The following is a 288,358-nucleotide window of genomic DNA, read 5'->3' on the forward strand; positions in this document are numbered from 1 at the left end:
GTTTTGTGCTTTAAGGGTGTTTATTTAAGTGCTCAATATTGGAGGGGGTAGCAAAATGGTGAGGGTTGATGGTGGAGGAATGTCCATGGCAGAGTCCAGTCTATTAGTCTCACAGGTGCATTGCCCTAATGGGCATAGGAAGTGGAGCTGGGGCAGTTTAAGGATGGACAGGGTGACAAAGTGGGACAGTAGGATGACAAATCACGGTGTTCTCATTTCTTGGCGGGGGTCTTGGCATCGTTCTCTGTCTTTGTCCTGGATCTCAGGGACCATTTGCAAGGTGGTTCTCCCTCTGCAGGGGGTGGGGTGCTGGTGTGGTGGTCCTGTGGCTAGCACCGGCGGAGGTGTTGGGCAGTTCAACGTCCATGCTAGTGTCAGGGGCCCCTTGTAGTGCCACAGTGTCCCTCCTGGTGTTGAGTATTTCCTTCAGAACCCCTAAGATGGTGCCCAGGGTGGAATTGAGGGCTCTGAGTTCCTCCCTGAAGCCCGAATACTGTTCCTCCTGCAGGCGCTGGGTCTCCTGAAACTTGGCCAGTACTGTTGCCATTGTCTCCTGGGAGTGATGGTAGGCTCCCATAATGTTGGAGAGGGCCTCGTGGTGAGTGGGTTCCCTGGGCCTGTCCGCCCCCTGTTGCACAGCAGCCCTCCCAGTTCCCCTGTGTTCTTGTGCCTCCGTCCCCTGTACCGTGTGCCCACTACCACTGCCCCCAGATCCCTGTTGTTGTTGGGGTGGTGGGTTATCCTGGGTTCCCTGTAGTGGTGAACACACTGCTGATTGATGTGTCCTGGGGACGGAGGTATGGGCCCGTTGGGTGGGTGCTGTGCTGGTGTTTCCAGAGGGGGGAAGCTGTGTGGTGGCCTGTGGCTGGGTGAGGGGAACCGACTGTCCAGAGGTCCCATATGGGCCGGGCTGGTCATCTAGATCCAGTAGGACAGAGGTGCTGTCATCACTGTGGGCCTCTTCTGTTGGTGGTGTGGACATGTGTGGACCCTCCTCTCCAGTGACGTTGGGTAGGGGTCCTGCAGGGGTATAAAAGGATGTTTATCACATCTGTGTGTGCCATGGTGTGCAATGGGTGGGTGACCGTGTACCCCAGTGCTTGCATTCCTGTGTGGGACCTTGTGTGATGGTGGTTTAGGGGGGTGTATGGGTATGTGCAGTGGGCATGCTTTAGTGATGGGTGTCCATGCTTTGTTGTTGCATGCAGGGCTTGGTGTTAGGATGTGTGGTTTGTGATGTTGGGACATTTGTGAGGAGTTAGAGTGATGGGGGTGAGGGTGAGGGTGAGGGTGGGGGTATGTGCTGGCATGCAGGTAGGGTGGGGGATGTAATAGTTAAGATTTGACTTACCAGAGTCCATTCCTCCACCTACTCCTGCGAGGCCCTCAGGTTGCTGAATCACCAAGACCTGCTCCTCCCATGTTGTTAGTTGTGGGGAAGGAGGTGGAGGTCCGCCACCAGTCCGCTGAACCGCCAGGTGGTGTCTTGAGACAACAGAACGCACCTTCCCCCGTAGGTCGTTCCACCTCTTCCTGCTGTCCTCCCGATTTCTTGGGTGCTGTCCCACTGCGTTGACCCTGTCCACTATTCTTCGCCATAGCTCCATCTTCCTAGCTATGGAGGTGTGCTGCACCTGTGCTCCGAATAGCTGTGGCTCTAACCGGACGATTTCCTCCACCATGACCCTGAGCTCCTCCTCCGAAAACCTGGGGTGTCTTTGCCGTGCCATGGGGTGGTGTAGGTGATGTGTGGGGTGGTGTGTGGGGTGATAAGTGTGCTGATATGTAGTGGTGTGTAGTGTGAGGTGCGTAGAAGTTATGTGGGTGATGGTATTGTGTGCCTGTTGATGCTAGTATTGTTGATGGTGGTGTATCTCTCTGGTCTTCTCTCAGTAATTGTTGTCATAGGGGTTTGTGGGTGATGTGGGGGTGTGTTTTATATTGTATTGGGTGTGTGGGAGTGGTGTGTGTATGTGTATCAGGTGTGTGTATTTCGAATTGTCCAATGTGGTAGTGTTTTGTAAGAGTGTGTGTATTTTGAGCGCAGCGGTGTGTACCGCCAATGGAATACCGCGGTTGAAAGACCGCCGCGCGGATTCATGTGTCGTGATAGTGTAGGCATATTTCTGTTGGCGTGACGGTGGAGGATTTGTTTTCGCCAGTTTATCACTGACCCTTGGTGTAGGTGTCAGAATTTTGGCGGATTCCGTGCTGTGGGTCATAATAGCTGTGGCAGATTTCCGCTGCCGCTGCGGTGTTTTGGTGGTCTTCTGCACGGCGGTAAGTGGCTTTTACCGCCAATGTTGTAATGACCCCCTTACTGATTTCGTCCAAAACAAGGGACGAGTGCAAGTATGATACGATTGCCCTGTTGAACCATTTAGGAAAGAATGGTCATAAGGTGTGTCCACTTAACTTGCAGTACTGTCAAAAAGTAGTGAAGTATTTGGGTCACCAGACTGAGAAGGGTTCAAGAAAGATATCCAGAGAAAGGATTACAACCATATTGCAGATAAATCCCCCGACTATGCAGAGAGATGTCAGAATGTTTTTGGGAATGGTGGGTTATTGTCGCCAATGGATTCCAAATTTCTCAGTCATTTCAAGACCATTGCAGAAGCTGACTCATGAGGAAGTCACTGATCCCATAGTGTAAGACCCAGATGAAATTAAAGCATTCACTGAATTGAGAGAGTCTGTGCAGGGCTTCAGCGTTGGGTTTGCCTGACTACACAAAACGTTTCACATTGTTTTGCCATGAGCGTGATGTATGTTCTTTGTCTGTCTTGACCTTGGTCCATGGAGGTGTAAACCGCCCAATAGCACATTTTTCAGCTACTTTGGACCCAGTTGCAGCAGCCTTACCAGGTTGTTTGCACGTAGTTCCAGCAGTTGGTTAGAGCATACACAGTTTGAGGGCATTGTGATGGGACATCCTCTGACTGTAATGGCCCCTCACTCTATTGAGATTCTGCTTACAAGGACGAAAACCCAATATTTGACTGGTGCAAAGTTGACTAGATATGAAACGAGTATTCTGGGGTCACCAAATGTGTCATTGAAAAGATGTACAGCGCTGAACCCGGCAACCTTACTTTCGAGTGAAAATGCTGAAATTGAAAAAGAGGAAGATGCTGAGCATGATTGTCTTGAAGTAACTGATTTGTGCACAAAACTGAGACCTGACATTAGAGATACCCGATTGGAAGAAAAAGACCAAATTATCTTTGTTGATGGTTGTTGTCTGAGAGACAATACAGGGACACTGAGAACAGGATATGCTGCGTGCACAATTACTGGTACCTTGGAAGCTTTTTGGCTTTGAGGAGTATAATCTGCCCAGGTTGTGGAACTGGTAGCCCTTACTAGAGTGTGCCATGTTTCTGCTCAGCTGAAAGTTACAATCTATGCGGATAGCCAGTATGGATTTGGAATAGTCCATGATTTTGGCCACTTGTGGTCACAGAGTGGTTTCCTGACCTCTTCTGGTTCACCAGTGAGAAATGGTGAGAGAATTAAAGAATTGTTACATGCTATTTAAATGCCTGAAAAGATTGCTGTGGTAAAATACAGTGCACATCTGAAGTCGCGGGACTATATATCATTGTGAAATGGATATGCGGATCAAGTCGCAAGGTTTTGCGCATTGAACTGTATATCATTCAAGGACAAGTGGGAACTGTTACCTGAAGAAGACGAAACTTGTACAAGCTATGCATTGAAAATAATTGACACTTTGGAATTATTAAAAGTGGTGCAGAATAGTGTTGACAGGGAGGAAAAACGTTCATGGAGCAAAATGAAATGTGTGCAAAAACAAGATGAATTGAGGGTTTCAGAAGAGGGTCAATTAGTTTTGCCAAATAGCCTGTTGTCTCAGATGGCGAGGTATTATCATGGTCAAGCACATATTGGGAGTGATGCAATGATTCATTTGTTCAAACATGATGGGTTTAACTCAAAGTTTAGACAAGTTGCTGAAGCAGTTTGCCATCAATGTGTCATTTGCCAACAGTTAAACGCAGGGAAAGGGACAGTTGTTAATTTGAGCCACATTGGAAGAGTGGGAGGTCCATTCAGCAGAATGCAGATGGATTTTATTGAGATGCATGAGTGTGGAGGTCTCACAGTAGCAAAACTACTGCTTAGGGAATTGATACCATGTTTTGGGTTTCCAATCTCTTTATAATCAGATAGGGGAAGTCACTTCAACAATGAAGTAATTAAATTACTGTGTGCAGCATTGAACATTGAGCAGAAGTTGCATTGTAGTTACCGCCCTGAAGCATCAGGACTAGTGGAACAGATGAATGGTACATTGAAGTAAAGAGTTGCAAAGATGTGTGTGTCCACAAATTTGAAATGGCCTGACGCATTGCCTTTAGTATTGATGTCAATGAGAAACACACCTGACAGGAAGACAGGATTGTCGCCGCATGATATCCTCATGGGCAGAGCAATGAGGTTACCAGTGGTGCCAGCAAATGCACTTGTCAACAATACAAATGATATGGTGTTGGTTTACTGCAAAGGTCTGGCTGATGTGGAAGCCAAAACCCTGCCACCAATCCATGACCCAGGACACAACCTGAGAGCTGGGGAATGGGTTGTGGTCCGAAAGCACATGAGAAAGACGTGTTTGGAGCCTTGTTGGCAGGGACCTTATCAGGTAGTTTTGACAACTACCACAGCTGTGAAGTGTGCTGGAATTCCAAACTGGATTCATGCAAGTCGTACAAAGAAAGTATCATGTCCACTGGATCATGAAGAAGCGTTGTTGAGAGTACCAACAACAGTGAGAGGAATCTCAGGGCCAGAAGGATAACAAAGGGTAACTGAGACCGGATCTGAGGCTGTTAAGGACGGTGCAGTCACTCCTGTGAGAAACGAGGGAGGAGACCTCCAGGAGGGCAACGGAGAGCCTATCTCAGTTGAGGCAGCAGGAGAGCCTAGTCAGAGGAGGGCTTTCCCAGAAGCAGACGATCTTGAGAGACAAACAGAGCAATTGCCAGACCCAAAAGGGGAGGTGTTGAGGTGGATCAAAGTCAGTGTGATCTGACTCCTCCTGAACCGGTTGCAGGTCCGTCAAGAGAAAACACCACAGAACAAGGAGAAGGTTCAAGTTCGACTCTGAAGAGAACACTGACAACGGGTCCACTAAAAGGAGATAAGTGGCCAGAATCACTGGTGGAGAAAGGGAAAGAAGTGGTTTTTGAACCAATAATCGATGAAGAAGTAGATACTAAAAGAAGAGAAGATCTAAGTGAAGGAGAGCTGAATTGTGATCGAAAATTGAAAAGAAAGAAAATAGCAAATCGAAGAATTTGTGTCTTTTTGTTTTGATAGAGAAGTTATGGGTCAGTATTTTGGCACTTGAAGGAAGCTAATGAACTGAACTGTTGAAACAATCTGAGAGAACTTTTTGAGAAGGAAACGGTTGAAAGTAACCAGAAGAGACTTTGATAACCTGATTTGACTTTTGAAACCTGATTTTGACAAAGCTGCTAACCTATTTTGAAAAGAGATCCTGGAAATGAAACTGAACTGCTGAAAGAAGAGTTGTCTATTTTAGATTTTTTTTTCTTTTTGCTGCAAGTTTTTCTAAGTTTCTTCTTCTTTCTGATTCTTTACAGATCATAAATAACATTAGTCAGCAGGGTAGAGATGCTAGGCGCTGTAAATATATGAGCATTGGTTTGGCGATTATGTGTGGGATATTGTTTGTGGTGTTGATTGTGGGTATGTCTGTTCTTGATTAGAGAGAAGCCAACCATACTTCTGCTTTTGAGACAACTACTGCACTAATGGCATTAGAGAAGTGTAGGTTCAATGAGAAATATTTGCATGAGGATACTAATGCACAGGGAGAACTTTCTTCTAATGTTTTCTATCGCTTATTGAGTGAGTATGTTGAGACAATGGATGCGAAGGATTGTTTTGTGTGTACGCAGATTCCTTCATCAGTCGAGGAAGGAGTCACCTATCATAGTCTGCCTTTAGCCTACGGGATAAGTTGTAGTTTGTTACTAACAAGATTTTATAACCAGGAGTACATCCAGTACTTTTATTCTAATTATGATGTAGTGTTTTTGTTTGTTCCTATAATTAGGTATTGGAGTAGAGTAGCTAAGGATAATGACATAGTAATAGTTAGAGGGTTCTTTGAACCTACCTTGACGTTTGGAACAGCTTATGCACATAGAAATAACTTGACATGCTTGCTTACACCTTTAGAGAAGAGCTTCTTAGATCACACTGATGACAGGAGAAAGCATTAAAAGAGAAATTAGAAAAAGGCTTAGAGAAAAGGACTTACAAGAATGTTTATGCTTATAGTGCAATTAAAAGGCACGGGAAATTAGTTTTAGATGCTCAACACATTGGGGAAACTTTGTATATATAGGCCTAAATTGTGCACTGACACTTTATTTGTAGGAACGAGTGAATGTAGGCATGTGTTTTTGTTTCAGAGTAAATGGACGTTTATGTTGAACGGACAGGACCCTGCAATTCCAGGGATTTACTACATCTGTGGTCTTAATGCTTATTACCATCTTCCAAGAGGATGGTATGGGATATGTCATTTGGGGATAGTTTTCCCAAAGATTTATCAAATGGAGGATTTGAAGAAATTTCCAAAAGTGACTGAATTACATCATGAGAGACGGAGGAGGGAGTCCTCTTCTGCTATAGTGGGAGATATATTTGGAGCAGTGATTCCTTCAGTGGGGGTCATTCTGAATTCAATAAAGATTCAAAAGTTGTCTAATATTGTGGATAACATGCTGACCAATTTTTCAGCAGCTATACTCCTTATAGATACTGAATTATCTGCTGATAGTCTTGCTTTCGACATTCTTTTAGTGAAGGATGGTGGAGTCTGTAGAATGATTAATTCTAGGCATTGTTGTTCGTATATATCAGATAACAGTAAAGAGATAAGAGACTTACTTACTAATCTGACTAATGCAAGTGCGTATTTGAAAGAATTGAAAGAACCAGGTGTTTGGGAAAAGGTTGCCAAAGGGTTTGCTGCAGTGGGAAATTGTCTCAGCAGCATTTGGAATGGGATTTGGTTGAAAATATTACAGGGAATATTAATTGTTGTGGTTTGTTTAATTGGAATATGGGGATTGTGCAAATTATGCAAAAGAATTAAAATGAAAAGGTCAAAGAATAATTAGAGGAGGGAAGAAAAGAAAAGGGAAAAAGTTTATAGGGAAAAGTCTAGGGGGAAACAAAAGTATGAGAGGATTGAATTGACAGAATTTTATCTGGTGCAAACTTTTTGTGGGTAATAGTTAGTGTGATGACATATTTAGTCATCAGAGGAGGGACTGCTAGCGCAGCTGTTTTAATAAAAATTATTAATGAGTGTTTATGTATTTTGAATTATAAGTTTGTGTAGAAAATAAAATAACGTAGAAAAATAATGCACACATTTGAAATTGTGATCACGAAGAATGGCATTAATGTTAACGAAATGTACTAATCAATGATTAAATATTATGTAATGCTAAATATATGTTAGATTAATGCAGTAATATGTCATACTAAGGGCTATGCAGAAAGCTTTAGAGTGTCTTGGCCTATTTGCCAGGCCTCATGTAAAAGCTGTATTTCTTAGCGTTTAATAAAATAGCTGACCAAGAAAGTTAAACTGTGAATTTCTATTGTATTGTTTAAATGTACTCATAACAGAAGCTTCTCGTGTGAACCAACTGCTAGGAGATGATGTTCCTGCTGACGCCCACCGTGGCGGACTATAAGATTAAGGGGAAGGGGAAGAGAAACATGGCAGAAAGTGAAGCTACTGATGTGAGTATGTTTTTTGCTTACGACTGCCAAGGTGAAAATGAACCTTAAGCCCTCGCATATGAAAAGACCTGCACATCCTGGAGTACACTCGGGAGCACAACATCAGAGCACATTGTAAATGCGATTTCAAAACATAATGAAGGAAGTTGAAAATCATGACATCCCCATGCACTTTATACAGCCTTAAACCTCTTTTTGCACAAAGATCTTATTGAGCAAGAATCCTTCAGATGGTATCTGTTGGAAAGTGGATTGTTGGTAAGGATAGGTAAGTGCCTACACTTAGCAATAGGCCACTAACCCCCATTAGGTCCAGATAGATCTAAATAAATTAATCCCAGCTGAACCCTTGGTTGCTTGGCAATGAGCAATTAGGATTAATTTAACCAAGTGTGCAGGTAGTGCAGTCCTTCAAAGTGCAGTGTCCAGGTGCAGGTCAGGGGTCCAGCAGGGCAGTCCTTCTTCTTCTTTGTCGTGTTCCTTGTAGGCATCTGAGGTAGGGTGCAGCTCTGCCAGTTTTATCCTTGCTTCTGGGGGTGGAATTCAAGGGCAGAGGGCTCTGTCCAATCACGTGCAAGCTACCACTTTGCTGAGAGACCACTTCCTGGGAAGTGTAGTAACTTCCTCAAAAAATCCAAGATGGCAAAAATTTAGTCTCAGAGGTTAGGTCTGGCTGAGGCCACCCACTGCTGTGTCTAAATTTCCCTTAACACACCCCCTTTCAGCCCCCTCCTAATCTAATCAGGGGCACCTGGCTGTCTGGTTTTGCAGGAAATGGTAGAGGTTCAATTGCTGGCCCAAATGTCCTTCCCTCTTTTGAAGTACAGTTTGGCTGCTCTCCCCAATCCTGTTTCACCATCTGCTGAGGCAGTTCTCCCCCAGGCATTCTGTTTGTGTTCAGACCAGGCCACTTTACACCTCATCAAGGAAGCTTGGCCAGGATGCCAGAGGCTGTCCAATCAGGGAAGGGCACTACAGAGCTGAAACTGGTAACTTTTAAAAAGAGTTCTAAACCCCTCTCTAGGTCCACGTTCTATTACATTCAACAGTGGTAAGTTGTTGGATTTATTATGAATTTTAATTTGATACTAGACATGCCATATTTTGCTCCTTCCTGTGGAAAATAAGATTTTGGACCTGATTAGGACCTTGGCGGAGGGGATTACTCCGTCCCAAAGGTGACCGATATCCCGCCTGCCAGATTACATGGCGGACGGCATATCCGTCACGTTTAGGACGGAGTAATTCCCTCCACCAAGGTCGTAATCAACCCCTTTATTATTTTAAAATAAAGTCTCTCATGTTAGCCCATGGAGCACATTCATTACAATGAAGGGAAACAAATGTAGCTATTTTTCCCTCACTACAGCTTATAAAACATATTTTATAAGGTACCTGCTTACAGTTACACTGCACACATCCAGGGGGCACCTAGGGCACACATTAGGGGTGATTTATATGTAAAAATAAGGTAGCTTAATACATTGGAAGTACTTTTAATTCCAAAGTCGAATTTGGGGTTAACTTTAACTTAAACACAGTCAGCAAGGCAGGCCTGCCTTTAAAATGACACTGAGCACCACAGTAGTGCACCTATGAATGCAATACCTATGCTGGTGTCCCTAAACCTACATGCCCTACCATATGCTAGCGACTTAAAGGTAGGTTGACACAGCCAATTATAATTAGCCTAAGTTGCATATCCATTTTAATCAGAGTACAGGCCCTGGGGCTGTTTAGCCATGCCCAGGGCACCATCAGAGTCAGAAAAACACCAGCATAAGTGAAAAATGGGGGCAAAACGTTAGGGGCTTCTGCAATCAGCTCAGTTTTTCCACAGTATCCTACAATTTAATGAGGTGCTGATTGATCAGGTAACCCCAGCATGGGACAGACTTCAATACAATCCAGGGGTCTTCGGTGGGCCTCAAAAAAATACAGATCAGCTCTCTATGAGCTACCTTACCTTTTCTCTCATGTCAGCGTAAAGGCTTTGTGGTTTAGACTTGCTCTGCTACCCCAAAGGATGGCACCATTCCCTCTGTAGCCTTCAATATGAAATCTAAAGACTTGGGGCCATATTTATACTTTTTGACGCACAACTACGCCAACTCAGTTGTGCAGCAAATATTTTACCGCCGGCTAACGCCATTCCAATGCGCCATGTGGGCGCCTTATTTATGGAATGACGTTAGCCGGTGCTGCGGACTGGTCTGAGTCAAAATAAATGACTCACACCAGGCAGCGCTGGCGTATTGGAAAATGGGGGTTGTGCGTCAAAAAATGGTGCAAGTCAGGTCTGAGGCAAAAATCAGGCCTCAAACCGGACTTGCGCCATTTGTTTTGACGCGCAACCCCCATTGACATGACTCCTGCATGACTTAGCAAAGACAGGAGTCATGCCGCCTTGCCCAATGGCCATGCCCAGGGGACTTATGTCCCCTGGGCATGGTCATTGGGCATAGTGGCATGTAGGCCCAAAATAGGCCCCCCTATGCCACTTAAAAAAAAATAGTTAAAAAATACTTACCTGAATTTACCTTTACTTCCCTGGGATGAGTCCCCCCATCCATGGGTGTCTTCCAGGGGTGGGCGAGGGTGACAGGGGGTGTCCCTGGGGGCAGGGGAGGGCACCTCTGTGCTCCTTCCAAGCCCACAGATCCTTTAACCCCTGCCCTGATACAGCCTGTTGTGCGCCGTTTTTTAAGGCCCACCCCCTCCTGTGCGTCAAAATGATGCTGGGATATAAATAAAGCGCACGGGCCTTAAAGTCTTTTTTTGGAAGGCAACGCTTACCTTGCATATCATTAACGAAAGACAGTTTACCCCTTCCAAAAAATGACACACATGGTTGGAATTTTGACGTCCGCGGGGTCGGGCGTCAAAGTATAAATATGGGGCAGGGTTAGCGCCGAATGTGCGTCAAAATATTTGACGCACATTCGGCGCAAACAGAGTATAAATATGCCCCTTGATCTTCTTGGCTGACAAATATTTGCTTTTGGTAGTTCTGCCCTCATATTGGCTTTACTTTGTCTCCATGTCTTTATTTTTTTCCCAAAGCATGGACCAAGTACTTTTTCTTGGGTAGTGTTCTTCCACGCTGCTTGTGCTTGGTATTTTGTTCCCCATGCCACTGTATCTTGCTTTTAGCTGCTTTTATGCTCTTTTGGGTATCCTTTTTTTCTTGGGCTCTCTGCTCCCCTCGCTCATTTTGTGCTTTCCATGTTTTTCAAAACCTCACGTTTCAGTAAGCTGCTTTTCAACAGCCAGTCTTGTCCGAACTGCAAAACAACACAACAACAGAATTAATTACATTTCATAAAAATTACACGTTGCAACATTGACTAAGAGTGCATTTGTTTATGACTAGTCTTCTTTTTAGTCACATTCTGTGTAGTGCCGTCTTCCTTCCCCATTTGAAAGTATCAACATAAGGTATGTTTTTAAATTGTACTGACTAGTCATATTGGTGCTTGCCTGAATGTATGCGTATGCGTATGCGTGGTGTTAGAAGTTTATAGGTTGCACATCTCCGTACCATACGCATACCATTATAGACTATACAATAACAGGCCATGACATATCACACCCATACCATATTATATAATAACAGACCATGACATACCATATTATACAATACCAAAACCTACAATAACATACCATACTATATCATGCTGTGCAGTAACACGCCAAACCATACCAAATAATACAATGACAGTCTGCATCATATTGTTCCATATTATACCATACCATACAATAACACCCTCACATCTTTTTACCAATGCCCACCCCTCAACACTCGTCATCCTCACCACTCTTTACGTCTACCCACCTCTCATCCCTCAAGTTACTCTCTCTTCCCTTTACCCCTAACTAACCCTCAATACTCAGGCCAGCTTCACCTCCTTTAACCTCTGCAAACCCTGGGCCCTCAAATCACCCTCATCTTCCCTTACTTCTACCCACCCGTGAACTCTCAAGTTACCCTCACCTCCCTTTACCTCTACCCACCCCTGAAGCACTCAAGTCACCCTCACCTTACTTTACCTCTACCACTCCAAGCCCTCGCGTTACCCCCTCCCCACCTTAGCTCGAGCCACCACTGAACCCTCATGCCACCCTCACCCCCCTCTTTACCTCTACCAACCCCTAGGCCTTCAAGTCACTGTCATCGCCCCTTACCTCTACTCACCCTTGAACACTCTAGTCACCCTCCTCTCCCTTTACCCCTACCGATCCCTGAGCTCTCAAGACACCCTCACCTCCCTTTAAATCTACCCAACCTTAAACCCTCAAGCCAAACTCACCTTCCCTTACCTCAACTCACCCCTGAGTCCCCAAGTCCCCCTCGCTTCACCTCACCTTACCTCTACCCACCACTGTTCCATTGAGTCACCCTCACCTCTCTTTACCTCTAACTGCTGCGGAGTCTACAAGCCTCAAGTCACCCTAACAGCCATTTAGTTCTTCCCACCACTGAGCCCTCGAGTCACTCTTACCTCCCTTTACCTTTGCCCACCCCTGATCCCTCAAGCCACCCTCACCTTGCTTTACCTCTACCAACTCGAGTCCTAAAGTTACTGTCACCTTCCTTTACCCATACCCACCGAGCCCTCAACTCAACATCACCTACCTATACCTCTACCCATCCCTGAACCCTCAAGACACCCTCACCTCTCTTTACCTCCATCCTTCCCTTAAACCGTAAGTGATCCTCACCTACCTTTGCCTCCACTCACCCCTATGTCCTCACATCACCCTCACTTTTCTTTACCTCTACCCACTCCTGTTCGCTCAAGTCACCCTCAACTCCCTTTACCTCTTGCCAACCCTGAGCCCTCAAGCCTCAAATCACCCTTACCTCCCTTTACCTATGCTTACCCCTGAACCTCCAAGTCACCCTCACCTCCCGTTACCCCTACCCACTCCTAAGCCCTGATATCACCATATCTTCCATTTAACTCTACCCACCCCTGAATCCCCAAGTCAAACTCACCTCGCTTTACCTCTACCTACCCCTGAGCCCTCAAGACACCCTCACCTCCCTTTACTTCTACTCACCCCTCAAGTCACCCTCACTTTCCTTTACATCTACTCACCACTCAAACCTCAAGTCACCCTCACCTCCTTTTCTCTTTACCAACACCTGAACTGTGAATTCACCCTTACTTCCCTTTACCTCTACCCATCCCTAAATGTTAAAATTGTAAATACTTACTGGTGTGGTAAAGTACTGCGTGGTAAAGGTCCTGTGTGGTGAAGTCTGGGAGGTAAAGGGTGTTTCCACTCAGGTAGGACACAAATGTTAGGGGTCACTGTTGATTGTTTTATACCCTTCAGTATGTTTGACGGCCACCTTTGCCTCTTTGATAGTTAGCCTTCTCCCTCCGTCCCCCACACACTCTGTGCTTTCAGTCTTGCCTGAGGCAGCACATGCACTGTCACTTCTGGGACATTTTATTTATTTACGGGACTTAGGGGCATATTTATACTCCGTCTGCGCCGATTGTGCGTCAAAAGTTTTGATGCACAATCAGCGCAAACGTTGCCCCATATTTAAACTTTGACGCCCGAGCCCGCGGACGACAAAATTCCGCCGTGTGCGTCATTTTTTGGATGTGGCAACCCGCCTTGCGTTAATTATATGCAAGGTAGGCGTTCCCGTCCAAAAAATGGCCTAAAGGGCAGTGCGTCGTATTTATGCTTTCGGGCAAAAATTACGCACGGCCGGGAGGCGGAGCCAGAAAATGACGCACAGCCTGATTTGTGTCAAAAATTAACGCCTGGGTCAGGGCAGGCGTTAAAATGGGGCAAACACACCTGTATTTAATCAGCACACAGAACAAACAGCAGAGCAGCAGAGCAGCAGAGCAGCAACAGGGAGCCATGGAGGTGATACTAATCCAGCGTGCACGCAGACGCAGAGCCCAGCAGCAACAACAGCAGGTACAACAACACCAGCAGGGACCCCAAAGGCAGCGCAGAAGGCAGGAGAGGATATTCTGCCCAAGAACCACCCTTCAGGGCCTCAGGGAACACAACATCATCCAGAGGTACCGGTTGAACTGGCAGGCCATTCAGCAGCTGCTGCGAAACATTGAACAGCAGTTGGCCCCCACTTTGGTGACATCCCGCACCATCCCAACAGAAACAATGCTGCTTGCCGTATTTCATATGCTAGCAAGTGGCTCTTTCCAAACAACTGGTGCCCTGGTTGGCGGAATATCACAACCATCATTCTCCGCCTTTTTGCCCAAAGTACTGGATGCCATCATTCGACTGTCACCCCGTCACATCTGCTTCCCTAACACACTGCAGAAGCAGCAGGAAACAAAACAGGGGTTCTACCTCATCAGTGGCTTCCCACACGTCTTTGGCGCAATCGACTGCACACATGTACGCCTTGTGCCACCTTCTGCAACTGAACACCTCTACCGCAACAGGAAGCACACACATTCCATCAACGTGCAGGCCATAGTCGATCACCAGGGATTGATCACCAACATAGTGGCTAAATATCCTGGGAGTGTACATGACTCATACATCTTCCGTCACTGCACCATCAATGAACAGTTCCAGGATGGACGGTATGGCAATGGACAACTTGTTGGTAAGTACAAAAACCTACTGATATACACACTGCACAGCAACCCTCTAGGACACACAACACATAGACCACAACAGCAACATGTGAACAGGAACACACTGAGGTCGTGACATCGCTAGCCATGTTTCTTAAGTCACCATTGAACCTGTCACACATCGGAAAATACTGTACACCCTAATGTTAAGTCGTCAATGAGTGAGGTTGCCTAAATATCACCTTGCAAATTGTAAGTGTCCCAATAACCTTTACATTAATCCATTACATAAGTCTAAAGGTATGGGATGCCCAGGGTACATTGATATGAACGTGTTCACCCCCAGTGAAGACACACGGACACCTGTATGACAAGTCACAATGCTAGGGAGGGCACACTGTACTGCAAATCCCAAAACATACTGCTGACAAAGGGTTAGCAGACAAATACTCGTTCAGCCAAGGAAACAACACAATGCAGATGGTACATCCTACAAGCATAGGATGCCACATTAGTACACAAAAGAGTCACAAACAACACAAGACAACTACTGCCATGAAAGGTCTTTTCAATAGTGATAGCTACATCAACATGATCCCAATCATTTTCTCTTGCAGCTGATCAGGGGTATGGCATTCAGCCATGGATCATGACACCATTTGGCAACCCAAGTACTGCTGCAGAGCGTGCCTACAACGACGCCCATAGGAGGACACGCAGCATTGTCGAGCAGACCTTTGGCATCCTCAAGTCAAGGTTCCGCTGCCTCGACATCACTGGCGGTAGCCTCCTATATTCCCTGGAGATGGTCTGTAGGATCATCCTCACATGTGCAATATTGCACAACATTTGTATCAAAAGAAACATTCCCCTCCTGGAACCAGAGCCACACATGCCTGAAGAGGAGGAAGAGGAGCATGCTGGCAACAGGAGGGGGAACTACAGAACACGGCCGCTGGTCTACGCAGGCGGCAACAGATTGTAAATAATTTCTTTTGAATATGATCACCTTCACCACTTTAGTTAACGAATTTAAATAAACACCTATTCTAATCACCATATCATGGTCTGGCTATTCCTTTTTGCACACCTTCATCTCTACTTATCAGAATAAGAGTGTTGCCTCATGGAGCATTGCTGAGATACTGAGTAGGACACGGAACATCCCAGAGCTAATGTGATGCCTAACATACAATGGTCACATACACACACACTCTTAATGACATATATCATGTACATATCTCCTTTGAAGGCCAATAGCAGAGGACCACAACTATTTCACACATACATGTTGAAATCAAGGTCCAGCGCAGCATATGGCACACAACTAAGACACCATCACTCAATAAGGGGAAAACAAGCCTCATACATGAGGCAGTCAATGTGCTTTGGCATCAGTAACAGGAATGCCTGACCAGACCCTTGACAGCAGTAAGTCCAACTGCATCCAATCTTTGCAAGGACTATCTGTGACTGAGTTCCCTAGAAGCAGAACATAGACAGCACAAGTGCCACACATATGACAAGCATTGCGCACATGACATTCCATGTACATGTCAGCCCATTTCCTAACACCTGACACACCCATGCACCTGGTCACAACCCACCTGTCGGAAGAGGTCCCTGGAATACTAAGATGTGTACGCTGATATTACCTCCTCTACACACACAGACCAACATTAGCAAACCAGTGTGCTACACCCTTTCCTATGGTATGCCATTGTCATAGAACATCTGACTGCAAGGACGTCAGGTCAATTTATACACTGTCTTCTAGTTTCAAAGCCCTGTTAGCACATGTAGATTGCCCCTTGTGAAAATGTCTGTTGGCCCTTAGAATGCAAGTCTCACCTACAGGACTGGTGATAAACAGATGCAGCCCACACCTGTGATCAACTCCATGCACACCACCCATTTAAAAAAGCACTGCCCCTGATGATGCCTGGAACAGCATAGGAGTTGCCATTATGTCAAATACACCGTCAAGCATTGATACTAATTAAGCTGTGTAACACAGCCCTTGGGTTCATTTGTCACCTTCAAAAACACAGGACGTACACAGTTTGACATGTCAACTGTCTAGTTTGTCCTCCAAACAGTCTCAGTCAGACCACTGATTACGTAACTTGTCAAGTAACTGGATCCTGAATCACCTTGCATTCTGTCAGCCTGACTGGCAACTGTCTGTGCGTCACACTAAAGTATCCCTGTGTCTACATATGTACCACACTTGCGTTAGCAAACCTCTCATTCATTAGGGGGCATTGGGCATGGGCTTCTTCCATGCATACCCAAATACATTGTATAGCATCATCTGCCTTTTAACTGTACCATTTGAGTTACATCCTCTTGGAAAAGTAAAATTCATGGCCCATCCCTTGTCTGGGTTGCATTTATGCATGAATGACAAAGTGTGACAGTGTCCCAGGGCCGTAGGCAGGGATTGGGTTTCAGCACAACCAGCAACCTCTGATAATGTCCATGAATAATACACAAATGTCAGGACCATGACAGTTCACACACAGAATCACAGTGCGCACAACATAGTGATGGGCCGTGTTTGGTGAATACCTGCAAGAATAATCAGAATAGAGGCTATGATGTTCCCAGATGCAGTGGGAAGTGCAGAGGCCAACCTGTTTACAAATGTTGTAATGACACCTGCCGGAATATGACACCTGAGACATTATCTCACTCAGCACACCAAGGTTGCCCTGTTGACTGTCTCATTACACGTCTTGAGTGACAGGGTGGGACCATCCACATGTTGGTTCACATGTCCACATCTAGTTTACTCACATTGATCAACCAAGGATACTCACTAGATACAGGAATAGCTGCCACTGACTCATGATGAGTCCTGGACCGAACTGTGACAAATTACACCCCAAAAAATATACAGGATCATCATTGGACCATACACATGAACAAGACACCTATGTGCAATTGATCACTGGAAATAAGTGGACATGTGCTGTCTTGTATGCTGGTCCACCACAGCCACTTGATAGTTGGGGCTCACTTCTATGGCCTCAACTGTGGTGTCATCATACATTTGAGATTCACCCTTGTCTGTCTGTGCAAACAACATGGTACCCACTTCCTCAATGCATGTGTATGACTCACTGTGGGATTCTCCAAGTAGTGCCTAGGAAGCTCTTACCAATACTCTAGGACATAGGATGTAGAAAATGTGGACCATTGACATGAACAAGCATCTGCCATCCATCTGGTGCATGCTATGTCACATGTGGTGTCTACGTGACCCTAAAACTTGGAAGTACACTTTACGGGTGTTGTTACATGTATGACTAACACATGCCCTCGCTCATTTCCAATATGACTTGCATCTAAGGATTGGACACATGGACGTCACATTCATACAACCATATGTACAATTATGCTTCATGTGATACACACACACTTGGTCAACCAACACATTAGTTGCCAAAGCACACAATTTGAGGCAAATGCCTTTAAGTATTGTACATATGTGCGTCACATTGCTATCCTCTCCTTATGCCAAAAATGCCCAATTTGTGCAACACATATATGTAGGCCACACTTATGACCATCTATTGCGTCAGCCAACTGTAAAAATACTGTGAAGGGAGTAGTGGATCATGTTCCGCTGCAGTATGATGTCACACATGTGAACATACACCATCAACACCATAGTGTCTTCAATTAGCCAATCTCTGATGTGTCCCAAATGTAAAATAACCAAAAAACAAGTAAAAATGCCCCAAACCAGTTAATGACCTGTAATTTTGACGTCCCTAGCGTTGTGCGTAATTTTTTGACAACCAAAACTGTATTTGCGTCATTTTTTTTGACGCACAGGAGTGAAATTTAGCCCGCATCCAGATATTTGTACAGTCCATGTATCATTATGTGGATGCGGGTTAATATTCACGTCTGTGCGTCAAAAAAAATGATGCAAATACAGTTTTGTGAAACAAAAAATGACGCATAACGCGAAAAAGGCGGGACTTTTCATACAGGAAGTGATGTAATAGTATATCCGGTTTACAGATCATGTACAGTGGGTGTACTTTCACTTTCACTTTGCAGTCTATGATCCTTCTAGACTGTGTGGCTGTGTAGAGAGTGTTGTCCTGAGATTTTGTGCTGTTTTTGTCCTGTGTGCTATCTATATTGTCAATTTGTGAAATAAATATTGTTGGTGTATACTGTACTACTGTGTTTTGTCTACATTTGTCCATTTATCTTGTGTTTTTCTTGTTTGTGGGTGTCTGTTGTGGGTAGTGTTAGTTTGGGGATAGTTGGGCTCATTTGGGGGGTCATTCCGACACCGGCGGTCAAGGACCGCCGGGGCCGGGGATGCGGGAGCACCGCCAACAGGCTGGCGGTGCCCTACAGGGCATTCTGACCGCGGCGGTTTGGCCGCGGTCAGACAAGGAAAACCGGCGGTCTCCCGCCGGTTTTCCGCTGCCCTGGGAATCCCCCATGGCGGCGCAGCTTGCTGCGCCGCCATGGGGGATTCCGACCCCCTCACCGCCATCCTGTTCCTGGCAGCTCCGACCGCCAGGAACAGGATGGCGGTGAGGGGTGTCGTGGGGCCCATGGGGGCCCCTGCAGTGCCCATGCCATTGGCATGGGCACTGCAGGGGCCCCCATAAGAGGGCACCACTTTGTATTTCAGTGTCTGCTTTGCAGACACTGAAATACGCGACGGGTGCCACTGCACCCGTCGCACATACCCACTCCGCCGGCTCCATTCGGAGCCGGCTTCCTCGTGGGGAGGGGTTTCCCGCTGGGCTGGCGGGCGGCCCTCTGGCGGTCGCCCGCCAGCCCAGCGGGAAAGCCAGAATGGCCTCCGCGGTCTTTCAGAATGAGCCCCTTAGTGTTTAGGTTTACTTTTTTTCTGTCTTTGTACCCCTACTTTCCCCCTTTTCCCCTTTCTATTTATTTTACCCCTATTCCATTTCACTTATAAGTATGTCTGGTAGGCCACGTCTTGGCAGGATGGTGGAAGAGGTGTTGGGGGGGGTTCATCTGGCTTGTGACGCATTTCTTGCCGCTCATGATCCAGGCAGGGGCAGGGTGATACAGGGGTATCCGACAGAGGCGCACAGAATCCGGTGGGGAAAGGTGCTGCATCACCTGCAGCGTGTGTATGCCAGCCAGAGAAGTGACCACTAGCTGAAGCACCGGTGGGCTGACCTCATCACCAGGGAGCAGGATCTCTTGGACCACCTGGAAATCATGATTGGTGGCACTGTTGGTGAGTACGAATCATGTTAATGTGCATGTTTAAATGCTCTGTTGTGACATCAGGGGATTAGTACAATGTCTGCCAGCTAACTTGCTGACTGTGTGTAATGCTGGGGAAATATAAGGGGATCATTGATGCACTATGGCAAGGATCACAATTGCTAGCTGTCAGGTAGCACGTGCTCAGCAAACTTACAGGTTACTTTTCCATGAAGGAAATTGGTGCGGCCTTTTTGTCAGAACAGCTAACAAAATATGAGCCAATCATGTCTATACAGGGTACTATTGACAGAGAAGTACAGATGTACCAACATTTAGGCCAACTATGTTGACGCAATTGCTAGACTGACTTTAGAATCACTACATGATGCTGAAAATGAGTGCTGCCTTCACGTCAATTGATAATAGCAAAGTGGCTCAGACATATGTCTCATGTGAGTCTGGTGAGTGTGGAAGGAAAGCGTTCACAGAAGTACTATGAATGTGTGGGATTATTGTGTTCCTTGATCTTTTTGGATACACGTCAGTTCTTGATTTGAAAACATAGTGAAAAGGTGTAAGGTGCCCTCAGGTAACATCTTAAGATGTTTGTTGGAATTAGTTGAGCCACAATCAAAATATGGATGACAGTCCAGGTATATGCACATGGCCTCACATCTCCATGGTTGGTGCAAATCACCATAGCTGGGCCACATCAATTGACTATACTGTAACAACAGGATGGCTTACAGAAGTCCCTGCCCCTCTCTCTGTACATTGGGCCTATGTGCAATAAATGTGTCATGGCCACAAGGCATGTTTGACTGGTAATGCAGTCCTCAAGTAACCAGGCTTTGGATGTCTCTCTTGGATGCACATGATGAGACGATTACATTCCATATTTTTTAGTGTTCACCAATTATGGGGCATGTTTGCAACCACATGATAGTTAGGGCCAATGTATGTGTGCAGATATGTGTGTAACTGTCACAGGAGACCCATGCTATGTACAAGTTGGCTGTGATATATCAGATGCAGTACCATCATGTCTGAATGGCTGCCATTTCCTTATTCAGCCTACACATTGTAAATGTTTATGAAATTGTTGCACTGTGCACAGATTTTGAGCACATTACTTCCTTCCATACCTTACAGGTGGACCGGCACCCTACACTGTGGGAGAGGTGGCGTCATTTGAGGACTCCGACCACTCCAGTAAGTGTTGATATGTCTGTTATGTGTTGTGTTTGCTGGTTATGGACTCGTGTGAGTTGGACGCATAGCAAGGTGTGATGCATTGGGCAAGCTTTTCTCTTTTTCCATGAGTGGGAATGCAGTTCTCACATGTTTTGAGTTTGCCAATGCGTATCCAATGGTATCATGTAAGGATTGTAGGACATCCCTGTAGGCCCCACTGTGAGTACAGGGGTTAGTCATGTGTATGACACTTGTATCACAAAGAGTCGCAATGGAAGTCAGCCCCAATTTAGTCAGCCTGTCAGACCCACATTCTCTAAGATTGGTACAGCAAATAGCTTTCCAATAGACATCTGCTTCCCTATTTACCTGCGTTATTTTGAAACAGTAGGTAGAACCTCCTAGCAGCATGTACTTCCACATGTAACAAGTCTGTGGAACCTGAGTGCAATGGCCTAGGTGTGCATGCAATTCATGATCATGGGTGTTCTAGCAACTCTGTGTCTGATGTAAGTCAGGCCTCACTGGAAGTATATGTTGTGTACCAAGTTCTGCATTTCCTGACATGTCTGACCCTATGAGTGCTCTAGGGTTTGCTGACTCCTAATTGTAGATAGACCTTACCTGTGGTGTGTCTGGTGTGTCTGTAGAGACAAACATGTGTGGAGTTTCCTATACATTCCTCGGTGTACATGTTGTTGGCAAATTATAGTTATGTATCCACGGCCATGGGTTTGTGAATGGGGTACCTAGTACTGATGCTATGAGTATGTTACACATACATGTGAATAAGTGACGGTTTGGTTGCATACTAGTATACACACACTCAGGTTTGGCACTTGGTACTATACTGGCAAGTCCAGTTACAACTTGCAGACCATGTGGCTTTAGTTTTTCTTTCCGTACACTGACATTTGTAGCCCAGGTCTTGGCGGAGGATATGCAGCATGATTCTTAGATGATAACTGGCAGAACTCAGATTGCAAATCAAAGCCAGTTATTACCCATCTTGTAGGTTATGGGTGTGCTTTGTGTGATGTGACCTTTGTAGTCTGGCCTGCCATATACTTCCTCTGTGATATGAGCTGTTACAAGTACAGTAGATGTAATGTCTGATTAACTTGCTGTGCCATTTCACACAATGCAATTACTAATGTATAACATCTGCATTTGTCTTCACAGCTGCTAACATGACTCCAGACCAGGTCCGTGAATTTCAGCGCCATGCGATATCAGCACATCCTGCTGGTGGAGTCGGGGTTCCGGAGGATGGCCCGGCGATATCGCCATGAACGGGCCTCCGGGGCATGGAGAGCCTTCCCACAGGGTGGGCCTGCTTTGCCCACCACAGCCACCACCAGCACAACCACCAATACGAGCCAGGTGGCCCCACCCACAGCTGTCACTGTTGGTCCAACATCTTCTGGACTTCCTGGCCCCAGCATTGCCACCGGTGCAGAACAGCCCACTAGGCCTGGCACCACACCCACACAGACCTCCTCCACCGGTACCCAGACTGCCACTGCTCCATCTGTTGACCCTGCAGCCTTCAACCGAATGGAACATAAGAAGGCCAAAGTGCTGCGCAAGTTGAGCCACCTGAGCTGGGACGTACGGCACATTAACTGGTGGGTTAAGTCCATTAAGAGGACCCTCCGGAGGGCCAACCTCTAGACACTTTTTTGATGGACATGATTCCCTTCCCTCCCTCCTCTTTCCTTGTTCTTATAGTTAGTGGGCTTAGGGGGCTTAGTGTTAGGTTAGTATAGGCTGTTAGTTTAGTTAGTGTTAGTGGGTGGGGGGTCCTCATTCTTTATATTTTTACTTATTAAGTGTGTGGGTTGGGGGCTATGTTGGGGTTCTTGTGTGTTAAAAAAAAAAATTAAAAAAAAATAATAATAATATATATATATATATATTTGGATAGGATAGTATAGTATGTGTTTAGGTTAGTATGGGGGGTGGGGGGTAGATGTTTAGAACGTTTCGTTACATGTGATAAGTAAGTGTAGCTTAGGTTAGTTAGGGACAGTTGTGGGTAATGAGTAGTCAGGGTAGATTAGGGTAGGTAAGATTTTTCCCTCAGTTTCATCATCTGTGATTAGCATTTAATAAATATTTGGTTACCCCTTAGTAGTATGTGTTGAATGGTACTTGATTGTGGGTTTGGATTCAGTGTACATCAATTTGGTATTATAACATCTGTGTCCTATGCTACAAACAAATCCCAACTGAGCTGTACGATTGGCAGCCAGCCCAGAGCTACCTTGCAAAGTGTCGACCCTTTGTTGCAACCACCAATCACAGTTAATATGGATCCCAATGTGTTTCTGTTGATAAGTGTGTTTTCAAAGTCACTAACAGTGCTTTCAGACTTGATATTGGGGAAACAGTTTTACGTCTGACTGCAGTGTGATGATCATGCACACCCTTATAAGATGAGTTTTCATTGGCAATCTTGTATTCTTGTCTTCATGACCCTCATACATCATTTGTGACACAGTTCGGCATGATTACCAATTTGTATGTTAACTCAGACACCTTCATTTGTGCAGTTTTTTTAGTGTGTACTTAGATTAGTGTGGCATGTTTATTGTGTTATTTTTGCATGTTTACAACATTTTGCGGCCACTATTTGATGACTTAGTTATCCCCTGAGGAAGCATTCTTCTGTCCAACACAGCATGGTGGTGTATGGTTTCTCACTTCATCCGATTTGTCCCTCAGGAAGGGCAGGGTATGATGCAATCATGGGCACTGTGCAGAATTCTCTGACTACATATTATCAGGACAGTTGTATTGACAAGCTACGCAATTTGACAGTAGGCACATTTCAGTTATCTACTTCACAGTTGATTTGTCACATTACCCAGAGGCAGATTTGTTGTGTAAGTGCTATTTATTGAAACGTGCTGTAGTGCTATCTGTACATTGTCCATGATTGTGAGTCCATTATAGTGACATTTTAAATTGGGATCCAACACAAGGGGTTATGGAAATGCTTTTGACATGCTGGGGTTGATGTTTCAGACAGTGCAGAGGGATAGGATTTGGCAATGAGTAGGAGAGAGACAATCACTGGGCTGGGAGACAAGATATACAGTGGTTTGCAGAACAGTGCTCGAGTAAAGTTGTTGCAAGACTGGCAAGTTACAATGCACAGGACCTTGGTAAATGTGGGCCATGTGGCAGGGACTAGTGCTTCCGGGTCATTTTCCTTTTGAATGTGATCTGTTCCATGTCTTCTTCTTCTAATGTGTGTGTTGCCTGCTTTGTCCTTGTTGTTGTTGGTTGTGAAGAGGCAACACACACCTCAGTGTTAGAAGACGTGGAGTCAGACATCCCGGTCGCTGCTCCCTGTGAAGGTCTTAAGGGCAGTACTGCAGCAAGGAGGGTCTGCTGGTTTTTGAGAATAGCAGCCACATCACGATGGTAGGCAGCCAGTTCGGCCCTGAGGGAGTCATGATTGCATTTGTGCATGCAGTGGAAGGTTTGGGGTGCGAGGTGTTGTGGCAACTCCCTTACTGCAGTGGTGAATTCCTTGACAGTTTCTTGTAGTCCTTGCAGTATGGATGTTAGGGCTTGCATAGCTGCTGCCTGATCTGCAGATGACATCATGCACAAACGCATCCCCTCAAGGCTGGCTGCCATAGTTTGCATCCCCACCAGCACCTCCTTGGCCAGCTCCCGCTGTACTCCAACTACAGTTCTCTCAAAGCTGGTGCCAGTGTCATCTGAGTCCTCAGCTGTATTGGAGCTGGCAGGTCTTACAATTGGGGTGGTGGGTGGATCCTCTGCGATGGCTGCTTGTTCTGTGCTCCTCCTTGTGACTGAAGGTGGGGTCTGGAGGGTGTCAAGGACCTTTTGGATAGTCTCCTGGGGAATGTTTATCGGCTTGTCATCCATGTCATCTGGGAAATCTGGGACAGGCATATCGGCAGGAGATCCATCTTCCTCTGCAATGAAACAGGGTACAATTAGTGCGTCTGTGTTGTGGCAATTTTGATGTGACGTGCCTGCCTTTTGATGAATTCACTTTGTGATCTTGTTTTGTGTTAATTTCTCCAGTCCTTCAGATGGGCATTCTTCCAGGCCTATGGACCTCCTGTGTGTCAAATGTATGTTATTGAGTTATCAGACTTGTCAGCCTCATTGCCTCTAGGTGTTGGTTTATGCCAAATAGTGAATTGCCACCTTCTTTTCCTACTCGACCCTCCGTGTACATCCATTCTCATGGTGAGACCTTTCACTACCTGTGGGTGTTCTGATGGCCCTGGCAGCACACTTAACAATCTGGACCTGCCCCAATCTCTGATCTTTCACATCCACTTAAATGTAATTGACACGTGGCATATCCTATGCATGGCAATGTTATGATCCGATATGGATGTTGACATTGGTAATGTGTCCTGCTGATGTTGGGGAATGTGTGTTACATTGGATTGCCCTGATAATCGTATCAGTGTCCTATTTCCTCCTCTGACTGTGCAGGTGTATTTCAGTGACCAGTTCCATGTGTCCCCCCCTGAATGCTGTTGTCTGAGCAGTATGACATTTTGGATGTTGCATTGTTACCCAGGCACAGGATGGACCCTGACATATGCAGCATGGGTGTGTCCTTAGTGCTGTGTAGCTCCTATTGATGTTTACATTGGCTGATGTTTGCGACAACTATGGGCATTGACATTTGAGAGTACTGGGGCCTTTGTCTTGTTTCTGGGGATTGTTGCAGTTGTCATCCTCACCCCCTAATTTAGGTGTGTATGATCCATGGGGAGGTTACTGCCATTGGCTACTTGAGCTGCACACCGAGCAGAGGTGGTAGTGGCACCTGTTGTCGCAGTTACATTCCAGTTGTCGGTATGGCTAGAGGTTGTTAATAGGGCCCTAGTTAATGTAGGGGATATGTTGGCTGACTTGTGCCGGGATGTCAGTTTGACGTAGTGGCCTTCCCTCCTTGCGTGGCTTTCCCTTTGCTCCATCTTTGGCATGACAGCATGCCCCCATGGGACTGTTGTTGGTGTTGTGAAATGGTGTGCCCCAGGTCTTCTCAGAACAGGCCATGCCCCCCTGCTGTGCCCCTTTACCCATGCCACTCCATGTATTAGATGACTTCCATGCATTTAGTGGTCGGTATCCCCCCCTGCTCACAGTTGACATTAGTGCATTTTAATTCCTCACGCGACTTACCCTGCATGTACATTGTCTCCTGGCAGTCTGCGCTGTCCTGTCCTTGAATCCCTGTGACGATCTCCTCAGGGATGATGCCTGCGACCATCTCCTCCATGTGGTCCAGGGCCTCCTGGTGTGCTGGACTCCCCCCTCCAGTCTGCAGTGCTGCCTTCCTGTTCCTGGCCATCTCTTCCTTGGTCCTGCGCTTGCAGTCATGCCAGCGTTTCTTGCATTCGATAACTGTTCTGCGTACTTCTGCCACACTGTTAATCTTGTCGACAATTTGTTGCCATATAGCCTCTCTCCTACTGATTGGCAACTTTGATGTGACAAACAGTTGGTGCTGGTGTTCCGTCACCTCTTTAACCAGAATTTCCTGCTCCTGTGCACTAAAGCGACACTTTCTTTTCTTCTTAAAAGTGCCCTGGTTCTTGTGTGGGACATCCTGGCTGGTTCCTGGTCTGCTGTCATCTTCCTGGGGTCTGTAGTGGCATCTGGGATCCATTTTGGCTCTCCTCTGGTGAAATGGCTGTGTTTGCTGTTTTTTTTTACGCTATTGCATTAAAAAAAACGGCGCATATCCGGTTTGCGGTGTTGTAAATCGACCCACAGTCATTTCCGCCACGTTAACGTCGTTTTCCTTTACGACTTGGCCCCGCGGTGTGCTTCAAAAATAATGACTCCCACCTGTTGCCGCCGACAGGCCAAAATGGCGTTAGCCGGCGGTAATATTTTTGACGCAAAACTGCGCCGGCGCAGTTTTGTGTCAAAAAGTATAAATATTGGCCTTAGAGTCCGCACATTGCTTACCATTGGTTGGCTTCATCATCACTCTCATTTCCTTGCTTTTCTTTGGTCAGCAAGCACCAGATTCCCTTCCTCTTTGTGTATTTGTCCATACCCAGAAGCATGGCCCAAGGACAGCTTCTATTGCCCAGTGACTTTACATTGCTTGCTGCTTTCAGAGGATTTTTTCCCATTTACTTGCACTCTCTTCTTCACTCCCTCCTCCTGCTCTGTTTATTGCCAAGTCCACCCCTACCCCTCTCTCTTTGTTGCTTACCCCCTTCTGTCCCTCCTGAAATCAATTCCCAAAGTCAGTCAATAGGTGTCAAAAGGCTAGAAAGTTGCAAATGGCTCTGAGCTCCCTGCTGTGCATGGCCTTTTGGTTCTGTCTTCATGCAGGGCCTAACCGACGACCTTCAGCTCAGACGTAAGATAATTAAATATTTTTTGTGAAGGCAGAGAGTAATCCCATACTTATAAAACGGATAACTGTCCCTCACAGTTAGCAAATGCCACGCCATATTGCTTTTTGTCTAACCTTCATCCATGCAGCACAGCAGCCGCCCAGCTGTACAACATGGCTAAAAGAAATTGACAATATCTCAGAGGTGAAACCTATTTACTTTGCCAGTGCTTGCTTTGCTAGTTGATTCACTAATGGGGGATACTTTTAATTTAGTGCCCAGTACTATTTCCTGTCCCATTCCAACCCTGAGTAGAGACATCAGCTGAGTGCTAGTTGCCAAGATGTTGCATCCATTTCTTTTTCCAGGTACTTCAAAATCCACATTCCTCTTTGAGTGGTGTCAGGGAATTTAGACCATTCGACAATTTGTGTTTTTTCAGCCAGTTCACAAAGCAGTTGTACAACTCTGTCGTGCGTTTGGTACGCTACTCCGTGGGTTCCTAAATATGGAATACTGCCTTGATCTACCTTTCCTTGATAATCAGTTTCTGACCCCCTGCCACTCCTATTACTGCTGTACATTTTACAGCTAAGCTCAGTTGAGGAGCCATCCTGTCCTGTGTTTCAAGTGTGCTCATCTCATCTATCTCCTCAAAGCAATCACTTTGAACGTTCCTGCGCCAAGCTATCCTTCCTACAAGTCAAGTAGATCTAACCCTATGCTCCCAGATGGGGCTTGTGATAGGGTTCTAGCTCTTGGGACGGTTTTACACAATACTAATGTAGGTTTGACTCCGTTGTCTGTCCGGTATATTGACAGAATGGTACTTGCTGGCACAAGGGCATGTTGTTTAACCCACAAATTTTTTCATTCTGGTTCCTTTTAAATCTCTGGTAGTTTCCTACTAAAAACTTCATCAAGTATTGCTTTATCAGTCCATTACATCTCCCTGAGCTTCCTGTTGCTTTTGTATAATAATTAATGAGTAACACCCATCCAGGGGCGTAGATATCACTTGTGCAGTTGGAGCAATGGCACCGGGGGTAAGAGAGGGAGGGGGGCCCACTGTACTGGCGAATTCTCTGACTTACTCCAACTCAAACAGGATGAGGCATGATGCTGTGCATTGCCCCTGAGTCTCTCCCCTCTGAAAATAAACACTTGCTCGTGAACTTTTCAATTGTCTTGGTCTTTTCACATTTCAAACAGGCCAATAAAATAGTGAGATTTTTCTAGCTTTCTCTACAACCACATAGTTAAAGTACGAGGTCAGCGCAAACTATGAAAGCCTCCCTACAATGAATGCTGCAACAAAATATGCGCATTTCATTGTTGTTGAGACAGTGGGTAAAAAAGTATTGGTTCCAGCATAACATGAACACTGCCCATTCATCCCGGCGTACAGCATTCTGAATAAAGGCTGCAGAAAGGATTTCTTGGGTTGGCGTTTCAATAAACTGGGCATCACTTCAGAACTCCTACATGAGCATTCCCAGCCCAAAATCCGGTTAAAGAAGTAACCCAGAGGATTTCTGCCTGCGTCAATTGCTTTTTGTGCTGTCAAAGTTATTGATGGAGGACCCTCAGAGGGGTGTACAAGTGCCAGGTGCATGCACCTGCTGCTCGCATCCGTAGCAGACATGTGACCCCGCCTAGTATAAGGAGACGCTCCCCTAAAAACGTTCACTGTGCTGGTGTTGAAAGAACACTTGGCCTTCAGCTAGCGCTACATCTGAAGGCTGGTGCCCTAATGGAAGGGCTCAAATTTGAAGTTCGGGGAAATATACAGACCTTATTCATACCAACTTTGGCCTTAGGTGTGACTAACCTGAGGGGGAAACTCTTTATCACCTTTTCGAAGCGTCAGAGCTCGCGCGATTTTCGTTGGTGGGTGCCCGCCGTTTATTCAGTTCTCTTTTAATCTTGACATTCTGGCATTCGTGGTTTTGATACTCTCACTGTAAATGCAAGACTATTATCCCGAACGTAGCTGACTGAGATACTTGCACATCATATGGTACAACTTGAGTTCTCTGATGATTTCTAGTGAGCTTTTCATGAGAGCACAACTAGCAAGGGGGTAGTGAGGATTCAGGGGTAGTAGGTGGGGAAGGCCGCCTGATAATCTGGAACTCTTACACTACAGTCTAATTGTGTCACAGCCTTCCTTCTCAAAGATGACAATTGTACTCAGAGAATAACTGGAAGATGATAATGTTTTATGAGTTTGTTGGCGTTTTTTTTAATGAGAAATGTGTATGTGCTTAAACGTGTGAGTTGTTTGCAATTGAAAAGAAAAAGCTATAACGTGAAGAACTGTTTTTGTGGCCTACTATTAACTAGGATTCAAACACGCCTCAGTTAAATTTTTGTAAATACGGTTGCTGAATTTGTGATATTTCTTGTGTATTTATATTTCTCAATGACCCCACACACAGCAAAATTAGCATTTTTATTTTGTATGACATTGTTTTCAAAGCCTTCAGATACTTGTTAGACTTGGCCTTTTCTGCAGGGTCATTCCCAAACCTTTTGCCTTCACCTTCCTGTTTTTTAACCAGTGTTTGTTGGCTTTTAGGCCTCTGTAGACATTACTACTGCTAACTAGTGCTAACATCCTTGTGCTCTCTCCCTTAAACATGGTGAAATTGGCTTAAATCCAATTGGCACATTTAATGTATTTGTGAGTCCGTAGTAAAGTGGTTCTGCATGGACCCAGGACCTGTAAGTTAAAAGCTACTGGTTGGCCTGTAGCATCCATTGTTCCAACCACTTAAGTAGCCTATAGCCTTTTAAACGTGGCTCAGGCCTGCCATTGCAGCCTGCATGTGCAGTTTTATACTGCCACTTCAACTGGGAAAAGTAAACATTTTGCAAGGCTGAATCCTACTTTTTTAAGACATATGTCACTCCTAGGGTAGTCCGTAAAACAACCCATAGGGCAGTATGCAGTGTATTTCAAGAGTTGGGCATGTACTTATACGTCTTACATGTCGTGGTAGTGAAAAACTGACAAATTAATTTTTCACTACTGTGAGCCCAACCTCTCTCATGGGGTAACACTGGGTTACCTTATTAGATTTAATGAATGCAAACTTTCAATTGGGATCAGGTAGGAAAGTCAAGTTTGGTCTCCAAAGAATTGTAATTGAAAATGTTCTTTACTGGTGAAGTTGGATTTTAAGTCTCATTTCTGGAAATGCCACTTTTAGAAAGTTGCAATTTTCCTGTCCTACCCATTTGGTGCCTGTAGCTGTATCCTGGGTCACATGACTAGGTGTAGCTAGCAGTTGGTCTTTGTGTATTACTCCCAGACACTGAGACAAAAGGGAAGTAGGAATTGGCAGGATGGGCCATCTCTGACTTGATTGGGGGAGGGGCGGTCACCTACCACACTTACACATCACAGAAGCTCTGCCTCAGCACACTCACAAAGGATTTCCCATTAGCCTTTCGTGTCCAGAGACAGGCTGGGGCCAAGGCAGGGAGGAAAGAAATTCCAGACACTTTTGTAGGGGGAGGACTCTGGAAGCTTCTCCTATGTCAAAGTGGGCACCAGGACCCTAAGTCACAAATCTTCAGTACATGTCTGTACCTGTGGAAGACTCAGAAGAAGCGCTACTGTGCTGCTCTGCTACTCAGCTGCCCTGCTACTCTGCTGCACTGCGCTTGCATTTTGAACCCAGAACCTCAGGAGTGACTCCAAGGACTAATTGGCTTGCCTCTTGTTCAGATCCTCAGGGACAGAAAAGGCTTCAACCACCCTGAACCTGACACCTGGATTTCTGCCTGTTGTGAGTCTTGCCCCCAAGTGGTGTCACCTCAGTTCTGGACCTTTGGAAGTGGGCCTGAAAGTGCCGTGCCATCCTAGCTGTGATCCAGCAGAAGTGACACAGTGCGAAGCATCACTTTGCAGCTTTGCATCGGAACCACTTCTGTGGATTGTATGACCGAACAATGTAAGGCGTTACCACACATGCCTTTAAAATGGGACCATTACCATTACCATGCATATGCCTTTACCACGCAAATGTTACAGCGGATATACCTTTACCATGTATGCCTTTCCAACAAAAATGGAAGTATTTCACAGGTAAGTATAAAGTCTTTATATATAAATATATGTATATATATATATATATATGTGTGTGTGTGTATATATATATATATATATGTATATATATATATATATATATATATACACATCTGTACATATGTATCTCTTTATATTTATATATGTGTATGAGGTTACATTGCCATAAAGATATATAAAAAAATGAAGTAAAAAAACGAAATAACATTAGAGCGCTGTTCCTGACATTGATGTTGCTGCACAGCTAAGAGCATGAAAGATAATATCGTTTTGGACATATAATACCACTTCTTGCCTGAGTTTTCACATGTTTTTACAATACTGATCAGTGGGCAAGGTGACAACTACGCCATTTGTACAATAGCTGTGGACAGTTGATGTTGTGGTGTGGAGTGGGCTTAATGACTATTTTATAAATTGGTTCTTTTTTTGCCCACATTCGGACAGTTGTTGAATTGAATATCTGTGATTTTCACAAAAATGGCTTCCTCTTTTGAGGCTTGAAGAAAAGAAAAATCTAGCAAACTCTTTTTTACCAAAAATATGTGTGATGGTGATGCATGACAGGCGGTATCTACTACAGGATATGCATTAAAATTGCAATTGTTATATGACACGCTGGAAAAGCTAATGAAGAAGGAACTTTCCAAATGGTGGGAGATTGAGTCACTGCAGCAATATATCAAAAAAGTACACAGGGGCCTACGAATGTATACAATTCTGACATATGAAGATCCTGATCCGGAATTATTGGAAGAACGGGCGGAAAAATCTAAAATCAGCCCCCTTAATATGATGAAAATATAAATTCAATATGCTAAAAAAGATAGAGATACAATTCTGGAAGAGATTGACAAAACTACTACAGAGATCCTGACATTGATCTCACAGGTTAGTTTTGATGAAGCAAAGGAAAATCTGGATAAAAAGCTTTCTAAATTCGAAGAAGAAATCACTTTAAAGAAACAGAGAAAATTCATCCGGGATTTTAAAGACTATCAATCGGGCAGAATGTGAAATTTCCACCACAAATATGATTATATGTACTCAGAGGATTATAAGGAACCAACACCACCGGTTATGGGTGGATCTTCTGATCAAAATCTGAGAATGTCTGAAGAAATTGATGTGTCGGATGGCAATTTATCAGATATGTTGGATACCCCCCTTGGGAAAACTATGGATACAGATAAAAATATTGATAGATCACATTTTTTAAAACAGTTTCGTCTATTGAATTAAGGCAGGACAGAACAAAGAAAAGAGTTTTTCCAACCAAGGGGCAGAGGACGAGGACAGAGAGGCAGAGGAAGAGGAACCGTGCAGCGCAGATACAAAGAAGGAAAAGAAAGTACCATAACAACAGGAATGAGAACGAAAACACGGAAGACACCTCAATGACTGTAGTAAATCTATCCAGTAGAATTTTGACCAAAGAGGAGAAAGGTCTCCTAGCTTTAGGTCTGTCTTTCTGCCCAACTAATAACTTTGATTATGTTCAAACTAGGATAGATCTCTTTCACTTTGTAAGGAAATTAAAACTCAAAAAGTGGTATAAAACTAAAGTAAGAGGAAAATCCGGTGCAATTGAAACGGTTAAAGCAAGTAAACAGTGCATTTCAGATATTGAATTATTGCATACACTATCTATTTTGGATAATGACACAATAGCACATGCTGATCCATTTGTGAATCTGGAAATGATGGGAGTAGAAACAGATATCTCATGTCCTAGTCCTTTTAAACTGAAATCCAAATTTTTACCAGCTGTACATAGTGAATCTATTGAAGTGTTTGAAAAGGATGTGATAAGTCAATTTAAGAAAATTAGATATGGATCTAAAAATAAGAAATATGACAATCTCTCTATTTGACAAAAATTGGCTCTTTAGAATTTAAAGAAGGATACGAGTATTGTTATTCGTAAATCAGACAAAGGGGGCAATGTGGTTGTCCTAAAAAAAAGCCAACATATGTGTGACGGATGACGACAGTTAAATGATTGAGATTGCTTTATTATTGCTAATCAGGTTGAGCTTTAAGCATCCATCTCGCGTTATCATGAGCTATTGGCAGAATGGAAAGAGAAAGGTCTACTGGAATGGGATGAGTACCAGTTTTTGAAATGTGATCAACCTAATACTCCAGTCCTTTACCTCTTACCTAAATTACATAAGGATAAACAGAATCCTCCAGGTAGACCTATCGTGTCTGCGACAGAATCACTACTTGAAGATACCTCTAGATATATTGATTATTATCTTAGACCATTTGTGGAAAGTTTACCTTCTTATGTGAAGGATACAACGAAATTTTTAAAAATGATGGATAGTCTGCGATGGGAGGATGATTTCATACTCTTGACATTGGATGTTACAAGTCTATATACATGCATACAACATGAATTAGGTCTAACGGCGGTTAGACATTACATGAGTGCAAGATCTGTTTCATATTTAAGGCACACTGAAATGATCTATGATATGATCTGGTACTGCCTTACCAACAATTGTTTTCTATTTGATGATCAAATCTATAAGCAAGTACAAGGGACAGCTATGGGAACATGCTTCGCTCCCAGTTATGCAAATCTTTTCATGGGCTGGTGGGATGAACAGCTGTCCAACACTATAACAGATTATGAGGAAAAAGTTGTGTTGTGGTGTCGTTATATAGACAATATTTTTATCATCTGGAAAGGTGATGAAAATTCGGCAATGAACTTTGTGACAGCTTCAAATGATAATAAATACAATTTGAAATTAAATGAACAGCACAGTAGGACATCTATCCAGTTTCTGGATGTAGAAGTAAGTATAGAAAATGACCTGGTGAATACAAAACTATACAGAAAGATAACAGCAGGAAACATTCTGCTAAATGCTGAAAGTGCCCATCCTCCAAATTTGATCAAAAGCATTCCATATGGAGAACTCATGAGGGCTAGGTGTATATATGTAGCACATGGGATAAATACCAGCAAGAGTGCACAACTATGTGCACAAGATTCAAGGAGAGACGATACAGCAATAATATAATCTTGCAGGCTGTTAAGAAAGTGGAAGGCTGTTCTAGGTCAGAGATATTGTATCAGGGACAAAAATGTATTACACATGATGAGAAAATCAGATTCATTACAACTTATTCAAACCAGGCACACAATCTTAGACATGCACTTACCAGAAGTTGGCACATTTTACAAACAGATCCAGATTTGGCAGAGTGTGTGTGCAATGCCCCTAGGGTTACTTCCCGTAGAGGGAGATCATTATGGGATAATCTTAGTTATAATATGGTGGTCAGTTCCAATAATTTGGAAAATGACAGATCTAAAGTGATGGGATTTTATTGTTGCCAACAACGTAAAGCATGCAAATATAGCAAGGATTGTAAAAGAGTTGAATTAGGAAATGGACAAAAAGATTATGAAATTAAGGGACACTTTAATTGCAACACTGATTTTTGTGTGTACTGTTTGAGATGTCCATGTGATAAGATATTCGTGGGAAGCACAATACACAAAGCAAAAAAGAGAGTGTTGGAACATGTAAGAGCCATTCAAAATTTTGATCGTAATTATCCTGTAGCACGGCACTTCCATGAGGCACACCAAGGGAATGAAAAATTGCTCAGCTATTTGGTATGTGATCAAATAAAAGTGAACCCACGTGAGGGAGATAGACAAAAAATGTTACGTACTCTAGAATCAAAGTATATTATTAACTTTATGACTCTCTCTCCAATGGGTTTAAATTCAAGTGAGGAGATGAGCATACATCTGGGAAGGTAGAAAGGTACACAATATGATGGAATAATGAAATATTGCTAGTCGAGCTTCTATTTGTTTTGATCTTTTTGAATTTTTACAACCTTAATGTGGGGTTTATATGGGGTGGTGTATAATGAACTATTTAAACATAGACTTTAGGTGGTGGGTGCTTAATTATAATGAGATAAGAGATTGATAATTCAACAATAAAGCAGTCAGACTCATTGGAACTTCAATACATTTATAATGGAATAATCAATAAGAGAATTATGAGAAATAATTATAATTACGTATGAAATGTTTATTGATTAATTACAAATTAATGGTATAAGATGAATTTAGCATGATTCTGTCTCTAGTATGATAATTTACCTTTGGATATTTGTAGGACTGTCTTTTTCTGCATTGGGATATTCAGCAGTCTAAGATGACGCCCACCGTTTTAGTAATTTGTTTGTATTGTTGTTTTAAGTCCTATTTCTATGTTTGTTTCACTTTTGTTATTTATGCAGCTTGAATTGAAACTCCCTCATCCGTGAACAAGGCTACGGCTGAAACGCGTTGGGAGGAGCCAACTTGTAATATATCTAAAATATATATTTTTTCAACTTTCCGAAGGTGTTCTGACCCTTTCTTTGAAATTGGACAAGGAAATCTTGGGTTTATATATATATATATATATATATATATATATATATATATATATATATATATATGTATAAAACACCTTGTGGAAGTTGCCAGTAGGTAGTTATACTTAGGACCATGCTTCCAGAGAAAAAGTGTTTTTTAACATCTTTGTCACCGTCTGATGAATCGTCACAACATTTTTCAAAGAAAGTGGCCGGGTGATTCTTGTTGTGCACAATAAGTTTTAGGGTGATTCGTCAAGCGGGGGCCACAAAAAAGGGGGCTACAAAAATGTTACATTTCCCATGTTAATTCCCATAGGAACTGTCAACACATCTACAGCCCGAACCACTGGATGGAATTACACCAAATTTGGCAGAAAGCTAGCTGCCTTTTTGTTATTTGGTGTAAATCCGTTCAGTAGTTTAGGAGATATTTAAGGGAAAACAAATTTGTATATCTCTAAAATTTTTGAATTTTTGTGAATACGTGTGCGAAAAGAAGCGTTGCAATAGGCTGACCGCAACCTAACTAGAATGTTGCGCCTCCATTTTACTTCACAGGACATGGTCCCCAGGGGTGAAAATTTTAATTGACAGTGGCATAAGGGAACAGGGTGAAGGTAGCCTGACCCCAGGGGTGTTATATAGGTGTGTTTTACGGGAAAATTAGGTTTGTTATACCTTTGCCTCATGGGCACGGTATTTGTGAAAATTAATGAATTTTCAGGAATTTCCCCGATTTATGTGCAAAAGATTTTCAATTATGGAAAAATTTGAAAGAAAACCCACAGACTCATTCATACACTAATTCATTCACTCATACATGCACTGAGGCTCATGCGCCCACTCACACACCCACTCAGACACTCATGCACCCACTCAGACCCACTCATAGACTCACACACCCACTTTCTGACCCACTCAGACAGTCACACACCCACTCACACATCCACTGACAGAGACAGGCCCAACCTGCGCTGTGCACAGCCAAAGGCCTTGCACAGGGTTTGGTGGTTATAAGAGCTTGGCTGCAAGGCCTTGCTGCAAGGCCAGGCCTAGCGACCAACCCCCACCTTGTATGGTTGAGACAGGGGTTGGAATAACGTATAGTAATTTATATTATTTTACGATAAAAAAACATAGAAATTCACTGAAAAAAACAAAGGTTACAGAGACGTTGTAGTTAGGTTCTGAATTTACCCATACAAAACCATAGAAATTATTCTGCAGTTATTGTTAGAGTTCTTTCAACTTGAGCCCTAAGGTAACTATAACGCCTTCGCCATGAACAGCTAATTACTCCACATATTGTGTCATTGATGAGATCTTGTATGACATCTTTGATATCACTGCAACGTTTGAAATAACATGATTGATAAGAAAACTGTGCATGGCAAGGGTGCAAGTTATAGTTACCTTAGGGCGAGAGTTATAGTTAATTGAACACTACCTGCTGAATTTCTTTGGTTTTGTACAAGTAAATTAAGAACCTAAGTATATTGCCACTGCAACCTTTGTTTTTTTCAGTGAATATAGATATATACACACACACACATCCATATATATATTCACGTAAACCATATTACCCAGTTTTTATGCTCTGCTGTTTTTATTTATTTATTTTTCTAAACCTTTTAGTGGTATTGTTTTTATCAGCCACTGTTCTGCAAAAGCATCATTATCAGTGCTACGGATGACATATTTTGCATTATACTCTTTCCTGAGAATCACAAGAAGGGAATGCTAGGAACACAGAATAATATTTTGTATTGCCGGCCCCAAGACTGAGTAAACAGTCCAACGTTTAGGTATATACCCACATCAGGCTTCTGTGCATGAACATAACTATGTCCCCTATAAAAACATCTTGTGCAACAAAGGGCATTAAAGGGGGTTCCAGTCAGAATTTCTATCTATGCTGCATGCTGGATTTCAGTAGACCTCAGCCTTTGTGTCTCCAAGGATCCTGCTCTGGAGAATAGTGGCCTGACACTGTACCAAGTTAACTGGGGTGGGGTGTGCTTCTCATGGACACTGTATGGACAGATTTGGCTTACATTGTCATGTTTTCACTTAGGGGCTAGAGATTAGCCTTTTAGTTAAGAATTGTATATTCATGTTATTACAAATATGTTAATATGTTGGGGTTGTTTATATTCACATATTCACGCCACCTTCTTCCATCGTAAGATCACCGACCTACACGACAGCTTCGGACACCAGACCCAGCCGACCACCACAGAACCCACAACCCCAGCCATCACCCTCAACGCCTGGACCCACATCAATACAGAAGAGACCAAAGCCACCATGAACTCCATCCACTCCGGTGCCCCCTCGGACCCCTGCCCACACTTCATCTTCAACAAAGCCGACGACATCATCGCCCTGCACCTCCAGACCATCATCAACAGGTCCTTTTCGTCTGCTACCTTCCCCGAGAGCTGGAAACACGCTGAAGTCAACGCCCTACTGAAGAAACCTACGGCGGACCCAAGCGACCTGAAGAACTTCCGCCCCATCTCGCTCCTCCCCTTCCCTGCCAAAGTCATAGAGAAGACCGTCAACAAGCAGCTTACCAACTTCCTTGAAGACAAAAACCTTCTCGACCCCTCTCAGTCCGGATTCCGAGCCAACCACAGCACAGAAACCGCCCTCATCTCAGTCACAGACGACATCAGAACCCTGATGGACAACGGAGAAACAGTCGCCCTCATCCTCTTCGACCTCTCGGCTGCCTTCGACACCGTCTGACACCGCACCCTAATAACCCGCCTCCGCTCCACCGGGATCCAAGGACAGGCCCTAGACTGGATCACCTCCTTCCTCTCCAACCGCTCCCAAAGAGTCTACCTCCCACCTTTCTGCTCAGACCCCACCGAGATCATCTGCGGCGTCCCACAAGGCTCCTTGCTCAGCCCGACTCTCTTCAATGTCTACATGAGCCCCCTCGCCGACATCGTACGCAAACACAGCATCATCATCACCTCCTACGCCGACGACACTCAGCTGATACTTTCCCTCACCAAGGACCCCACCAGCACCAAGACCAACCTGCAAGATGGAATGAAAGACGTCGTAGACTGGATGAAACTCAGCCGTCTGAAACTGAAATCAGACAAAACGGAAGTCCTCATCCTTGGAAACACCCCGACCGCCTGGGACGACTCCTGGTGGCCCACGGCCCTTGGCACCGCACCGACCCCCTCAGACCAAGCACGCAACCTCGGTTTCATCCTGGACCCACTTCTCACCATGACCAAACAAGTCAACGCCGTATCATCCTCCTGCTTCCTCACCCTCTGCATGCTCCGAAAGATCTTCCATTGGATCCCCGCCAACACCAGAAAGACCGTGACCCACGCCCTCGTCACAAGCCGCCTGGACTACGGCAACACCCTATACGCCGGAACCACTGCTAAACTCCAGAAACGTCTGCAACGAATTCAAAACGCCTCCGCCCGCCTCATCCTCAACATACCCCGCAACAGCCACATCTCCGCCCACTTGAGACACCTGCACTGGCTTCCCGTCAGCAAAAGGATCACCTTCCGACTCCTCACCCACGCACACAAAGCCCTCCACAACAAGGGACCCGAATGCCTCAACCGCCGCCTCAGCTTCTACACTCCCACCCATCTTCTTCGCTCCACCAGCCTTGCTCTTGCCGCCGTCCCTCACATCCGCCGCTCCACGGCGGGTGGGAGGTCCTTCTCCTACCTGGCGGCCAAGACTTGGAACTCCCTCCCCACCATCCTCAGGACCACCCAGGACCACCCAGGACCACTCCGCATTCCGGAGACTACTCAAGACCTGGCTTTTCGAGCAGCAGTAACCCCTTCCCCCTAGCGCCTTGAGACCCGCACGGGTGAGTAGCGCGCTTTATAAATGTTTATGATTTGATTTGATTTGATCTCTGATTTTCACAATTCTAATTTTGTTATTCTTCATTATCCTAATCATTGAAGCACATACATTTTATCATAGATTGCAGTCCTTTCAAAAAATGTATTGAAAACTGTCCTGCATTTCTTTTCTTGCCTATGTCTGTGTAAGAGACTTGCATGTGGTGAGAAAAGTGTAAGAATTGTTTCCACCATGATTTCCCTGAGAGGGATTTTCAGAGTCTATGCAATGTTGCCACAAATCACCACTACCAGTTGGGTTTTGGCGAGGTAATGCTAGTGAACCAGAAGGGTTGGACTGACAGCTGTCATTTGGTGTTGGAGTTACTCAGTTGCCTTCAATGCAGAGGTGCTGCCGTCCCAAATCCAGCAGTCTCGTTACTTTGCAAGAATCCATATGACATTAGGTTTTGAGTTTACTTGTAGAAAACCTTAGAAATGTACAAGTTATTTTAATTAACTATAATTTGTGCCCTAAGGTAACTATAACTCGCGCCCGACTTGCACAGTTTTTTAAATAATACTTTTACAACAAATGTTGCAATGATATTATCAATGATGTTATAAAACATTTCATGAGTGCTGCAATATCTAGAGTAATTAGCAGTGCATGCGAGGGTACACGTTATAGTGACCTTAGGGCATGAGTTATAGTTACTTGAAATAACTCTAACTATAACCGGTGAATTTCTAAGGTTTTGTACAAGTAAATTGAGAACCTAACTATAACGTCCCTGTAACCTTTGTTATTTTTAAGTGATTTTGTATGTTTTTTTAAATCTATTTCCTAACTATAATGTCCCTGTAACCTTTATTTTTTTCAGTGAATTTCAATGTTTTTTTAACGTAAAGTAATTTTCATTACTATACGTTAATCCAACCACTGCCACGCTGTCAAAGTTCCCACCAAGTCACAGCAAACAGCTATGCACCCTGGGACATATCAGGAGCTGACCTGGGGGGGTGGGACCATTTGTGGCTTCACGAGGTGGGCCCTCCTCCAACGTTCAATTTACTTTGGACAGGTGCTGGTCCTCGGGCCGGGGGTCCACAATGGGACCCAGGGAAGTGGTGGTGCTATGGGCTGGGGTGGGGGGGCTCTTGCCCCCCCACATATTATACAATGTAAGCCCTGGAGAGGTGGTGGTACCCAGGGCTGTTGGGGGCTAAATGCCCCCCACAAAAACTTCTTATTTAGCCCCAGGGAGGTGGCGGTCCCTGGGGCTACTAGAAGCCTTAGGAAGTGGGCCCTGTGCACCCCCTCCTTTATTAAAGCCCCCAAAATCCCTGGGAACTGGCCCTCCTGAGTGCTACTCAAAAGAAAAGGGTGGGATACCGCCCTTTTTAAAAGAAACTTCAGAAAAATCTGCGGACCTAGATCCACAAATTTTTCATAAATTAAACAAAAAAAGCTTTTTAGCCCTACCAGAGTACCTCAGTAAACCCCGCACCATAGCTAAGGGATCAAGGTGCCCCTACCCTGGCCCCCTTTTCACTTTTTTTCTGGGACTCAGCTGAAGCCGGGCGCCAAGATAGCTGCCAACACTTCCTGGTCAAAGTGTTAGTAGCCAATTCGCTATCAGCACGGGGACAGTCGGATCCACGGAGGATATGCGTCCCTAGCTATGTATATTTATTAAACTCTGATTTCTCCAAAACTACTTATCAACCCAAATCCTACATTCAACCACTCCAAAACTCTAAAAACACCCTTGCCACCCAAATACCATTACCCACCCTGAACCCTAAAAATACTCTTGCTACCAAATGCCCCTAACCACACTAAACCCTGTAATTACCATTGCCATCCAAATACCCTTACCCCACCCTAAACCCTTAAAATATCCTTGCCACCCAAATACCCTTACCAACCCTAAAACTACCCTTATCGCCCAAATACCCTTACCCACCCTAAAATTACCTTTGTCACCCAAATACCCTTACCCACCCTAAACCCCAAAAATACCCTTGCCATCCAAATTCCCCTCCCTGTCCTCAACCCTACAATCACCCTTGCCACCCAATTACCCCTACCCAACCTAAACCCTAACATTACCCTTGCCACCAAAATACTCCTAAGCACCCTGAACCCTAAAATTAGCCTTCCCAACCAAATACCCTTACTCACCCTATAACCCTAAAAACACCCTTGACACCCAAGTTCCCTTACCTTATATATATATATATATATATATATATATATATATATATATATATATATATATATATATATATACAGTTACCTGCAAACAGCTTACATTTACATTGCAAAGGCATGTGTGGTAAAAGTATGTGTGTGATAAAAACTTGTCGATAAAGACATGCCTGATGACACTGGGCATTTGTTGATGAACCTTACCATTTACAAACATGTTTTAACGTTTCAATGACTGAGAACTCCCAAGTCACCTTTTCAAAATATTTTTAAACTCATCCAGGTGCATCAGTGTCACCAGCCCAAGCTACTTTAAAAATCACCATCTGGCACAATTGTTTTTAAAAAGGACTGTATATTTGAAAGTCTTCAATTTGCAACAACTTTTTGGGGCGTTTCCCACTGGATCTCCTACCCCAGGCCATTATACCTACCTGTAAAAATTTCTATAAAATATTTCATGTTACTTTGAGGTTTTGGCCCAAAACTTCACCATTTGTCAGTTTCTTCAGCAAAAGGTTTCGTCGGGGGAAATCTCTCATCCACACTCAGATGTGGTCTTTAAAACTTACCAAATTGTAAGCATTATTTCTAGCCTAGGGTGTTAAAAAGCTTAATTTGAAAATATCCCCTACCTCTTTTCAGTACTTGTGGCACAACTGGCGGCTATTCCCCAAATGGTCAAGTAAAGAGGGGTAAAACTGCTGTCAAAGTTTCAGCACTGTCATGCTATTGGCACTGATCTTTCCTCCAGTGGTAGTGCGGTGGGTGCAGTTAGTTTCAAGCAAGATTGAGAACTAGCAGGGTTTGCTGTGATTTGGAACATTGACCAGTACAGGGCCCAATTCCCAGCTTGCATTAGGGCCCTTGGCAACCTTGCTACACCACTGACTGTATTCCACGTTCTTGTGCCCACTTCTGTTCTGCTGCACCCGAACTGTTGTCCTTAGATCTGTCTGTACCTCATCTGGAGTTCCATGTCTAGGTAGTCTATCCTTCACAGAGAAGTCCTTTGATCAGTACTCTTGCAAGGCATTCTCTGCGTCAAGGCAGAATAGGTGTCTACTGTAGTCACCACACTACTACAGTCACCACACGTGTGCTGTGTCTCGCCTTTCTCATGGGACCAAAATAGCCCTTCTGCCACACTGTAGTTGTAGCATTTCCACTTTTGATGTTCCTACACTGTTTCTTCTTCTCAATTGCTTATCTTGTTGCAGGTTGGGCATTCCTTAGCTTCAAGCTTCACTTGTTCTATGGACACTGATATTTGTCTTTGTTGTGCCCATGCATATGATACTTACTCCAGAAAATCACCAGAGGTCACATGAACCCAGTTTGCAAGGTCATTTCTGTGGGTGTTTGCTTATGTTCCTTTCGTTAGGGGATTTGGCCTATCATTTTGTGCAGGGATTTTTTTTATTGTAGCAGGACCAAGTATAATTTGCAAACTGCAGATCCCTGGCTACAGTGACATGATAGACAATGGACTGAAATGGAATCCTGAGTGATTGTAACAGGGTTTCGTAGACATTCTACCCATTGCCCTTGTCTTTCATCAAGATGGTCTTAGTGCAATAGGCATGTGAGGTGGGTGTCATGCATTACTGTGCCACAGTAATCAATTTGCCTTTCACTAATAACTTCAAAATAGGCTAAAAATGGTGTGTGTTAAGGTTTAATGGAGGCCTGCCCTGGCAATTCAGGTAGGGCTTTTCCTATTGATTTTTTTATGTCTGGTCTCTGTCTGAAGTGGACCATCGTGCAAAAATAGTGACCTGAAATGCAGCACTAAGGGGCATATTTATACTTGTTTTGCACCTAATTTGCGTAATTTCTTTTTATGGAAATTCGGTGCAAAACTAACTCCATATTTATACTTTGGTGCTAGACTTGTCTAGTGCCAAATTTATGGAGATAAAGTAATTTTTTGGATGTGGAAACCTACTTTGCGTCAATGAGATGCAAAGTAGGCGTTCCTGTGCAAAAAATGACACTATGGTTTTAGCGCCATATTTATCCCCGTGCTAAAATCCTGCACGGGAGGGAAGAGGGGTCAAAAATGTTTTAATGCCTGGGTCAGGGTAGGCGTTAGGGGACCGGTGGGTCTATTTCAATGGTGGAACACCATGGAATAAGCCTACAGGTGCCCTCCCAGGCCCCAGGGACACCCCCACCCACGGCAGAGGGACAGCGCGGATGGGGGACCCCATCCCAGGTAAGTATTTTTTTTCTTTTTAAAAGTGCAATTGGAGGCCCCGAAATGGGCCCACTACACGGCACTGGGTGCAATGGCCATGCCCAAGGGACCCTGGTCCCCTGTGCTGGCCACTGGGGTGGTAGGCATGACTCCTGTCTTTTCCAAGTCAGGAGTCATGTGGTATCGATGGTTTTGCATCAGAAAATGACTCTAGGCAGGTTAGAGTCATTTTTTTTTTACTTTAACCTGCCTAACGTCATTTTTTGGTGCAAACCCTCCTTCTTCCATACCGCCGGCCCCGCCCGAATAACGTTTATCCTACCCTTTGCACCGGCTTGCACCATTCCATAAATATGGTGCCTGGCTGGTGCACAAACATGGTGCAAGACGGTGCTAAAGGTTTTGGTGCAAAACTGCCTCAGTGCAGTTTTGCACCAAAAAGTATAAATGAGGGCCTGAGTGGCTGAGATTTTTGCACGTATTTCACTCATAACTTTTGTGTTTCAAACCCTCGCTGTCAGTGCCACTGCAATCGATGGGAGCACAGCATAGCTGTGTTTTGACATAATTAAAAAAAAAAAAAAAAGGGTGAAATCTTTTTCGTTAATCATCCCCGCCAAGTGCACATTCAAGTTCTGTAGGGAAGTGGGTCCCAACCTTTTGACATCTGTGGACTCCCACTTTATCAATACTGGAACCCAGAGACACACCACTGAATCATTATTGGAATCTCGGGACCCCCTACTGAGTCATTACTAAAAGCTGGGTCCCTAATCTGTTAATATTATTTAATTTTCTAAGCAGTCGCAGACCCCCTGAGGAGGCTTCGAGGACCCCCTGGGGTCCCCGGACCACAGGTTGGGAACCACTGCTGTAGGGCATATTGGAAAATGCGTCCCATGAAAGATTCATGACAGACCCACAGTACATACACAGTCTTGTCCGAAAAACAAGTGCACTTGTAGGTTCTGCCTAATTACTGGCATAGACCCTAACCTTGTGGCTCTTCGTGGATCTGTGCAGTGCCAGACCCTGTGGCTGTTTGTGGATCTATGCAATGCCAGGATGACGCTTAACAAGTTGATTCAAAAAGGTTACAATAAAGAATTTCAGGTTTTCTTGCTACTTTACTGAGGTTGTTATACGGTAGAAAAAACACTGCAGTGAACGAAACAGGCTTAAAAAATGCATCTACTTCTTACCGCATAAAACAGCCGTGTTTTCATTGGGCGGACCGTCTTCCTACCACAGACATTCCAGAAACAGTACTCCCATTCGCCCCAATCCATTTAAAGTTGTGCTTTGTGAAGGACAGGGGAACGCAAAAAGTGCCTACTCTCACGAATGCCATTCCCTTGGTCGGTGGCCCTTCCACACCCCGACCGCCTGGGACGACTCCTGGTGGCCCACGGCCCTTGGCACCGCACCGACCCCCTCAGACCAAGCACGCAACCTCGGTTTCATCCTGGACCCACTTCTCACCATGACCAAACAAGTCAACGCCGTATCATCCTCCTGCTTCCTCACCCTCTGCATGCTCCGAAAGATCTTCCATTGGATCCCCGCCAACACCAGAAAGACCGTGACACACGCCCTCATCACAAGCCGCCTGGACTACGGCAACACCCTATACGCCGGAACCACTGCTAAACTCCAGAAACGTCTGCAACGAATTCAAAACGCCTCCGCCCGCCTCATCCTCAACATACCCCGCAACAGCCACATCTCCGCCCACTTGAGACACCTGCACTGGCTTCCCGTCAGCAAAAGGATCACCTTCCGACTCCTCACCCACGCACACAAAGCCCTCCACAACAAGGGACCCGAATGCCTCAACCGCCGCCTCAGCTTCTACACTCCCACCCATCTTCTTCGCTCCACCAGCCTTGCTCTTGCCGCCGTCCCTCACATCCGCCGCTCCACGGCGGGTGGGAGGTCCTCTCCTACCTGGCGGCCAAGACTTGGAACTCCCTCCCCACCATCCTCAGGACCACCCAGGACCACCCAGGACCACTCCGCATTCCGGAGACTACTCAAGACCTGGCTTTTCGAGCAGCAGTAACCCCTTCCCCCTAGCGCCTTGAGACCCGCACGGGTGAGTAGCGCGCTTTATAAATGTTTATGATTTGATTTGATTTGATCTCTGATTTTCACAATTCTAATTTTGTTATTCTTCATTATCCTAATCATTGAAGCACATACATTTTATCATAGATTGCAGTCCTTTCAAAAAATGTATTGAAAACTGTCCTGCATTTCTTTTCTTGCCTATGTCTGTGTAAGAGACTTGCATGTGGTGAGAAAAGTGTAACAATTGTTTCCACCATGATTTCCCTGAGAGGGATTTTCAGAGTCTATGCAAGGTTGCCACAAATCACCACTACCAGTTGGGTTTTGGCGAGGTAATGCTAGTGAACCAGAAGGGTTGGACTGACAGCTGTCATTTGGTGTTGAAGTTACTCAGTTGCCTTCAATGCAGAGGTGCTGCCGTCCCAAATCCAGCAGTCTCGTTACTTTGCAAGAATCCAAATGACATTAGGTTTTGAGTTTACTTGTAGAAAACCTTAGAAATGTACAAGTTATTTTAATTAACTATAATTTGGGCCCTAAGGTAACTATAACTCGCGCCCGACTTGCACAGTTTTTTAAATAATACTTTTACAACAAATGTTGCAATGATATTATCAATGATGTTATAAAACATTTCATGAGTGCTGCAATATCTAGAGTAATTAGCAGTGCATGCGAGGGTACACGTTATAGTGACCTTAGGGCATGAGTTATAGTTACTTGAAATAACTCTAACTATAACCGGTGAATTTCTAAGGTTTTGTACAAGTAAATTGAGAACCTAACTATAACGTCCCTGTAACCTTTGTTATTTTTAAGTGATTTTGTATGTTTTTTTAATTCTATTTCCTAACTATAATGTCCCTGTAACCTTTATTTTTTTCAGTGAATTTCAATGTTTTTTTAACGTAAAGTAATTTTCATTACTATACGTTAATCCAACCACTGCCACGCTGTCAAAGTTCCCACCAAGTCACAGCAAACAGCTATGCACCCTGGGACATATCAGGAGCTGACCTGGGGGGGTGGGACCATTTGTGGCTTCACGAGGTGGGCCCTCCTCCAACGTTCAATTTACTTTGGACAGGTGCTGGTCCTCGGGCCGGGGGTCCACAATGGGACCCAGGGAAGTGGTGGTGCTATGGGCTGGGGTGGGGGGGCTCTTGCCCCCCCACATATTATACAATGTAAGCCCTGGAGAGGTGGTGGTACCCAGGGCTGTTGGGGGCTAAATGCCCCCCACAAAAACTTCTTATTTAGCCCCAGGGAGGTGGCGGTCCCTGGGGCTACTAGAAGCCTTAGGAAGTGGGCCCTGTGCACCCCCTCCTTTATTAAAGCCCCCAAAATCCCTGGGAACTGGCCCTCCTGAGTGCTACTCAAAAGAAAAGGGTGGGAAACCGCCCTTTTTAAAAGAAACTTCAGAAAAATCTGCGGACCTAGATCCACAAATTTTTCATAAATTAAACAAAAAAAGCTTTTTAGCCCTACCAGAGTACCTCAGTAAACCCCGCACCATAGCTAAGGGATCAAGGTGCCCCTACCCTGGCCCCCTTTTCACTTTTTTTCTGGGACTCAGCTGAAGCCAGGCGCCAAGATAGCTGCCAACACTTCCTGGTCAAAGTGTTAGTAGCCAATTCGCTATCAGCACGGGGACAGTCGGATCCACGGAGGATATGCGTCCCTAGCTATGTATATTTATTAAACTCTGATTTCTCCAAAACTACTTATCAACCCAAATCCTACATTCAACCACTCCAAAACTCTAAAAACACCCTTGCCACCCAAATACCATTACCCACCCTGAACCCTAAAAATACTCTTGCTACCAAATGCCCCTAACCACACTAAACCCTGTAATTACCATTGCCATCCAAATACCCTTACCCCACCCTAAACCCTTAAAATATCCTTGCCACCCAAATACCCTTACCAACCCTAAAACTACCCTTATCGCCCAAATACCCTTACCCACCCTAAAATTACCTTTGTCACCCAAATACCCTTACCCACCCTAAACCCCAAAAATACCCTTGCCATCCAAATTCCCCTCCCTGTCCTCAACCCTACAATCACCCTTGCCACCCAATTACCCCTACCCAACCTAAACCCTAACATTACCCTTGCCACCAAAATACTCCTAAGCACCCTGAACCCTAAAATTAGCCTTCCCAACCAAATACCCTTACTCACCCTATAACCCTAAAAACACCCTTGACACCCAAGTTCCCTTACCTTATATATATATATATATATATATATATATATATAAATATATATATATATATATATATATATATATATATACAGTTACCTGCAAACAGCTTACATTTACATTGCAAAGGCATGTGTGGTAAAAGTATGTGTGTGATAAAAACTTGTCGATAAAGACATGCCTGATGACACTGGGCATTTGTTGATGAACCTTACCATTTACAAACATGTTTTAACGTTTCAATGACTGAGAACTCCCAAGTCACCTTTTCAAAATATTTTTAAACTCATCCAGGTGCATCAGTGTCACCAGCCCAAGCTACTTTAAAAATCACCATCTGGCACAATTGTTTTTAAAAAGGACTGTATATTTGAAAGTCTTCAATTTGCAACAACTTTTTGGGGCGTTTCCCACTGGATCTCCTACCCCAGGCCATTATACCTACCTGTAAAAATTTCTATAAAATATTTCATGTTACTTTGAGGTTTTGGCCCAATGTACTTAAAACTTCACCATTTGTCAGTTTCTTCAGCAAAAGGTTTCGTCGGGGGAAATCTCTCATCCACACTCAGATGTGGTCTTTAAAACTTACCAAATTGTAAGCATTATTTCTAGCCTAGGGTGTTAAAAAGCTTAATTTGAAAATATCCCCTACCTCTTTTCAGTACTTGTGGCACAACTGGCGGCTATTCCCCAAATGGTCAAGTAAAGAGGGGTAAAACTGCTGTCAAAGTTTCAGCACTGTCATGCTATTGGCACTGATCTTTCCTCCAGTGGTAGTGCGGTGGGTGCAGTTAGTTTCAAGCAAGATTGAGAACTAGCAGGGTTTGCTGTGATTTGGAACATTGACCAGTACAGGGACCCAATTCCCAGCTTGCATTAGGGCCCTTGGCAACCTTGCTACACCACTGACTGTATTCCACGTTCTTGTGCCCACTTCTGTTCTGCTGCACCCGAACTGTTGTCCTTAGATCTGTCTGTACCTCATCTGGAGTTCCATGTCTAGGTAGTCTATCCTTCACAGAGAAGTCCTTTGATCAGTACTCTTGCAAGGCATTCTCTGCGTCAAGGCAGAATAGGTGTCTACTGTAGTCACCACACTACTACAGTCACCACACGTGTGCTGTGTCTCGCCTTTCTCATGGGACCAAAATAGCCCTTCTGCCACACTGTAGTTGTAGCATTTCCACTTTTGATGTTCCTACACTGTTTCTTCTTCTCAATTGCTTATCTTGTTGCAGGTTGGGCATTCCTTAGCTTCAAGCTTCACTTGTTCTATGGACACTGATATTTGTCTTTGTTGTGCCCATGCATATGATACTTACTCCAGAAAATCACCAGAGGTCACATGAACCCAGTTTGCAAGGTCATTTCTGTGGGTGTTTGCTTATGTTCCTTTCGTTAGGGGATTTGGCCTATCATTTTGTGCAGGGATTTTTTTTATTGTAGCAGGACCAAGTATAATTTGCAAACTGCAGATCCCTGGCTACAGTGACATGATAGACAATGGACTGAAATGGAATCCTGAGTGATTGTAACAGGGTTTCGTAGACATTCTACCCATTGCCCTTGTCTTTCATCAAGATGGTCTTAGTGCAATAGGCATGTGAGGTGGGTGTCATGCATTACTGTGCCACAGTAATCAATTTGCCTTTCACTAATAACTTCAAAATAGGCTAAAAATGGTGTGTGTTAAGGTTTAATGGAGGCCTGCCCTGGCAATTCAGGTAGGGCTTTTCCTATTGATTTTTTTATGTCTGGTCTCTGTCTGAAGTGGACCATCGTGCAAAAATAGTGACCTGAAATGCAGCACTAAGGGGCATATTTATACTTGTTTTGCACCTAATTTGCGTAATTTCTTTTTATGGAAATTCGGTGCAAAACTAACTCCATATTTATACTTTGGTGCTAGACTTGTCTAGTGCCAAATTTATGGAGATAAAGTAATTTTTTGGATGTGGAAACCTACTTTGCGTCAATGAGATGCAAAGTAGGCGTTCCTGTGCAAAAAATGACACTATGGTTTTAGCGCCATATTTATCCCCGTGCTAAAATCCTGCACGGGAGGGAAGAGGGGTCAAAAATGTTTTAATGCCTGGGTCAGGGTAGGCGTTAGGGGACCTGTGGGTCTATTTCAATGGTGGAACACCATGGAATAAGCCTACAGGTGCCCTCCCCAGGCCCCAGGGACACCCCCACCCACGGCAGAGGGACAGCGCGGATGGGGGACCCCATCCCAGGTAAGTATTTTTTTCTTTTTAAAAGTGCAATTGGAGGCCCCGAAATGGGCCCACTACACGGCACTGGGTGCAATGGCCATGCCCAAGGGACCCTGGTCCCCTGTGCTGGCCACTGGGGTGGTAGGCATGACTCCTGTCTTTTCCAAGTCAGGAGTCATGTGGTATCGATGGTTTTGCATCAGAAAATGACTCTAGGCAGGTTAGAGTCATTTTTTTTTTACTCTAACCTGCCTAACGTCATTTTTTGGTGCAAACCCTCCTTCTTCCATACCGCCGGCCCCGCCCGAATAACGTTTATCCTACCCTTTGCACCGGCTTGCACCATTCCATAAATATGGTGCCTGGCTGGTGCACAAAAATGGTGCAAGACGGTGCTAAAGGTTTTGGTGCAAAACTGCCTCAGTGCAGTTTTGCACCAAAAAGTATAAATGAGGGCCTGAGTGGCTGAGATTTTTGCACGTATTTCACTCATAACTTTTGTGTTTCAAACCCTCGCTGTCAGTGCCACTGCAATCGATGGGAGCACAGCATAGCTGTGTTTTGACATAATAAAAAAAAAAAAAAAAATTGTGAAATCTTTTTCGTTAATCATCCCCGCCAAGTGCACATTCAAGTTCTGTAGGGAAGTGGGTCCCAACCTTTTGACATCTGTGGACCCCCACTTTATCAATACTGGAACCCAGAGACACACCACTGAATCATTATTGGAATCTCGGGACCCCCTACTGAGTCATTACTAAAAGCTGGGTCCCTAATCTGTTAATATTATTTAATTTTCTAAGCAGTCGCAGACCCCCTGAGGAGGCTTCGAGGACCCCCTGGGGTCCCCGGACCACAGGTTGGGAACCACTGCTGTAGGGCATATTGGAAAATGCGTCCCATGAAAGATTCATGACAGACCCACAGTACATACACAGTCTTGTCCGAAAAACAAGTGCACTTGTAGGTTCTGCCTAATTACTGGCATAGACCCTAACCTTGTGGCTCTTCGTGGATCTGTGCAGTGCCAGACCCTGTGGCTGTTTGTGGATCTATGCAATGCCAGGATGACGCTTAACAAGTTGATTCAAAAAGGTTACAATAAAGAATTTCAGGTTTTCTTGCTACTTTACTGAGGTTGTTATACGGTAGAAAAAACACTGCAGTGAACGAAACAGGCTTAAAAAATGCATCTACTTCTTACCGCATAAAACAGCCGTGTTTTCATTGGGCGGACCGTCTTCCTACCACAGACATTCCAGAAACAGTACTCCCATTCGCCCCAATCCATTTAAAGTTGTGCTTTGTGAAGGACAGGGGAACGCAAAAAGTGCCTACTCTCACGAATGCCATTCCCTTGGTCGGTGGCCCTTCCACACCCCGACCGCCTGGGACGACTCCTGGTGGCCCACGGCCCTTGGCACCGCACCGACCCCCTCAGACCAAGCACGCAACCTCGGTTTCATCCTGGACCCACTTCTCACCATGACCAAACAAGTCAACGCCGTATCATCCTCCTGCTTCCTCACCCTCTGCATGCTCCGAAAGATCTTCCATTGGATCCCCGCCAACACCAGAAAGACCGTGACACACGCCCTCATCACAAGCCGCCTGGACTACGGCAACACCCTATACGCCGGAACCACTGCTAAACTCCAGAAACGTCTGCAACGAATTCAAAACGCCTCCGCCCGCCTCATCCTCAACATACCCCGCAACAGCCACATCTCCGCCCACTTGAGACACCTGCACTGGCTTCCCGTCAGCAAAAGGATCACCTTCCGACTCCTCACCCACGCACACAAAGCCCTCCACAACAAGGGACCCGAATGCCTCAACCGCCGCCTCAGCTTCTACACTCCCACCCATCTTCTTCGCTCCACCAGCCTTGCTCTTGCCGCCGTCCCTCACATCCGCCGCTCCACGGCGGGTGGGAGGTCCTTCTCCTACCTGGCGGCCAAGACTTGGAACTCCCTCCCCACCATCCTCAGGACCACCCAGGACCACCCAGGACCACTCCGCATTCCGGAGACTACTCAAGACCTGGCTTTTCGAGCAGCAGTAACCCCTTCCCCCTAGCGCCTTGAGACCCGCACGGGTGAGTAGCGCGCTTTATAAATGTTTATGATTTGATTTGATTTGATCTCTGATTTTCACAATTCTAATTTTGTTATTCTTCATTATCCTAATCATTGAAGCACATACATTTTATCATAGATTGCAGTCCTTTCAAAAAATGTATTGAAAACTGTCCTGCATTTCTTTTCTTGCCTATGTCTGTGTAAGAGACTTGCATGTGGTGAGAAAAGTGTAAGAATTGTTTCCACCATGATTTCCCTGAGAGGGATTTTCAGAGTCTATGCAAGGTTGCCACAAATCACCACTACCAGTTGGGTTTTGGCGAGGTAATGCTAGTGAACCAGAAGGGTTGGACTGACAGCTGTCATTTGGTGTTGGAGTTACTCAGTTGCCTTCAATGCAGAGGTGCTGCCGTCCCAAATCCAGCAGTCTCGTTACTTTGCAAGAATCCATATGACATTAGGTTTTGAGTTTACTTGTAGAAAACCTTAGAAATGTACAAGTTATTTTAATTAACTATAATTTGTGCCCTAAGGTAACTATAACTCGCGCCCGACTTGCACAGTTTTTTAAATAATACTTTTACAACAAATGTTGCAATGATATTATCAATGATGTAATAAAACATTTCATGAGTGCTGCAATATCTAGAGTAATTAGCAGTGCATGCGAGGGTACACGTTATAGTGACCTTAGGGCATGAGTTATAGTTACTTGAAATAACTCTAACTATAACCGGTGAATTTCTAAGGTTTTGTACAAGTAAATTGAGAACCTAACTATAACGTCCCTGTAACCTTTGTTATTTTTAAGTGATTTTGTATGTTTTTTTAATTCTATTTCCTAACTATAATGTCCCTGTAACCTTTATTTTTTTCAGTGAATTTCAATGTTTTTTTAACGTAAAGTAATTTTCATTACTATACGTTAATCCAACCACTGCCACGCTGTCAAAGTTCCCACCAAGTCACAGCAAACAGCTATGCACCCTGGGACATATCAGGAGCTGACCTGGGGGGGTGGGACCATTTGTGGCTTCATGAGGTGGGCCCTCCTCCAACGTTCAATTTACTTTGGACAGGTGCTGGTCCTCGGGCCGGGGGTCCACAATGGGACCCAGGGAAGTGGTGGTGCTATGGGCTGGGGTGGGGGGGCTCTTGCCCCCCCACATATTATACAATGTAAGCCCTGGAGAGGTGGTGGTACGCAGGGCTGTTGGGGGCTAAATGCCCCCCACAAAAACTTCTTATTTAGCCCCAGGGAGGTGGCGGTCCCTGGGGCTACTAGAAGCCTTAGGAAGTGGGCCCTGTGCACCCCCTCCTTTATTAAAGCCCCCAAAATCCCTGGGAACTGGCCCTCCTGAGTGCTACTCAAAAGAAAAGGGTGGGAAACCGCCCTTTTTAAAAGAAACTTCAGAAAAATCTGCGGACCTAGATCCACAAATTTTTCATAAATTAAACAAAAAAAGCTTTTTAGCCCTACCAGAGTACCTCAGTAAACCCCGCACCATAGCTAAGGGATCAAGGTGCCCCTACCCTGGCCCTCTTTTCACTTTTTTTCTGGGACTCAGCTGAAGCCGGGCGCCAAGATAGCTGCCAACACTTCCTGGTCAAAGTGTTAGTAGCCAATTCGCTATCAGCACGGGGACAGTCGGATCCACGGAGGATATGCGTCTCTAGCTATGTATATTTATTAAACTCTGATTTCTCCAAAACTACTTATCAACCCAAATCCTACATTCAACCACTCCAAAACTCTAAAAACACCCTTGCCACCCAAATACCATTACCCACCCTGAACCCTAAAAATACTCTTGCTACCAAATGCCCCTAACCACACTAAACCCTGTAATTACCATTGCCATCCAAATACCCTTACCCCACCCTAAACCCTTAAAATATCCTTGCCACCCAAATACTCTTACCAACCCTAAAACTACCCTTATCGCCCAAATACCCTTACCCACCCTAAAATTACCTTTGTCACCCAAATACCCTTACCCACCCTAAACCCCAAAAATACCCTTGCCATCCAAATTCCCCTCCCTGTCCTCAACCCTACAATCACCCTTGCCACCCAATTACCCCTACCCAACCTAAACCCTAACATTACCCTTGCCACCAAAATACTCCTAAGCACCCTGAACCCTAAAATTAGCCTTCCCAACCAAATACCCTTACTCACCCTATAACCCTAAAAACACCCTTGACACCCAAGTTCCCTTACCTTATATATATATATATATGTATATATATATATATATACAGTTACCTGCAAACAGCTTACATTTACATAGCAAAGGCATGTGTGGTAAAAGTATGTGTGTGATAAAAACTTGTCGATAAAGACATTCCTGATGACACTGGGCATTTGTTGATGAACCTTACCATTTACAAACATGTTTTAACGTTTCAATGACTGAGAACTCCCAAGTCACCTTTTCAAAATATTTTTAAACTCATCCAGGTGCATCAGTGTCACCAGCCCAAGCTACTTTAAAAATCACCATCTGGCACAATTGTTTTTAAAAAGGACTGTATATTTGAAAGTCTTCAATTTGCAACAACTTTTTGGGGCGTTTCCCACTGGATCTCCTACCCCAGGCCATTATACCTACCTGTAAAAATTTCTATAAAATATTTCATGTTACTTTGAGGTTTTGGCCCAATGTACTTAAAACTTCACCATTTGTCAGTTTCTTCAGCAAAAGGTTTCGTCGGGGGAAATCTCTCATCCACACTCAGATGTGGTCTTTAAAACTTACCAAATTGTAAGCATTATTTCTAGCCTAGGGTGTTAAAAAGCTTAATTTGAAAATATCCCCTACCTCTTTTCAGTACTTGTGGCACAACTGGCGGCTATTCCCCAAATGGTCAAGTAAAGAGGGGTAAAACTGCTGTCAAAGTTTCAGCACTGTCATGCTATTGGCACTGATCTTTCCTCCAGTGGTAGTGCGGTGGGTGCAGTTAGTTTCAAGCAAGATTGAGAATAGCAGGGTTTGCTGTGATTTGGAACATTGACCAGTACAGGGACCCAATTCCCAGCTTGCATTAGGGCCCTTGGCAACCTTGCTACACCACTGACTGTATTCCACGTTCTTGTGCCCACTTCTGTTCTGCTGCACCCGAACTGTTGTCCTTAGATCTGTCTGTACCTCATCTGGAGTTCCATGTCTAGGTAGTCTATCCTTCACAGAGAAGTCCTTTGATCAGTACTCTTGCAAGGCATTCTCTGCGTCAAGGCAGAATAGGTGTCTACTGTAGTCACCACACTACTACAGTCACCACACGTGTGCTGTGTTTCGCCTTTCTCATGGGACCAAAATAGCCCTTCTGCCACACTGTAGTTGTAGCATTTCCACTTTTGATGTTCCTACACTGTTTCTTCTTCTCAATTGCTTATCTTGTTGCAGGTTGGGCATTCCTTAGCTTCAAGCTTCACTTGTTCTATGGACACTGATATTTGTCTTTGTTGTGCCCATGCATATGATACTTACTCCAGAAAATCACCAGAGGTCACATGAACCCAGTTTGCAAGGTCATTTCTGTGGGTGTTTGCTTATGTTCCTTTCGTTAGGGGATTTGGCCTATCATTTTGTGCAGGGATTTTTTTTATTGTAGCAGGACCAAGTATAATTTGCAAACTGCAGATCCCTGGCTACAGTGACATGATAGACAATGGACTGAAATGGAATCCTGAGTGATTGTAACAGGGTTTCGTAGACATTCTACCCATTGCCCTTGTCTTTCATCAAGATGGTCTTAGTGCAATAGGCATGTGAGGTGGGTGTCATGCATTACTGTGCCACAGTAATCAATTTGCCTTTCACTAATAACTTCAAAATAGGCTAAAAATGGTGTGTGTTAAGGTTTAATGGAGGCCTGCCCTGGCAATTCAGGTAGGGCTTTTCCTATTGATTTTTTTATGTCTGGTCTCTGTCTGAAGTGGACCATCGTGCAAAAATAGTGACCTGAAATGCAGCACTAAGGGGCATATTTATACTTGTTTTGCACCTAATTTGCGTAATTTCTTTTTATGGAAATTCGGTGCAAAACTAACTCCATATTTATACTTTGGTGCTAGACTTGTCTAGTGCCAAATTTATGGAGATAAAGTAATTTTTTGGATGTGGAAACCTACTTTGCGTCAATGAGATGCAAAGTAGGCGTTCCTGTGCAAAAAATGACACTATGGTTTTAGCGCCATATTTATCCCCGTGCTAAAATCCTGCACGGGAGGGAAGAGGGGTCAAAAATGTTTTAATGCCTGGGTCAGGGTAGGCGTTAGGGGACCTGTGGGTCTATTTCAATGGTGGAACACCATGGAATAAGCCTACAGGTGCCCTCCCCAGGCCCCAGGGACACCCACACCCACGGCAGAGGGACAGCGCGGATGGGGGACCCCATCCCAGGTAAGTATTTTTTTTCTTTTTAAAAGTGCAATTGGAGGCCCCGAAATGGGCCCACTACACGGCACTGGGTGCAATGGCCATGCCCAAGGGACCCTGGTCCCCTGTGCTGGCCACTGGGGTGGTAGGCATGACTCCTGTCTTTTCCAATCAGGAGTCATGTGGTATCGATGGTTTTGCATCAGAAAATGACTCTAGGCAGGTTAGAGTCATTTTTTTTTTACTCTAACCTGCCTAACGTCATTTTTTGGTGCAAACCCTCCTTCTTCCATACCGCCGGCCCCGCCCGAATAACGTTTATCCTACCCTTTGCACCGGCTTGCACCATTCCATAAATATGGTGCCTGGCTGGTGCACAAAAATGGTGCAAGACGGTGCTAAACGTTTTGGTGCAAAACTGCCTCAGTGCAGTTTTGCACCAAAAAGTATAAATGAGGGCCTGAGTGGCTGAGATTTTTGCACGTATTTCACTCATAACTTTTGTGTTTCAAACCCTCGCTGTCAGTGCCACTGCAATCGATGGGAGCACAGCATAGCTGTGTTTTGACATAATTAAAAAAAAAAAAAAAATGGTGAAATCTTTTTCGTTAATCATCCCCGCCAAGTGCACATTCAAGTTCTGTAGGGAAGTGGGTCCCAACCTTTTGACATCTGTGGACCCCCACTTTATCAATACTGGAACCCAGAGACACACCACTGAATCATTATTGGAATCTCGGGACCCCCTACTGAGTCATTACTAAAAGCTGGGTCCCTAATCTGTTAATATTATTTAATTTTCTAAGCAGTCGCAGACCCCCTGAGGAGGCTTCGAGGACCCCCTGGGGTCCCCGGACCACAGGTTGGGAACCACTGCTGTAGGGCATATTGGAAAATGCGTCCCATGAAAGATTCATGACAGACCCACAGTACATACACAGTCTTGTCCGAAAAACAAGTGCACTTGTAGGTTCTGCCTAATTACTGGCATAGACCCTAACCTTGTGGCTCTTCGTGGATCTGTGCAGTGCCAGACCCTGTGGCTGTTTGTGGATCTATTCAATGCCAGGATGACGCTTAACAAGTTGATTCAAAAAGGTTACAATAAAGAATTTCAGGTTTTCTTGCTACTTTACTGAGGTTGTTATACGGTAGAAAAAACACTGCAGTGAACGAAACAGGCTTAAAAAATGCATCTACTTCTTACCGCATAAAACAGCCGTGTTTTCATTGGGCGGACCGTCTTCCTACCACAGACATTCCAGAAACAGTACTCCCATTCGCCCCAATCCATTTAAAGTTGTGCTTTGTGAAGGACAGGGGAACGCAAAAAGTGCCTACTCTCACGAATGCCATTCCCTTGGTCCGGCGGCCCTTCCACTCAAAGGCCCTCTGTCACCTCGGAGTGATGTGAAGGGACTGTACAGTGCGGGCCACGGTCTATTTGTTTTTACACGTTATGAACTTAAGTTTGAGTATGGTGTGCTTTGGAGGGTGTGAGGCGGGAGTCGGCAGACAGGGAGAGCTCTGTCAACCTGTAAAAAGGACAAGGAATTTTTCTCAACGAAGGCATGCTTTTCAGGGGAAGCCAGGGCCACCCCGTGAACAAGCATGTCCTATTTTAACAGGAAGCACTTAATCTTCTCCCACCTTACCACTCGTGTGCCTAAGGCTAGTCTGAAGAGGGAGGGGTAATTTTGGGAGAGGAGGAAAAGAAGGGCGAGAAGAGGCTTTTTATGGAAAGCTACAGAGCCTAGGGTTAATGAATGGGACCAAAAGTAACACACAGTAGATTACTCGGAAGGTGCTGCATGGAATCATGCCAGCTTCTGTTTAAAGTGTGTTTACCTCTGCTTTGACTAAAGTTGCTCTGCTAGGCAACTTTTGTCTTTTACATTCTTGAGAGGCCTCTTTGCATTGCTTTTCTTTCTCACTTACCACAAGAAACATGGGGTTAATTAAGCTCTTCTGTCAGCTTCCTATAATGAAATATTGCACTGAAACGTGCACATCTTTATAGCTGATGATTTAATATAGCATTCAATATGTCTAATCAATGTCTTGTTGGTATGGACAGCCTACTGTGATACGTACAGTTTGGACCTGTTTTTTTTAGCTATTAGTGGATGTTCTACATCACAATCATGTCCATTTAGGCGCCAGAACTATTTACAAGAATTACCTATGGTGCTTCATAAGTACATGTGGGGGCTACATTAAAATGTTGAGAAAATCAAACATTAAGCAGTGCCTGTTATTCTCCGTTGGCTAGAAAACGATTTACCACCCTCTGCATTGGCGTATCGTAGTGCTATGTACTCTGGCTAATAACTTCTTGTTTTGTTGTCACCTCGTTCGCTTCTGGCAGTCTGTGTCACATGCTCTAGTTTTAGGTCAGGCACAATGTACCAGAAGCATTTTGAAGGAGCTGACCTGCATTAGAATGTGGGCCTGATTTAGAGTTTGGTTGATGACTTACTCCTTCACAAACGTGACAATATCCTTTCTGCCTTAATACAAGTGCATCCTAAGGAACTTTTGATAAGGAGGACAGGATATCCATCATGTTGTGACGTAATACCCATCCGCCAACCTCTGAATCAGGCCCTGTGCAAACATCAGTCTGGTGCCTTTTCACTGCAAGGACAAGTATACTTTGTCATTTATGCAGAGCAAGTGTAGGTCAATTCTAACAGATGAAGTTTAATTTAATTTTGTGTAGGGACATTCCAGTGACATATTCTAATGGACACTCCTACATGATTCATGCAGTGGGGTAACACACAATGATAGGGCTGCCATGCAGACTGTGATGAAAGGTCCTGAGCCTCCCACACTTTAAAGATATTCATTGACTTTGAGCTGAAACGTGCCCCCCGGAAGAATTGGGGGCCTCCTTAAGGGTTGAGGCGCCCCTGCGCTGCTGGGGCTACAGGGGCCTGCATTACGACCCTAGATTTGTGATAGGAACTTTCTTCTCAGTCACCAAACTGGATCCCAATTTTTTTTTAGCAAAATCAGGTCATCAGTGCCAGGTAGCCTTTTTTTGATTTTGGTCCAGGATCCGAGCAGCCCCACAGGCGCAGGTCTAGCCTAGATTCATCACATTGTTTTCTAAGACTTATAACTGGAAGTAGTCCCTTTTTTGTTAGGGCACATATTGAAGGCTTGGCAAGGCGGGTGATGAGTGGGGAGTAGACACCTACCCAGCCTTGTCACCGTCCATCTCAGTGTACAAATTCCAGTGGGAAAAGAACTGGGAGTGACGAAACATGCAAAAAACATGAAACACAATTCAGATGAACAATCAGATGTATATCAGCCCCCATAGCGTACACAGTGAGCAATCCTGACCACTACAGTGGAGCTTGGGGGTTCTTCCCTCAAGACAATATGGAAAAAATGGCAAAACAGCACATTCTACAACACCTTTTTAATTATATATTTAATTGGATTAGTTTACGAAGCATAGTAAATGATGAACTTATGGTGCACCAGGAGACAGCAATCTTTATCAGGCCTCTCATCTCTCCATAGCCTCTGTCTCACATGTATTTTGTTTTATAGTGCCTCTCTTACTGGTGTTGGAGCACTTTACATCACACACACATACAGAGACAATGAGACAATGAATCATACGTGTGCAAATCAGTGTATAGAAAACGTTACATAAGACAAAGGGGACTACAAGGTGTACGATTGATGTCATCAATACTGGTAGGCATTTTTGAAAAGTGCTTGGTTTGGTGAAGCATAAACTCGGGATTCAGAAGCAACATAGCAGTTAGGGTTGACTTTATTTCTACCCAGCCAAACCCTTTTTATCAAAATTAGGATAAATAAAGACTTGGAAAAACATAACTTTCTAAACTCTGTACGATGCAGTTTGCATGCAGCTCTATGATGGCAGTTCATAGCTCACTGTGCTAGATTATGACTGTAACTTCTGAATCGCACAGTAACAAAAAGATCTCTGTGGCAAAAGCAGTATCCCACAGAGTTATGCACATAAAATATTTTTCTATGATCCTGATACTACAGGTTCTTTGCAGCAAGCTTATTAACCCTCTGTGTTAGATGGGTCAAAACTGCCACTAGACAAAACTTGATCGCTTGCCAGCAGGTACATTAATCACCAGAGTTATCTTGGCACTTTTATTGTTGCCTGAAAACTGTTGGATACACAAGGAACTCTGCAGTGCTTTTACAACTGATGTACTGCAACAAAACCACCCCCCAGTAACAAAATCAGTCCCCCGGTAACAATAGTGCTCCCCCACCCTTCCAGCCTCCTGAGGAAAAGCTTGATGCCCGGTACGGCTAGTCTGGCCTTGCTTGTGCCTGAATCAGGGCTATCACTCTCTTTTGGGTTTGGCATTACTGAAGTTGTTCCCCTTGAATTCTGTATCTTTCATTGTGGTCTTTATTGTGATCCATTAGAGTGCCTTTAGGTTGAGTTATCAGCATTTAGTAAATCGCTAGTTTCCCAGTTGTCTGTCTTCATCCTTTGCCGACGATATCTAGTGGTTCATTTGTCTGTGCAGGAATTCTGACTCCAGCATAACTTTAGACTCTGAAAGGCCTCCAATGCCTTAAATCTAACCAAAATAATTACCTTTTGTTGCAAAGGTAGAACATGCCCCCCCTTCTGCATTCCCACGGTTTTTGGTCAAGCCCTAAATCCTAAAGTCATAGTGAAAAACCTAGGCTATTTATTTGATACCTATATATGTCTCTAGTTCTTTAAATCAGTGGTCAGAAAATGCCTTCTGCAACTGAAAAACATGAAATCAGTTTTTTTCCCTACTCCCGGTTGTTAACACAGCAGTATTGGTAGGAGCTTCAATAAATTCATGTATGTCTGACTAAACATCTATAGCTACTTCAGAACGTGGCAGTTAAGGCAGTCTTCAGCCTGAGAACGCGAGAGCCAGTGCCTGCCTGAGGAAAATCTTCCCGTGGCAGCATGGACTTGTTTCAGAATTGGCTGCATGTCTCATGGACTCAGCCCCAGTGTGTACCTCTGCTAAATTCTAACTATCCGTGATAGTCAGAGACCTTCACAATACTAATCAAAACTTGTTGACAGTCACAAGATTTAGGCTTTTTTCACAGAGTGGCTGCTCCATTTCCGTCCAGTTCCTCGGTCCTGAACAGTCTACTGACGGATCTAAGACAAACTGCCTTACGTACTTCATTCAACCAGTGGCAGCAGACCATAAGGGGGTAAGGAGCGCTATAAAAGTGTGGCCAGTGTGAGTCACTTTTGATTTAATTTCTCCAAATTCTAATTATCTTACTCCTAGCCATAATTTGTGACCATATTTATTGAAATGTGTTACTTCCTTGTTGATATTGTAGAATAATTTACGCATTCGTGATTTCGGTTTCTAAATTGATCATTCCACTGAAATATCTGCTTCTTAAATTAAAAAGGCACTTGGAGTTGAATCGTGCCACAAAGGATAAGGAGACAATTCTATATCAAGGGCCATAATGTACAACCAATGAGGGCAACTTTGAATGTTATCTCTGGAGCAAATGGTTTGGCAGGATCGTTATCTTATCAGTTTTAATATTGGTACATCTCGAGTCTTTACTAAATGTTCTAAAATTATATTGTGCCATATTAAATGGCCATAAATATTATCACCAACATTGGAAGATGAAAGTAAAGACAAGAATCGCCCCTTAACGGACATTGCTGTTTCTTCACTAAACTTCCCATAATTCTAACGCAGAGGTTCTTTTGTGATCTAGGCAATCCACTGCATTATCTCATCTTGAATAATGGTTATTGAAGAGTTACTCTAGCCAAACTACGCCTTCAGGTCATGCTTAGGGTATAGGAACCCTAGTTTCAAGCATTATTATGTGGCAGCCTAGGTGCAGGGGCTTTGCTGTTGGCTCACCAGCCTATCACTCCAAATGAGCTGTGGGCAGGGGCCTCCTTATCTTGGGTTTGAATGGGTGTGGGGTTTTCTGCACCTTTAGCATGCTGCCGTAGGTTGTTACATGTGTGCCTACATATGCCCTACAGGCAATCCACTATGTCCCAGCCATTACCCTCCTCGGCCCCGCTAATGCCAGGATTCTTCACCATTACAGACCTGAAGCACTTTACCACTATTGGCGACATGTTCCTTGACGTCAGTCTTCTATCCTTTAATCTATTAAGGGAACATTTCACCAAATGCGAGGGTCAGTTCCTCATGCATTGCACCCTCCCCCAGGTTTTACAATCAAACTGACACATCACAGCAACTGAGCCAGAAACACACTCCCTGGTCCAATCCCTAAACACTATGGGCAACTTCACCACTGCAATTGCCTCTTGTCTCTATTTTTCAGCAGACACCACTGATTTCAGACACATGATTGGTTAATACCCCTCTCTAGTGGGTTTTGATCATGCCTACTGGACATATTGCCGTCCCTCACCAGTAAGACCGTATGCACAACTAGAAAGCCTGTCCTGTGAGCATGTATAAAAGATCCAGACTTGTAAGCTTGTCAGTTTAGCTTTGCTCCTTGCCAAGTGAGCAGTCTCAATGCGATGGAAAGCTATGGTCCCTCCCATACTCGAACCATTGCGCCAGTGCACAATCAAATAGACAGAGGCTGAAGGTAAGGCTCTGAATAGAGAAGAAGCCAGGGGCCATGGCGGGCGATTTGGATATCATATTAGGGGAACTGAAAGGAAATCCCAAAGATGATACTTTGCCCCTGTAAACCCCAACCCCGAACCTGTACCACCTTTTCAGTGACATACCCCACTGTTCATAAGTAGCAAGATCCTCTTCCTCATGTCACCTCGCCCTGACACCCTCTAGGCCATGGAGACACCTCATCACCTAGCGCTGCTATTATCTCTGCTGATCTCACTATCCCAGCCAAGTTCCACCCAAGGGCCCCTCTTTCCCTTTCCCTTCAAAGCCGTTCTTTCACAATTTCTTATTTTCTACCAGTTTGTTACTGCAGCACTGGCCAGAGGATCTCGACAGTAATAACCCACCTCTTCGAATACTAGGGTTATTCAGCTTTGCAGTACCTTAGTAAACCAACTCCTCATTGGATTTGTTTGCATCAACGTTCCACTCGCTCTCATCCTGGTCTTTCTCTGCATTTGTGCTATTTCTGTTATGAATGGTAATAATGTAAAAATTCCAGTAAATATGGTTTAACAAATGACTGTCTAAGTACTATGTTTTAAGTACCCTAGTATTGGCAATTATTTATACCATTCCCTTTTTATATATTAGTGCAGTAAGGTGACTGCACTATGGCATATGGTGATTTACCACAAGAAACATGAGGTTAACTTATGAAATATTGCACTGAAACGTGCAGATCTTCATAGCTCATAGCCTAATTTAGTTATAGATAAGTCCAATCAATTTCATTTCCCCAGGGGCATTTTGCAGGATGGTTTTATCAAAGTAGGTGCTCCTAGACTCTGTACCTTTTCTGCTTTATCAAATGACATTTTTTCCTTCAGCTTTCAGCTTTGAATTGCCTCACAAGCTCTACTCCTCAGCACCAACATCCTCATAATAACATCACAGGTGCTTCAGCACAGGCTGGATCCAGAATCTTCTTCATAACAACAAACTCAGAGATATCTGTCACACAGACATAAATAAATAATAAACTCAGAGGCACATAGCTCATGCTTGACAAACAGCCCAATGCTGCAGAGAAGGCTGCTCAGACTAAATAACACCTATGGCCAACCCTCAGTTTATTGCAACCATTATATCGCACAATAATAATATCCCATCCACTATATTGACATGACACTGATGTAGTCAATACTTTAGTGCTGTCCCTCATGTCAATGAAGTCATCAATGCGTGACAATATATGCATTGCGTTAAGCAAAGTACTAATAGTTTGAATGTAGAAAGATGCACCTAGAAGTCATTTTATATGTGCATTTGTTTAAACTAATGTTAGAAACCTTGGTGTTATTGATAATAAATTAAATGTTCGAAAGATTTAATTGATATTATGTTATAATATAGACCTTAGACTAACAGGATGCATTGAAATGATACTGAATTTCAAATGAATAATGATTTAAATACGTGTGCAAAAATAGAGAAATACAGTTCAGCGTTATACTGATTGAAATGTATTAACAGAGTCTTTTCCTTTAAAATGACTGCAACATGAATATTAATGAAGCTTTATTGAAGTCGAGTTTATATGTTTGCATATGAAAATGTGTTTATTAGAATGTATTGATTAAACGTATTGTTTAACTCACTTGCATTAGCCTAAATAAGGCCTGTTGGGCCTGTATTTTGTGACTGTGCAGGAAATGTTGATTCATTTTCATATTGTAAACTTTCTTTCAGACTTCGTTCCCGCAAGAAAAATAGCTTTGGTAATAGACCCTAATGTTTTAGACGGATAGAGAAGTGAAATAGTGTCTTTGAATGTAAAACATCCTGAACTGTGGAGTGACATTATGTACAATTGTTTCAATCATGTGTGAAGCTACATGGATGGATGAGATTCCCAACATAGACCTCGAAAGATGTACTGATTTTGCTACCTAGAGTCATGTCATAGATTGCTATTGGATGATGCCCCTTCAACGTAATGTGGACTGTCTCTCAGAGCAAATCAGATTGCTGGATGGACTTTAATATGTCATTGATCAGTCGGACTGTGGTTAGATTCTCCCTTTGCCAGAAGATTTGGATTTGGAGAAAGCAAAACCCCTAAAGAGAAGTTACAGATTGGAATTTAGCACAAAGGACACAGTAAACTTGAGGTCTCCTGGAATGAAAACACACAATAAAGAATTTATTACAGACATTCAGAAATGGGGAACTATAGATAAGTGGAAAGGCATATGGGCAAAGAAATGAGATAAGAAGAAAGCAAAGCCAAATGTGCCTCTGGCCGGAGCAAATCAAGCTGAGAACAATGTAAAAATATTATCCATGAGAGAAATACCCGATGGAGGGTATGTTCATGGATCTTGGAGTATGAGTGATCTTTTGTCATTCACAAATGATTACCCGAGATTGAGAGAGAAGCCAGTGGAGTGGTACAAGCTGACAGAAAGATTTGTGAAACTTTTGAAATGCCTGTGGGAAGATTTTGTTTTTACCCTGTTTTTGTTGGTGTTAGGACTCTGTGCACTTTACTGCTGCTGAACAGTGCTAAAGAGCATGTGCTCTCTTTCTTAAACATGGTAACATTGGCTCCTACCCAATTGGCATATTTAATGTACTGTACATCCTTAGTAGAGTGCACTGTAGGTGCCCAGGGCCTGTAAATTAAATGCTACTAGTGGGCCTGCAACATTGACTGTGCCACTCACATAAGTAGCTCCTTAACCATATCTTAGGCCTACCATTTCAAGGCCTGTGTGTGCAATTTCACTGCCACCTCAACTTGGCATTTAAAGCTACTTGCCAAGCCTTAACCTCCCCTTTTACATATAAGTCACCCCCATGGTAGACCTAGGTAACACATAGGGCAGGGTGCTATGTAAGTAAAAGCCAGGACATGTACTTATGTGTTTTACATGTCCTGGCAGTGAAAAACTCACAAATTTGTTTCTCACTACTGTGAGGCCTGCTCCTCTCATAGTCTAGCATTAGAACTGCCCTTATGTGCTTGTAAGTGGTAGATTCTGATCTGAAAGGAGTAGCCCTGTCATGTTTAGTATGGCCAGAATGGTAATAGAAAATCCTGCTTACTAGTGAAGTTGAATTTAATGTTACTATTTTAGAAATGCCACTTTTAGAAAATGGGCATTTCTCTGCAATTACTGCCATCTGTGCCTTACAGGCTGTCTCCAATCCACGTCTGGTCTGTGCTGGCTGACAGCTCCCCTAGTGCATTATACCCAGACAGCCATAGACATAGGACACTCAGTGATATCTGCATTCATCTGCATACTGAATGGATCTTCCTCGGCAGGAAGGATGGAGGGGCTCTCTCTTACACTTCAAAGGCCAGTGACCTGCCCTCACACAAAGGACTGATACCCCCCCACACAAGGATCCTGGCAGACAGGGCTGGGTTGGAAGGCGGAACTTGTACACTTCAAAATCACTCTTTGACGTTTCCCCCACTTCGAAGGCGTTTTGGGGTCTGTGATCCTCCAAACTTAGACACTTCTGGAGCTACGCCTGGCCTTTGTCAGAGGAACTTCCTGGCAGCCCAGCTTGTTGCCCTGCTGCCTCATGACCCCTGACTCTGCTGGAAGGACTCTGCCTTCTCCACAAGTGTTCTCCAGGGGCTTGGATTGAACTTGCCTCCTGTTCTGAAGTCACAGGGCCTCAAATACTTCACCAAAGAGAAGAAAATCCCTGTGCATCAGAAAATCGGTGCAACGCCTGCAGCAATTGACACAGTGCCTACATTGCAGATGAAAAATCACTGCACTGCCTGCCAGATTGACGCAGCACCTACCCCTTCTTACCAGCGTGTCATGGATTTTCAACACATCATTCCTGGCCATTGTAATATCACTGCATCGCAGCGTGTAATCAAGGAAGCGCTCTTGGAAAGCGACTCATCCCCTTTCAGCATGGAAAGAAATGACGCATCATCTGTGCTGCACTGGAAAATCCTACACAGCACCTTATTGTTTTACCCATCCCCTCCTCTGCGACCCTGTGCAATGGTATTTTTGGTGCATCACTGATTCTTAAGAATTGAGGCTCATTTAAATCGTAAAAAGTGATATCTTGACTTGTGCATATTGGATTTTTGTCATTTTGGTCTTTTTTCATTCAGGTAAATATTTTCCTACACTGGTGTGGAGTACGTTTTGTGGTGTTTTCACTGTGTTACTGTAAGAGTTATTACACCAATACTTAACACATTGCCTTCTACGTTAAGCCTGCCTGCTCTATGCCAAGCTACCAGAGGGTGGGCACAGGATACTTTAGATTGTGTTGTGACTTACCCTGACTAGGATTGTGGTCCCTACTTGGACAAGGGTGTATAACTCTGCCAACTAGAGACACAATTTCTAACAGCTTGACATTGTGGTTCTGACTGATTTGTGGCCTGAATGAAAATTGAATGTTGATTGGCATTATTGTGATCCTCAAAGAGATCCAGTTACGGATGCACCATCTGAAGAGGTGATGAAAAAGTATTACGGGGTGACTGAATTTCTGTAAACAAAGTGTCCCTGAAACATACTGATTGGCATAAAATTGACAGGACAGCTCAGGAGTCAGAGCAGTCAATTCATGCTTACTATGAAGGACTGCTGCAAGCTTTTAAACAACGTAGTGGCACAGAAACCATAGAAGCTAATGATATGGGTAATTTTGTGTTCAGGTTTGTGAAGGATTGAAGCCAGACATTAGAGAGATGATTTAGCAGCACCTGATTTGTTGACCGAATAAACTGATTGATGAGATCCTGCTACAACGCCTAGTATTGTAGTGCCGAATTGGAATTGAAGCAGAAAAAGTTAAAGGAGAAGGTAATGGTGATGCAACTGAAGGCGGCACAGAACGTTAGTCAGAGCCCGCAGATGATGGTGAACACTGTGGGATGCAAGGAGTGCCACAGCATGTTCAGCCTAGAGGTAGAGGACATGGTGTTCATGTGGATACCACATTGGAGGTGTGGTTGATGTTCAGGCTTTGAAGAGAAGGAATCTGTGTCATGCTTGTGGAAATTAGGGTCAGTGGTGACAGGAGTGTCCCTTTAATAATGTGTATAATCAAGTGCAGAATACTGGAGTTGCTCATGCACCCCTGAGGGACCTGAATGATGAAGAATTTGCAGAAGTTCTTCAAGCAGACATCTCAGATGATGAAGATTGCATGCTAGCTGCATCCTTAGAAGTAAATCAGGGTGGTCCCTATACAAATGCCAATGTTATGGGACATGATTTATCATTCTTTGTTGACACTGGAGTTACACGTTCCACTGTCAGAACAGCAGAAGTGCTAAATTTGCACCATTCAGGAAAAATAATTCAGGTTGTAGGAGTCGCAAATAAGTAGCAAACAAACCCTGTACAAGAACCCTGTGAAAATAGGTTCATAAGAAGATGAGCACCAATTTGTGTTTTGCGATTCAAGTCCTCTAAGTTTACTGGATGCGACCTACTGTGTGAGCTAAACTGTTCTATTGGTTGCACACCCCGAGGAATTTAAATTCAGACAAATGAAGAAGATGTGTCCTGTAAAACTGTGAAGCACTATCCGGGTGTCATATTGTACCCAATGCTCACATGTAATGATTTGCCAGAAGAGTTAAAACACACAGTGACACCTGAGGTTGGGGATTTTTCAGGAAAATGAATAGGACTCATTAAATGAGTTGAGCCTATTAAAATAACAGTGAAACCAAATGACGGTATCCAAAAACACCCGTGTACAACATGACACCTAAGAGAATTCCTGGAATCACTCCCCTGATTAATAGTTTAATTGAACAAAGTATCTTGAAAGAGATTTGGGGGAGTCCATGTAGCTCACCCATTTTAGGGCTGAGGAAACTCAATAGAAAGTACAGTATAGTTCAAGGCCTGATAATATTGAATGACATTGCCATTCCATGTTGTCCTGGTGTACCAAATCCTGCATGATTTAACTTCCAATTTCCTGTGAAACAGATTGATTTATCGTAATTGATTTATGACAGGCATTCTTTTCTGTACCCCTGCATGAGGAAAGTCAATTCCTCTTCATGTTCAAATTCTGCAGTTGTGTTTTGGCATGGTGCCAAACTCCTCAAGGGTATATGGAGTCTCCATCCATTTTCAACCAGATCTTGAAAAAGATTCCAGAGTCCCTTAAGATGCTCAATTACTCAGTCTTAATCCAGTTAATAGAAGACCTCCTTGTTGCATCAAACACCCAAGACACATGCAGGAGAGACACAATAACTCTCTTGAATCATTTAGGAGAAAAAGGACATAAGGTTTCCCCAGCAAAATTACAGTATTACAACACAGAAGTCCTGATTTGGGTCACCACATTGAGAAAGGTGTGCTGAAGGTGTCACATGAAAGAATCTCAGCAATCATGCAAATGAATCCCCTGGCCACATAGAAAGAAGTTTGAATGTTTCTGGGAATGGTTGGCTACTGTTGCCAGTGGATTTTAAATGTTTATCTTTTGGCCAAGACTTTGAAGCAGCTGATACACAAGGATGTGTCAGATCCAGTATCATTGGATGACAACTGCATGTGTGTCTTCACAGAGCTGAGAAAAGACTATGCTGAGCCCCAGCTCTGAGAATGCCTGATTATAACAAATGTTTTTCTTTGTTTTGCTGTGAGAGGGATGGATGTGCTCCCTCAGTTTTGACACAGCTGCATGGAAATGCAAAAAGCCTCTGGCTAATTTTATTGCCACTCTTGATCCTGTGGCTTCAGCGGTGCCTAGTTGTTTAAAGGCAGTTGCTGCCGTGTGCGTCAGCATAGAACAGTGCAAAGGCGTTGTTATGTGGCATTCCCTGAATGTTTTTATTCCCCATTCAGTGGAAATTCTGTTAATCTGTACAAAGACCAACACTTAACAAGTGCACGTTTGAGCCTCTATGAGAAAGTTATACTTGCATCTCCAAATGTTAATCTAAAACGTTGTACCGTTCTGATTCCTGACACGTTGTTGCCAAATCCTGTTAAAAATGATGATGACAGAGAGGATGAGGTTGAGCATGACTGTCTGGATCTGACTGAATTGTGCACCAAACCAAGACCTGACATTCAAGATCTCCCCTTAAATGAAAATGACTATGTCATGTTTGTTGATGGCTCCTGTTTAAGAGCTAAAGATGGTACCCCAAGAGCTAGTTATGCAGTTTGCACGGTCTCTGGTGTGATAGAAGCCATCTGGCTTCAAGGAGTCTTTTCTGATCAAGCCAAATTGGTCGCTCTTACCAGAGCATGATGTGTGTCCGAACAGCTCAAAGTGACCATCTTCATGGATAGCCAGTATGGTTTTGGCATTGTTCATGATTTTGGATAGTTATGGTCCTAGAGAGGTTTTTTTACCTACCATGGATCCTCTTTGCGGAACGGTGATAAGATTTACAATCTTTTGAATGCATTACAGCTCCCTGCAAAAATTGCCGTTGTTAAGTGTGTAGCACATAGAAAATCTACTGCGTATGTAACCGTAGGAAATTCATATGCTGATGAGGTGGCGAGATATTGCACCCTTAGTTGCACCTCCTTTAACGGTGAATGGGGCAACAAAACAATAGATGAGATGTCAAAGTTTATTGTTAACTGCTATTGATACTTGGGAAGAGGTTACAAGATTGCAGGAAGAGGTGACTGAGGAAAAACAGCAGAGTTAGGTTAGCACAGGATGTGTTAAAAGAAATAAGGATGATGGTTGGGTTTCAAGTGATGAAAGAGCAGTGTTGCCAAATAACTTATTTCCCTACGGCTAGTTAATATCATGGCAAAACCAAAATAAAATGATAGACATAGGCCCATATTTATACTTTTTGCACCGCATTTGCGTAGTTTTTTTAATGCAAAATTGGCACAAACTTACAAAATACAATTGTATTTTGTAAGTTTGCGCCGATTTTGTGTCAAAAAATTACGCAAATGCGGCGCAAACAAAGTATAAATATGGGCCATAGTGTTTAAACTTTTACGTAAATCAGTCCTGACCCTGCTCCCATGAGAACAGTCCAGCCCAAACTGCCAAGTCAGATCAGTGATTATTAGTGATTGTGAGCTGTGCCTCTATTAGAGACATTTGAACTTTTAATAGAGCAAATTTTCTAGAAGATCAAGATGATGAACTTTCTAGAAGATTAAGGAACTTTGTGAATAATTTGCAGTTTAAAGAGAGTATGTTTGATTGTCCCTTTGCTCACAAATAAAAAGGACTGAAAAGAGACAGTGATTCTTAAAAGCCACTTTGTATTTTTTATTTTTCATTTTTATTTTTGAATTTAGATTTTTTGGTCTAAAATTAGCGAACGCATGGAGTTGAATCACATAAGAGGTAGTAAATGCAAATACATATGTATATGTTTAATAGTAGTGACAGTAAGCATGATAAAATTAATGCCCATTGGATTAAATTTGCCCATATTAAGTGACTCAGAGAAGTTTACCCACAGGTGCCTCAAACTTAGCTATTCTCATTGCACATCAGGACTCCCTAGATAAAGATGAAAAATATTTACACACTGATGTTTCTAGAGCTGATGTATCCCAAATACGTATTACAAACTACTCAATGAGTACGTTAACACTGCGGAAGCTAAAGACTGTTACGTTTGCACGCAGTTGCATTCCTCAGTAAGTGAAGGAATCAAATATCATAGTTTGCCCCTAACCTATGGAATTTCCTATAGTCTGTTACTAAACTTGTTGTATCGGCAGGAGTAGTATTAATACTTCAATTCAAATTATGACCTAGTGTTTACAATTGTCCCCATCATGAAACATTTGTGTAACATTGTAAAGAAGAAAAACATTGACACAGTGGAGGTTTATTTGAATCTACATTGACATTTGGTACAGTTTATGCCCACACAAGTAATTTGACCTCCATTCTTAGCCCAGTAGAGAAGGAGTTTATTGGACAAGTTGAGGAGAGGAGAAGGCTAAAATAGACAAGGGAATAGTTTTACGCAATTGGGGAAAATAATTAATCTCACACCATAGCTGGAAATCAAAGGTTCCTGGCCTTAGATTGGCAGCATGTAAGGACATTATATGAATATAGACCTAGATCAAAGACTGACACACTTTTTGTAGGGAACTAGTGAATGTAGACATGTTTTTGTTCAACTGTGTTTGAATTTTCATGCTGAATGGACAAGATCCTGCCATACCAGATTTCTATTTCATATGTGGGAAAATGCCTCTTACAAGCTGTTGAAAGTTTTTCCAAAGATTTATCATGTGGACCATTTTAACGATCTAGTCTGGGATGAGAAATCAAACACCAGATTCAAAAGAGGAGCTAGTGCTTCAGGAATTGTGGGAGTTATTTTGGTACCATAATTCCACCAGCTGGTGTGATCTTGAATGATATCAAGACTAGAAAGTTGTCAACAATACTAAATAAGTTATCTACAGACACTGCAGATGCCATATTATTAATGGACACAGAAATGGTTGCTGTGAGATCAATGGTTTTGCAAAATCACCTTGTGTTAGAAATACTCCTTGCAAAAGAAGGCGGAATTTGTACAATGTTGCACCTACAAATCTGACAATAGTAACGAGATAAGAAAATACATTGCAAACATGACTCACTTGAAACAGGACCTGAAAGAGTTAGCAGTGACAAGTGCATGGGAAGCAATAGGTAGCATTTTCTTCAGCCTTTTGAAGGTGGTTTGGAAACCTAGGGTGAGGATTTGTGGGAACCATCTTGAGGCCCCTACTGATAATAGCTTTGTATGCCCTAGTTGCAGTTGATCTGCACAAATTGATCAAGAAGCTAAAGAAGAGAGCAAAGAATAGACAGAGAAAGGAGGAGCTTGAAATGTAGGCTAGGAGAAGTGCTATTATAACCTTAAGTGGTTAGAGGACTACAGAAGACCTTGCCTCAATAAGGCTCTGAAACTTCAAGCTGTTTCATTAAAATGAGACTTATAGTATTTTGTGATGGCTTGATTCACCATCAAAGGGGGGACTGATGTAGTCCATAATTTAGTGCTGTCCCTCATGTCAAGAAAGTCATCAATACATGACAATATAAGCATTATGTTAACCAAAGTACTAATCCTTTGAATGTAAACAGTCATTTTAAATGTGCATTGGTTTAGACTGATGTTTGAAATCCTGGTGATATTGGTGAAAAAATAATTGTTTGAAATATTTAATTGATATTATGGTATAATTAAGATCTTAGACTAACAGGATGCATTGAAACAATACTGAATTTCTAATGAATATGTGTGCAAAAATAGAGAAATGCAGTTCTGCCTTATACTGATTGAAATGTATTAACAGAGTCTTTTTGTTTAAAATGACTGTAACATGAATACTAATAAAGCCTTATTTAAGTTGAATTCATATGTTTGCATTTTAATTGTGTTTATCAGAATGTATTAATTAAATGTATTGTTTTAACTCACTTGCATTAGCCTAAGTGAGGACAGCTAGGCCTGTATTTTGTGACTGTGCAGGAAATTCTGATTCATGATTCATGAACATGAACTTTCTTTCAGACTTCGTTCCCATGAGAAGACTAGCTTTGGTAATAGACCCTATTGGTTTAGACAGAGAGAGGAGTGAAACAGTGTCCTTGAGTGTAGAACACCCTGAACTGTTGACTGACATTATATACAATTGTTTCAATCCTGTGTGGAGCTACATGGATGGATGAGGTTCCTATCACAGACCTGGGAAGATGTGCCGATGATGCAGCCTAGAGTTGTGTGATCGATTGCCAATGGATGATGCCCCTTCAGCGTAATGTAAACTGTCTGTCAGAGTGAATTTGATTGGCGCATGAACTTTAATATGTCTTTGATCAGTTGGACTTGGTCAGATTCTCCCTTGGTCAGAAGATTTCCATATGTCCCTTCACCAAATGCCTTGTTGATTAAGAGCCCTGCATGCTGAGCCCGTTGGGGAGGTATCTTCCTCCCTGTTTTACCCCTTTTATAAGCCTCTTAGACTTAGAGGTTTTCTCCCTAACCCCTGCGGAAGACTATTGATTGAGCTTCTGACATGCTGAGGCTTTCCCTTTTCACCTGTCTTCTGCCCACCTTAGTTAGCACCCTGTTGCCTTAGATTACGTTTTTCCAAATTCGTTTGCCCTTTTTGTCCTTTTTGTCTTTTTCTCGTATGTGTTCTGCCCCTCACATGCTATTTCTTAATTTGGCCAATGGTAGGGTTTCCCCTATGCTTGGCTAAATTATAACTCCGCTAATTTGAAATTGACCGATGCTGGTCAAACCATAGCAACACTTGAATTCTGTATATGAAATATTTGTATTAATGTTCTGTACTCGTCTTATTAAATGCTTCGTTTTATAAATGTTAGTTCGCCTGAACTTATTTTGTCGCCTTGGGCAACTTTTGATGATCCTGTATCTTTACAATTTTGTCTTGAGAGTTGTCTACATGGCTTTGAGCTTGTAATAAATCCATTAACTTTATTTCTGACTGGAGTTTTTGTTATATGTCCAAATTGGTAATACTGTTTAACTGACTTGGTTTGCATTGAAATTGAGTAGTATGGTTCTACTACATCCTGTTCCAGGATCCAAAGATCCGTCCAACTGAAGTTGAGCATTGATTCCTGAGAAGGTTGAAAATGCTCCAGCAACCCTTACATTGCAAGTCAGGAACAGTAGGATAATGTAATAAATAGTTAATAGGAGTAGGTAGTAGAGGAGGTAAACACATTGATAATATATTTACTTCCTATGGCAGTTACTCCCTTGCTAACACTCATTACAGGGGTTTTAAATGCGAATAACATTTACTTTGAGAAAAAATCTGTGAAATTCTTTGTGCATATTAAACCCTCTTCCACTCCTTCCTTCTCCTCGCCTGTGTTTCCTAAATCTATAGAGGTCTTGGCTAATGTAAGCAGATTTCATGAAAGAGTATATGTAAAGTCTTGAATAATATTTGGTATGGCTCTCTTGGGGATCGCTATGCTTTTTAATTCTTCAATGATATAAGGTCTGTGGCTAGTGGGACATTGATTTATGCCATTAAGCCTTCTGTAGGTCAAGGCCTATCTCATGACAAGCTCAGGCTAACCCAGGTGCGCTTAGTTTAAAATAAAATAGAGGACTAATTCTTCTGGAGTTTTCAATTGCATTCTACCTCCGTTTTGCAATCTGTAGCAAAAACATCCGAAGGGATTGTGGCTAGACTCTATTAAGAGTCCATTAACCTTATTGATACACATCAAGTAGGGGTTTCTACAAACCACAACATTGAGTTGTTCCTCATGGTAGACATTTGCACTATGAGACGGGACTGATGTCAGAAGTGTCAGTGCCCTAATCCTTTTTGACATATTGGCTGCATTTTACACCATTGATCGAGCTATGCTTCCTGGGTCTCTGCAGACTGCCAGGATAGTTGGCTCATCCCTGCCGTGGGTTGGACGATCCTTAACTAACTGCAATAAAGGTGGTCTATTTGATCCCTTCTCTTCGTATCCTATAGCCTTTATTTTGCAGTGATCCTCAGTGCTGGTACTGGTTCCTCGTCTTTTTAACAGCTACAATGATGCTTCATAGAGACTTGGCCACTCTTGCAACCGTTTTCTTCTGCATGTACGCCAATAATCTAGCTGCATGGTTCTGTGTTATAGACTTCAGCCTTTCAAAATAGTCTGAGGTGACTTTTAGGGTAGATGATTGACACTGGTTCAGATTAAACACAAATATGGCACAACTATGCTGATGAATAAGAATTATTCTCCTGGAGTGAAACATTTTTGGTCAAACAAAATGGTATTCTGTCACTGCACAGCTCCACCGGTTCAAAACATGGGAAAACTCTTTGTTTCGAAAGGGCTTTGGCCACTCAAGCATGTGTGGTGTGTTCTGCCTGCCCTTTTCAGTTGTGGTACCGCCACAAAGTGATGGCTTTCCTCGACGAGGAAGGGAAAACGCTGGTTATTGTAGGGTCCCTCTGTTCTCTAGAACAAAGTCGAGCCACACCAGATCTTCCTATTACTTCACTCAGTTTAATAGTGGCTGAAATGATGACGTGTATGCATCTACCCAGGTCTAGATTACACATTGCAAAGAACAACAAAGTGCATAAAGGACAAACGCGGAAGATGGGCCATAGTCCTTTTGCAAAAAAATTATAAAAAAGTGCATCACTGAATCAATGGGCCACATAATTCATTCTTTGTACTATCGTTTCAGATGTGGCTACACCCGTTGGCAGTCTGTATCAACAAGTACTCCTTTGTGCATATACATGGACAAAATGGGATGCAATTTAATTAGAATATAAACACAACACCGCACATTTTCGTTATCACACGGCCACATCACATATTCAGAAGAGACATGGTAAAAAGACATGCTTGTGCTTTGTTCAAAATCCTTTGTTTACAATTTACTATTTGTTAATCAGTCATTGCTTGAGTAGCGGAGTACCTTCTGATTACACACGTTTTACAAGAGGAAATGTTTCTACTGTATAGTTCACATCACCTAGTAGCCCATAATGTGCTTAGTGATAGTGCTCTCTTGATGGAGAGTCTGGGAGGTATGATACTTAACAGCATCAAGGGTCAAGTACTACGACTGTCATCCTATCTCACCTAATTACATTTGATACATCTAAACAATTACAACTGCTTGTCTAATCAAATAAATAATTCAAACGCTGCTATGCCGTCTTGAATGTACGTGGCAGTCGACTCTCTTCTCATGGGAACCTATTCTTTGTTCCTGTGGTCACGCATTATACAATCACTGTGGTAGGGCGGAAGACCACTCAAATAAATTCCTTTACACACGCTGGTGGTGTGTATTTATTTACCACAAAAACCTGTGTATGGCATCATAACCCTGTGAGAAGTAAGAAAGTATCTTGTCATTTACAATATCAAGAGTGTTATCCACAGTATGAAATGTAGCTCTACACAAACCAGCCAATGGCTGAATAATGAGCAGCAGGAGCCATTTTTTGTAAGACATAAGTTAAGGGTGAGGCAAAAATCACATTCACCCACGAGGTAAATGGAAATCAGATATGTCACTGTCAGCAGCTCTTGACCCACTCACATAAAACTAAAATAATACACAGCACCAAGGTATAGAAATAATATTGGTACTTGTGTTGATATTACACCAACCTAAATTATTAGTACATTGTTAAAACATAAATACACGAGCCTAATCATCACCAGTCTTCAACAACTTTTCAACAACTTCTCCTTCCAGGGCATGAGATTTAGGGGCTGAGGGAACCACCACCAGTGTAAGGGCATCTCTCTGCGCCCTGGAAGCAAGGGAAGGTACTCTCCCCGGCAGCTCATTCCAGAGGTTGTTAAAATTTTCCTTTGAGCTCTTGCTGTTGGAGGTAGCGTTGTGTCTAAAAATGGGCACACGACTTCAAATTACAAATAATTGATTTAACATGTGCACTATATTTGGGTCACAACATTTCTTCGGAGGAGAGATATCAGCCAGCTAATCGTAAACTGTTTTTTTTTTATTTGGCTGATTCTGCTTATAAAGATGGGGCTTTTTCACCAGATTTGAAAATAACACCATGTATTAAACTTCTGATTTCATCATGGCAACTTTGACTTTGCTACTCTATAGGAACAGGCACCCACAAGTGAAAATATTGTATAGGAAATGTATGGGTGCCTCAGCTATCAGGATGGCTTGTGGCAGGACAAGAATGTTTGCCTGAGAATTCTATGAGCTACTCTAGCTCACTTATATCATTATATTATTCATGTTAGCATGGGTAGTATGATTATTGCTGCTAATACTCACTGGTTCACTTGCTATTTTTCTTCTATGACCAACAGTATTGTGACTCCTGTGCATCTCGATAAGCATATAGTAAACGTAAGTATATTAAAACAACCCGAGCAGCTCACCTCGTTTCCTGGAGCCTGGTTGAGCGTGGCCCATTTGACTCCATTCAGATATCCCATTGATGTTCCTGCCAGTTAGTACTGGAGAGGGTTTATATGTTTTCAGGCTGTCCATTCATGTCATCAATAGAGCAACTGTGCACAACTTAGCAGCTTGCAGGCACAAGAGCTCCCCACCTTCCCATCTGAGTCTCGACACAACTAGTAATCAGGTGTCTGGGTCTACATGACACTACACCAAAATAAATTGCTGCTGCAGTCCATGTGGCCCATAGCAAAGTATGCTCATCAGTAACAAAGCTGCAAATTAGAGAGGACTGCTCTCCTGTGTTCACACATCACATTGCAAGTGGACCAGAAGACTGGGAGAAGACAGCTAGCCAGCTGAAGAGCTCCTCTTTCTGCAAATGCACAACAGAGAATGAACAAGAATAGAGCCACTCATACTGCCCATAGCTACAGCATGACACCCAGTTAGTGGAAAGTGTCCCAGCTATCTCATTCTTTGATCGGCCTGGCTGGCACTTTTTGCAACAAGTCAGTATGGTTGGTTCAAAGTGTGATTATGACAGCAGTAACGGGTGGATGGTGGCTGGGAAAACTCAGCAGAATGATGCCCGCACCAGTGCTAGAGTTGGACAACTGGTCTAAAAGGATGATGCCTTTCTGCATGTATTGGACTATTACAAGCAGGATTTAAATCTTTCTTCTTACTAGCTGTAATGCTGTGTGCCCATTGACTAAAATTAGGTGAACCTACAATTCTAGGGCCATATATATGAAAACTGGTGCTTGCGAATCGCAAATAGCGATTTTTAAGAAATCACTATTTCTGAGTCGCAATTGGCCATGTAACAATGTTGCGATTCGGAAATAGCGATTTCTTAAAAATCGCTATTTGTGATTTGCGAGGCCCATTTACTGAATCGCAATTTGCATTTTCGCAAATTGCGATTTTTTTGCGATTCAGTAAAAAATCGCAAATTGCGAGAAAGTTCGAGAAAGCACACCTGGAGGAGCCTGATGACATCACCAGCAGGAATTGAGTCGTCCCAGGCAGTTTCAGGTGCCACACCCAAACCAGCATCCTGAGAGAGAGCAGCCCAGCCACACAGAGCAGCACTCAGAAGGAGCAAGAACCCCTGAGCAAGGATGGATACCCCAGGCCAAGCACAGGAGAAGGGTGAAAGGAAGCGCAGGCTGAAATTCAGCGAGCAGGAGCTTGAGGTACTAACTGAGGAGGTGGTGAGGAGCCATGACCGCCTGTTTGGAAAAAGCTCACTCCAGGTGCCTGAGAGTGAGAAGAGGAGACTATGGTTGGACATACAGTCCAAAATCTGCGCAATTGGAGTGGCATAGAGCTCCATTGAAGAGATAAAAAAAAAGGTGGTATGAACTGCGGTCCCGTGCAAAGGAGAGGGTGGCAAGGAGACTTGCGGAGGCCAGGGGCACAGGAGGCGGTCCACCCACAGAGGCACCATCAACACCGTTGGAGGACCTAGTGGAGTCCACACTCCTCCCTGAAGCTGTGACTGGGGTCACAGAGATCGACACCTCCGGCACACCAAGTACCAGCCAAGGTAAGTGCAATATTGTTTTGTAACCCTATATGTGCATGCACAAAAGCCCCTTAGGAATTAGCACGTAATGTGAAACAGTGTGAGAAGTAGTCCAGTCCACATCTTAGAAGCAGCACTGCAATGCATTATAGTAGTGGCAGTCCACAACCCAGAACTGAAAGTAGCACAACAATGTATTTAAGTAGAGTGACACCCAGAGGAACACAACACACACAACACCGTGTAGAGAAGTACCTGTACCTTTATTGCCGTTGTCTGACCGAAAATGTAACATACATAACTGACATGCTGCATATTGTTGTTGCAGGTGGGCCAGGCCCAGCAGCCACAGCATCTGCACGGGTAGGCGAGACAGACACCCATCTGGCCTCAGATTCTAACACCAGTGGGTCCCTCAACATAGCGACTGTCCGACGCAGGCCCAGGGCACTGCCAGAGCTCAGGACGACTCCGATGAGCAGGCATCACAGGACACCAGGGACCTTACAAGTGCTGACTGTGAACTCTGCCAGGAGCTGCGCCATGAGAGGGTGAGCCAGCGCAGACAGGAGCGCAGATTCCGTACCATGTTTGGCAGCTTCTGTCGTTCCTCTAACAGGATGGTAAATTCTACAGCACTGATTGCCCATCGTGCAGTGGCTGCGCAAGTGGAGGCAGCACACAGCAGCAGGGACGTTGTCAATGGACTTGTGCAGATCACAAATATGATCGAACACATTATGGGACCAAGATCAGCCACTCCGAGTGAGCTAGCACTGGGGGACACTGAGGACAGTTCCAGCCTCAGCAGTGTTGCCGTACCAGCAGCAGACGGCGCAGTGCCAGGCACAGCACTGCCACTGAGGGTGACATTAGAGGTGCCAGTGACGTAACTGGGCACCCGAGTGGTGTGCATGGGCGCAAAAAATGACTCTAGCTGCCATTGGACTGCTGCTGACACTATGAAGTAATAGTGCATAACTCTGGTTCTTCATTGGTTTGCGTTTCTCACATTACCTGTTTCTTGTTATTACTCACACGTACATTACCTGACTTAAGGTAATAAATGTATTTCACTACAGGTACAGTTGTCAGAGGATTTGTGTCATTAATACTCACGTCTGAAATGGTTGTGTGTGATGTCGGCACGCCTTTGCCTTCCCTCTGCTGCACTGGTCCTGTCTGCTGGCTATAGAGGTGGTATGGGATCGTCATCCTCATCTGATTCAGATTCACATATTTCTACAGGTATGCCCCTTATGGTAGCTATATTGCGCAGGATTGCACAAGTAGCCACTATTCTACATCTTGTGTCTGGACTGGACTGTAGTGCCCCTCCACTTTTGTGGAGGCACCGGAAGCAACTCTTCAGCAGTCCAAATGTGCGCTCCACCACGTTGCGGGTTACCCTGTGTGCTGCATTGTATCTCCGTTCAGCTGGTATTGTAGGATTGAGGTAGGGTGTCATCATGTAGATGCGCACTGCGTAAGCACTGTCTCCTGGAAGGGACAGAGGGTGTGATGAGTAACTGAGCCATCTGACATTGGTACGCCATCAATGCGCCAGTGTACAGCGGGACATTACCAAGTAGATATCCTTCACCAAACTCCCCAGCTAGCAGTCTTGTGTGAATCCCGCTGTGGCGAAAGATGTAAGAATCATGTGTGCTCCCTGGGTACCTGGCCACGAGATCAGTAATGATGTAGGAGGCATTGCATATCACCTGTATATTCATGGAATGTTGGTATTTCCTGTTGCGGTACACATACTCTGTGGCTGATGGTGGACAGATTGCCACATGTGTGCCATCTATGGCACCTAGGACGTGGGGGAACTGTGCTATCTGGTAAAACTCTATTTTTGTCTGCTGTAATTCCTGTGGGGTGTGAGGGAATCTGATGTACTGCTGTAGTTTGCTCAGCATGGCGTTGATGAATGCATTGAAAAATCTGGAGGGGGTACTCTGTGAGACCCGTCCAGCTGCTGCTATGACCCCTTGATAGCTCCCTGAGGCGAGTAGGTGGAGGGAGCATAATACCTGCACATGGGTGGGTATGCTGTGAGTCCTTAGTGTTATGCGCTGCAGTATGGGTTGTAGCTCAGCTATCAGATCAAGTATCCTGGCTCAGTTCAAAGTATACCTCTCATATATTTCCTCCTCTGCCAGGTCAAAAAGTGTAATACGCACTCTGAAAATGCACTCCTATCTCCTCCTCCCTCTCCTCAAACATGCCAAGATCCTCATCCTCCTTGCCATGACGTAGAGTGCAGCCACTGTTGAAAAAAGTTTGAGGCATTCTGGGCCTCTTTATATAGGTTGCACCTGGTTACCACCTGGTTTCAGTTCATGGTATTTTGCATGTGCAAAATGCCATTCTGCAAAAAATCGCAATTTGCGATTTTTTGATGCATCTCTTTGCAACTTGGATTTTGCGAACCGCAATTTGTGCCTCTCAATTTCCTACTGGAAATACCGAATCGCAAACTGTGACTCGCAAAACCAGGTCGCAATGCAAAAAATCGCAAATTTTGCGATTTTTATTTTTGGTCTGCGAATGCCTTTCATGCATCGCAGACCATGTTTTTGCACTCGCAAACGGACGATTTTTGCGATTCGCATGTTTGCGAGTGCAAAAATATTTCATACATCTGGCCCCTAGTCCCTTTTGAAAGCGGAGATACATCTGTAAAGGTATTTTATTTCTGATTGTAACAACTTAACGACGTCTCTTACCATGGACGATCTGAATTTGTCCTCCCTCACCAAAATGTACATCCTCGTGATGTTCACCTGTCTGCCACTGCTGATGAAATGGTTTGTGACATTGAAAGATTTTGTGGGACTCTGCCATTGGACCATAACTGTGGGTCAGCGAAAGTACCTGCTTTCGATTTCTTTTTTCACCTAAGTTGACTTAAAAATAACTTTTTTCCTTCTGGAGTATTGTTTACCCAAAGTAGCGTGAGTAAATAAGCTAAAGCTATTATGTTTGTGGCAACCAAGCACACATCAAGGTACCTAAAAATCTATCTGTTTCCTGTTTTCTCTGCTACCTACCAGCCATTAGATAGTTGTTTACATCCTTTTCTTGCCATACCTCCTTCTGGCGTCTATCTCTATCTGCACCTCTCACACTTCACCTCCTGCCCTTTCTCTTCACTTTCTCTTTCTGTATACTTTGTTTTGTCACCTCCACTTCCCCAGCCCCTCTCTTACACACACATATACAGAAATGGTAATTATCATTGACAATTATACGGCTATTGCTTTGTGCTCTCAGCAGAGATGCCAAGAATTGGATAAGTGTAACACCGTCATGACCACTGAGAACCACCGCGAAAAACACGCTCTACCTTCAGACTTGTCTCTAGAGCTGTGAATCCGGCACTGTCTTGAACACCCACTAACAACCTGAAGTCACGCAGTTGACAGAATGCGCTATGAAGAGCCATAGGCAGGGCTAGAGTAAGCAACAGGGAAGGACCTAAGTACGTGGCAGGGATCACTAAAATATGTGTCAAGAGAAAACAAATTATGTGGCGTAATGTGGCACATTCTGAAACAGTAAGGTTTCAGTATTTTGCATTTTTACTTATGGAGACACTGTATGATCCAAGGTGAACACCCAAATACAGCTATTAGTTGACAGAAGGCCTGCCACTGCGCTGGAACATGTGTTAAATAGTCTTTAGTAACTTTTGATCTGTTTGAGCTAGAGTCAAAATATTTTGGTTAAAATCTGCAAATTATGCAGGAGATGATAAACTATGTGAAAAGTGTGAGGAATTATTAATTATGGAAAAGCGGCCGCAGAATCACTTAACTGTAGTGGCCCGGGTTGACTGAAAAACGTAACTACAGAATTGCACCTGGAAAAAGGAATTAAGTTTTTTATACAACTAAAATGTGAGAAAAGTAATAAGTCTACATCAGTGGTCTAGGCGAATAAGTATTCTTGTATGTCGAGCAAGAGATCAGTGATTTGAAACGTCCGACCTCTCTTCCGTGTGGGTTTATGTATCAGCCTGGTCTTGTGGTCCAACCGGGACTAAGAAGGAAGTAAGGACACAGTTCGATCACACCACCTGGCGTGTCCACTAATCAACTGGCCCAGCAGGGAGGAGAGGTGACAAAGATCCACCTGGTCTCTGCATTTGGTCTCTGGAGAGGTTGCTCACCCATCCCCACCCCCACCGCTACCCATGCTCAGTGTTCCCACCTGTTGGTAGGGGGAAGGAAACAAACCATGAGCAGTAAATTTTTCCCCCAGGAGGACCCATTAACCCCTGACCCGTCCCTTTAGTTTAAGCCCTCAGGACAGACCTTATACTGCAACAGGCCTGAGGCAGACGAACAGAACTTTGGTGAAGAACCACAGTGCAAAACTGCATAAAAGTTCACCACCACACTGCACAAAAAAATGGCCAACAATTTGCCCCTTCCTGCACAAACAAAATCATCCCCACAATGCAGCAACCCCCTTGCACCATGGCACATGGCAGCAATTTGTGCTCCAGCGCAGGGGGAGAGGACAGAAATGCACTGTATCTTGTAGATTCAGTGCGTTTTTGCCATTTCCCAGTGGTGCAGGGTGGCACAGCAAGGCACTTGTTGGCCCGCCCTGCATCACGGGCCATGTAAATTATTCCCTTTGTATTCTTTAGTACTGCCATTCAAAGCAGATTCTGAAGGGGTGGCCCCATTTGTAGGGAATCTTAGGTCACCGTAGAAATGTTGTCACTGTTTGGAATTCTCTTCTCTTGAGGAGAGTTACCTCTGCCAATTCCTGGGAAGCGTTTTCCTGGAATTCCACTGCAGCAGTTACTGGTTCAGCTGCTGTCCCGTCCGCCATTCTACAGTGACTATGTCTTAGACGAACGTGGTGCTTTTCTTTCTGTGCAAGGCCAGAAACTGCATTAGCCTTTACCATTTACCCAGTGGCTCCGAACCACCATGGCCTTCTTACAGACAATGCTTCCTACACCATGGGTCTGCTAGTCCTTCTCCCTCCCAGGGTTACTTGGTGAGGTTGTTTGAGAAAGTAATATCCGTCCCAACCTAAGATGGCCATTTCTATTCAAGTTACTGACAGTTTTTCTCAAATCAATATGAGACTACATAACTTACTGTTTCCTGACATGTAAGAGGAAATGACTCTTTCTACTCTTTGAGTCACAATGCTTCAAGTAGTTGTTCGCTGTGTTCCATGCTCCTTGATTTCTTTCTGAACCTTTGCCTGTGTTCTTTTCCCTTATTTCTCTGCACTGCAGTAATCTTCTACTCTCAGCTTTGCCTTTTCTGTTTCATTGTTCAAGGCGGCAACACCAGTTTTCATCCATCCATCCTATCTCCAGCACACCGCTTGGCATCTTCTGGTTTCAAGTCATCTTAGCCTTCTGGAGTCATAGTGGTTTGGTTTTGCAGGTGTTTGTCCACTGGGCTTTATCCCTCCTTCTAAAAGTTACTATATGCTAGGCACCTTTCTGTGTCAGATTCATTGTGGCTACTGGAAGGGATTACCCTTATATCTGGCAGACTAAGTCAGTCATTTAGTAGTGAAATAACCAAATCTACCTTCAAGACTGTGACATTTCCTTGAGAGGCATTATTCGCCCTTCTATGGGTTTGATCCAGTTTAATCAGGGCCTTGCTGTTTTCCAAAAGGTAGCACAAGAATCCTTGTCTACAGCTTTCAATGTCTGCACCCTCAGTGCTGCTCGTGATGCCCAGTGTTCTCAAGTTATTCCTCCTTGACCTCATCATCTTTGAGCTTTTATTGCAGGAGAATATTTTGTTCCCAGAGTTTAAGTACTTCTCCCTTAAATACGTATATTTCTTCTTCTCAACTATGGTTTGATGCCTTAAGAATGGATATTCTTTGGTCCAGTCCATTGTCTTCTCTCCGGGATTCCTGCAGCTTCTGTTTGATGTCATCACACACAGCAGCAAAGACATCTCGCAGCTCCTTAAAGAGGTCATCCAAGAATTGTCTCTTGACCGGGTGGCTTACCAAATCACTCAGAGGATCAGGTCATCATCTGCAGTTTGTCCCTTCTCTTGCTTTTCGTGCTTGCTTGCTACTGCTGTGGACATTGTGCATCTGCACTGGGGGCCTTTAGTAGCCTGCTCTCACTTACTTTTAATTAGAGCCAATTACTGCAATTTGCTGGTCTGATGGAGGGAGGGGGCAAGTTCCAGACAGACAGGCTTTGTCAATCTCCATTCAGATGGGATTTTTCTAGTAGATGTTAAGGTTCCATCCATGGCCTATGTTGCCTGCAAATAATCTTTCTTGCCTTCTCCAGCAGCGTATCCCTCATTGAGCAGTCAGGGTGATGTGCCTCTTAGAATGACCAGTAAACCCTGGTCAGTGACAAGCCAGTGACAAATATTGTGTGTACAGCCTGATTATAAGTTGGCGCTGTGGAGCACACACTGCTCAAATTCTCTGTGTGGTGATGGACTGGCTTGTCCTTCCATCTTACTGAGTAAATGGGGATCACACCATAATGCTTCATTTGCCCCTTACTCCTATATCCAGGTGCTATGGAGCACCATCTATTTCCCCTCCAGCCTTACATTTAGCGATAGTTCCAGTCTGTAACCAGGTGAGTCAGCGGCATCTCTTAGGTAGTGAGTCAAATGGTGTTGCAGCTTCACGGTTCACCTCTCCAACTGATTTCACTCCTAGCCAAGCAAGTCTCTGAAGAGAAGGAAACACTGCTATTTAGGAATCCCACAGGGTCCTAGTTTTCTGGGTCCATGTGGTGGGTGGTTCCATTTTCTGCCCCTTTGGCTCGCTGTAGCCTGGCAAGCTAGTGTCCTTCCAAGCCTGACAACATCTCTTGAGCATCCCACCAAGGTCCTCTGTTGGTGCTCATCAGTACCCGTAGCCCACAGAAGAGGAGCTTTGAGATATCAGTTTCAGAACCCCTAACTTTAATGATGGAAGGAATGTTGAAAATTTGTCTGACCACTGGGAACTGATCAGGGAAGTATTGTTCTTTTGCTCACCATGCCACCTTAGTTTGGACCCTGCCATATGCAAATCAGTCTTGAGTCTGCCCCAATAGAAACAGTCCAATCGAAACTACAAGGCCAGGTCCTCTCCGAACTGGAACACAAGCAACCAAAGACCAGTTTCATCCTGATTGGAGTTCTTCACCCGGGTGCAGATTAGTTCCAGTGGCACAGAATCTTTGGACATTACAATTTATATCCAAAATGGTACAATAGAACTTACAATTTATAGGAAATCTACCGCTACTAGTTATGTTCTCCATGCCTTAAGTCAGTGTGACCGAAATTGTAAATGGAGCATCCCCTACTGGTAAATGTGCCAGGGCAAGACAAATTGCTCTTCAGAGACAGAAATGAAGGAAAATATTCTGAGTGAAAAACTAAGATTTCTGGCACGTGGATACTCATTTAATGTGTATTAAAAGGGAGAAAGTACTACTCAGTACAAAGCAACAGAGCAGGAAAATACATTTGAAAAAAGACTGGTAACAATGTATAACAAAGAGGTATCCAAAATCAAGAGTACTTTTCATAAACGTTGGCATTTATTATTAAAAGATTTGATCTCATTGACAATATTGAAAATTATCCTCTCATGACCTTTCTCAAAGCAGCATATTGTCTACAATGTTTATGGAAGGTCACTCTGAGAACACTTTGGCCTATATTTGTAAAGCTTTTTTATCGCCCTTGCATTGTGCGCAGGGTAAACGCAAAAACTTATTTAGAATTGACAAAGCCATGCAATGCCTGAATTGCATTTATGTGTCGAATTGTGACTCGTGCCACTGGTTATAGGCACAACCACAAACTGAGATGTTGTTTTTTATCAGGAGCAGGGTAACAAATACAAAATAGCAAAATATTTGCTAGTGTCAACTGAATTTCTCTTTATTTTTGCTTCCAAATTAAATCAACGCTTAAGAAAGGACACATTTTGCAAAATGCCCTGAATCACTTGATAAAATGGGTAACCATGAATTCAGAGTTGTACAAATAACCATTATCACTAAACTCAGAATTTAGGGCACACTACAAGAGTGCATACCCATTTCTCATTAACTCGATTTTTACATATGAATTTATGCATGGTTAGTACATATTGAAAAATCGTTATAAGCTGCACCTCAGTTGTTGGATCTTTGTATTGTGTATTTTTGGACAACCAACATAGGCTAGACACTACTGCAATCACAAGGATCTGATGGATATACAGGTTTTGTAAATTGCCCTTCAGTGCAATAAATTACAGATGAAAATGTTGTCCCCCATTTCTATTTTTTCTGATTTAGTTCATTATATTTTATTCCAACAATTAGTTTCTTTGGAAAAACCATGGATGATGTACACAAATGACCCCTAGCTGAATTCAGAATTAATTTTGTTTATTTTTCAGAACTATACAGCCTTCCTGGTTCGCCCAGCAACTGCTTCCATCTCAAATTGTAAGAAGGTAGAAAGCACAAAAAATAAGAAAAGTCGACTACCACTTAAAAAACATGTGGAACTGTAGTAAAAAAATGTTTTTGGTAATTCTGGTTATTTCCGAAGGTTGAGAAGATGGTGATTTTAGCACAATAATGTTTTTTTGATGCAATATTTAGGAAAGAAGCCACTTACATTGTTGTACAGGGCTTTTTCCTATTTTTTTTTAAATACAAAATTTTGCTATGTTCTTGTTATTTTCCGCAGTTTCCTCCAGAGCAATCCACAAACCCTAGGAGTCCTTAAATCCCCAACTTGTAGGGAAAAGGGGACGCACATTTTTTATAGGTCACACTTCATTAAAAAAAACTTATGAAGGCTTAAGTGCAAATTGTCAAAAACATCTAAAATGACTCAGCAATGCATTGGAAAATCCTCAGCAGCTAAGGCGCTAACTCAGGTGGAATTACCACATGGGATATTACTGGATTTGGGGTACTGTGAACTACGCAGATGCTATAACTTTCTGTTATAATGCCAATTCAGTTGATTTTCAGACTCACCACCACACTCTAAAAGACAGCGTATGTGCTATTCTAATAAACTAGTCTACTAACGAGATAACTTATGTTGTCAGTCTAAATCTTACTCTTGTTAAATATCACTATATTTTATTTACTTGAAGTTTGCACTAGGGCTAAGCCCCATACAATTAGAGACAATTGTATTGGTAAAGGAACTGCCAATTACTTGAGAAAGCTATATTACAATGTAGTTCTGATTTCTGTGGAACTGTGGCATACCTGAAATCAAATATCATACATTAGCTTTATACCGAACGATAATTTGGTGGTCATCTTCTGTTCTCTATCCTATTGCCTCACTTCTAGCAGTATTTTCCTTTAGTACACTCCCTCATCTGTCTTCCTAGTGTAGATCCTGACTCTATACACCACTGTGACGAAGAGAATTTGAAGTAGTTAAGATTATTGGTATGTTGGGCCTTTACCTCCTTATTAGAAATGGGGTTTCTGGTTTTCTAGGGTATGCACCTCAACCAGGCAGAACCCACCACTCTAGTCAGGACGAGTAAGTTACACACCAAAGATAACCTATGCTCACCCCTGGTAGCTTGGCACAGAGCAGTCAGACTTACCCCCAGAGGTCATGTGTAAAGCGCTTCCACATCACACACAACACTAATGACACTATAAATGCACCGCAAAGAAAACTCTACAACAAGTTATATACAAATATACTGTATTGCACAAAGCATCATTAGACCAAACATGACATGAGTTAGTAATACTGTACCACGCAGGCACTTGTCAGATCATCATCATCATAAATGCAAAAAATAAGGGAAAACATTTCCATATTACATATGCCCTACATCATTACAGGGAAGACATTACTGAAACATTCATATAAAGCCCAGGTCATACATAATAAACACACCCTCCCACTGCATATGAGGCAGACCCTGAAAATGTATATGTCGCCCCCACATAGCCAGCATGATATATATAGCACCCGTCAGGTCAAAAAAGGGGGAAATGAATCATATATAATGAGAATATAACCTCTCCCGGAATTCACCCCACACTAACTTCTACATGAAGGTTGCTGCACACCTGCGCTCCTTTTAGAGGGTACACGGTAAAGTCGGGATGCCCCAACCAACAGGTACCTGGGAAGAGATCGAGGGCAGGCAACTGAGGTCCCCTCCTCAGTGTTTCGGTCTTGGGTGGAGGGACTTCATCGGGGGTTTCCCTCTGACGATGGCAGCATGGCACACAGGGAGCGGGTGCCCTTCACAGCACTCCCGCTCAAAAGGCCACCCAGTGCCCAGTCCACACAGAGGAGCACTCAGCTTGCTCTTCCTTCCAGGCAACCAGCACCCAGCACGTGCTGCTGAGTGCTCCAGCCCAGGATTTGTACACTTAGGCTGGACAGGGGCCAGGCTTTCCTCCCCCTGCCCCTCCTTCTGGGGTTCCATACTCTCCTTTTGGAAGTGCTACCCCTAGATTCCAGAACTGTCAGGATTCATATGTCAGCTGTCCTGCCCATCTCTCCCACTAGTTCAGGGAAGCCATCCTGCAACTGGTACCCTTAGGCTGGACCGGGGTCAGAGGTAAGTCCTTCCTCCCCCTGCCCCTTCTTCTAGAGTTCTGCATCCTCCCATCTAGAGTGGTACCCCTAGAAGACAAAGTGGTAGGGATGCCGGTGGCAGCAACCCCTTTGACCAGGTCAGGGGGGTACCCTTGACTTGGTTCTCCAACCGAGGGTCTGTACCCTTGGGCTCAACAGGAGTTAGGGGAGGGTCCTTTTTCAACCTCAAGCCCCTCCATCTGTGCTTCTTTACCCTCCTCTACAGAGTGGTACTGCCAGATCCCTGAACTGGTTGGATGCTGGTTTCAGTCACCCACCCCCAAGTTCTCCTGACACTATGGGGTCCCTCTCAGTGGATGGTCTCCTGGTACAGACTAAGTTCTCTTCCTTGGACCCACTCGGGAAACTCTCCAGGCTCTGGGGTTGGGTATAGGGCTTCCTGGGACGTCTCCCACCCCCACCTCTCCTTCTACTCTTAAAAGGGACATGGGAGCCTGTACCCCACCCCCACTACAAGGGGACTTGTCTCGGCTACTCTGAGCCTCTCCCGCCTTCGGCTGGGGGGAACCTGAGCATGTCCCCTTTAGGATCACTCCCAAGTGGCTCACCAGACCCCCTGGTACACACAAAGAGAACTGCCTCCTTTGCAAGTTTCCTCAGGTCTGAGAACATACCACCCTACAGGTGTTGGCGTAGCCCTGGAAAACAACAACAGAACATGTGCTCTCTGATGATTAAATTGTTCAGCCCTCCACAATTGTTTGCTGTGCTACGCTTCACCTATCCATCTAGAGTTTTGCAAAAATCCTCCACACTAGGATCAGTATTGCTGCTACCACTGGACTTCACCTGCTGTGCTGGTGAGTCCAGAACCTCAAAACTATGCTCAGGGATCAGTTTTGTTCCCTAAAAAGCAAGCGTTCTCTCCTCTACAGCCAGCTGTGCCAGCTGCAATCTCAGGTCCCTCTCAGCCTGTCTATCCTTGAGTTCCTCAGTGCCAGGATATGGGAGGTGACACTGCTCCTGGCACTAGACCCAGTAAGGGACTCCCTATCTATGGGGTCCTCCCTGTCTGCTGGCATCCCTGCCCAGTCATTTTCTCCCTCTGCTTCAAACTCTTTGGGGTCACTGCCTGTAGGAGGCTGGCCTGGCTTGTAGTGGGTACCAAGGGGTACGTACACTCTGTACCAGGTCCAGTTATCCCTTATTAGTGTAGAAGAGGTGTTTCTAGCAGCTTAGGCTGATAGAAGGTAGCTATAGCAGAGCAATTTAGGCTGAACTAGGAAACATGCAAAGCTCCTACTATACCACTGGTGTCATATGCACAATATCATAAGAAAACACAATACACAGATATACAAAAAATAAAGGTACTTTATTTTTATGACAATATGCCAAAAGTATCTCAGTGAGTACCCTCAGTATGAGGATGCCAAATATACACAAGATATATGTACACAATACCAAAAAAATGCAGTAATAGCAAAAAGGAAGTAATGCAAGCAATGTAAAGTTACAATAGGAGCACGTAGGTATAGGGGCAACACAAACCATATACTCCAAAAGTGGAATGCGAACCACGAATGGACCCCAAACCTATGTGAGCTTGTAGAGGGTCGCTGGGACTGTAAGAAAACAGTGAGGGTTAGAAAAATAGCCTACCCCAAGACCCTGAAAAGTAGGTGTAAAATGCACCTATATTCCCCAGAGAGCACAGAAGTCATGATAGGGGAATTCTGCAAGGAAGACCAACACCAGCAAAGCAACTAAAGTGGATTTCCGGACGAGAGTACCTGTGGAACAAGGGGACCAAGTCCAAGAGTCGCGACAAAGTCGAGAGTGGCCAGATGCCCAGGAAATGCCAGCTGAGGGTGTAAAGAAGCTGCCACCGGATGGTAGAAGCTGTGGATTCTGCAAGAACAAAGAGGGCTAGAAACTTCCCCTTTGGAGGATGGATGTCCCACGTCATGTAGAAGCTTGCAGAGGTGTTCCCACGCAGAAAGTCCACAAACAAGCCTTGCTAGCTGCAAGGGTCGCGGTTAGGGTTTTTGGATGCTGCTGTGGCCCAGGAGGGACCAGGATGTTGCCACTTGGATGAGGTGACAGAGGGCGCGCCCAGCAAGTCAGGGAGCCCTCAGAGAAGCAGGCAGCACCCGCAGAAGTACTGGAACAGGCACTTAGAAGAGGAGTGAACCGGAGCTCACTCGAAGACACAAAAGGGAGTCCCACGACGCCGGAGGACAACTCAGAAGGTTGTGCACTGCAGGTTAGAGTGTTTGGGACCCAGGCTTGGATGTGCATGAAGGAAATCCTGGAAGAGTGCACAGGAGCCGGAGCAGCTGCAAATCAAGTGGTACCCAGCAATGCAGTCTAGCGTGGGGAGGCAAGGACTTACCTCCACCAAACTTGGACTGAAGAGTCACTGGATTGTGGGAGTCACTTGGACAGAGTTGCTGAGTTCCAGGGACCACGCTCGTCGTGCTGAGAGGGGACCCAGAGGACCGGTGATACAGTCTTTTGTTGCCTGCGGTTGCAGGGGGAGGATTCCGTCATCCCACAGGAGATTTCTTCAGAACTCCTGGTGCAAGAAGGAGGCAGGCTACCCCCAGAGCATGCACCACCAGGAAAACAGTCGAGAAGGCGGCGGGATCAGTGATACAAGGTTGCAGTAGTCGTCTTTGCTACTTTGTTGCGGTTTTGCAGGCATCCTGAGCAGTCAGCGGTCGATCCTTTGGCAGAAGGTGAAGAGAGAGATGCAGAGGAACTCTGATGAGCACTTGCATTCGTTATCTGAAGAATTCCCCAAAGCAGAGACCCTAAATAGCCAGAAAAGGAGGTTTGGCTACCTAGGCAGGAGGATAGGCTAGTAACACAGGTAAGAGCCTATCAGAAGGAGTCTCTGACGTCACCTGCTGGCACTGGCCACTCAGGGCAGTCCAGTGTGCCAGCAGGACCTCTGTTTCCAAGATGGCAGAGGTCTGGAGCACACTGGAGGAGCTCTGGGCACCTCCCCTGGGAGGTGCAGGTCAGGGGAGTGGTCACTCCCCTTTCCTTTGTCCAGTTTCGCACCAGAGCAGGGCTGGGGGATCCCTGAACCGGTGTAGACTGGCTTATTCAGAGATGGGCACCATCTGTGCCCATCAAAGCATTTCCAGAGGCTGGGGGAGGCTACTCCTCCCCAGCCCTGACACCTTTTTCCAAAGGGAGAGGGTGTAACACCCGCTCTCTGAGGAAGTCCTTTGTTTTGCCTTCCTGGGCCAGGCCTGGCTGGACCCCAGGAGGGCAGAAACCTATCTGAGGGGTTGGCAGCAGCTGCAGTGAAACCCCGGGAAAGGCAGTTTGGCAGTACCCGGGTCTGTGCTAGAGACTCGGGGGATCATGGAATTGGGGTGACAATTCCATGATCTTAGACATGTTACATGGCCATCTTCGGAGTTACCATTGTGACGCTATACATAGATAGTGACCATGTATAGTGCACGCGTGAAATGGTGTCCCCGCACTCACAAAGTCCGGGGAATTTGCCCTGAACGATGTGGGGGCACCTTGGCTAGTGCCAGGGTGCCCACACACTAAGTAACTTAGTACCCAACCTTCACCAGGTGAAGGTTAGACATATAGGTGACTTATAAGTCACTTAAGTGCAGTGGTAAATGGCTGTGAAATAACGTGGACGTTACTTCACTCAGGCTGCAGTGGCAGGCCTGTGTAAGAATTGTCAGAGCTCCCTATGGGTGGCAAAAGAAATGCTGCAGCCCATAGGGATCTCCTGGAACCCCAATACCCTGGGTACCTCAGTACCATATACTAGGGAATTATAAGGATGTTCCAGTATGCCAATGTGAATTGGTGAAATTGGTCACTAGCCTGTTAGTGACAATTTAGAAAGCAGAGAGAGCATAACCACTGAGGTTCTGGTTAGCAGAGCCTCAGTGAGACAGTTAGTCATCACACAGGGAACACATACAGGGCACACTTATGAGCACTGGGGCCCTGGCTGGCAGGGTCCCAGTGACACATACACTAAAACAACATATATACAGTGAAATATGGGGGTAACATGCCAGGCAAGATGGTACTTTCCTACACTGCCCCCCTAGGGTGTTGACTGGGAACCTTCCCACTCAGAGTCTTCACAAATCTCTAGGTCTTTCTCAAAACCACCACCCCCTGGTTCAATCCTGCTATTGCTCCCCTAGCGCTCAGAAGCCACCAGGTTTTTCCAAAGGTACAGCTGTGCGGCTTCCCCACTCACTGCTAACCCTTTCTCCCTTCAAAAGCCCTTTAACTCTTTCACTGTGTAATATACCAGTTCCTCAAGACTGAAGGTTGGCTTCATTTTGGCCAGGTGAGTGCAACAACACACAAGAATCCAAGGTGTAAGAATATGAAGTTGGGACAATAAATATAATGACTGATGTGAGGGAACAGAAGAGTCACAAAATACAACACATAATGGTCTAAGTGCAGAGCTGTAGTGCAAAATGAGTTACTGTGGCATTGTGCAAATGCAAGTCCTATCCTCACTGCTGATAAGCTATGTTAGAAATCGGGTTTCAGGTTGGCTAGGGTATGCACTTGAGCCAGGCAGAACCCACCACTCTACTCAGGGCGAGTAAGTTACACACCAAAGATAACCTGTGCTCATCCCCGGTAGCTTGGCACAGAGGAATCAGGCTTACCCCCAGAGGTCATGTGTAAAGCGTCTGCACAACACATACAACACCAGTAACACAGTAAATACACTGCAAACAAAACTCCCAACATGTTTTAGAAAAATATACTTATTGCACAAACCATCATTAGACTAATAACAACATGAGTTAGTAATACTGTACCACGCAGGCACTTGTCACATTATCATCATCACAAATGCAAAATATAAGAGGAAAATATTTCCTTATTGCATATGCCGTAGAACATTACAGGGAAGTCATTACTGAAACATTCCTATACTGCCTAGGTCAAAATACCCCCCAACCCCCACATATGAGGCAGACCCTGAAAAATGTGTATGTCACCCATACACGGCCAGCATGACATACAGCACCAATCAGGTCATAAAAAGGAGGAAATGCATCATACAGAATGAGGGGAGAAACATTGTGGGGAAATATAACCTCTCAGAGAATCACCCCCACACCACACTCTACATGAAGGTTGTTGTACATCTGCTCTCCTTTTAGAGGGTACACAGTAAAGGCAGATCTCCTCTGGTCAGCGTCGGAGTCCCTGGGCTCCTATTATGAAACAGATGGTACTTTCTCACTCCTAGCCAGAATGGGGCCCCCGTTGAGATTTCTGTCCCATCCCGCAGTTACACAAGAATGCCCCTGGAGGTATGGCAGACGGGGAAGCCCTCTGTGGGCCTCCCAAAGCAACAGCACTGCAAAGAGGGCTGCCGCCCTCAGTACGCTGCACAGTCGCCCATGTATCTCCAGCTCCTTCTGACACCTTCCCCCACGTGGAGGGACCAGAACCACAGGCAGTCACCCGCGATTGTGCGGTGCGGCTGAACCAAACACCAAAGTCAGGATGCCCCGCCCAACAGATACCTGGGAAGAGATCACAGGGTGGGCAACTGGCGTCCTCTCCTCAACACTTCAGTCTCTGGTAAAGGGACCTCTCAGTAGAGTTCCTTCCGGCGTTTGAGGCGTGGGACACAGGGAGCGGGTGCCCTTCACACCACTCCTTCTCCAAAGGCCACCCAGTCCAAACAGAGGAGCGCTCAACTCGCTCTTTCTTCCAGGCAACTTGCATCCAGCACGTGCTGCTGAGTGTGCTCACAGCAATGCGAGTGGCCGGCTTCTTCGTTGCTTTGGCCTGGGGCTCGTCAGTGATTACACTATAGGCGGCACCTGCTTCTGCCCCGGGGGCACTAACTAGTGCAGGCTTCATCTTTGTTCCCTTGGACAAAGGGAAAGGCAGTCACCACAATCCTCCTCTCCCTTCAGCTTTGTCACAGCACCACAGCTCATCAGTGCACACACAGTAGGGATTCTTCATGGTGCCCCTTGCAGAGACCCTCAGCGTTGATCCGGGCCAAAATGGAAGGCTCACCTGGCCAGGGCAGGATTTTGGAGACCCTATCAGCCCCAACTACGGACTGATTGGGGTCAAGAGAGTGATCAGTGCTCCCTCCACTTACAACAATAAACAGGATTTCTCACTACCATTCCAAACATACTTTACATGCCCACACTATTTCTCATAGATCAGAAGATGCCACTTAGACAGATGTAAGGGCATTGCCAATGCAGTCCTATGAGAGGAGCAGCGCTCACAGTAGTGAGAAACTAATTAGGCTGTTTTTTCACTATTAGGACATGTAGTACATAAAGACATATGTCCAACCTTTTACATACACAGCACCCTGCCATAGGGCTATCTAGGGCCTACCTTAAGGGTGACTTAGGTGTAGTAAAAAAGAAGTTTAGACCTTGGCAAGTAGCTTGACTTGCCAAGTCAGGGTGGCAGAAAACTGTGCATGCAGGCCCTGCAGTGGCAGGCCTGTGACAGGTCTGTCGGTGGCACAATCTGTGCTGCAGCCTACCTGTAGCATTTAATTTACAGGCCCTGGGTACATCTTATACTACTTTACAAGGGACTTATATGTAAATTAAATAAGCCAAACAGGTGTAAACCTATTATACCAAGTTGTAGGGGAGAGAGCACCTGCACTTTAGCAGTGATTAGCAGTGGTAAAGTGCCCAGAGTCCTAAAGCCAAAAAATCAGGGTCAGAAAAATAGGAGGAGAAAGGCAAAACGTTTGGGGGTAACCCGGCAGAAAGGACCATTTCCAACACTCCTCATCCATCTTCTTCATTATGAAAATCCATACAGTAAGGACAATGACAAGGAAGACTTCAACTTGAAGTAATGAAGATTACAGACCTAGAAATGTACAGCACTTTCTGCACCAACTCTGGTGAAAAATTACAGCTAATATTGAAGTAAGAGCAAACTTTGTACTGCATTTACCACAATGCAAAGAGGCACCCAACCCCTTTTGTTTAAAAAAGTTCCTTTAAGCCAACAAGCTGACAAGCTTTGGGAGATGCACCTGTGCGCCAGTGAGAAGTAACGAGATCTGAGAGGACTGTGGCAGCATACTCAGCAACCCCCTATGAAATGCGCTTTTTGATTTCTACCGATGAAGGGTTAAAATCCAGAAACACACATGTCTAGGGATGTACAGCACTATCTGAACCAACTCTGGGGACAAAACTACAGCTAATATTCAAGTTAGCACAAACTTTGTACTGCATTTACCACAATGCAAAGGGGCGAACTGTGCTGTGATGTGAGGCAGTGTGCTCCCATCCCCTTCTGTTTAAAGAGGCTCCCTTGAGCCAAAAAAGCTGACATGCTTTTGGAGATGCACCTTTGCGTCAGTGAGAGGTACTAAGACCTAAGAGGGCTGTGGCAACATTCTCAGAATCTCTGATGAAATTTGTTTTTGATCCCTACTGGTGAAGGATAAAATCAGGACATGTGTCTAGAGATGTACAGCACTATCTGCACCAAATCTGGTGAAACACTACAGCTCATTTTTAAGTAAGCACAAACTTTGAATTCCATTTGCCACAATTCAAAGGGGTGACCTGTGCTGTAATGTGAGGTAGTGTGCTCTCATCTCTCTTCTGTTTAAAAAAGCTACCTTGAGCCAACAAGCTGACGAGCTTCTGGAGATGCACCTGTGCACCAGTGAGATGTACTGTGGCAGCATTCTCTTTAATCCCTGATGAAATTCGTTTTTTGATCTCTACTAATGAAGGGTAAAATTCAAAAACACACTTTCTAGACATGTCCAGTGAGAGGTACTGTGGCAGCATTCTCTTTAATCCCTGATGAAATTCGTTTTTTCATCTCTACTAATGACGGATAAAATTCAAAAACACACTTCCTAGACATGTACAGCACTATCTGCACCAACTCCGGTGAAAAAACTACAGCTAATATCCAAGTAAGCACAAACTTTGTACTGCATTTACCACAGTGCAAAGCAGCGAACTGTGCTGTGACGTGAGGCAGTGTGCATCCATTCCCCTTCTGTTTAAAAAGGCTCCCTTGAGCCAACAAGCTGATGAGCTTTTGGAGATGCACCTGTGCGCCAGTGAGGGGTACTGAGACCTGAGAGGACCGTGGCAGCATTCTCAGCAACCCCTGATTAAATTTGTTTTTTGATCTCTGCTGATGAAGCATAAAATCCAGAAACACGTGTGTCTAGAGATGTTCAGCGCTATCTGCACCAACTCTGGTGAAAAACTACAGCTAAAATTAAGTCAGAGCAAACTTTGTACTACATTTGCCATACTGCAAAGGGGTGAACTGTGCTGTGATGTGAGGCAGTGTGCTCCCATCCCCTTCTTTTTAAAATGGTTCCCTTGAGCCAACAAGCTGATGAGCTTTTGGAGATGCACCTGTATGCCAGTGAGGGGTACTGAAGCCTGAAAGGACTGTGGAAACATTCTCAGAAACCTTCCCTTAATCTCCCAACTGAACATATTTTGTTGTCTTCAAGACTGCCTGAAGAAAGAAAAAGAAGATGCAAGTGACACCAGCCATGAATATTCATTGCGTATCTCAACAGAAAACGTTGTCATAGTCCTTGGAGGTGGAGTCCACATAATATCAGCTCTTGCATGTCATAGCTTATGTGTGACACAGTCAGCCTACAACTGCAACAAGGTAGGAATTCAGGCTCCACAGAAAGCAGCATGAAAGCTGGAAAACAAGCAACTAAGGACCCAAAGCGGTCTATCCTGCATGGGAAGGAGGTGAACATACACACAAAACATCATCTGTGTCATGCTAACTGTGGGAGTCTGGCACTATAAAAGGGTTCAAAATTGACCTGCACTGTGCAGAGAGTCCAAGCAACCCCACTTAGGTATCCAAAGGTCAAAAGCTGACCACCTAATGCTCTGTTTTGTGGTAGTGTGGCGATCAGTTAGGCTAATCCAGGAGATGTGCTAAGCATTTGTTGTAATCACAGTTTCAATAAATATGGACACACACTTGAAAGAATAACTCGAGACCAATTTACTAAAATACTTCAGATTTTTATTAAATCTTTAAGAACAAGATCATCAATATATGGTAAGTACTTCTTTAGTTATGATTTTTTAAAGTTTAGAAAATGCTCAGGTTTTGTGTGTGATTACGCATCATAGGAATCAATAGGAAAATCTTTAAAAAAGCATATCAAATCAGACAATGTTCTCATAAGTGTCACCTTCTGTTTTTAGGTCGAGGTCATTGATAGGTCCTATGGGCCAGCTGGAAAAGTTAAAGCAGGAGTAGCAGCTGAAGGTCTTGGAGCTGGTGCACAAAAGAGAAGTGGGCCACTTGGAAACATACTGCATAGAGGAACTGAAAGGTAAGTGCACTGGGTCCCCTTGGAGGGTGGAGGTTGCAAGAGCTTGGGGACCACTAGAACACAGCTGGTTGGTCGGTGCAGGGGACAGGGAGGCTGGGTGCAGCACAGATAGGTCAGCCATGCTTTGTGTGTCTTGGAGTCCTCGTGGACAGGGGCAGGTGTCTTTGAGGGTGGATTGCAGGTCAGCTGGGCCACTCATTAGTGTAGGAGGCTGGCCTGGCTTGTAGTGGGTACCAGAGGTACTTACACCTTGTGCCAGGTCCAGTTATCCCTTATTAGTGTAGAAGAGGTGTTTCTAGCAGCTCAGGCTGATAGAAGGTAGCTATGGCAAAGCAGCTTAGGCTGAACTAGGAGACATGTTAAGCTCTTACTATACCACTGGTGTCATATGCACAATATCATAAGAAAACACAATACACAGAAGTACTAAAAATAAAGGTACTTTATTTTTATGACAATATACCAAAAGTATCTCAGTGAGTACCCTCAGTATGAGGATAAGTTATATACACAAGATATATGTACACAAACCAAACTTAGGTAAGTGATAGTAAGAAAAGTAATGCAAACAGTGTAGAATTACAGTAGATTGCAATAGGAGCACATAGGTATAGGGGCAACACAAACCATATACTCCAAAAGTGGAATGCAAACCATGAAAGGACCCCAAACCTATGTGAGCTTGTAGAGGGTCGCTGGGACTGTAAGAAAACAGTGAGGGTTAGAAAAATAGCCGACCCCAAGACCCTGAAAGGTAGGTGTAAAGTGCACCTACTACCCCCAGAGAGCACAGAAGTCATGATAGGGGGATTCTGCAGGAAGAACAACCACCAGCAATGCAACAACAGTGGATTTCCGGACCTGAGTATCTGTAAGACAAGGGGACCAAGTCCAAAATTCGTGACAGTGTCGAGAGTGGGCTTTTGGTAGTCTGGAATGGGCTCTTCTTTTGGAAGTCCAACACAGGGGGTCTGGTACCCCGAGTTGTGGTACACCACAGCCTTAGAAAATCTTAGTGCCACCAAACTTAGCACAGTTGTAGGTCTTGTCCTCCAGGCTGTTGTATGAATTTTGGCTGGGCAGCTTTGTCCAGGTCGTTGGTCAACAGCAAGTCAGTAAACTGGACTTCATGGGTTCCTTGGCTGCAGGGTGCCGGAGAGTGATACCTTCACTCAGATGGAGGTTCTTGGTAATGTTTAGAAGGCTGGAGGTACTCTGGGGTTTTGTAGAGTCCTTCAGGTTTCCAGGTGAGACTGCAACAACGACTGTTGAGTCCTTGGAGCAGCAGGCAGGGTTTGGCGCCTTTTTCTTTGTGCAGCAGGGCTTCAGTTCGTGTGCCTTGGGTCTTTTTTGTCCTTTCCTTCTTGTGTCCATCAAATCTAAAGTTCTTGGTCTAGGGATGACCTTGAATTAGTGTATTTAGAGGGAGTTAGGAGAAGTACCTGTTAGTGGCCAAAGGGCCACCTAACTTAGGGTGGGTACAGCCACTAAGTGTCCTCTTCTTGTGGGAAGGGGACACATCCCTGACCCTGATCGGCTATTGTTCTTACCTTCCAAGTTGGAGGAAAATGAAATGGAGTGGTCACATCCCCTATGACCGCTGAGGGTGGTGCAGGCTGAGGATGGCCACTCCTATTCTTGCTAAGTTTCCCACCGGGTTTCCCACCTAATGTGGGAGTAAAACAGTTGGCCTGCCATCTGCTGCTCACAGCAGAGGCAGGGGTCAGATTTCAAAGGTGGCAAAGCCTTTGAAGCTGACCGCTGGTGCAGGGTGCCTGTCTGAGGGAGGAGGTGTGACACCTCTGCCCAGGAAAGTCTTTGTGTTCTGGTTCCTGAGATCAAAGGCTCTCACCTCAGGAGTCCAGAATCATGTCTTGTGGTGGCAGCCTGGTTAAGACCAGTCAGGCTGTTAGGTTTTGCAGGAGGCACCTCTAAGGTGCCCTCTGGGTACATTTTATAATAAATCCTGCACTGGCATCAGTGTGGGTTTATTATTCTGAGTTGTTTCATACCAAACAACCCAGGGTTCAGAGAGGCCATCATGTAGCAGGGGAACTCGTAATGACCAGTGTCCAGCACATGCATTTGCTATGGTGTTCCTCTAAACTTACTATGTCTAAGAACTGGCAAAGACACAGTAGGGGTAATTTTCTCATGCACACATATGCCCTAACATGCATTATAGCGCACTCTGAATAAGGGGTGCAAGGCTTGCCAGAAGGGCGACTTATCTATATTGCATGCAGTTGAGTTTGCAACATTGGGTACCCCTTGTTATGCACTTACAATGGCAGTCTGCATACAGCTGGTGTGAGGCCTCCCAGAGCGGCACAATAGGGGCAGCAACTCTAGGGGGTTCTCTTCAGTACCCATGCCCTGGGTACCAGAGGTACCAGTTACTGTGGACATACAAGGGTGGCTGAAGTAGCAAACATAGTACAGTTTTGGGGAAAGAGATTGGTCCCTCAGGAGCGGCTCGCAGTGCTAATTAGGGGCGGGGCGATGCGGGTGGAGGGGTAATTAATAACAATTTTTTTTTTTAAACGTGCCCGAATCTTCGCCGCAGCCACCTTCACCTCCGCGCTGCTCCTCTCCTGCCCAGACAGGCTGCAGGCAGAGGCTTCGGCCCTCCGGCCAATCCAGACGCTGCGCTAAGCAGCACCAGGATTGGCTGGGAGTACCCAGCCAAGGTGCTCGCAGGCAGACTGTGAGCCTATGCCTGCTATTTTCAGCCCAGGAACACAGTGCTGGAATGGAAAGCCCCTACTGCACATGTGTGTTTGGTAGACCCGAGACGGCCGCCAGTGAGGGGGAGTGCACTCCCACTCAGTGCACGTCACAGCCTGTAGCCGCGCCCCTTTTACCAAAAAACGATAATAAACACAGTTTATTATCATTTTTTGGTAAAAGATTTGCAGCTGCTCCTACTGGCAGGCAGGCAGCGTTCTCCACCCTAGCGGAGAAGCGGTGCCTGCTGGCCCTGGGAACCTGTTTAGCAGGGGCCCAGGACACTTAAAGTTCGAAACCACATAATTTTCCAGGCAAAAAGTGGGGGCTAACCATGTCAAAAGAGGTCGTTTCTCATACTAACTACAAAATATATGAACCAGGGATGGGCAGACAAGGAGATCTGCATGGTCACTTTTAAAGTGGGCCAGGCAGGTGTCACTGTATGCTTAGTGTAAGAGTACATTGCACAGCTTCAAAAATGTGTTTTCACTGATGACATCAGTACAACCATCAGCGGAGAATAGTGTCCCTGTGTTTTTCGGGAACTCTCTGAAGTGGAATCATTACCTCATGCATATGGTCAGCTTGGTTAAGTCTTTCTCCCAAAATCTCAATTTTCTAATGAAACACTGTACGCCTGACACCAAACACCCGATAGGACTCACCCAAACAAATCTGATGAAACCCTTTAGTGGCCTCTTAAAATGATCCTCGTGTTCAACAGCAGTCCTCTCTGTCACGTGGTGTGGTCTTATTATTCCATGTTGCACTAATGCAAAATATTGAATGATTCAAGTAAGTGATTTGCAATAGAAATGTGTCTTGCAAATTAGGTCCTTTTGTTTCTATAGCGAGAGTAAACCTCCTCGCCACAGTCTAGCCAGCGACAGATTGATGCTGATATCCAGGAAGGAAGCTAAGCGCCTGACTCACCCAGGTCTTTGACTTCCTCGCAAGTAGCCGCACTAGTGCTCGAACAGCTTGACTGCAAACCTCTCGGTGGTGTCTGAGAAGACTACAAGCAAACATTGAAGATGTCCGCACAGGCTTCACAAGGGCCTCTGAGGTGCTGCTTCTGCTTCAGTGTCCAGGTGTCCACACTGTGCCTGGCTGTCTATCACATGGTAAGTGGACTTTGCAACCCGTGGCCCATGAAGATATTTATATGGCTAACTACACACTGGAGGCTTGGAGCATTGATTTTGCTAATGCAGGAGCTCAACATGTGCAGTCACAGTGAAGCCCCTTCAGTCCAGCCTGGCAACCGCTTGTGACATCAACTAAATTGATTCTTAAGCGTCTTACATACAGGATGACCGCCCCACTGAGGTGGTCAAAAAAGAAATAAAGTAATGGGAAACATCCAGCTGTTTCGGAAGTTTTCTCCTTTTTAAGTTAATTTGTCCACTATGTAAGTGCTTATTTATTCATTTTATAAAGTGCGATTACACAAGAGTGCATATGACCACTTTATATATTGAAAGCAGGTGAATATAACAATTAACTGTCACGAAAAAAGAAATTAAGGAAATGTAATTTAAATTATTTTATAAAGTAGAATATAAAGAGAAGCTAGACAAGCAGTCAGAGGTCGGTGGGGCACTGAAGGTTGATTCAAGTATTGTTTTTTGTAATTGTAAATGAATTTCTTTCTGAGATGACATGCAGAAATTCACAAATTGCTCACTTACCAAGACAGACATTCAAAGAGAGGCAGCACAACTTTGAAACAATTGTTATGGGAAACAGAAGTGGATGAATAATACCTTCAAGGACTCATGCCTATACCCTCTTGCTGAATATTTGATTTGTCAGATGAACTAACGTAATCAGTTTCACAATACTCTTCTTAGTGCAACACACACAATTTATTTTTTTACAAAATTCGATTCGTTTTTTGATACGATTAAATAAATTTTTGTATGCTTCCTTATACCTTACCGGAATTTTACTTTGCAACCGTGGTTTGCAAAACAGCATTCTTGTGTAGCGCAATCTAAAAATATATGCACAATTCTTTCACTTTTGCTTTCGGACAAAAGAGCCACCTGATTAGTCAAATGGGATGAGAGGTGTCAGTATTCCAGTTCTTGAGATCAGTTGAACGGGCTTTGGAAACCAGATTTAGAGGGCCCGCCTAAACTGACCATTTTTCTGGTCAGCTTAGCCAAGTGCTGTCGCCTGTACATCATCCCGAATATCTGGTGATGGAATATACTTGTTCAGCCAAAGTAAATAGGAACGTTGAAGTTCAAGTGTACGCCTACCCTACAATAATCTGGACCAGCAACTTGTTTCACAGAGGGAAATGAGCAGCCTCCAATGATGATCCTTAACCAGCCAGAAACGGCCACGCTTGGCACTTCCACTAAATACTTTCTAATTCTCATTCTGCTCTGACAACTATTTCCGAAAGCATCATCATCTCATGTCTGAGCAAGCATCCATGATTTCTCCCAAATAAAGATATGTGTGACCACAGAGACAGGATCCCTACTTAGTGGTTTATTTCTGTATAACAATTGAAATATAAAGAGAAAACTAGCTACTAACCAACGCGGGGCGTAAAGGTTTAGCATTGGCCAAAGCTAACCCTAAGGACATCAGCTCCACGCCACTGTATATAGGCTCCCCTGAAACACTTTCACGGGGCATTTCGGCCTCTGATGCTCTGCAGGCCAGGGGCATAACAAAGGCTCCCGCAGCCCGGGCGGTGCGTGGGGCGAGCTCCAGGGGACCCCCACTGCACAGTACTCTGGCCTGAATGCTCCTACGTGAGTCCGGAGGGGGGGCCTCCATTTACTGTGCAGGAGGGCTGGGGGATCAAGTTTCGTTACGCCACTGCTGCAGGCCTGTGACCCTATTCATACTCTCGAGTGAATGCAATGACACTGACTGTGGGTGCAGACGGGAGGCACATGGAAAGCGAGCGCTGCTTTTCAGTTAAGGCATCTATTGTAAAACTGTGCTTTGGTCTGCATTGGCAGAGATGTGAGGTACAATGACGCCTCAGACCGTGTCCTTCTGTTTGCCATTTTCGCATATCCTCAGCACGCCCTGGCATGAGAAATATGCCGGCATGTGGGATGCTAGATATTGCTAAATTTGAAGAATACTCGCTGATTACCAGCACTGACCATTCCGAATTAGTCTGAAAGACACACACTCCAACTGACCATCCCGCACAGTACCTGCGACTAACATCATGCCAACTGCGTAACTCTAAACGTCATTGTTTAAGCTCTACCTTACAACTCCAGACTGTGTGTAGGTAAGCCTCTGAAGCTCTGAGTGTGTGCCGTGTTTGGACTTAGGATATCACCCAAGTAATTCAAATAAAGGTGTCCAATGCAAAATATAATTTCCATTAAGGTTTGATCAATATTTAAGGCTAACAGAGGCCTCACAGAGGTGCACTGGCTCAACACAGGGTGGTCTTCAACATTTTTACTCGTCAAATGAAATGTGTTACTGTGGCCACAAAATATATTCAGATATTTATGTTGCAATAAAGGAGATTTTTCTGGTAAAATTCCACACCGTCGGCTGCTTCAAAGCATGCGATTTCAAAAAGTAGCAGAAAAGAGCCTGTGTGGCATACTGCTATGCTGCTCTTCGCTTAGCGGTTAAAAGGCTGGCTTTCCGTGTCAGCTGCAACTGTGCGGCAGAGTGCTTCAGGGGTTTATTATAGTCATGGTCACTGAACTTATGTGGCATTGGAGGACAACATTTTCTGGCAGTTCTGTCTGTTAAGTGGTGTGAAAATACAAATTATTATGTGGCACAATATTTGTGGATTATTTTGTCATTTAACACACGTTATTAGTTTCACCACATTAGTTTCAGTTTAACACATACACTAAAAGGACACCAGATCCCCTTTGTAAAGGGTCTGCCACAGAGCAGCACTCAATGTGATGTTTTAGAGTACCTCTTGATCTGTTTGAGCTCGAACTAAATTGTTGGAATCTGATAATTACGCTTCAATTGATGAGTTATGTACCAGGCGTAGTAAATCCATAATAAAGATGGAAAAACAGCGGCTTCAGAATTGCATTACTCCAGTAGCCCTGATTATAGTAAACCTACTAAAACACGGAGTGCAAACGTGTTCTAGTGGTTAGATACTTGACCTGGCAATTTGGTGAACTGCTCTAAGGTTTTTCAGATAACCCAAAAAGAATTCATGTATGCAAAATAATCTCCCTCCCCAGCCTGAAATTGCACAATGTAATGTAAATATGTAAAGCATTAAACTTTGCAATATTGTATCCCAATTAATATAACTAGCCTATCTACGTTGATAAATGGTTTCTGTAATCTTGTGCCAACCAGATGCCAACCTGCTATATGTGCACCACTTCTTGTCTGAGAGGCTTTTGGTACAATGGCATACAAGGGCAAAGCAAGCAAGTCTCTTTTTTTGGTCTCGCTTACAGCACAGCTGTTTCCAGGCCTTCTGTGATCTACAGAAAAGACGCTTCACGAAGCCCTGCAAAGAGAGGGCCTTTGTATCTGCTCAAATCTTGATTTTCTCAAGTAAAGATTTTGATTGGTCAGAAGTTGAGTGCTTCTGCAGAAAGCAGTGGTTTTTATTGGACTTTTTGCCTTGTGGGAACATTTATGCTCAAGATAGCAGGATCAAATAGGTTATGGTGACTAGCCTATGACCCATGCTATAGGCCTTATCTCCTTGATATGAAAAGGTACAGCAAAGGCAGTAGGGTCTGTTTAGTTATTCAAAAATGTACATCTTAAAGCCAATAGTAGCTTTTAAAGGTTTCTTTATGTGCAAGCCAATACTATCCACTGATGCAACTCTTAAAACCTTGCCTACAACAGTAAGCTAAGGTTTTGGTGTTGTTTTATACTTGAGACAAACCATCAGGCTAGAAGATTTTCACTTTCCATATCCTAATTATGCTGTTCTAGAAAGGACCTGCTATGGTTTTGCTAATTGTAATTGTGTAGATGTGTTTATTTAAAAACTGCTTGAAAATACTTTCTTTGTGGGAATGCTTATGCAGAACACGGCAGGCCTTCGTTGGTTATGGTAAAATCAGTGATAAAAGCTGCAGGCTTAATTACTTCGCTGGAAATAGTTATGTCAGCAGCCACTGACCGATTCCTTTCATTATGAAAATGTATGAAAAAGACAGTAGGCCTTAAGTATTTATTATGAAAGCAAGAAAACCACTTGTTAAACCTAGTAGGCCTTTAAGGATTGATTGTTATTACACTGTGTTAAAGCTTGTACACCTGTATTGCATTACTTGGATTCTCACATAGTATTGTAGTAGGCAAGTGTTTGTGGTGTTGGCTCACCCACTGATTTCTCTTATTGACAAACCCTGTGGGTAGAGGAAATGCACTTTGATAATCCTTGGTAACCCTGTTAGGAGGGGTTGAATGTTTTTTGTTGACTGTAATTTTGTATGTATGCACAATTCCATGGCTATATGATGGCTGGTTGCTAGCTCATGTACAGATGCCTCAGATGGTAATGGTGACAAGTCAAGGCTACAGGCTTGATTTGTTCATTGGGAAAAGTTATGTCAGATGTTATAGGTCTGATCTATTATGAAACGTTAAGGTACAGGTAGAAGGCCTGACTTATTTATTGTGAACTACATTTATTAAAACCAATCAGCTTTTAAGTGTGGATTGTTATTTCACTGTTTCTAAGTGTGGGAGAACAGGGCTGACTGCAGATGCCCTCTAACTTTTTGCCCCCATTTTTCACTTTTTGCTGGTGTTTTCCTGACTCTGATGGTGCCCTGGGTACTGCTAACCAGTCCCACTGCCTGTGTTCTGTGTAAAATCAGTATGCAAATTAGGCTAATTAAAATTGGCTAAGTCAACCTACCTATAAGTCCCTACTATATGGTAGGGCATGTAGGTTTAGGGACCCTAGCATAGGTAGTGCACCCATAGGTGCACTGCGGATGTGCCCAGTGTCATTTCAAAGGCAGGCCTGCTCTGCTGTCTGCTTTTAAATTAAAGTTACATGCAAATTCGACTTTGGAATTAAAAGTAGTTCCAAAGTCTTAAACTACCTTATTTTTACATATAAGTCACCTCTAAGGTGTGCCCTATGTACCCTTACGGCTGGGTGCCATGTAACTATAAGCAGGGACCTTATAAAAATAGTTTTATAAGCCCTGGTGAGGTAAAACAGCCACATTCAGGACCCCCCTGTTTTTCACCCAGGAGCAAGGATAAAACTGGCAGACCTGCACCCAGAACTCAGACCCCTATCAGATTCCAACAAGGAAGAACTACAGAAGAAGAAGGACTGCCCTGCTAGACCCCTGACCTGCACCTGGACACTGCACTCTGGAGGACTGCACCAGCTACACACTTGGGCTTCACCACAAGAAGGACTTTGCCTGGCTTCAACTGGTTCAAGGAGAGACTCACTGTTTGCTACAGGTGACAACTTGATAACCAGAGTCCCCTGCATCAACTCCTGAAGAAACCAACCAGCTGACCACTGTCCAGTGGCCAAAAAGGAGTGTGCGCCAGGTGCATTCTACGAGTTGTAGTCCGCATCCTCAAGGAGCATCTCAGAGCTTCTGGAACCTTGGGGTGAACTGTGGACCTCAAAAGAACCTTAAAAGAACATCTGTAAGAAGATCCAGAAGTTTGGAGAACTTTGAAAAACTTTTGGAAAAAAACTTCATAGAGGGACCGACCCGCCGTGGCAACTCTAGCTGGCTTGCCTCAGCCGCGACCCGGCCTGACTTGCAGGTTCGTCCCGGTCAAGAAAATCTCAAAAAAAAGTGTCTACGTCCGAACGTAGGAAGTTGACCGATACCTCCCAGGCAGTGTATCCGAAGAGGGCTCCAAGGGCATCAGATCAAGATTCAGGTTTGCCCCGGTCAAAGGATTTTCACCTCGAAAAAACGACTAAGTCCAAAGGTAAAAATCTCCACCGAGGGCTCCCGCGACGCGTATCCAAAGAAGAGTTCCATGAGGTGGGATTGGACTGGCAGATTCGTCCCACTGAATAAAATCTCCAGAAAAACGACTAAGTCCTAAGATAAACTTTTGACCGAGGCCTCCTGCGGGCTGTAGCCGAGCCGGACTCCAACGCGGTCGGCCTTAAACTTTGACTTTGCCCCGGTCGAGGTGCGACCAGATGTCCAGATTGGCACTTTTTGTTTCTATGCGATAGAAAGTATTAATTCTTTAAAAATTCAAGCAAATCTCCGGTTCCCCTTATCTGATTTTATTTGTTTTGGTGTCATTTTAAAGCTAAAAATATTTCCTATTTTTATAAATTGATTTTGGATTTTTAAACTGTTTCCTGTGTTCTATTTAATTACTGTTTGTGATATTTTAATGCTTTACACGTTGTCTCCTAAGTTAAGCCTTGTCGCTCGTTGCCAAGCTACCAAGGGTTGAGCTGGGTTTAATTTACCGAGATCTAACCGGACGTAAGTGGAGGTTAGTGGCCTATTGCTAAGTGTAGGTACTTACCTGCCCTTACCAATAACCCATTTTCCAACACTAAGCCTGCAGATTGGACTTTTGTACATGGAATCTCACCTTAGTAAGTAAGGATTTCGCGGTTGGCTACCCCATTAGACAAATCCTGAGGGTAGATTTGCACTTTGATAATCTTTGTTAAGCCCTTTTAGGAGGAATTGCACATTGTTGTGTATATCTGATATTTGCCTGTGGGAAATTGTTGGTTTTTAGAAAAGTTTGTGATCAACACAATAGGCCTCAGTTTTTTTATGGTGACAAGCAAGTGAAAAAGGCAATAGGTCTGAGTGGTTTAATGGAAGAACGTATGTTTGATTTAATTGGTGTGACCTATTTATTATGAAACAAGGGCACAACAACAGTAGTCAACCTGACATTTCTTGGAAAGAGCACGTTATAGGTTCCAGCAGTAGGCAAGTATTTAGTGTTCTACCAATGCGAGAGGGTAAAATAAGTGGTGAAAATTTCACAAATACCAATGAATGGGAACTGTCACTTATTTCAAATGGATGGTCAAGCAGCAGAATCAGTTCATAAAGGAATTGAGTCTCCAGATGTGAACTTTCAAACTGCTTTATTTTCATAGATTCTTCAGTTTAAAAACAGACCCAGCCAATGTGTTTCAACCCATATGTGGGGACTTCACCAGGTTTAAAATGCAATGATCTTAGCCACCATGTTCCAACATCTAATTCATGTCATCATTTTGAAACTCGCATTCTGCTGGAAGAAATACCGGAGACATTCTCACACAATGCTGATAGCTTTTTAGCCCTGATGAAGTCCCCACATATTTTGATGAAATGTGTTGGCTGAGTCTGTTTTTAAACTGGAGAATCTAAAAAAATAAAGGAGTTTGAAGGTTCAGATGTATTCCTCAATTCCTGTATGAACTTATTCTAGTGCTTGACAATCCATTTAAAATGAGTGACAGTTCCTGTTCCATTGATATTTGCTTAATTTTCACCACATATATTGCCCTTCTGCATTGTTAGTTCACGTTGAGGAAATTCAGGTTTGCTGTTGGTCAGACCTTTCGGAGTGTGAAAAAGGATCTAAGAATTCAGGCTTCTGACCCGTGCGGTGCTCAAGTACCATTATTACCAAAGGATTTTGGAGTTGTTTACCTCTTTGGGAAACCACTGTGGTAGAAGATTTCCACTTTGATAATTCTTACTATACTCTCTGAAGGGGGCCTTTGCAGATGTAGCCGTCCAACAAGCCCTTCCAATAAAAACCTTTAAATATATTCACATAGAGACAACTGAGATTTTCAGGGCAAATGAATTATCTCCCTGTGTTCCACTTGCGTTCCGGAAATTAACGTGGGAGTTTTATAAAGATTCAAAACGTCACTAACATTTTAAAAAAGAAGAGTTGTAGCTAAAACCTGAAGCGTACACTGTATGATTCTACTATTTCGTTAAAGCAGGTTTGTTCCTAGTGAAATTCCACTTGCTTCCACGTAAGCTCAGAAAGTAACTATCCACTTTGTTATCACTTAGTGCTTGTAAAAGTGATATGCATGACGTTTGTTAGGTGTCACTTTTGGAGTTGCAATATTTTCAGAGGGCACATACTTTTATTGATGCTGAAAGAGAGAAAAATTGCTATGGGAAAACACCCAGTAACCAAGGACTTCTGCTCAAAGGAGCATTACCTGAAAACGCGTACTCACCCGGTCACGTGCCTTGGCATCGCCTCTGGCTAGTTAAACAATAAGGAGTGAAGTTGGCTGGCAAGTGATCCCTTGTCATCTGACGTCATATTCATGTGCAGTCTGTGTCACCGCCGCTCGCTTTGCATTCTGGGTCTTGCAGCTTCCACGCTCCCATAACACTTTCCTGGCAACAAATAGACGTATGCAAAGTTCTTCCGCCTAGAAAGCCAACACACACAGCCCGCACATGTAAGGATAACACGCGGCCTCTTTTCGGATCATTTATTAATGTTTTTTTCAGCAGAGACTTGTATGCCCCACAGAAATGCAAACAACTTTGTGAACCACGTTTCCACTGCAAGCAGTTTATTAAATTAAACTATAACCGAGAGCATGCATGAATCTATTTTTTTGCTGCTTCAGAGTTTCTCGAAATATGTTATTGCTGGAAAATGCTGTCAGCATGGGCTTCATTAGGGAGAAGGATGGCTCGTAGTGGCAGAGTAATTTGAAAATGTTATTAATGCTAGAAAAATTGTAGCAGCGGGAAATATTTAAGTAAACACTAATCATCCATCGAGTAAGCATATATCTTCTAATGATGCCCCAGTGAAGCGTTGCTCCCGGATAAGTGAAGCAAAGTGACGTTTCACCCCAGCCAAGATTTTAATATATGAATACACTACACTTGGTGCCTGTAAACAACACGAAGCGTTCTGCGGAGTGGTTTTTGTGGATGTGGCGCTGTCCGTCCTCAACAATCAGCCGTTTCCTGGTGTTGCATGATTGTAGCAGAGCACACAGACTTGGTCCCCTCACTGAGCCCTGGTGCAAGGCTGCACTGGTGGACTGAGATACACGGAGGCTTGGAGGCCTGTTAGTGTGGCCAACTTTCCGTTATCACTTCGCAGGACACTTTACTCGTGAGGAGGCTCTTTGCGTGCCTTAAGACACTTTTTACGAACTGAGACTTTGTGAACCTGGACACATCAAAAGACGCTTGTTGGGTAGCAGGGGAGATTAGAAATTGCAGAAATCTTTTTTGGGATTGAATGCCATAACCCCAAATATCAAATGAAGCTCTTCTAAAAATCTGACTCCCCTGTAAATTGAGCTTATAAAGTGCGATCACTACGGCGTGATCTCTTGAGTTCCAGCTTATTTACCACCTCCGGGAGTAAGACTTGACTGCTCACTATTGGCATATTTGGAGAGACAAGCGTATAACCTCATCATCCAAATGGACTGAAATAGCCTTAAAACCTGGAACACGAAAAGTAAACAGCAGTATCCACCACAGATACTTCCCAGTAACCACCTACTGCCCCAGGGTCTAAACGAAAGGCCTCTCAATCTACTTCTGCCTTTTATCAATGCTATGAAAATATTGAGTTGAATGGAGGCTTAGAAATAGGCACAATAAAGGTAGCAAATGCTATAAAAACACCTTCACGGGATCATACCAAAGTGGGCAGTTCACTGAAGTTGGCAGATACCCCCACTAGACTTAACACCTAATCCTGGCTTCACCACTTTACTTAAATACAATGGAAATAAAAACAGAACACATATAAGCACACCAGGCAGCATAGTGTGTACCTAGGGACTGTGATATATGTGTTTCCCCGCAGTGCTTCCTCTATGCCCACTTGTGTTCAAGCCCTACTGTTTCTCTCTTCGACCTTTCTTGAGAAGCTACCTGTTAATTTTCTAGTTTAAGTACTTGTACCAGCATTGTTACAGACAGTTCTGACTTTTTTGGCTAGAGACTGAGGCTTTAATAGAGACAAGGCACGCCATTGACCAGGTTGGATTTTTTTTACATACTGCACCAAAGCCCATGTGGTTTTAACTTCACTTATTAAGAGTTTTGGATATTATGGATTTATGGCTCCAGTCATTCATTATTGTATAAATATGGTAAATAGCATCCCTCAGCGTCTACCAAGAACAAGTGTAACATTTATCTTTCATGTATGTCAGCAGTTTTTCTCAGTGGGCTAGCCAAGTCCACCTTTCTCCTTGGAACTCAATATTTTTGAGTGAAAGCTACCTACAAATAAGAATCTGAGGTGATGAACACCGGCTGTCATTGGTGATGTAAAAGGTATTTGTCAATCGGTACATGGTATCCTGTGAGTGACCTGCAGAAGCAAATGCTCCGAAGGAGCGATTTAACCAAACCCCACCTTAACTTGGTGCCGTTAAGGGGTGGGAGGAGTGACTCAGAAACTGGAGAAGGAATGCTGGCAGAGCGAGTCGTCTATACATTATCAAGGACCCCTCAGAAAACGAACAGCTGACACAATCTTCCACCATCCCAATCTCAGTTTACCTTCTTCAAGGGGTACAAGCTGTTCCTCATTCCTTGTTACTGGTCAGCACCGAGATACATGCTGTGCTTACATCACAAAACATGTCATAAAATAACTTTTTTAAGCCTAGTAAGTGACTTAACATTTGTAACTTGGCTGATAACATCAATACTGGTATGTAACAGCATGCTAAATAAATCAACTTTTATGGCAAACGATATTCTATGTATCATTTACTGAATTACTGTTGTATGTAAGAATTGTGTAAACTTTGACTGATTTTATCCTTGCAAATATTCCACATTAATTGTAGCATCTGATAGAGTACTTAAGAAAAGACACAATCGCAAGCAATTCTAGTGAAAAGATTAAACGGCCAATCACAGGGAGGCAACAGGCTCCTTTGTCTCTCGTAGCTGACCCTTCCTGCGTGAGACTCGGTCAAACTAGGCCTCAATATGTCAGTACTCAAGGTAACTGACTTTCAAATCACTGAATGACTTTCCTTTGGACAGATTCCAAATCTGAATGGCACTGCGAACAGACCAATGGCTGCAGGGAGCTGACCTCTGCCTCTCTTTATGTATGTTGTCCTGTGGCTGCTCCAAAATGTGAATGACAATCCTACGAAGCAATGACTACGGGGGGCGTATTATTTATAATGTATGAATTACAAAAGCTGCCACTGACAGCTAGCACTGTAGGTTCCAGTCCTAAAAACGTTCTCTGCAAATACCTCACTGCTCCTTGGAGAAATGTTGGCACTACAAAACCTTAACTTAAAATAAATTTATAGTAATGCATGAGTGTATCTAGGGAGATGAATTGCAGCACCAAGTAAACACTCTCTGTTTCCACTGCAGTTGCATCCATTCCGTAGACAAAGGAAAATGCAGAACTGATTTGTACACTCTCTAGAATCTGAGCTTAAAGCCTGTGGTGGGATGCGTTACTTGCCAGGTTCTACTGGGAATGTTGCGATTTGAATTGGGACAGCCTGGTGGCAGACTGAGGGAAGCGAAGAGTATCTGCGTGTACTACTTAGGCAGCTCCTTGTGTTTAAAGGAAATTGTCTTAATTGGTAAAATCCCTTACTGCGTCTGTAGTTCAGTGCTACAGATTTATTGGTGACAACTGGAGCTGTCATACAAGCCTTATTGGCCACTTTGTTTGACTAGCTTCCCCAGAAGATCTATATTGTGAAACAGAGGTACGTGACATGTACTGCTGTTGGTGGTGTAGTAGCTGCTCCCTGGACATCATTACCCTCCGATTGAGATTCCAAGACTGCGTTTCTGAAGTTCCATGTCATAAGTGCCGGGACCTGGCACCTCCGTGAGTACGGTTCTAGCCACATTCGCAACACGCCACATGGAGGTATGGGCCGTCCGACTAGACCCGACTGACCTAAGTATTTGTGGTTTGACTGGACATCAGATGTTTTTATGTATTTGTTGATGATCAGCAAGTGTTAGTTAAAGCTAGCACAGCAGATACTCAAGTTTAGGAGTGTCAGAATATCAACTGTCCTTACGAATGACAAAAGTTCTGTAAGTGAAAACACTTTCACTGGTTCCAGAAGCAGGAAAGTGAGAAATGGAGAGGAGGTGGCACACTAGATGTAACTAAATAGCCCAAAATGGGGTGTCATTAATCGAAGAAAAGAGAAATGCAAGTGCAAGTGTTGTAACTGTATCAAAATTAACTTCCAACTTGTACTTCTTGCGGGGGAACCTGAAACTCTAAGCACAGGAGATAATGCTGATTGCAAGTCTCACTGTTCTTAGTAATCTCATTTGTATTCCTTGCATGGTGCTAAAGGACTCAAAATTCAAAGAACAAAATACAAACCCTCTAGGAAACACAGGAGGGAAGGATACATAAAGGCATGGACAGCCAAGCTTAGATGATCAGCCAACTTGTCAGAATCTGATAAAAACCTGATAGCTATTAACAAACCTGGAGAATTGAAAGAGTTGAATTCATAGGTTAGACCTCCTTAACCAGCTGCTGTTCATGTGTAGGCATCTAAACCACTGTTCGGATGTGGGAGGGCTAGCAGGGGGTTCATAGATTTTCAGTAAAATATTGCAAGGAAAGTTAAGATCAGTGGAGCACGGTTTTGTGTACTTGTTTGGTAGGATGTTTCAAAATGTGACTTTGTTTGCAGGGTCCCGGCCCTCGATTTTCTACCACTCTCTCTCTGGGAGACTGTATTGAATTACACATTGGCAGTGATGTGTACTTTCCTTAACACATGTCTGAACAAATGGACTGTGCTTTTTGCAGTACCTACTTTGAATATTTTAATGTTTTGGAATCATCATTAAATATACATCTAGCAGTTGTAGAAACAAAACTAGAACAAATATTACGTGATGTTTCATCCACATCATTAGCCCTTTTCTCTTTTCAGCCAGTGAGCGGATGGACCTCAAGCTCTGCCCCTGGGGCCGTGTCAGATTAATTCACTTCACATTGAGATATAGAATCCTCAAATGTGCTCTTTCAAGTTCCCTGAAAATTCATTGAAAAAAGCTCAAATATTTTGCTTGAAACTTAGGTGTTTCTCTAAGGAGTATGTCATCGGTTTAAGCACTGTCAATTGGAACTTGTAGAAACTATCTGCTTTCTGCATCCAGACATTAGGAGGATAACTACAGGATGTACCAAGACTTCTCATATTGGATCCCATCTAAGTGCTCAACATTCCCTCTCACTTTCTCTGCGAGAAACACTTCATTGATGGACCTATTGAAAACACTAAAACACAAGACTCACAAATCTCTCTTCAGAGAGAAAAGAAAAGAAAGGTAAAGAAAAGAAAAGAAAGGAAAAGAAAAGAGGACGAAACGCCAAGAAATAGACAAGAAAAGTAAAGACAATTCTTTGTCTGGAATTTAAGAGGTCCCTTTCTACACGCTGAACTAGATCTTCCTCTAGAACTAGATATTCATGGCACGTAGTTCCGGCGGCTACCAACTCTTTAACAGTTCACCCTGTCATGGTGTCCTCATCAGTCACATTTCCTGTGGGAGCTGCACCCCTTACTGGTGCCTCAATTATATGGGCCTTGAAAATATACAAAATGGATGCCTGAGTGCTGGTTGCTAGTTCTTCCTACACGGCCTATACTACAAAAGACTACTCCCAAGGCCCTTTCTTTATAGACAAAAACACGGTCAGTGCCACAGCACTGAAATTGATCGCCTCAATGATGACCATGCTAACTACCTTGACATCATGAGTTGCAGCTATTCCTGTACCTGTAAAAGGTTCAGCTTCCTCCTACCTTCCTATAGGTCAATACTAATATCATTATCTATAAGAATGTACTTTATACGTCACCTGCGAAGGAAGTCAGAAGTTTCTCTCTGTAGGGTTCTGTCTACTTATGGTTCAGATTTACGACTTTCATTGAATTTGCAGACAAACTCAGGAGCACTAGTGGGAAGCTGCAACTGTTGCAGCTTACCAAGAGCATTCGTAGGCATAAATAAATATGCATTGAGAAGTGCAGAAAGTTAGATTAATAAATGTGAGCATATTATGCGTCAATGTATTTTGTCTTTCGTTTCCACGAGGAAACCATCTCCACATAAAAAACCCTTCCATTATTCCTTTGAATTTGGGGTGCTTGTGTCCCTTTACCACCCTAAAACGGGTGTACTTCTGCCCCTAACTCGTCTACATTTGTGAGTCTTATAAAGTGTGAAACTACTACAAAATGCCACCATTTTCGGGTGCCCCCACACCTGTTCAAACAAATTTACTCAGATAAAATTAGAACATACCACTGTAATGTCATGGATGAGTACATTCACCCATGACTACAAATTCAAGCTCTGTGTCTCACAAAGTTGACTTTGCACTCCTAACTGCTGCTATTTGTGCCTGTATGGGTCACTTAGATGCACAACAGCTTTTCTTTGATTATTGGGTTCTACCAATATCGTTCTTAGTGCTGTCACAATCAAGGGTAATATTGTCAGCTAGTGGAGGGAGCGTTTGAGAAGTCACAACAAATAGTTCCATACACTGAATTGTTGATAATAGTTTGCTTGTTCAATGCTTGCCAGAGTGTTGACTTCTAAAGACTGTAAATTGCAGGGTCTGCTATCCTTGGTTCTTTAGTACGCCATCTAAGAACCTCGCAAGGATGACTAGTTGAGCCAACCTCGCAGGTAGGAGCTTACTGATTTCAGGTTACACACAGGTCTCTTTGGTAGTTACACTTGTCTTTGAAACTATTTTGCCAACTTTGATCAGTGATTAATTTGCTGCTGATGATTTAAAGGATAACATTGATGTGACGTTGTTTGCCACCGAATGAATTCTTCTAGAAGGCCTTGCACATAGCTAAAGTTGTTTGTGAGTTGGAGAATAGACGGATGTTTGCAACATTAATTCCACAGGTCTGTGAAAATGTAGTTAAAAAACGTAAAGGATTGGACTAACCTTTGTGGATTTCTGTAAGGAATCTAGAACATGGAGGTGTAGACAGCTAAGGCGGCCAGGAAAAGACACTTGTTTCACACGTGTGCCCAATAAGGAGTCCCCTGTTCAAAGAGGCTGAACATACACACAGGTGAGACACCAGGTGTTTGCTAAAAGATGCATCACTTACATAAGGATTATTTGAAGCTTCAGCTCCCACCAAAGAAGCCCCGGTTCCCACTGGGTCTGACTTATTTAGCAGAGAGTAAGATCATTTTCATTTTATTTTTAGATCTTCATGACTGGCACAAATGTGCACTTTAATGACTTCTGGGAAATGACTGAGAAGGGTCTCATGAGTTAGCACCTTCTGTGCTGCGGTTTACAGACGAAAAGTAAAGGGGAAGTTGCACATGTCTTAGCAGGTTCAGGAGGCAGTCGCACCTTCCCCTTGGCAGTTTTCTCGTAAATTTACAAGAACAAAATTAAACTTTTTTAAGATGAAGGTCAGTTGGGGATCTCGTAAGTTTAGAGATATGAGAGAAAGGGTCTGTCTTGTTGATTTCATGTCCTGATCACTAGTTGTGTTGCTGTGGCAAAGGAACCACCATGCTTCCTCTTCAGATGTATATACTTACTTTAAATTAACCGTCGAGTAACAAGGCAAGCTTAGGCAATGGTGATAAGGCAGGCAGGTCTTAATTTGTAAATAAAAACGTGCCGGTGCCCAAAGCCCTCCTCCGTGGCTGCTGTAATTATATGTGCGAACACGGAATACTGAGGCAGCATAACCCTGAAGCCATCTCGGGCCTCTCAATCCATTTACAGCCACTCCCTGCCCCTTCAGCTCACTCTTGCAGCTTTCTGCTTTCTACCTTTGTGACGCTTTTTCGCTTTTCTCTTCCTCCGTCTTTCCCATATGAGTCTGAACAAGGGCACAAACTCACTGTTCAGCCCTCATCCTGCAGTCAAGTAAGTATACCCACCTCATGCAGATATATTACACAGAGCAAGGGCAGACACATAGAGAACGGAACACATTGGTTGTACTATGGATCCCAAGTAGCTGCAAGTCCTATTCTGTCTTCACACAGAATATTCAATATTATGGCCAACGTAGACCCCCATTGGTCTAAGCTCTTTCTATGAGTTTCTACGGGCCTTCTTTGAAACTCTCAGACAGTATAGCGATCACACAAGCTCTGTCATCCAATAAAGTGGCTAAATCTGGCGGTTATGCAGAACCAATAATTGATACATTTATTACATTTCTGGCTCTTATTCTGACAAAAAAAATATGAAAAAGAATCTTCAATTTCTTCAGTATGCCTGCCTTGTCATGGGCCAAGATCACATTGTACACTGATCTTGTCAATGTAATGACATTAGCTATTTAAAAGTTCCTAGCAGCAATGATGTGAACATTTTTAAAGTACCAGGCAAAATGGCTGTCTGCCATTTGGATGCTTCCTTTCCTCTCTCTACAAGATCATTTGTTACAATCTTGCACCCTCCTGGGCCATGGTGGTGGGCAGTTGCCCCCTATGGGCGTAGCTCACGAGCTGCAAGCAAGGACATCTGGAACAGTATCCTAGTGTGCCTTTCTGGTGCAGCGCAGAGCCGAGCACCTGTTTTATGCGCCTGCGGTGCGTAGTGTATTCATTGAAATCAATATTTTTTTGAGTTGATGCTTCATTTTCTGATAGTACATCTTGTAAACAGTGGGCAAGGTTTGCTGCTTCTGTTTCTGAGGTGTACTCTCTGAAAGTAAAGCAATGACTCGGAGAAATATGAGTTAAATGAATTCTCCTTACACCCTGCAGGAGCACAAAACAGGCGCTCAACTCTGAAGTGCTCCAGAAAACACCATCATAATAGACAGTGCTTAATTTGTGTCGGTGGGGGCCACCTTCAGTCGTTTTTGGTGACTGACACTTATTTGTCTGCATCAGACGTTTACCAAGAGCAACAGAGAGAAAAACACCCGAATCAGAAAGAAAGAGAAAGAAAAAGACGGGGAAAAACGTCACAGAGGGAGAAAGCAGAAGCCTGCAGGAGTGATATAAAGAGACAAGGAGTGTCAGGTGGTGGATTAAAGAGGCATGACGTAGAATGAATTCTACGCCGCCTCGGTTTTCGGCAGGACAACTTTTAATAGTATCAGCAGGTTTCTGAGCAAAGGTTTGGGCACTAGCCTCGAGTGAACCACAGGTCCCGGATTTCCCTGACTAGTCCAGGTTTTTAGAGCACTGTCCTGGTGTCCCGACCCTTCTCTTAATTTTAAACAAATGTCCCGGTTTTTGGGAAAAAGGTCAGATGTTATGTAAATGTCCCGGTTTTTGGGAGAAAGGTCAAATTATCTAGGGAAGCATAAATTAAAGGTATGCTGTCCTTTAATAGACTCCTGCAAAGTATGCACTAATTCAAGTAATTTATCTGTTACTGCCAGACAACACATTCCCCTGTCTTCTCCCAGGAGAGACACCAGAGTGGGGAGCAGAGAGAGGTGGGTGGGGGCTGGTTGGGAGGTCAAGTCATAGCTAATTTTATATGTGTGTGTGTGTGTGTGAGAGAGAGAGAAAGAGAGAGAGACATGTTTAGGCACACATTCAAAAAGCAAAGCAAAAAAACGAGACAGGCTATATATGAAAGTGAGTGTAAAGTATTTAGTCTTTCTTTTATGTCTGACCTAGCCCGGTTTTTGCTCCTCAAAATTTGGTCTCCCTACACTAGTCCTCATTCTTGTATAAAGCAAGCACTGATAATAGGGTCTCTTATGATGCACCAGGAGAACGGTAAGAGGATGAAAGATGTCCCAAAATGGCAGTTATTTTAGACATAGACGGCTGGATCTTATCTGGCCACGGGCTGTTGTATTTGGCAGTTGCTGATATTCTTGATTTGGCAGTTGCAGATATTCTCGATTTGGCAGTTGTAGATATTCTTGTGTGACTCAGCAAACAGAATCTCGCTTTCTTCACAGATACCACATTGGGTCTTCAGCAGTGCTAGGTCTGCTGGTTATGCGGGACTGTGAGGGTCTATCTAGGGGAAGTGGCAGCGGAAATGATGCTGCTTAGATGAGCATCGTGCTCACTAGCCGGAACCCCTGAGAGGACCCCTGTGCACTCACTGTCCTGTTGGCCATCTCCAAGTGGCGGTGGGAGTGGACTCAACTCGGCCTCTTCTTGAATGTCTGAGTGTGGATAGGGCCCAGACCGGTATACTCTCTTTACAACACCCCCTTCAGCGGATCGCTGTCGAAAATGGTACAGTCCCTCCACCCTGCTCAGACACCCAGCCGCCATGTTGCCAATAAGCCGCGCGTTGAGACACCCAGCCTTTCAAGCATCACTCCACTCTTATTTCATCCATCGAGCTCCAATTTGTGTACTGTTCAAGCTTTCTCTTCTCTCTGCGTCTGTCAAAACACCCAAACTGTAATATTCACATCCGGAGAAATGGACTGGAGGTGCTTAACTTTGATATCTGTTAGCGCTGGGCACATTATTTTGACTTATTTGAGAATTGGATTGAAAACCAAAACGTCTGAGAATTTGTCAAACCGCCTTTATCAGGGAGCAGGTTTTGCTAGATGAGTGTTGCTGCATATTTTTCTGAATCTATTCTTTCTGTCACAGTCTTCCCCAGCAATCACTTTTTCAATAATGGAACCAAGAGCTGATTTGAACACTTCGGGATGTGATTCATTGTTTTGATTTATATTTGGAGATTTATTCATGTGGCTATCACGTCCGTGGATCTCAAGGTGCTAGGGCTGGCAAGAGCAAACAGCAGGTGTAAAAAATAGATGGTTAAGCCAAGTTTTGAGAGCTTTCCTAAACATTAAGGCCCCTATTTATACTTTTTAGTGCCGCATTTGCGTCATTTTTTGACGCAAAAACAGCACAAACTTACAAAATACAATTGTATTTTGTAAGTTTGTGCTGTTTTTGCGTCAAAAAATGACGCAAATGCGGCACTAAAAAGTATAAATATGGGCCTAAGTGATTGAAAGAGAGGGGTGCAGCACACACCACTGACTGTTTATGGTGTGAAAAAATGCCCCTTTATTGAAACTGGTGCACAGTAAAACTTAAACCTTGCTGATTTCCTCACAAAACTAACACCTCACCATACATCAACAAACTTTACAATGTCCCACCCCCACGGACCCACCCATATACCCCACCCTGAAAACATCTTATAACTAATATAATTCATTTTCAAAATCCCAATTTGTATTAACTCAACATTCCTCAACTTAACTTTTCTTTATAGCCTATTATTGTGATTTTTAACCTAAAATCCACTAAGACTTAGAGCCTTAACATTGAACTTCCTGCCTACCCTCCCTTTCCTGTGTTTTACCCCTGGCAATGCTAATCCAGTTATTGTGACTGCCTTCAAAAACTTCCCATGCCATCCTTGCCAACAAAAGCACATGTCTCAAGCAGCAACTAGTACAAATTATAACCCAAAAATCCCTGTGTTACAATGAAGAGGCCAAAGCACACAAAAAAAAACGAAACAGAGTACATGCCACAAAAAAAACCAGATAGGTAGAATAAGTGTGGACAGGCGGTAAAAATGCCCACTGCAGCTCCCTCACCAGGTCACCTCTCTTAAATGGTGGAATCGAGCTCAGTCGTATCCCCCACATAGTCCTTTGGGCTATTGTTGGGCTCCCAACCAGTCCAAAGAAGATTACAGTCTTCAGACTGCACCGTCTCCCAATTCCCAGGGGGCAGACTTCCCTCTAGTCAGCTGCCCCCCAAAACCCACTGGAAATAGCATTCCTGAAGGTACCCTTGCGGGCACCCGAGGCCTCCGGACTAGTACCGTGGAGGGCGCCTAGAACTAGCATGCTGCTCTGTAAAGGCCACACTCTTCCATTCATTACTGGGGCAAGGCCGGAGGAGCAATGACACTCTCTGTCTGACATCCTGGAGTGACCTCCATCACCCCTTTCTCTCCTCTGTCGTCCAAACTTGCCCTCTCTTGGCGCTCTGCAGCTGCCTGGAAATTGCACCATGCATGACACATTTTTTGGATTCGCACTTCTTGTTCGTTGGAATATTTTTTGGCTAAAACCTGCACAGAATGCTTTTGGACAAACTAAATTTGTCTGGATCCTATTACTCGTGATATTAATACCTGTCCCACCAGCAGACGCTCAAGTATGTGAATTTCTTTATCTGCACTGCTATGAAAACTGTTTACTACGTAACCCCTACCCTCAGAGCCCATCACAGGGCATCTCGTGCCCATGGGAAGCAGTTTCCTGTTTTTGACCTCCAGTGATCCATAGTTGACCTGCCCAAGTTGGAAGTGGGCTAGATTTAGGAGGCACATTGCTCAGTGTCACTGGAACCAAGCCCCGGCCGGAATGTCCTGTTATCAAGCTTACTTATACTTCTTTTTTTTAAACCTTTATTTCCATTTTTGTCATGAACAATACAGCAATATTGAGTGTCAAAAATAGGCGTACAGATAAGCATTATTGGTTGAGATAGTCAGATAAAACAATTCAACAAACTTTTATCTTTCCCCAAATGCCCCCCAGTGCATAATTATGGAAGATCAACAATGCCAGCTGCCTTCATACAACTGTGTCCCATGGGATGCTGCCACCACCACCATTTCCATCCCTGCTTCTTCCGCAGTGTCTTCACCCTCGCAATCCATGGAGGTCATTACCCTCTCTGGATCTAGAAAGGTGTCACAAATTTACGTATACTTCTTCAAACTGAAATAATATGTATGGCGTTTGGTAAGATTATTCCTACCTAGTGTAATGGGTTAGACCAGGAGTTATTTACTGTATGGCTGTTTTATTGTGTATTATTTGTGTTGTATGACTACATTTATGTTGTATTGACATTGTATATTTGTTCTCTTTGTGTGTCTTGAAGCTCTAACTGTAGTGGCTTATGTGCGCGTTATAAATAAATAAGCATTTTAACACCTACGTTCTCAGCTTGTCTTGCTCGAAAAGCCCAGGTTTTATTAACTATGACGACCAAGAGCGCTTCTTCGAGAGGGTACAAAGCACGAGTTTTCAAGGCCCCAAAGAATTCTTCCTCTGCTGACGTCAGAGAAGCTATGTGGTGGTGTGGAGGGAAGCGAGCGGCCTACTTGAAAGACAACCTTTTTCACACATCACAACCCTCGCCTTTAATGCAATTCATGGAAAACCCATGGAAAAGCACGGCGTTCTTTCAGATCTGCCCTCCGAAAAGGACCACTTGTCCTTCCACACAGGCGTCCTCATCGATGTACGCAGTTTAAAAGAAAAAGATCACACAAGATGAAGAAATAGGAGTTCAGAACAACCCTGGCACTTATCGCTTCGGCCTCCTAAACCGAAGATTCTTTTAATGTTTCTTTTTATCCACCTAGCATCTCTCTCTTTTCCTCTTCTTTGACAGAGGCGGCAGACATCCTCTTTGCTGGCTGCATACTTATGAAACCCCATGTCCTTCACTCTACAGCGAACAGAAAAACACCTGGCTTAGGAAGCCGGCAACGTGGTTATTCCCCGATATTTGATAAGAAATGACATCGTATTCTAGTTACTATCATGGGAACCTAGCTAACACGTGCATATATAGAGGTCATTTTTATCACCTCAAGATCATCGGTGCTGGAGCCGTACACAAAGGGGTATTGTGTGTGGGGCCGGTTCATGCCACATCACGTATGCCAAAGGCGGAAACCTGTAATTAGGGATGTAGCACAGCGGTTCTGGACCTTTCCACATCTGTGTACTCCCACTGAATCACAGGTGGAAGACAGGGATCCTACCTAAGTAATTTATACAACTTGAACCTCAAAATAATACACTAAAATGTTGAGACAGGTTTACATTAAATGAAAACTCAAATTATGAAATATTTTATTGAATTCGGAAACAGAACAATTAACAAAAATCGAAATTTTAGTATTAATTAATAGGAATGTTGGAGCTATAAATAAAGCGAAATTAGCTTTATTTCGAAAATATGAACAGCTAAGCCAAACTGTAGCTAAAATTTGTCTTTTTTGGTACTAGTACTTGTTTTCCTTGTACCGGCACATACCATTGCCTCAATTGAGGACACTAATTATCCATACTGCATTCTGCTTGCTGCATTTGTACTGTTCCCATGAGTCAAGCTTGGTACATCAACATCATTTTTAGTCTCCATTTTGAAATTCTTCCCCATCTAGTGTGTTTTAAAAAATCAATTTTTTCAAATTCGTTTTTTTTTTTAGCATATTTATTAATCTGGTAATATTATTGCATTTTCTAAACAGTTTCTGGACACCAGGTGAAGAACAGTTGATGTACAGATGACATATAGTACCTTGTTTGCATCTTGCGGCTACACATACAATTTAATGCACAAAATAATTAAATGATTTGTCCAGAATTTAAAAGATTTATGGTCAGTTGACAAAGCTGACAACTGAATCTGGATATCTGGGATGCCAGTTAAGTAAACAAGTCGTTATATCAGTTTTATATTAACACTAGATAAAGGATACCATTTTTTATTGCAACATAGGTCAACCCATACAAGTTTCTGTTTTTGCTAGTCGTGAAGACATTGTCTAATAATCCATTTCGAATGAACCAGGAAAAGATTGAACTCAAAATATTTGAAAGATTACACATTTCCAATACCAAGCACCTGATGTGTAGTGTTTTCCCCTTGCTCAAGACAGCCTTACATCTAAAGCCTTAAGTCTCGCAGTAAGCGCCTCAGTTACTAAGGCTTTTCTTCTGGCTTTAGAGAATCTTACCACAATTGTATGACCATCTTCTTAACTTAAGAAATTCTTCAGACTTTCATTTCTGGCTTGGGACAGTAATATGATTGCTTAAAGCCAGGGAAACACCTTCAGTATATCAGCCCCTCAAATCTGTTAGAACTCATGACCATCTGAAAATGTCACGGGCTACCAGGAAATGTGAAGTGCAACATTGCTCTTTGGGACAAGACTCTAAGGAACAAAAACACCCTGTTTTGCGTCATCTTCTCACGTGGCTCAAAATCCAACCAAGCATTCATTTCAATTCATCGTCCAAGACACTGTAATTCACCAAAGCACTGATGCAAAATGCGGGGGCGTATGAGGGGAAAAAGTAAGTAAACTGTTCTTCTGAACCGTTGCACAGCTAGAAGTCACATGGCTATAAATAGAGCGGCTGTAAAAAAGAGCTGTCAGCGTGACATGTCATCTTACAGCTAGAGATCTCACTTGCTGTTAAGACCATATTTTGTTCCACAAGAGTAACAACCACATCGATATGTGCCTTGTGTCTATTGCTCATCTGCACGTCTTCTGAGTTGCAGCCACCAAAATTGTCACCACTCTGAACGATTCTTGTTGTTTCAGTTTGTTTGCAGAGGTTCATAATTTCAGTAAGCAGTGTACCACCTAACACTCAGAGCTTCAAATGTGAACAAGCCTTGGCAAGAAAGAGCATCCACCTGCTATGGTGTGATGAGCACGGGTATTGTGGTTGATTACCAGCTAAATACCAATAGCACAAGGTGCACTATTTACTAGATGTAGTATTGCCCATTCATTGTGAGTTCCACATTTGAAGAATTAGGCATAATATGTCATATCAGACATTGTGTAACACATTACATCGTTTCCTGGTAAATTGCGTTTGGGGAAAATAACAGTTGTGTAGGGTTTACCACCAAACTTGAAAATCTAAAATGCTACTACTGTGTGGGATTACACTGAATCTATGAAGCTCTGAATGTGGTTGTCATGACTGTGGGTGGTGCTTTTATCTCTGTTTGTGTAGATAATCATTGTGCTCATGAAGGTAATCTTCCAGAGCCGGCTGAGTCACTTCAAGAGTGAGGGAGATTCAATCCGTGACTAGACCTTCTCTTGAAAGATAATGTATTCAGTTTTCAGTTTTGTTGCAGTCTAATGGAATGATGTTAATGCCTGCACCTGAAGACGTTAATGTGTATGTTAGATAAAACATCCCACCACAAGAAAGGAATTGTTACTCCAAAAGAATACATCTTTAGAAAATCTGTAGATGAACTAGTGTTATGTCAAAGTATGTGTCTTATAAAGTGATGGACTAAAGTGCTAAATTATTAAATTGATCTGTTTGCAGATTGGTCAGATACATGTTTTTTTTTTGTTTACCTAGCATTATCAGGGGAGATAGATCCTATTTGGTATGGTTAATTCCACGTACTGGGTCTCACCACAAGCTAGTGTTGTTTGCATTATGTCTGTCATTCATTCTGGGCAGAGATACATGTCATGTCACATCATCAGACTAATTTGGAGTACCCTCACAACAGCGCTCCAATGAGATCCGCTCTTTACAGAGACAACATCTCGCAGTATATCAAGAGGGCGAGTAGTCGACCAGCAAGCAGAAGACCACATGCCCATCAGCCTCACACAGCAGAAGGACAATGCAGGCAACAAAGGCACTGGACTACTCAACCACAACTAGCTGCAGACTTCCATCAACTTTTTTTGTGGTGGCCAAAGGAGCCAAGACGCTCCTTTGAGAGACCAATCAGTCAGCTGGCTTTGTGGTTTGACATCCACTGCAAGGAACGTTTCAAGCTGAAATTCAAGAGTACATTTTTCAATGACTGCTCAATTTGACAAGCCTCGTCTATTTTGCCGAATTTAATCTGTGCTCTACTCAGATTAATGTGCTCAATTGATTCTGTAAAACTGCATAAAAGCAACTTTTACAATTACTGTAGAGTTACAGGTCAACGAGAACATTCAAATATATTTATGCCACAAAATACATGTTGTGCATAGGGAAATGCATCACACTATTTTTACACCTAAATCTAGGTTGACATTTAGAGGAAAGAAGAAAAACCTGGCCATTATTGAAGAACAAAGGCAGCTTCAGCTGTTCCCTCGGTTGCTGCAATGTGTGATTATTCCTAGAATATTGCAGCAAGGGAAGTCTGCACATATGTGGAGTTTTAGATATATGTAACCTCAAACATGGTGCACAAGCTTCCTGTTGTCACAGAAGATAGCCGATATCTAATACAATTATGTTGATGCTTATTGCTGACTTGTGGGGCCTGTAGTATTTTTTACCATTTGAGGCTTGGAAAGCGCTGTTCACAAGCATTGTTTCCCTTCTGCAACAATAAGCTGCCACAAGTGCATCTACTGCCGCTGTTGTGTCTCTAGGTGGTAAGATGTCAAACTAACAGACCAGGTTTAACAGGATATACCTGAGTCCTGGTTTGCTCAGTGTTTTTGTGTTGACTCTCCATGACGTACACTATTTCATATCTAAATTATAACTTTGTTAAAACAAGCTAACTGGTCCACTCTTTTTTCTGCCTAATTCTTTGCATGATAATGTTTTCAGGAGGGACCATTTTCACTTCCGCTTGTTGAAAAAGTATTTTTGCAAGAATGTGTTAGCCTTTGGCAGTTGGAACCAGTATTCTCTCAAAGGTTGCCATAGGCACAGTTATAGGTGTCTGTCTCTTCCCTAAATATCTGAATTTATTGACTATTACTAGCTTTTTATTGCTAAACCGTCTGGTGTTTATTTTAAATGTTGGTGAGTTGGCTTTCCAAATCCCTAACAGTCAAACATTCTTTAAATGCCTAACAGTTGACTTTCCATGTTAGGGGTTTAACTTTCCAAAGTTCACAAATTGTGCACACGAGTGTGTAAAATTTGTTAATGTATGTTCAACTGGAAATCTTGCACAACAAATCTTATTCTTGGGTGGTTCCTGTGTGGGGAAGTCAGGGGGAACTCTTATCCCAATGAGCTAATTCGCCAATCTCCACATAAGCCCCACATCAAAGTAATATATTATGAAAGGTATTCAAAACATTACAAAATACTGACACGATTTTGTTTAAAAAAGTTCAAGATAACCTTTTTTAAATTTTGGCTCCCAATGTGAAGGCTTTTTGGGGCACCAACTAAAGAGTATTTTGATGTCCCTTGGTCATAACAACTATAAATGTATTACCCATTTTCACTTTAATTACATCCTTATGATTCCAAACAATGTTGAATTGCAGAGTCAATTTATGGAAACATTAGTACTCAAAAATATCAGAAAGCTCAAGCAGAGCTTACCAGCCAAAGAAATACCAAAAGATCACAAATCAATCGCACTTCACAAATTACATTCTGGCTACACTGTGGAATAACAAAGCACTTCTCTGAGGCTTTTCACAATTCCATCAATGAAATCACACAATTATCTCCTTAAAACTCTTCCCCAAACTTGTCTCTAACCATTGTTTCTATGTGAACATCTATCTGGCTAGACACTGACCTCCTGCCCTGCTGAGTAAAGGAAATGGAAGGGGGCTCATTGTAGTGTCGTAAGGTAGAATTTTAGGATCTGGAACACTGTCTTGTAGTTTTCTATGCTCCCTTAAGGGATGTTGAAATGGCAGTTGAGAGTCAGTTGCCGTCCAGTGTGTGCCACCAGTGGCTCGTTGTACATTTTCACCTTAAATAAAGGTATTGGAAGAATACCACTTTGTCTTCAGCTATGACATCTTTATTGGTGGTGAGCAGGCGAGTGAGTCTTCAAGGTTGAGACTGGTGACACAATATGTGTGAAGAAACCGGTGCATGTGAAGAAAGGTGGATAAAAGTTTGGCCCACCTCTCAGAGTAATAGAAGTGAAAAGTAACAGTGTATATGTCGTAGTTGGACTCTCACTCCTAGGTGAGACTGCTGGTTTAGGGGAGACATCACTTTTGTTTGTAGGCAACTGAGTCACTCTTACAACAAGTCACAACTGTCGGGCCAGCCCTCCTGGCTCACAAGCAGTACATTACCAAAAACCCAGACATTAAAACATGGTTTCTGGCAGGCTTACACATGGACTCCAGGGTGCAACATCTCAGGGGAGTTGTAGTGGAATGAAAGTTAACCTTTTCTCATGTTAGTAATAAGTCTCAGTCACACACAGGCAATGAAGGAGGAGCATGAAAGTTTTCAATGGGTTTATTGAAAAGACTGCAATCTACGCTAAAATGCATGAGCTGCAATGATTAGGATAATGCATAATAAAAGAAGCATGATTGTAAAGATGAGAGTCAAGAATACAAAGACCCCTCCATCTTGCAATAAACATGAAAAGTAAAATCCCTAGCATAGAGAACCTAATCCCTAACCTAATGAGAAGTAGGTGTGATAAACCTAATCTACCAGTGCCATGTCCATGAGAAGTGCCCACCAATCCTTGTTGCCTTGATATGAGGTCTAGGTCAGGTTCTGTGGTGACACAAAGGCTGATTTCTGCAGCAAGGTCACATGCAGCATAGATGACATCGATGGCATCTGGTAGGAATCCCTCTGATAACCCTGTCTGTGTGAGGTATATTCATACAGACCATGTAGGACCCCTGGCATAGGTATGTGTAAAACCATTGGCTAAGGAGGCATACTTGTGGCAGCAATTACGTAAGTAATCCCCGACAAGTGTACAATGTGTTCCTGTCACCTATAACTGAGAAGGGGACATGATGTGCCTACCTACTTACACAACTTGATTATGCAGCTGATATTGACACCTTCACAGAGTGGCACTGATAACACAAAATAAAATCACTTTTCTAACTATTAACATGACAGCCATTTTAAAATAAATAATAAAATAAATGAGCTAAAAACAGAGCAAACTAAGTAGGTTAAAAGTCACTGGGTGATGGGGGCACAGTTGCCAAAAAGCTAAGCTAACCCCATGAGTCCCAATAAAACTAACAGGAAGCACTACATATGGGTTGAGAGTGGTCAATGGTGGAATATTTGTCAGGTGGTAAAGGTAAAGCAGGTGGAGGAAAGAAATGACAAGGAAGAAGAGTGTGGGGAAAATGTTAGAGAAGGAGCGAATGTAAGTGGAGGTATAAGGAGGAGTAATAGAACATGGAATGTATTGTGCATTTTAGAGAGTGATCTAGGTTGTTCTCAAGAGTTGTACACCTTTGTAACTTTATCTCTAAAAGTATGCCATTGTTGTAGGGTCTTGTTTTGCATCTCTACATCCTGTAGTCGGTTGCTGTTCAATAGGGTACATATAATTGTAAAATGTATATATTAGGCGATAATTTATTTATTTCATTGTACTAGTAAGGTTTATAGAGGCCATAGGGATGAGTGTTACATTGTGACAATTTATTTATTCAATAGCACCGGTAAGGAAAATATTGTCTGTATTCTATTTGTTACAAATACAATCTCTTTTCCATTTATAAAAGGGGAAACCAATGTAATATCTTAAGGTAGAATGCTAGGAACTGGAATGATGTCATGTTGTGTTCCATGTTCGTTTAAGGAATTTTGACATGACAGCTGAGAGTCAGTTGCCGTCCAGTGTTTGTCACCATGGCTTGCTGTACATTTGTATCTTAAATAAAGGTATTGGAAGAATAGTACCTTGTCTTCATTCTTCAGCTACAACACAGGGGCAAGGTCAGACTGTGACCAAAAATTGCCCGGGCAACACAATAGCGAATTAGAGGGGTCCATGCATGCAAATTGGGACCGTTTGGAACATGTAAAGTCATGCTGTATAAGTGTTTTGCAAGGTATGGAAGACTAGATAGTTTTGAGCTTGCTGTAGGCAACAATATTAATTTATCAGAAATCAACAGTAAAACTGGCTTAGCAGAACATAAAACAGGCCCATGAACAGCCAAAAAACTGGCTCACACACTAACCTGTCAGACTAGCTCATCAGGTACCTCCTACATATGTAAAGATCACAGTACAGTGAGACAGGTGAAGCAGAGGGTGAACTAAGAAGAGATAGGTGAGGTGGGAGAGAAGCAGTGCTTAGTATGTGCCTGTTGTTTCCTGTGCAGAGCACCAGCACTTATTTTTGAGGGCTGGCACTTATTTCTCTGCCTCAAGCATTTACTGCAAGCGAAAGACACACATGGTAAAGACGGAGGAAGGGAAAAACGAAAAAAAAGAGTCACAATGGGATAAAGCAGAAGGTTGCAAGAGTGAAATGAAGGGGCAAGTAATGGCTGTAAATGGATTGAAGAGGCCCGAGATGGGTTCTGGATTACGCTGCCTTATTATTCTGTGTTCGCACATTTAATTGCAGCAGCCGCGTGTTTAAGAGGAGGGCTTTGGGCACCGGCACATTTTGTTCTTTACAAATTAAGCACTGAAGGGAAGTAAGGTAAAGAGAGAAAGGTGAGATTTCTAGAAAGAAAGACACAGAGCTGTAGAAAAGAAAGAGCTAGATAGAGAAAGAGAGCCAGAGATATAGCTAAGGTTCTAGAGTGTGGCAGAGAGGTAGAAAGCAACATAGGGAGAAGGCAATGCGGTGAGGAATACCAATTGGTATGGTAATGAGAGAGGTAAAGTAAAAAAGATGTACTAAAAGAGATGTGCAGTAGATAGAGAAGAAGTAGAGGTATAGAGACACTGGTTAGTTACATAGAGATGTAGAGATAGTTAGGGACAGAGTTGAAGAGAGGGACAGTTAGGAAAGATGGGGTGAAGTAAGGAGAAAGGTATGAGAGCAGGGGCCGCTCCTCTGTGATAGCGGAGGAGTGTCGCCCCTCCGGCTCAGAGTCAGGCAGCGAAAAATAAAATGATAATAAAGCAATTTTATTATCATTTGATTTATCACTGTCTCTTATACAGTCAAGGATTGTAGAGTGGGGGGGCGGGCCATGGCAAGGAGGAGGAGTGGTGGGCACTGTAAAGTGCGCATGTCGGTTTGGCTGGCCATCTTTGGATGGCCAAACCGACATACACACTTACATTTCTCCAACCCAGCTGTGTAAAACAGCCGGGTGGCGAAATGGAACAGGCTCCCTTTGCTTGAGCGAGAGTCAGACCAACCCACTTAGGCCAATCCGGTCACTGCTCTCATGGCTGGTATAGCATGAGAGCAGTGTCTGGATTGGGAGTCTGTGCTGTGGTGCGCCAATAAATGCCAGGAGGAGAGGAGCCCCAAAGAGATCAGCAGCAGGACCGGGAGAGGCAGGTAATTTTTAAAAACACTTTCTTTTTACATCTACCACTTTTGATTGGCAGCAGCTGGCACTATATGAGGGAGAAAGAGAGCTAGAGTTTTGATTTTAAAAATTACTTGATAAGGGGCCCCCTTAGAAGCTAGGGGATTTCAGCAATTGCCCACCTGTCCCATGCCTTGTCTGGCTCAAGGGAGGGGGTTATAAATTGTTTTTAGTACACCACTTTTTAATTGATAAAATATGCTTAAGATAGGTTTGCAACTAGTTTACTTTTTGACATTTTTAATTATCTTCCAGTTGTTTTGAAAAAGGCTGAGCTTGTTTGTTCGGACTGCTATTTTTTAATAAAAAAATATGTGTCATGCAAAGTTTTGAGAAATCGTACCTATTTCTGCAGGTTTGCCCTATATTTTCACTACCTATGCAGGCAAGGACAAGTTTGTTAGGGAGAACTGAATACCAGTTTTGTTGACTGTAACCGTTGCCAAATTACGTTATTTATCTTTGACTCAAATTCTTTATCTGCAAAAATCACCTCACTTTAATTAAAACGTGTTAAAAACTGGAAATCTGCGCAGTTTAAATGGGCGGATTTTACAGTTCATTGTTATGAGGTGAAAACGGAAGTCATCTTCACACTCGGGTAGAATTTTATTTTTGTTCGAGGCACTGGAATTATTGTTTTACTTTCAGCTCTAGCCGTTATTGGGTTGAACATTATCCGTGACGCATCTGCATAACGGCCATCCTCCCCCGAAGGCCTGCAGGTGTGGCAGGTCTGCGCTCATCGGGGACTAGAGCACACGTTTGCAGCAAACAACGTGTTTATCCGCTTTGCTGTCAGAACTCTCCTTGTTTTTGCCTTTTCCGTTTCGCACTCTACTGGCCTTGCTTTGACACCTACTTTCTCACTGGTCCGTTCCACCTGACAAGCTTTTATTTTGTGAATTTTCGGCATTTTTTCAATTATTTCAATGCATTTTCACAAATTTCTGTTCGTTGGACTTCTGATGGTGGGGATGCGTTTTATTTTAAAATTTACCATGATCATGCATTGAATGGCATGTGGGACGTGCCATAATGCCGTCTTTGTGTCACCTCAGGTTGGCAGTTATGTGTGAAGATTCTTGCCTTGTGATTCGGGTTTCCATCATTTCTCCCCTTTTTTGGATGTACTCAACACCAGGGCATGATACTTGACCAACTGCCGCAACGAGGGTGCCACTTTCATACAATGAACATCACTGACAATTACTAGTATATGCACCTCAATAGTCCCTACAGTTTATTTCAATTGAAAACATAGGCCCATAAATTATACTTTTTTAGCGCCGCATTTGTGCTGCTTTTGCGTCAAAAAAATGACGCAAATGCGGCGCTAAAAAGTATAAATATGGGCCATGATCTTTCAGAATGTATTAACTGGGTCGATGTACTCGCAGGCTCTGGTCCTTCATGCATCTTTGTGCATGCTTGCGCTCTTTCATGCAGGTGCATACAATGCAAAGGCCTAGTACCAACGTGTGAGTAAAACAACACCATCAATTACCCAACATTTTATAAAGTTCAAAGCCGATATTTGTCACTGAAATAAGGGAGCTAAATTAAGCACATCTGCATAATTTACACAACCTTATATTTTCTCCTAAGTGTCACTTTTGGCCATGCCCAAGAGTGTGTTTGAGAAACACATCAGTAGACCCGATGTACGACCATTTCCTTTTTCGACATGCAAATTGCGATTTTTTGCAGCTCGCAACTTGGGAGTCGCAAAAGGAAATATACTAATGTATTAAAAATGTTGCTTTATTTAAAAGTAAACACACACATGTTGGTCTGCTGTCCCTAGCAGGCCACCATCCCTGTGCTAGTACCCATTCCCGTTGGCCAGCAAAATTGCGACCTGCCTCATGAATATTGATGAAGCAGGCCAATTGCGACCCCCCCCCCCCAGAAATTGCTAAATGAGTCTATGACACATTAGTATATTTTCTTTTGTGACTCGCAACTAGCAAGTTGCAAAAATTCGCAATTTGCGGGTCACAAAAGGAAATGTTCGTACATCTGGACCCAGGCCCTTAGGGAATTGTTATAAATATGTGGTTACCCACTCATACATTAATATATTGGTATTTACAAGCACTTTTAAAATGCATGTTTCACACGTACCTGCAAATTTAAGTGAAATGAGAACCAATCGCCTCACATATAAATGAGTTGCTGGGAAAGAAAGGGCATGCAAGAGAAGTATTTGTAAGTGAGAGAAAGACAGATTTTCAAAAATAATTTAAAAATGTGATGAATTACCCAATCCTAAACTTGTCTATTTTACTAGTTGTGTGAAATCAGCAAACAAAAAGCTATGAAAACAGCAGTGAATGTCTTTTAAAATGAAACCCAGACACTTGTAACTGATCCTTTTGACTATAAAAAGTTACACCTGATTGGGAAGAGAAAGTTAGTAAATCCTTTTAGGTATTACTTCCAACAGTCATAAGTTTCACCTGTTTTCATAAATGAAGCCCCAAGTGTTCTCGAAAGGAAATAAATACTCAGGCTACAAAAATGGCATTGATTTAGCCTCCTTATGTTCCACCAGATAGATGTAGGATTAAGTTTTCTTTGGAGCGGATACTAGCCTGTTAAAAAGAAGTGTGATGAGAAGTGAGCTTAGCTGCACTAAGGCTTCTGCTTCAAGGATTGACATTCAAAATGTTGTCTTCCACTGTGTCATAATGTCGCCACAATTCCACTTTCCCAGTCGCAAGTGTGGAAGCATTTAGCTGTGCTTGGGGCCACAAGTAACTGGCTCTAGTGGTGCAACCAGGGGATTTCCCATTTTGTGCAAATATTATAAATAATAATGAATGTGGAAATTGTTCTGGAAGGAATTTATAGCATTTCAGGAGGATCCCTGCTTTTGTAAACTTGAAAAAAGAACTCTCTCTGGGATCTAAGAAAAGAACTGTGCTCACATGGAGGGCTGGGAACAGCAAAGAAGCAGGAGGCAGGCCAATTCACTCTTGTGCTGTCAGGAAAGCAAACTACCAAGCATTAGTCCCTCACCCTTGCATGTGCAGGTGCCAGTCTGGCTGCAGTCTGAGCTATGACCTGACTAAGGCTTGTCCACCGGGTTCGTGTCTGCCATTGAAAGCCTTCATGAGCTTGAGAGGGGCTAGGGCAGGGTTCTGCAAAGTCGGTCCTGGAGAGCCGGGTCCATGCCAGATTTTTAGCATATCCACATTTAGAAAAAAGATGTTTCAGAAATCTACATTATTCTAAATGTGGATATGCTAAAAATCTGGCATGGACCCAGCTCTCCAGGACCGACTTTGCAGAACCCTGGGCTAGGGTGATGAACCCTTGCTCCAAATTTTAGCTTCCTCTGGCTTCATAAAAGTAGATGGTATATGAGCCTTTTAAAATGCTGAGTTTGCCAGCCTTGATTGCTCTTTCCCTTTCTTCCTATTGGAGTGTTTTTATTCAGAAATAGACAATAACTCTACCATTAAAAATATAATATAATATAATATAATATAATATAATATAATATAATATAATATAATAGTGCATGGCTACTGCTTATGCCACCCATTCCCATTCTTGTCCTTTAGTATCGTTACACTTATTCAACAGCCTCTCTGTCCAGTACATGTCACCATATGGTTTTACTGGGCCTTCTCAAAACACCCCCTTTTTGCTGTGCAGGCACACAGCATCCCACTACCGTTGTGCTGAAGCTAGTCAGTCCTTATTATAATTAGTGCATCTATCTTACACATACTCCCCCCCTTCATCACACCTCCAGGTGCAACGTCCCATAACACGATAACCACACTTCAGTGGTCATCACGCATGACATGAAAATACTTTCCACATGAGTTCAAAACGAAAACAAAACCCTTGCTATCTGCGTGGGTATGTGCTGCAACTCCCTGCACAGAGGTAGGTAGTGCGATATAAGTTTTATACGGCAATGCAACATACAAAGAAAAGGAGCAGAGTGATGCCTATTTTTCTAGTGTTTTGAAAATTTGCATAATCTCTAGCTTGCTAAAGAGGGCGAGTTGTGGGCTCTAATTTATATTACCTTTATATTACATTTTCGAATATCAAATATATTCTGCCTAAGCTCAGCTGAAATGCATTTCAAAAGTCAAGCACATTTCTGGAATCTTTACCTGCGAGCTGCTACTTCACATTACCCCCAAAATGGGACACTCATCTTTGAAATGACCTTTTTAGACTTTCATGCTTTCATTGCAGGGGTCCCTCCCGACACAGTAGAACCCAGCTGTATTGGAGACCTGCAAGAAATTGTAGCTAAAAGTAAAAGATTTCCTGTGAGTGCAGTTGACTGCAGGTGTGAATTGGGAGGCTGGAGAGTGATCCACACAACCGGGACAGATGTACAGCATTATGACCGCAGGAAACTCTGCAATAGATTTGTTGCCACAACACGTTCCCAGGGCATAAAATGCATCACTTTGCTCTACAACTGGCAGTGGGAAGCCTGGAAGTTTTCTTAGGATTCTTGAATGCCTCATCACAAATGAATGATTAGTTGACCTCTAAAAATACCCTGTTAAACCCACTCCATTGAGAGAATATGTCATGAACAGAGGAAGAGAGGCAACTTTCTTACCTGCTGCTTTACGGGTTAATACCTTTCTATCTGAATGCCTAAGTATTAGACAGAGTTATTACCAGCTAGGTCTTGCACTTTAGACTAGGCAAATTTTTGATTTTTGATTTTTGATTTTATAGCACAGCATGCATCCTTGCGTCCAATTTCTCCCAGGCATACAAGGAACTTACAGAGCTGGGCAGAGAACTTAGTGACAATTTGTCAGGATGCGAAGCTGGAGATATTGCTTACCGTTTAGCTATTTTGCTAAAGCAGCGCTCCACTCTCACTTGCGCTATATTCTTTCCAGTGAAGGAAAGACTGATGTCTGGCCTGAGGCTGCACATGCACACATAGACACTAGGGGCCTGATTCCAACTTTGGAGGACGGTGTTAAACCGTCCCAAAAGCGACGCATATACCACCTACCGTATTACGAGTTCCATAGGATATAATGGACTCGTAATACGGTAGGTGGTATATCCGCCACTTTTGGGCCGGTTTAACACCGTCCTCCAAAGTTGGAATCAGGCTCTAGGTGCCTCATTTATGAGGCCCGTTGTGCAGGGCAGAGCAGCAAGTGCCTTGCTGTGCCACCTTGCGCCACCGGGAAGGGGCAGAAATGCACCGTATCTACAAGATACAGCGCATTTCTGACATCTCCCCCTGCACTGGCACACAGATTGGTGCCTAGTGCCAACACAGGCATCCTTGCACCATGGTGCAAGGGTGCCTGCTTTGTAGGGATGATTGATTCTGTGCAGGAAGGGACACCTTCACAATCACAAGAGGTGTTTTCCTAGAAAGAGGTACGAACAGGGAGAAATCAAGATATTTCTCCACGTTGCAACATTCTTACACATGCCCCTGAGGTGGTGTAGGAATCTGATGCATTCCCATACTTGTAAATCTGGGAATGCATCAGATTCCTTGGGGTTCCATGGGTGTTGCGTGGGAACACCCCAAGCAACACCCATTGAACACCCCTTTCGCACAGTGTTATGCGTGAAAGAGGTCCATATTTATAAGGCCATGAAAAGTGATGCAAGGTGGCTTTGAGAGGCCTAGTAAATATGAACTGGCACACTCCGCCGCCTGAGCATCAAAAAATTACACTCCAGTGGTACAGTGGTACAGTGTGCCTCTGGGGCCTCATAAATGAGACCCTGGGGGCTGCATATTCTTATTTGTGGACCCATGATCGGGATTTGTGAGAGGGTATTGTGCACAAACCTAGAGCCCATCTGCTTGTATTTGTCAGCTGCATGCTCAAAAGTGAGACATTTGTGCTAGATAAAGTAGGCCATCACTGAGCTGCGTGTACGTTCAGTCCATCTCACCAGTCTTTCCACCTCGAATGCATGAGCTGTAAGGCTGTGAAAAAGAAAAGTGAAAAGCCTCTTCAATCTGTTTGCGGTCTAATCTCATTCCCAGCCCTGGAAAGTATTTTCTTTTCTGTGAAGAATGAAAGGATATTGAAGAAGGTTCATGCTCCTTGCATATTATAGTATGTTTACGTTGCAACATCTCGATGGAAACTGCCGCATGGAATACACTAACCAGTGACAGATAATGTACTGCTTTGTAGAAATCCAGAATTCCACATAGAACTGCATGCTGGAGCTCCTACACCTGGTTTAGAAAACTGTGTCCAGATTGCATCTGTTTGTGATGGGGGAGTTTGGGCACAAGGTCCACCGCCAGAGTTCTGTGTGTTGTGTTTATACTCGATATTTGCCTTTTGCTGCACCAGTTTGTGAACTGTATCTTTATGATGTTAGAAACAATATGAGTTGTGAAAAATTACACAGGTTGAAATGTGTGAGACACGCGTTTGGCATGCTTGGTTGAATATGTCTGGGCATATTACCGTATTTGCAAAAAGTACAGCTTTGGATGCCATCTATGAGGACTCTGAGAGAGTAGTGGATTGCCTCGATCAGTTTGTGATATTGTGAACCATGGACTGTGGACGTAAGGTTTGTAGGAGAGAAATGGCTTGGAGTTCCACTGAAGGGTAATCTGTAAGCACACTTTTTATGCTTTGTTAATGATATAATATATGAATGACAGAGTGGAGTCAAAGAGAAAGCTCAGGGATGTAGCAGATGATGAAAGATGGGAAAAGACATCCAGATTCCTGTTGCTGGGTCACACCTGGAAGAGTGGCTCAAGCGTTTAGGAAGGCAAATCCAGTGTTTCTTGGCCACTTTTTAAGATGCAATGCAGGAATCCATCTTGGAATATCTTTAATGCAGGATGTGAGTTAATACATTTTCTTAGTCAATGCCACTTTAAGGTGTAGTTGAGTGCGATCCGCTTCTTAGTGGGCAAGAAGGATCTGGTGGAGATCTGGAGGTTTCCTTTTTTTGCCCGGGAGGTATCAGGTGAACAAGTAAGACCTTGTGGTCAACAGTATATTGTGTCATACTGTGGGTCCATATGATGATTTATTGAGTATTACAGGTCTGTGTTTGAATGTGGATTGTGGCATGCATTTATTATCTTTGCATTTATTGAAGATGTTATGGTTCAAGTGGCTGGGTAGCGGTGGCTACAGCACCCTCCTAGAGTATTCATCATGGCTGTAGTGACCCGCTAGGAGTTCTGAGGTTCCACATACCAATTAGTAATAGCCTTGGTGTACGGGGTTCTAGTAAATCGCTATGGGTCTCCATTTAAATGAGTGTTACCTGGATATATCAAGGTACACTAGATGGTTCTGGGTTTCCTTGTACAACTGAGTTTTATCTGGGTAAATGGAAACCAAGAAGAGGTTTCTGGTAGTGTTGCCCCTGAGTGTGTTAAGGCACATTGCCTGTGACGGGTGCTGCTGTTTCTCCTACAAGTACTTTGCTTCCTTGAATGCATGATGACTCAACAGTAGGGCTTCTGTGACTCCTAAGGGTAAAGATTCTTTTTGGAAAGAGGGAATATGTGGTATGCTGTTTGAGAGTAGACATTGGTGTAAGCATACATGTATTATGTGAATGGGTAGAGGTGACTGGTATGATGTGTGCAGTACCTGAGTGTGTGAGCTAGTGCCTGGAATGAGAAAAGCCAGAAGTGGACTGCGTGTGTTTCACTAGTGAGGTTCATCCTGGTTTCAGTACTGGCCTGGAGACTGACTGAACAGTATCTGGCTCATGGTGGGATTTTGCCTGCCTCTGTATTCTACAACCAGGACGTAAATTCTGTTGAGGAAACAAAGTGCCCTGTGTATTATTTCCTGTCAAGATGCTGTCTTACAGTTCCCTTATTTGTGGTGCAGTCAGTATCAATTAGTTGGAGTAATAAATTGTGCGAGTTGTATGTATTCACTGATTACCTTTTCTGTTCCCTCAGGCGATGAGTGTACTGCTAATGGTGGACCAATCTTTGGAAGTGGTCAATGTAAAAGAGCATGGTGTATCTTCTCATGACTACTACAAAATAGGTAAGTTGACAAATGGCTGGAAAGCTAAAGGGTCTGGTGTTTGGATGTATACACTCTTTGACGTTTTGGGAAGAATGCACATAGGTTGCATATTATTTGTGAGAAAAATGAACATCTACTAGATTTTCAGTTTAAAAAAACAATTTCCCCTCACATCTTCCCTCGCAATCTTCAAGAATTAACTTATTTTATCTCCGAATTGTATTCTACAAGTTTGTATTTCTTAAAGCATTACATAAAACCTCTTATTTTCCTATCCCACTACCTCACCATCTGGGTTATTGTCCCCTGTTTTTCCACTTGTCGTTCTCAGTTGAGACCCCTCTTCCCCTGCGTTGCTAAACGTCTCCTTTTAACTCTCCTCCTCCTTCTTCCCTCACATCCATCCACCTCCTCGTCCCACTTCCTGATCATTTTGTAGATCACGATCATCAGTCACCTTTAGCTATCTGCTGTCTAAGACCTATTGTCTACAGTACAATATACAAAGAGTGGGTTTTGGGTAAGCCCCTTGCTTATGATTGGATGACTTTCTTGTCTATCCTATTTCCTTGTTCCTCATTTGATAGCTTTCCTCTTGATCCTTCTGATTGTGCCACCCTGAGGCATAGTTTCTTTACTATCATTTTGATTGGCTGACTTGTATGCTTTCACCGCTGACTATGGCTGGACTGGGAACCCAAAGCAGCCTTGGCAAATTTTGTCAGACCAGCCCCCTTAGGGTGCATAGCAAAAGAGCCTGACCACTACAATGGGCCTTGACGTTTTTTCCTACACATGAAATTTTAGGAATAAATGGCAAAAACTGTGCTTTCTACAATACATTTTTCATTATATATTCAGTTGCATTCGTTTTGAAAGCATAGTAAGTGACTTTACAGTGCAGTATAATGCAGAAATCTCTACCATCACCCTCTATCAGTGCGTCTCTCCATAGCCCCCCACTCACATGTGTTTCATTTGTTTTATACCACCACTTATTTAGACTCAAGCAAAATTAAGATAACCAAAGGCTGGGATAAAGCATTACTTTCTAACCTGTACCATGTGGTTTGCATGGAGCTTTTTGATGGCAGTTCATAGCTCTCTGTGCCAGATTATGATTGTAACTTATGAAATGCACAGTAACAAAAGAATCTCTGTGACAAAAACAGTAATCCATTGAACATTACACATAAAATACTGTTCTGCGATCTGCATAGTACACATTCTTTGCTTGGCATATTAACTTTCTGTGCTACCTTAGATGAGTCAAAACTGCTACAAGACAAAATACTGATCTCTCTCCAACAAGTACATTAATCACAAGAGTTATAATGGCACTTTTATGGTTGCCTGAAAACCGCTGGATCAACAGTGCTTTCAGAAATGATGCACTGCTACCAAACCGGCTCCCCAGTAAGAAACGCAACCCAACCTTCCAACCTCCCGGGGAAACGCCCAGTGCCTGGTTCAGCCAGTCTGGCCTTGCTGCTGATCTAAGGGGACTACTTTTTTATTTTACTTGTTTCACTTTGGAGGAGTGCATCACCTTTCCTTACTTTCTACCCTCTCCCTTACTGCCTCTCTTTTTTTTCATTAACTTACTTTTTAGACTATTTTTGTGAGGGCCCAGCAGCTCCACATGGCTATCTGGCCACTCGCTTTTACACCCCTGCTCACTTTCACCTCACCTTCCATTCACCTGCCCTCTGTATTTTATGCATGTTTGTGGCAAACCTTTTTTCTGTGGGGGCCTGGCAGCGGCATACTGATTCTAATTTGCTTGCTTTAGGGCCTCTTCTCTGTTTCCATGTCATTATATCTCCCAGCACCTACCGGCCTCATATTACACTCCTAGAGACCTCTCCAACTTATTCTCATTCTGTGCGTGGCCATCTTGGGATAATTTTTCAAACATATTTATTATTCCCACTCCATACGAAAGCACATTGTGGAAAGTGTCAGACTTTGAGAGGGTAATATTCATTATTCCCATCCCATACTTAACTTAACTTAACTGCACTGGGGAAAGTGTTGGCCTTTAAGAGGGTTAAAAGTACTATTCCCACTCCAAACCTAATCACACTGGGGATTATATTGCACTTTGTGGTGCCAGATCCAAACCTAGCTATATTGTGAGAAGTGTTGGACTTTGGGAGGGGCAAATTTAGTATTCTTACTCCAAACTTAGCCATATTGGGGAAATTGGTGGACTTTAGGGCAGATTAGATTTAAAGTTCCCCCTCAAACATAGTCACATTGCAAAAAATGTTGGACTTTGCAGGTGGTCCTTTTTACTATCCCCACGCCAAATGTAGCCACACTGTAGAAAGTGCTAGATATTGGATGGGAGGGGGCAGATTTACTATTTCTACTCCAAACCTAGCCACATTGGGGAAAGTGTTAGATTTTGGGAAAGTTTAATGTATTCTTATCACTTCAAAAATAGCCACATCAGGCAAAGTGCTGCACTTTGGAAGGGTCAGATTTACTATCATCATTTCAAACGTAACCACATTCGTAGAAGTGTTGGATTTTGAGGGGGCCTGATTTACTATGCTCACTCCAAACCACATTGAGAAAAGTGTTGGACACTGAAGGGTTGGAGGTCAGATTTACTATTCCCACTCCACACTTAATCACATTGGGGAAAGTGCTGGGATTGTGGAGGGTCAAAATTACTATTCCCACCCCAAATGTAAAGGATTGGACTTTGTGGATGCCATTTTTACTAACTATTCCTGCTCTAAACCTAGCCACGTTGTGAAAAGTGTTGGACTTTATACATGTATATATATATATGTGTGTGTACATATATCTATATATCTATATCTATATCTATCTCTATATCTATATCTATATCTATATCTATCTATCTATCTATCTATATATCTATCTATCTATATATATATATATATATATATATATATACATATAACCTAGTAGTTGCCACTAGGTAGTAATAATTAGGACCTACTTTCTTTAGAAAAGGCATTTTTTGTTTTGCTAATAACTTTTATGCAGTTTGATGAATTTTCATGAATTTTTCCATGAAAATAAGACGCTCACTTCAGCATCCATCTGGAATGTTTTGGGGTGATCCGTCAAGCAGAGGCCGAGAAAAAGGGGGGGGAATGCTTTTTCCCCATGCATTTTTCCATAGGGATTTTGAACAGGAATAGCGCAGAGCCACTGGACGGAATTACACCAAATGTCCCAGAGGGCCCCCCCAGAGCAAAAAAGCTTTTTTAAAAAATGTTTGTGGGAGACCTGACGGATCTGCTGAAAATTTAAAAAAACAAGCACTGGCTCCTGTACTTGTTTTAATGGAGCCCCTAGGTGGGCCAGGTCCCACGAGCATTGACATTTTCAATGTGGGGTGGCCCCCCGCAGTCTCAGCGACTACCACTTCCCCAGGGCTTTCAAAAAATTAAGTACGGAGTGGGGCATCCAGCCCCCCACAGTCCAGAGGACTGCCACTTCCCTGGGGCTTTAAAGAAAATTAATGTGGGGTTGCTCCATGACCCCCGCAGCCCTGGGGACTGCCACTTCCCCGGGGCTACAATAAAAGATTGAATGGGGTCTTTAACGGGGCCCCAGGGACCACCACCTCCCCAGGGCTGTATAGTTTGGATGGGGGGTGCGCGGCCTCCCTCATGGAGCCAAGGATGGCCCTGGCAGTCACACCCCTACGGGCGGGATCCTGCTATTTCCCGGGGTCCCCAGACCTGGTTCATAGCTGTTTGCTCAGACTTGGCTGGAGCTTTGACAGCTCCCACCAAGTCAGAGCAAACACCTCAGTTTCTGTTAGAAAAATCTGTCAAACAGCAATCACTTGCAGAAAGTGAAGTTTTAATTTGTTTCCCTGCATGCAAACATGTGTGCAGGGAAACACATGAAGACATTGCTCCCACAAGCAGGGAGCTGCTATTTTAAAGCAGCTCCCTGCTTGTGGGAGCAAAGTAGGCTCCGGTAGGACGTGGGGAGCTGGCTAGGACCACAGGGGCCATCAGATTCCACCTGCGGTCCTGTCACTGTCTCTCTCTTCAATCTTATAGAGGGATGGAAGAGAGAGATAGATTGTTATTGTAATGGTCTCTCCATACAATTACTTTAAAGAGTCAGACTAGCAAGATGTTTGGTAAGAATGTTATAGCTATTTTTGGATGCAGAACAGAGCAGAGTCACTTCTGGCCTAATGGTCAAGTTCTTGTGCTGTCACTCAGTAGGCTAAAGGTTCAAATCCTAGTATTGCTTGGCAGTGTGTCTGTTTATTTTCTAGTGTTTTCACTGTTAAACATTCCTAGTGTTAGAACATTGACGTCTTTTTACCATTAAAATCTGTAGGTTGAATGTGACTGTGCACAGAAAGGAGTCACCTCTGGCCTAGTGGTTAAGGTCTCATTACATGCACACTAAAGGTTAAGGGTTCTAGTCTAGGTGAATCCGTGGTCATTTTCTGCTTTAGTTTCTTTTCAAGTATAAATATTTAAATTACATACTGAAAGGCGATCTTACTCTTTTCAATTGACAAAAACATTTTTCTTTTCAATTTGTCTGGAAATATCTCATTCTAATATATCATTCATGAAAGCCAAAATTGCTCTCTCTCTCTCTCAATCTCTCACTTTCTCTCTCTCTCTCAGGGTTGGGTGGTCGGAGGAGATGGCCGCAGGCCCTGTGGCCCACTCCACCGTACAAGCCAAAGGCTGTGCGCAGCTCAAGGGGGGGTGGTTATAGGGGGTTGGCCATAGGGCTTGGCCGGTGGGTGGATTAACATACAGTGATGAAAATTAGTATACATTAAAAAAAAACAGAACCTCACTGAAAAAACAAAGGTTACAGGAACGTTATAGTTAGGAAATAGAATTAAAATAACCCATAGAAATTCACTTCAAAAAAACAAAGGTTACAGGGACGTTCTAGTTAGGCTCACCTTTTAAACGTACAAAACCATAGAAATTCACCAGTTAGAGTTATCTCAAGTAACTATAACTTGTGCAGGGACGTTATTATTAGGGACATATTTCAAACATACAAAACCATAGAAATTCAGCAGTTGGAGTTATCTCAAGTAACTAAAACTTGTGCAGGGACGTTATAGTTAAGCTCATATTTAAAAGGTACAAAAACACAGAAATTCAGCAGCTACAGTTATGTCAAGTAACTATAACCCGTTCCCTAAGGTAACTATAACTCGTGCCCCCGCCATGCACATTTTCCTAATCAATAAATTTATTCCAACTGTTGCAGTGTTAATTTCAATGTTATCATAGATGATGTCATGACTGATGTAATATGTGGGGTAGTTAGCAGTGTATGGGGAGGGCTCAAGTTATAGTCAGGTAGGGCACAAATGTTGGCTGCAGGGCCTTGCCACCTATAAGCACCCAACCCCACACCAGGCACGGCCTGCAGCCAGGCCCTGTGACAAACTCCCTATAAGCACCCAACCCAGCGGCAAGCACAGCTTTTGACCACTGTGTTTCCCACAGGGCCTGGCACCAGGCCTGTCCCCACAGCCAATACCTCATTAAGTAGCCAACCCCGCACCATGCACACCCTTCACAACAAAAAGCAAAAGGAGCAGGGTAGGAGTACCCTCACCCCCTACCCTTGGTGCTGGATTCCCCTGGTACCCCACCAAGGCAAAAAAAAGCATTTTAAAAACATTTTTGCTGCAATATCATGGCGTCTTCACAAATTTGCAGCACATTTAAAAAAAACAAGTGTGGTCTCCCGTGATTGTTAAATATTTGCTCTAATATCTGGTCCATGCGCATCCTCTGGCATTTTGTTAAAATTAGCCCAAGGGATGTGGTGATACCTAGGGCATTTTTAAGCCCCAGGAGGGGGTGTCTTTGGTGCCCCCTCCTATTTATGAATAATGCCCCAGGGAGGTGGTGGTCCCTGGGGCTTCATTGAGCTCAATAGAGGGGGGGTCCGTTTGCCCCCCTCCCATATTTACATTAAGCCCCGGGGAGGTGGTAGATTCCAGGGCTAAAAAGAGCCAATAGGAGGGGGGCCCCCATGCACCCTCTCCCAATTTTTACCATCTTGCTCTGCCCCCGCGACCTGGCCCACCAGGAGTCTAAATAACTAACAAGATCTGAAGCCTGCACTTGTTTTTTAAGATTTTTTGCAGCAGATATGCACAACCACTATGCTTTTGTGACAAAATTTTTAAACAAATGCTTTTTAACCCTGGAGGGGTTACCAGGGGGATCCCAGCAACAAGGATAGGGGGCCAGGGTATTTCTACCTTGCCCCCTTTTCATTATTTTTATGGGACTCAACTGAGTCTGAGTCCCAAAATGGATGCCAACACTTCCTGCTTGAAGTGTTGGCAGCCAAACAGATCTCTGCACGAGATTTGAGGATTAGTGAATTGTATAGGACATACCTAAATCCCTCTGAGAAACTCTAATGAGAGCAAAACACATCATGGGTTGCTTTTACTCATTCCAGGTTGGCCTGGATGGTATTTTAGCAGTCCAGAGCTGTAATACTGTCTGGAGTGGCAAATGGCTATTGTCATTTTAACAGCTCAACAAGGATGACACTGTGTCAATCCTATGCTTAAAGATTTTGCTGCATAAATGGAAAAATACTTTGTCCCTATCTAGCTCAGTGTGGATAGCACTGTACTGATCCTATGCTTAAAAACCTTGCTAGATAAACAGACATTAGAGGTGAGCAGATCTAGAGTGTCACTGGTTTTGCAGGGTGCTCCTTACTGGAGCTGCTCTCCACCTAAAAATGTGAACCACCCAGGGTTCTCTCTTCTTTTGTGCATAATTTATGCGTCACTCTAATCCAGAAACGGCTTTGTTTTGTTTTCCTCTGGATCACTTTTTTTTTTTATTGTGGCCCTGACAGGGTCCCTCTGGCTCTCTCTCCCCAAGGGGACTGAGGGCAAGGCTAGCCTGCTCCCTTATGTCGTTTTTATTTTAAACTTTAGGACAGGGGACTAAGTCCCTGAGTCCTGTAATGGCTACCAGCAACATTTTCTAATATTGCTGCAGCTAATCAGAGCTTTCGCTCCCACGGAGTGACATGGCCCAAGGGAAAAAAGCTCACTGGGCCAATCAGAAAGCTCTATTTTTAAATTTGCGCTCTTACTAGCCTCTTGCGGAGCCTCTTCAGAGCTCTGAGGAAGACACTTAAATGGCTCCCTATGGAAGCATGCAGAACAGTGGTCCAAGGCCTTACACTATCTTGCCTAGACTATGACAATTTGCTTTATTTAGGCAGCTCACTATCTGTTACCAAGAAGCTGCAAGTCATCCAAAATGCCATGGCTCGATCACTGTTGGGTATATCTAAAAGTCATTCAGCATACCGGGCTCTCACCAAACTTCACTGGCTGCAATAAATAAAAGAATACAATTTAAAGCACTCCACATTGCTCACTGGGCAAAACATATGTTTTTTCCGCATATCCTTTGTCACCTCATTACTCCCTGTAGCACCAAAAGAGAATGGAGTTCAAACAATCTATCTCTCCTTGTCATCCCCAGAATCAAGAGACCAAGAGGTTCGCTTGACTATCTGGTTCCTAAACTCTGGAACTCCCAACCAATCAGCCTTAGGACAAATGACAATCTGTTAAGTTTTAGAAAACAACTATAAGCCCATTTACATGTCTAAACAGCTCACTTCTTTGCACATCCTGTCAGCACTGGGAAGCCCATTCTGGGTGGCCATGCGCTCTATAAAAACCCTTTAAGTTTAATTGAATTGAATAAAGTCTATGGAAAATGCATGGGGATTTTGCATTCTGGGACCACCTTTTTTTCTCAGCCCCTGCTTGACAGATCACCCTGAATCTTTCCAGGCACAAACTAGGCAAAAAAGAGCACTTTTTTGGAAAGCTTTGTGAAAATTTGTCTATCAGCACCAAAATTATTGGCAACACAAAAAAACGAATTTCCTATTTAAACACTGACCTAACTATAACGACCCATTGGCAATTGTCGCTGGGTAATATATATATGTAATATAAATAAACATACTAAAGATTTATTACATGATGTCACGCATTCCAAATTACACTAGCAAAGCATGGACCATAGTAGACCAAGATATTGAAGTTTCCTTTGGTTTAGCTAGGGCTGTTGTTGTGGTTTAGTGTGATGTTAACTTTAGTTCTTATATATATGCGTGTCCTAAGTAGGGTGACCAGATGTCCCGGTTTTGCCCGGACAGTCCCGTTTTTTTAAGGACTGTCCCGGTGTCCCAACACTTTTTGTTAAAACAAAGGCATATCCAGTTTTTGACAGAGGGTCGGATGAACGTGAACATCAATCACAGAGTTGTGCAGGCTCACGTTTCATTCGGCCCTCTTATCACACCAGAGATGTAACTTGACATTTGCAGAGTCACCTGTTATGCTGCCTCGTATCATTCAAGCAGCACAGCAGGATTTAATGAGGAGCGAATAAAGTCTCCCCTAAGCCAGGACCTGGCTCATCAAAAGTCAGACCCTGGAGCTTTTGACAGCAATGGAGGGGGAGTTATCGTATATCACTAAACGACACTTCATTCAGCAATATAAATATATATATTTATACACACACATCTCGCTCTCATTTTATATATATATACACATATCATATATATATCACTGATTGACATTTCAACATTTAGGGGGTCATTCTGACCTCGGCGGTAAAAGGCTCTTACCGCCGGTCAGAAGACCGCCATTCTACCGCCGCGGCCGCGGTAACCCGCCACGGTCATTCTGACCCACAACTGCCAAGCCGCCAAAAACCCGACATCCACGGAAGGCCGCCTCATCAGCGGGCAGCGATAAACTGGAGATGACCAAACCTCCACCGCCACGGCAACACAAACACGCCCATGCCATTACGACCCACGAATCCACGCGGCGGTCATTCAACCGCGGTATTCCATTGGCTGTACACACCGCCGCGGTCAAAATACACACCCAGCTCCAAAACCCAGCCACATTGGACAATTTGAAATACACACACCTGATACACATACAAACACCACCCCCACACATCCAAGCAACTATAAAACACACACCCACATCACCCACAAACCCCCACTAGTTGGAAATCGGAGAGAAGGCGAGAGAGAGAGAGAGAGAGAGAGAGAGAGAGAACAGCAATCGAAAAGCCCAACACACACAGGAACCCAACATCATCAACCACACCACATCTACGCACACATCACCACACACCACCACTCACATCACCACAAACACCACCCCACACCTCATCCACACCACCCCATGGCACCCCAAAGACACCACAGGTTTTCGGACCAAGAACTCGGGGTCATGGTGGAGGAAATCATAAGGGTAGAGCCCCATCTCTTCGGCACACAGGTGCAACACACCACAATAGCCAGGAAGGCGGAGCTATGGCAGAGGATCGTCGACAGGGTCAACGCTGTGGGACAGCATCCCAGAAACCGGGATGACATCCGAAAGCGCTGGAACGACCTACGGGGGAAGGTACGGTCGATGGTCTCAAGACACAACATCGCAGTGCAGAGGACTGGCGGCGGACCACCACCCACCCCTCCCGAATTCACAGCATGGGAGCAAGAGGTCCTCAACATCCTGCATCCTGCGGGCCTCGCTGGAGTAGGCGGAGGAATGGACTCTGGTAAGTCTAGTCTCAACTACTCCCCCCCCACCACCAGCATGCCAACCCGCACCCCCACCCCCACCCTCACCCCCAACCCCCCAGCACACATCCTCCCTGCCAATGTCTCACCAGCACAACCCACCCAACCCAAAACCAAACCCTGAATGCCAACACAAACCATGGACACCCATCACCTATGCATGACCACTGCACATACCCATCCCCCCCACAAACCACCCTCACAACTCCTGCCACAAGGGAATGCCAGCACTGGGGGACAAGGGCACCCACAAATCGCACGCCATGGAACACACAGAAGCAATAACCATACTCTTTCACCCCTGCAGGGCCCGAACGCCAATACACCGGCCAGGAGGGTCCAGATATGTCCATCCCACCCCCAGAACAGGCCCCCAGTGAGGACAGCAGCTCTGTCGACCTGGAACCTGATGACCAGCCCGGACCCTTGGGGACCTCTGGACAGTCGGTTCCCCACACACAGACACAGGCCACAGCAGACCTAACCCCCTCTGGGAATATCAGCACAGCTCCCACCCAGCGGGCCCATGCCTCTGTCTCCAGGACAGGTCAATCAGCGGTGTGTCCGCCACTACAGGGCACCCAGGCTGACCCAACACCCCAACCACAACAGGGACCTGGGGGCAGTGGTAGTGGGCACACCGGCCAGAGGACAGAGCACCGGGGAAACAGGGCAACTGGGAGGGCTGCAGTGCGACAGGGGGGGGAGGACAGGCCCAGGGAACCGACTCTCCAAGAGGCCCTCACCACCATCATGGGAGCATACCACCGCTCCCAGGAGACGATGGCGACGGTACTGGCCAGGTTCCAGGAGATCCAGGCACAGCAGGAGGAACGGTACATGGGGTACAGAGAGGAGCTCAGGAACATCGTCCAGGCCCTGAACCTAATAGTCACCACATTGCAGGACCATGTGGCACCCCAAAGGGCCCCTGTCACCAGCCCGGACCAGGAACAGCCTACCACCTCCGCCGGCGCTAGTGGACAGGAGGCCCCCACACAACGACGGGCCACCAGAACCCCACCTCCTGCTGAAGATCAACCACCCCGCAAGAGGAGCCTGAGATCACAAAGGAAGACAGAGTGGGATGCCAAGACCCCCGCCAGCCTAAGATCCCCCCGGATGTCATTCCACTGTCCCACATCGTCACCCTGTCCAACCTTGAACTGCCCCTGCTCCATCCTTCCACAGGCATATGGACAATGCACCTGTGCGACCGAGAACTGGACTCTGCCATTGTACTGCCATTTGATAAAGTTTGTTTTGACCAATGACTTTGTGTTTCACCACTGCGCATATTAGTTGCTCAATGTTCACCAGTAGCACATGGTATGTTTTGTTCAGTTTAGCCACCTATGGGCTTTGACATGGCATTAGCCATTGCTTTCTGTATTCAGTTTAGCCGCCTATGGGCTTTGACATTGCATTAGCCATCACATTCTGTATTCTGCATATTGGCTTTGACATGCTGTATCCAGTCTAGCCGCCTATTGGCTTTGACATTGCATTCCTATTGGCTTTGACATGATGTATTCAATTTAGCTGCCTATTGACTTTGACATGCTATTAGATATTCTGCCTATGGGCTTTGACATGATATTATATATTGCATTTTGTATTCAGCTTAACTGCCTATTGGCTTTGACATGATATTCAGCTTAACTGCCTATTGGCTTTGACATGATATTATACATTGCATTTTATATTCAGCTCAGCTGCCTATTGGCTTTGACATGATAATATACATTGCATTTTATATTCAGCTCAGCTGCCTATGGGCTTTGACATGATATTATACATTGCATTTTGTATTCAGCTCAGCTGCCTATTGGCTTTGACATGACACTAGACATTGCATTTGATATTTAGGTTAGCTGCCTATTGCCTTTAACGTGGAGTTAGACATTGCAGTTGAGAATCCAAGCTGTATTTTTCCAAGCTGTGTTTTTGCACAAGATGAACCAAGATGTTTTGTTCTCACAGTAGACTAGACATGATAAGAGAGAGTACATGGGTGTTGTTTTTTCTTCGCTTGAGCTTGGGAACAGGAGTAGTCTTGGAGACCTGGCCAGTCTCCAAAAGGCTTGCTCAGTTTCCCAGGTCTGAGAGGAGGGGGCACACCTTTGTAACGAATGTAACAGGCTGCAGAGAGTCAGATTCGAATCTGCCGGACCTCGTGCTGGAGCTTGGCGCAGGCTGCCAGCAATCCCGTGTGGGTAGATGAATCTCTCTTTCTCGCGGCTGACAGGGGTCATCAGCTTGCAGACCTTCGAAAGATGAAGCTGTAGATAATTCCCACACGGTGAAGTATTTGTTTTGCTTTGCATTCAATATCTTATAAATATAACCTGCTGTGTATATTGCAAACTGATATATTTTGTTTGATTAACGCGGACTTGAAAGCTACTAATTCGTCATACATAAAATATTGTGGTTGGGGAAGAATTAACAACAATAAAAGTCTTCTTTGACCTCAGAAGTGCATTTCTGTTGTGTTATGTTAGTGCTTAGAAACCAGATAAGAGGAAAGCACTACAATTGGTACCTGGAGTCGTGGGGTCGGTCATTAAGAGGTGATTAAGGGGGTTTGACGAGTTAGTAGATTTCTAAGTGCACACTTTAAAAGTGTAATTGTTTTTTTGTTGTTTGGAGAATTACAGAAATTGTTTTCTGTTTGGGGAATCACAGTAGCACGGCAGACCATGTCTGAGACATGTGTTGATAAACTGCCTGATGGTGCTAAGAAAAACTGTGAATTGTTTTCTGTTTGGGGAATTACAGAAGAAAATGCATGTGTAGCTAAAATGCCTGATGTAGAAAACGTGTCTTTTGGAAGTAATGATGACAGAAAGGTCTGGATACCTTTATCTGCTTACAGAGAAATACAGGAGAAATGTAGGCAGTTGGAACATGAAAATAGGAATTTACGTGAGCAAATTAGCCCGACTGAAAGTTATAAAAGGGCTGTTTTTGAAGAATCTTTCTTGTCCCATTCCAGTAATGAGGGGGTTAAGACAGCTCTGAGCTGCACTGAGTTTTCGTGTGAGCCAGGGTTTTTGGCAGCCAAAATGCATTCCTTAACTGATAAGACGGACGAGAGAGACCATTGTAAAACGAAGGATTTTAGAGCAAGACACCCCGAGTTTCATTAGCTTGTTTGATTTTTGGAAAAAGAATAGCCTTCATTTGAGTGAAATCCTAACACTTTTGTATATGGTCACTGTGAAAAATTATATGCAGCTGCGCGCTTGTGATTTGGCAAATGAAATAATGCAGACTTTAGGTTTCTGCGCAGTGCAAGAAGGAAATACTTATGTACATTTAAATGATGAACAAGGAAAGAAAATAGTGCCCCTAGCTAGAATCATACATTGGATCTGGTACTTGCAAGACAGGGCTAGAGTACCACAGATAAAAGAATTACCAATGAAATTGTGTGCACCATTTGAATTCGTGTCTACTGAAGATAAAAAGCATGTTTGTTTTACTAATGATTCATTGACTGAAATGTTATTTTATGGCACAGTAGAAGGAACAGAGTTGTATAATGTGTGTCAGATTTTAAAGCAAGAGCTACGTGAGATGTGTCATTTTTACGCTGATTTTTGGTTCATTGCTAATGTTTTAGCACCTAACTGGTTCAATTACCTTGCAGATGTTAATGAGAAAAATTCAGAGAGAGAAGTGTTCACCCAGAATTCTGCCTTAGTGGGGATGGCTAAGTGGGTGCCCCAGAAATGTGAACAGCTGAGAGAAAAAGTCACTTACAGGTGGGCAGAGATGAGAGAGATGCACATTCCCCTAGATTTGATAAAAACTGTGCAGCACGCACAAAAGCAATCTGTCATGCAAGCAGTCACAGAGCAGTTGGGGAGAGGAAAGTTACCAGGACAGAAATGGCAAATTGATCAGGTTTTAGGGAGAGTGATTGCTGCAGATTACCAAGGAAAAATCGAAATTATGCTGATACCTAGAAAATAATCTGATTCATTCATACAAATTGGAGACAGAATGGCCCAACTTGACAAAAATGCAGTGAATGGAGGTTTGGTAAAGAAGGAGTCTGCCCCAGCCCTTCTGACAGTGCAAGAAAAGGGAAGCTGTGGCGCAGCAGATAAAAACCTCAGTACTGATGTGTGGGCTGAAGCCCCAAGTGATCCTCCAGAACCTGCAGAAAATATAACAAAGGGCCTCAAAAACGTCCTGCTGATTATAAAACAGGGAAAGAAAGAGGAAGGGTGCAGTTTAAATGAAAAATGTTATTTGCAAGAAAAGTCATACTTGTTTCTTTTGCAGATCCTACCACGTTTCGCCACTGTCCCTGAGTGTGCTGTGTGGTTCCCCTTCCGGTGTGTGCGTGTGGGGTCGGGGAAGGGACCGAATCCCCAACCTGAACCTGGCTGAGTAAAGTGCCAGCACCATGGATCCATTTTGCGCAAACTGCGCCTTCAGTTCAAGTTCAACTTGTTTGATTGCATTCTTCCACTGAAACTAAGCTGTTTTTTTTTTTTTTTTTTTTCCCTCTCGTATGGAACTCTGACTTTTGCTTATCTTCCAGCAAACCTTTCAGGTGGACCGTGCACCTTTACATGAGCAGAACTCATGCCACATCAAATTGCTAACACTGTTGAATTAGAGACTCATTCAGAGTACAAATTGCCCAGTCTTTTCTATGTAGATGTATCTGATGTGAAAGGTTATGAAATCAATGTGTTAATTCACTTCTATTGCTTTACAGGGATTGCTTTGATCTGATATTTTTTTTTGTTTTTGTTTGAAACAAGAGATATGTGAAACAAAAATTCATTGGTCAAAGGGCGGAATGTACTGCCATTTGATAAAGTTTGTTTTGACCAATGACTTTGTGTTTCACCACTGCGCATATTAGTTGCTCAATGTTCACCAGTAGCACATGGTATGTTTTGTTCAGTTTAGCCGCCTATGGGCTTTGACATGGCATTAGCCATTGCTTTCTGTATTCAGTTTAGCCGCCTATGGGCTTTGACATTGCATTAGCCATCACATTCTGTATTCTGCCTATTGGCTTTGACATGCTGTATCCAGTCTAGCCGCCTATTGGCTTTGACATTGCATTCCTATTGGCTTTGACATGATGTATTCAATTTAGCTGCCTATTGACTTTGACATGCTATTAGATATTCTGCCTATGGGCTTTGACATGATATTATATATTGCATTTTGTATTCAGCTTAACTGCCTATTGGCTTTGACATGATATTCAGCTTAACTGCCTATTGGCTTTGACATGATATTATACATTGCATTTTATATTCAGCTCAGCTGCCTATTGGCTTTGACATGATATTATACATTGCATTTTATATTCAGCTCAGCTGCCTATGGGCTTTGACATGATATTATACATTGCATTTTGTATTCAGCTCAGCTGCCTATTGGCTTTGACATGACACTAGACATTGCATTTGATATTTAGGTTAGCTGCCTATTGCCTTTAACGTGGAGTTAGACATTGCAGTTGAGAATCCAAGCTGTATTTTTCCAAGCTGTGTTTTTGCACAAGATGAACCAAGATGTTTTGTTCTCACAGTAGACTAGACATGATAAGAGAGAGTACATGGGTGTTGTTTTTTCTTCGCTTGAGCTTGGGAACAGGAGTAGTCTTGGAGACCTGGCCAGTCTCCAAAAGGCTTGCTCAGTTTCCCAGGTCTGAGAGGAGGGGGCACACCTTTGTAACGAATGTAACAGGCTGCAGAGAGTCAGATTCGAATCTGCCGGACCTCGTGCTGGAGCTTGGCGCAGGCTGCCAGCAATCCCGTGTGGGTAGATGAATCTCTCTTTCTTGCGGCTGACAGGGGTCATCAGCTTGCAGACCTTAGAAAGATGAAGCTGTAGATAATTCCCACACGGTGAAGTATTTGTTTTGCTTTGCATTCAATATCTTATAAATATAACCTGCTGTGTATATTGCAAACTGATATATTTTGTTTGATTAACGCGGACTTGAAAGCTACTAATTCGTCATACATAAAATATTGTGGTTGGGGAAGAATTAACAACAATAAAAGTCTTCTTTGACCTCAGAAGTGCATTTCTGTTGTGTTATGTTAGTGCTTAGAAACCAGATAAGAGGAAAGCACTACAGCCATGGACATCACTCCACCCCCACCCATCACCGTTTTACTATCATGGACCTATATGTAGCACTTTAAATAAATCACTAATTGCACTTAAAACACTCAGGAGTCTGCTTGTATTCTTAACAAATGTATTACACATAACGGTTCAAAAATGTTCAGTTACATTGTGATGACAACATACCAATGTCAATGTGCTTTACTCCCTGGCCGAACAAACCAGAAGTCACGCAGTGGGTCATACAGCTCTGAAAAGCCAAGGGAAAGTCACAAGTCAGTTGAAAGGAACTGGGGGGAAACACAGAAAGTAGAGATGCAGGAGGGCAGAAGTAAATGTAAAATGGCGTGGGGGATTCTTACCTGGGTGCTACTGAAAATACTGTTGTATGACTGTGTCCCTGTTGTCCGTGTCGTCCCCGTCGTCTTCCTCCTCTTCACTCTCCACAGGCTCCACAGCTGCTACGACACCACCATCTGGACCATCCTCCTGCAGAAAAGGCACCTGGCGTCGCAATGCAAGATTGTGAAGCATACAGCAGGCCACGATGATCTGGCACACCTTCTTGGATGAGTACATTAGGGATCCCCCTGTCATATGCAGGCACCTAAACCTGGCCTTCAGGAGGCCGAAGGTCCTTTCTATGATCCTCCTAGATCGCCCATGGGCCTCATTGTACCGTTCCTCTGCCCTGGTCCGGGGATTCCTCACTGGGGTCAGTAGCCATGGCAGGTTGGGGTAACCAGAGTCACCTATTAGCCACACACGGTGTCTCTGTAGCTGTTCCATAACATAAGGGATGCTGCTATTTCGCATAACATACGCGTCATGCACTGACCCAGGGAACTTGGCATTTACATGGGAGATGTACTGGTCAGCCAAACAGACCACCTGGACATTCATCGAATGGTAACTTTTCCTGTTTCTGTACACCTGCTCATCGTCTTTTGGGGGTACTAAGGCCACATGGGTCCCATCAATGGCACCAATGATGTTGGGGATATGTCCAAGGGCATAGAAGTCAGCCTTCACAGTGGCCAAATCACCCTCCTCAGGGAAAATAATGTAGCTCCGCATGTATTTCGTCAGGGCAGACAACACTCTGGACAAAATCTTAGAAAACATAGGCTGAGACATCCCTGATGACATGGCCACTGTTGTCTGAAAAGACCCACTTGCCAAAAAATGGAGGACTGACAGAACCTGCACCAGAGGGGGAATTCCTGTGGGTTGGCGGATGGGGGACATCAGTGCTGGCTCCAGCTGGGCACACAGTTCATGTATAGTGGCTCGGTCAAGTCGGTATCGAAGTATTATATGACGTTCCTCCATTGTCGACAGGTCCACCAGCGGTCGGTACACAAGAGGATTCATCCTTCTCCTCGCAAGTCCCAGCGGACGGTGCCTAGGAAGGACAACATGGAGCACAGAGTCAAGCAACCCACAGGTACGTAACTACAGCTTGCACAGTACACGATTCTCAATGCATTGAATGGCTTGTATGAGTGGCAATGCAAGGCCTAGGCCTGTGTGACGCAGTAGAAATCAGGCCATGTGGGCCCTTGAAATGGCGGTTGCCTGACCTGAGAAGTGTGACAGTGGGATGTGAGGTCAATGCGCTGGCGTGACACACCGTGGCGGTAGGCGGTCGAAGACCGCGGCGCCAAGCCGCATTGGTTAACATCGAACCCTATGGGTTTCACGAGCCAATGACTAGGTGCGCCGGCGGTCGCGGAACGCACCGCGGCGGCACGCACCGCCGCGGGCGTGACCGCCATTTTCTATCTGGTTAATCACTCAAGACCTGATCATCCACAAGAGAGGACCTATACTGCAAGTGCTGCTGTGACCTCGGTCTGGGAGATACAATGGCTGCTGCGACTGGGGAAAGGGCCCCTGCCTTCACTACAGAAGAGTTGGAGAAACTTGTGGATGGGGTCCTGCCCCAGTATGCGCGACTCTACGGTCCTCCAGATCAACAGGTAAGTACACTGTGTGCACGTTGAATGGGCTATGCCTGGGTTGTGTATGGTGGATGTAAGATGGTGGGGTGGGGAGACAATGACGAGTGCAAGGCACGACAGATGAGAGCATGTGCCACATGGCAAGGTTGGGGAGGGGGGGCCAATCGCATCTATCATGCGGTAAATTGATGATATTTCAATTTCCACCCTGTACATGTCAAATAGGTCAGCGCCCATCAGAAAGTCGACATTTGGCGTGCCATCGCCAAGGAAGTCCGGAACCTGGGGGTCCACAACAGACGGGGCACCCACTGCCGCAAGAGGTGGGAGGACATCCGCCGCGGGACCAGGAAGACCACCGAGGAACTGCTGGGGATGGCCTCCCAACCTATGAGGGGTGCCAGTCGTACCCTGACCCCCCTGATGTCCCGGATCCTGGCGGTGGCCTACCCCGATTTGGATGGGCGCGTGAGGACATCACAGCAGACACAAGGGGGAGAGTACCAGCACATTCAGCTATCTTTACGCGCAGTGGAGGTGCCTGGGTGGGGGAAGCGGGCTGTGGCTGACATTAGGCCAGGGCGCTTTCTGTAGTGTAGTCCTCTGCTTTAGCCATGTCCCTGTGCCCCCGCCCCCCACCTCTGTAGGGTGACAAGTACAGCAATCCATGGTCCTGCATCACCCATGTGCGCGTTTGTTGTCCCTAGACCTGTTGGCCTAGTCACAAGTACTGAGTAGTGTACCCCGATTGCGCGGCTTAGTGCATGAGGCTCCTGTGTCTGTCCTCTCCGCCAACGGTGTTGACAATGCATGCACTCAACCTGTTTTTATGTCCCCCCCCCACCCTTTTTCTTTATCTTCTTGTGCATGTGTGCATTAGCATCATCAGGTGGAGGAGAATTGGCACCGGAGCACGAGGGAGCTGCAACTCACAAGGCCCCGGTGGGCCATGGCACAGACACCGAGGCCACCAGTGATACGGAGGGCGAGGGGAGCTTCACAACGGGGAGCCGTGGTGACACCAGCGACACCGACACGTCCTCGGATGGGGGCTCCCTAGCGGTGCCGGCAACATCCGTGCCCCCCGCCTCTACAGGTACAGCCGCCACCCAGCGCACCAGCTCCGCCCTCCCAGCAGCCCCTCAGCCTTCGCTCCGTGCCCGCTCGCCCAAAAAGGCGGGCGTCTCCTTCGCCCCAGGCACCTCAGGCCCTGCCCCTGTTACCCCTGCTGCCCTCAGTGAGGAGGTCATTGACCTCCTACAGACCATCATTGTTGGGCAGTCTACCCTTTTGAATGCCATCCAGGGGGTAGAGAGGGAGGTGCATCGTAGCAATGCATACCTGGAGGGCATTCATTCGGGTAAGGCTGCCCATCAAAGATCGTTCAATGCTCTGGCCTCAGCACTGACGGCAGCCATTGTCCCTGTTTCCAGCCTCCCTCTTCTAACTGCCTCCAGCCTGTCTCTGTCTCCTGTTCCTCTGCCTATCCCACCCACACCATCAGACCAGCATGCACACACCTCAACACCCAAGGGCAGCTCATCCAGACATAAGCACCACAGATCACACAAACATTCACCCAAGCAACACCCAGATGCAGACATGCCAACAGCCACTGCCACCTCTGTGTCCCCCACCTCCTCGTCTCCCTCCTCCCTCCCTGTGACGTCTCTACTCACACCTGCATGCACACCACCAACAGCCAGTACTTCCATCACCAGCACACCCTCCAGTACAGTCCGCACACGTGCAGTCACCACCCCCACTGCCATTTACACGTCCCCTGTGTCCTCTCCCACTGTGTCTGTCACCCCCTCTTCCAAGACACACAAACGCAGGCAGCCACCCACCCAACAGCCAACCACCTCACGACAGCCTCCAGCCCATGCACCTTCACCCAAGGACAGCACACCTGACTCTCCTACAACCACCTCCTCTTCCTCCACTCCCATAACCACTACACCTACCCTTTACCCTGGTCCTAAAAAGGTTTACCTCTCCACTCTTGACCTCTTTCCCTCACCTGACCCCCCCCCTCCATCTGCTAAGAGTCCCAAGAGCGCCTCAGCCACCACCAGCCCGGCTTCAAGGGTCACCGTGGTGCATGGATTTTGGAGTCCCCCCTTTGACAGCAGTGATACATCGGTCAGCAGCAAGGGGACAGCCAGCCCCCCCCCTGGAAAGAGGACCCGTAAACTAAGGGGCCGCCGCGGGACGACTGACACGGCTGCCCCCAAGGACCAAAGTTCTTCCACTTCACCTGCCACAACATCCAGGGGAGGCAAGGGCCAGAGAGCCACATCGAAGGAGGGCAAGGGCAGCAGGGTGGAGAAGTCAGCCAGCAGGAGAGCGGACCAGGAGGGCCCCACAAGCCCCATACCGGGTGTGAGGGAGGACACCCAAGGGCCCAGGACACCGTCACCGAAGGGTCCAGCAACTGCACGGTCGGAGGGCGACTGAGCAGGGAGTCGTGGCCAGGTCTGACTCCCTTGACTTACAGAACAAGCACCGCTGAACAGGGCCCCGCCGTGCAGAAAGGCACCGCTGAACAGGGCCCCGCCGTCCAGAAAGGCACCGCTGAACAGGGCCCGCCGTGCAGAAAGGCACCGCTGAACAGGGCCCCGCCGTCCAGAAAGGCACCGCTGAACAGGGCCCCGCCGTGCAGAAAGGCACCGCTGAACAGGGCCCCGCCGTGCAGAAAGGCACCACTGAACAGGGCCCCGCCGTCCAGAAAGGCACCGCTGAACAGGGCCCCGCCGTCCAGAAAGGCACCGCTGAACAGGGCCCCGCCGTGCAGAAAGGCACCGCTGAACAGGGCCCCGCCGTGCAGAAAGGCACCGCTGAACAGGGCCCTGCCGTCCAGAAAGGCACCGCTGAACAGGGCCCCGCCGTCCAGAAAGGCACCGCTGAACAGGGCCCCGCCGTGCAGAAAGGCACCGCTGAACAGGGCCCCGCCGTCCAGAAAGGCACCGCTGAACAGGGCCCGCCGTCCAGAAAGGCACCGCTGAACAGGGCCCCGCCGTGCAGAAAGGCACCGCTGAACAGGGCCCCGCCGTGCAGAAAGGCACCGCTGAACAGGGCCCCGCCGTGCAGAAAGGCACCGCTGAACAGGGCCCCGCCGTCCAGAAAGGCACCGCTGAACAGGGCCCCGCCGTCCAGAAAGGCACGCTGAACAGGGCCCCGCCGTGCAGAAAGGCACCGCTGAACAGGGCCCCACCGTCCAGAAAGGCACCGCTGAACAGGGCCCCGCCGTCCAGAAAGGCACCCCTGAACAGGGCCCCGCCGTCCAGAAAGGCACCGCTGAACAGGGCCCCGCCGTCCAGAAAGGCACCGCTGAACAGGGCCCTGCTGTGCAGAAAGGCACCGCTGAACAGGGCCCCGCCGGGAGGAGCACCGCTGAACAGGGCACCGCCGGGAGGAGCACTGCTGAACAGGGGCCCTTCATCTCAAGCACCGCTCCGCTGGGCCCCGCCGTCTCAAGCACCGCTCCGCTGGGCCCTTCCTGTCAAGCACCGCTCCGCTGGGCCCTTCATCTCAAGCACCGCTCCGCTGGGCCCTTCATCTCAAGCACCGCTCCGCTGGGCCCCGCCGTCTCAAGCACCGCTCCGCTGGGCCCCGCCGTCTCAAGCCCCGCTCCGCTGGGCCCTTCCTGTCAAGCACCACTCTGCTGGGCCCTTCATCTCAAGCACCGCTCCGCTGGGCCCTTCATCTCAAGCACCGCTCCGCTGGGCCCTGCATCTCAAGCACCGCTCCGCTGGGCCCTTCCTGTCAAGCACCGCTCTGCTGGGCCCTTCATCTCAAGCACCGCTCCGCTGGGCCCTTCATCTCAAGCACCGCTCCGCTGGGCCCTTCATCTCAAGCACCGCTCCGCTGGGCCCTGCATCTCAAGCACCGCTCCGCTGGGCCCTCCTGTCAAGCACCGCTCCGCTGGGCCCTTCATCTCAAGCACCGCTCCGCTGGGCCCTTCATCTCAAGCACCGCTCCGCTGGGCCCTTCCTGTCAAGCACCGCTCCGCTGGGCCCTTCATCTGAAGCACCGCTCCGCTGGTCCCTTCATCTCAAGCACCGCTTCGCTGGGCCCTCCTGTCAAGCACCGCTCCGCTGGGCCCTTCATCTCAAGCACCGCTCCGCTGGGCCCTCCTGTCAAGCACCGCTCCGCTGGGCCCTTCATCTCAAGCACCGCTCCGCTGGGCCCCGCCGTCTCAAGCACCGCTGGCCCAATGACAGTGCCGGTTCTGTGTCGTGCTACTATTCACGCTGCACTCGGGCCACCCTGCCTCCTCCATTGCCTGTGGAGACTGTTATCCACTTGATGGACTGTGGCTTTGCACTCCCCAGGATATGACAGTGGGCAAACCACCCACTTGAGAGACTTGAGAGACTGAGGCTTTGCACTCCCCAGGATTGAACAGGGGGCATGGTGGCCCCTTCTTGGATCTGGCGTCGTAGACTCATGTGGCTGTGGTGCCCCCCCTTCCCTTCCCCCTGAGGTGCCTGTAGTTTTATCATCTGATGCCCCTGCAGTGTTCTCTCCAACGGACTCAGATCTCCTGTGTGGGCTTTGCCCATGTGTTGATACACTTTGGCCCACGGACAGTTGAAATTTCAGTGACTGTGCTGGACTTCTTGCCTCTATTTATCGGTTACGCAATGTTTACACTTGGATTTTTTTGATTCATTTTCCTATTTTACCATGACTTCAATGTACCTGTTTTATACATAAATTTAGTTTCTCACTTTAATTATATCTTTACGTTATTCCGGGGGGTTTGGGTGGGGTCACTTTGACTTGGTGCTCTGCATTGGTGTGTAGATAGTTGGGGGGTGGGTGTAATGCGTATGTGTGTGCCCGTAACCCTTCCTCCTCTCCCCCTCCCCTGTGTCGTAGGTGCGGTACTCACCGTTGTCGTCTGCGCCGGAGTTCGTACTCGTGGTAGATGAGCAGGTAGACGAGAGCAGGTAGGATGTTCAATTCGGGCTCCATGCTGTCCTCCGTCCTCGTGGAGTGTATAGAGGTGAGCGTTTTCCCGTTCGTAGTCTGTTTCCGCCGTGTTTTTATCGGCGGTGCTCCCGCCCCGGAAAAGGTGGCGGGTTGGTGAGTTGTGATAGGGTGGGCGGTACATTGTCTGCCGCCTGCCTGTTGGCGGTGACCGCCGCGCTGTTTGTCTGTCCCGCCGTGGCGGTCGGAGTGTTAAAGTGGCGGGCTCTGTTGGCGGTTCCCGCCAGGGTCAGAATTCCATTTTTTGGACCGCCAGCCTGTTGGCGGGTTGGCCGCCGCTTTATCACCGACCGCCAGGGTCAGAATGACCCCCTTAGTCTTATGTCTATGTTTGTGCCCGTCCCGGTTTTTGGTTGTGAAAATCCCGTCACCCTAGTCCTAAATCAATATAAGGTGTGCATTTGTAAAGAGCAATATTTACTCTCGTGAATTTCTCTTGGTGCTGACAGCTAATTTACTCAACTCAGTGGTACTTATTTTATCACTCTTGGATAGATGAAATGCTGAGTAGAGCTGCCACGATTTGAATCTGTGATATTGAGGTTAAGTACAGGTCTCTGGAGTGGATGTATTAGTCAGCTGAGCCATCAAATCCTGCTTAAGGATCTGACATCCTCCTCTCTAGACACTGAAAGAAGGGAGCCCCCTAGAGGCGGCAGTCTCCAGGGAAAAAGTCTACGATCGTCTGCTTTATTCCTAAAATCCAGTTAAAGTCTGCCTCCTCCAAACTCCTGTGGGCATTACCTTCTAAGACCCTCTCAAATGGACAAGCAGATGGGGAAGTCCAGGTGTTAGGTGTGCGGATGAAACAGGGTGAATGTAAAGGTCATTCCTAAAGGGAAACGAGCTTCACAATACCTGCCACTCTTAAAAATACGTTTGACGATTGGGCGAACCAGGGATGTAATATTCTTGCTCCTTTCAGCAGTAGGCGGGATAATGGGCCCTGCAGATTGATGGAGCTAGAGACCACTTCGTTCTGCTGTTGCACTCTAACATAGCCCTCGTGGTTCGAGAAGGCTCCTGTCCCAAAGACCAACATGGATGGCACTGTCTGAGAATCCAGGGACTGACTGTGGCTGCCTTGTTAATGTTTCCACTGTGAGCATTCTCTCGCGGGCCTATAACGAGGTGTTCATGACATTGGTGGAGCTGTGGTGCAAATGTGTGCAAGTACCGCTTCTTCCTCCCCCTGAAGTGCTCTGTGCTTTGGGGTTTCCATGTCCTTATTTCTTATAAAAACGCTGACGGCCATCAACATGGAAACTTTGTATAAGGAGCTAACGCTGAGCCCGTGTGTGTTTGTGTGGCGTGGGGATTGGTCTTCTCCTGCATCCCCGGGGCTAAAGTGGCTCCTCTCTCTGACTGGAGCAGGCAGGGCGGGACCATTCGCGCCTCCTGCTGGGTACTCGCCGCCACAAGACCCCGCAAGGGGTGACTGTACTGCAGCAGACTTAACAAGATAACATAACCCCTCCCAGGGATGCAGGGTAATTTAGAAAGAAGGCAGGAGAAAGTGAAATGCATAAAGGAACAGGTACCACCACCGTGCTTGGTCCCACAGCAGGACGCGGAGTACTGGGTCATTTTTTAGGGTCTGTTATATTTCAGTAATTTGTCTCATTCCCTCTTGCACCCAACCCATTTCCTCTTTCCCTACCTGCCCCCTCGCAAACCCTGCCCCGTGTGCTGACTGTATGCCTGTCGAGCATCACACTGTATTAGGGCTTCCCAAGGACGCCTCCCTGATGGCAAGCGATGTCCCGTCAGACACTGCTTCATACGTAGCTCCTAAAAGTGGCAGCCGGCTTACGAATGTCCCTCTTTCATTTCGCTGTGAACGCACTTTCATTTCGGCGGGCCCTTGAGGGTTTCAACCTGAAAGCTGCTATGGGTTACCCTCGGCTAGAGAGGTCTTCTGTAATTTACAAGCTGTGGAACGTAGATGTTAAAAGCTGGCTCTGGGACTACAGAGCTCATGTCAAGTTCTGCTTGAAATCAGTGCAGTAGAACTCTACCCTGCGAGTACGATACTGTGCAGTGCAGTTTAAGTTGGATATTAAAAGATTGTTCTGATTTCATTGCCTCGAAAATAAGGCTAAGGCTCAGAGCACTCTCTCTTAACATTCCCCTTAGGACATTTTTCCCTCCCCATTACTTATTCACCAGACAAGCTATTACACATCCCTCCCATCAGCTCTTCCTAATCCCACCTGTAAAACCACACATGCAGTCTATAAGCCTCTCAAATCATTCTTACCCCTTTACTCCACCATACTCTACCTCTGCTGCCTATAGCTTCTCGTGTTCTCACTTCCCTGCAACACCTACCCACTGTTTCCTATCTCACCCTTACACATTTCCATCTCAATCCTACAACCGTCTTCCCCCTTTAATTCTCTCTCTAAACCATCACTGCCAATCATTCTTACTACTCCACCTTACTTCCTTGATTACATTTATTCTTCCCCCTCTTGCTCCTCCATCTCTTCTAATACTCTGCACATCTCCTCTTGCAATGCTTAACCCAAACCCAACCAACATAGATGGTCACTGCCTCGCTTTTCTCCTGCATTTCTCACATCCCTCGCAATCCCCAATGAACCCCTAGACAATTTCACTTGCAAAACAAACCCCTTTCACCATAGCCACTTTTAAGCTTCAACAACCAACTCCTCCAACTTCAAAACCATAAAACCAGCGTGTATCTCTAACAACACACCCATTCAAAGACCTAATCTCTAACCCAGCTCCTCCCAAACAGCATAATACTATTTATCTTACCTATATCACACCCACCCTACTATCAATTGTCCTCTTACAAGCCTTCAGTCAAAATCAAATCCCCCCAGCTTTCCCATCAAACACTACACCACTTCTCACCCTCCTACAAATCAGCTCTACTCAGTTACAATGACAAACTCTACCAAACACTCCAAAAAACAACACAGATATCCTTGACTTTCTTCAGTCAAGGTGTTCAGTGCATTAAAGTCAGACCCTTATGCTCCCCCACTCATGATTCACAACTCATCCACCTGCAACATGAAATATCTTTATCACAATATACCATCAAACCAGAAAATGTCCACCAACAAATATCGCAGAGACAAAGACTCTCACTTACTCTCTCACAATGATTCCAACAAATTCAGCACTAAGTCTTTTTGAGGGGGTTAGTGACAGCCCTTATGCAGAGGATTTCAACTCTAAGCTGTCCATTAACATCTCACCTACTCAGGTCGGTACATTGCAGTATAGTTCACGTAAACAAGTAAACTTACCCATCAACAACGCCAAATCCATGAAGACTAGAATGGAGCATATAATTGCCATTATGGTCTCATTCGATTTTGCCCATACATACACTATACACAGTCTAAAAAGTATGTGGATCAATTCTTAATCAGTGAGCAAAAACAAACACAAAATCTACGGCTTGCTAGCTCCAAGATGGATCTACTATTCAGCACAGAAACCCTGTTGGGCAAGGCTATGACTCCAGTACTACATGAAGCAATCCCCCAGCGATATTGATGCATGGCGCATAATCGCCAAGGAAAGAAAGGAGGAATACTGTCAACAGTAATAGGAGCATGTAGGAAAGTCAAAAAAGCAGAAACAGCAGTGCTCACCATAACACCTGACTCTGATCTATGTTACGAAGTTGATTTTTAGGTGTTATAGTTATGTTTATGGACCGTGTGAGATCTTGGAGGGCTATGCTCATGAGAACGAATGTCTTATCTTACATGGTTGCTTCAAATGAGGAAAGGGGCTTTTGTCCCTAATGCAGTTCAACGAACCTCAGCTAGTAATGCTGTATATTCAATAAAGCACCACAGCCTCAGTCACGGTAATCTGCAGGTTTTTCACACAATCATTCAAGAGCATAACAAAATATGACTGGTAGTCTCATCTCTTCCTCCCATATGATTTAAGTTGATCTTCATACTAACTGCATAACTTCGGGGCCAGCAACAATAAGTGGAAGGTGATCTCATCATGCCATTGTGCAAAAAAAGCTCTGCCCCCAATGATATCCTTCCTCGGGAAATGCTTTGCAAAATGTCTCATAACGTATCCAAATAGATATTGCTGTGGTGGGCATGTCGAGTGGAATGGTGGGGTGGTGGACAATTTACCAGGGCATATTTGCAGGCCCATTTTCAGAACCTAAGGTCTAATACCGACTGATCATAGAGGGCCAGATGTAATAAGCATTTTAAAGGTCATAAATGCTTCTATTTGGTGTTTGCAACTGCTAAAATGCTGTTTTTTCTATGTACTTATACAAAGACAAGTTTTTCTGACTCCGAAAATTGGATTTTGAATGTGTATGGATTTAGTTTCAAACTGGTATCATATGTATTAATGTTTTGAACATTTTACTGACCACCAACCTGGGATAGTGAACCATTCACAAAAGAGAAGGGGTCAATTTTATTTTCAAACAAAGTCCTGTTTCCTTTAAGGAAAACAAGCTGCTTTTATAAAGAAAAGTTTACTTTATTAAAAGTCAGTTACAGATATGGTGTTCTGCAGACTCCAGCATGCTCCTGTGACGGCATCCAGAGTCTCACATTTTGTGATCATAAATATTCATGAGGTAGGGTGGATTGTGACCCACTCCAAATCTGAATTTTCCAAAATGACTACTTAGTACATAGACCAATTTGTAAAATGATTTACTGGTCACAAAAATACTGGTCACAAATTGAGACCAGTATTTTGTGAGTCTGATGGGAAGAACTGCATGTCAGTATGCTCAGACCGCATGCACTTTTTTAAGAATGAGAGGGTTCTCTAAAGAAAAGGGGAAAAGGCAGAGGTTTTAAAAATGAACCTTCTATCTCATCCAAAATGGAAAGGTATTGAGACCCTGGGAGTGTGCCCCATCCTTATACAGGAAATAACAGAATGCATTGTGGGCTGCTGACTCTCAAGTACTTCTTCCGGTTAAGGGGACAACATTTTTTTATCAGAAAAACGGTACATGGTCTGATATATATTCAAACCATAGGAAAGTACCATCCTTCTTGGCATTTTACCCCCAAATTCAACCTGTTTGTCAGTGTGTTTTTACTGTCTCACTGGGATCCTGCTAGTCAGGACCCCAGTGCTCATAGTTTGTTTTCAGGATGGCCAGGGAATTCAGGGAGCATCTGAGTGGCCAGTGCCAGCAGGTGACGTCAGAGACCCCTCCTGATAGGTGACCAATCCCCCTTTCAGGGCTATTTAGGGTCTCTCCTCTGGGTGTTTCCTCAGATTTGGTTTTGCAAGATTCCAGCAGGACTCCTCTGCAACCTCTACTTCAAATTCTACCGTCAGATCAACTGCAGAACTGCTCCAGGAACTCTACAACTGCAACAAAGTATCCAAGAAGGCTACTGAAACTCTGTAACTCCAGCTCCTGCCTGCAAATGCAACAGTTTCCAGGTTGTGCCCGCTCTGAGGACTGCCTGTCTTCATCCTACACTAGAAGGACCGAAGGAATCTCCCATGCAGTGACAGAGTTACTTCTCTGCTTCAGCAGGCACCTCTCTGCAGAGACAACCGGTACTCTGGGACTCCTCTCCTGTCGAGGAGCGTGATCCCTGGAACACAGGTGGGAGACCAAAGTGATCCTGACTGTTCAAAGGTCCAGCTGTCCAAATTTGGAGGAGGTAAAGGCTTATCTCAGAGCCAGACAATACCCCTATGCACCACGTTTTGCAGCTCCTAGGGCTTCTGTGTGATTCTCCAAGAAATCCTTCATGCACAGCGTAGCCCAGGTCCCCAGCACTCTATCCTGTGACGCTCAGCTCCCTGAGTTGTTCTCCGGCGGCATGGGATCCCTTTGTGTAGTGCTGCGATGACCGGGATTTGCAACTCCTTTGTCCCTGTGTCCTGGGACTCCTGTGGGTGCTGCCTGGTCTTCTGAGGGCTCTCTGAAGGGCTGAGAGCCTCCTCTGTTTCCTCAGTCTGACTTGAGACCCCCAGGTCCCTCCTAGGCCCAGGTAGCGCCTTTTCCCACCAACTGCGACATTTGCACGAGCCAAGGCTTGTTGGCAGAATCCAACGACGAAAACCAGCCTTCATCCTACGACTCAACGTGGGACATCTCTTGCACCAAGCAGGAATCCGCTTCTTTGGTGCATTTCTGATTTTTTCTTCCAACCGGAGAATCCACTTTTGAACTCTTCATCTGTTCTTGGACTTGGTCTTCTCTCTCCACAGGTCTTCAGAACCAGGAATCCATCTATGGTGTCTTGCAGTCTTGCTTGTTTTTTGCATAATACTTTACCACGACTCCTAATGTGTCCTGAGGAACCTTGATGTACTTTACTCTTATTTTCCTGGGCTCTGAGGTGGGGTACTTTACTTACCTTCCTTGTGTTCTTACACTCCCAGTGCCCCTCTACACACTACTCTCACCTAGGTGGGAAACCAACTTTCACATTCCACTATTTTAGTATATGGTTTGTGTTGCCCCTATGCCCCTCCTAGCCTATGATGATTTTCACTATATGCACTATTTTATGACTGTTTACTTACCTGATTTTGGTTACTAGTGTATATTTTGTGTATAATACTTACCTCCTAAGGGAGTATAGTCTCTGAGATATTTTGGCCTTGTGCTACTAAAATAAAGTACCTTTATTTTTGGTAACATTGAGTATTGTCTTTCTTGTGTGTAAGTACTGTGTGACTACAGTGATATTGCAAGAACTTTGCATGTCTCCTAGTTCAGCCTTGGCTGCTCTGCCTACAGCTACCTCTAGACAGCCTGGCTTCTAGAAACTGCCTATATTTCCCTAATAAGGAATAGCTGGACCTTGTATAAGGTGTAAGTACCATAGGTACCCACTACAAACGAGGCCAGCCTCCTACACAAACATATTGTAAGATAGTACTCCATTTAAGGTCAGAAATGTGTTTGTTCAGAGAGAAGTCAGAAGTGACATCAGCATGTCATCAGCATGAATATCATTGGTAATCAGAAGAATAGAAAGGTACAGGAAAGAGATAGAAAAGAAGGTAGAGGAAGAAAGAGAGGTATGCACTTAGTTGGGATGATGCATACCTAAAATAAATGGTACAGCCTATTAGAGGGTAGAACACCGTAGATTATCAATATATTCAGAAGTCTGATTTTTTCCAACTATAACTCCACAGTAACCCAGAGAGAGGTAGTATAAAGCTCCATAGCAGGTACGTTTCAAGCTGTTTTCTGGAAGGAATACAGACCACAAAGCTGCTACCTCCTTTTGAATCACAGTGTGGGTATCTGAAGTAACAGCCTGATGGCTCAGAATAGAAAGCTTCCAGGGTTTTAACATTGTATTTTTCCACATGGATGGTGCAATGGGTCTTTGAAGGGACTTATGGACAATGGGTCAGTGTTCAGATAGAGTCCCATAAGTCCCAAGCATCCTGTCTGGGATTCTAGCTTTGATGCATTGTTGTGGACATGGATGTAGGTGGCACAGCTGGGGTAGGAATTATCAACAGTCCATAATAGGTAGTAATGAGATAAAGTATGGAACAGAGTATGTGGAGGTGTGCACTGTAAATTTCGACCCAAAATATTGAGAACAAAAAATGTAAACAAAATATTATCAGCTAAGTAAGTCTAGAGTTCAATACCTAACTCCAAGGTACGCAGTACATATATTTTCAAGGTACATAGATGTGGAGTTATCTATACTTCCCTATATGTACTTACCTTTCAATATTTTGTCCCTCAATATTCTGTCCTCGATATTCAGTAGTACAATCTACGTGGAGGCAGTGCTGGGGTGTGCTGACTACACACAGATCTGAGATGGGTGTCAAGGGTTACTCTTAGTCTTTTGACTTCCATGTTAGGGGAGATTGGCTGTCGCATGATGAGTGCCAGAAATATAACAGATTTAGGTTACAGAACAAGCCATTCAAAAGTTAGGCAAAAGTGAAATAGAGTGAAGATAGCAAAGGAGGGTGAATGAATCCATTTTAATTGACATGGCAAAGGACCTACACACAAAAAAGTCTGTGCATTCACGAAACATGACTGTTTGTAGTTGTTACATCACTGGCTTGATTTTGACGTCATAGGATATTTTGTTTATTTCAGCAGATGTTGCCTCCACCTTCCTCCTGATCATCATGCTTTTGTTGATTAGCGTCTGCCTCTTCTTCGGTGTGATAAAGGTACAGTATGGAGATGTTTCTCATTCCATGGCCCTCACAGTAGGGACTAGATAGTAGCTGAAATACCTTTCTGCTGCGTGTATAGTCTTGTATTACTGTTCCTAGCATATATGTAAAGCAATTTTGTAATAAGTTATTACCTAGCTATGTCTGGAATAATAGATATATAGAATCTGCCTATTCTATAGAGAAAGATAGTCACACCTTACGCCGCTAGAGACAATTCAAGCATTCAGTGCTAATGGTTCAGTGTCAATATAATGTGTGGGCTTTAAATGACTGGAGTAGACAGGGGCGGCCTGTCCTTTAGGGCGGAGGGGCCATGCCCCCCCCACTTTTTGCCCCTCATGAAGAGTGTCTGTCAGGCTGAGTAAAGGTCAGCCTGACAGACACTCTTCATGTTCAGTTCAGACAGCCAGGAGCAGACATGTGCGATTTGCGCAGACTCCTGGCTTCCTGAGCTGAAATTTGCTGGGCTGAAGAGGTCACAGCTCCTATGGGCGTGACCTCCTCGGCTCAGCAAAGGTGCCTCAAGTCCCTTCCCTGGGTGATGAGGAAAGCGTCACCCATTGACTTTGACCTGGGCGCTTCAGGTTTAAGCCCTGAAGTGCCCAGGGTGAGTGTCAATCAGTGACACCTCATCACAGAATGGGGTGGGGTCAGCAGTCTCACTGACCCATCCCACTCTATGACGAGGCTGGGACTGCTGCCTTCCCTCATTGGCTGTCCTAAGGTCAGCTAATGAGGGAAGGCTGCAGTCCCAACCCTCATGGGGCCTCCAAGGCTGAAGGTAAGTGTGTGTGTGATCTTTTTAAATTAATGTTTGGTGAGTGCGTGTATGTTTGAATGTTGATGACTGCTGCTAATGGTTGTGCGTGAATGTGTGTGTGTGTGTGTGTGTGTGAAAGTGTGAGTGTGCTTCCCGCTCGCCCCCCTCCCTCCCAAAACTGCCGGCCGCCACTGGGGGTAGATAGTGAGTACAGAATTATGAAGGATAGGCTACCCCACGGAGTGAATATGATAAGTCTGGTTTTGCATAACAACACATTGTCACAGTTGGCACAATTTAGACAAGTAGCTGTTCCATCAGTTTGCAGCAAGTATTATGAAGACATGGCATCTGCTCCCCGGTTCTAGGTACCATCATAAGCCAATGTTCGAGGTCATGCAGGTTACATTTTTTTGGTGTCAAATTCCTGGAAATCATGATTTGCTTTGCCTAGTGTCTTAAACGGAAAGATTTTTGTTGACCAGGAGCCAATGTAAGGACCTTAGTGGAGGGGGAATGTGTGATATGTGGGATACAGGTAAAAGTCAATTTTGTTTCTGCACACTGACCCACCACAAGTGGTTTGTGGCATATTGAGGGCTACCCATATACAGCCCATCAGTGAAGTGCAGCCTTTGTATCACAGAACCACAACTGCTGTCAGAGTACATAGGAAGGCTATATACGTGAATACATTTGTGACGTGAACTTACCATTGGTTGCTTCCTGCATCTACCTGAAGTAGACACATTAAGCTGTAGTTTACGATACCATCAGGGTCACCACAGAGAGCTGGGTTCAGCAAATACCATTAAAAACTTCCAAATCGCGTGATTTGAGAGCCAAAGACTAGGACATTTATTGTATTGGAGTGAAACTTGAAATAGTTCTTGCACAGTCTCCTGTCTACCTGGAATTGACCCCTTCCCTGCATGTCATCCACATAGTTATAAAAGTGTGGCCAAAAGTTTGAATAAGCCTGGCCAGAGATTGCACCTAGATGCTTAAAAGAAATAGGGGTGGGGCTGAACCTTATGCGAAACCATAGATGAGGGGCTGAGGCCAGGAGATCAAGGGCTGAGGGAATCACATTGTACCCTTCCTGCCAAGAATGAGACACCAACGGCTCTCCATGTCCCTGATACCAAAGTCGGAAAGGCAGCTGAGTGATATGACACGGCTGATGGTGTTGAATGATACCAACAGATCCAAAACTGTAATGGCCCTGACATCACTGCCACCCATTTCTGTTCTACGGCTATGTCCTCTGAGATCGAACAAGTGGGTATCCTCTCAAGGGTTTATCAGTGGGTGGATTTCTATGATGACTTGCAGGCTTTCCATGGCCGTTTCCACAGGAGTTTGGCTGGATGGGATGCATTTGAAATTGGATGAAAATTGCCGAAGCCTAGCGAGGTAGTTTCAGCAGCGATATTAACATTGTGATTCCATTTTGTAAGGACGTAGCTGCAGGATAGAGAGGCGGCAGTTAGAAACCAAGAGGCAGCAGTTGGGGGTTTCAGTATAGTTTTTAAGTGGGGTTTTTAGGATAGTTTTAAAGATGGCGGCAGGGCAGTGGTGCTGTCAAGTGCGCCGAAGCATTCTTTCTACTGCTAGTGCTAAGAAGCTGTTATTTCCCAGGAGGCAACAAACGGAGAGCAACACTTCAGAAGCTGACATGAACAAAAAAAGCTTCATTGATCACAGCAAGCACTTGTTGGAGCTAAAGAAGAACGAGCAGCATAGTCTCGCTAAGAGTATCTGTCAGTAACTCGTTCTCACGGGTACTGAGACAAGACAATGCAGATTTACAAAACCACTTTGACATTTGCATTTGTGAAAACGATGGAGTCCAGTGCATGGCCAACTCTGCGTGCAGGATAAATTAACCTTTATTTTGGGGAAACGGTATCTGATGGGGGATTTAACCAATTGTTAAATCCTCCTGGTTTTAAAATCCACAATTAGTGTTTCAGATAAATTAATAAAATTGAAAAAAAGATTTGTAATGTGCAATGGGCCAGGCCAGCCGTTTCACTGATTCCTGGCCAGACCCAGTGTGATAAGGTAAGAAAGGCTAGCTCTAAGCATGATTATGACACTCCAGCGGGGTCTCTACCTTCAGGATATGGTATGGGAGTCCCATTCAATGATGGGGGATTTACTTACTAGGTTATTAAGAGGATAAGTTATGCATCACTTAAATCATCGATTATAGTTACAAACTTGGATAGACTGGATGAATTAAAGGGAGAGAAAAGTGCCACACACACGGGCAGTGGTGATAGAAACCGAAAACACCTACAACTGAAGAGGGTATATGTGTGTACGTGCGCGCACTTGTGTGTGTGGGTATAAATGTATATATAGATTTTGGTTAGGTTTGCACTATAGAAAGACCACAGATATACACATCTATACTTATGTATTTATACTTACCTCCTTGATATTTCGGTCGTCAATATTTTGGCTACTGTGTTCTGGTAGCGCAATATTCCTAACCCGATATTCCAGACTACAACCCCTGCGATGTAAGGCCATTGATGTGGTGATTGCAGATTTATTGACTTTAGATTTGCCTTCAATGTTGTGATAATCTACAGTTTATACATCTTTTAAATATTTCTGCAAATAAAGGACTCCAAAGAAGCTCTAAAACCATTATACTTTGCACTTTTGTAGAACATGGAGAAATTCCTGCTTCCGTTTGTTGCTCTACAAGTCCTGGACTTCCTCCTCTACAGCCTCACCATCTGCAGTACCTACATACAGCTCCCGGCCTATCAACAGTTGAATACACTGCAAGAATTGGTAAGAACCACTAATTGTTTGTATCTGAACCACCCATGTTATCAGGTGGCACAGCCTCATATCGTGGTAACCCTTGCGGTGGGAGGAGCTACCCATGTGATATCACTACTTTAAGGGCAGAAACCAATGTGATGCCACTGTACTAGGGGAAAATGTATGTGCTGTTTCTCCAGTAGGTGTCAATCAGGATATCTGCAAGTGTGCAAGAGAAGCTACCAGTGTGATACCAATGCATTAGCAACAGGTTCCATTGTGATGTCACTGCACGGAGAGCTATTTTCTCTATGATGTGATTAGACTGAGCAGCCACCAGTATAATTCGATTACATTTAAGACATATAGCAGTGTCATGCCACTTGTGAAGTCGCTTTGGAGCTCCCAGTGTGCTGTCACTGCTGTAAACAAAGTTCCCAGTGTGATGTTACTGCAGTAAGGGCAATGAGATATCATAGCAGGGGTGATTTTATTTTTAATCCTTCCGAGCTCACTAAGGTACAGCTGATTTTTTCTAAATTTGGTCTGTTTTTCCTGATATCCCAGAGAAACTTTCTGTTTCCTCCTGACAATCTCTTAGTTTAATATTTCATCACAATAATCCAGCACTTTATTTGCTCAGATATTAATTTGAGTTGTGGTTAGTGTATAAGCACCTGAGCTAAGACTCACTTAACGTGACGCGGGAGCTTGTGCAATGTAAATGATGCTACCTGATACAGAGGAGAATGAATGAAACCGTTAATCATCTTTTGCATGAAACAATTTTTGTACTGTAAAAGCACTGAAACCACACTCTTACGTAGTGCAATAACCGATAATATATGTAAAGTGAGTGCCATGGAACAGCACAAACCCCCTGAGGATTGCACTCTAAGGTCCTGAGTAAAGCCGACCGCCAGACTGGTGGTGAAGAGACTGCTGTCGAGGTGGCTGATTACAACCTGCACCTCAGTTATCCCATCGGAGACCCTGGAGGGGACAGCGGTAGATTGGCGTATCTGCCCGTCAACCTCGTAATGTAGTGGTTGGATCGCCACTGCCAGTCTGGAGGTCAACTGACTGCCAGACTCGTAATAAGGCCCTAAGCCAAATTAGCTAAAGTCACACAAAGAAGCATGACATGCATTTGTGTGAAATACTAAGGACAAACGAAAATAGCCACAAGCAATGAGCAGAAGATACTTCACATACTATTTCGGTATGTAATTTGTGGGCTTACACCATTTATCCTTCAAATTTTTCTTTCAGTTAAGGTTTGCACTCAAGGGTATGCATTGAGTAGAAAACTGAACCAAGACACCATTTGCTCACTTTTGCACCAGAGAGCAACACTAAATTGTGTTTAGCATTGTACAAACAAGGCATTTGTAGTGTGAGCATGACCTCATCGGCATGCAATACACAGTAAAAGTGTCACTACACAAATTTGTTGACGTTCATACAACGCAGAGTTACGCACAGCTCCATTGTTGAGTAAATATTGATAAACCTTGGCTACGTTTTTAGTGTCATGGGCACCTGTGACATTTTGCCAGGCAGCAGCTAGAAACCTCATGCATTGGTCGTGCAGGGGATATGGTGTGGGGTCTACAGAGCAGAATATGTCTTCTGACTGTCCTTGGCATTCACTTAGAAAGTGCAATATTCTTCCTTATTCCGTTCTTTCTATCATTAACCCAGCAATAGACATGGTTGGACTGAGACAGAAAATAGGCCTGGGCACAAACGTAAAAGTGGCCCTATGAGTGAATTAAATAGCTAAAAAATGCCCCACGTTTGCAAATTGTGACAGTTTTCATCTTGTAAAAACACTATGTATAGGCGTTTTTCAAGGTGTGAAAAACTGCATGGATTTGTGCTTTCTACAGGCAATGTTTGTTTTAATATCAGGGAAATCGACAGTAAAAACCAGACTAGCAGAGCATAAAACAGGCTGACAAACAACCAAAAATCTGTCCCACACACTGACCTGTCAGACCAACCTGTTGTACACTGCCTGATTGCCCTATAGTCAGGGCCACTGGAATTATGCGAATGTGCGACCACAGTGTTTTTCAAATACATATAAATTTGCAGCATTTGCCACATACTCCATCATCTGCTGCGTAATCTGCAGATTGCAAACAAAAAAATGTTTCTAGCTGGAATGGTTCTAAAGTTACTAAAAGGGCAGTGACGTGTTGCCCCGCAGTGGAAGGCCCTTTTGCAAAAGTTGATTGGTCACCTTTCTGTTGCTCATTGCTGTATTTGGATATTAATTTGGTATCATTGAGGTGCAACCAAGGCCCAGACAGTGATTAAAAAGTATCAAAATGATAAAATAATTAACACTAATACAAAATGTGCTGCAATAAGCTGCATAATTTGCTTTTTCTTGTCACATAATTTACTCAGTCCTGCCACATAGCGGTGGGGGCCGGTTTGTTACTTGGGGCTGGTGTGGCAGCAGTGCTGCAATATCGGCCTTCAGTAACAAAAAAAGCTGTGCTTCACACTCGCAGTCCCTGCCCCTCTTGGGGGGGGGGGTCTGGTCTGGCAAAATTGCCAGGGCTACTTTGGGTTCCCAGTCCACTGATTATTAAGGTCTGTTTTCTAACACAAGGTATTTGATTTCATTATACCCTAACACAAAGCTTGTTTCAATCTGAATCCAACTTTCTTTTTCTTTTACTTTTTATGTTAGTCCATTCCACAATACATAAAAATATCAGAGATCAAGTTAACCAGAGTGAAGTACAACAGGTGAAGCAAAAAACATTTGGCATCAGAGTGAAATATTGTAGGCCAAAACATGGAAGGACATGGTAGAATATGTATTGTCACAGAAAAGCGTTTTGATCATCACATACAAAGTGGCGTTAGTTCTGATTAGATGAAAAAGATGGGTTCTTAAGTCTTTCCGAAAGGACTGGAGAAACAGAGTTCCGGGTATTGTTAGCTGCTCCAGGGAAGGTTTGCTCGTGGACAAGAATTGTTTTGAATTTTAGAACCACAAATTGTGGGTAATGTTTGCTTGTGGGGCCTCTTCGGCTACCAGAGATGGAAAGCAGCACTGCAAGGCAGAAGTATGACTTTGTATGCAAGTTTAAATTTGATATTTGTTGTGATAGTAGCCCAGTGAGATCATGTAGAATAGAGCAGTGATTTACCACAGGTGATGGTGAGAATAGCCGCTGAATACAGTCCTGCTTTGAGGACAATACAATTATGCCATTTTCAACGTTACTATGGTGTGGGGCCAAGCAGAAAAAATGCCTCACGGGTGGAATCTGGAGTGCAGTGGAAGAAGCGGACATATTTACTATTGCCTTTACATATAACAAGTTGGAAGACGTAAGCAGAAAAGAGCAGTTTACATTATAATACAGCTGGCACTGCCGCGAGAGAGCCGCATAAAAGTGACTCCTCTTCACTTTTGCATTCTTTATGTATGGCACTTTCCTTGGCTGTATCTATACATATATCAACAATTTTGCTTAAAAACAAGAATAAGGTATTTAGTATTACCTTTCTTATGGTTTTACAGACGGGTCTCGAGTAATGAATAGAATCAGTCATTCTGGATTTCCACAATTAACATCAATGAGATAATTTTGAATGAAAATGAGCACAATAAGGCCTTTTGGATATTCTTTCGCATGCTAGAACCACCGAGATTTAAGAAATAAACCATCTCCTGCTCCTTCTAAGAGATCACTCTTAAAACGTAGAACTTCATTCCCCGGAGATCCAGACGAACCCCATGTTTGAATCTTTTTTAAAGAAATCTGAAAGTCCTCTTCATTCAGAAATACCTTCTGAATTACCCTCTTCACTTCTTCGCAGAGCTGAATATACCCCCACCCCGCATATTTGATCTACTCAAATTGCTCCTCGAATGCTGGATTCCTCCAAGAGCCTGATTTTCCATTGATCCAAGCTTCTACCCCCTACACCTTACCCACAGGGGAAGCAATATCTCCTCAGGCCTCCCACGGTAGTCTGCTAACCCTGACCCTGCTCCACATCCCTATCTGAATCATGTATAAATCTAATAATTACACTAGTTTTTTTGTGAGAGCCATTTTGTTAGTCTCTATTGCTTTTCTTTATGTGCTCATGTTTATTGTGTTCTGTGTAACTTTCACTGTTGCATTGTAAAGCACTCTGCTGCACTTGGGTCTAGTAGGCGTTATGGAAACTCTGAAATAAATAAATATATAAATACATGAATGATTTAGTGCCTTCCAACCAGACTTTGAGCAAGAGGTTATGCCATGGTCTATGCCTCACTGCCCTGCACACAGGGCAAGGGCAATTATTGAATTGAAGGGCATGTTCAACGTTAGCAGAACGTCACAGAGGATGTGGCGCCCAGCACATGACCCAGCTAACCCAAGCTCAATCAAATGATGATATTTCTTTTGTTTCTTTAACAGGGTCCACCCTCACAAGACTCTTTCACAGCCATGGAGATAGTGGACTTCACCCTCAGCCTCTTAAGCCTGTGCAGCTCCTACATGGAAATCCCAGCGTACCTCAACCTCCGGTGTATGAAGCACATGGTAGGTTATTTGCACAGCTGATTGACATATCTCACCATGAGTGTCATAGAAGAAACAATGAAGGACCTCTCCTTGACTTGCATAACAAAGCTTCACATTCTTATTCGTGTGAATGTTTTGTTTATGGTTATTTTGCCCATATTGCAAAATAAACTTGCTTTTGGTGCCATGGCATTATTTATGATCGTCAAATGTTCAGGTTTCTCAGTTGCTTCAAAGGTTGCCATGGGTGATTGGTTCCAAAGATGTGAATGTTATTTTGAGTATTTGTATAGTGCTTCAGATTACGCCTCATAGAAGTGCTGAAGGAGAAACAGAGAGGTGGGTCGATGATTTGGGAGAGGGCAGAGGAACAGAATTTGGAAGAAGAAATCTAAGCACCTTTCAACACCACAAACCATGCACAGTCTACAAAAGTGGTGGCCACTTGTCAACAGGTGTGTCGCGGCCTATGGGTATTGAAAAGAAAATGTAAAAAATGTACCTTTATGTTGGGAGAGACAGTGCCGTCTCTTCTTCCTCCTCGGACTCCTGGAAGAACAAGGCTTCCAGACTCCCCTCCAGTAACGACGCTGCTGTCAACAGTATGACAGCAGCGTTGTGATTGGTCTGAGCACCCTGCTTCGGCGCTCAAACAGGGAGTAGGGCCCTGTGCACTTTCTCCTCCCAGCTGTTCAATACAGCCGGGTGGAGAAATGCAAAGTGCGCATGACTGTTTGGCTGGCCCAACACGGCCGGCCAAATCGTCATGCACACTTATGTGCACATAGCCCTACTCCAGCCCAGCCCCGCCCCAATCCTGCTCCGAGGAAAAATAAAAAAATAATACCATTACGTTATTATCATTTTATTTTTCCCTTTCGTCTACTGCATAAAGCAGTGGGGCAATGCTACTCTGCCTTAGCGGAGGAGCTGCCACTGGTCTACAGTCTTACACAGTAGATTATTCGATTATCTGTCCAAAAGACACTGCTTCGATATAACATTTAAACAGGATTTTGTGAGTAAATCTGACAAGGTTCAGCCTGTGATCACCCCAATTTGTATGTATGCCTTTTTTCTAGGGGCCCCAAAAGCACATTTCAGATAGACAAAAGGTTTACTTTGTTTTCTTTTTCAGAACTACTTCCCAAGAAAGCAAGCCCTTTTGCCGCAGAGGTCAATCAAAATGTTAACCTGCATCAGCATTATCTTCCTCACTGTCCTTGTCATAAAGGTAATGTTAGTACTTTAAGTGGGCTGAAAACGATGGGAGTCTCTAAAGCGGATGTGGTATAACAATAATAGGTAGAAAACAAATAGGAGTATTACCTATGTGAATAAAGTTGTGTCATAATACATGTGCCATAGAATCACTTAGGGTCAATCTTCCTCTAGTCCTACTGGCTCTCCTGATTGACCTGGTGCTCTTGGTGCTCTTATGCTTCTCCGTCTTGATTCTGGATCTCACCCCACCCCCGGTGTTCCTGATTCTCCAGTTGTCTCTTCTCCTCATGGTCCACCGTTTTCTCTTCTTATTCCTCTCATTACTCATTAGTCCCTCTGGTCCAGGTCCTTTTGGTATTGAACCCAACTGATATTTGCACTTCTGGTGGTCCTAGTCATGATGGGTTTGGTTCTGCCCCTGGAAACCCTGGTTGTGGCCCTAATAGCCTTCTTGATCCTTTTAGTCCAGTCATCTTGGTCATTCTGGTGGCCCTAGTTTTGCACCTGCTTGTGGTCCATGTTCAGTAATCTTGGCTTTCATGCTGACCATGGTCCTCTGTCTTCTCCTAGTTCACCTCCTCTTCCTCCTCCTTCTGGTCCTCCTCCTTTTCCTCCCTGACCTCCTCTTCATTCTTATGGGTCTCTTTCACCTCCTGCTTGTCCTGCATCTTGGTTCTTCTGTTTTTTTGTCATTCTGATATGGTCTTTGTCATGAATATTCTCCATCAGGTCCTCCTGCTCCTCCTGGAATTCCTTCCCTTTATCCTGATCCTTCTGGCCCTGGTTCTCCTTGTCTTCCTGGTTCTCCTTTGTCTTGGTCCTGTTCTCCTTTTCCAATTCCCACTTTTCCTGATATTCCATGCCCTGGTCCTCCTGGTCTAGCTCCTCCTGGTCTTAGTCCTCCTAGTCCTGGTTATCATGGTATTTGTCCTGCTGGCCCCAGTCCTTTTGCGTTTTGTCCTCCTCAGGTTCCTTTATGAGCCTTCTGGTTCTAGTCCTTCTGGTCCTCTTGGTTGTGATTCTCCAGGTCCTGATCTTGGTCTTCCTGGTTGTTCTGTTTCGGATGTCCCTATTCTTCTGGGTGGTCCTAATTCTCATTCTTCTCCCCGTCCTCCACCTGTTTCTGATCCATCTCATCATACGCCTCCTCTGCCCAATTCTCCTCCTCCTGGTAACCTCCTCAACAAACTGGATCTTCTCTTTCTCCTCCTGTTCCTCCACTTCACCCTCTTTGTCTGCCTTCTTCCCCTCTAACCATCTTTCCCCAACCACAGTCAGCCAGGGTCGACCTCCAAGCAAGGGGAATACAAGGTCTGCCTGTGATATGTCCCTCTAGCAGTCATGTGCAGATGCGTAGAGGTTCCTGTGAGTGGCAAATGCTTGTATACACAGTCGCTGAGAGGACAGATTTACCCCACAGAAAGTGCCAATACAGGTTAAAGGAAAAAGTTTCACCCTTGAAGATGCTGATAAAGGGAAATATGAACACTTACAGCGAAGCAACCTAGAACCACAGGTGTACTCAACCCAAGGAGAAATAATTCTAATGGTGTTAATGATCATCCTACCCCTGCCTTTAAGCATGTCACTTACGTGATGGCTTCTTCTGGTTTCTGATTCTGAGAATAAGCCATCAAAAGAGTGCTCAGTAGGGATTGGTCTCGACACCCTATTTTTGGTTTAACACAGCTCAGCACAAGAAGAACCGTGTACACTTTATACACTGAGTAATGCACCATTGTGTTCATTCCATCGACTTTCCATATGGGACTGCTGTGCATGAGTAGTGTGAGATACATTATAGCTAATACTAGCTGAGAGAACTAATAAATGGAACCTGCTCTCAGCAGGCGTGGAAGCGAAAAGAACTTTAACTAAAGACACAATTCCCTGGGACACTAGTTCAGAAGAAACATAACTCGGTGAGTAGGGGGATGCTGGAGATGACACCATAATTTTGAGTGAAGAAAGGGCAGGCAGAACTAAGAGACCTTACAGTCCTAAACTCCTGCGGAGTTCATCCATCCTTCAATACATTTTTGTCAGGGACGAATGGAATGCAGAGCTGCCAGGCATGGGAAAATGGAATGCCAGCATTTGCAGCCATGAAGTGAGATGGACAGGCAATAGCAGGGACATCTACCAGAGTGAGGTGAGCTCTCATTAGCTGCGACATCTACTGAATATCTGGTGAGCCTAGATTCATAGGACAACGTTTGCTGTGGGTGTTGTCATGCTGCTGTGCTTTGCTGATGGTGGTAGGCAGTCATGAGAGCTAGGCTGTAGATTCAGATGCCTGCTGGGAAACAAGAAAAGGTGTCTAGTGACAATGCAGGGCAAGGCACAGGCGTTTCACTTCTCATTATAGGTACACAATCGAACTCTCAATGGTAGGAAGATAGCCCACATACCAGAGGGGACAACCGCTCTAGATGTTGTCATCAGTGTGTTAGACCTGGCACCTTTTGGCCTGGGTTCCCCTAACTTTTGCTTTCTGCCCTCCTGGTTTGACTGTGTGCTGAACTTCGTTTTTGCTGTGTTTAGGAGTCTGTGCACTTTTTCACTGCTGACCAGTGCTAAAGTGTATGTGCTGTGTGTCTAGAAAATGGTAACATTGGTGTTAGAAATGGGGTTTTTGGTTGGCAGATAGGTTGCCCTCTGTCCAAGCAAGAACCCTCACTCTAGTCAGGGTAAGTCACACACAATCCAAAATCAGCCTGTGCTCACCCTCCGGTAGCTTGGCACGAGCAGTCAGGCTTAACTTAGAAGGCAATGTGTAAAGCATTTGTGCAATAAATCATACAACACCATAGTATAACACCACAAAAATACACCACACAGTGTTTAGAAAAATATAGAATATTTATCTGGATAATTGTAGGTCAAAACGATCAAAGTTGCAATACGAATTTGTAAAGATATCACTGAAAAGTGATATTAAGAGTCTTTAAGTCTTTAAAAAGCAATAAAGTGTCTTTCAAGCACAGAGTACCTGGTTTCTGGTGGGAAATCTCCTCAGAGGGCCACAGGAGAAGAGATGCGTGGAAAAAGGGGTGTGTGCGTCGTTTTCCGCTCAGCACACACAGACTTGCGTCGTTCTTTTCCACGCGGGGAAGTCGGGCGTCGTTTTCCGGCGCGCAGACAGTCTCTTTTTGTGGATCGCGAGGATTACCAGATGTCCCGGGTCTGTGCGTGGGTTCTCCTGCTTATTTTCCGGCTGCGCGTCGTTCTGCGGGGCTGCGCGTCGAAGTTTCGATCTCACGGTAGGCGTCGCGTCGATTTCTCCTTGGAAGTCGGGCGGCGTTGTCCTTGCGAGGCCGTGCGTCGAAATTTTGGTCTCACGGCAGGCGTCGCGTCGATTTCTCCTTGGAAGTCGGGCGGCGTTTGTCCTTGCGAGGCCGTGCGTCAAAGTTTCGCACTCACGGTAGGCGTCGCGTCGATTTCTCCTTGGAAGTCGGGCGGCTTTGTCCTTGCGAGGTTGTGCGTCGAAGTCTCGATAGTCCCGAGTGCGTCGCGTTGATCAGCGTCGGTGTGCGGCGTTTTTCTCGCCGCGAAACAAGCTGTGCGTTGAAATTTTCGGCGCACGGAGTGTCCACGTGAAAGGAAGAAGTCTTTTTGGTCCTGAGACTTCAAGGAACAGGAGGCAAGCTCTATCCAAGCCCTTGGAGAGCACTTTCACAGCCAGACAAGAGTTCAGCAAGGCAGCAGGGCAACAGCAAGACAGCAGTCCTTTGGAGAAAGCAGACAGGTGAGTCCTTTGAGCAGCCAGGCAGTTCTTCTTGGCAGGATGTAGTTTCTGGTTCAGGTTTCTTCTCCAGCAAGTGTCTGATGAGGTAGGGCAGAGGCCCTGTTTTATACTAAGTTGTGCCTTTGAAGTGGGGGTGACTTCAAAGAGTCTCTAAGAAATGCACCCAGTTCCCTTTCAGCTCAATCCTGTCTGCCAGAGTCCCAGTAGGGGGTGTGGCAGTCCTTTGTGTGAGGGCAGGCCCTCCACCCTCCCAGCCCAGGAAGACCCATTCAAAATGCAGATGTATGCAAGTGAGGCTGAGTACCCTGTGTTTGGGGTGTGTCTGAGTGAATGCACAAGGAGCTGTCAACTAAACCTAGCCAGACGTGGATTGAAGGGCACAACAAGATTTTAGTGCAAAGAAATGCTCACTTTCTAAAAGTGGCATTTCTAGAATAGTAATATTAAATCCGACTTCACCAGTCAGCAGGATTTTGTATTACCATTCTGGCCATACTAAATATGACCTTCCTGCTCCTTTCAGATCAGTAGCTGCCGCTTCAACAGTGTATGAGGGCAGCCCCAATGTTAGCCTATGAAGGGAGCAGGCCTCACAGTAGTGTAAAAACGAATTTAGGAGTTTTACACTACCAGGACACATAACTACACAGGTACATGTCCTGCCTTTTACCTACACAGCACCCTGCTCTAGGGGATACCTAGGGCACACATTAGGGATGACTTATATGTAGAAAAAGGGGAGTTCTAGGCTTGGCAAGTACTTTTAAATGCCAAGTCGAAGTGGCAGTGAAACTGCACACACAGGCCTTGCAATGGCAGGCCTGAGACAAGGTTAAGGGGCTACTGAGGTGGGTGGCACAACCAGTGCTGCAGGCCCACTAGTAGCATTTAATCTACAGGCCCTAGGCACATGTAGTGCACTCTAATAGGGACTTACAGGTAGATTAAATAGTCAATCATGGATAAACCAATCAATAGTACAATTTACACAGAGAGCATATGCACTTTAGCACTGGTTAGCAGTGGTAAAGTGCTCAGAGGTCAAAAGCCAACAACAGCAGGTCAGAAAAAATAGGAGGAAGGAGGCAAAAAGTTTGGGGATGTCCCTGTCAAAAAGCCAGGTCCAACATGACCCCCCACCAGCCTAAAGCCAGGGGAGAACAATCACTATCCTGATGTACTTCCCTGTTTGAGGCGACAGAACAAGGACCCAGGCCCACAACAGCAGGGGCATGCTCCAGTTCTTCGCCTTCCTGACTCCCATTGGATCCCTCTGTCCATACTCTCAGGGCCCACTAAGCCCATCCATGGGGAACCTTTCTCCTTTCCTGCGGATCCCATCTGTGCAGCACCTAACCTTACTTTGCTCACAGATGTATCCCAGGAGCAGGATAGTACCCCCATGACCAACATAGTGGTGTTGCCCACTCTACCCCTGGGGTGTGACACTTGTCCCCTCCCCAGGGATAACTCTGTCCACCCGGACAGCAAGCCATAGTGATTACTGACAGCTGCCAGGGATGAGAGCCAGGCCCCAGGCCTCTCAAAGCTCTCCAACCACTGTGGCTGTGGAGAGTGGGGGGCGGTAGCCCCAGGTGCTGGGCACCCTTGAACCACTCTCCCTTCCACCAGGTCAGGGATGACAGCCTGAACCTGGTCCTCCCCTCTGGGGCTTTGTACCCTCCCTCCTGGAGCGGTACCCCCAGAGTTCAACATGGCCAGGGGGCTTACAGAAGTCGCCCTGTACCATTCCTCCACCAGTGCAGGGCTGTTAACCTGCCACTGGCCCTCCAACCTGGGGTCTGTACCTTCAGGTTGGACTAGGGCCCGGGGTGAGGCTTCCCTCCCCCTGCCCTCCCTTCTGGGGTCCAGCACCCTCCAACTAGGAGTGGCCTCCTCAGAAGACAACATGGTAGGGGCACTGTTATCAGTAGCCCCTCCCTCCAGGTCCGGGGGGACACCCTGAACCTGGTCTTCCAGCCCAGGGTCTGTACCCTCAGACTGGATCACCGCCTGGCAAACCAGGACTTCCTGGGAGGCATACCTACCCCCCACCAGGTCAGAGTTTAACCTCTGCACCTGCCCATTCAACTCAGAGTCACCACCCTGAAGTTGAACAATTGCCTGGCACGCCAGGACTTCCTGGAGGGCACACTGACCCTCCACCAGGTCAGAGTTTAACCTCTGCACCTGACCATTCAACTCAGAGTCACCACCCTGAAGTTGAACAATTGCCTGGCACACCAGGACTTCCTGGAGGGCACACTGACCCTCCACCAGGTCAGATTTTAACCTCTGCACCTGACCATTCAACTCAGAGTCACCACCCTGAAGTTGAACAATTGCCTGGCGCACCAGGACTTTCTGGGAGGCACACCTACCTCCCACCAGGTCAGAGTTTAACCTCTGAGCCTGGTTCCCCAACCCAGGGTCATCACCCTGAGGTTGGGCAATTGCCTGGCACGCCAGGACTTTCTGGGGGGCACACCTACCCCCCACCAGGTCAGAGTTTAACCTCTGAACCTGGTCATCCAACCCAGAGTCAACACCCTGAGGTTGGACAATTGCCTGGCACAGCAGGGCTTCTTGGGAGGCACACCTACCTCCCACCAGGTCAGAGTTTAACCTCTGAACCTGGGTATCCAACCCAGAGTCAGCACTCTGAGGTTGAACAATTGCCTGGCACGCCAGGACTTCCGGGAGGGCACACTGACCCTCCACCAGGTCAGAGTTTAACCTCTGAACTGGGCCATTCAACTCAGAGTTACCACCCTGAAGTAGAACAATCGCCTGGCACGCCAGGACTTCCTGGAGGGCACACTGACCCTCCACCAGGTCAGAGTTTAACCTCTGAACCTGGTCCTCCAACCTAGGGTCACCATCCTGAGGTTGGACAACTGCCTGGTACACCAGGGCTTTCTGGGGGGCACACCTACCCCCCACCAGGTCAGAGGTTAACCTCTGAACCTGGATATCCAACCCAGAGTCACCACCCTGAGGTTGAACCATTGCCTGGCAGGCCAGGACTTTCAGGGAGGCACACCTACCTCCCACCAGGTCAGAGTTTAACCTCTGAGCCTGGTTCTCCAACCCAGGGTCACCACCCTGAGGTTGAACCATTGCCTGGTATACCAGGACTTTCTGGGGGGCACACCTACCCCCCACCAGGTCAGAGTTTGACCTCTGAACCGGGTTAGCCAACCCAGAGTCACCACCCTGAGGTTGGGCAATTGCCTGGCACCCCAGGACTTTCTGGGAGGCACACCTACCTCCCACCAGGTCAGAGTTTAACCTCTGAACCTGGCCATCCAACCCAGAGTCGACACCCTGAGGTTGGACAACTGCCTGGCACGCCAGGACTTTCTGGGGGGCACACCTACCCCCCACCAGGTCAGAGTTTGACCTCTTCACCTGGTAAGCCAACCCAGAGTCACCACCCTGAGGTTGAGCCATTGCCTGGCATTCCAGGACTTTCTGGGGGGCACATCTACCCCCCACCAGGTCAAAGTTTAACCTCTGAACCCGGCTATCCAACCCAGAGTCACCACCCTGAGGTTGAATCTTTGCCTGGCATGCCAGGACTTCCTGGGGGGCACTCTCACCCCCCACAAGGGACACGTCGTCCCCAAGGGCCACACAAGAGTCTGGTTGGCGCAGGTCTCCCGACCTCTGCCCATCCGGCAGAGTCTGGGTTTCCCCCAAACCAGAAACGGTCTCACCTGGGTCATTCCTGGGGGGCTCTGCTCTCAGAGCTGACCCCTGACTTTCAAGATCCTCCACTGGGGTCTGCCACCCCCTCTCAACCCTATGTCTGGACTTCTGCACCCCTTCACTAGGAGTGGTACTGCCAGACACCAGAACTGTTGGGATGCTGTCCACAGTCATCCCCCCAAGTTCTTCTGACACTGCGGGGCTTCCCTCAAAAGGTGGCCCTACGGTACAGGTTAGGCTCTGAGACCTACCTGGGACACTACAATCCTCTCCCACCTCACTTGGTCGGGAACCACCTAGACCACTCCCTTCAGGAGCACCCCCAAATGCCTCTTCAGACTCTCTGGTACTCACCCAAAAGTCTGCCTCCACTGTAAGTTCCCTGGGGTCAGAGAACTCACACTCCACCTGGTGTTGGCGTAGCTCTGGAAAATAAGGACCAGACATATGCTCTCCAGCAATTACATCACTCTGCCCTTCACATGTATTAACCACAGTACCCTTCACCCAACCACCTAGTAACTCAGCCTTGGAAAAGCACTCTACATCATCCTCTTGAGACTGGTGAGACAGTTTCTGTCTGTCCCTGACACTCAACCCAAACTCTTCTGGGATGTCTCTACACTCTATATCCAGGACGTCCACCAGGGGGGAACCCTTTTCTCTGTCACTCTCTGCTAGAGTCAGTAAAGTGTCCCTCCCCCCAGTAGGAATATGACTCCCTGTGCCAGTTCCCCAATTCTTCTCAGGGACCCTGTGCATAACGGGAACTACCTCATACCCTTGAACTGCCTGGGGTGTGTCAACTCCCTTCTTCAAGTTGGGCACCACATCTCTGGGCTTGTGCCCTTCTTCAGCAGTACTAGATGCAAGATTTTTGCTGCCACCATCTGAACTGGACTCAGCCCTTCCGGCCTCCAGTTTCAGCTCTTTACAGCTCAGCTCTTGAGCTGCAATCTTTTCTTCTTCCAGGGCTAAGAGACTTGCTGCCTCAGCCCTTTCAATAAACTCATCTAGCTCTTCCATCCACCGTGCTTGAGCCATGAGCCATTCTTTTTTCACTGGGTCTCTTTCCTCATCTGAGTCGTCCTCCTCCTCCTCTGAGGGGTACTTAGTCATTTGGTTTCTTGCTGCCTCTCTCTCTGCCCATCTGTCTTCCTCCCAGACTATGTAGGCATGTAGCATCTGTGCTTTAGTAGATCTCTTTGCTACAGGAAGGCCACATTCTCTGCAAAGCTTCCTTAGGTCAGCCTTAGTGAGGTGGTCAGTAGGCAAAAAGAATAAGTAGGTAAGCGATCCCATTCTGATAGGATCTTACCAGCGAAAACCAAAATCCAAAGTCCAAAATATCAATAGTATATCCAGGAGGACATCAGAGACCAAAAGTCAAAAGAGATGAAAAATCAAGTTGACCTTCAACTGTGGGTAGGTAGTGAAATACTTAGCTACTGTATGTCACTGCACAAACACAAGTCCTATCCTCACCGCTGATCACCAATGTTAGAAATGGGGTTTTTGGTTGGCAGATAGGTTGCCCTCTGTCCAAGCAAGAACCCTCACTCTAGTCAGGGTAAGTCACACACAATCCAAAATCAGCCTGTGCTCACCCTCCGGTAGCTTGGCACGAGCAGTCAGGCTTAACTTAGAAGGCAATGTGTAAAGCATTTGTGCAATAAATCATACAACACCATAGTATAACACCACAAAAATACACCACACAGTGTTTAGAAAAATATAGAATATTTATCTGGATAATTGTAGGTCAAAACGATCAAAGTTGCAATACGAATTTGTAAAGATATCACTGAAAAGTGATATTAAGAGTCTTTAAGTCTTTAAAAAGAAATAAAGTGTCTTTCAAGCACAGAGTACCTGGTTTCTGGTGGGAAATCTCCTCAGAGGGCCACAGGAGAAGAGATGCGTGGAAAAAGGGGTGTGTGCGTCGTTTTCCGCTCAGCACACACAGACTTGCGTCGTTCTTTTCCACGCGGGGAAGTCGGGCGTCGTTTTCCGGCGCGCAGACAGTCTCTTTTTGTGGATCGCGAGGATTACCAGATGTCCCGGGTCTGTGCGTGGGTTCTCCTGCTTATTTTCCGGCTGCGCGTCGTTCTGCGGGGCTGCGCGTCGAAGTTTCGATCTCACGGTAGGCGTCGCGTCGATTTCTCCTTGGAAGTCGGGCGGCGTTGTCCTTGCGAGGCCGTGCGTCGAAATTTTGGTCTCACGGCAGGCGTCGCGTCGATTTCTCCTTGGAAGTCGGGCGGCGTTTGTCCTTGCGAGGCCGTGCGTCAAAGTTTCGCACTCACGGTAGGCGTCGCGTCGATTTCTCCTTGGAAGTCGGGCGGCTTTGTCCTTGCGAGGTTGTGCGTCGAAGTCTCGATCGTCCCGAGGGCGTCGCGTTGATCAGCGTCGGTGTGCGGCGTTTTTCTCGCCGCGAAACAAGCTGTGCGTCGAAATTTTCGGCGCACGGAGTGTCCACGTGAAAGGAAGAAGTCTTTTTGGTCCTGAGACTTCAAGGAACAGGAGGCAAGCTCTATCCAAGCCGTTGGAGAGCACTTTCACAGCCAGACAAGAGTTCAGCAAGGCAGCAGGGCAACAGCAAGACAGCAGTCCTTTGGAGAAAGCAGACAGGTGAGTCCTTTGAGCAGCCAGGCAGTTCTTCTTGGCAGGATGTAGTTTCTGGTTCAGGTTTCTTCTCCAGCAAGTGTCTGATGAGGTAGGGCAGAGGCCCTGTTTTATACTAAGTTGTGCCTTTGAAGTGGGGGTGACTTCAAAGAGTCTCTAAGAAATGCACCCAGTTCCCTTTCAGCTCAATCCTGTCTGCCAGAGTCCCAGTAGGGGGTGTGGCAGTCCTTTGTGTGAGGGCAGGCCCTCCACCCTCCCAGCCCAGGAAGACCCATTCAAAATGCAGATGTATGCAAGTGAGGCTGAGTACCCTGTGTTTGGGGTGTGTCTGAGTGAATGCACAAGGAGCTGTCAACTAAACCTAGCCAGACGTGGATTGAAGGGCACAACAAGATTTTAGTGCAAAGAAATGCTCACTTTCTAAAAGTGGCATTTCTAGAATAGTAATATTAAATCCGACTTCACCAGTCAGCAGGATTTTGTATTACCATTCTGGCCATACTAAATATGACCTTCCTGCTCCTTTCAGATCAGTAGCTGCCGCTTCAACAGTGTATGAGGGCAGCCCCAATGTTAGCCTATGAAGGGAGCAGGCCTCACAGTAGTGTAAAAACGAATTTAGGAGTTTTACACTACCAGGACACATAACTACACAGGTACATGTCCTGCCTTTTACCTACACAGCACCCTGCTCTAGGGGATACCTAGGGCACACATTAGGGATGACTTATATGTAGAAAAAGGGGAGTTCTAGGCTTGGCAAGTACTTTTAAATGCCAAGTCGAAGTGGCAGTGAAACTGCACACACAGGCCTTGCAATGGCAGGCCTGAGACAAGGTTAAGGGGCTACTGAGGTGGGTGGCACAACCAGTGCTGCAGGCCCACTAGTAGCATTTAATCTACAGGCCCTAGGCACATGTAGTGCACTCTAATAGGGACTTACAGGTAGATTAAATAGTCAATCATGGATAAACCAATCAATAGTACAATTTACACAGAGAGCATATGCACTTTAGCACTGGTTAGCAGTGGTAAAGTGCTCAGAGGTCAAAAGCCAACAACAGCAGGTCAGAAAAAATAGGAGGAAGGAGGCAAAAAGTTTGGGGATGTCCCTGTCAAAAAGCCAGGTCCAACAATTGGCTTCTCCATGACTGGCATATTTGGTTTACCAGTACGTCCCTAGTAAAGTATGCTGTGTATGCTCAGGGCCTGTAAGTCAAATGCTACTAGTAGGCCTGCAGCACTGGCTGTGCCACCCTCAACAGTGCAACCGCGGCTGCTGCAAATCTCAAGAGGAGGAGTGGGGGGGACGGGGATGGATGAAATAAAATAATAATAATAATAAAAAAGTACCTGTTCCTGCTGCCGCCGCCTGCCTCGCTCCTCTCCCAATAGTGATGGTATCCCAGCAGTTCCTGGGACACCGGCACAAGCTCCCCATGCAATTCTGGTTCTGATCTCATACTATGCCTAGCATGAGAGCAGTGCCAGGATTGGTATGAGGGGTTTGATCTGCCGCTCAGACAGTGCATTGGAGTCTGTGCAGTTTCTCCAACCTGGCTGTGCAACACAGTAGGTTTGGAGAAATCTAAGTGTGCATGTTAGTTTGGCTGGCCTAAGACGGCCGGCCAAACTGACATGCGCACTCAGTGCACTCACTCCACTCCTCCTCTTCCCCCCTCACATGGCCCAGCCCCGCCACTCCCTGCACATGCTGGCTGGGCCAGCAGCTAAAAAATAAAACAATATTAAAATATTGTTTTATTTTTCAGCTGCTGGCTCTTAGCTAGTGGGGCAACTCTCCTTCACCATTGCGAAGGAACTGCCCCTGCTAGAATAGCCTTTCAAACATGTCTCAGGCCTGCCATCTCAGAGCCTGTGTGTGCAGTTTAAACTGCCATCTCAGCCTGGAGAGTGTAACCTCTTGCCAGACCCAAATCTTCCATTTTATTACATGTAAATTACCCCTAAGGTAGGCCTTGGTTAGCCCCAAGGATAGGGTGCAGTACATGTAAAAGTTGGACATGTACTTTTGAGTTTAACATGTCCAGATAGTGAAAAACTCTTTCATTTGTTTTTCACTATTGCAAGGACTATCTTTCCCATAGGCTAATGTTGGGGTTACCTTGAATCCGCTTGTAAGTGTAATTTCCAATTGGCAAAAGATGGAAAAAGTGAGTTTGGTGTCTCTGGACTCACAATTTAAAAATGCATCTTTTGGTATAGTGCGATAAATTGGAGTTCTGAAAATGCCGCTTTTAGAAAGATGCCATTTTCTTACTTTAATCATTCTGTGCCAATAGCCTGTCTCTGAATACACATTTGGGTTTATGTGACAGCTACATTTGTGCATTTTCTCCAGACAGCCACAAACAGGAAGGGCTGGGTATGACAGATAGTCATCCTGGGCTGCTAGAGTGGCGGTAGTTCATGTGAGAGTGAAGCTCACACTGCTGCTTTTTGTGCTGCAGTTCTTCACAATACTATGCATGGTTTGCACTATTACTGCATGTTTTGTACCATTTTTGTGCAGAAAGGAAACTTGTACTGATGTTGTCTGAGTTGTGCCTTTTTAGGTTGAGCACACAAGTGCTCTGTCGTGTTGTAATCTAACTGGGCTTTTAACCACGCCCACCGTACAACCATGACTATCACTCATTCTTGGTCTTGCCTTTCAAAAATCCTTTGCTATCATTGGTAAATGGTTTACATTTGTCCCTTCTTGGGGCAGTTTTGTTACCACCTTGGCCATTGACCCTGTTACATGGATAATTGCACTTTTGCTGATACGTTTGACTGAGAGCCATCTTTTTCCTTTTGTGTGTCTCTTTTGCGCTCATGGCGGCTGTGGAGCTTTGAATTGGCTCGCTTATGTCAACTGTTTTACTTTTCATTTTCAATGTATGTCCCAAAAAAAGTCCAGTTAGGAATTTACAAGGCTAATAGCTCCAACTCGAGCAAACGCGAGACCCATTGCATTGCAAATGCTTGTTTGTTATCGTGGCTATGCATATTTTCAAACAGATGTAGGCTGTGCTTGATGAAAAGTGATAAATAAATCAAACTTTTATAGAAAAAAGTAAACAAAACAATATATGGTTATGACACTGCATCGTGCATGATAGACAGTGCAAGAAATCTATACAAACAATCAAGTAGGGGAGAGCCGCCATTAGTACTCTTTAGCGGTTACAGCTGGAAATTGTGAGCTCTCTCTGCATGAAAGCAACTGAGGTTAGAAGTCCCCATAATAATAGTTTTTCCTTTTCCTTTAAGTCAGTAAAAGCGGTCTGTTTTGAGAGGATATAGATTACAAAAAACGAAAGTCTCAGCCGCTTGATATATCCGTATATCACGTAGGCTGGTTTCGAGATTACGCACACCGGCAGTGCTCTGTCATGCTCAGCTACAGATGTGCGCATCGTAGAACGCTGCGCTCGTGCACTCGCCAGGTGCAGCCAGTCAGTCAGGCAGATGCAGAGAGGCACGAGGCTCTCCCTTCCCTCCTGCAACCCCGTGCTGTAGAAGACAGCGAAAGTGACCTTCATTTCCAAGGTCCTTTGAGGCTTTTGGCTGCTTCAGATTCCTCACTGTGGCCAGTGTGATTGTGTAGGGCACAAGGGCGAGCTCAGGTAACCGTGTTGGGATGTTGGCTGAACACTGTGGTTCCCAAAGTGACAGAACTGCGAGTGCCATCCTTACCTTGGCATTGAACCGAGGGGCTGCAAATGAGGTTTTCCTTGGCATATGGGCTGTTTGGTCATACCTGGCCATGCTGCACCAAGAGCAGCATGAATCACAGCAGTGTGCGAGTAGAAGGCCAGGTCATAGAGCTAATGACGGACCAGTCTCAGAGAATCTAGAATATTCCCGCAACCTGCTCCTGTCTTCGACAGGCACACATGACTTCACGGGAGAGGCACTCTTAAGCCCTCAAAATAATATGCTATGCAGTTGTTTTTTGCATAGCACATGCTTTGTATTAGCGCTGATGTCTCTTAGAGCTGTGGCTCCAGTGGAATGTGTGTGTCCCCGTTGCTCCGGTCTGTTTAGAATAAGTGTTGTAATGCAGCTAATGGCAGCCAATGAAAATGTGTTGCCACATGGCTCTGAGGGGTATGAGAGCCAGATTTGATTATTGACTGTGTGGTAAAAGTACACAGTATTCTGTATGTGTTTCTGTATTCACTGAATGTGAGATTTGTGTGTATGGTTGTCAGACCAGTTTTCCAGGGTCCACGTGAATCAAGGGCAGTTATGGTCGCCAGTGTCCTTGAAAACACAGTAGCCAGATACTTCTTTGAGCTCACATAACTGCCAAGTATCTCCTCTTTCAGCTTTGACTTCTGGGGTTGTTAGGTTGAACAGTCAAGGCTTACCCTTTGAGGGTAATGTGAAGCAGAACGCATAGTTCAGCTACCACAAGTATAATTGTTCAAGCAGCTTCATTCTTTTTGAGAGAAAAGTGACACTTTTACTCCCACTAAGAACATATGAATAGCGACTCTAAGAAGTTTTATTTCAAAATCATTTCAGTGACTGGAGCTCTTGAAGATACTCTGTACAACAAGCTTAATCTAGTGTCTGAGTGCACGTCTAGAAATCAATGTTTTGCGACCTTAGGGCCAGATGTAGGAAAGGATTTGCGCCTCGCAAATGGCAAAAAACGCCGTTTGCAAGGCGCAAAAGCCTCTCCGCGATGCAGAAATGCATTTTGCGAGTCGGATCCGACTCGCAAAATGCATTTCCGACTCGCAAATAGGAAGGGGTGTTCCCTTCCTATTTGCGGCTCGCAACGCTATGCAATTTCATTTCCGACCGCGAAAGCGGTCGCAAATGAAATCGCAGTTACCATCCATTTGAAATAGATGGTAACCCAGTCGCAAACGGGAAGGGGTCCCCATGGGACCCCTTCCCCTTTGTGAATGGAAACAAATATATTTTTTCAGAGCAGGCAGTGGTCCAATGCTCTGAAAAAAACCGAAACTAAAGGTTTCGGTATTTTTTTCCAAGTGCTTTAAGGAAAACGGGCTGCAGATGGAAAAAAAAAACTGCTTTATTAAAAAGCAGTCACGGACATGGTGGTCTGCTGTCTCCAGCAGGCCACCATCCCCGTGAGTGCCCATACTCGCAATGGGGTCGCAAACTTCTACCCACCTCATTAATATTAATGAGGTGGGTCTTTGCGACCCCATTGCGAGTTGCAGAAGGTGTCTGAGACACCTTTCTGCATAGCAAATTGCGACTTGCAATTTGCGAGTCGCTCGGACTCGCAAATTGCAAGTTGCAATTTGCTTCTTTCCTACATCTGGCCCCTAATTCGGGTGCAAAACATTGAAAAATGACTGACTCCTGAGTTGAGTTGGTAATGCAGTTGCAAAAAAAAGATGCCCCTTTTGGATCCCATTTTCCTCTGCAACTCTGGGTTTTCTGGGAGTTGTGCAATTTTACCTTGGCGCTAACCATTGTGCTATGCCATAGATATGAGTCAGTAGTGTCTTGAGAGAGATTTGTACATGGTAGAAACCATCTGTATAAATTTCCGTATGAAGCTCAAAAGTAAGGCCCATAATGCATATATTACACATGTCATATGTAGGACATCACACGATATTATGCATGTCCCTTGTTTGCACACAAAAGTTGATCTGCACTGCAATTTTCACCACTTTCCTTCATGAAGTGGCACCATGAAGGGCCTACATATCATCATATATGATAAGCCCATGCTAACAGCTTGGATAGTACATTGTTGAACTCCGTTTGGATAATCAAGCTTTTAAAATCCTAGCTACATTAATATGTACATTTGCAGACTGGAAAGTGTGAAGAAAGTGTGTAGATTACAATGAGTCTCGGCTTTACCCAAATGTTGAGCCGGCTGAATACTTCTCCACCATTTCCTCCATAAAACTCTCCATTCCTTCCTACCTACATGCTGCGGATTCTCTACTACAGAGATATCCTTTGGATGCAAGCTTAATGCAGTATCAGACAACACTCCCATAGACAGCATGACATCTGTGGGAATCAATGCAGTGTCTAAATTTATCGGTGTCTGTGGTAGGTTCAGGATAGGAGGATGCCTGCAGGTTTTAGAGGAAATCCCACTGCAACAAATGTACATATAGTTAATGTAAATTAAACTCATTTACATAACCTTTGATTATCCTGGAAATCTGTCATGCTTTTTAACTAGTTCTCAATTTCCCTTAGTGGTTGCAGGTGGTTTGATTAGCCATTCAGTTTTTTGGGCGTGGGACTTCTTTTTTCATGAGCAGGCTTTGACCTCAAATAAGAGAGATAAAGGCAGAAAATGAAGAAAGAAGTAGGAAGAGAAAGATATAAAACAGTAACAAAGGAGTGGAGGTAGGAATAATCAAGCATGGGTAATGCCAATATGTCTGGCATTGGCCACCAGCCTTTTGGCTTTGTCAGTACATGTGTTATCATAGTTTTTGCAAAACTTTATTGATGGGAAAGCTGCCAGGCCCTCATCATTTTAAAAAGTATGTTTTGGTCACAATTGCCATAGTAATCCCTGACACTTAAGATAACTACATTATGTGTGGATATACTACTTGTGAAAGTGCAGAATGTCTTCACTCACAGTGAAGATGGCCACTGGCTAAAAAGGGCTGACCCATTCCCCAAGTTGTATTCTGTAGTGGGTGGAATTAGAATGTAATTGCCACAGTAACAGACCAGTGGGTGAAGACAGCTGTCCAAAACCCCTATAACTAAATATTTTACCTTTATACATTTTATTAGTAAAATCAAAAGATATTGGATAATGCTGGACCTAAAAGAACCAGCCAGAGTGAGAGGAAGTGTAGGCTAGTGTAAGAAAAAGGCATGAGGAAGAATCAAAACTGTCTTATTTTCATATTTAGCAATCCTTTCGTTTGACAGGACTAGCTGCCGGCTTCTAAGAAAGATTCTGGGGTCCTGATTTTGTGTTGTTTGCAAAGTAAGTAAAGCATCCAATTCACATGAACTTAAGTTAGACACACGTGTCTTACACTGCGTGTGGATATCTTTTTAGTGATTCACACACAGTCTGCATGAACGTGGTCTTGCAATACTCTCTGTGATCCAGATATAAAACTCTGATATCATCATATGTTCCTGCCTTCCCGCTGCTACCCTACTGCGGCTTGCATCTTCCTGCCTCCATGGCACCACTTGCCTTGGAGCTCCATGAGAATCTTCTTCTGTCTCTCCCATGAATTCCCAACTGATGAAGAAGGCCTTTAGTAGTCAGGAAGTTCATACCTCAGAGTATTTCACAAAGCCCTCGATTTGCAGAGGGCCTCATATGCTGGTGGCTGGCAATGGATTATTTTGGGGACTTCACATTAAGTTCAACACAAGACACCTCAGGAGCTAATGTGAAGTTATTAAAGTAGTACAGACTGTGAGATGTCTCCATCGGGTGGATAATCTGTTGTGCTCAGTGCCTGCCTCAACCTTGCTATAAAAGAGAAACAGGCGCTGCATTGATAAGTGACATTTTGCAGAAAGACGTGTTTTCAGGTATCATCCCTGAGCTGCTGTCCTTATTTACTCGTTCTATAAACAGACAACCTTTTTCCTCTCCTGACCTATTTTCTTGCCACCTGGACATGTTTCAAGTAACCTCACAAAAGCGCCTTTTGAAAGCAGCAGAATTGGCTTTACAAAGTTCTGGAAGTTTGTTTGACAAGGCTGGCCAGCAACAAAATAGGACTTTCGGCCGACTTCGACACTTTGCTTTGAGTGAGCTGCTCACAGTTGCAGCATGTAGCATGGAATGTTTGTTTCGAAGCAGGAAGCTACCATCTGAACATCATAAACCCCCCACTAATGATCAGACCCAGATCCTCTTAATTTAATCTAAGACAACGAAACTAGAGTATAGACATGGAATGGATTATTGTGGACACCAGACAGTCCCAATAACCAGCAATAAACAATAAGTAACAATAATCAATAACCCCTGAACTAACCACTAAACTTGGTTCCAGAGGTGCCACCAACCATAAAGCCCTTCAATGGCTTGTCATGGGTAGTAAGCACTATATACATGCAATTACAATGCAATACGATCTCTAATACTTATACAAATTGGAGGTAGGTGGGCCTATGCTTTCCTCCAGGCATTTCTGTACAGGCAGAGGCTATAAAGGGAAGTAGGGCAACGGAAGAGTCACTCACTTCTTTTGACACCGGTTGTCTTTATCTTGATGATATCTGCAAAGTAAACCTTCAAGGAGAACAACCACTATTAATATGAATGTAATACCTCGTTTATCTACTCCAATAGTTGTTTCACCAACACTGATAAACAGGGAAAAGGGAAAACTTCAAATATCAAAAATGTGGATTTAGCGATGCTGTGGTTCTTGGATTCACATGTGCTTTAATAAGCCTGATTCTCCGCGATCCTTGACTTCACTCCTGGTCCTCTTCTATTGGTGAACTCCCGGAACTACCAACACCATAACATTGACCTACTAGAACTTTGACCAATTAACTTAGATTTTCCATATCTTCAACAGCACTGAAGCTTCGACCTATGCATGTTAATGTATTTAACTTGAAAAACTGACTTTGTTGTTAGGGGATTGTACTCATTTCTACAAAGGAAACGAATGGCGGAAAGGGGGTTTTACCCTAGAGGTAAATAATACTAGTTGCTAACCGGTGAAAGTAAATTAAAAAAGTACACTGTGACATAACATGGGAACAACTATGCATATTATTATTCTAAATACTATTAATTCAAATACATTATGCAATATATTTTTAGTGCTCATGTTGGAAATTAAGAATTCACTAAAAAGGTGTTCTAAAATGGAGCATCAATAAAGCATTTAATTATTGGAATTCAGTAGTATGTGACATATGGTGCAGCAGGTCTAGGTCATGAAAGTGGAAGAAAAGGAGTGGAAATTGTGGACATTTCTATAGTAAATGAGAGCGGTCGTAGTAGAGGTTGGTCGAGTTTTTTCTGTTTCGGAGGTCAACATTCTGACACGTATTAAATTTTATCTCATTTTCTATTGCACAGACATGGCAATCAAAGGTATTCCGTTAAAAAAAAGAATAACTCCAGCTCACCCAGAGACCTTGAAGGACATTGTTATTCTCAGAATAAGCAATGCAATGTCTTTCAAGGTGTCAATGAATCATTTCCATTCTTGGAGCAGTAGCTTCTAAACTGTCATAAATGACACTGATTGGATAGACGGAGGTGAGCAATTTGATACCCTTAACATGACAAGAATATGCATTTAATACCTGCAATTTGTGACGTCTTAGTCATTGGGTGACATGATTTAACTTTATGGTCGACTGTGCCAGATATGGCTTGACAGAGTTCGTTTTCACAAAGCTGAACAAACTCATTGGTTACTAGAAAAAGTAATCTATGTGTAGCCTCGCCCAATGACTTCACTCCTGGAATTCACAAAGCCTTCCTCACTTCCTCTCATGATGCCCCTAAAACGGATATGCCTAATTCTGTTTGCATTCTCTCTCCTGCAGCTGTTCATGATGAATTGCGTCTGGAAGTGCTTCAGGCTGATCCGCGACTCTCGCAAATCTGTGACGAAAGAGACGCCCAAGCTGAACTTGCCAGACAAGGTAAAACGTATTTCTTGCTTTTCTCCCAGAAATGAGATCCCACCCATAAGATACTGCATTTGAACGATAAGAAGGACGTGGTTGTTGTATTGTGTGCCACCATCTGAAAATGTTTGCTATACCTATCCACGTGAACCCTTTACCAGGTACCCTACTGCATCAGGAAACCTTTCAGCAATGACAAAACGCGAGAACCAGGTAGCGCTGTGTGATACCATTTGTGGAACCGCAGGATTATCCCCATGTGAAGGGGCAGAAAATCAGATCCTCTTTTCAGTAACTCCAAATATGTAGGGTTCACAGTGACCAACTTTTACGTTGGTTTTTTTCAACACTTTTTGACCGATCTTATTTTTTGGTGGGCAGTGAACTATTTTTCCATTAAAGCCTAAGGCCATTTAACCCTTGAAGGGTGGTCACAGACAGACGTCTGTGAACGACCCTCACTCTTAAAATGTGTGCTCAGTGGTTAAGTCACATTAAAAAACCTTTTCCGAATACATTTATTCTTGGCAGGCAGTAAAAACAATATCAATGTAACTGATATCAAAATATGCATAAAAACACAGCATTTGATAAGAACGTCACCCTGCTGGATTACCGTCCACTATATTTAGAGATTTCTTCCTGGAAGCGACCTCAATGTCTTCAGAGGAAGACACTGAACATACTGAAAGTATACTGAGTGTGTGCTATGGCTCATGCATCTACTCAGCAAGCTGTTTGCTTTTCAAATCAAACTTCCAAAACCATAATTTGCTTTTGAAAAACAAAATATAAATGACCCTGACAGATTTCTTCCAAGGTGTGAGGCCATTTTTAGGGGCGAGCGTAAAGCGCTCAGTCCCTCTTCCAACCTCTCTTTAGGGGGATTTTAACCATGCCCATGTTACGTCAGTCACTTTCATTGGTTCGTGGGTTTGCCTTTTAAAATCTGCTTGTTTTTATTCGTGAAAGGCATGCATAGGTCATGCCTTTTCCGGTGTTTAGCCCTCCTCGGGAGCACCAGTAAACTACAGGAAACATACGAGGCTCCATGTTTTCCATATGGTTTCTGGAGTTCTTCCCCTCTATTTCACAGCGCAATCACGCTAGTTTTTTTTTTCATTTAATGTGGCAAGAAAAGTCTGGTTAGGAGTTTACAACGCTAATAGCTCTAACTTGACGTAATGCGAGACCGGTCACATTGCAAATGCTTGTTCTCTTTTTCATCTCCGGACCACCAGGCTTTTCCTCACAGTCCAAACAGAAAACATACTTAACAGCCCGCTACTTTGTGGTTTTGCCTGCTCAAAAGAGAATCTAAGGTTGTTTTAATGTTTAAGGATGCTTTGGAGGACAGCAGGAACCAGGCACTTTAGAAACCACAAGACACGCTAGCAGTATCTAGTAATGTGCCTTGTATCACAACTGATATCTGACAATAGTTTTGCACAGAGCTCTTAGTTGAGTGCAGTGCAATGCTTTACGCTCTATAGAAAGGCAAGCACCCACACCAAGGAAAGGTTTAAATGCACATTTATTATTAATTAAGCACATTTCTCTAGATATTGCTTGAATCGGTAGAATATACCAAAAGGTAGCCAAACTTTTCTTACAGTGTTAGATCTGTACTAAGGTCTTTAAATCGCCCCTGCAGGACTTGTACGGGGCCTTAGTTCTCTAATTTGTGCCACTTCCCAGCTGATTGCCAGAAGCATATCAAAAGAGCGGAAATCATTTTTATCACACAATTCTTTGCAGATTTGCAGAATAATTGAAGAATCTTTGAAACTCTGACTATTATTTTCTGAAATACCACGTTTCTGCGAGGGTATTCTGACCATAAGCATTGCGTTAGCAGAGTAGCAATGCCCCTCCTGCATCAGCCCAGGTCAAACAGGATTACTTTAGAAGCCATCCCAGAGTCATTGGATGATCATCCAACTACTGCAGAAGTCATTTTCACACCATCAGACGTCATCAAGCTCTTGAAATCATCAGCAATGTTTAGAAACTCAAGCCTGATGATTCGAGGATGACTTGAAAATGAGTATCTGATGACTTCACAAGATGTGACTATTCATGATGACCTCAAGAGGATTTAAAGATGACTATGTGATTTAAAAGGTGTGACTTTCCTGATAACTTCAGGATGATTTCAGAATGAGTACCTGATGACTTCACAAGGTGTGACTATTACGGATGACTTCAGGAAGATTTAAGAATGAGTATCTGATAACTTCATAAGATCCAATGTGTTTTTGATGATTTGAAAATATATATCTAAAACTCCTCAAGCATAATTTCTTTCTAACATGTTTTGAGAATGATTTGCTGATTACCCCAAGAATACACCCACTATTTTGGTTTCATTTTTGTAAGACAGGTCCAACCTGTGGTGTGATTTTAGAATTATTTGCTGATTACTACTCAATGAACACTATTCAGGCATTAAAATAGTTTTCTTGAAATGCAAATTAGCATACAGTGTGCTTCATAAGATATGTAAGAACACTCACAGGTAAATGTTATTTAGCTTATTTACATCATTTTATTTTAATAATCAGTATTAACAAGTATATTGTTATAAAATGTTAAAAACATGTTAGTTTAGATTCATGCCAATGGGATTAGACAGCAATGGAGTATGACATTATTGGGCAGTATTGTCTAAACCATGCAGTTGGGAAAAACAAATTATGAATTCAAAGAATGCAAACTATACAACACATTCTGTAAAATTTAGCCACTTGATATTTTACCAAGGGGTTGCAGACTCAGGCAACTTGAAACTTTACATGCTTTTTTAACTGTGTAAAGTGCAGTACTGCAAAGTAAAAAAATGGCAGTTTTAGTGAAATTCTGCAGCAGTGAGAAACCATTCCTGCATTGGTGACTTTTGCCTCTTGCCCGTGGTCTCCATCGGAGACCCTACCAGAAACATGTTTGCTAATCAGATTCTGAGTCCAACATTCTGCACCAACGCCGGCTATTGAGTAAAGTCACTTGGTCTTACTTCCCCATAGATATTGTTATCAAAGTTTGGGGATCACCCTATACCCCACCCGCCCTCTCACTGTCAACTGTCCTATCTTGGAAAGCCAAAGGCTGCGTCACCCTGATGTTGGAAAAAAGTACAAACTTCAGGCCAAGGACCTAAAACATTGCCTAAGTGAAGCTGGGAAGTAGCAGCGCCTTAAGTTTTGTTACGCCACTAGGTTTATGGTTCACTACAATGGTTTTTCTTCTGTACTCCAGCCAGGGTTGGCTCTAGGGCGGTGCAACCAGTGCCACCGTAACGGGTGCTACCTTCAGGTGGCCGCGCAGTGGTTACAAGTATATTATGGTTTTAAAAGCACCTGTTGTGACGTTCCTGGTCTCCAGACGTGTTCAGGTAACAATAAATATGTCAAGATAACTCTGGTGATTAATGTTCTGACTGGTGAGGGATCGGATTCTCTAGTGGATGTTTTAAGGTAGCGCAGAGGGTGAATATGCCTGCTGCAAAGAACATGTACCATGCAGATTAAGGGGCATATTTATGAGCCCCTTGCACCACCGGAGCGCCACTTTTCGTGATGCTCCAATGGCGCAAAGCCCTGCGCTGTATTTACAAGGTGGCATTAAGCCACTTTTGTGGCTTAACGCCACCTTGCAAATACAGCCCATTCACACGCAGCCCTTTGGGTGGAAAGGGCGTGCAATGGCTGTTGCTGTGGGCGTGCCACAGCAACACCAATTGCATTTTCTTCCTCCTCGTTTTTTTTTATTTTTCTATGTGTGCTGCATTCTGCAGCATGCATAGAAAGAGCAAAATGCCAGACATGATTGTTTATGTGCGGGAAGGTGTCCCTTCCTGCACTGAAACAATCAATTCAATATGACAGTTTGGCACTTCTGTGTCGCCATTAGTGATAGTTTATGTGCAGGAAGGGACACCTTCCCACACATTAATAATCATACCCCTCATCGCAGACATCCTTGCACAATGGTGCAAGGATGCTTGCATTGGTGCTTGGCAGCTCAATTTAGTGCCAGGGCAAGTGACAACACAGGAATGCGCCATATTAAATTAAATACGGCGCATCCATGCGTTGTGAGTATGACGGAGCGTGGTGCTGCCAATTTTAGCGCAGCGTCACGCTCCGTCATTTTCCATTAAATATGGGCCCAACTGCATACAATGCAAATAAGTCAATGGGTTACTACTTTTATCAGAGAGGTCCTTTTATGACTTGCAGTTTAGAAGTTACAATCCTAATATAGAACAGTAAGCTATTAACTGTCAGCAAAGAACTGCATGCATGCTGCAAGGTATAGAATAGAGAGTTATGATTTTTTTCCTCAGTCTTTCATTATCCTAATGTTGCAAAAAGGGTTCATTTGGTTGGACATCAATTCTTATTGTTAAAGAGAACCCCCAACCATAGTGTTACATTATAAATTCTGAAATAGTGCTCCTCCAGACCAAGCACTCAAACTATACACCCTACCATTATGGATGATGTGAGACTCATACACCCTGTAGTCGTTTGTCTTATGCAACATTTCCTATACACTGATGTGCACACCTATGATTGATTGTCCCTGTGTAATGTGAGTGCAATGTAAAGTGCTCTGACATCTTACACTGGTATGAGTGGTGCTATAAAACTGATTAAATGCATCTGAAAGAGAGTGTTTATGGAAACATGAGGGGCACTTATGGAAACTTGAGAGGCACTGTTAAGGGTGGACGTAAAGGAATCCATGGTGGAGGTGGTCATTGGGGGATTCCAACAAACATTGTCGCACAGGGTGCCAGCAGCGGTCAGGCCAGCCCTGACTCCAGCCAGCCCCTCCAGGCCTCTAGACATACTGCCCAGCCCTCTGGATACTAACTTAAGAGTCAAATTGTAGGCCTCATCTGCCCTCCTGTCTAGAGTGTGGGGTCTCAGTATTTATGTTTGTCAGAGCGCACACTTTAAAAGTACTAGCCAGCCCTTAGCTAGCTTAGATTTCCCCTCTGAGCAGCGCTGATGGTGTTCATGGTTCCACCAGGCCCTGTTAGCGCATGCTGCACTGATGGTAGTATGGCTGTCAATAGCAGCACAATGTATGTATTCAGTGCCCCACCCCCAGCACAGTTCCAGATGCAAGATGTTTTCTGTTGGTTGAGCCTTAGCCTTCCCTGGAAAACCTGCAAATCCATTAATTCTTAATTGACCTGCTCCTCATCTCAAGCTATTCACAGTAACACTCACATCTGTTCCCTTCTCCCACTTATAATATTCACTGGCACAAAAGCTTTATAAGATCCTCTGAACATACTTACCAACACACTCTCACTCATTGTCTCTCTACGTGCTGCTCTCCCACTGTCATTACTATCTACCAATCACTGCTGACATACATCCAATCAAAACTAAAAGAGATAATGGTTAGTGAGATTGAGATACCTGGGTTAAAGACATGATGGTAGTTCTCTCTGCCCCTCTGTAACAGATTGCTACACATGCAAAAGCTCATGTCTAGTATACTGAAAGGAGAATTCCTTACCTTTAACATTATTTTTTCAGTTTAGATGGACACAGTGTTGCTACATTAAGACATGCAGTAAGGCTATTTTCGTTCACTGAAAGCTGGTGGTAAGAATGCAGCTTTACATGAAGTTGAATTGTAGTATTACCACAACAGTATGTCAAGCAGCTATATGACATTCACTAATTAAGGGCCTGTATATTTTTGTTTAATGGTACATTTCAGTGCTGTTAAAGTCCAGTGGAATGACCCTGGGAGAGAGAAATATCAACCACAGTGAAAGACTTAAAAGCAGTAATCTTTGATTGTTACTGGAATGGGAAAACAAACTATCCAGAAGTCCTCATGGGATCACAGTGAAGTAATAAAACCACACCCTGAATTACACATGAAGTAATGCAAAAAACACCTGAAGTAGTAGTGACGTCATTGTGAAACAGTCTGCTACCATCCCCTAGTTGCCATTGTGTCATTTGTAGTAATCTACTTCCATTACCTAGTTGTCATGGAGTCCCCGTGGAGTAATCTGTTGCCATCCCCTAGTTGTCACAAAGTCATCACGAAGCAATCTGCTTTCTTCCCCTTTTTGCCATTAGGGTCATCAAGAAGTAATCTTTCCCATCCCCTAGTTGTCATGCAGTATTCCCAAAGGACTCTGCTCTAATCCTTTTGTTGTCCTGGGGTAATCCTGTAGTAGTTAAAAATAATCACACGTTTTCAATGGAAGTCATCAGAACACCATCCTGGAGTGGTTTCAGTGATGACGCTGGTGTCATCTCATTTAAATATTTCACCCTATACACATCCTTCAGGATGGCCAGTGATGACTTCCACAGATAATTACAGGAATAGCCCAGCTGAAGTCATCAGATGACTTCAGAATGACTCCAGGAAGATCTTCCTTTTTGACTTGGGGGTGCACTTCAAGTAGGCCAGGAGGGCTGGGAAACATGACTTATACAGGTAGTGTGCACTGACGATCATCTACACCTGTTGAATGTATATTTTGAGTAGAAATCTCCATCCCTCAGATAATGCTGCTGTGAACCTTAGTTACAAGCAGTCCATGTTTATAAAACTGCATCTGTCTTCACTTTCCTTGGGAGCATCTTATCTGTGCCCACTACAGATTACAGGTAGCAGGCGGAGTCCACCGCTCTGCTCTTCTATGATCCCGCACACAAACTTCTTACAAAATAGCTGTTAATTAATTAGTTCCCAATTTTGCAATTTAATAGAGATAATTTCCCTCAAGCGAGCTAGGCTGCACTACACTAGTCATATATCGCTGTCACCTGCAGAACACACCTAGAAATTATAGATCGCCACCTCTGTATTCACGTTTCCTTTCGGTACCTGTGACTCCAGAGAGCCCATAAGTAAATTATGTGTTTGCAGAATTTAACCTAACAATATGGCTGAATATCTTGGATCAAAATTGTTTACGCATGGCAGTCTGGCTCTTGGTACTTACTAATGAGGTAAACACATGGCCAATAGAAAATGGCCGCACTAAGGCCCTCTTTAATGGGGGCTCGGCATAGGGCAGCACAGCCCTGTCCTTTCCCCCTGCGCTGGTGTGGTTTCGGCAACCTAGCATCAACATAGGCACTCCTGCACCATGGTGCACTGGGGCCTGTGTTGTCGGCAAGATTGTTTTTGTGCAGGAAGATGTTGTCCCTGCACAAAATCAATCCTCAGAGGTGTTTTCCTCTTTCTATCTGTGCTGCAGAATGGAGCACACATGGAAGAGGGAAAAACAAGGAGAAATAAAGTGTTTTCTCCTCGTTACATTCTCACCTTGGGAGACGAAAGGTTCTGGCCCATACCCAGGTTTGCATGGTTTTGTAAATCTGGGGAAGCATCAAAATCTGTGGGTATTGCATGTGATCACACACAGCAACCGCCCTGGAACGCCTCCTGAGCACAGAGTAAGGTAACGCAGCGACTTGTGCTACCTTGCCTTACTCCATATCTGGAAGGCCGTTCAGAGCCACACAAAGTGACGCTCCAGCAGCGCAAGGGCTCATAAATATGCCCGAAATCCTTCAAGTCTGTTCTGAAGGACAGGCAGCCCTGGGCACTTCAGAGTTTAACCAGTGGCACCAAGGACTGATTTTGTCAGTGATGCTCCCCCTCATAATGATGGGAAGGACCACAAAGAACTTTGCTGTGCTGCTGAGGTCAACGCCTTCAGCGCCTTTCTCTGGAACCTCTGCTATTTTATGGCAAACGTGGTTAAACCCTTCCTCATGGTCATCCATTCAGGCCATATATGTGACAGGAACAATCAGCCTTTTTCCATTCATTTTTCTTGTCCATGGCAGATACATTGCAGAAGCACTCACCCCTTCTCAATAATCCCTGCTGGATCATGGTACTTATGTTTTAGTCTTACTCAACGATTATCTGCTATGCTGTCTCCTTGCATGTATGTGGCAGGAACACTCAGTCCTTGTCCACAACCTTTCCTGTTCCACTATGTTTATGTGACAGGAATACGCAACACTTCTACATAGTTACTGTTATATTTAGCCCTGGGGGGAATTTCAATTACGTCAGTGTAACCTAACCAGAGTATTTTAGTAATTCTGTGTTACTCTTTGACGTGAAATTACCAATAATACTGCTATTGTGCGGCCTCTAGAGTAATTTGTGGGAAGAAATCCTACAGCAAGAGCACCTTTAGCATTATTTAATGTGCAAAATGCATTCTTGCGTCGATTTTGACCACAAAGAACCATTTTTGCACTAAGAGAATAGTGCTAAATGTAGAATTACTCTTCTCATGTAATTCCATGTAATCTTGCAAAATTTGGGGGTAATTCAGCGTGATTACGCTACACTAATTTTTGCAAACTACGCCCATCCCTAGCTATATTCCATAGTGGATATGCACAAAAACTATCAGCTCGTCTCCTCAGTTACGTTGCAAATGTATCACACTTTTAAATATGTTATTGCCATTTTTAGAAATGTTTTATGGATCAAAATGACATCATTACACTGTCTCTCCCGGGCACCCTTCTATACGTATTTTTGAATGTCACTGTCGCCTTGTGCATGTTGTTTATTGTATTTGTGTGATGTTAGTATAAAGTTTGCTGAATGTTTAGTTTAGAAGTGGTTTGTGTAAGACAGCATGAAAGTAAATTACGTTTGTTTTAGATAAAGATCTTTTTATTGTCTTATATGAATTGATAGGTGTTCTGAAGGACTTCTGTTTTTTCTCTGGGCTGTGTGGATTTTGATGCTTTTTATGATTATGGTAGTGAAAAAGTTTCTATTACGTGAGTGCCGTCTGGGGTGGCATGTTGTTGGTGTGAATGGTATGACAGTGTGTAGTGTTCTTATTTGGTGGAAAGCACTTTTGTGTATCTGACGAAAACCAATTGTGGCACATGAGGGCTATTTAGGCGGCGTGCAGCAAGTTTTGTGCACTGCTTAAAGATTGTGTGGTGAACCCTGAGTTTGGGTGATGTTAGTATCATAATCGTAGCTGACTATTTGATGAACCTGACTCTCTTTGTTACAGTGTGGTGTGATATGCTAAGCAGAGTAGTTAGGTTGTCCCAAGGAAGTGAATGAAACAGATAAAGGCTGAAAATACAGATCTGTGTAAATTTAACAAGCATCACTACATAGCTTAAAATGTGGCAAAGCATAATGGTTCAAGCAAAGCGGGTTTTAGAAACAACAGGGCATAGTGCGTAGTATGGTTATTTAGACAGAATAACATGATATGGAAATTATTTAGAACTAATAAACATCCGTTTCAAGTGTGCGATATCGAAGTGCCTTTGTGATATATAAGTACATGTGTGTGTGTATAATGTATATGTTAGTCTGGTAGAGAAAGAGGCGTGTTCAGTCTATAGTTTAGGATGAGTGACTTAGCAGTGGAGGATGACATTTTTAGGCCTCTATAAAGGTATGCAGTTAAGTCAGTGGTACTTAGCCAACCATGTGGCTTTGGTATCATGTTGTGCACCTGCTGAGGTCAGGGGCCATGTCTAGAGTGTGTTTTTGCTATTTAGAGGGCAGAGAAAATACACATCCAAATTTGAAGTGAGGTATTGAAAATTTGCAGTTTATCTAAGTCTGGGTGGATTGGTACTATTATACTTAGTTAGGCATGTCCCTGCAACAATGATTATGTGTCAGGTGTTCTGTTTTCCATATCCTGTGGGTTATCACTTGGGAGACACATATCCGTCAAAAAGTGATTCTGATGGATAAAACTACCTGTGGATTCCTCACCTAATGAATTCTCCCTATGCGTAGCATTCAACGGAAACTTTTCCCTAGCTCTGCACGTCAGCGAGGACGTCACAATTGTCCGACTCCACGTGGCTCCTTGTGACGTCATTGTGGCAATAAGAGGTCCTCGCCGGCGTGCTGACATCAGTTCCCTTTTTTCCGTGCCTTCGATAACGGTTACTTTTCTGTTACCTGTATCGTTATCTCTTCGGGAAGGGATACTTTGTGTTTTTCCTCGACGTCGGCTCCAAAGAAATCGGGTTTCAAGCCCTGCAGGGAGTGTGGAAATCGGATGTTGGTGACTGACCCTCACAACGATTGCCTTTGGTGCCTCAGTTGGGATCACGACGTCCAGGAATGCGGCTCCTGTCAGAAAATGAATCCGAAGGCGTTGAAGGAGCATGAGGCGAAGGTATTTTTGGCTAGGTCCAAGAAGGAGAGGAAGCAGCACCAGGGGTCCTCTTCAGGAAAGTCGTCTCACAAGAAGCGGCGTCATCGTGACTCCCGACATCGGTCCAGAAGTCGGTCAGAGTCGAGGTCTCCATCGACACGGCGCCGCAAGTCTTGGGAAGTGAGTCCCACGGTGTCCCCACAACCTGTGACACCGCAAACATCCCCGGCGCCGTCAGTCTTCAAGGTCGTGGAGCCTCAGAGTCATCTGGCTTCACTGGTGCATCCAGGTGCTGAAGAGTCCAGCCCGGCGCCAGCTCCGGCTCCGCAAGGTTATCCTTCGTTCCCGGCTCTGGGTACGGATCCAGCGGCATTTCTTAATGCCATGTTTGCCATATTCCCAAATATGGCTCCGGGAGGTGGTCCACCGGCTGGCCCCACTGGTCCCCTGGCATTCAATCTCGGCATTCTGGCTCCATATAAGCCGACGCGTTTATGCAGTTTTGTTCGGCTGGAGACTCAGGTCAAGCACCTATGCCGGCAGCGCAGCCCTCAACGTCGAGGGAGAGACCTTCGACGCCGGTGTCAGAGGTGACGGAGCCTAGAGGTCGGATCGCGGCATCGGAGGCAGGAGCCTTGTCTATGGCGCCGATGGATCCATCTACGGCATCGGGTGGATCTGGAGATCCTATCATGACGCCTTCCCGGCACCATTCACCGACGTCGTTGCACTCCATGTTGACAACGGGCTCGAGGCTAAGTTGAGGTCTCAGCGGAAGGCCCTTAGGTTGCTGGAAGAAAGAGAATATCAACAGCAATTTCTTGAAGAAGGGGAGATCACTGATCCTCAAGGTGACTTCCCAGGACTGTACACTGCAAGTGGACTTGACACTTCTCCCGAATATGATCTGGCCTCCCCAGGAGAATATACAGAGGAGGCAGCCACTAACCATTCAGTCATTAGGAAAGCCGCAGCGTTTTTGGAACTTCCCTTACCAACAGTACAGGTTAAGACCAACCTGTTGACCGAAGTTCTGCACCCTGCTAAAGCCATGGCGGATCCTCTTCTGCCATTTAATGAGGCTCTGATGGAACCAATCGAGGAGGTTTGGAAGAAGCCTGTCACCTCTTCGGCTGTTAGTAGGTCAGTGGCCAGGCGTTATAGGTCTGCGCCTGGGGACCCGGAGTTTTTATCCAAACACCCTTCACCAGAAAGTCTGGTTGTGCAGGTATCCTGCTCTTCGATGTCGGCCCCTGGTTCGTTTCCGGAAGTCCCATCAGACCGGGAATCAAAACGAATGGACCAATCGGCCAAGAAAGTGTTTTCGTCATGGAGCATGGCTCTAAAGTCTGCCAATGCGACTTGTATTCTTGGCAGGTATATCCATGCTTTAATGGATGCGGCAAAGACTGTAGCCTTCTTTCGGACGCTCAGGCGGCGGATACGCAAGTTATTCAGTCGGGGCTGGATACCACAGACTCTGTTGCAAGAGCCATGGGGACTTCCGTTGCCACCAGGCGGCATGCGTGGTTACGCACTTCTGGTTTTTCCTCTGACATCCAGACCACGCTATTGGATTTGCCTTCTGATGGGGCAAAACTATTCGGATCGAAAGCGGACTCTGCGCTAGAGCGCTTTAAAGAATGTAGGGCCACTGCTAGGTCTTTGGGTCTGCAGGCTGCTTCCACCCCGTTTCGGTCATTCAGACGGCTGCAAGTTTTTGGTAGAGGGGCTTCCTTTCGTGGGAGGTCACAGCAGCCGGGCAAGCAGTCTTCCAGCCTCTCTTATCGATCGTTTAGGTGGCGGGGTAGAGTTTGCACAAGAGGGGCCACCCAGCAGCAGCACCCTTCCTCTTCCTCTGGAGGGTTACCTCAAGGAAAGCAGCCCTAGTCCTCTTGCCATTGTCTCTCATGTCTCTCCGGTAGGGGGGAGGCTTTCTCTTTTTCTTCCTATATGGGAGTCCATAACAACAGATTCCTGGGTCATCAGTGTGGAAGGGAAAGGTTACGCTCTTCCCTTTCGGGAGATTCCTCCTCCCTTCCCTCCCTGTCCTTCCTTTTGTTCAGAAGATCATCTCCTGTTGCTAGAACAGGAGGTTCTCTCCCTATTGTTGAAGGGCGCAGTGGAGTTGGTTCCGGAGCAAGAGAGGGGTCAGGGGTGTTATTCCAGGTACTTCCTGATCCCCAAAAAGGATGGTCGTTTGAGACCTATTTTGGACCTCAGGGTTTTGAACTGGTTCCTCAAGCAGGAGAAATTCAAAATGCTGACTCTGGCACAGGTGCTTTTGGCATCGAACAAGGAGGACTGGATGGTGTCGGTCGACTTGCAGGATGCTTATTTTCACATTCCCATTCTCAAGTCCCACAGGAAGTATCTCCGGTTTGTGGTAGGGTCGCGGCACTATCAGTTTGCGGTCCTTCCTTTTGGTCTTACTTCCGCACCACGGGTCTTCACAAAGGTGATGGCGGTGGTTGCAGCACACCTCCGGAGGAAGGGAGTGGCAGTATTCCCTTACCTGGACGATTGGTTGATCAAAGCCGAGTCTCCGGGGCTTGTTTTGTGTTATGTGCAGCTGACGACTCAGTTATTGTTCAGTCTGGGTTTTTCAATAAATGTGCCCAAGTCTCACCTAGAGCCCTCTCAGGCCTCCTGTTCATAGGGGCAGTACTGGATACGACATTGAATCGAGCCTTTCCTCCGCCACAGCGGATACAGGATATTCAGGCGTTGGTTCTGATGTTTCAAGAACGAGCGGTAATTCCAGTCCTCAAGGTCCTTCGTCTGCTCGGTCTGTTCGCTTCTTGCATTCTGTTGGTCACTCATGCACGCTGGCACATGAGGGCTCTTCAGTGGTGCCTCCGCAGGCAGTGATTTCAACACAGAGGAGATCTCGGGGAGTCGATAAAGATCTCCAGAGACACTGCAGCGGATCTCCGATGGTGGGCTGCGGAAGGCAACCTTTCCCAAGGAAAGCCGTTTTCGCTGCCGACTCCGGTGAACACGGTGATAACGGATGCCTCCACCTTAGGGTGGGAAGCTCATCTGGAGGATTTGGAGGTCAAGGGTCGTTGGTCTCCAATAGAGCAGAGGTTTCATATCAATCTATTCGTTTGGCCCTCAAGGCCTTCCTCCCGTCCCTTCGCGGTCAGTCAGTTCAGATTCTGACGGACAACACGACCGCGATGTGGTACATTAACAAACAGAGGCATGTAGGGTCGTACCTTCTTTGCAGAGAGGCTCTACAACTCTGGTCCTGGGCTCGGGACCATCGGCTTTGCGTAGTGGCAAACCATTTGGCCGGGGTCCAAAACATACGAGCGGGCAGACTCAGTTGCTTCTTCTCAGATGACCACGAGTGGCGTCTGCATCCGGATCTCACTCTTCGCCTCTTTCGGAAGTGGGGTTTTCCCCAGATAGACCTGTTTGCCACTTGGGAGAATGCGCACTGTCCGTCGTTCTGCAGCCTTCAGTATCCGATGCAACCAGCTGCTTTACGCGTTTCCCCCCATATCTTTGATTCCTCGGGTTTTGATGAAGATTCGTCAAGACCGGGCCCAAGTTATTCTGATATCTCCGGATTGGCCACGAAGGGTATGGTATGCAGACCTTCTTCAACTCTCGTTGTGCCCCCGCTCTGTCTCCCTCTCAGGGCAGATCTCCTCTCGCCGTCGCAGGGGCAGGTTCTACACCCCCACATCCAGAGACTGCACCTTTATGCCTGGAGATTGAGTGGGGCAACCTGAGTTCCTTTTCTCTCCCACCACCGATGTTCTTTTATCGGCCAGGCGACACACTACCAAATCGGTCTATGCGAGTAGGTGGGCTAATTTCGTTCGTTTGTGAGGAGAGAAGAAAATGTATCCCTTAAGTGCCCATCTTTCTGATATTTTATTGTTTGCATTGTTGTTTGCTCAGCGTGGTTGTGCTGTGGCCTCTGTTAAAGGCCATCTTTCGGCCCTTTCGGCTTTTTTGTATCTTCCAGATCAACCCTCTTTATTCAAATCTCCTTTGGTTTTACGATTTTTGAAGGGGCTTACTAATAGATTTCCTCCCACGCCTTTTATTATGCCGCAGTGGGACCTGAATTTAGTGTTGACTTTTTTGATGGGCTCCCCCTTTGAGCCACTTCATTCTTGCCCCTTGAGGTATTTGTTTTTCAAAACTGTGTTTTTGACAGCCATTACGTCGGCTAGGCGTGTTAGTGAACTTCAGGCCCTTTCTGTTCACCCGCCTTTCACGACTTTTCATAAGGACAAGGTGGTGTTTCCGTTTCACTTGGGACAGTCCATAACTCTCTCGTCGTTCTACCCTCCTCCACACCCATCTAAGGAGGAGGAAAGACTCCATCGTTTGGACCCCAGGAGGGCTCTGAGCTTTTATATCGACAGGACGAGAGAGTTCCGGTTGGATGAACAACTCTTTATCGGATACGTGGGGAAGAGGAAGGGGAAGGCCGTCCACAAGAGAACGCTCTCCAGGTGGGTCGTTCTTTGTATAAAATTTTTTTACTCATTGGTGAAGAAGGATCCTCCTGAGGGGATCAGAGCCCATTCCGCCAGAGCCAAATCGACTTCATCGGCTTTGGCCAGAGGTGTTCCGGTGGCGGACATCTGTAAGGCCGCGACTTGGTCTTCCCTCCACACCTTTGTGAAGCATTATTGTCTGGATTCGGAGATGCGGAGGGATGGCCATTTTGCACGGTACGTGCTGCAGGAGTTCCTGGTTTGACCAGACGGACACCCTCCTCCGAGGTGGTACTGCTTTAGGACTCTATTCATTAGGTGAGGAATCCACAGGTAGTTGTATCCATCAGAAGAGAAAGTTACTTACCTTCGGTAACGCTTTTTCTGGTGGATACATTAGCTACCTGTGGATTCATCACGGTCCCTCCCACCTCCCCGTTGTCTGTCTGGGTGTGCACTTCAGTGCCTTATTTTCAATGTTTCTATATATGTATATATGTTTATAGTTGTAATTCAGGTTGTTTCCAAGTTTGCAGACTGTTCATGATGGTATGCTCCTTTTTAGGAGTTTTGCAAAGGTTTTTTATATGAAGATTCTCTATAAAATTCATTATTTATAATCATGAAATGTGTAGATTGTCGGTGTTCTCTATATGTTTCAAAGGCACGTCAAAAATGGGGTAAACTGACGCCGGCGAGGACCTCTTATTGCCACGATGACGTCACACGGGCTGCGTGGAGTCGGGCAATTGTGACGTCCTCGCCGACGTGCAGAGCTAGGGAAAGGTTTCCGTAGAATGCTACACATAGGGAGAATTCATTAGGTGAGGAATCCACAGGTAGCTAATGTATCCACCAGAAAAAGCGTTACCAAAGGTATGTAACTTGCTCATCAAGCTTTACAATTATAATTTCACACGTATCACTTGGGAGACACATATCTGTCAAAAAGTGAATCAAGCTTTACAGTTATAATTTCACATGTACCAAAACACTTATTTAAATTAGATTTAAATGTAATAAATATTAAATAAGTAAAGTGATACTCCTGCGCACCCTTTCATATGAGGTACATTAAGATCAAGTCTTTTCAGTGTCTTCTGCCGATGTCTCATTACATGGAGTCTCAGCAAAGTTATCTTGATGTAAGTCTGTGATGTTTTCAGGTTTAGGAAATCACAAACTGCGACTGAGTAACTGAGCGACTTAACGATCATATGGTCTTCACTATGCAACACAGGGAGGGGCAATTTAATCCTGTGGAGAGCTGGGTGGTCAGAGGATGGGTAGGAAAATAGGATGAAATAAAACCACCCTTAGAAACTGGTCCACAGGGGAGACTCGGGAAGAATGACAATGATTGATCAACAGAAGCTGGGAGCAGTGTAACAACGCACTGGTACCTGGAAAACAAGCCAGTCCTCCTGTTCCATCAATCCATCATCCACCTAGCAACATTAATAAGTGAGGAGTTATCCCAGAATATGCACACACATGAAGGGAAAAGATGTATTAGTGGGAAAAGGAGAGGCAAGGGGGTTTGCATTGGGGACAGACGAAATGCAGAACCCACCCATTCTGGTACAATATATTGCCTAGTGTTCAAAAGAGCTGTACACAAGAGGATTTTGGAGATGATTAGCCTATTTCTAATAATAAAAAGCAGACCTCTTCTAAATTTCCTTCTCCTGTTTAACCATAAGGTTGTACCAGACCTTGGAAGGAAGACTGTGGAGCCTCTGATTACCCTCATTACAGCAAATGCCAGTGATATTAAGAATATCAGAAATAGTAACATGCTTGTAGCAGCATATTAAAAATAATAAAATCATGCACACTGAATACATGTAAGAGCGTACAGAGCAAGTGCCTCTGTTAGTAATCCTAAACATGCTCCAGTGACCCATGCTACCTACCCTGTGTTCCTTAGTGTACTTCTTTTTTTAACCTCGTACCATCAGCACAGAGATGTGCAGAGCATGGCGTGGGGCACGAGCCATGGCGCACAGTGTGTGCCTCACATCACAACTGGCAAACTATAGGAGAGAAATGTTTGAATGGAAATTTACAGATAGATTTATTTTTATCATGTCTAGCTCTGATTGGGGAAGAATGAGGCAGTAGCCAGAGTAGCTGGAACTACTGGCATGGGTGCACAGCGCTCTACCATATCCTCAACTTTAAACCTTTTTTATCGGTGAGCACAAAGTGCTCGTCCATTCTGTAATCCCTCTTTGGGCTTGAAACCACGCCAATGCCACCTCAGCCACTTACATTGGTTCGTGGGCTTGCCTTTTAAAATCCGCTTGCTTTCATTTGTGAAAGGCATTCATCCGTCATGCATTTTCCGGTGTTTAGTCCACCTACACAGCACCGGTAAAGTACCAAAAACATACGAGGCTCCATGTTTTCAGCCTGGAGTCCAAACTATTTTTTTTGTTTATTTTCCACGCAGCGCGATCGCGCTGCGTTTTTTTTTGCTTTACAACGCTAATAGCTCCAACTCGAACAAATGCGAGACCCGTTGCATTGAAAATGCTTGTTTTTATTGACTTGCACCTTGTCGTTCAGGGCTACTATGTCACAAACAAAGTTTCTGTAGCACTGACCTTAGGAACTATGGCATAGCTACAGTGTTAAACCAGCTGAGCATTGACAGTCCTCTCCTTGTTGAATGGAAGCAAGGAGGTGATTCCAAAGAGTGTAATTCCGAAAGAAATGCAGCACCAGATGACAGCACTCATAAATAGTCCAACATCCCACAAAGCCGCATCTCAGGATTGAGGGATACCTATGTGTTAAGAGCAAAGGAATGTTTCCGCAGTGAGAAGGCCAATTATCGAACAAGCGCTTTCCGGATGGTGGACTGCCTTTTTTTTAAATTTTTATAAATGCAGTAGTTTTCCAGGTTCTCAGATGAAAAATATGAACGTTCATGCTTGGTGACTCCGTAATCCCACACCATTGTTGAACAATACTTCCACCACCTACTGTGCAAACATATTGTTGGTAAGGGTAACATATTTTTATAAAGCAAATCAGGGACACCCTAGGACTCCGCCCATCATTCTTAAACTTTTGACTTCTGTTGACACCCACTCAATCACTACCCGAAGCAGAAGACCAACTTTCTGCAAGTAGTAGCCTGACCTGAAACAAAACATCAGACAAAAATACAGAAACACGTATGCAACAAACAAATTAACAAATAATGAAATATTTTATTTAATTAAAAAATAAATATACTAAAATCAAAATTTTAATGGGAAGGTTGAATCTTTTAAGTGTTTGGTTCTATTACTGAAAGACAAAGTGATACATTAGACTCTAGTATATCACTTTTTATTATTTTGTGCTTTTTACCTTTTTTCAAATATGCTCACAATCGTCCATAATAGATTCTGTTTGCTGTACTTGGTCAGCTCCCACAAATCAAGCTAAGGAAACCAACTTAACTTTTAGTCTCAACATTCTAAATCCTTTACAGTCACAGGCCAATAAAATGTTGCTTTTTTATGTTTACATACTTAATTTGCTAATATTATTCAATCAATCAATCAAGGGGATTTGTAGAGTGCAAACTTGCCACTCTGGGGAGCCTCCAGGCGCGGGGGTTGAGGGTGGAGTCTGCGTGCCTTGGCCGACTGGTGATGGAGGTCGCAGAGCCAGGTTTTGAGCTGCCTTCTGAAGTCATCCAGGGAAGGGGAGGTGCGCAGGTGGCGGTTGTTCCAGGACTTGGTGGCAAGGTGGGATAAGGAGCGGTTGCCGAGTCATTCTCGATGATTGTGGGGGACGTAGGCCAGGGTGAGGGTGGTTGAGCAGAGCTCTCTGGTAGGTCGTGGAAAGTGATGCATTTGTTGATATATGCAAGCCTGGCATCATGGAGGGCTTTGTAGGTGTATGTCAGGAGCTTGAAGTGACACCTTTGCTGGATGAGAAGTCAGTGGAGTCTTTGGTCATGGTGTTTTGGAAGCTCTTGTGTGTGCTGAAGGTGTCGTCAGTGAGGGATACAACAAGTTGGGTGTCATTGGCGTAGGAGATGATGTTAAAGCCATGGGTGGTTGCGATGCCAGCCAGTGGAGTCATGTAGGTGTTGAAGAGGGTGGGGCTGAGTGGGGGGCCCTTGGGAATGCTGCAGATGGTGTAGTAAGGTGCTGAAACAAAGGGTGTGAGGAGGATCCTCTGTGTTCGGCCAGAGAGGGAGGAAGGAGTCGATGCAGCTGAGTTGATTGTCTTAGATGCCAATGCTGTGGAGTCTGGTGATGAGAGTGCATTTGGAGACGTGTCGAAGAGGATGAGGGCCAGTGTTTCTCCTAGGTCTCCTATGTTGTCAGTTGCTGCGATCAGGGTGGTTTCGGTACTGTGGTTGGGCCAGATTAGGAAGGGTCAAGCAAACTGTTGTTGTCGAGGAAGTCCATGAGCTGGTGGTTGATGGCCTTTTCCAGGACTTTGGTGGGGAAAGGAAGGAGCGAGGTCGGGCGGTAGTTCTTAAGCTCATTAGGGTCAGCTGAGGGCTTCTCAGGAGGGGCCTGACCTTGGTATGCTTTCAGGCGTCGTGGACGGTGACTGTGAAGATGGAGGGGGGCTCAGATTACTTCTCTTCCTAGGTTGTAGAGGCAGTGTGGGCAAGGGTCAATGGGGGAGTCTGAGTGGATGGAGGTCATGATGGCAATAGTATCTTCGGTGGAGAGCTGTTTCCCTTTGGAGATCTAGGGGAGAGGGGAGTTGTGAGTTTGGGTGCAAGGGTGGTTGAGGTTGGTGGGCTGGTGGTCGAAGTTTCTCTAGATGTCGGCAATCTTGTGTTTAATGTAGTCCGAGAGGGTGTCGCAGAGGGCTTGGGAGGGGTGTATTATGTTCTATGTGGTGGATGGTCAGGAGAATTCTCTGACGATGCTGCACAATTCGTTGGCGTGGTTGGTCCGAGCCTTGATGCAGGTGCTGAGAGCTTCTTTCTTGGTCTCCCTGATACAGTGGTGGTGACTGTTGAGGGCGAGCCTGAATGAGTCGAGGTTGGTGGGGATCTTGTTGCTGCGCCAGCGTCGCTCTAGTCTCCTACAGTGGTGTTTGAGGCTTAGGAGTTCTGGGGTGAACCACTTGGCTTGCTTGGTGAGTTTCCTGTTGGTGTTGCACTTCAGAGGGGCTAAGGTGGCGGCAGATGAGAAGATCCAGTTGGAGAAGTTTTGAACACAGTGTTCAAGGGTGTCTATGGGAATGGGTCTAGATTCTTTGAGGGTGGAGATCCAGGATGTTTCCATGACTTAGCTCCAGTTGTGGCAGGGGAGGGTCTCATTGGGGCTCCAGGACATCCCTCGATGGTGAAGCGGATGATGTACTGGTCAGTCCATGTTACCTCAGTGGTGTGGGAGAACTTGGCTCTGTCACTGGTGGAGAAGATGGGGTTCAGAATGTGTCCTGCACTTTGCATGGGGGCATTAACGAGTTGAGAGAGGCTGATGATGCACATGTTCTCGAGAAGTGAGCTGGAGTTTAAGTCTTCCAGGTCCTCTAGGTGAAAGCTGAGGTCCCTCAGGAAGAAGTAGTGGTTGGAGTTGATAGCCAGAGGGTCAATGAAGTCCAGGATGGAGTTGCAGAAGCTATGGTGGGGACCTGGGGGTCTGTAAGCGAGAGTTCCTCTGATATTGCTTTCAGTGTCAGCTTTGATCTTATTTGGAATATTACCTCAAATACAGTTAAAGTTTTTAAACAGTTATGGAAACCTTCAGCAGGTGTCACGGACCCTAAAGGGACTGAGAACCCCAGGTTTATAACTACTCTTTTAACTATTAGCACTAAGCCTTGTGGTGGAAATTCTGACTGTACCAGGATTGTGAAGAAGACCAGGAGCAAAACATTTTTGAGTCTATCTTTACAATACTGTGGTCATGAGCGAGTTTGGGCTTTCCTCAGAGTACTATTAGACTTTCTCCTCATTCTATTGGCTAGATAGTGCATCATTCCATCTACTATGGAGTGCTTTGATTGTACTGAATGAGGGACTATTTTACATCCAAAACTACATTTAATTAACACACATTAAATTATTTATCTCAGTGGTCTATTGTATACAGAATTTTTTTTGTTTTGTTTTGATTTTTTTTCCACTGCAACAGCACTTTTTTCGTAACTCACTACAGATGGAAACATTGTAATTATTACAAACATTGTAGTATCCTGTTTTGTAATCAGTGAGCTCCGACAGCAACACAACCCTGCTTTTTTTGGGATGTGCATGGGATGCCACAAAATGTATAATTTAAAAAACAAAGGGGCATATTTATACTTTTTGATGCAAAACTGCAGTAGCGCTATCTACAACTGCTAAACACTCAGGCTCTCACTATGAACATGGCGGTCTAGGCCGCCATGCCGGCGGTGGCAGTAATTACCGCCACCGGTATGGCGGCCCAGGCCGCCAAATTACGAATGTGGCAGAACCGCCACTTTTGAAACTCCACCATCGCCAGGATTCTGCCACCAGGCAGCCTGACGAAGGCGAGTTTCATATCCGACAGGGCAGCGCTGCACGCAATGCTACCCGCCAGATAATGAGTCAGGTTCCACCAGCCTTTCCCTGGTGGGGGCTGGCAGAATGGGTGACTCGGGGCCCCCCTGGTGGCCCCTGCACTGCCCATGCACTTCACAAGGACAGTGTAGGGGCCCCCATGCACAGCCCTGTTGCGCATTTTACTGGCAGATTTACGGGCAGTGAAATGCGCAATGGGTGCTGCTGCACCCGCCGCACTGCTACATTGCTGCCGGCTCCATTTGGAGCCGGCGTCAATGTTCAGGCCCTGCATCCAGCTGGGCTGGCTGGCGGAAACACTGTTTCCGCCCACTGGCCCAGCTGGATGTTCTTTATGTGGCCGGCGGGGGGCTCTGCATGCTAGCGGTCTTCTGTTGACCGTCAGCGCCAAACTCAGCAGCTTTTCCCACTGAGTTCATAATGACCCCCTCAATATAGGACCACAATATTGTTGTCAGAATATCGTCTGTCACAAACATAGTTTCCTGAATATCATTTACAAAAACATCATCCCGTTGGAATCCATAAAAGAAAATAATAACCCAGTAGTGCATACTTTTTCAATCACTGTTTAGAACACGATGTTCATGTCAGATGATACAGTGAATGTAAGTATTCTGCCATGCAGGCAGACTATCAACATATTAATTTCACAGGTCAATTTCCTGCACATTTAGTACAACTAAGAGACAAGAAACCTATCATTTGGAGAGAAGAAAGGCTATTGTTAAGTTTACCGAAGAGCCAGAAAGAGTATAGTTTGCTTGAACAATCGATCTAAGACATGCATAAAAGTCTGTACCTGCTTTCAGCACCAAAGTAATTTCTTGTAATTTGACATTCTCTTAGCCAACAAATGTGAATAATGTTAAATTCAATAACAAACATTACAATACAGTGATATCCCACTTCCTCTCCTGCTATATTCTTAACTCTCAAGCATTGGACAAGCACCCATTTTCTTCCTCTGAGAAAACGAAAGTCCCAGGATAATTTTTTTGAAATTTAAATCATGTATATAGTACTTATAGATTTAAAAACTTTTTTCGTGCGAGGTTTTAGTTGCTTATTGAAAAATAAGTATTACTTAATTATGCACAAATATATTCTCTTTGAAACTGTCTTTACAATATTCCCATCATCAAGGAGGTTGTATATTTTTGAAAGGGAACGGTTTAGGAGAAAAAATCGGTGAGTAAGGCACTCAGTGGGTTTTTTCAGCTGTGATGAGGAAAATCACAGGATAATCAGTATGTGTTTGGCACTTTATGAATTTGTAGTCTACAGAAAGAGATGGTACTGTCTTTAAAAAGCACAACAGAAGTAAGGATTTTCCAGAATATGCAAAAACTGAGGCTAACATCTTCGCTCCTTTCTATGTGCAGGTTCTTCTACCCTCCTATGAAGAAGCTATCAAGAACTCCTCCAAGGCCCTGCCGCCACCATATTCCCTGGTTTAAAGGATCTCATGCATGAGCCTGCCGCAAGCAGGGTTCCTCTCCTCACTGTATCAATGTATATTGCTGTTTGGCCTCACTGCACCTTGCCTATTTTTTGCACAGACATAACGAGGTGTCTTATAAGACTTCTTGAGGTGATCATCTGCTGGCTCCTCTTCCAGCCTGGAGACATTCACTTGAAAGAGCTGGTCAAAAGTTTTATGTTCCTACGACTTTCACTTGTAGGCGAATGGACCATGCAATTGTAGCCTGGCGTGGCGTTGCTTAAGCAGTGTGCTCCTGAAGCTTGATCTATGCAGGATGTTGTATGATTGCCTGCTGCTGGCCTTCTAGTAAATGTTACCTGGGAATAGGGTACCACTTGCACCGTACAGCTATTATAAAGATGCAGTCATTGTAATATTCATATGTTATTATCCAGTTAATATCTTCTGCCTACGCCGAAATGTTGTGTGATCAAGGAACTTTTAATTATTTTAAAATTATGCATTTGTATTTGGAATATCCAAATTAGATTTTTTCGTTTTTAGTCTTAGTCATGTTTCTTTGACAGTACATATGTTGCACAAGACAATAGGCCTGATTAAGAGTATGGCGCACGGGATACTCCATCACAAACGTGACGGATATCCTGTCCACCATATTAGCATTCCTATGTGATATAATGGGATTGTGATACTGTGGATGGGATATCCGTCAGGTTTGTGATGGAGTAACCCCACCTGCCAAACTCTAAATCAGGCCCTCTGGGCCTGATTTAGACTTCGGCGGATGGGTTGCTCTGTTATAATGGTGACGGATTGGCCGTCCATCGAAATATAAATACCATAGAATATATTGGCATTTATATTTCGGCTAACAGAATATCCATCACCGTTGTGACAGATTAACAATGCTCAGCTGTGGCTCCTCCGCTAAGGCGGAGGAGCTTCACCTTGCTGCTTGCCGCAGAAAGAAAAATACAATGATAGGAACATAGCATTATTATCATTTTATTTTTTCACTGACCCGGGTTAGGATGGGGCAGGGCTGGAGGAGGAGTGGTTTGTGCACCATAAGTGCGCATGTGTGGTTGGCTGGCCGTGTTGGCCCAGCCAAACACACATGCGCACTTTGCATTTCTCCTCCCGGCTGTACTGCACAGTCGGGAGGAGAAAGTGCGCAGGCCTTCACTCCCTCTGTGAGAGCTGAAGCAGGCCGCTCACACCAATTACGATGCCACTGTCATGTGGGTGACACAGCTTCATGATTGACTGAGGGGAGTCTGGGAGCCTGTGTGCTTCCTGACAAGGATGAGGACAGAGTAGATTAACCCGTCTCCTGATGGACAAGGCAACTCGACACTCCTGTTTAGTGGCAGTCACCACTGACTATGCTGACTCAAAGCACATATCAATTTGCAATTACAATTTTTAATTTGAGGGCCACCCCTGTTAACAGAGGGACTGGCAACACTGGCACCTGCCTATCCTATTTTGTGCTGTGAAGCCGTAGCCACCAAACTGAGATTTGGGACCTAGCCTATAAACACACCCATCATGCCCAAAAGCCATTCGAAACGTTTCCCAGTCAGCCTACAACTTTGTTCAACGATTTCTTCAGGACATGTTGTACACAGCTCTTCCACCTGCTACTGTTGCATTCATCCTACGTCTACTCCTGCCCCTTTCAGCCACTGCCCTGGCTGTCATCCTCTACACCTATCAGAGGCCTGTGGAAGGGTGCTGCCATCTGCTTTTGATACACAGCTGATGGATGTCTCGTCCAGACACATCCTGGAACAGGAATTTGAAATCACTGTGCTTGGAGCAACTGTGGCTACCATATGTTGCTATTTGTAGTTGTGCATGCACATGTTGCCATTCACACAGCCTAGCAGTTACACAAACTAGTAGAGAACCTGGTGACCACTAGTGTAACCTTGATAGAGATAGTACCAATGGAGTGATTATTTCTTTCCTTTTTTAGTACAGTGTCATGAGGGGGCAGAGTTCCCAGGCAGGACCTGGAAGAGCCAAGTGGGCTGCTTATGCAGAGGACAAATTAGGAGAAAGAAAGGTGATCTGTGTTTTTGTCTAACAATGCTGGTGTTGCAGCTGCAAACTTCCTGGTTCTAAATTAGACAGTGCCTGTGACTTGTTGGCATGAAGCCCTCTTTACTGACAGCACCATTACCGAGTCCCAACAGTACGAAGTATCACAACGAGCATGGAGGAGTGCCAGGATGGATACTTATATTGATCTCATTTGGCCCCTGCAGTCAAGATGAGTTATGGAGTATAGCCCTATGCATCCTCACAAGTGGTGTATCCTTTGGATGCTGACAACCAGTTGTATGCCTTCTGTAAAATGCTGAGTGATAGCATAAAATGAAAAGGATGAAATTCTTCTACTCAGACAATGGCTGGAAATGGCATCATATTAATCAACAGTAGCTGAAATTAATTCAATGATCCCATCCATCACTTTTTTGTTGCCCTCACTGAGATGCATTTCTGTACAGGGTGTTCCCAAATGTGTTTCCTGTATCTCACAGTGCCCTGGACTCAAGCTGCATCTTACAGATGATGTCCCAAACAGACTGTAAATAGTCGGGAGTTGCTTGTGTTTCCATTCAGAGTGGACTGGCAGCTCGGACTGACCTGTTCCTATTGAAGCGGGACCCAGACTGATTTTCATATGCTTGGCCCTCACTTTAGTTACACAGTAAGAAAGTAACCAATTAACTGTAATTTGACCCAGATTAATTATCAGTGGCCTTGATCAATTGAAAATTATAGCCATACCGTTTTTTATTTTGTCTCAGCAAGTATGCCATGTTGTTTTTTTTAAAAACACAAGCCCAGTAACACAGTATAAAAGAGTGCATCATTGTACCCAAGACCGCTCTAGATCACTGGATTACAAACTTTTTAGATTCATGCCGACCCACTTTTTGAAACAACTAACTTTTGTGACCCTCCTACCTTTAATGGACATGAGCTGGGGAGATTTTTTAATGTAACTAAAACATTGTGTGGTAGTGCATTGTCATTTACAGGAAGCACATTTTCCATTGCAATGGCCACTAAATTTGAACAGATATACAGACATACAGTTTTTCTGTAAAACTATATAATCCAATGGTAATGTGTGAAAAAAAGGGTTTCTGTGAATATTTATGATTTGTACATTACCAAATAAAGTGTCTTGATTGGTTTTTGAGCCTATTAAAATCTCTGTTTCCAGTACCCTTCAGGGTTACAAAAAAAGTGGTTCATTTTTGCTTTCATACGCTGAATGTACATATTTCATTTATATGTATTTTTACTTTGTTGTGTGTTGCAAAAAAATACCCTAAAGACTGTCCTGTCACACTCCCTGTACTCCAGTAAGATTGTCACATAATTCACTTTAAAAACCCCTCTCACGTTGCAGTCAGAGAAAGAAGAGTAAACACCAAGCCCATCTTAAAGAATGAGCAACAATTTTGACCTCTACCTTTGAAGCATGCAAATGTGACAAGATAAACACATCATTTAAAGGTGTCTTTTTTATTTATTGCTCAGGCTTTCCCGATCCATCACAAATAAGCTCGAGACCCACAAATTGGGGAACGCTGCTCTAGATACAACAACTAAGTGTTTCTGGCTAAAGTAGGGCTGAATTCTTTCTAGAGTTGCCAGACGGAAATTGACTGTTGCAACCATCTTGGATACAGGAGGTTCCACGTTTTTTCTGTAATACTTGCTTGCCCCATCTTATCTAAAGCCTATAATTCACTCAGTGCTTTACAGTGTACTTTACTCAAAAATCTATTCTAAAGAACACAAAAAGTTGGTCCATTTCAAAGGCCACCACTTCTCTTTTGCTTGACCCTGAACCTATTTTCACTGAGCCAGCACCTGGCCTGGAAGAAAAGGACATGCTCATTTAGGTTACAAGAGCTCTTGCTTGTTTTTACACCACATCTCAATTTTTAACTGTGAGCTCCTGCTGCCTATCTAACTTTTCAATCCACTGGCTTATTAATTTTTTACACCTAATATATTGAGATCGGACCTTTGAAGTGGGAAGACTTTTCAAGACTAATTAGGCTTCATGGTAGTTAATGATTTCATATTTCTCTCCTACTACAGCATGCTGTGGCTCATTCACATTCTGTTGAGTGTATGTTTTATGAATACTGACTAATTCACTGTGGAAGGTTGGTCGGCCTAAGACACCAGCAATGTGTGTACAGAAGCCACACTAGCATTACAGGAGCACAGATCTGGAGTAAAATCTCATCACTTTCACTTAGGCCTGTACACGTGGGCATATTCTTAAAAAATATATAGCATGGCTGCTCCTACCATATTGTATGGGACAGACAATTAATAATTTCAGATACCATTGATTAAATCCTTCCAACAGTATGACCCAAGAAGAATTCCTTATGAAAAGAGATCATCACAAAAGAATTAAGGGCCAGATGTAGGAAGTTCCGATTTTGCGAATCGGAAATTGCGAGTCAGTGCGACTCGCAATTTCCGATTCGCAAAATCGGATGCAGAACGGTGTCTCAGACACCGTCTGCGATTCGCTATGGGGTCGCAAAGACCCACCTCACTAATATTAATGAGGTGGGTCGCATTTTGCGACCCCATAGCGAGTCCCTGCACCTCCATGTCTGTGACAGCTTTTTAAATAAAGCAGTTTTTAAATTTTATTTTGCAGCCCGTTTTCCATAAATACATTTGTTTTTGTTTTTTTCAGAGCAGGCAGTGGTCCATTGGACCACTGCCTGCTCTGAAAAAAAAAATTCGGCAACATTCACAAGGGGGAAGGGGTCCCCATCCTTTTGCGAATGGGTTACCACCAGTTTGACACTGGTGGTAACTGCGAATTGCTTTGCGACCGCATTCGCGGTCACAAAGCAATTTAGCATTGCGATGCGTGTCGCAAATAGAAAGGGGACACCCCTTCCTATTTGCGAGTCGCATTCACAATTTGCGAGTCGGTACCGACTCGCAAATTGTGCATGAGCATCGTGATGAGCATTTTGCATGGCCCAAACTGCGATTTTCGCAGTTTACACCATGCAAAATGCTTCCTACATCTGGCCCTAAGTGTTGCCTGAGCACTGGCGGCTTCTAAAGAAGATATGTTCATTGCTGGTCCACCAGTGTCGCGTCCATGATAGATTGGCAAGACAGGCAGAATGGACGTGTTTTCATACAATGAATCTGAAACAATTATTCATACACCCAGTGGTTATTACTGGTATTCTGCCATGAAAGCAGTCAGCTCGGATCAGTGGCCATCGGGAAGAAAAAATGGAGACTCCTGGTTTACAGTGATGGCTATTTCAGAGCATGCAGCCAAGCTCCCAACTAACACAATATGTCAATCTGGACAAATGGGTTCTTTCATGTATACATAAGTAAAATCTTTGTAAAATGCATGTTTTTATAGTTGTATTTCCTGTATTGATGGGCTTGATAAATATGAACAAATACCTGAAAATAATAAGACCTTTCAAGAAACTTGGAAGCATTGTTTTTGGGAGGAGGGAACACGCTTTTTGACAAGATTGATGGCATTAAGCACTTATGTTTATTTACATTAAAACATTCCAGTTTGTGGCTAGTGGAACATAGAATGTGGAATGTGGGATTTGCAGACGGTGAATCGGTCAACAGAGGAATTAGGATATTTCCTCTGGAAGACTGGAAATAATGGAGCATAACTATCCATGTGTCAAGCAGGGGCGAGTGGCATTTAAGGGAGAAAGGGGCGTTGCCTTACCAGCATAAGAGAAGGAGAAGAAGAAACACACTGAGCAGCGTAAGCAGCTCAAAGGAAACAGCTGGCTGCTGAGTTATGAAATTGCTTTGGACAGTGTTTTTTTTCTTCTTTTTTTTCTTTTTTTTAGGGTGAAGGATGGTAACATACATGTGCCGGGCAATAAAGGCACAAGGCAGAGGTGTGATGTCAGACTGGTGGGCTTGCCTGATTTGAGTGTTACAGGATGTGTTTGTGTTTGGGTGCTATCAGCTATAGCCCTGGGCAGAGTCAGGAGACTGCCATATTACCATTCAGTTAAAGTGTCGGGGCACAGCTTTCCAAGGGTACAGTGTAAGAATAGGTGAACTGATCAACAGCAATCGAAGCGCAGGGTCCTCCCACACGAATTTCTAATTTGTTCTTGCTTGGAGAATTGGAGTTGAGGACAATGCTTCATGTCTCCACTTCTGGGTTATGACATTTTCCGAGATGGAGAAGTGAATGTGTTTGAAGCTTTGCAGGTGCAGTGTCTCGTATATGCGGTTTCATCCCCAGTACAGAAAACAGGAGTGCGGAGTGGAGAGCTCGAGCTACCTGGCGCCATATTTCACACCAGCTACCGATCTTGTGTATCACTTATTTCCAGCCATGTGTTAAACTGGAGGAGCAAGAAATGCACTTGCATGCCTGCACTCTGCTCACTCGGCCCATTTTCTGGTAAAGACCTGAGAGACTGAGTTCAATGTTAGTGAACATGATGGACGGCCAAATCTGGTGTGGCCTCTTTTTTACAGCCCTCGAGACTGCTTGCATTAGAAATGAACGTGGTTACCAGTCCCTGACTGCAGTTTCCCCATGTGTCACCCTCAGTGCCATCTTCACTAGCTGTTAGTTGTTTATGTAGCCTGGACACTCTTTAGCACCCATAATCCTGCCTACACTGCAGAATTACTCTTTGACCATACTGGATTCACTTTATTTGGAACAGAAGTGGGCCACAGTAAACAGTAACTTATCATCTACTCAATTTTATTAAATTGTATCAGCAACAAGCCTTACAATAATATAAAAAGTACACATCATAGAAAACTAAAAATTCATAATAGCCCCATAATCACAATTTAAAACACAGTGGCAACAATCACTCTATTCATAAAAAGTCACATATCCCCAAACAATTAGATATAAATAACTGATTTAAGAATTACTACCCCCTATCCACATCTTGGAAGAAGGGCAGCCTTTTGTCAGTACCTATCCTCTACTTGTGGGGGGACCCCGAGGCAAAGTGCTCATAGTATTTTATATTGGCAGTAATAACTCACATAGCTACAGTGTCTTTTAGAGGGGAAAGAGGGACCCTAACGTTAGCGTGGGGCAAACCATTATTTCATCATACCGCTATCGCCTAGGGCCCTATTAGATATTTTAAAATTTAAAAAGTTTTAAAAATCAGCCACCTCTAGTTTGGCTGGCAATTCCCTTAGCCTGGGCCCATATGTATGAGACGACCAGGTTATGTTCGCTCATATTACCCGGCCTTGCGCAAAGTGCGAGTGCAGTTTTCATGCAATTTGCTCCACTAGCCCTAAAAAGAGGGAGAAGCCACCGGCACCTTGCTTCATCAAATTTCTTACAGGCCAGGGTGAAGTGAGCCACATTATCCACCTCCCAGAGATGCGGTCACAAAACTCCAAACCTACTGCCAGCCTACAAGTGTGGACCAAGTAGCCTCTTAGGGGCAGCACTTCCAGTGTGTATTTCATATAGAGAGTCCGCTTCAATTCAGGATACAACATATCCAAGTAAGCCTGGGGAGCTGGGTTAAAGACATTGTTAAAATAATAGTGCATAATTGAATCAGGCCTGACTTCCTGGTGCACCCTCATCTTACTGAGTTCCCAGTATCAATCTTTTATCAGGCCCACAGTATCCTTGGTAACTCTACCCGGATCCACCCATAGGTCCTTCAACCGAAGGTTCCCTAGAGTCTTTTTACATAAGCTCCCCTGAACAGCCCCCAGAACCACCATACACAATGACTTCCTTCAAAGTTTGTAAGTACACTGCTGCCCTAAGTTTGCACACTACTCTTGCCCAGTACAATATTGGCCTTATAGCTGCTAGTTCCGAAATAGGTGTCAAATTTAGTTCTGCATAGAAAGCTTTCAGGGGGGTTCCCGGTCCAAGCCCCAATAAGGTTCTCAGAAAATTATTCTTGGCTGCCTGCAGCACTCTAACATTTGTGAACCCCAGAGTTCTGCTTCATAGAGTGCCGCAGCCACTGCTTTTCTAGCATATATATCCGGGATGATGCTAACACTATGGCCTCCAGCCTTATACTTAAATCTCAAAATTGCCCCAGTTGCTTGTTTAAGGGCTATGGCTGCCTTCTGAACTTGGCAGTCCCAACTTAAGTTCTCAGAGAACCGCACCCCTAGATAATCAAAGTGCTTGGTAACCTCAATTGGGGCATGGTTAATCATTAGCTTCCTCCTTAGGCTAGGAGAGGGCCGCAAGGTCAACCCCATGGTCTTCATGGAATTAATGGTTAATGATTTTTCCTCGCAGTATTTTACAAAGCGGGCAAGGAGCCTATGGACTGCATTTTCAGTGCGTGCCATAAGAACTGCATCGTCCACAAACAACAATATTGGCACCCTCCTACGAGCTACAAGGGGGACATCTCACTGCACCCCTAAGAAGAATTGAGTTTCATCGTTCAAAAAAAGGCTAAAGAGTAGGGGTGCCAGGAGGCAGCCCTGCCATACGCTCTTTTGTACCTGGAAGGGGTCTGTGCATTCCCCATCCATCCCATAGCTTACACTAGCCATGTTGTCCATATGCAGAGATGCTATAACTTTCACTAGGGAGGCATCAACCCTGAGACTTAGCAGTGACCTCCATAGTTTACCCCTGTCTACTGAATCAAAGGCGGCTTTCAGATCTATGAAGACCAGATACATCGAGCACTTCTTGATTACAGTAAATTTATATGGAATCGGGTAGACATGAATGATCTTGTCAATGGTTGCAATTCGGGGACAAAAGCCCGCTTGCACTTCTGTTAACACACCCTGGCCGTCAACCCACCCGTGGCGGTGATTGAGCAGAACTTTCCCTAGGACCTTCCCGGCACCCGTCCAGCAAATCGAACGGTCGGTAGTTGGCATGGCATCCCCTTGATCGCCCTTCTTATAAATTGGAACAATGACGGCAGAACGCCAGGACTGCTGTACTATGTTGCCCTCCAGGGCTACATTGAACACCTTGGTGAGTACTTTGGTCCAATAAGGAGATGCCTCGCAGTAAAGGTCCACCAGCACCATATCTAGGCCCGAGGCCTTATTCCTCTTCACTGCTCCCAGTGCTCTAAGTACCTCTGGGATTAAAATTCTTATCTTACAAGGGGCAGTAGGAGGGGCCTCAACCACGGGGGTACTCATAATGTGCTAAAATAATCAACCCAGGCAAGGGGGCCTAGGCAGGTTTCTACAACAGTCGCTGCCCCCTTTTCCACTCTTGCCACCAATGCCCAGAATCTTTTTGGGTCGTGGTCAGGGGTAGTTTCTTTGCGTTCAGCCCAGAGTGTACTTTGGTATGCCTGCTTCTTAATTGCCAATAGGTGCTTATAGCCCTGTTGGACTTTTTTGCTTATGCAGGGTCATCCCCAATCTTTTTGCCTCCTGCCTCCTATTTTGTCTGACCTGTTGCTGTTGGTTTTTTAGCTCTGAGCACTTTACCACTGCTAACCAGTGATAAAGTGCATATGTTCTCTGTGTAAATTGTAATGTTGATTGGTTTATCCATGATTGACATATTTGATTTACTAGTAAGTCCCTAGTAAGGTGCACTAGAGGTGCCAGGGCTTGTAAATCAAACTCTACTAGTGGGCCTGCAGCACTGGTTGTGCCACCCACATATGTAGCTCTGTAATCATGTCTCAAACCTGCCACTGCAGTGTCTGTGTGTGTATTTTTACACTGTAAATTCGACTTGGCAAGTGTACCCACTTGCCAGGCCTAAACCTTCCCTTTTCTTACATGTAAGGCACCCCTAGGGTAGGCCCTAGGTAGCCCCAAGGGCAGGGTGCAGTGTATGGATAAGGTAGGACATATAGTAATGTGGTTTATATGTCCTGACAGTGAAATACTGCCAACTTCGTTTTTCACTGTTGCAAGGCCTGTCTCTCTCATAGGATAACATGGGGGCTACCTTTAAATATGATTAAAGTGTAGATTCCCCTAGAGAGTAGATGGAAATGTGGAGTTTGGGGTCCCCGAACTCACAATTTAAAAATACATCTTTTAGTTAAGTTGAATTTGAGATTGTGCGTTTGAAAATGCCACTTTTAGAAAGTGAGCAATTTCTTGCTTAAACCATTCTGTGACTCTGCCGTGTTTGTGGATTCCCTGTCTGGGTCAGTTTGACAGTTGGGTTGTTTTTCACCTCACACCAGACAGTGACACAAAGGGAGCTGGGGTGTAACCCGCATTTCCTGATTAGCCATCTCTGCTAGGAGGGAGAGGTGGAGTGGTCACTCTCATCTGAAAGGACTGTGCCTGCCTCTGACAATGCCGGCTCCAACCCCCTGGTGTGTGTCTGAGGCCTTGCCTGGGCAAGGTAGGATTTCACAAGTAGGTGTGAGTCCCCTTTGAAGAAAGGTGACTTCAAAGACTAAAATGGGTATAAGAAGGGCACCCAAATCTACAGACTTTAGAAACACTTCTGGAACCAAGAGGAACCTCTGCCTGAAGAAGAGCTGATAGCTGAGGAAGAAGAGCTGCCTTCCCTGTGACTGTGCTTTGTGGAGCTTTCCTGCAGTGCTGCTTCTGCCAGAGTAAGAGGGCAAAGACTGGACTTTGTGTGCCTTCCATCTTGTGAAGAAATCTCCAAGGGCTTGAGTTAGAGCTTTCCTCCTGTTGTTTGAAGTCTCAGGGACAGCAAAGACTTCTCTCTGCCAGCACCTGGAGTCTCTGGAGAGACTCCTGCTCTGACAAATGGTGCCCTATCCAGTCCCTGGGCCCTTGAAAGGAAAGCTGGTAGAAATCGAAGGAAACCGACTTCGGACGACTCTGGACCGACGCCGCTGCTGAATCCGGTAATGCCGCCTGCACCTGATGCGTGACCCTCGCTGGAACGCGACGCTCTTCGCAGGCCCGACGCTGCTGCAGCCCCACTGAAGTCCGCGACTCCATAGAAGTCGCCGCACCACGTCGTGACCGACGCCGCTCGAAGTGCGTGGATTCAACGTTTCGCACAGACGCCGCAATCCCCGACTTCGCCCATCGGCTTGTTTTCACTCTTCACCAAAGGTACTGTACTTGGGGGTCTACACAACTCCGTGTCCGGCACCGCTGGTGTCGGCTTGTTGGGAACGACTCCGTCACGACGCCGTGCTAACATCTCATCGAAGCATTTTTGTTTCTAAGCGCTATTTTTGAGTTTAATCTTTAAAAATTCATAACTTGACTTGTGTATGTCAGATGTTTAACGTTTTGGTCTTGTTTTGTTTAGATAAATATTTCCTGTTTTTCTAAACTGGTGTTGTGTCAGTTTGTAGTGTTTTCATTAAGTTACTGTGTGTGTTGGTACAAATACTTTACACCTAGCACTCTGAAGTTAAGCCTACTGCTCTGCCAAGCTACCAAGGGGGTAAGCAGGGGTTAGCTGAGGGTGATTCTCTTTTACCCTGACTAGAGTGAGGGTCCTTGCTTGAACAGGGGGTAACCTGACTGTCAACCAAAGACCCCATTTCTAACATTGGTGATCAGCGGTTGGGATTTGGACTTGTATTTGTAATTGGCATACAGTGATTAAGTGTACACTACTATTTTGAGTGCAGACCACTACGTGACCACATACTACTTGTTTGGTGATCTTTTGCATTTTCTCTTAAGGACTCCTTTTTGTTCTCCTTCCATGATTTTGCTGATCCCTTGACTGATTCTTTTTACTTCATTGGGAACTTATTTTCTGCCTTTGGAACTCTGCACTTGTGACCATCATGGCTCAATCTGGAGATACAACAGCTGGAGCTGTCTTTAAAATAGAGAAACTGAAGGAGTACTCAGTTGCTCAATTGAAACAGTTCCTTAAAGATCTTGACTGTCCCGCTGAGAGCTCCACCAGGGAGTGGGAGCTGCAAAAGGCACAGAGGGCCTGGGTGACAGTCAAGAAGGCTGGAGGGCACACAGAGGAGGAGAATGTGGGTGGGGAAGTGCAGAGGATACACAGTGGTGTAGTGGAGGTACCTGTTATGCCTGGGGGGAGGGTCCCAAGGAGGGGTAGCAGGGTGTCATCCAAGGGTCTGACTCCTGTAGAGTTACAGGACAAACAGGCAGAGAGGGCTCGCCGGTTGAAGTTCAAGGAGTTGAGGATGCAAAGGGAGAAGGAGTTGGAAGAAAGGAGGAGGGACTTTGTCAAAGCCCAGCTCACCTGAGTTCTTGTTCAGTTCTGATGGAGGTTGAAGACAATCCGACCCCACCCTGAAACTGCTTGTTCCAGCACACTAGTTTTTAAAACAGTGCACTAAGAACAGAAGCTCAAGGGAAGGGGGGAAGTGGATAAAATAAAAAAAAAGAGACAACACCGTTCTTGCGTTTCCACTGTTGAAGTGCTGCACAAATCTGCGGCCCTTTCTGACTTCTGTAGAAACTGGTGCCTAATGAAACATAAACAAAGAACAGATAAGTGCAACCTATTCCTAAATGGGTTCCTGACTATCCCTTTATTTATTAGAAATTCTCTTCTAAAAGTACCTCTTGTATCCTGGTCTCTAGTTTCCAGGTTTGGAATGTGTTACTGCTCTGGGATGTGTTTTCTATTACTGTAAAGCTTCTAAAACATTAAACAAATACCGTTATCAGAATTACCAATATCAAACATTCATCATAATATAACTAAAGCCTAAATTCCCAATAGCAGACTCACTTTTCCCATATTTCCAGAATCTTTTATAAAACAAATACTGTACTTTTACATCAAAATACAGCATGTAATTTGTGCAAGTACTTGATTTACTGTTTGCCTTGCTGTTAATGGTTTCCACTGTTCGATTCTTAAAAGTTCCATGAGAAAAAACAATGTTTGCTTCACAAAGTTCTGCAAAATAGTCTTGTAACAAAGAGTTTGAATCACAATGTTCGTGGAAGGTATTTCGTTTCAAATTGTCTATACAGGAATCCAGAAATTGTTGTCAAAGTTCTTTCAGGTAATAAAAGGTTTTGCACTTACTTGTTGCTGGCAAGAGATACTGATCAGTCTAACCTTGTCTTCTTTCTCTTTTGCAGGTTACTCATAGGAGAGAGGCTGAAGCAAGGAGGAACCGGAAACCGGAAGAAGGAAGAGCCAGAAGCTGTGCCCACTGAAGTCAATGAAAGAGCAGGAGTGCCAGCGCCGAGGGATCTGTTCTCAGGTAAGCGGGAGGTAGACGAGCACAAGCACTGGGTGAGGCTCGGGGGATGCCTTTTATAGACAGGGCTGGGTGTGGTTTGAAGGGCTGGGTGTGGTCCTCACATGCTGCACATGTTCTTGGAAGGTGTGCAGAGCTGGGTGTGGTTTGAAGAGCTGGGTGTGGTCCTCACATGCTGCACATGTTCTTGAAAGGTGTGCAGAGTTTCAGTTATTATGCAAATGAGTTGGATTAACACATGGCCTAGGGAGGAGTATTTTAAAGAAGCCTTGGTAAAAGCAAGGCCCAATGTGTAAACAAAACAGCATATTAAACAACATACACAGAAGCCTAGGGGGGGGGAAGGTGAGATAACAAGAAAGGCTTTCAATAGTAAGTTTAAAAGGGAGCTATTACAGAACCCACTAGTGCAGTGAGAGGGGGCATGCTCTTTGCTGTGTACAAACCCTAACAGACTTAGAGATCAAAAAGAGGATTTGTGCTTATGAGCTCGAAATAAAGGAGCTGGAAGTCATAAGGGCTGAGTCCAGCTGGAATGGTGGCAGCAACAATTTTATATCCAGTGCTGCTGAAGAAGTGCACATGCCCAGAGATGTGGTGCCCTACTTGAAGGAAGGAGTTAACACACACCAGGAGGTTCAGGGGTATGAGGTAGCTCCAGTGATGCACAGGGTCCCTGAGGTGGATTGGGGAACTGGCATGGGGAGTCATATTCCTACTGGTGGGAGGGACACTCTACTGACTCTAGGTGAGAGTGACAGGGAGAGGGGTTCCCCCCAGGTAGAAGTCCTGGTTATGGAGTGTGAAGACATCCCAGAAGAGTGTGGGTTGAGTGTCAGGGAGAGTCAGGTACTGTCTCACCAGTCTCAGGAGGGTGATGTGGGGTGCATTTTCAAAGCAGAGTCACTGGATGGTTGGGTGAAGGGTACTTTGGTTAATTCATGTGAGGGGCTGAGGGATGTAATTGCTGGAGAGCATATGTCTAGTCCTTATTTTCCAGAGCTATGCCAACACCAGGTGGAGTGTGAGTTCTCTGACCCCAGGGAGCTTACACTGGAGGCAGACTCTTGGGTGAGTACCAGAGAGTCTGAAGAGGTATTTGGGGGTTCTCCTGAGAGGAGTGGTCTAGGTATTTCCCAACCATGTGAGGTAGGGAAGGATTGTAGTGTCCCAGGTAGGCCCCAGTGTAGTGGGACGGGTGAGGGACCCCATGTCCAGTCTCAGAGGAGAGGGAATGGGGATGGGCTGAGGCCCAAGGTGCCCGAGATCCGGTCCGAAGTCCTGGAGGGTTCCTTGAGGGAACACCAGGAGGGGAGCCTAGCCTGTACCGTAGGGCCATCTGTTGAGGGAGATCCCACAATGTCAGGAGAACTTGGGGGGGGGCGGCTGTAGCCAGCATCCCACCAATTCTGGTGTCTGGCAGTACCACTCCTAGTGATGGGGTGCAGAAGTCCAGACAGAGGGTTGAGAGGGGGTTGCGGACCCCAGTGGAGAACCTGGAGGGTCAGGGGTCAGCTCTGAGAGCAGAGCCCCCGATGAATGACCTTAGTGAGACCATTTCTGGGTTGGGGGGAATCCAGACTCTGTCAGATGGGCAGAGGTCAGGAGACCTGCGCCAGCCAGACTCTTGTGTGGCCCTTGGGGACGGTGTGTCCCTTAAGGGGGGTAAGTGTGCCCCCCTAGAAGTCCTGGTGTGCCAGGCAATGGTTCAACTGCAGAGTGGTGACTCTAGGTTGAATGATCAGGTTCAGGGGGTAAACTCTGACCTGATGGGGGGTAGGTGTGCTCCCAAGGACATCCTGGTGCGCCAGGCAGTGGTTCAACTGCAGGGTGGTGACTCTAGGTTGGATGACCAGGTTCAGAGTGTAAACTCTGACCTGGTGGGGGGTAGGTATGCCCCCCAGAAAGTCCTGGGTTGCCAGGCGGTGGTCCAGTTTGTGGGTACAGACCCTGGACTGGAGGATCAGGTTCAGGGTGTCCCCCCTGACCTGGAGGAAGGGGCTACTGCTAACAGTGCCCATCCCATGTCGTCTTCTGAGGGGGCCACTCCTAGTTGGGGGGTGCAGGACCCCAGAAGGGAGGGCAGGGGGAGGGAAGCCTCACCCCTGGCCCTGGTCCAACCTGAAGGTACAGACCCCAGGTTGGCGGACCAGTTGCAGGTTAACAGCCCTGCACTGGTGGAAGAATTGTGCAGGACTGCTTCTACAAGCACCCTGACAGTTTTTGACTCTGGGGGTTCCGCTTCTGCAGGGAGGGTACAGAGCCCCAGAGGGGAGGACCAGGGTCAGGTTGTCATCCCTGACCTGGTGGAAGAGAGAGTGGTCAAAGGGTGCCAGGCACCTGGGGCTACCGCACCCTACTCTCCGCAGTCACAGTGGTTGGAGAGGCCTGAGGTCGGGCTCTCATCCCTTACAGTTGTCCGGGGCCACCGTGGCTTGCTGTCCTGGTGGACAGAGTTGCCCCTGGGGGGGGGGGGGGCGAGAGTCACACCCCAGGGGTGGAGTGGGCAACACCACTGTGTTGGCCCTGGTGGTACTATCTGCCCATTGGGATACATCTGTGAGCAAAGTAAAGTTAGGTGCTGCACAGGTGGTGTCTGCAGATGTGGAGAAGGGTTCCCCATGGGCTAGCTTAGTGGGCCCTGAGAGTATGGACAGAGGGATCCAACTGGAGTCAGGAAGGCGTAGAACTGGAACATGTCCCTGCTGTTGTGGGCCTGTGTCCTTGTTCTATCGCCCCAATCAGGGAAGTACATCAAGGTATTGATTGTTCGCCCCTGGATTTAGGCTGGTAGGGGTTTGTGTTGGACTTTTTTGCATATGCAGGGTCATCCCCAATCTTTTTGCCTCCTGCCTCCTATTTTGTCTGACCTGTTGCTGTTGTTTTTTTAGCTCTGAGCACTTTATCACTGCTAACCAGTGATAAATTGCATATGTTCTCTGTGTAAATTGTAATGTTGATTGGTTTATCCATGATTGGCATATTTGATTTACTAGTAAGTCCCTAGTAAGGTGCACTAGAGGTGCCAGAGCTTGTAAATCAAATGCTACTAGTGGGCCTGCAGCACTGGTTGTGCCACCCACATAAGTAGCTCTGTAATCATGTCTCAAACCTGCCACTGCAGTGTCTGTGTGTGTATTTTTACACTGTAAATTCGACTTGGCAAGTGTACCCACTTGCCAGGCCTAAACCTTCCCTTTTCTTACATGTAAGACACCCCTAAGGTAGGCCCTAGGTAGCCCCAAGGGCAGGGTGCAGTGTATGGATAAGGTAGGACATATAGTAATGTGGTTTATATGTCCTGACAGTGAAATACTGCCAACTTCGTTTTTCACTGTTGCAAGGCCTGTCTCTCTCATAGGATAACATGGGGGCTACCTTTAAATATGATTAAAGTGTAGATTCCCCTAGAGAGTAGATGGACATGTGGAGAGTGGGGTCCCTGAACTCACAATTTAAAAATACATATTTTAGTGAAGTTGATTTTGAGATTGTGCGTTTGAAAATGCCACTTTTAGAAAGTGAGCAATTTCTTGCTTAAACCATTCTGTGACTCTGCCGTGTTTGTGGATTCCCTGTCTGGGTCAGTTTGACAGTTGGGTTGTTTTTCACCTCACACCAGACAGTGACACAAAGGGAGCTGGGGTGTAACCCGCATTTCCTGATTAGCCATCTCTGCTAGGAGGGAGGGGTGGAGTGGTCACTCTCATCTGAAAGGACTGTGCCTGCCTCTGACAATGCCGGCTCCAACCCCCTGGTGTGTGTCTGAGGCCTTGCCTGGGCAAGGCAGGATTTCACAAGTAGGTGTGAGTCCCCTTTGAAGAAAGGTGACTTCAAAGACTAAAATGGGTATAAGAAGGGCACCCAAATCTACAGACTTTAGAAACACTTCTGGAACCAAGGGAAACCTCTGCCTGGAGAAGAGCCGATAGCTGAGGAAGAAGTGCTGCCCTGCCTGTGACGGTGCTTTGTGGAGCTCTCCTGCAGTGCTGCTTCTGCCAGAGTAAGAGGGCAAAGACTGGACTTTGTGTACCTTCCATCTTGTGAAGAAATCTCCAAGGGCTTGAGTTAGAGCTTGCCTCCTGTTGTTTGAAGTCTCAGGGACAGCAAAGACTTCTCTCTGGCAGCACCTGGAGTCTCTGGAGAGACTCCTGCTTTGACAAGTGGTGCCCTATCCAGTCCCTGGGCCCTTGAAAGGAAAGCTGGTGGAAATCCAAGGAAACCGACTTCGGACGACTACGGACAGACGCCGCTGCTGAATCCGGTAACGCCGCCTGCACCCGACGCGTGACCCTCGCTGGAACGCGACGCTCTTCGCAGGCCCGACGCCGCTGCAGCCCCGCTGAAGTCCACGACTCCGTAGAAGTCGCCGCACCACGTCGTGACCGACGCCGCTCGAAGTGCGTGGATTCAACGTTTCGCACAGACGCCGCGATCCCCGACTTCGCGCATCAGCTTGTTTTCACTCTTCACCAAAGGTACTGTACTTGGGGGTCTACACGACTCCGTGTCCGGTGCCGCTGGTGTCGGCTTGTTGGGAACGACTCCGTCACGACGCCGTGTTAACATCTCATCGAAGCATTTTTGTTTCTAAGCGCTATTTTTGAGTTTAATCTTTAAAAATTCATAACTTGACTTGTGTATGTCGGATTTTTGACGTTTTGGTCTTGTTTTGTTTAGATAAATATTTCATGTTTTTCTAAACTGGTGTTGTCTCATTTTGTAGTGTTTTCATTAAGTTACTGTGTGTGTTGGTACAAATACTTTACACCTAGCGCTCTGAAGTTAAGCCTACTGCTCTGCCAAGCTATCAAGGGGGTAAGCAGGGGTTAGCTGAGGGTGATTCTCTTATACCCTGACTAGAGTGAGGGTCCTTGCTTGAACAGGGGGTAACCTGACTGTCAACCAAAGACCCCATTTCTAACAAGCCCCTTCTATGTGCTCTACATTTCTCTTCACTAGCATCGCTATCATGGCACCAGGATAGGTCAAGCGAGACCTCTCTTTTGACTCTTATACACTCCTCATCAAACCAGCCTTTGCGACCCGTCTTCCCTTTTCTACTGTTATCACATGGCTTAGATTTTACAGGTTTAGACCACAAAGTCCTCAACTCCCCTATCATTGGGTCGTATGCCGCCAGGATGAGGAGGCTGGCAATGGGCAAAGCATCTGAGATAAATTGACCATAGTAAGCCAATATGAGTTCAAGTTGTGGAAGATCCTGCAGATACTTTTCCCCACCGTATTCTCTTTCTACAGTTGGTCAGACAAATCTCCCTCTCATATAATCCCGGTGCCTGCCCTATCATATTTCCAAACCCCAGAACATTTGTCCTCATATTGAGAGCAAGTGGGTTGTGATCGCTTTCTATCCTACTAACCACAGCCATATCAAGGATAGCTGGCCACACTTCCACATTAACAATAACATAGTCAATGACAGATTGAAACCTGCCATTGTTGAAGGTTGTCTTTGCAGCACCATTCGACTTGGAGTGGCCATTAACAAAGCGGAGGCCATTACTGAGCATAAGGTCAGTGAAGGACTCAGCTTTTTTTGTAGACTTTGGACAATTCATCACTGGTTCCGTAATTCCCATACTCTGATCTTCTGTCACAATTTCACTGCTATTTATGGCATCATAGGCCAATGTGTTAAAGTCTCCACATACCAGTATCACATCCCTATCTCTATCATGGCCCCTTGGTGTTTTATCATTTACAGTGACTCTTCTAATTTTGCTAATGTATGCAGAGCATTCTTTCCAGATTACCTGTACCCTCAGCGACCATCCCGGGGGGATATATACATTCAAAATATCCATTACACTCCCTTTAACCCTTGCTGCCCAAAGTCTCACATGCTGAATATTAGCACGAGCCAACAGGTGTGGCACATCTATTTGTTCTATTTTGCAGTTTAACCTGCATGAGACCCAAATTGAGATACCGCCAGATGTGCGTCCCTTCCTGGGCCGAATGGCGAGCATGTCAAATCCCAGGAACCCATTAATATATGTTCTTTTATCAGCCCAGGTGTCTTGAAAGCAGCAGATGTTTTACAGACCAACAAATTGTAACCAGTCATTATCTTCCAGCTTGCTAGCCAGACCTGCTATATTCCAGGACAGAATTCGCAAGCAAACCCCCTTCAATTTGCTACATGGAATAAGTATGAGGGGGTTCATGGTGAGGCAATAGTATAGATCCTCATCGTTCAGTCTGCGCTTGTTCTAGACGATGCTCCGAAGCTCCCTGCAAATGCCGCTGCTACCCATGACCAAACCTCACAATTTTCCCCTTTAACCCTATCATCGTGGCTGGGGATCCTAATTTGCCTACAGCTCTTATGAGTAGTAATGGTCAATGTTTCTCGCCCTTCACTACCTTTAGGTATGATTTTCTCCTTTTTTTTTACCATAGTATCGGTCTGTACCTGGGAGAACTCCCAGTCCTTAGCATGGCAGCACATTGAACCCCATTATGTGAAAACAATCTGCATTGTTAAAAATTAGACTGGCTGTCCCTGACTAGGCAAATTTGACCAGGGCCAAAGGGCAGAAGTGGGCTGGATCACTTTGAATGGTTTCAGAACAGTACCATACCAACTGGAATTTTCAATCTGTCTATGCTTGCATCCCAGTTTTACTAGCCTCATATCACTGGAGGAGAGGACTCTCAGCTCCAACACAGAATAAAAGAGGCTGAGTAGTCGTGATCTATTTAGAGGTAAATTTAGACCCACATCTGGGAATAGATCAATGAACTCCAGGCAGTGTCCACTATATCTTCTCACTGGTGTAGTACCAAGAGTGGTGGCAGTGTCAGCATGATATGCATGGTGAGCATCCACACTATCCATGCATCTGGTTCCTGAGGGCACTGGGAATGGTACGTCATCCAGGTTCAAGTTCGAGTCAGGGTTCACTAGATGTTCACAAATCACCCTGTTCAATTGGAGTTACCGCCATCTCCTGTGGGCGAGGCAGAGAACTACCTGCCTCAGTTACTCCCTGTGCACCTGTCCCCACAACCATTCTTTTTCTCTTCCTCTTTATGATGCCTTTTTTCTTGTTCCTAGGCTTCCCTATTCCTTGGGTTGTGAAGTTGGCAATCAACACCTTCCGTCGCCTCACCCTCATGCTGTGTAGTCTCAGGGTGCAGGAACTGGGTGAATCGTGGGGTGGCTACTTCACCCCAGCGTCTAGCAGCCTAGCAGCGAGAAATATCAGGCGCAGGTACGGCTGGGTTGCTGGTTTCAGTATTCTCCCCCCTTGGCGCATCCATAGAATTTGCAGTTGAAGTTGGCCCTCTGTCTGCATCATCCTTAGGATTAGAGAATAGCTATTTGAGGGAATACACTGGAAATTGTATAGTTCTTTTTCCCTTTTCTCTTTTTTTTTCATTTCCTTTCTTCTTGGTATCCCTACTCGGGTTTGCACCTATTCCTTCTAGGGCATCCCCTTGCAGCCCCCCATCCCTCCTTTCACACCCTCCAGAGACCACTGCCAAATCCTTAGGTTTGTGGATGTGGATGTAGCTCTATCTCCAGGGTTAACCTGATGCTCTTCTGCGGAGGAGCCAACCAGCCCTACTTGAGCAAGCCCAATGCATCCCTTGTTGCCATGTGCAGAGTCGCCATGGGAATAAGCCATAGCCATAGGCTCACTGCTCCGTGGTATACTCCCTGTTTGGACAGTATTGAGATCTACAGTTTGCGTCTGCACAGTGCTCCTTGAGGGCTGGGGGAGATTAAATTGGCTATGAGTAGCATACTGCGAAGACTAGTGGGAAAAGTCCTGGTTCGCCCCCTCTGTTCTCCCACCCGGGACTAAAGTCTGTAATATTGCAGTTAACAGTGACTCTATATGCTCTGCTCCCCCTAGAAATTTCTCTGATAATGCAAGAATCGATGCTAGAATATTTTTTTGTGTAATCATAGCTTCTGAGATTATAAACGCTTGTGGGGACTCTATAGGTGCAGAATTAGTACTTTGGTGTGGGCAGGAAAGTGAGGTGCCAATATATAGAATCAATCGAGGAGAATCCCCCGCTAGGGGAGGAACTATTGTTGATGAATTTTAAATAAGGGGCGGCCTCTGCCGAACTATCACCAAAAGCCAGCCGAGCATTAGGTGGTTCGCCGGGTCCTTTTGCATTCTCAGTTGGCGCTGAGCTACACGGTATGTCGGGAAGTCCAAGAACATCAGGGAGCTAGCGCTTAGGTATTCGCTTTTCCCTCTTATGTTGCCATTACTCCAGTCTCTCTGATCAGCAGATCTGCTACTTGGTGGCAACAAATTGCTGGCAGAGCGGTCACGAGGGGGGGGGCTCGAGTAAGCCACCACAGTCCTCCCCTCCCTGTGATTCCCGAGACCTACACCTCAGCCTCGGTGACCACGTACACTAAGTTGGCTCTTTGGCATTAGACATGCATTTTCACAAGTTTGCTCCTCAACCACCTTTGCCTCCTCATCCACTGGCACAAACACTTGTGATCCAGCCAGAATGAGTTCAGTGCTTTCGGCAATATTTCTGGCATCTCTTTTCTCACTGTCTCTCACCAAGCATTCGTTGGGCTCTCCATTCCCATCAGCCCCGTCGCCGTGATCATTAATCTTATCATTTTTCTCAGGGTCACCCCCCGAACCCTGGAACCCTCCTTCTCCTTCTCCTTTTCGTTGGTCTGTTGTGGTAGAAGCTGGTTATTAGCTTTCTGGGGGGTCTACCTTCTGCCCTACTACTGACCTCGCTGCTAGCACTAGCCAGGAGTATAGGGGACATGGGAGGTGCAACAGAAGAGGGCCTAGGTCCTGCGAACATAGGTCCACAGGGGCCCTGGAGGAAAAGAGGCGTTGACGGCTCTCCTGCACCTGGGGCTTTACACCCGAGTCCTTTTACCTTGGGTTGCATCATAACTAGTCTACTAAATACTCTCATTGAGCGCCTAGGCACTGTTTGTCTTGCATTGAGACTCCATTGGTTTTTCAGCATTATTCTCTGTTGCTTTCATCCAGAAGCCAGAAGCCAGTTAGTTTATCGTTAGATTTGTTGTAAATTGGCAGAGTACTGGGAGGGCTTGGGCTATATTTCAACAATCACAGTGACTGGGGTGGTCACAGTGTGCAATGTGCTATGCTGCTTCTTGCTTCTTCATAGAGTGAAGCAACCGCACCGAACATAGTCCGCCCGCTTACGCCCCTCTCCAGCTCAACCCTAGGGCTATGGCTCTATTGCCACAGCCACACTTCGCCGATTGGTTGACTGTCTCAATCTTCTCAATCTTGGGTTTTATTGTCTATTGTCTTGCTGTCTCAGTAAGTCTCATTAGACCCTCATTAGATCCTCAGTGGATCCTCTGGTCCCGTACCAGGCTGGAGGGAGAGTACACCAGCAGCAAAGTTCCTGACACAATTCCTGGCAGTGGCGTGTCAGGGGCTGGGAGATGGGGGGATGAAGGGGACCCCAGTATCTCCAGTAAACCTCCCACTGGGGTATCACGTACTTCCTTGCCCCCAGGACAGACTCAGTCAGCCCCCACCGCCACCACCGCCACCTTACTTCAGCCACATCCGCCACAGCCACCAGCAATCCGTGGATGATCCTCCAGCCTGCAGCCTCCCTGGCCACTCAATATCTTGGTGCTCCAAGGTCCCGCTCTGACGCACAGCACCACGCCATGCACCTGCAGGTTCAAAGGCTCAGAGGTCCGCACCACACCTCGCCTCACTGCTGCTCTGCTCCCAGTCTCCTTCACTGCAAACAGGCTGCGAGCAGGCCTCACAACGCCCAGAGCCGAGGGAGGGGGCCAGGGGGCTGGAGGCCGACCGGTGAAGCTTCAAGAGAGCCTCCGATCACCTGCAGGCTTCAGTGGTGCGGTAGTCGTGCGGTAGTGATGCGGTAGCAGTGCGGTGCGGAGAGTGCTCCTCTGGTGCTCCTCCGGTGCTGCTGCTGCTCTGCATCCCCCCGCCTCCTGTGTCTCTCCTCTCCGTATCAGTGCGTCTCTCCTCTCCCTTGCCAGTACGTCTCTCCTCTCCATCATCTCTTATCATCTACTCATCTCTGTGCCTTATCTCTCCAGTTCATTGGTCCCTCTTACCTGTCACACCCTCATTTAACCTCCATCCATCCTCTGTCATTGCTATCTCTCCTTCCTCTCCATTTCTCGATCTGTCCTTCGTACTGATCTCTTCCATGCCACTCCTTTCATTTTCTCCTCAGCCACACCCGTCACCCCCTTCTCATTTCTTCAGGATTTCTTTCCCCTTGACCTCTTTGTTTCTCTATCTCCTCTTTGTCTCTCCACCATACCCATCAATGTCACCTCTCTTCCTTCCCTCTCCCTCCTTTCTATCACTTCTCATGGTTCCACCTCTCACCCTTTTAGGAACATGAACACACATAATGGTTAATTTGACCAGGAAAGGTGTTCAAAGCATTGTTTTAGAATTCCTCCAACTACACAACCAAGCCACTCCCTTGTCTTAGCAAAACCTCTTCCAGTAGATCCAAATATAGAACCCAGTCCTTTCCAGGCACTTTAGTCGCAGTTTTGCATGAAAGATTATAAATATGCCCCTTACTTCTAATTTAGAAAAGTTTTTTCCCTTGACTGAGTAATTATGCTCAGGTTAGCTCCACTCCAACTTCTCAACAGTCTCATTTCCCTCTGGTTCCCATGTTCTGCACAAAGATCCATTCTTTTCAATATGAATGCTCAATTTTGAGGGTGGTCCCTTTTAGGTCTCACAGGCCTTTCTGATAATATAATTTACGCTCATCTGTTTTGTCTATTATTATTCTCTCATTTAGTTAATCTACATATATTCTTTATATTTACAAATTTTGCAAGTTAAATCATGCATTTAAGTTATGGGAGAAAAGAATTTCATCATATACACTCACCCTGATCCCTTCACTTAAACATTTTGTCAAAATGATAAGTATGTTTAGTAGCCCACAAATATAGATTAGGAACATTTACAACTGGCACATCTTTGAAAGGTTTATCATTGTAGGAATAGAGCAATTTAATTGAGTCTTGCTGATATAGGAGATTTAGGAAAACAGTTCAAGTGAAAGAATATGACAAGGGTAAATGAAAATATGCTGCCGCCCCCAGATGAGGAGGCTGGAAGGTAAGAACATACATAGCAGTTTTCTATGTCAATAACCTTCACATATTCAGCTAGCATTTACTATACACACTCTCATGCTGCAGGATGTGTGAGTCCTTACCCTCATGTGCAGGTGTCTCAGAAATAACCCTCTCAATAGATACACATCCAACAGCCACTAAAAACAAAGAAACAGAAATGTCAGCTGCTAAAACTGCAAGCCAAAGTTTGCGGCATTGCTGTGCCATGTTAGCTTGAATCAAATCAAACAAATCTTGGAATCCCAGATGGTGGTTAGTCCTCTAGGTTCTACCCTACCATCTTTATCCTATCTCAAAAGCTAAAGAGGTCTTTATTCTGTGTCAGCTGGAACCTACAAGAGCTACTGTCCTTCTGGCTGTTACCATAACTCTTGTACTGAACATTTCAAGGTTTTCCAGTGATCAACATAAATGAGCTCTTTGTATGCCTTGTCTTGGTCTCAGGGATGTTCACCCATTGTCGATGAGGTAATCACAAGACTCAAAACTGATTTAAGAAAGGTATGTCCAATCTGGGCATGAATACTTCCCCTTTACCTTTCTGTCTCTTTTAGATTATTTGGAGATGGTCAAGTCAAAGCTTTCATCTGCAATGTCATATTGGTCAGCTTTCCCTGGCTTGTCTTACTCACTATCTTCCCTTATTGCCTGTGGTCTTCTTCTAGTTGTCAATAGTCTCTTTTGGATAGTTGCTGTCCTTGGCCAGCCTTCTGCATTAGGGCCTCAATCCTTAGGAGTGCTTGACATTTCTGGTTCTTATGAAGCTCATTCACACTCCATGTTGGAACTTCCTTGCTTGTGCCACGTGACTTTCTCATTCTTGTGACCTTGGCTGCGGCCGGCTTGTTTCGGCTCTCCATGAGTTTTCATTGTTCAAGTGAATGTGTACTCTCAATTCAGTGGTTTGTATCACAGCACTTCTGAAAAGCAGCAAGCTCTAGTAAGGGAAATCAATTTGACTACAGTGCAGATGCTAGATGGAATAAGTAGGATGCTTCCACAACCCTGCTCAGCATAAAAGCAGCATAGATTTGCCATCTGAAGGTAGAAAGTAAGGGGGCTTGGGGTACTGAAAAGGCACATACTTTTATAGGACTTTAGACAAATAATTTCATATTTTTCTACAGAAGTACATGGTTCTCAGGATATGCACCAATGAGGAGCAAGCTAGAGAAATGTTTTACTATAAAATACATTTGAGGATTCTCTCATAGTAGGATTGTATTGGAATTGGTCATTCTCACAGTTTATTGAAGCACATTAATTGATACATTGTATACCAATAGACTTGGTTGAGGACAGGGCTGGTAGAAACCTCTGGGAACATTCTTTAATTGTTAGAATAAACTTGCACTTCTTTATTTTGAAAAAGAAACAGCAGTAATAGGCATCACCTGGTATGCTATGACAGTGATTCAAAATAGAAGACAGTGTAAACACAGTTTATGTTAGCTTGAACCAAGGTTTTAATGTGTTTAAAGTGGGGGAAAAGAAACACAGCTCCGACATATGTATCAATCTGCCTTCCAGTCTGAGTGCCATGTACAAGAAAAAGTCATTTTCACTCATCAACTAATCCCAGCAACTCCAGGACAATCAGCTGATGACTCCAGTGTCGCCTCATTTTCAGTGCACCAATTGGCACATCTCTCCCTACCTTTTCCCAGCTGTCAGTCAGAGTCCTCCATATCTCTGTCTAGTCTCCGCCCATCTGTCTTTCCAGCCTGAGGATAACTTGGAGGCCAGCCTGGCCAAACACCGGCCTGTGGATATAGAGAATAAGTCCAGAGGGCCAGAACTCATACCATAATGGAACCATGATAGTGGCACAGTTTAGTATCCTCTTAGCAGCCACACTTACTGGCAATGGAATGTGGCAACATCATAATGTATGGAAAACAAGCTCTTGGTTTCCATGATGTTGGCTCCAGAGAGCTGGAAGGTGGATGGTAAAGAAAGCAGTTGGCAGAGAGAAGCAAGTGTAGTGGCTGGGTTGATTAAGTTATACCTAAATAAAGATCCTTGGATTTTATGATACCTCTCTACTTTATTTCATTGGCAACGAGGATGAGAAAAGGAACCTGTTATCTGATAACTTGGAGAAGAGCTTGTCATCCACTTCAACTCACAATTTGTTGTGGACAACTCATATAAAAATGATGATTCTGGTTTGTGCCATCAGATGTTAGGTGAGTGACATTTACTGAATAGCTTGCATTTACAGAACAGCTGACTGCATAATACCATACCCACAAGTGACCGTGTCACAATTCAGAAGTAGATCAACATACGTAGATAAAGACTGTCCTAAGCAACTGTTAGGAAACTCTGTTGTTTGACAGAAACAATTTTAAGGGCTGTTTCACCAGTAGGCTAACTGTACGCAACATTAAGCGTAACTGCAGCAGTGTGTCTTTTATAGTTACCAACAAGATCCATGTGAGCTATACTTGATCTGATGTATGAGTACGTCAGCACTGACCTTTCATTCTAAGCGTGTGTCACCTAATTTCTCAGCGCACATTTGTGGAGTGCACAAACCGCTTTTTTGGTGGACTTCTCAAACACGTCTGCAAGGGCTGCTTGAGCATGTCTGCACAGGCACTTCATCTCCAGTGTGCTTACCTCATCTTCCAGCGTGTGTTGCGGAATGTCCAGTTAGCAATCAATATTATGGGGGTCATTCTGAGTCTGGCGGGCGGCGGAGGCCGCCCGCCAGACTTCCCTCCTCCAAAATACCGCTCCGCGGTCGAAAGACCGCTGAGGGTATTTTGGCTTTTGCACTGGGCTGGCGGGCGACCGCCAAAAGGCCGCCCGCCAGCCCAGTGCAAAAAACCCTTCCCACGAGGACGCCGGCTCAGAATTGAGCCGGCGGAGTGGGAAGGTGCGACGGGGGCAGTTGCACCCGTCGCGAATTTCAGTGTCTGCAAAGCAGACACTGAAATTCTTTTTGGGGCCCTCTTACGGGGGCCCCGCGACACCCCATACCGCCATCCTGTTCCTGGCGGGAGAACCGCCAGGAACAGGATGGCAGTATGGGGTGTCAGAATCCCCATGGCGGCGCAGCAAGCTGCGCCGCCATGGAGGATTCAATAGGGCAGAGGAAAACCGGCGGGAGACCGCCGATTTTCCCTTTCTGACCGCGGCCAAACCGCTGCGGTCAGAATGCCCTGCGGGGCACCGCCAGCCTGTTGGCGGTGCTCTCGCCGACACTGGCCCCGGCGGTCCGTGACCGCCGGGGTCAGAATCACCCCCCATGTCTCTGTTATTTCCTCATTGTGCTTAACTTTCTAGTAAAATTGACGTGCAGGTAACACATCAAAGAAACAAGGTCCATAAGCTTTAAAATACGTCTCTGGATTAAGGAGCGCCATCTTTGCAGGTCGGACAGCTCCCTACTTAGTCAAACAGTGTGAAAGGTGCTTGGTCATAGGCATACATCTCATGTTCCATAAAAGAAACTACGACATACAAGTACTCGGAGATGGGCACACCCTATGCAAATTAGGCAGTTCACAGTAGGGTATGTAGGTGATTCTGTGCGTTCACCGCATTATGATAACAACCCGGCAGTGGCTGCCCATCCTTTAGGGCAGAGGGGCCACCCCCTCCACCTTTTGCCCCTCATGAGGAGTGTCTGTCAGGCTGAACAAAGGTCAGCCTGACAGACACTCTTCATGTTTAGCTCAGGCAACCAGGAGCAGGCATGCGCGATTTGCGCACACTCCTGGCTGTCTGAGCTGAAGTTTGCTGGGCTGAGGAGGTCACAGCTCCTATGGGCGTGACCTCCTCGGCTCAGCAAAGGTGCCTCAAGGCCCTCCCCTGGGTGACGAGGAAAGCGTCACCCATTGACACTCTCCCTGGGCGCTTCAGGTTTAAGCCCTGAAGTGCCCAGGGCGAGTGTCAATCAGTGACACTTCGTCACAGAGTGGGGTGGGGTCAGCAGTCTCACTGACCCCATCCCACTCTGTGACGAGGCTGGGACTGCTGCCTTCCCTCATTGGCTGACTTAAGGTCAGCCAATGAGGGAAGGCAGCAGTCCCAACCCTCCTGGGACCTGGAGGCTGAAGGTAAGTGTGTGTGTGAGTGTGTGTGTGTATATGTGTGTGAAGTTTTAAATTGAATGTTTGGTGCGCACGTGCATGTTTGAGTGTTATGAGTGTTAATGGATGTGCGTCCGTGCGTGTGTGTGTGAAAGAATGAGTGTGTGTGATCTTTTAAAATGAATGTTTGGTGCATGTGTGCATGTTTGAATGGTATGAGTGTTGTGAATGGATGTGTGTGCGTGCATGTCTGAGTGTGAAAGAATGAGTGTGTGCGTGTGTTTGTGTGTGTGTGTATCCCGCCCGCCCCCTCCCTCCTAAACCTGCCGGCCACCACTGTAACCTGGTGACAAGCACACAATTACTGGATGAATATTGAAGGTGTTTTGAGAAGAGCTGCAGCACTTAAAATAAAAACTCTTGGTGGCGTGCACACCCACAGTGATAGTGCAACTATAACTCTGTGGTGAGCACTTCTAGTATCATGGTATTTAGCGATACCTAAAGGAACTTTGAAAGAACCTTGCATAGATTCATATTACCACCATACTCAGTATGTATTTTATTTCATCATATAAAAAGTTACTTGCCCACCATTTTTTCTGATGAGTCCTGGTGAACTACTGATTCCTTGGAATAAATGGAAGTTGGAGTTCGCATATTATGCAACATTATGAGTGCAGGACAGAGAATGTATCTTTTGATGCATTGTTTGGGTTCCAAGGGTCAGGAAGTATTTGAAAATTTACCGAAACTCTTACCAGATGAAGCTAATGATTTAAATCACTATGAAATATGTATAAACATTAGATTAACACTATTTGCCCAAAGTGTCTCCAGTTTTAGAGAGACATCAGTTTGGCAAAAGGTTACAAAAATCTGGGGAGTCAGTAGAAGAGTATATAAGTGTGTTGAGGAGGTTGGCCTTGACATGCAGTTTTGGAGGAAGTAAAGAAGAAAGACTGAGAGACCAAGTTATGTTAGGGTGCAATTCAGAAAAAGCAAAGGAGTCTTTATGGCAAAAAGATAATCCCTCAGTCACTGTGATTGTTCCTATTGCAAAAACCTGTGAACATTGGCTAGCATATATGGAAGAGATAAAAGAGGTGGATCGAGTGACACATTTGCCAGTCAAAGCAAAAAGAAAAATTATCAAGTAACAAATCAGAAATTAAAACAAAGATTCTGGTAAAGATGAGAAATAAATAAAAAAGAGTCAGGGACGGTGCTTCCGGTGTGGGGAGCTTGGTCATTTTGCTAATTACAAGGATTGTGTAGCATGGAAGGCTATTTCGTAAACATTGTGGCAAGAAGGGACATTACTAGGTGCTCTAGACATTCCAAATTAAGGAAAAAGAAAGTTCAAGAAGTAATGTGTGATGAAGATTATTCTTTGTGTGAAGAAATAATTTCACAGGTAAAAGGTGGAAACAGTTGTCCTATAGAAGTTGGAGAGGTGTCGGTCTCCATGATGTTTGATTCGGGAGCAAAGATAACACTGATTCCTAGGGTTATGTTCCAGAAAAATCTAAGGGCAAGGTTAAATTGTTCAAGCTGGACATTTGTCCAAAAGGTTATGGTGGAGAACCCATCACGTTACTGGGTTATTTCAATGAATTGATTCAGTTAAAAGATAGAGTAACGGTGTGGAAAATTTACATGTCCATGAAGGGTGATTCTCTTATTAGTTGGTTCCACCAGAAATGATCCCAATGAGAATTCCTCGGTTAGACTCAAAGATATTTAAAAGGTGAAATCAGTAAGCTATGGTAGGCCACAGTATAAACAAGAATTTCCTGAAGTGTTTCAATATAAATTGGGCTGTTTGAAGGACTATCTACACAAGATCAAAATGAGGAAAGGGGCCTGACCTGTGGTGACCAAACTGAGGGGTGAACCTTTTAATGGATAAGGGGAAAATTAAGGTTGAGTTGGAGAAATTGTTAGAGATTGGTATAAATGAAGAGGTTGAAGACATAGAATGGTTGACTCCAGTAGTTATGACTAAGAAAGCCAATGGTGAAGTACGGCTGTGTACGGACTTGAGAGATCTGAACAAATGTGTAATGGTCAACCATTACCCTTTACTGAATATAAATTAGATGTTATCTATGTTAAAAGGGGTGAAGTGTTTCTTATCCATTGATTTAACTTTGGCCTACACTCAAGTGAGATTACATAAGGATTTGCAAGACTTGACTGCATTTGTTACTCCTTTCGGCACTCATAAATTCATGTGCATGCCATTTGGCCTAATTTCAGCGGCAGCTGTTTTTCATTGTGCAATTAAAAGGGATACAGGGACTCAAGGTGTATCTATATGATGTTTTGGTGTATGGAGTAAAGTAGGATGAGCATGACAAACGGGGACGTGAGGTACTTCAGAGATTAGGAGATTAAAGGAGAGTGGTCTAATTTTGGGATCTGAAAAGTGTCGGTTTTGCTTAAATAAATTATTTAGGACATAGGGGGTCATTCAGACCCCGGCGGGCGGCGGGAGCCGCCCGCCTGGAGGGAGCCGCCAAATGGCCGCTCTGCGGTCGAAAGACCGCGGAGGCCATTCTGGCTTTCCCGCTGGGCTGGCGGGCGACCGCCAGAAGGCCGCCCGCCAGCCCAGCGGGAAACCCCTCCCCACGAGGAAGCCGGCTCCGAATGGAGCCGGCGTAGTGTGTATGTGCGTCGGGTGCAGTGGCACCCGTCGCGTATTTCAGTGTCTGCAACGCAGACACTGAAATACAAAGTGGGCAGTGCCCATGCCATTGGTATGGGCACTGCAGGGGCCCCCAGGGGCCCCACGACACCCCTGACCGCCATCCTGTTCCTGGCGGTCGGAGCCGCCAGGAACAGGATGGCGGTGAGGGGGTCGGAATCCCCCATGGCGGCGCAGCAAGCTGCGCCGCCATGGGGGATTCCCAGGGCAGCGGAAAACCGGCGGGAGACCGCCGGTTTTCCTTGTCTGACCGCGGCCAAACCGCCGCGGTCAGAATGCCCTGCGGGGCACCACCAGCCTGTTGGCGGTGCTCCTGCATCCCCGGCCCCGGCGGTCCTTGACCGCCGGGGTCGGAATGACCCCCATAATCTTTCTTCAGAAGGTATTGAACCCAAGAAAGAGTTAGTTCGAAAGAGTTTACAATTTAGCAAGTCCAACATCTAAGGAGGAAGTGATTACGCTTCTCAGGATGACAGAGAATTACAATAAATTTGTGAGCAATTTAGCAGAAAAGACTAAGAACATAAGAGGGCTAATAAAAAAGGGTGTTATGTTCAAAGAAAGTGAAGAGTGTGAGAGAGAATTCAGAGAAAGTAAACGGAATCTAAAGAAAGCTTCAAGTTTACAAAGTTTTGAGCTTGGTCAGGAAAATATAATAATGTCAGATGCCAGTGTGAAAGGAGTTGCAGAAGTTTTATTGCAGATTCATAATGGTATGGAAAGAATAATTATTTTTATTTCTAGGGGTTTGAAAGGAATGGAGTTAAACTAATCTGTTATAGAGAAAGAGGTTTTGGCGTTGGTTTGGGTGGTACAAAAATTAAAGGGATTTGTTTGGGTTAGCAGGTTTTATATAAAACCTGATCACAAACTGCTGAAAGAGATATTTGAAAGAAAGGGGCTGGATGGCGCATCTGGGAGACTTAGAAAGTGCATTGTTGCTTTGCAGTAATTGAGATTTGACGTACGTTATGTACCTGGAGTGAAAAATAATATCGTTGAACGTTGTTCAAGGTTGGTGAATACAATTGGTGATGCTGAACAAGAGCACACTGAACTTGAGGAAGATGATTTTGGAGTGTGTGTGGTAAGAGAAGATGTAATCAAAGAAAAAGAATCGGTAGAAGTGTTGTGTAGCCATATTAGTTATAATTTTATACATGTTATTTTAGCGTATTAGGCCTGCTGTTGTGCACATTAACGTAGATATATTTTATTCAGCTTTGTTTTATTATTTTAGCATTAGCTACAGTTGCAGTCTTGTTTTATTTTCTCTATCTAGCTGTTCTTTGCCTAGGTCAGCACTGCATTCTTAAACAAGACATTTCTCTCACCCTGTGCTTTTCTCAAGGCTGCAGTAAGTTAGTTTGCTGGCAAAAGTGGTACGCTTTGTCTCCAATGTTCACAGAAACATGCACACTCTTATGTGGGAATCCTTTCTTGGAACATCAGCTGTTTTATTATAAAAACACTACTTTGACCCATGTACGTTAGAGGGAGATTCCAGCTAGATGACCACAACTATATTCTGATTGCTGATTGCTTTGATAGAGCTGCTTGTGTAGACTCTTGCTCAGCTATGAGGGATGATGTGTTCCTAGGGGGATCCTGAAAGGCTTAACATGCTGTGCCCTAACATAGCCTAGATAGGAACTATCTCTATAAACCTTAGTGACAGTATGGTTGCGTTATTCTTGTGTTTCACTCTCCTTGTCACAATTTTAATCTTATTGTGCTTCATCGTCCTAGTTCTTGCAATACATGTTTTATTATCTAAGATGCACTTACTTCAATAAAACTTTATTGAACTATACTCTGCCTCTGATTCTCCTTGCATATGTGAGACTAATGTAACTGAGAGAAATGGAGCACGATTCCCCCTGAGGAGTCATGTATGTCATGCGCCCTGTTGCCCCAATCATCCCTGCTCTTGGGTGGAGATGAGGCACTGCTAGTTAGCCGGAACAAACCCGGATTAGGCTGACAGGTGACACGTGGTACGGGAATAGACTCAGTCCCCCGCAGTACAGGTGATTCTGCCACCCGAATCTAGTAGTCTCATTAGGATAATGAGAACCTACACTACATGGCACAACCAATGTTTGGTCAGGCACTCATTTTCAGGTCCTCCTGAGTATCTCTGTTTCTCTACATGCAAAGACACCTCAGTACTATACACAGAGAAGTCCATGGTATTGAGGATTTTTCTTCCTCAGCTAAGTAGGGAGTACCTAACTAACACTGCAGGTTGTTCAAGCTTGAACCCTAAAAGGATAATCCCCATTTGGTGTGCTTATCACTGAACAAAATGTAGCATTTACCATGGTGAACCCGCAACAGCTAGCAATTGCAGTCAATATGCGACCACCACTCACAACACACTTATTGGCACATGGCCTAACAGCCAAGGGGGGTCCAGTTACATTTGTTGTTGAAGCTCATGCAGCATACAGAACAGACATCTTCTATTCTTGGGTCACATTTCCAGCAGCTGATGATAATACAAATACATTTCATCACTATACACCTGCAAAGATACCGGCACAATATAGAGCTTATGCATATTTAGAAATACCTTTATCTTATCAAGACCATAATAATTGGCTTGATGATGCCCTACCACATACAATCCTACACATTAGGTTAGGTCCTCTAAGTAATGATGGTCCTACCTGTCCTTTATTGGTCACATATACACAGCTGAGGTTTGCCGCTTATAAATTGAGCTTACGACAATAAACAGACTAGTATAGTTTGTAATGCAAACATTAAATACAAACTCAACATGTGCTGTCCCGGTGCAACCACATGCCACAGCACCAGGCATTAATCCTACGACTGTCCATTCAATCATGGGTAAGGTGCCTGCCAAACAGGAAGAGATTCCATTAAATAATGGCACTAAGCAAGCTTGGGTATAGACAGGTGTAAGGGGACCTGTAGGCATATTTCCATGGTCAGAGACCATGGAAAGTGCCCACAGTTGCCCTTCCCTGGCCCCAAGGACACCCACCCCCACCCACACCAGAGGGACACCGCAGGATGGGGGACCCATCCCAGGTAAGTGGCAGTAAGTATTTTATTTTTATTTTCGCCCGCTCGGGGGCCCTGACGTGGGGTCCCCTGCATGGCGCTGGCCCCAATGGGGCACACAGGGCATTAGCGCCGGCTAGCGCCATTCCATAAATATGGCGCACGGACGGCGTCTTGGGATGGTGCTGATGAAAAAATCTGCCCCTTACTTCCTATTTAGAAAAGTTTTTTTATCTTGACTGAGTAATTATGCTCAGGTTAGCTCCATTCCAACTTCTCAACAGTCTCATTTCTCTCTTCTTCCCATGTTATACATAAGGATCCCTTCTTTTTAATATCAATGAACAATTTTGGGGGTGGTTCCTTTAAGGTCTCCTTGCCCTTTCTGATAAAATAATTTACGCTCATCTGTTTTCTCTATCATTATCCTCTCATTTAGTTCATCTACTTATATTTTTCATAATTACTAATTTTGCAAGTTAAATCTTGCATGTAGGTTATGGGGAAAATAAGTTCATCATATACACTCACCCTGATCCCTTCACTTAAACCTTTTGTCAAAATGATAAGTATGTTTAGTAGCCCACAAATACAGATTAGCAACATTTACAACTGGCACATCTTTGAAAGGTTTATCATTGTCAGAATGGAGCAATTTAATTGAGTCTTGCTGATAAAGGAGATTTAGGAAAACAGAACAAGTGAAAGAATATGACAAGGGTAAATGAAAATATGCTGCCACCCCTAGACGAGGAGGCTGGAAGGTAAGAACATACATAGCAGTTTTCTATGTCAATAACCTTCACATATTCAGCTAGCGTTTACAATACACACTCTCATGCTGTAGGATGTGTGAGTCTTTACCCTCATGTGCAGGTGTCTGAGAGATAACCCTCTCAATAGATAAACATCCAACAGCCACTAAAAACAAAGAAACAGAAATGTCAGCTGCCAAAGTTTGCAGCATTGCTGCGCCATGTTAGCTTGAATCAAATCAAACAAATCTTGGAATCTCAGATGGTGGTTAGTCCACTAAGTTCTGCCCTACCATCTTTATCCTAGCTCAAAAGCTAAGGAGTTCTTTATTCTGTGTCAGCTGGAACCTACAGGACCTACTGTCCTTCTGACTTTTACCATAACTCTTGAACCGTACTGCTGAAGCAGATATGTTAATTAAAATTATTAATGAGTGTTTATGCATTTTGAATATTATTAATAAATTGTGGAGAAAATTAATGTAGAAAAATAATGTGTATGTTTGAAAATGTGCCCACGGAGAGTGGCTATCAAAATTCACAAATTATATTAAAATTACTAAAAAAATAGGTGAAAATGTTGAAAATGCGTAATAATAATAATAATGTAGTAATATGTCATATTAAGCTATATAACTTATGTTTTACATTATATTGTAGAGTTAACTTAGCCAAAGTTGTGGCCTAGTTTTGCCAGGCCTCATGCAGAAGCTGAATATTCATGCAAAGTAGAAAGCTGATATGTTGAACTGACCCTGAACCACTTGTGTTAAACAAATTTGTTTAGCTAGAATATTCTGCAATGAACCGACGGACAGGAGATGAGGGACTAAAGTATGTAACCAATTCAGTGTAAAGCAGAAAAGATGTACTTTCCAAGGACTCGAACAATAGAGACACTGACTGGAGAAGAAGATGCAACATTTTTGATACCTGATGACCCAGGTGATGAGGACATCGTAGAGTGAACTAATTGACACCCTGTGAACAGCGTAATATTAGAATTCATAGATTTGTAAAATAAAAATTATTGGACAGCGTTACATATGGCGACTAATTGACCAACTAGGATTTGGGGGATAGGCTGAGTAACTTTGATATAATGTCATGACAAATGGAGAAAACTTCAGATGCTAGAGAGAGAACTGATCGGGGAGAGAACTTATTCCGAAATTGATGTGATACTGGGGGAAAAGAGATTTGAGATTCTGTCATTGGACTCATGCTCCTGAGAGCCTGATGCGTTGCTGATCGATTTATGACCTGAAGACAAAAACTGACTTTGTTGGTGATCCATACCGTGGATAGGTAGCTATGACAATGTGACTGATTGACTTTTATGCCCTTTCTTTCTAGGTACCAACTGCGCTGTTTTATAGTTTTTCTCCTAGCTAGATGATTTTCAAAATTCATGTTCTAAACTGTTTTTGCATGAAGTCCCACATGCCAATGCTAATTTGGGTTAGATAGGGTCCCTTTTTTGAGACGCTGACATATACAGTGACAAATGATTGATGGACTGATTTGCTCAACTCTGCTACTCATGTTAACCTTTTCATCATCATTGGCTTATATTGATGAATTAGAGTGTATGTTTTCTCAAGTTCTGATTAGATTATGTTATTGGTGAACACTAATGAATTAATACTGACTGGATTGAATAAAGTTTTAATAATCCTTATGATTTAGTATTGGAACTAATAGGGAAATAAAATTGATAAAACGTATAATTGAGTTGTGGTTATTCATGAGATATTGACGTTAATCACTGATGATTAATGTTTTGCTTATTGTTTATTGATTCATGTATTGATTTTTGATGGTCATCGATTACTACATAGCTAGGATAATCCATGCAAATCAAAAGGTTCATTGACCTATACACGTCCCCTTGTATGTTTACTTACTAAGGACCATGCGCGCTAGCAGTTTTTGGTAGCAGCTTGATGGTTAGTTTCCTTGGAGAACTGGTTATGTGGTGACCAATGGTTAAGGTGGTAGTTTAAGTTAGGGTTAGTTATTCATTTTGTGAGATTTGAATTTTGTTTTCTGAAATGGCAATTGTAGCAAAGATAATGTCCCCTTAAGCCCAGAAATTACTTTCCCAGATCCTGGATCCCGCTAGTAAAGTTGGGTATGTTCTCGGCGTTCTAGTGATAGTGTGAAAGTGGTAGGTTGCGCTTGCAAAGGCTTATGCAGACCACAGGTGAACTGTGACATATGTGAGAAAAGTAGGGAGTCTGCGTACTCCAGTTGAAGTTTAGTAGGAGTATGCGTACTCCGCAGTGTGAGGGTAGGGAAGTAATCAAACTTCATATGCGTGTGGCGCTTTGTGCTAAAAAATTGTCCACGTGGTTGTTGGTGATGTACAGACCCTGCGTGGTCTAAGACTCCGGAGTATATTGACAAGTGTAGGAGACACTTGGGCCCTGATTTATACTTTTTGGTGCAAAACTGCACTTACGCAGTTTAGCACCAAAAAGATTAGCACCGGCTTGCACCATTTCTGTGCACCAGCCAGGCACCATAATTATTGAATGGTGCAAGCTGGTGCAAAGGGTGGGCTAGCGTAAAAAAAAATGACGCTACTCCAGTGGGGCTGGCGCTATGGAAGAAGGGGGTTTTGCACCAAAAAAATGACGTTAGGCAGGTTAGAGTAAAGAAAATGACTCTAACCTGCCTAAAGTCATTTTATGATGCAAAACCATCCATACCACATGACTCCTGTCTTAAAAAAGACAGGAGTCATGCCCACCACCCCAATGGCCAGCCCCAGGGGACCAGGGTCCCCTGGTCATGGCCATTGCACCCAGTGCCATGTAGGGGGACCCATTTCAGCCCCCCTATGGCACTTTAAAAATTAAAATGCAATACTTACCTGTACTTACCTGCACTTACCTGGGATGGGGTTCCCCATCATCCGCAGTCCCTCTGGTGGGGGGGGTGTCTCTGGCGCCTGGGGAGGGCACCAGTGGGCTTATTCCATGGTGTTCCACAGTGGAAATAGGCCTACAGGTCCCCTAACACCTGCCATGACCCAGGGGTTAAAAAATGCTTTGCACCATTTTTTGAGCCCTCCTCCCTCCCATGCACCATTTTTGCACAGGAGTATAAATATGGCGTTAAGGCCATAGAGTAATTTTTGCTCGGGAACGCCTACCTTGCATCTCATTAAGGCAAGGTAGGTTTCCACTTCCAAAAAATGACTTTAACTTCATAGATTTGGCACTAGATGGGTCTAGAGCCAAAGTATAAATATGGAGTTAGTTTTGCACCGAATTAGAGTAAAATAAAAATGATGCTCAGTTGGTGCAAACAGAGTATAAATATGCCCCTTGGTTATATGTTTTAATCTGTCTGGTTTAGTTGGTTGATCGGGACTTTGTCAGCCACAGTGTGTGAGTGTGACATCAGAGTGAGCCACGCTGGGATAGGTTTGGTTAGTGAGAAGAGTTGTGAGCAGATTGGCAGCCGTCCATAAGAGGCACTTGGTTGAGAATGGGGGTGAAGGGAATCTTGGGAGTAAAAGTAATTTCCTTATTAAATCAAATAAATACAACAGAGAAAGATGAAGTTTTTCAAAGTGTTTGGGAGTGCCATGAAGGGCGATACATACATTAAGGCGACAGTGGGGGAACCGACCCCACCGGAAAATTCCCCGGCATTTATTGTGATGGAGGAGTGAAGTGTCGCGCCATGTCTTTGGTTAAAGCAGTGGTGAAAATTAACAGAGAAACAGGGAGCTTTAGCATTTCCAGAGCATATAATGTTTAATTTAAGAATTTTGCATCAGTTGTGAATGACATTATATGAGACAAAGCCACTTCTGAGACCAATTTGAAGCATTTTGGGTGCTCATAGCAAGACAGCAGCAAGAAATGACATTTCAGGGGAGAATAAGAAAGGTAGAGAAGTCTTTAGCAGAGGCAAGATGGGATTGGGAACAGAAAAGGTGGAGAACAGAGATGTTACAGGGTGTTAAGTTGTTTCCTGCTATCACAGAGGAAGATGAGTCAGAAGAGAAAGAGGATACTAGCAAGAGTGATAAAAAGAAAAAGACCTATGTGGAAGAAGAAGATTCAGATGTTGAGGATCTTATTACTCAGGTGTTGAGGGACAAACCTCCACCATATGTGATACATGAAAGGAGTCCAAGTACTAGTTCAGCTCCAACTGCCCCAGCTCAAGTGACGGGGACAGTGGGACCAGTACCACCAGATAATGGACAGGTACAAGGGGTAGTGCAGAGTACTCCTAATGCAGTGACAACTTTGGTAGGCAAGGCTCAAATGCACCCACCACCGGTACAGAGAATTTATCCAGCGATACCAATTCTCGAGACAACTTCCAACCTAGTGGTGCCTATGGAGCAAGTGGTTCCGAGGCCAATGCTAGTACAGACTGAACCGACTCCTATGTTGATGCCCCAGGCACAGCCAGAGGGTGTGCCGAAATTCACACCAATGACAGGGACACAGTCAGATGTGACACCAGTGATGAACCAGAGCATGGGAGTAGCCCTTCCACAAAATGTGGGTGCCAGAGCAGCACCAGATGCAATATCATTGCCGATTACTGTTGGTCCAGCGGTACCATTATTTGCGCAGAAGAAGCCAATTGCAGGAGAACAGGGTGAAATGTCACAAAGCCTTGTGAGGAGGGAGGTGAGAGATCATGTGCAGGTAATATCATCTATGGGGCAGACCTTTGATGGATCCAGGCCATTAATGGACCTTAGTCCACTTGTTGCACTTCCAGATGCCATAAATGGCCTGAGTGTAAGTCAGAGCTTGAAGCTTTTGACACCACAAACTCCAGGTGCAGTGATACAACAGGTGCCATTGCCGAACGCAAGTAACATTTCAGTACAGGGATTAGCAGCACAGCAGTTAAATGAGTGGTTACACAGTCTGAATTCCCCTCAAAATACATCCAGGGGTGAAGAGCAGATTGATCGTGTAAGGCTGGCTACCGAAATAACCGAACTAGTTGAAGGGTCAATGGGAGTGAATAGGTTAGAATCCTATACTGAAGAAGAGCTGAGATACTTGTGTCTGAGGATTACGAGAGAAGTGGGCAAGATACATCAGAAATTGGCAGATCTGGCAGATAAACATGACATAGAAATTGAGAAAATGAAGCATTTGAAACGAAGCTACAGGATAGATTTACAGGCAAAGGATTTTGAGCACATGAGGTCAGCTGGGATGAAAGGGCATCTCAAAGAACTATTGCAGAGTGCTCAGATTTGGGGAGCATTAGAGAAGTGGGAAGGCAGATGGGCAAAGAAGAAGGATAAACGGAAACGAGATCCACAAGAAGGGTCTGAAAGTGTTCAGAAAGAAAAAGAACCAGTAAAAATATTACCAATGAGGGCAATTCCAGGAGGACGATTTGTTCATGTTCCCTGGCACAGGAGTGATATTCTGTCATTCACAAATGATTACCGAAAACTGAGAGAGAAACCGGTTGAGTGGTAGCAGCAGACAGATAGATTTGTGAAGCTTTCAAAATGTCTGTGGGAAGACTTGAATACTCTGTTGGAGATAGTTGGTCCAGCTAATTTGTGGGTTGAGTGCAAGACAGCAGTGGACTGGCCATCGAGTGAACCAGAAAGGGACAGAGTTACAGGTGCGCCATCACCTGAAGTGATGAAACATTATTATGAGGTGATTGAGTTCCTGAAGACGAGAAGCTTGCATAAAAATATTGATTGGCAAAGAATTAACAAGACAGTGCATGAAGTAAAGGAATCAATACATACTTACTATGAAAGATTGTTGAAGGTGTTCAAAGAGAACAGTGGTAAGGAAGCAATTGAGCCGAAAGACATATTGCACTTTGTGTTCAGGTTCGTGGAAGGACTGAGACCTGAAATAGGTCAGATGGTTAAGAGTCATTTGATTTGATGGCAAGCGAAACCGATTGATGAGGTATTGCACTATGTGAAATACTGTAGTGGTGAGATTGAGTTGAAGCAGAAAAAGTTGAAGGAAAAAGCGATGGTGATGCAGATTAAGGCAGCTCAAAATGGAGTGCAGGGCGCTTTAGTGCAACAGATACCGCAACAGCAGGGAACTGTCATGTTCCAACCCCAAGCGAGAGGTAGGGGTCGTGGAATCAACATGAATCGTGGTCTAGATTTGAGTACTGTAGTGGTTCAAAATGATGTACCAGGGATAAAAAAGATGTTGCCATGTCTTTGTGGAAACGTGGGACACTGTAAACGTGAGTGTCCAATGATGGTTCAGGATGGTATTGTTCAGCAAAGTGGTGATGTCAATACATTTCAAACTGTAAAACTCCCTAGAATGAGAGGACTTAATCCGAATCTCCAGAATAACATGAATCAAGCGCAGAATCTTCAACCCATACAGCAGAGGCAAATGCCTCGTGCACAAATGACACAGTTGCAACCAATGCAGCAGCAGGTTCCTATGGTACCTAGACAGCAAATGCAGATACCTCAAGCCCCGATGGAACAGCAACAGATGATGCTTACTCAGCAGGTCACAGGTCAGAGACAAGACAGAAGTAGTAACACAGTGCACCAATTCCCATTACATAGTGAGAATGGAATAAACAACGAATGGATGTGTGAGAGTTCGGATGAGGACCCATGCATGCTTGCAGCGTCCCTAGAGGTAGATCAGAGAGGACCTTTTGTGAAAGGAAAGGTGATGGGTCATAGGGTCTCATTGTTAGTGGATACAGGAGCTACAAGCTCTACAGTGAGAAGTGCTGAACTTACCTCTTTCAGGAAGAAAAGTACAGGTTGTAGGGGTAGCGAATAGACAGTTGATAAATCCAATCACCGGTCCAGTACAGGTTGAGATTGGCAATTTTCAGGGACTGCATTAATTTGTAGTTTGTGACTCAAGTCCAGTATCTCTGCTGGGAAGGGACTTGTTGTGCAAGACCAGATGTTTGATTAGTTGTTCAACTGCTGGAACAGAGGTTCAGACGAATAGTGATGATGAGGAAGAAAAAGGTCCTGAAACTGAGAATGAAAACATTAATGAAGAGTACCGGTTGACTGAGTTTGTCCCAATGTTTACTGTGAAAGAATTGCATGCGGATTTGCAGGGAACAGTACAAGAGAATGTATGGGACCTGACTGGTACAGAAGTGGATTTGATCAAGGGAGTGGAGCCAATTAAGACTACTTTGAAGCCGAATGTAGTGTTCCCGCAGCTTCTACAGTATAATATGGCACAGGATGTTCTGATGAAAGAGGCGCAGATAATTGGAAGGGTTTTGAAGGAAGTGTTGAGCAGTCCATGTAATTCACCGATAATGATCCTGAAGAAGCCTTGTGGGAAAGTACGAATTGTGCAAAACTTGCGAAAAGTGAATGACCTGGTGGTCAAGTGTTGTCCTGCAGTGCCGAACCCAGCAGTAATATTGTTTCAGATTCCATGCGATGCAGAGTGGTTCACAGTGGCTTTCTGTGCCTCTCCATGAGGATAGTCATTTTCTTTTTAGTTTAAAATTCCTAGACAGAGTCTACAGCTGGTGCAGGCTTCCTCAAGGGTACACAGAGTCACCGTCTCTGTTCAATCAGATTTTGAAAAAGAATCTGGAGTCATTGGAACTACCATCCCAATCGACTCTGGTGCAGTACATTGATGACTTACTGATTGCATCTAAAACAAGGGACAAGTGTAAGTACGACTTAATTGCCCTGTTGAATTATTTGGGAAAATTTGGACATAAAGGCCCTCATTACAACCCTGGCGGTCAGTGTTACAGCGGCGGTAATACCACCAACAGGCCTGCAGTAAAAAAAAATGGGATCACGACCACAGCAGAAACCGCCAACACAGACAGTCACCTTAACACTCCGACCACCACGGCGGTAGCAACAAACACTGCGGCAATCACCGCCAACAGACAGGCGGAAGTCAATCTACCGCCCACCACATTACATTCCGCCCATCCGCCAGCTTTTCCGGGGCGGTACCAACGCCATCAAAAGCACAGCGGAAACAGAACACAGAAGGGAAACCACTCACCTGTCGACACCAACGAAGAACCAGGAAGCCATGGAGCCCGAGCTACAGGTCCCGCCTATGCTGGTCTACCTCCTCATCTACCGGGAATACGAAAGGTGGCGGCGACGACCACAGTGAGTACCCCACCTAGTACACAGGGGAGGGGGAGGAAAAAGAGAGTGACACACACACGCAACATGCAACACCCCCACCCCCACCCCAGACCCTCACTCCCAACACCATACACACAAACACATGCAGCAACATTACATTTACACCCTATAACCCCCTGGAAGAACGCAAGGACAAAAGGAATAGAGTCAAATCAGTGATATATTAGAAATAGGCAGATAAACGTAAAGAATAGCAAAACAGTATTTACAAAATATACAATATGTACAGAAGGCCGTACATTGTCCATTCAAAATGTCCGTGGGCCATTGGGCCAAAAATCATGGGCCAAGCCCACACTTGACTCCTGCCTCAATTCAGAGTGAACTCTGCAGGGGCATCAGGTCAAAAACACACAGACACCTCAGGGGGACAGGGAAGGGGGGGGGCTCCTCGAGGGGGCTCCGTGCCCACAGCAATGTCCTGGGGAGTGCAAAGCCACAGTCTCTCAAGTGGGTGGGTTGCCCACTGATTGGTCCTGGGGAGTGCAAAGCCACAGTCTCTCAAGTGGGTGGTTTGCCCACTTCTTGGTCCTGGGGAGTGCATAGCCACAGTCTCTCAAGTGGGTGGGTTGCCCACTGATTGGTCCTGGTGAGTGCAAAGCCACAGTCTCTCAAGTGGGTGGTTTGCCCACTGCTTGGTCCTGGGGAGTGAAAAGCCACAGTCTCTTAAGTGGGTGGTTTGCCTACTGCTTGGTCCTGGGGAGTGCAAAGCCACAGTCTCTCAAGTGGGTGGGTTGCCCACTGCTTGGTCCTGGGGAGTACAAAGGCACAGTCTCTCTAGTGGATGGCTTTACTGGTTCTGGGGGGGCCTTGTGCCCAGTGTGCTTCATCCTGCCAAGGAGGGGGTGAGTGGATGCATATCCCCCCTGGTTCTGGAGGGGGCCTTGTGCCCAGTGTGCTTCATCCTGCCAAGGTGGGGGTGAGTGGATGCATAGCTCCACTGATTCTGGAGGGGGCCTTGTGCCAAGTGTGCTTCATCCTGCCAAGGAGGGGGTGAGTGGATGCATATCTCCACTGGTTCTGGAGTGGGTCTCGTGCCCAGTGTGCTTCATCCTGCCAAGGAGGGGGTGAGTGGATGCATATCTCCACTGGTTCTGGAGGGGGCCTTGTGCCCAGTGATGCAGCACTTGGGGTGTGGCAGTTCACATTCCCTCACCTGTGTGTCTGAGGCATGAGATTTGCAAGGACCAGGTTGCATGATAGTCCATGGAGGCAGGGGTGTAACCCATCCTGCGGCGGCTAAGGCTGCAAACTGGTGGTAGTGCCGGTGCTGGTGGGGGTGCTGCCAGTGTTTGTGGGAGGCTCCAGCCCGTCTCCTGCAGCCTCGGACGGCTGCCCACTGGGGCTGCTGCTGCTGGTAGTGGTGCTAGCGGTGGTGCAGTTTGCAGTGCAGGTGGCGGTGCTTGCGACGGAGCTGCTGGCGGTGCTGGCCACTGTGCAGGTGGCAGAGCTGGCGGTTGTGCTGGTAGGCACCAGGCCTTCACCTGCAGCCTCTGACGGCTGAAGTGCTTGCCTGGTGTTTTCTGCCCCTTCCTCACCTTGGCAGATGCTGTTGTGACCTTGGCTCTGGCAGCTGGAGCTTTGGAGTAGGCCTTGCTGGGTGGTTCGTGCTCCTTGCCTTTGCTGCATGCTGCCCCCTTCTTCACCTTGGCAGGTGGCAGAATGGTTTTGTCCTTAGCAGGGGTTGGTGGCACACTGGCTGGGCTGACAGTTGCCCCTTTGAGCCTCTGTGAGTTGCAGGTACCACAGCGGACGCCCACTTCGTGGCTGAGGTGCTGGCCTGGGTTCTGGACACCCTGGCCCGAGGGGAAGGATGAGGGGAGAGGTAGGGAAGAGGTCAATGTTTGCCATGAAAAGCTTTTTAGACACACTGGGGCTGGAAGAGGGAGAGGGTTTGGGAGTGGAGGAAGAGGGAGTGGTTGTAGGAGGTGTCTGTCTGCTCAGTTTGGGTGAAGGTGCATGGGCTGGATGCTGTTGTGAGGTAGATGGCTGGTGGGTGGGTGGATACTTGTGTTTGTGTACTTTGGGAGGAGGGGTCACTGACACAGTGGGAGAGGACACGGGACGTGTGCATGGATGTGGGGCTGGTGACTGGCAGTGAGGGGTGAGTAGTGATAGGCGTGCTGGTGATGGAGGTAGTGGATGAGGATGTAGTGCATGCAGGTGTGAGTGGAGATGCTACTGGGAGGGAGGTGGACGAGGAGGAGGAGGGGGACACAGTGGAGGCAATGGATGTTGGTGTGTCTGCATGGGGATGGTGCTTGTGTGAGTGCCTGTGAGATGAAGTGTGGTGCTTGTGCTTGCGTGAGGCACTTTTGTGTGTTGATTTGGGTGAATGCTGGTCTGAAGGTGTGCTTGGGATAGGCTGGGGCTGAGGGGATTAGGACTGGGTAGAGGAAGTTGGAGGGGGGAGGCTGGACACAGGGACAATGGCTGCCATCAGTGTGGAGGCCAGAGCCTGAAATGCTCTCTGTTGCCATCCAGGTATGCATTTGTTTGTTGCATATGCCTCTCAACACCCTGGATGGCATTAAGAATGGTTGACTGCCCAACAGTGAGGGATCTCAGGAGGTCGATAGCCTCCTCACTGAGGGCAGCAGGGCTGATGGGGGCAGGGCCTGAGGTACCTGGGGCGAAGGAGATGCCCACCCTCCTGGGTGAGCAGGCACGGGAAACACACTGAGGGGCTGCTGGGAGGGCGGTGCTGGTAGGGGGGTGGTGGCTGCACCTATTGTTGGGCTGGGCACTGAGGTGTCCGCCACCGCCAGGGAGCTTCCATTGGAGGAGGAGTTGCTGTCTGTGGTCTCCCCTCCAGTCCCCGTTGTGGTGCTCCCCTCGCCCTCCGTCCCACTGGTGCCCTCACCGTCGGTGGATTCGGCCTCCAGGCCCATGTGGGATGCAGCTCCCTCCGTCACTGGTGTCTCTGCTCCTCCGCCAGATGATACTAATGCACACAAGGACAGGGTGAAAGAAAAAGGGGGGGGAGAGACAGAGGATACACTTGGTCAATGCCAGCAACACCACTACTGTTGGAGTACACAACACACAGGGAGTAGCCCTATGCACTAGGCCATGCACTACCAGTTACTAAGATAGTCACCAGCCCCTGGGGTACAATGCCTAACGCCATGAGCTGCACACCTGAAACCCACAGGACCCTGCCCAGTAGTAGATGCCCACTAACACTATTGGGGTAGGAGTGCTTCAGGGCCTGCCCAACAAGGGACCTACCCTGCCATCTTCGCCCTGGCCTAGGGGCACCCATAGCCCACATCCCCCAGCCAGGTACCTCTTAACGCACGCAAAGTCATAATTCAGAATCTGTACTCATCCCCTTGTGGCTGCTGTGATGCCTTATAGCGCTCATTTAACTCCCGATAGGCCAACGCCAGGATGCGGAACATCAGGGGGGTCATGGTGCAACAGGCACCCCTTTCTTCGTTGGGAGGCCAGCCCCAGCTGTGCAGGTCCTCCCATCTGTAGGTTATGATAATGTGTCTGTCTTCCATTGTCGCAAGGTCCACCAGGGATCTGTACACTGGAGGATGCTGCCATCTCATATTCAGCCTCAGTGGTTGAAGCCTATGGAAGAAAACGGTGAGCAGAGGGTCATATTCACACATCTATTGCACTAATGATGATTTGTTTACTTTACAGAAACAAGATGTGAATCCGACAATCAGTTGCTGTGCAAATGTCTACTGTGACGAAGTTAGATGCCATGCCCTGTGCCCCCCCGAAATGCCAACTGCCTGACCTGTGAGGCGGGACAAGTGGAAATGAGGTAATTCTGCTGGCGTTGTGTGCCGCTGCTGTAGGTGGTCGAAGACCGCTGCGCAATTTCGCATTGGTTATCATTGGGTTCTATGGGTTCCAGGAGCAGGCAGGACGAGCACTCTGGGCACAAAGCCCCCTCCAGAACCAGTGGAACATGTCAACAACTTGAGGGACTGTGGTTTTGCACTCCCCAGTATGAAGCAGTGGGCAACCCACCCTCTTAAGAGACTTGAGAGACTGTGGCTTTGCACTCCCCATGACCAATCAGTGGGCAAACCACCCACTTGAGAGACCTGTGAGATGGTGGTTTTGCACTCCCCAGGATAAAGCAGTGGGCATCCCACTCACTTGAGAGACTTGAGAGACTGTGGCTTTGCACTCCCCAGGACCAATCAGTGGGCAAACCACCCACTTGAGAGACTTGTGAGACTGTGGCTTTGCACTCCCCAGGACAAATCAGTGGGCAAACCACCCACTTGAGAGACTTGTGAGACTGTGGCTTTGCACTCCCCAGGACCAAGCTGTGGGCATGGAGCCCCCTTATGGAGCAGTGGCGTCGTCCATTCATCCGGCTGAGGTGCCCCCACTTCCCCTCCCCCTGAGGTGCCTGTTTATTTACGCTCTGATGCCCCAGCAGTGTTCTCTCCGTTTCGAGTCAGGTATCATGCGTGGGCTTCGCTCATGCATTCTGGGACCACTGGTCCACAGACAATGATTGGAACACTATCCGGACTTGTGTAGTTGCTGTACATATTTGTATATACTGATGATGTAAAGTTATCTTGGCCTATCTGATTTTTTGATGATTACACTTGTTACAATCATATAATTTTGTACTTGCGTTCTTCAAAGGGGCTACGGGGTTTAAATGTCATGTTGCTACATGTATTTGTGTGTATGTTGTGGGTGAGGGTGGGGGTGTTGTGTGTTGCGTGTGTGTGTGTGTCACTCTCTCTTTCCTCCCCGCCTCCCCTGGGTGCTAGGTGCAGTACTCACCATGGTCATCGCCGGCATCTTTGCTGCTCCTGGTATAAGAGGGGGTAAACCAACATGGGCAGGACCTGTAACTCGGGCTCCATGGCGTCCTGGTTCCTCGTTGGGTGTCGAGAGGTGAGTGGTTTCCGTTCCAAGTCCTGTTTCTGCCTTGCTTTCGATGGCATTGGTACCACCCCGGAAAAGGTGGCGGATAGGCCTGTTGTAACACAATAGGCGGTACATTGTGTTCCGCCTGTCTGTTGGTGGTTACGGCCATAGTGTTGGTTTCTATCTCCGTGGCGGTCGGAGTGTTAATGTGGCTGTCTATGTTGGCGGTTTCCGCCATGGTCGTGATTCCATTTTTTTAACTGCCGGCCTGTTGGCACTATTACCGCCGCTTTAACACCGACCGCCAGGGTTGTAATGAGGGCCAAAGTCTCTTTCAAGCACAAATTACCTGGTTCACGTGAAAAATCTACGCAAACGGCTGCAGAGGAGGAGAAGCGTGGGAACAAAGGGGTGTGCGTCGCTTTCTCAGGTCGCACACGGCAAACCGTTGTTTAGTTTCCACGCAGGGATGGCTGTGCGTCGATTTCTGGCACTCGGTCGTGGATCTTCTCCGGGTTGCGGCGTTTTCAGACGCCCTGGGGCCTGTGTCTGGAATCCTGGGCTTGCAGAGCGAAGTCACAAGCACTGCGTCGATCCTCTGGGCGTTGCGTGGAATTTTCTTCCACACGGCAGACGCTGCATTGATTTCCACTCTGGAAGTCAGGCTGCGTCGTCTCAGGTCGGCTGTGCGTCGATCCGATGGGCCGTGAGTTGAAGTTCTGGTCGCAATGCAGGCGCCGCATCGATCTTCTCCTTGGGAAGTCATGCTGCGTCATTCTGGTTCTTCGTGCGGTGAATTCCTCACCGCGGGGAAGGCTGTGCATCGGTTTTTAGCAAGCTGTGTGTCAAATTTTCGCCGCACAAGGAGTCCAGTTGCAAGAGAGAAATCTTTTTGGTCCTGAGACTTCAGGGAACAGGAGGCAAGTTCTATCCAAGCCCTTGGAGAACAATCTTTCACCACAGCCGGAGAGCATCAAGGCAGCAGGCCAACAGCAAGGCAGCAGTCCTTCACAGAAAGCAGTCAGGTGAGTCCTTTGGGCAGCCAGGCAGTTCTTCTCGGCAGGATGCAGGTTCTGGTTCCAGTTATCTTCTCCAGGAAGTGTCTGAGTTGGAAGGGGCAAAGGCTCTGTTTATATACCCAAATGTGCCTTTGAAGTGGGGGAGACTTCAAAGAGTGGCTTAGAAATGCACCAGGTCCATTTCAGTTCAATCCTGTCTGCCAGGGTCCTAGTAGGGGGTGTGGCCGTCCTTTGTGTGAGAGCAGGCCCTCCACCCTCCCAGCCCAGGAAGACCCATTCAGAATGCAGATGTATGCAAGTGAGGCTGAGTATCCTGTGTTTGGGGTGTGTCTGAGTGAATGCACAAGGAGCTGTCAACTAAACCCAGCAAGACTTGGATTTTAAGGCACAGAAAGATTTAAGTGCAGAGAAATGCTCACTTTCTACAAGTGGCATTTCTAAAATAGTAATATTAAATCCACCTTCACCAGTCAGCAGGATTTTATATCACCATTCTGGCCATACTAAATATGACCTCCCTACTCCTTTCCACTCAAACAATGTATGAGGGCAGGCCCAATGTTAACCTATGAAGGTAGCAGGTCTCACAGCAGTGTAAAAACGAATTTAGGAGTTTTACACTACCAGGACATGTAAACTACATAGGTACATGTCCTGCCTTTTGCCTACACAGCACCCAGCCCTATGGGTTACCTAGGGCATACCTTAGTGGTGTCTTCTATGTTGAAAAAGGGGAGTTTTAGGCTTGGCAAGTACTTTTAAATGCCAATTCGAATTTGCAGTGAAACTGCACACACAGGCCTTGCAATGGCAGGCCTGAGACAAGGTTAATGGGCTACTTAAGTGGGTGGCACAACCAGTGCTGCAGGCCCACTAGTAGCATTTAATCTACAGGCCCTGGGCACATATAGTGCACACTACTAGGGACGTATAAGTAACTTAAGTTGTCCAATTGCGTATGATCCAATGTTACCATGTTTAAATGGAGAGAGCATATGCACTCTAGCACTGTTTAGCAGTGGTAAAGTGCGCAGAGTCTAAAAAACAGCAAAAACAGTGTCCAAAAAGTGGAGGGAGGTAGGCAAAAAGTTAGGGGCGACCACCCTAAGGCTGTCAGGTCTAACAAATTATATTGCAGAGAAGTCCCCCGACTTCACAAAGAGATGTCATAATATTTCTGGGGATGGTAGGTTATTGTCGTTAGTGGATTCCGAATTTTGCTGAAATTGCCAAACCGTTGCAGCAGCTGACATATAAGGAGGTTACAGATCCCATTACTTTAGACCAGGATCAGATGAAAGCATTTACTGAGTTGAGAGAGAGTTTGTGCAGAGCTCCAGCTTTGGGTATGCCAGACCATGCAAAGCCATTCATATTGTTTTGTCATGAACGTGATGCTTGTTCTTTGTCTGTCTTGACACAGGTCCATGGAGGTGCTTATCACCCAGTAGCCTATTTTTTCAGCTACCTTGGACCTAGTCACAGCAGCCTTACCAGGTTGTTTTGGTGCGGTTGCCGCAGTTGGTCAAAGCCTATCACAGTGATGGGATACCCTTTGACGGTAATGGTACCTCACTCTGTTGAGATCTTACTGACAAGGATGAAAACGCAGTATTTGACTGGTGCCAGACTGACAAGGTATGAGACGAGCATTCTAGGTGCTCCAAATGTAACATTGAAAAGATGTACAGTGCTGAACCCGGCAACATTGCTTCCAGGTGATACTGTTGAAATTGAAAAGGAAAAAGACATTGAGCATGATTGCATTGAGGTAACTGAATTATGCAAAAAACCCAGACCAGATATCAGAGATACCCAATTTGAAGAAAATGACCAAATTGTCTTTGTTGAAGGCTCATGTCTCAGAGATCATACAGGAACATTTATAGCAGGATATGCTGTATACACGATTACAGTACTTTAGAAGCTTCTTGGCTTCAAGGTGTATATTCTGCACAAGTAGCAGAATTGGTAGCTCTTACTAGAGCATGCCACATATCTGCAAGATTGAGAGTTACCATCTACACGGATAGCCAATATGGATTTGGAATTGTTCATGACTTTGGTCAATTGTGGTCGCAAAGAGGTTTACTGACCTCTACTGGTTCACCAGTGAGAAATGACGACAGAATAAAGGAATTGCTGTATACAATACAGTTACCTGAAGAAATTGCCATGGTAAAATACATTGCACATCAAAAGACACAGGACTACATCTCACTAGGAAATGGATATGCGGATCAAGTCGCAAGATTTTGTGCATTGAACTGTATATCGTTCAAAGATAAGTGGGAACTGATGTCAGAAGAAGACAACACATGCACAAGTTTTGCATTGAAAGTGATCGATACTTTGGAAGAGTTAAAAACATTGCAAAATAATGTTGACAAGGAAGAGAAACTACTTTGGTCCAAACTAAAATGAGTTCAAAGACCTGATGAAATTTGGGTTTCTGAGGTGGGTTAGATTGTTCTACCAAATAGTTTATTGTCACAAATGGCCAAGTATTACCATGGCAGGCACACATTGGGAGGGATGCAATTGTTCGGTTATTCAAGATTGACTGGTTCAATCCTAAATTTAGGCAGGCAGCAGAGGCAGTATGTCATCACTGTATAATTTGTCAGCAGCTAAATGTGGGAAAAGGGACAGTGGTGAATTTAAGCCAAATTGGAAGAGCAGGAGGTCCAGTCAGCAAAATACAATTGGATTTCATTGAGATACCTGCGTATGGAGGTTTGAAGTACATGTTGGTGATTGTGTGCATTTTTAGTCACTGGATTGAAGCATACATCACAAGAAGGAATGACAGTCTCACAGTAGCAGAGTTGATACCACGTTTCGGGTTCCCGATCTCTTTAGAATCGGATAGGGGAAACTCACTTCAACAACGAGGTGATTAAACTCTTTTCTGCAGCACTAAACATTGAGCAGAAGTTGCATTGTAGCTACCGCCATGTAGCATCAGGACTAGTGGAACAGATGAATGTTTCCTTGAAAATAAGAATTGCAAAGATGTGTGCAGCTATGAATCGGAAATGGCCAGATGTGTTGCCTTTTGTGTTGATGTCGATGAGAAATACACCTGACTGGAAGAAAGGGCTGTCGCCCCATGAGATCCTCATGGGCAGAGCAATGAGATTACCAGCAGTTCCAGCCAATGCACTTGTTAATATTACAGATGATATGGTGTAGGACTACTGCAAGGGTCTGGCTGATGTGGTTCGCTCTTCTCAGCAGGTGCAGGCCACCACTCTACCACGCGTCCATGATCCAGGGCACAATCTGAGAGCCGATGACTGGGTAGTCGTCCAAAAGCATGTTCGCAAGACGTGTTTAGAGTCATGCTGGAGAGGGCCTTACCAGGTGGTCCTAACGACAACAACAGCTGTGAAGTGTGCAGGACTCCCGAATTGGATACACGCGAGTCACACAAAGAAAGTGGCATGTCCACAGGATCATGAAGAAGTGTTGTTGAGAGCACCAACAACAGCGAAACAGGTTACTGCACCAAGAACCAAGAGAGCCTGAAACTGAACGAGATCTTGTGGAAGATGATTCTATTACCCCTGTAAGAGACGAAAGGGGCAGAAGAATCAATCTCAACGGATACAGCAGGAGAGCCTAGCGCAGCAGGGATTCTCCCAGAAGCAGACGGTGTTGAAAAGCAGACAGAGCAAGTGCCAGACCAAGAGGGGAAAAGAGTTGAGAAGGATCAAGGTCAAGATGATCGGACTCCTCCTGAGCCCGTTGCAGGTACATCAAGAGAAAGCGCCATAGAGAAAGAGAAGGAGAAGAGTCCAATCCAGAGAAGAATACTGACAGAAGGATCGAGAAAAGGAGATAATTGGCCTGAGTCGCTAGGGGGAAGGAGAAAGGAATTGGTCATAAATGAAACAATAGATGAAGAGGTAGATACTACGAGAAAAGAAGAATTGAGTGAAGGAGAAATAAGTGGTGATTGAAAGTTGAAAAGAAAGAGAATACCAAGTCAGCGTTACGCAGGTCCTGAATGGGCATATGCAACTACTAATGAATAGCAACACAAGTTTATGTCCTTTTGTTTTGATAGAGAGGTTCCGAGTCAGTACTTTGATGTAACATGAAGGTGAACAAGAAGCTGAATTGTTGAACCAATCTAGAATACCTAAAAGAGACTGTTGGAAATAAACCGAAAGAGACATTCATAAACCTGATTGACATAAAACTGGATGTGACAAGCTGCTAATCGATTTTGACAAGGAGAAGGGTTCCTGTATGTGAAACTGAACTGTGAGAAAATATTTTTTTCCTTATTCTTGATTTTTACTGCACTATATATATGAGTTTCTTCTGCTTTCTGATTCTTTACAGATCATGGCTGAGTTAAATAATGAAGTTAGGAATGCTAGGCGCTGTAGCTATGAGCATTAGATTGGCAATTATGTGTGGAATTTTGTTTCTAGTGTTGATTGTGGGAATGTCTGTTCTTGATACGAAAGGAGCCAATCGTGCTTCTGTTCCTGAAACTGCTAAACTAACAGCTTTAGAGAGGTTTAAGTTAGATGGAAAGTATTTGCATGAATATACTAATGCTCAAGGAGAGCTTTCTTCTAACGTTTTCTATCGCTTGTTGAGTGAGTATGTTGAGACAATGGATGCAAGGGATTGTCTTGTGTGTACACAAATTCCTTCATCAGTAGAAGAAGGAGTTAGATACTATTGCTTACCGCTAACTTACGGAATAAGCTGTAGTTTGCTACTAACATGGTTCTATATACAAGAGTATATACAGTATTTTTACTCTAATTATGATGTAGTGTTTTCATTTGTTCCTATTATTAGATATTTGAGTAAAGTAGCTAAGGATCATGATAAGGTATTAGTTAGAGGATTCTTTGAGCCTACATTAACATTTGGAACAGCATATGCGCATAAGAATAATCTTACATGCTTCCTTACACCTTTAGAAAAGAGCTTCATAGGGCATACAGATGACATAAGAAAGGCATTGAAAGAAAAATTAGAAAAAGGCTTAGAGAAAAAGACTTATAAGAAAGATCATGCTTACACTGCAATTAAAACGCAAGGGAAATTAGCATTAGATGCATTACATGTAGGGAAGCTTTGTATACATTGGCCAAAGTCACGCACTGACACTTTATTTGTGGGAACGAGCAAATGTAGGCATGTATTTTTGTTTCAGAGTAAATGGACTTTTATGTTGAATGGTCAGGACCCCGCGATTCCTGGTATCTATTATATTTGTGGACTCAATACTTATTACCGTCTTCCAAGAGGATGGTATGGGACATGTTATTTGGGGATAGTTTCCCAAAGATTTATCAGATAGATGACTTAAAGAAGTTTCTGAAATTGACTGAATTACATCATAAGCGACAGAGGAGGAAAACCTCTTCTGCAGTTGTGGGAGATATCTTTGGTGCAGTGATTCCTTCACTGGGAGTCATCCTAATTCGATCAAGATACGAAAGTTGTCTACTATTGTGGATAAAATGCTGACAAACTTTACAGGGGCAATACTCCTGATAGATACAGAATTAGCTGAGGATAGAGCTTTGACGCTTCATAATAGCCTTGCTTTAGACATCCTTTTAGCGAAGGACGGCAGAGTCTGTAAAATAATTAACTCTAGGGAATGTTGTTCATATATCCCTAACAAGAGTAAGGAGATAAGAGACTTAGGGCAGATGTAGCAAGCGTTTTGCATGATGCAAACAGCGAATTTCGTTGTTTGCGCCGTGCAAAACACACATCGGGATGTTCATTCCCATTTTGCGAGTCTGTAACCTGGTTACCGACTCTCAAAATGGGAATGCGACTCGCAAATAGGAAGGGGGATTTGAAAGTACTGCAGGAACCAGGTGTTTGGGAAAAGGACGGAAAAGGATTTGCTTCAGTGGGAAATTGGCTTAGTAACATTTGGAGTGGGGTATTATTAAAAATCATACAGGGAATATTAATTGTGATTGCTTGCATATTAGGATTATGCGGTTTATGTAAATTGTGTCAGAAGATTAAATTGAAAGGGTCTAAAAATAATTAGAGGAGGGAAGAACGAAACAGGGAAGTAATTTTTAGAGAAGAACTGAGAAGAAGACAAAACACTGAGGAGAGTGAATTATGAAAATAATGATGGTAAAAGTGATGTGATGACATATTTAGTCATCAGAAGAAGGATTGCTGAAGCAAATATGTTAATTAAAATTATTAATGAGTGTTTACACATTTTGAATATTAATAATAAATTGTAGAGAAAATTTATGTAGAAAAATAATGTGCACGTTTGAAAATGTGCCCACAGAGAGAATTCACAAATTATATTGAAATGACTAAAAGAATAGGTGAAAATGTTTAAAATGCATAATAATAATGTAGTAATATGTCATATTAAGCTATATAACGTATGTGTTGAACTGACCCTGAACCACATGTGTTAATAAAATTTGCTTAGCTAGAATATTCTACAATGAACCGATGGACAGGAGATGAGGGACTAGAGTATGTAACCAATTCAGTGTAAAGCAGACAAGATGTAGTTTCCAAGGACTTGAACAACAGAGACACTGACTGGAGAAGAAGATGCAACATTTTTGATACCTGATGACCCGGATGATGAGGACATCGTACTGTGAATCAATAGTCACCTTGAGAACGGCGTAGTATAAAAATGTATAGATTTGTAAAATAAAAATTATTGGACAGCGTTATATATGGCGACTAATTGACCAATTAGGATTTGGGGGATAGGCTGAGTAACTTTGATACAGTGTCATTACAAAGGGAGAGAACCTCAGATGCTAGAGAGAACTGATCGGGGAGTGAACTTATTCTGTAATTGGGCTCATGCTACTGAGAGCCTGATGCGTTGATGATCAATTTATGACCTGAAGACGAAGACTGACTTTGTTGCTGAACCATACTGTGGATAGGTAGCTATGACAATGTGACTGATTGACTTTTGTGCCTTTTGTTTCTAGGTACAACTGTGCTGTTTTATAGTTTTTCTTCTAGCTAGATGATTTTCAAAATTCATGTTCCAAACTTTTTTCGCATGAAGTCCCACATGCCAATGCTAATCTGAGTTAGGTAGGGTTCCTATTTTGAGACCTTGACATATATAGTGACAAATGATTGATGGACTGAATTGCTTAACTCTGCTTCTCATATTAACATTTTCATTGTCATTGGCTTATATTGAGGCATTAGAATGTATGTTTTCTTAGGTTCTGATTAGATTATGTTACTGGTGGACACTAATGAATTAATACTGACTGGATTGAATAAAGTTTGAATAATCCTTATGACTTAGTATTGTAAATAATAGGGAAATAAAATTGATAAAACGTATAATTGGGTTGTGGTTATTCATGAGATATTGACGTTATTCACTGATGATTAATGTTTTACTTATTGGTTATTGATTCATGCATTGATTTTTGATGGTCATCGATTACTACATAGCTAGGATACTCCATGTGAATCAAAAGGTTCATCGACCTATTCGCGTCCCCTTGTAAGTTTACTTACTAAGGACCAGGTGCGCTAGCAGTACTTTTCAATGTTTGTCAGTGATCAACATAAATGAGCTCTTTGCATGCCTTGGTCTCAGGGAGGTTCGCCCAATTGTCTATGAGGTAATCACCAAACTCAAAACTGATTTTAGAAAGGTATGTCCAATCTGGGCCTGAATACTTCCCCTTGACCTTTTTCTATCTTCTAGATTATTTGGAGATGGTCAAGTCAAAGCTTTCATCTGCAATGTCATATTGGTCAGCTTCCCCTGGCTTGTCTTACTCACAATCTTCCCTTATTGCCTGTGGTCTTTTTCTAGGTGTCAATAGTCTCTTTTGGGTAGTTGTTGTCCATGGCCAGCCTTCTGCATTAGGGCCTCAATCCTTAGGAGTGCTTGAGATTTCTGGTTCTTATGAGGCTGAATCACATTCCATGGTGGAACTTCCTTGCATGTGCCACGCTACTTTCTCATTCTTGTGACCTTGTCTGCAGCAGGTTTGTTTCACCTCTCCATGAGTTTTCATTGCTCAGGTGAATGTGTATTCTCAATTCAGTGGTTGGTATCACAGCACTTCTGAAGAGCAGCAAGCTCTAGTAAGGGAAATCAATTTGACTACTGTGCAGAAGCTACATAGCATAAGTAGGATGCTTCCACAACCCTGCTCAGCATAAAATCAGCGTAGATTTGCCTTCTGAAGGTAGAAAGTAAGGGGGCTCGTCCTTTTATAGGACTTTAGACAAAGAATTTCATACTTTTCTACAAATGTACATGGTTCTCAGGATATGCACCAATGAGGAGCAAGCTAGAGAAATGTTTTACTACAAAATACAATACATTTGAGGATTCTCTCATACTAGGATTGTATTGGAATTAGTCATTCTCACAGTTTATTGAAGCATATTAATTGATACATTGTATACCAATAGCCTTGGTTGAGGACAGGGCTGGGAGAAACCTCTGGGAACATTCTTTAATTGTTAGAATAAACTTGAATTTCATTATTTTGAACAAGAAACAGCAGTAATAGGCATCACCTGGTATGCTATGACAGTGATTCAAAATAGAAGACAGTGTAAACACAGTTTAAGTTAGCTTGAGCCAAGGTTTTAATGCATTTAAAGTGGAGGAAAAGAAACACAGCTCCCACATATGTGTCAATCTGCCTTCCAGTCTGAGTGCCATATGCCAGAAACAGTCATTTTCACTCATCAACTCAGCTGATGACTCCAGTGTCGCCCCATTTTCAGTGCACCCACCAAATGGACTGACGATCAAAACCTTGACACCACTGCCAGTTTGGCACATCTCTCCCTAACTGTTCCCAGCTGTCAATCAGAGTCCTCCATAAATCTGTCTAGTTTCTGCCCATCTGCCTTCCAGTCTTTCCAGCCTGAGGGTAACTTGGAGGCCAGCCTGGCCAAACACCGGCCTGTGTATATAGAGAATAAGTCCAGAGGGCCAGAACTCATACCATAATGGAACCGTGTTGGTGGCACAGTTTAATATCCTCTTTGCTACCACACTTACTGGCCATGGAAACTGGCAACATCATAATGTATGGAAAACAAGCTCTTGGTTTCCATGGTGTTGGTTCCAGAGAGCTGGAGGCTGGATGGTGAAGAAAGCAGTTAACAGAGAGAAGCAAGTGTGGTGGCTGGGTTGATTAAGTGATACATAAATAAAGATCCTTGGATTTTATGATACCGCTCTACTTTATTTCATTGGCGACGAGGATGAGAGAAGGAACCTGTTATCTGATAACTTGGAGAAGAAGAGCGTGTCATCCACCTCAACTCACAAGTTGTTGTGGACAGCTCGTATAAAAATTATGATTTTGGTTTGTGCCATCAGACCTTAGGTGAGTGACATTTACTGAACAGCTTACTGCATAATACAACACCTGCAAGTGACCCTGTCACAATTAAGAAGTAGATCAACATACTTGGATAAAGACTGTCCTAAGCAACTGTTAGGAAACTCTGTTGTTTGACAGGAACTATTTTAAGGACTGTCTCACCAGTGGGCTAACTGTTCGTAACATTAAGAGTAACTGCAGCGGTCTGTCTTTTAGAGTTACCAACGGAATCCACGCAAGTCATACTTGATCGGATGTTTCAGTACGTCTGCAATGACCTTTCATTCTAGGAGTGTGTCAACTAATTCCTCAGCGTGCATTTGTGGAATACACAAACCGCTGTTGGGTGGACTTCTGAAACACGTCTGCACGGGCTGCTTGAGCATGTCTGCACAGGCACTTCATCTCCAGTGTGCTTACCTCATCTTCCAGCGTGTATTGCGAAATGTCTGGTTAGCAATCATCATTTTCGCCCTCATTACAACCGTGGCTGTAAATGCTGCCTACTGCTGTGCTGACGGCCGCCAACATACCGTGCCCGCAGCGGTATTCCGCCACGGGTATTATGACCCACACTGAGAATTCCGCCGCTTTACAGACACCCACACAAGTCCGCCACACCAAAGGTCAGTGATAAACTGGCGAAAGCAAAACCCACACCGTTACACCAACAATATCACGACCCATGAATCACCGTGATGGTCTTTCAACCGGGGTAAACTCTTGGTGGTACACACGGCCGCACTCAAAATACACACACACTTACAAAACTACACCACATTGGACAATTCAAACCACACACACCTGACACACATACACACACCACACCCACACACCCAATTCAATATAAAACACACACCCACATTACCCACAACCGCTTACAGCAAAAAAATAGATATCAAGCAGAGAGAGACAAGCCAGGAGCACCCACTCAATCAGTGCCTCAGAACACCATCATCCATACACCATTAACGCACATCACAGGATACATCCCAACACATCACCCCACACATCACGCCACACATCCTCACACATATCACTCGCACCACATCCATGGCACCCCAAGACACCCCAGGTTTTCTGAGGAGGAGCTAAGGGTCATGGTGGAGGAAATCATTCGGGTAAAGCCACAGCTATTCGGATCACAGGTGCAGCAGACGTCCATTGCAAGGAGGATGGGGCTATGGTGGAGAATAGTGGACAGGGCTAGCGCCGTGGGACAGCACCCAAGAACCAGAGATGACATCAGGAAGAGGTGGAACGACCTATGGGGGAAGGTCCGTTCCATGGTAGCAAGACACCAGGTAGAAGTACGGAGGACTGGCGGTGGACCCCCACCTCCTCCCCCACAACTAACAACAAGGGAGGAGCAAGTCTTGGCGATCATGCATCCTGAGGTCCTCCCAGGAGTAACAGGAGGACTGGATTCTGGTAAGTCAAATCTTAACTACTTTATCCCCCCCACCCTACCTGCATGCCATCACAAACTCCTACCCCTACCCTCACCCCATCACTCCACCACCTCACATATACCCCACTAACACAATCCACCCATCCCAATACCAAGCCCTGTATGCACCAACAATGCATGGACACCCATCACAGACCTACATGGACACCCATCACCTCAGCATGCCCAGTGGAGAGACTCACTCAGCCCACAAAATCACCACTCACACAAGGCCAAGCTGAAAGGGAAATCACAATCATACCGGGAAACACACCCATGCACAAGATGGCACACGCAGACACATTAAGAATGCATTTGCAATCCCACAGGACCCATAATCCACGACACCGGAGAGGAGGTGCCAGCCACATCCAGTCCCCCAACTGAAGAGGCCCACAGTGACGACAGCAGCTCTGCACGCCTGGATCAGGATGACCAACCTGGCCAATCCAGAACCTCCAGACAGTCGGTTCCCCTGCCACAGTCCCAACCCACCACAGAGTTCCCCCCTCAGGAAACACCAGCACAGCACCCACCCAGCGGGCCCATGTCACTGTCCCAAGGACACGTCAATCAGCAGTGTGTCCACGACTACAGGGATCCCAGCAACCCCACAAACACAGGACGATCAGGGACCTGGGTTCAGTGGCAGTGGGCACACGGTTCAGGGGACAGAGGCACAGGACAACAGGGAAGCTGGGAGGACTGCTTTGCAACAGGGGGAAGACAGGCCCAGAAAACCGACTCTCCACGAGGCACTCTCCAACATCCTGGGAGCATACCACCATTCCCAGGAGAGCATGGGCCTGATACTGGCCAAGTTTCAGGATACCCAGTGGCTGCAGGAGGGACAGTACCTGGGGATCAGGGAGGACCTAACAAAAATATACACCATCCTGGTCACCATTGCAGGGGTGCTGGCTGACATGGGCAAGACCATGAGGGAGGCAGTGGCACAACAACGGGTGCCTGACACTAGCCAAACCGAGGAATAGCCTTCCACTTCTGCCGGCACTATTAGACAGGAGGCCCTGCCACAGGACCAACAGGCCACCATCACCCCACCCCCTGCAGAATGAGAACCACCCCGCAAATGGTCCCTGCGTCCAGGCAGAAGCCAGAGAACAGTGCCAAGACCCCTGCCAGGAAATAAGACTCTTCTGAATGTCACCCTTCTGTCCCACTCTGTCACCCTGTCCATCTTGAACTGCCATTACTCCCCTTCATGTACCCCATTGGACAAAACACTTGTGATACCAAGAGACTGGACTCTACCCTGGACTTTCCCCCACCATCACCCCAACCCCTTGCACATCCCCCTCTACTTATGAGCACCTAAATAAACACCCTTCGAACAAATACCAATCTGGAGTCTGTCAAATGATTCACAAATTTATTAGTACAACATTATCAAAGCATTGCAACTCAAATGTACAGTGAAATATACTTTAGGATAATCTTTGGGGGGGCAGCAGTGCACATAGCAGGAGCCAGAGTGGGGCACAGAGATCTGAAAATAGAGATTCCAAAGGGAACAGTCAGTGGCCATAGACATAGGGAAAGAGGCTGCCTTGTACAATGTCAAACGGATAACTGAAATGTAAAGTGTTACCTGTGTGTCACTGGAAGTACTGCAGAATTATATTGGTTCTGTTGTCCACATCTTCTTCCTCTGCCTCCTCTTTCTCACTGTCCACAGGCTCCACCGCTGCCACAAGACCATCTCCAGGCATATCCTCCTGCAGAAAAGGCACCTGGCATCTCAAGGCCAGGTTGTGCAACATGCAATATGCAACGATTATCTAGCACACCTTCTTGGGTGAGTAGTACAGAGATCCACCTGTCAGATGGAGGCACCGGAACCTGGCCTTCAGGAGGCTGAAGGTCGTTTCTATAACCCTCCTTGTACGCCCATGTGCCTCATTGTAACGTTTCTTGCCCTTGTCCTGGCATTCCTCACTGGGGTCAGTAGCCTTGAGAGGTTGGGGTAACCAGAGTCACCTGCAAATATCAAGGGATACCTATTAACCACACACTCACCCTTAGGGACAATCCCATACCCATACACCAATTCATACTGGGTGGGGATCTTTGGCTCACCTATTAGCCACACCCGGTGCCTCTGGAGTTGGCCCATCACATATGGGATACTGCTATTCCTCAAGATAAAGGCGTCATGCACAGAGCCAGGATATTTGGCATTCACATGGGAAAGGTACTGGTCCACCAAACACACCATCTGCACATTCAGAGAGTGATAGCTTTTTCTGTTCCTGTAAACCTGTTCATTTCTCCGAGGGGGACAAATGCCACATGTGTACCATCAATGGCACCAATGATGTTGGGGATATGTCCCAGGGTATAGAAGTCAGTCTTCACTGTAGTCAAATCCTCCACCTGGGGGAACACGATGTAGCTGCGCATGTGTTTCAGCAGGGCAGACAACACTCTGGTTAACACATTAGAGAACATTGGCTGAGACATCCCTAATGCCATGGCCACTGTTGTTTGGAAGGAACCACTTGCCAGGAAATGGAGCACTGACAGGACCCCGACTAGAGGGGAGATTCCTGGGGGCTGGCGGATAGCTGACATCAGATCTGGCTCCAATTGGGCACACAGTTCTTGGATTGTGGCACGATTAAGTCTGTAGGTAATGATAATGTGTCTGTCCTCCATAGTCACAAGGTCCACCAGGGGTCTGTACACCAGAGGATGCCACCATCTCATATTCTGCCTCAGCGGTTGAAGCCTATGGAAGAGAACGGTGAGCAGAGGGTCATATTCACACATCTATTGCACTAATGATGAATTGTTTACTTTACAGAACCAGTATGTGAATCCGAGAGTCAGTTGATGTGCCAATGTCTGCTGTGATGCAGTTAGGTGCCATGCCCTGTGCCCCCCTGGAATGGCAGCTGCCTGACCTGTGAGGAGGGACAAGTGGAAATGAGGTGATTGCGCTCGCGTTGTGCGCCGTCGCAGTAGGCGATCGATGACTGCGGCGCAAAATCGCATTGTTTATCATTGGGCCCTATGGGTTCCAGGAGCCAATGGCGATGTACGTCGGCGGTGACGGTACGCACCGCTGCGGATGTCACCGCCATTTTCTCTCTATTCACTCACTTGCTACCTGACCTTCAACAGGAAAGGACCTACACTGCAAGTTCTGCTGTTACCTGTGTCTGGAACCGACCATGGCTCATGTGTCTGGGGAAAGGGCCCCTGCCTTCACTGCGGAGGAGTTGGAGAAACTGGTAGATGGGGTCCTACCCCAGTACATGTTACTCTACGGTTCTCCAGACAATCAGGTGAGTACACTGTGAGCATGATGCGTGGGCCATGAATGTTTGGATTGCTGTGCATGTAAGCCATATGTAGGGGGGGTGCAGAGGCATCCTGGCTTGAGCGCAGCATGTAAGGTGGTCAATGTATGTGCGTCAGGGGATGGGTGGGATCTTGTGGGCGATGAGTCTGAAGGTCCGGACGGGTGAATAATTCCCCTTTCTGCTGTCTTTTCCCTCCAGGTCAGCGCCCACCAGAAAAAGGGTATTCGGCGTGCCATTGCCAAGGAGGTGCTGGCCCTGGGGGTCTTTGACAGACAGAGCACCCACTGCCGCAAGAGATGGGAGGACCTGCGCCGCTGGGCAAAGAAGACGGAAGAGGCTCAGCTGGGGCTGGTCTCCCAATGAGGAAGGGGTGCCCGTCGGACTATGACCCCCCTGATGTTCTGCATCCTGGCAGTGGCCTATCCGGAGTTGGATGGGCACCCTGAAGGCATCACAGCAGCCACGAAGGAGGGAATACAGAATATGAACCCTGACTTTGCGTGCGTTAGGAGGTACCTGGGTGGGGGATGTGGGCTGTGGATGCCACTAGGCCACGGCCAACATGGCAGGGTAGGTCCCTTGTTGGGCAGGCTCTGGAGCACTCCTACCCAATAGTGTAAGTGGGCATCTGGTGTGCAGATGATGGCGTTAGGCATTGTACCCCATGGGCTGGTGACTGTCTTAGTAAATGGTTGGGCATGGCCTAGTGCACAGGGCTGCTCCCTGTGTGTTGTGTACACCAACGGTTGTGATGTTGCTGGCATTGACCAAGTGTTTCCTCTGTCTCTTCCCCCCTCTTTTTGTTTTGTCACCTTGTCCTTATGTGCATTAGCATCATCTGGTGGAGGAACAGAGGCACCGGTGACAGAGGGAGCTGCATCCAAATGGGCCTGGGGGCAGGATCCACCAACGGTGAGGGTACCAGTGGGAGGGAGGGCGAGGGGAGCACCACGACAGCGGCAGGAGGGGAGACCACAGACAGCAACTCCTCCTCCGATGGAAGCTCCTTGGCGGTGGCGGACACCTCTGTGCCCACCCCAACAACAGGTACAGCCACCACCCCCCCTACCAGCACCGCCCTCCCAGCAGCCCCTCAGCGTGTTTCCCGTGCCCGCTCACCCAGGAGGGTGGGCACCTCCTTCGCCCCAGGCACCT

The 288,358-nt window shown here is 45.0% G+C and overlaps 1 protein-coding gene across 2 annotated transcripts; it reads left to right on the plus strand.

Moving 5' to 3' along the window:
* Positions 1-103,532: 103,532 nt before the first annotated feature.
* On the plus strand, positions 103,533-227,387 carry LAPTM5 (lysosomal protein transmembrane 5). 2 transcript variants are annotated; one of them, XM_069225122.1, is made up of 8 exons: positions 103,533-103,783; positions 141,526-141,616; positions 172,433-172,509; positions 175,961-176,089; positions 180,505-180,630; positions 181,751-181,846; positions 201,446-201,544; positions 224,069-227,387. In XM_069225122.1, the coding sequence occupies exons 1-8, from the start codon at positions 103,694-103,696 to the stop codon at positions 224,141-224,143; spliced, it is 783 nt and encodes a 260-aa protein (XP_069081223.1). In that variant the 5' UTR covers positions 103,533-103,693; the 3' UTR covers positions 224,144-227,387. The 2 variants fall into 2 exon arrangements, with proteins under 2 accessions (XP_069081223.1, XP_069081224.1); XM_069225123.1 differs by having other exon boundaries at positions 103,599-103,783; positions 172,436-172,509.
* The last annotated feature ends 60,971 nt before the right edge of the window (positions 227,388-288,358 follow it).

The sequence above is a fragment of the Pleurodeles waltl genome, chromosome 3_1, assembly GCF_031143425.1.
Source record: "Pleurodeles waltl isolate 20211129_DDA chromosome 3_1, aPleWal1.hap1.20221129, whole genome shotgun sequence".
NCBI lineage: Eukaryota > Metazoa > Chordata > Amphibia > Caudata > Salamandridae > Pleurodeles > Pleurodeles waltl.

Excerpts from the sequence above, each read along its gene's own strand:
- LAPTM5 (XM_069225122.1), top strand. The coding sequence starts at position 103,694 with ATGTCCGCACAGGCTTCACAAGGGCCTCTGAGGTGCTGCTTCTGCTTC. Across the intron at positions 180,631-181,750 it reads TCCGGTGTATGAAGCACATG|AACTACTTCCCAAGAAAGCA; the intron begins GTAGGTTATTTG and ends TTTCTTTTTCAG. Across the intron at positions 201,545-224,068 it reads AGCTGAACTTGCCAGACAAG|GTTCTTCTACCCTCCTATGA; the intron begins GTAAAACGTATT and ends TTCTATGTGCAG.